At 43.6% G+C, this 285,151-nt stretch overlaps 5 protein-coding genes across 11 annotated transcripts; 1 reads left to right on the top strand and 4 right to left on the bottom strand.

Annotated features, from left to right (window-relative positions):
• The first annotated feature begins 3,801 nt into the window (after positions 1 to 3,801).
• GPN2 (GPN-loop GTPase 2) lies at positions 3,802 to 32,188 on the top strand. Of its 4 annotated transcripts, XR_004540342.1 has the most exons (8): positions 3,802 to 4,203; positions 10,033 to 10,477; positions 11,238 to 11,394; positions 16,210 to 16,370; positions 20,871 to 21,001; positions 21,771 to 21,892; positions 22,284 to 22,479; positions 30,217 to 32,188. XR_004540342.1 is itself a non-coding variant. In XM_033954866.1 (7 exons), the coding sequence occupies exons 2-6, from the start codon at positions 10,067 to 10,069 to the stop codon at positions 21,841 to 21,843; spliced, it is 933 nt and encodes a 310-aa protein (XP_033810757.1). In that variant the 5' UTR covers positions 3,802 to 4,203; positions 10,033 to 10,066; the 3' UTR covers positions 21,844 to 21,892; positions 22,284 to 26,678. The 4 variants fall into 4 exon arrangements, 3 of the variants coding, with proteins under 3 accessions (XP_033810757.1, XP_033810759.1, XP_033810756.1); XM_033954866.1 differs by lacking the exon at positions 30,217 to 32,188 and having other exon boundaries at positions 22,284 to 26,678; XM_033954868.1 differs by lacking the exons at positions 22,284 to 22,479; positions 30,217 to 32,188 and having other exon boundaries at positions 3,802 to 3,978; positions 21,771 to 22,256.
• On the bottom strand, positions 28,086 to 53,150 carry LOC117365025 (T-box transcription factor T-A-like). Of its 2 annotated transcripts, XM_033954863.1 has the most exons (8): positions 52,904 to 53,150; positions 39,336 to 39,600; positions 37,202 to 37,336; positions 36,748 to 36,809; positions 35,946 to 36,007; positions 35,176 to 35,361; positions 32,979 to 33,102; positions 28,086 to 29,439 (listed from the first exon to the last, which is right to left on the bottom strand). In XM_033954863.1, the coding sequence occupies exons 1-8, from the start codon at positions 53,089 to 53,091 to the stop codon at positions 29,190 to 29,192; spliced, it is 1,272 nt and encodes a 423-aa protein (XP_033810754.1). In that variant the 5' UTR covers positions 53,092 to 53,150; the 3' UTR covers positions 28,086 to 29,189. The 2 variants fall into 2 exon arrangements, with proteins under 2 accessions (XP_033810754.1, XP_033810755.1); XM_033954864.1 differs by lacking the exon at positions 35,176 to 35,361.
• A 35,879-nt stretch (positions 53,151 to 89,029) lies between these two features.
• Positions 89,030 to 126,013, bottom strand: ZDHHC18 (zinc finger DHHC-type palmitoyltransferase 18). Of its 3 annotated transcripts, XM_033954906.1 has the most exons (10): positions 125,677 to 126,013; positions 115,571 to 115,731; positions 115,284 to 115,433; positions 108,873 to 109,010; positions 107,619 to 107,667; positions 102,757 to 102,859; positions 102,069 to 102,181; positions 101,130 to 101,229; positions 96,157 to 96,252; positions 89,030 to 94,229 (listed from the first exon to the last, which is right to left on the bottom strand). In XM_033954906.1, exons 1-9 carry the CDS (start codon positions 125,880 to 125,882, stop codon positions 96,211 to 96,213), a joined length of 1,062 nt encoding a protein of 353 aa, XP_033810797.1. In that variant the 5' UTR covers positions 125,883 to 126,013; the 3' UTR covers positions 89,030 to 94,229; positions 96,157 to 96,210. The 3 variants fall into 3 exon arrangements, with proteins under 3 accessions (XP_033810797.1, XP_033810799.1, XP_033810798.1); XM_033954908.1 differs by lacking the exon at positions 96,157 to 96,252 and having other exon boundaries at positions 125,677 to 126,012; XM_033954907.1 differs by lacking the exons at positions 89,030 to 94,229; positions 96,157 to 96,252 and having other exon boundaries at positions 97,939 to 101,229; positions 125,677 to 126,011.
• A 16,037-nt stretch (positions 126,014 to 142,050) lies between these two features.
• PIGV (phosphatidylinositol glycan anchor biosynthesis class V) lies at positions 142,051 to 152,744 on the bottom strand. Its single transcript, XM_033957424.1, has 4 exons — positions 152,394 to 152,744; positions 148,316 to 148,475; positions 144,078 to 145,235; positions 142,051 to 143,119 (listed from the first exon to the last, which is right to left on the bottom strand). The coding sequence occupies exons 2-4, from the start codon at positions 148,400 to 148,402 to the stop codon at positions 142,838 to 142,840; spliced, it is 1,527 nt and encodes a 508-aa protein (XP_033813315.1). The 5' UTR covers positions 148,403 to 148,475; positions 152,394 to 152,744; the 3' UTR covers positions 142,051 to 142,837.
• A 4,223-nt stretch (positions 152,745 to 156,967) lies between these two features.
• Positions 156,968 to 282,976, bottom strand: ARID1A (AT-rich interaction domain 1A). Its single transcript, XM_033954811.1, has 20 exons — positions 282,055 to 282,976; positions 233,455 to 233,667; positions 230,507 to 230,986; positions 226,839 to 226,952; positions 210,604 to 210,841; positions 209,006 to 209,095; positions 208,250 to 208,417; positions 207,204 to 207,516; positions 206,765 to 206,910; positions 206,559 to 206,665; positions 205,457 to 205,666; positions 203,905 to 204,112; positions 185,205 to 185,337; positions 184,810 to 184,982; positions 184,394 to 184,538; positions 184,126 to 184,251; positions 183,701 to 183,797; positions 181,473 to 182,367; positions 167,450 to 167,580; positions 156,968 to 160,015 (listed from the first exon to the last, which is right to left on the bottom strand). Exons 1-20 carry the CDS (start codon positions 282,889 to 282,891, stop codon positions 158,267 to 158,269), a joined length of 6,573 nt encoding a protein of 2,190 aa, XP_033810702.1. The 5' UTR covers positions 282,892 to 282,976; the 3' UTR covers positions 156,968 to 158,266.
• Positions 282,977 to 285,151: the final 2,175 nt, after the last annotated feature.

The following is a 285,151-nucleotide window of genomic DNA, read 5'->3' as shown; positions in this document are numbered from 1 at the left end:
TGTCAAATTTTTTATTATTATTATGTTTGCTGTAAGTTAATGAACTTACTAACTAGGATTCCCCTCTGCTGATATTGATGTGATGTGGTGGGGGCTTGGCCTGACTGTCCTGTGTGGGGTTATGATGTTGCAAACTTTGAAGTGGTTGAGCGATATGACACGAATGCTGGGGCTAATAAGGGCTTTTTAGTAAGTATAATGAGCTCTTGTTATACCACCAATCAAAATACCTTCTTGGCACTTTACAATGTAAAATAAAAAAGGGAAAAAGGAAAAATTTAATATCGTTAATATAATATTGCAGAAGAGATACCATAAAATTAGAAAAATATTAACTATATAGGGGCAGTTGTATAATTTGGTGCCATAATGGAGCGTGCTTAGCGCCAGTAGTACAATGGTACAGGCACAGTTAAGTCATCATTAGAATACTGCATTGACATGCCAGACGTTAAGCACTATCACTTGCCAGGTCAATGCTCTGATAAATCTGCACGTGCAAGATGGCAGTTCACATAAATAGTTGGGTCTATACTGGCACAGGAAGAGGAAGTGACCTGCTGTGCAGTAGTTCACTGGTCCTTCCTCTACTACCTGTGTCTGCACTGAATTCTATACAGCATGTGAGGAATTCTGCACTTGCAGAATTCAGCCAGGAGTAACAACTAATACTCATAGTATTCTATAAATTATGCATGTTGACACCTGGCCAGCTCATGTACACTCCCTGCAGCTAACACATTATAGCCCTTAAAGATTAGTACCTAGTGCATATACACATGTCCCTGACGATGATTGGTGCCAATAATGTGTGCATGGGGCATATACGTCTAGGCATCTATTCATAGAATAACCTTAGTGAAAGAAGAAATCAAAAACTTGCTACATCTTTGCTCCTGGGCTCCTCATAGCTCTACTGTCTGCTTCCTCTGAGTACAGTGCCAAAACAGGTTCGGATTAATGTAAAAGTAGGTAATATGGCCCACACTGTCTAAATCTGCATTGTAAAAGCATAAATACAGCTGCTGCTATATGGCTAGTAACTTTTCTACTCACTGAGAGATCCAGAGGGGAAAAGGACAAAGTGTTTTTTCATCACTGTTTTCTATTAAGTAAACCAGGGGTAAGGAGCTCCGGTCCCTGAGAGCCATATTCCAGTCGGGTTTTCAGGATTTCCCCAATGAATATGCATGAGATCTATTTGCATGCACTGCTTTCAATGCATATTCATTGGGGAAATCCTGAAACCCCAACTGGAATACGGCTCTCAAGGACCAGAGTTCCCTACCCCTGAAGTAAACTGAGGCACAGGACATAGCGACTCACTCCAAATGGCTGAGATGTAAATCCTCTTTCCATCTCCCCACCCTAGATGTCCAGCATCTCATCTCTTCTTTCTGGGCCTACACACTTTCTCCAGCTGGGCCAGAAAATGCAAAAATAAATTAGCAGTGCAAAGAGCCTTTCATCAAGCTTCCTGTTGAAGAGAACATGCACCTTTTAAATTCTGCAGCCTTAGATAGATGCCTGATCCACTTAAGTCCCAAGACTGGTCCCTAAAGTGAGGGTAAAGACAAAAATCAAGTAATACCTGTGGTGGAATGTAGAATTACAAGAGGGCTCTAGATCAGTGGTTCCCAATCATGTCCTGGAGACCAGGCCAGTCAGGTTTTCAGGATAGCCCTAATGAATATGCATGGAGTAGATTTGCATGCCTGGCACTTCCATTATATGTAGATCTCTCTCATGATATTCATTAGGGCTATCCTGTAAACCCGACTGGCCTGGTGGTCCGCCAGGACAGGGTTGGAAACCATGGTACGTGGGTTTGTCGAGCCACTCGGGCTTACACACATCTGTGAAGCTGAAAGCTATGCCATCAGTAGTTTCACTACCAGTAGGGCCTCCCAAGGCAGACATGTTTCAGTACTTAACGAACCACCCATCTGGGCATTGAAGTAAAAGGCTGCTTACTTTTCCTCACTGGAGGTCCGATGTGATAAAAAGAAACAACCCAAAAATAAAACTCCACAAGATTACATTATATATTCCAAAGCAAATAACTTTTTATTCTAGTAATGAGTATTATAGCAGCATTTGTCAAATCAGAAATAAATCAGTTTGGACATATACAATGGAGAGAAAAAAAAACTTCATACGAGTAGTGCCAACATTTTTCTGTAAGTATGGCGCAGTCTCTCTAAAGAATCTCTGCCAGAGCATAGGGGTTTTATACAGAAAGTATCTGTCTCAGACCCCCTGGCTGGGAATATGTATCACCCTACTGGATAAACCAAATGCCTATCTAACCCTCTCCTAGTCCACGCCTCCATTCTTCCCAGGGGGGCCCTGGACAGGCATAGCTTCTAGAACTTTCTTCTTCTTGAAGTTTCCATTCTTCACACGGGTACAGCATCACTTTATCAGTTCTTAGGTTCCTGGATGATGGAGTATCTTGCTGACTTGCATTTTTCTTTCAGGACTGTTCATTGTCTTTCCAGCACTGGTGTCCTTGAGAAACTTCACAACAAGAAATACACACACTCGCATGCAACACCTTAGCATCTCAGCATCTTAAATGAAACCAGTTTGCACAAGCCCGTGACTTCAGCAAAATGTAGGAATAGGTCTCATAACCTGTAAAAGTCTCCCATAGGCTCCTGTCATCTATCTCAGCATCAACAGATAGGCAATGTTGGAGGTGGAGGTTTGCATTTGATGTGACAACAGCGACATCAAATTTAAACTGCACAGAAGGCCAAGCACTCTACTGTATTCTGCCACAAAAAACTTGATGATGTTCATCAAGTCGCTAGGACTTGAACATGGAATCGATAGCACCTAACAAAGCATAACTCCAGTATTTAGAAAGCAGCTCCACGTACTATCTCACAAGAATAGTGAGACACAGCTGCCAAGTTACCCATTCCAGGAGCGTAACCTTTGTATCCCAAAGCGGTGTAGTATTTGTAGTCCATGGTTCTATCGAAGAAAATCAGTTCTAAAGTTTCCATAATGCATCAAGACACAGGACTGACCCAAAAAAGTTTCACTCCTAGAACGTGTAATGTGGCAGCTCTGCAATGGAGGGTTAAGTAACTTGTTCAAGGCCACAAATGAATCTGAATCGGTTTCCCTTAGTTTTGAAGCTGCTGCTGTAATCCTTAGGCTACTTCTCCATTCAACTGATGATCTTCAAAATATTTCTTCCAAATAAAACATTCTGTACCAAGGGCTGAAAAACTAGGATAGTCTCAGTTATTTTATTACCCACCAAACGGCTTGGAGCACTTTGGGGAAGACGACACTTTATTATGTAGGCTCCAAACGTCTAGCTCAAAAGTGGCTAGCAGTGATCACATTAAAGATCAGATTATTAGAAAGTTTTCAGAACATAGAACTATGCAAGGATATTCTTGATTTCATCATTGCAGGTGGCGATGCCAGAGCGAGGCTTGGAACGCATTGAGGGGGGAAAGGTATTGGATTACCCGAATGAGGCTTAGAATCCACGCAGAGTTAGAACACCCGAATGAAACTCGGAATCTACTGCGAAAGGCTATTGGAGCACCCAAATGAGGCTTGGCATACACGGCACGAGGCCCGGAATGCCAGACCGAGACTTGGAAATATAGTGAATACCCGCTCAAAAATTAAAATAAATAAATCGTTCACACAACGCAGCGTTTGTTTGGGTTTTAATTTATTTTATGGGAACTTGGAACAAACCAACAAAAAAAGCCCCAAACGCTCACACAGCGCAAGCGCAGCCGGTCTTCAAAAAACGTAGCCAATCAACTCGGCGCCCCGCGAGATACCGCGCATGCGCAGATGATTTCCGAGTGGCGCGGCAACACGACTCTGGCCCTGGACAGTACAGTATTTGCAAAGCGGAGGCAGAACCGTCCGCCGTGTTGCCTCTTGGGGAGGAGTTGCGCGCGTTCCGGGGGTCCCTCAGCGGAGCTCCCTTTGGTTCTTGTAAGTGGCCTCTGCGAGCAGATGTAAAGGGCGGAATTCTCTAGGGGGGGGGGGTTCAGCCTCAAGCCCCGCCCTCCCAAACCTTCCCCATAGTCCAGGCCACATCTGGAGAGCCTCCGGGCATGCGCAGATGCGATGACGTCACAGGCCTACGTGTGACGTCATTGTGGCACACCTGTTCGTTGTGGCCCCCAAGCTCTGGGACTTGGGAAACACTGGCTTAAGGTATGTGTTACACGCTGAATGGAAGTTGTTGCCAATTCAAATAAAGCAGGGTGCCCTCTAGTCTATTCAAAGGTCATGGAAGGTTTAGGATGAAACAGACCTGTTAGCAGTATTTTTTATCACTATGCTTGAATAATATCATTTGCATTCCTCATCTTACTTTAGTTTTAGAAAATTAGTAAAAACAAAATTATTTAATCGATTTGTAAGTTAAGGATTTACTGTTTTACTTTTACACTGTATGTACTGATGATTTTACATTGTGTTTTATTCCCTGATTGTCCAGCACTTCTTGTTATAAACCGCCTCGAACTATTATGGCTTTGGCGGTATATAAAAATAAATTATTATTATTATCTTCCAGGATTTTTCTTCTGGGATGATAGATATGGAATTTTTAGGAGTGGTGTTACGGTTAAATCATTTATATTCCGTTATTGCTAAGTAGATGTTATTTTGTTTGATGTCATTATATCATGCATGTTACTTTGTACATCGCTTCGATTGTAAGCGGTTTATAAATCTTTTAAATAAATAAAACTCAACAGACGATCCAATCTGAGAAAAATTAACTGTGAAGACCGACTAAGGATGGCCAGGGAAAAGAGGAAGATTTTATGAAGTCTTTATCTATAATAATAAAACCCTAGAGCGCGCATGCGCTCTTAAAAATTTGTAATTCCTGGCGCCGTGAGGTGTGCTTCTGTGGCAGTATTCTATTTGACACCTCACGGCGCTTGCAGGGGCTGGAGGCGCGCGACTGTGCTCTCTACCTGCCCGTGTCTACGGCAGGGAACACACCTCCCACCCTCATTCGCCGCTGCCGCCACCACTGATCCTCCTCTTCAGAGCAGCCTGTGATCGTGGCCGGCTTTAAAGAACCTTGCAGGCCGCTCTCCAACCTCAGTATCACCTTCCCTCTGATGCACGGGATTGCGTCAGAGGGAACGTGCTACCGAGTTGGAGAGCGGCCTGCTAGGTTCGCTAAAGCCGGTCACCATGATCGCAGGCTGCTTTGAAGAGGAGCAGGCCAGAAGACGCCGGGATGGAGGGAGGGTAAGAAGGGGATCAATACCGGGAGCCAGGGGGAAAGGGAAAGGGGGCTGCTTTGGGGGGAGGGGTGTGCTGGGGGGAGACAGAAGGGGCCATGGATAGGGAGAGGGAAAGAGGGCTGCTTTGGGGGGGAGGTGTGCTGGGGACAGACAGCTTTGCTCTGGGGAGAAGACAGAAGGGGCCATGGAGAGACAGGGAGAGGGAAAGGGGGCTGCTTTGGGGGGGAGGTGTGCTGGGGACAGACAGCTTTGCTCTGGGGGGAGGAAGACAGAAGGGGCCATGGAGAGACAGGGAGAGGGAAAGGGGGCTACTTTGGGGGAGGTGTGTGCTTGGGGCAAACAGCTTTGCTCTTGGAGGAAGACAGAAGGGGCCATGGAGAGACAGGGAGAGGGAAAGGGGGCTGCTTTGGGAAGAGGGGTGTGCTGGGGGGAGACAGAAGGGGCCATGGAGAGATAGGGAGAGGGAAAGGGGGCTGCTTTGGGGGGGAGGTGTGCTGGGGACAGACAGCTTTGCTCTGGGGGGGGAAGACAGAAGGGGCCATGGAGAGACAGGGAGAGGGAAAGGGGGCTGCTTTGGGGGGAGGTGTGTGCTTGGGGCAAACAGCTTTGCTCTTGGAGGAAGACAGAAGGGGCCATGGAGAGACAGGGAGAGGGAAAGGGGGCTGCTTTGGGAAGAGGGGTGTGCTGGGGGGAGACAGAAGGGGCCATGGAGAGATAGGGAGAGGGAAAGGGGGCTGCTTTGGGGGGAGGTGTGCTGGAGACAGACAGCTTTGCTCTTGGGGGGGGGGGGGACAGAAGGATACAGACAGCGGCCAAGGAGAGAGAGATAAAGAAACACAGACAGACAGACAGACATATCTATTCTAGCACCCGTTAATGTAACAGGCTTAAAGACCAGTGAATAAATATTTGACTTCCCCCTTTCAAGTTATGGTGGACAAGTGGGCTCGTGACTTCGGGAAGGAGTATTCTTTGGAGGAGTTTTAGACAGATTATATTGGGAGGACGTATACCACCAGAATGTGTACAACAGCAGAGAACACAACTTTCAGGTACTCCCAAAATTATATGGCAGGGAGTGTTGCGTGTCTAGTAAATCTGATAGTATAGATCAGTGTCTCTCAAACTTATTTTTAGCTCTGACACACTAAACAGAACAAATGTTTTTTGTGGCACATTAAAATTGATATTATAAAATTGCAAAACCAACAAAAAATTAAATTTGAGAGTTATTTATTTAAATTTATTTAGGTAATTTAACAATGGTGAAATTAAAGTACATAGAATAGAATTGTTAATCAACTCAAAATGCAGCTCGATAATCGACAAGCGAACACGCATTTCATCATCCATCTGCAGTTCTCTTTTTTAAAATTTAATTTCTGTCAGAGCTGAAAATCGAAGTTCACAGAGATAAGAAGATCCAAACGGTAACAAAGCCTTGATTGCTTCCTTGCTCAAGTTAGGATAACGACTGCATAAAAAAATAAAACTAAAATAACTTGCAGTTAGTTTTCACGTCAAAGAATGATGCTGGTCTGGGTGGTTGCATCCTTACGCACACAGACGCTCATCAAATTGACAGACTCTTTTATAGGCGACATACAAGTCATCTATTCTAGTGTACACTTTTGAAGGGAATTTTTAAAAATAAAGTAAAATTCTGGAATCTCGTGGCACACAGTTTGATCTCACTGGTGGAGATGGTATTCTATGCATCGAATGTGTAAGGCTACGGGAGTTTTGGCTAAGTTTTGGCACATTGGGAGTGATTGTTGAGTACATCTGTAGTTATGACACCAGAGATATGTCTCTTGCACCCTGATCTCCCATCTGCTGAGCAAGAGTTATTTCTCTGGAAGGTATGGAGAACTTGGAATATGAGGAACGACTCAAGAAACTGGGACTGTTTTCCCTCGAGAAGAGGAGGCTGCGAGGGGACATGATCGAGACGTTCAAAATACTGAAAGAGCAGGAAAATAAATTATTTACATTGTCCAACGTGACACGGACAAGAGGACATGGTTTGAAGCTAAGGGGGGGACAAGTCCAGGACAAATGTCAGGAAGTTCTGCTTCACGCAGCGAGTGGTAGACGCCTGGAATGCTCTCCCAAAGGAGGTTATTAAGGAATCCACTGTGCTAGGATTCAAAGGCAAATTAGATGCACATCTCCTTACGAGAGGCATAGAGGGATATGGGTGACTAAAACTACATCAGGTGTATACCTGACTGGGCCTCCGCGTGTGCGGATCGCCGGAATAGATGGACCATGGGTCTGATCCGGAGATGGCAGGTCTTATGTTCTTATGTTAGGCCTGTCTTATTGCTAAAAAAAAAAAAAAAAAAGCCTTCTAATTCAATGGATATGTTTAGAATCACCAGGGCTTGTAATATGGAGAAATCAGATATGAAGCTATTTCAGATGGAGCATCTGTCTTTATTTCAGTCTTAAAAGATTTGAGGTCCTTTTCTGGACTCCCTGACTTTTTTTAATTCCTTAAAACAGGTAATTTCTTTTTTGAGAGGGGGGCTACTTTGCATCAGAGATAGGCAAGTGGGTGAGGAACTGTTGAGCTGATGGATTATGTTGACTCAGTTATAGTGGTTGAAATGTGAACCAGAGGGGGATGGGGAGCTTAATATGGAAAACTTGATTTATTCGGTTTTGTAGCCTCATTGTGAATTATCACAACAAATAACGTTCACATGTCGTTTATATATCTCTTTAGTAAAGACGAGCGCTGCTACAGTCATAGTAACATAGTAACATAGTAGATGACGGCAGATAAAGACCCGAATGGTCCATCCAGTCTGCCCAACCTGATTCAATTTAAATTTTTTTTTTTTTCTTCTTAGCTATTTCTGGGCGAGAATCCAAAGCTTTTCCCGGTACTGTACTTGGGTTCCAACTGCCGAAATCTCTGTTAAGACTTACTCCAGCCCATCTACACCCTCCCAGCCATTGAAGCCCTCCCCTGCCCATCCTCCTCCAAACGGCCATGCACAGACACAGACCGTACAAGTCTGCCCAGTAACTGGCCTAGTTCAATCTTTAATATTATTTTCTGATTCTAAATCTTCTGTGTTCATCCCACGCTTCTTTGAACTCGGTCACAGTTTTACTCTCCACCACCTCTCTCGGGAGCGCATTCCAGGCATCCACCACCCTCTCCGTAAAGTAGAATTTCTTAACATTGCCCCTGAATCTACCACCCCTCAACCTCAAATTATGTCCTCTGGTTTTACCTTTTTCCTTTCTCTGGAAAAGATTTTGTTCTACGTTAATACCCTTTAAGTATTGTTCGACCCTTTGATGTTCGACCCTTTGATGATACTCAGTAGGCCAGTTCCTTGCCATGCTTCCCTGTTTTCCATTGCTTCTTTCAATTGCTTAATATCTGTTCCCGCGTCATTCTTGATGGTATCCAGCCAACAGGCCTTTGGTCTCCCCTCCTTCCGTAAAGACAGTTAACTATAAATTGTGTGTCACTGGCTATATCTTTTGAATTCAGCAAAAGAATTTTGAGATATGGAACAGAAATCCAGGCATTATTGAATGTTGCACGGCATTTGATTACCCAGAACTGATGGTCATGCCCATTTGATACCAAGACATCTTTGATCATAAATAAATTTGGCTATCCTATCCAATCTGCCATTAAGGTTTTGGGAATAATATTGGATCAGGGCTTGACTATAAAGAATCAGGTGGATTCTTTGGTTAGAAAAGATTTCTTTACTCTCCGGAAGCTTCGGTCCATTAGGGCATATTTTGATGTTTCATCATTTAGAATTCTGGCGCAGTCCCTTATACGTAGTCAGCTTGATTACTGTAATATTGCCTATTTGGCAATATCCCAGAGGAATATGCAGCGATTGCGCATGGTACAAAATGCGGCGGTCAGGTTGATTTTTAACACCCTCCTATCGAGTACTGCATTGGCTGCCAATGGAGGTACTGGTGAAGTTTAAGTTTGGTTGCTTCTGCTTCAAGGCTTCGTTTGGTTTAGCTCCCAAATTATATAATTGAGCTTTTTTTCTTTTGCAACCAACAGACACAAGAGAAATTCGCGTTTGAATTCTGTTTTTCCACCTGTTAGAGCAAGGATCTCAAAGTCCCTCCTCGAGGGCCGCAATCCAGTCGGGTTTTCAGGATTTCCCCAATGAATATGCATTGAAAGCAGTGCATGCACATAGATCTCATGCATATTCATTGGGGAAATCCTGAAAACCCGGGGACTTTGAGACCCCTGTGTTAGAGGATGTAAATTTAAAAAACATCATCAAAATCTTTTTTCATATCAAACAGCATTATGGGTTAAGGATTTGGAACATCTGCTTATGCTTTCTGACTCCTATGTGAAATTTAGGAGACATTTAAAGACATATTTGTTTACGAAATACTTAGGCAGTTAACTGGCAAAGATTTTATAATGAACCATTTAGATCATTATAGTATTCTTTTAATTATTGGCTTATTTAATTTTTCTAATTCTATCTAGCTTCTCTTTTAATTGTAATTTTTTAATTTTTGTAAACCACATAGAACTTCACGGCTCTGTGGTATATAAACTAATTATTATTAGTACTGTTCATAATGTCCGAATGACCTTTCTCTGTGTTTGGGGCTTTAGAATGGCTGTTCGGTGCTGTTATGAACATGGGCCTGTTGTGTCTGTGTTTGTTTAGTGATTAAGAATAGTACAGGTCTCAGGTGGACAGAAAACATCTGTACTGGATCTAGAACTTTTGATTTTTCTTTTCTTTTTCTGCAGAATTCACAGGGAGAGATGAGGAAAGCGTTCCACGATGTCTGAAAACCACAAATCTGTAGCTTTTGGGCAAGTGGTGATCGGACCGCCTGGCTCAGGGAAGACCACCTACTGTCTGGGCATGCAGGAATTCTTGTCTAAACTGGGACGCAAGGTGGCAGTTGTGAATCTTGACCCGGCCAATGAGGGAACGCCTTACAGCTCTGCCATCGATATCTCGGAGCTGGTCACTTTGGCAGATGTGATGGATGCTCTGAAGCTGGGTCCAAACGGCGGCCTTATCTATTGCATGGAGTATTTGGAGGCGAACATAGACTGGCTGCAGGAAAAACTGAGCAAGTTCAAAGATCATTACTTCCTCTTTGACTGCCCAGGGCAAGTGGAGCTCTACACTCACCAGGCTTCTCTGAAAAACATCTTTGCACAGTTGAGCAGATGGAACTTTCGGGTGGGTCATCTTTGCTGTTAAGAGGATTCGGGGAGGGTCATGAACTGTATTGAAGAGTAAGGAAGCATTACAGTCTGGTAAAATACATATATAGGAGAAAATATCAGAGGCAGAATCTGTTACCAGTGTTTAATATTAACACAATTGTGTAACTTTGGTGAGAATTTGATATGGACACGAAGATTAATAAAAAAAAAATCAAGTGGAATATGATAGTACATCACAAAAACGTATTCCACAATATCCCACTGCCTTAGAGGATTAAAAAGAGATAAGTTCTAAAGAGAAATGGAGAAAAGACCTCTGTTTCTTCCAGGGAAAATTTCAGCCGTACACAACTTTATAGCTGCATAGGAAAAAACATCCTAGGTCGGTAAAAACTCCATATTTTCAAAATCCTTTAAATTTCTTATAATATATACTGTCCAAAAACCAAAACCACACTTATCTCGATTATCTAGTGTCCTCCAGGCATGGTCCGAATCCAAACAGTCCAATCTTCTCCTGCACTAGATAATCACAGTAGGCTCCATTTATCCACTACCCATTGTCACCTCTCACTCAACCAGTTCCTTAGTCACTTTAGGGACCACACCGGTTTATTTATAAGTTGCCTGTGTGGAACTGTGTCAGAGGCTTTGCTGAAATCCAAGTCCACCGCATCTTGTGGTCTCCTTCTGCTTTTTGTTTTCCCCCTGCTTGCGTAGATTGTCACATGTGAGCCTGACTAATGTCTTCTTTTCTTGTTTCTGCATCACAGCTGGCAGCTGTGCATTTGGTGGATTCTCACTATTGCACAGACCCTGCCAAATTCATCTCTGTCCTCTGCACCTCTCTGTCCACCATGCTGCACGTGGAACTGCCTCACGTCAATGTACTCTCCAAAATGGATCTGATTGAACAGTTTGGAAGACTGGGTAATAATAATAATAACTTTCTTTTTCTATACCGCCATAGTCAGACGACTTCCAGGCGGTTCACATCGAAAGAAGGCTGGACATTCAGCGAATTACAAATGAGGGGAATGTTACAGAAGAAAAGGGTTGTAGGGGAGGGAATGTAAGAGGGGTTGAAAGGGGGAGGGAAAGTGAGAGGGGTAGGAATTGCCTGAAGATTGCTTTGGGTTTGTAGGGGGACAAAGCGTAGTGAGCGCAGATTGGTCTGTTTAGGTGATGAATTTGTCAAACAGAGTGGTTTTGATTGATTTTTAGAATGCGTTGTAGGTCTGTCTGGTTTTATTTATGTAGTTTCCCAGCCAGGATTGTTGTCTGTTAGCTTGGAACATGAAGGTTCTGTCAAGGAAGGATTTATATTTGCAGCCAGTGATTTTAGGATAGGCGAAGATGTTTTTGTTTCTGGTTGTTCGTGTGGGGTTGTGGAGAGTGAAGTGTGTTTGAAGGTAGGAAGGTGCTAGGCCCCAGATTTGTTTGAAGCAGATGCATGCAAATTTGAACTGTATTCACGTTTCCATTGGTAGCCAGTGCAGTTCTTTGTAATATGGGCTAATGTGGTCTTTTTTTCTCAGTCCGAAGATTAAACGAGCTGCAGTGTTTTGTACTAATCTCAGCTTCTTTATTGTTTTTTGTGGGATACCCAGGTAGACAATGTTGCAGTAGTCCAGGGTGGATAGGATCAGCGATTGCACCAGTAACCTGAAGGATGTTGTGTCAAAGTATTTTTTAATAGTCCTTAGCTTCCATAGTGTATAAAAGCATTTCTTCACTGTTAAGTTTGTGTGGTCAGCCATGGTCCAAGTGCGTGTCGAGTGTGACACCCAGAATTTTTATGATTTTGGAAATCGGATATTCATGGCTGTTTATTTTTAATGATGTTCTCGTATTTTGTCATTGGGGCTTGTCAAGAAGACTTGTTTTCTCTGTATTTAGTTTCAGTTTGAAATTGGTGGTCCATTTTTCGATTTCTCTCATTGTGTGTGAAAGGATGGCTATAATTTCAGTTGAGATGTCATTTAAGGGGATTAGGATGGATATATCGTCTGCGTATATGTAGTGTTTTAAGTTTAATTTTTGTAGTCAGTGACCTAAGGATGCTATGTAAATGTTGAATAATGTAGGCGATAGAGGGGAGCCTTGGGGTACCCCTGACGGGTTATTCCATGGGTTGGAGTGATTTCCATTGCTGGCTACTCGGTAGGATCTGTTTGTTAGGAATTCTTGGAACCATTTCTTTACCTTTCCCGAGATTCCCATTGCATCAAGGCACAGTAGCATGATTTTGTGGTCTACTAGGTCAAACGCACTGCTGAGGTCTAATTGCAGGATTAGTGCGCTTTTGCCTTTGCTGAAGAGATCATAGAGGTGGTTTAGTATGGAGGCTATGACCGTTTCTGTGCTATATCCTTTCCTGAAACCTGATTGATGTTCGCTGAGAGTGTTGAATTTGTCTAGGTAGTTTACCAGTTGGAGGTTGACCAATCCTTCCTGTAGTTTTGTGAAAAGGGGAATGCTTGCTATGGGTCTGTAGTTGGACGTGAGTGCTGTAGAGATTTTCTGATCTTTGGGGATTGGTGTAATCAGTATGTGACCCATGTCTTTGTTTAGTGTTCCGTTTGTAAGGGCCGTTGTTAGCCAAGTGAATAGTTCCATTTTGAATTCAGGTGGGGGGCATAATTTGGGGGGGACATTCGTCAAGTGGGCAGTTTGATTTGCTGTATTTGTTGAATAAATTTAGGAATTGATGCCAATTTGGGAATTCGAAGTGGTCCCAGCTCATGTCTACTCTGGTATTCTGGTTGTGGGGTTCGAGATAGTGGAGGATATCGTTTGTGGGTGGGGGTAGAGTTGCTCTTGGGTCCGTGATATTGTTTTTAAAAAAAGTTGGCTAGGGCTTGGGCAGATGGGGTGCTCTCATTGTCATTTTTCAGGATTCTTGTGTCTCTTAGTGTTTGTGTGTTTTTCTGTGATCATATTTTTGTATGTTTTCATTTTTTGTTTCCAGATTGTCTTATCTGTTTCTTTGTTTGTTTTTTTCCAGCTTTCTTAGTTCCTGTTTATTGGTTAGTCATTCTGAGTCAAACCATTCATTTTGTGCTCTATCTTTCTTTTTGTATGTTTGGTAAGGAGCCATTTGGTCTAAGAGTTCTTTACTGAACTTTTTCCATCTTGTGGAGAATTCCTGTATTTCATTGGTTGAAGGGCGAAGCTCATAGTGGGCCCAGAATTCATTTGGGTTTATGGTACTTCGGCTGGTTTTTGTTTTCATGTTTTTGCTTTTGTGTTTCGGCTGGGAATTCTGTTTTTGCCAGTGTAAGTGGAAATTGCCAATATGGTGGTCCGACCAGATGCATTTTTCCCAGGACCCTGTATGATATTGTATTTTGGGATCAGGGATTTCTTTTTGAGAGAAAGTAACTGTGTCAAGTTTGCGGCCTTTTTCATGGGTTATCTCTGTGTCTGGAATAGGGAAGTCGAGTGACATTAGGAAGTTGGTAATTTCGGTTACTTCTGGCTTTCCCTTTTGTTCTAAGTGAATGTTTATGTCCCCTAGTAGTAGATTGTACGGGCCTTTTAGGGTGTTAACGGTTAGGAATTCAAAGAATTCTTCTCTGGCGCTTGACCACTTTTTGGGCGGGATATAGAATAGAGTTGTTGTCAGTGGATCTTCTAATTGAGCATTAGTGATTTTACAAATTAGTATTTCTAGGTTTTCTGAAGTTTTGGAATCTGTCTTGGTGTAGTTAAAGGGTTCTTTTAGTATAATCGCTAGGCCACCTCCTTTTTTCCAGCTTCTTGATAGTGGGAGTATTTTGTATCCCTGTGGTAGGATTTTTTTCATGATAGCATCTGCGTCAGAGACCAGCCATGTTTCTGTCAGGAACAGAAAATCCGGTTGTGTTTGTAGTATCCAGTCGTATATTACGTGTGCTTTGTTTCTCACGGAGTGGGTATTCAGATAGTATCCTTTGATGTTATCGTAGTTGGTTGGGGTTGAAGTTTCAGAATAAGTTTCAGAGTATGTTAGTTTTTTTAGGTTTCTGTTATTGGTCTTGTTTCTGTATGGTTTGCGGGGTTTGCGTGTGGTTGTTTATCACTGGGATTAGAAGTGGGCCTTGTTCTGGAAGGTTTTTTTTGGAGTTGGGGGGGAGTTTGTTGATTTGGTTAGTTTGGCTGGTCTGTGCCAGGAGGGATAAGTGTGAATGGGTTAAGGGGATTTGTCTTCGTTTCCCCAGCATCTAGAGCAGATTAGGTACAATATTCCTAGGAGTAGTTGGTGTTTGTTAAAAATTGCCATGTTGTGTGAGGTGTTGAGGGAAGTAAGTCGTATCGGGTAGAGGAGGGTAGTGTCGGTAATTGTGTGAGTGGTGGGTGTTGGTAGTTGGTGACGGGTTATACGTGCGGAGATGGGCTATGGGCTATAAGTGTGTCTACACATGCAGATTTCACATGCTAAACAGGCTGTATATGCGGACTAAAGTTATGGCCACACAAGCAGATTTCACAGGCTATACGTGCAGACTATAGATATAAGTTATATAGACTACATATGCAGATTTCGCAAGGCTGTGCATGCAGACTAATTATGGCTGTACAGGGTGTGCTGGTTATACATACAGGCAGGCTGCACAGGCTGAACATGCGGGAAGTACATATAGGTTATGCATGTTATACTTGCAGGCTGTAAATTCTGGGTTCTGAAGGCAGCTGCAGGTTGTCCTTTTTGTAGTAGTAAGGAAGGAACTTCTTCATGTGGACAGGGCTTTGGACAATTCGTGCAGGCGCTTGCTAAGGCGCACGCGCCTTTGTCGGCACGCCATTGGCGCTGCAGTTCTTTTAAAGTACCCCCCTGCTGGATCAGGGGAGGGACAGAGCTGTGCTCTCACGCTCCGCTAGAGAGGGCTCCCGATACCTCCAACCGCCCGCTGGTATCAGTGCGGGGAAGTTGGGGGCTGGTGAGCTGGAACCAAATTGCAGCAGTGTGTCCATGGCTATGAGCATCTTTATTTTTTTTGGGAGCCAGATTTTCAGGATGTTCACAATGAACATACACAGTTGCGTGGTAAGGGTAGGAGGCAACCCCACCCCACTCCTTCCCACTTCCCATTCCACACTCCCTCCTGCTACTTCCCACTCTCCCTCTCCCCCCCCCCCCCCCATGTACCTCTAATTCTTCACCAGCGCGATTGGCTTTGGCAGCATGCTCCTCAGGCCATTGTTGGATTTCCCTCTGACGTCACTTCCTGGCCCCTTGACCCGGAAGTGATTCAGAGGGGAACCAGACTGGTGCGAGCAACAGGCAGACGTTGCTCACTCTAGCAAAGATAATACAGAGGTACGGGGTGGGGGAGGAGGGATGGCGCGAGCATGGTGGGGTGCGGCAGAGAGGAGCCAGCGCCCCCAACTCGGCGCCCGAGGCAGTCCGCACCCCACTTACTACGCTACTGAACATACATGAGCGAGATTTGCATGCACAGCTCTTTGGTATGCAAATCTATCTCATGCATATTGTTTATTGATATCCTGAAACCCCAACAGTCTGGGTGGGCCCCAAGGGCTGCATTGAGAACCATTGCTCTAGAAGAGACATGCCACTTGCACACACTTGGGCCTTTGTGGCTTTCTTGTTCCCCCCCCCCCCCCAATACGTTGCAGTCATTATGATGTGTCATTTCCTGGTGCTTAGTAAACTCCTTCCACTCAAAGAACTGTGGGAAAAAAGTTGCCTGCTCGCCATCATTCTCATCCCATGCTAATCGGCTCCTCTTCTCTCTGCAGCATTTAATCTGGACTTTTATACGGAGGTAATGGATCTCTCTTATCTGTTGGATCATTTGGCCGCAGACCCCTTCTTCCAGCATTATCGTCGTCTCAATGAAAAGTTGGTGGAAGTGATTGAGGATTACAGCCTGGTCTCCTTTGTGCCCCTCAATGTGCAGGTAACGAAACAGTTTTCTAGAAGGAAGAGAAGCTTTGTTCTAACCTTTTAAAGAAACCTATTTTAGGTGAATGTGGTGCACGTGATCTGTGGACCCTCACTCTGAATATTAAATTTAGGGCCTTCTGAGCCTAGATGGGGGGGGTTCTCAGCTAATTTGGGGGTCCTCTCAGGGTACAGCAAAGTTGGTGTGTGCTGTGCTTTTGGGCCACAAGTATTATTGCTCTTCTAATGGAATCAGATATGTACGTTTGCATCATTTAGGTATTGTTAGCTCAGAAAAGGCACAAGACAGATTGGGGAGAGGTGACAGAATGGCAGGTGTTTGTCTGATATATTAAATTTTATGTGTTTTACACTGGGATAGGGGTGTTTTATTGGAAGTGGACTGTGTGGCTCCCTGGTAGAGCTGCTGTTTCTGCACCCAGAGGTTATAAGATCAAATCCCTGGGCAAGTCACTTCATCCTCCAGTGCCCACCGCTTTGAATGTCAGCTTTGAAATGCCAAAGCAAGAAAAAGGCAGTATACAAGTCCCCATTCCCTTTCATCAAGCCCAGTATCCTGTCTCCATGAGTACCCAAAGAGTAGCAACATCCTGAGCTGAGACTGTGATGTCATAATGCCTCATTCCACCAATGCCTAAGAGCCAACCTTAGCAGTGATGTCACAATGCCTCGATTGTCCTATACTCAGCTCACATAAGATCATAAGAATTGCCATACTGGGACAGAATGAAGGTGTGGCTCACTGGTAGAGCTGCTGCCTCTGCACCCCGAGGTTATAAGATCAAATCCCTGGGCAAGTCACTTAATCCTCCAGTGCCCACCGCTTTGAATGTCAGCTTTGAAATGCCAAAGCAAGAAAAAGGCAGTATACAAGTCCCCATTCCCTTTCATCAAGCCCAGTATCCTGTCTCCATGAGTACCCAAAGAGTAGCAACATCCTGAGCTGAGACTGTGATGTCATAATGCCTCATTCCACCAACGCCTAAGAGCCAACCTTAGCAGTGATGTCACAATGCCTCGATTGTCCTATACTCAGCTCACATAAGATCATAAGAATTGCCATACTGGGACAGAATGAAGGTGTGGCTCACTGGTAGAGCTGCTGCCTCTGCACCCCGAGGTTATAAGATCAAATCCCTGGGCAAGTCACTTAATCCTCCAGTGCCCACCGCTTTGAATGTCAGCTTTGAAATGCCAAAGCAAGAAAAAGGCGGTATACAAGTCCCCATTCACTTTCCCTTTTATTGCTGTTTGTTAGATTCTGAAATCAGAAAATTTTAGTCATATTCCTAAATGTTTATCAGAGGCTGAGCATCTGGAGAGCAATCTCCCTTCTCACACTGTGTATATTGATTGTGGCTTACTTGCAATCCAGCTTTCAATAGATCTAAGTGGTTAACAAAATTATAAGCAATTAAAACAAGAAAAGAATGCCGTAAAATTAAAGGAAAGACCTAATCCACTCATACAGAGTATCTAGTTTAAAAAAAAACACCCAGTGATTGCCAGTTTTTGGTGAAACTCACTGTCAAAATACCACAAATTAATAAATATGATCATCTCTTTGCCAAATACTTGTGAAAAAAAGTAACCTTTAAGTAATCTTTTGAACGTCATGAAATTTAGATTCCAATCGCAAATCATTTGGTAATTGATTCCATAAACTAGGACCTAAACAAAAAAAATGCCATTTTACCTTTTTTTTTGCCGCTGGTATCATTAACTTGTTATCTTGTAGCGATCTAAACGTTCCAGAAGGAATATACAGTATAATCAACGAATACAAGTAGGTCGGTTCTTGATGATGTAATATTTTGTGCTCAAGCGTAAGCAAATTATATTTTATCCTATATGCAATAGGAAGCCGATGACATTGTAAAAACAATGGTGTCATGTGGTCAGATTTTTGTTTGCGACCTAACACTTTAAAAGCTGTGTTTTGCAAAGTTTGAAGACGTCTTAAATTAAAACTTGACATTCCTGCATAAACTACATTACAGTATTCAAGTTTTGATACAAAGAAAGCATGAATGAAAGTATGTAAATTGGCATTTGTAAAATAATGTCGCATTGATCTTAGGGATCTAATCTAATCTTCAATTTATATACCGGGTCATCTCCCAACAGAGCTTGACTCAGTTCACATGTAATTAAGACTAGAGCACATAAGAAAGAGAGCATAAAAGAAAGAAAAAGCTGGATTATCATCAGTTCTTTGATACTATAGTTAAGCCATTTAAATTTTGTGTAATCAGCAGAGTTTTCAGGGCTTTACGACATTGTTGTAGCTGGCCTATCAATCTAATGGTGTCAGGAAGTCCATTCCTTTCATACGCTGAGAGATTGGAGAAACTGGGTCTCTTTTCCCTGGAGAAGAGGAGACTTAGAAGGGGATATGATAGAGACTTATAAGATCATGAAGGGCATAGAAAGAGTAGAGAGGGACAGATTCTTCAAACTTTCGAATAATAAAAGAACAAGAGGGCATTCGGAAAAGTTGAAAGGGGACAGATTCAAAACGAATGCTAGGAATTTCTTCTTTACCCAACGTGTGGTGGACACCTGAAATGCGCTTCCAGAGAGCGTAATAGGGCAGAGTATGGTACTGGGGTTCAAGAAAAGATTGGACAATTTCCTGCTGGAAAAGGGGATAGAGGGGTTTAGATAGAGGATTACTGCAGAGGTCTTGGACCTGTTGGGCCGCCGCGTGAGCGGACTGCTGGGCACGATAGACCTCAGGTCTGACCCAGCAGAGGCATTGCTTATGTTCTTATTCCACATCTCTACCAGCTTGAAGGCAAAAGATTGACTAAGCTTTCCTACAGATTTAATACCCTTAACAGAAGGGAAATATAGTTTATATCTCTGTGTATTCCTCAAATGACAAGATCTGAAGGGGTTAAGAACATAAGAACATAAGACTTGCCTCTGTCGGGTCAGACCGGAGGTCCATCGTGCCCGGCAGTCCGCTCACGCGGCGGCCCCTCAGGTCCAGGACCTGATAGTGCTCCTACCCTAAAACTCACTTATGCTTTTCGCTTTTGTTCTGTAGTGTAACCTTCTATCTATACCCTGTAATCCCCTTCTCTTTCAGGAAGTCATCCAGTCCCTTTTTGAAACCCAGTATTGTACTCTGTCCTATTACCTCCTTTGGAAGCGTGTTCCAGGTGTCCACCACCCTCTGAGTGAAGAAAAACTTCCTTGCATTCGTTTTGAATCTGTCCCCTCTCAGTTTTTCTGAGTGACCTCTTGTTTTTGTTGTCCCCGCTAGTCTGAAGAATCTGTCCCTATCCACCCTCTCTATGCCTTTCATGATTTTATATGTCTGTATCATGTCTCCTCTCAGTCTCCGCTTTTCCAGGGTAAAGAGCCCCAGTTTGTCCAACCTTTCGGCATATGAAAGGTTCTCCATTCCCTTTATCATCCTAGTTGCTCTCCTCTGGACCCTCTCAAGTATCGCCATGTCTTTCCTAAGGTACGGCGACCAGTATTGGACACAGTATTCCAGATGTGGTCGCACCATTGCTCGATACAATGGCAGGATGACCTCCTTCGTTCTGGTAGTGATACCTTTTTTGATAATGCCCAGCATTCTGTTCGCTTTCTTTGAGGCCGCTGCACATTGCGCCGCTGGCTTCATTGTTGTATCCACCAATACCCCCAGGTCTTTTTCTAGGGTGCCTTTCCCCATCTCCCTTCCTCCCATCGTATAGCTGTACATGGGGTTCCCTTTCCCGATATAAGGGACTAAAGGATCAAATATTCCGTAGAGAAGCTTAAAGATAATTGAATCCTGAAGCGGACTGGAAGCCAGTGAAGCTTTCTCAACAAAGGAGAAACATGATCGTACTTTCGCTTCCCGAATATAAGCTTAGCTGCCGTATTTTGTATCAGCTGAAGTCGTTATAGACTGCCTTGCTTAATGCCTAAATAGACTGAATTACAATAGCCTAGTGTAGATTGTACCAATACTGAACAATGTTCTTGATTTAGTATTCCTTATTGATTCTCAAGTTGTAAAATGCTTGTATGTAATCATTTAAAATTCAATAGATAAATAAAAAAAGAAAGAAAGAAAAATGTTCTTGATGGAAAAATGATCTAACTTTCCTCAACAGACAGACTAAAAACAAAACTTTTTTGTCAAAGAATTTATCTGTTCGTGAAATGAAAGTGATGAATCAAGGATAGTACCCAAAACTCTAGAAGTTTCATAAATTTCTTAAATTTGATCATTAAACGCGAGTCCTGAATTTATAATGACCCCCAAATATTTTAAATTTCTGTACCAGTGGTATTTGCTGCAATTTAGGTGCTGTTGGGAGAAACATTTCTCAACACTTAGAATTAATTTATCGTTATCTAACTAAGTGGTCCTTTTATTAAGGCACATTAACTGCATTCACTTAATTCTAAGGCATCCATTATATTCTGTGGGTGCCTTAATAGAAGGACCCCCAAGTCTAAGACAGTTTTTTTTTTTTTTCCTTTTCAGGATAAAGAGAGTATGCGCCGGGTAATGAAAGCAGTTGATAAAGCCAATGGCTACTGCTTTGGCGACCTAGAGCAGAGGAGTCTGGAGGCCATGATGTCGGCAGCAGTGGGGGCAGACTTCCAGTTCACTTCGTATCCTTTGCTGTGTCCACCTAACTCGCATAGGGACCTGTCGCACAAGCACTAACGTGCTCCCCGGAGGAGCGAGGTTGCCAGTGCCAAATAAAAGGCTTCTGTCTCCTAATCCATTTCTCTTACATCGGGGAAGGGGGAATTCTCCGTGGTTTCTTTTGTGTAAATCTTAGATGCCAGCTCTGGATGCATGAAACTCCCTTTCTTCCCCCCAAACCTAGTATCGAGAAAACTACCTCACTATGTCCACAAATAAGGGTCATTCAAGGGTTTTATTTTTGCATAGCTTATTCCTGTGGTTTAAATCACTTCTGGAACCTGCAACTTCTGTTGCAGGAGTGCATTGACGGTGTTGAGCTCTAAGCAAGGTGTTAAGATACTTTAGTGTAGGGTTACCATATGGCTCCAGATAAAGGAGGATGGAATGAGACATCTGGATTTTTCTTTCATTGAAAGCAATGGAAGAAAGGAGGACAGATTGAGACATCTGGGTTTTACTGCCATTGAAAGCCATCCTTTTTCTGGAGCCATATTGTAACCCTGCTTTAGTGTAAAGTTTAATTTGGCTGTCCTTCTGGTTCTTTCTGTAAAGAGAAGGGCTGCAAGTCCCAGTGCCTTAGGCCTTGCAGCCATTCATAAGGATACTTCCTCATCCTCCACCTCCTTGCTTGTACTGGGGAACGTGGCATTCTGATTGTGTGAGAGCGTCTTGTTTCTGGGATTTTGGTCACTGCTGCAATTGAGCTTTCCTTAACTCCAGCCTCTGCAGCACCCTGGCGGTTCAAGAGAAGTATGTGCACACTGAAGATCAAACTGTGGAGCAGGAAGCAATGCAGCTGTAATCAGTAGCTAGCCTGGCTCTCATCTGTGCTGTGTGCTCACCAGAAGCAGGTAATCCTCTGGATCAGAATCAGAGCGAAGGAGCTAGACTTGCCGCCATCTTCCTGCGACCACTGGAGCCAGGTGGCATGAGAGCTTGGTTGATGACACAGGAGCCTGAGTGGACCACCTACACCAGGGGCAGTAAATAGATGTCCCTTAAAGTTTTTAAGTTAAGGGACACTCCCTACGCCTTTGATTGCTTAAATTATTTTTGATGCCTGTAATATATAATGTCACAAAACAAGAAATTCCATAATTCTGGTCCTCTGTGTATATGACTGTTCCCGTGGAGGGTGGAGAAAATTGTTTTATATTTACAAGCTGTTTACATGAAAAATAATTATTTTAAAGTGTATTTTTATTTCTCTCCTCTTTTTTTTTTTTTTTTTGCTATTACAAGTTGCTTATTCTGTGTGGGGTCCGTTTAAGGTGAGCTTCAAGAGATGAGGGGTGAGTGCCGTGGTCTCTGTCCGGTCAAACAACAGAACTATGGGAGAAGGGTAAGCGCCGTTGCTTTGGCCGGGTGGCAGCCAGGGATTCCAAGCTCGAATGGACCAAAGGGACACACTGCAGCCAGCAGGACAGAGTGTACTCAGGTGAAAACAATGTCTCACTTGGGTATCAGAATTTCTTCATTAGCATGAGCACACAGGAGATCAGAGAGCAAGGAGCCTGGCAAGTGTGTGATCATTCAATAGCAGAAGGCTGCAGCCAGCATGTGCTCTGCCCGCTGCCTCTGAATGCAATAACCACGCTGGCACTCTTAGTCAACAGGCTTTGGGCCAGACTGGTAATTACACCCCGACTGTGAATTCTTTCTTTCATACGCTGTTTGGGCATTAGTTAACTTTCTGTGGGCAGTGACCGATTCTGAAATCATTTTACCCTTTGCTGCGCTGTAGAGATTTACAAAATTATAACATAAAAATTTATTTCTATACTTCAATACAAAATAGAATTAAAAAACTGCACATGTATCGTTGAATGTAATACAATCATGTCCTAAAAATCTTCTAAACACGTTTTCAATTGTCTCCTAAAATGCCGATATGAGCATGAGGTCGCTATTAGCGAATTCAAATCTTTATCCCATGTTTCAGCTCGACACGACTGAAGACGCTGATGCTGTTTTTCATACTGGGGAGTGCTTTGAATTTACAAATGTGAATGAATCCACAAGATAATTGGGTTCAAGGCTGAACAAATACCTTCCTTTTTTTAGTCTCCGTTCAGTGTAACAGTGGGGCTTGGGTTTTTGTGTCTTTTGAACGGTTAGACCTAGTTTCACATAAACTCGAGCTCCTTATTAGATTTCAGTGGGGTGTGGTTACAAAGTGCAGAACGCGTGTTCCGTAACTTTAATATATGTAAATAAAGGAGGCCTTTAAGTGACAGTAGGTCCTGGAAAGGACATTGGATTTTCTGCTTTCCAGAGTTGGTGAGGGTGTGGGATGAGGGCAGGTTTGATTTTTGCTTGAACCAAAGCTTTCTGAATTGTCATATTTTCCTGTTGGTTTTGTTCAAGTTTGTATTTGATATGGCGCTGAAAGGCGTAGGTAGCGCTGTACATTTTGACATTTATGGAAGGTCCCTGCTCCGAAGAGCGTACAAGTTTCAAGTTTATTCATATTATTTGATTGAACGCTTTTCCAAATTATAAAGCGTTGTACAAAAGATAAAAATATGATTTTAGAGAAATCACTTATACATAATACATTAATCAGACCTACATGGGTAATTGCTTTTAAAACCACGGGAAACAATAGGAAAGAGGGGAGGAAATATAATTTTTTTGATGAAAAAGTACATAAAAGGGAAGTACATTAGGAGGGTAGGAAGAAGAGGATTACTGGCAGAAGTGGGGTCGAATAAGAGAGCTATTAGAAATCTTGTTTTGGAGATGGTAGAAATCGTCAAGTATTACCTCTTGAATGAACTTTATATTTTCAGTTAATCTAACTTGGACAGACAGATATAACATACAGGGTTGGGGATGCAGAACCCAAGGTGAGAGGAGTTAGGAGTCAAAAGCACTCTCGAAGAGGTGAGCTTTTAACTGGGCCTTGAACAGTGCCACAGACGGAGCCCTCCGTAGGGGGTTCGGGCAGCTTGTTCCAAGCATACGGCGCAGCAAGGCAGGAGGGGACGGAGTCTGGAGTTTTATTTTAGAGGAGGCTTTTAATATTCAAAGTGTTTGAAAGCTTTCTGTTCTTAAGTCACTCTCACTTTTATGAATTTAAGTAAGTAGGGGGCGCTGCTGTCCCGAAGATTAGCAAAATCCTAATCCGCACAAAATAACATGCTACAACTACCTGAAGAAAGACTGAATTGAGTAAGCAGTATTTTTAGAATAGGGCAGGGCCGTAATCGAGGCTAAAAAAAAAGTCTGAAGTCTTGGAGTGGGACTAAGTTCTTAGGAATCAGGCACTGGAATGCACTTTGGTGCTGTGTATAAAATGTACACTGTTAATAGAAAACATCAAGTACTATAAAACCAAAGGAAATTAAAAGGGGGGGGGAAGGTATGCCCCCTCTGACTACAAGCACCAACTGTTAAGAAACCCATGTGTACAGAGCAGTGTATCGCAGCGAGATGCTGGGAGGAGGAGAGGCACTGGCACCAGTTGCCTCTTGTGGTGAGAGGCACGTCCTGTAGCCAGTTAGTCAGCACTGGCACCTCTGCTGTTCCAGCACCCCCCCCCCTCCCCGGCGGTTCAGGGCCCTGTCTGCAGGGCCTTTGGCGTATGCACGGGAGATCATCCCGTTGACATCTGCGCACTTCCGGGTGCCCTCCAGCCGCGGCCGAGAGTTTACTGTGCCACCGCGTAAAAAGGTTTACGGGACACCGGTCTAGAGCAAGACCTGCAAATATTTACTTGACAGTCTGGAAAGGTTAGGATTCACAGCTGATCTGATAAATATATTTTTCAGTAATAAGAGATGTCAAAAGTGTACTAGAACAAAGAAGACGCAAGAGCTAAGCATTAGACCAGAGATAGGAAACAAGTATGTCAGTAAAGTAGTTAAGTAGATAGTAGAACAAGCCTCCAGTGTGTGCTGAGATTCATAACTTGATGAGCTGTAGTGTAGTTTTGACATCCATCTCTCTTTTATGGAGGAAGACCCCTGTAGGCTGCATTTCTTTTATTGGGGAAATGTAAGAATTAGCCAATGTGTCGTGAAAGGTCCGACTCTGCGTGGTTTTCTTTTTATCAGATTCATATGTTAAGAGCAAAATACTGAGCAGGTGCTTTCATCTTCTATTGGTCCTGAATCCTAGCCAGAGTAAAACAGTGGGGTGTAGTTTCGGGTAAACAAACTGTCAGGGTTTTAGGTAACTTTTCAGATCAATCACTTCTAAGTTGAGCTAGAGCAGTGGCATGGGAAAGGGCGAGTGAAAGAAGTCATTATCCGTGCATCGACAATACTTCGTAGATTCAACAAGAAATAACACTTCCTTGCTTCCAAGTGTTAGGGCCCTACAGCGACCTTGAGTTGGCATTGCATTGCTCATCAGCTGAAAATCATTTAGAGCGTTAACGTTGCTTTCAGTAGTGATCCCTCCTTATTTCAGCCTCTTCTGTGCATTTAACGGACATAAAAATGAAATAGTTAAATGTTTGTTTTCCCCACTAGCCTAAAAGTTTAGATATTTGTCGAAAGATGAGTCAAGGGAGACTCATCTTAACGCCTCACTGTGAAATATGTGCCCTGCAAGGTCTGAAAGCCACTGGAACATTCCTGCTAAAAAGGCTCCCATGGAGGGGGGGAGGGGGTCTCCTTGTAGAAGCAGAAACGCTACAGAGCTGAACGCTTTCTTGTTGCACTCTGCTGGGAAAGACCATGTATAGTACTGGGCCTGATAATTTTTCTTAATAGCTCAGGAGGCAAAAAGATTTGCCTCTGCCATTGCTAGTATTTTGGGAGTAAGAAAATCCTTTCCCTCATTTCAGTAGAAGGACAGAAGCCTATTTAAGTTGGTGTTTTTTAAGTTAAGTGGTTTACATTCAGGTACTCTAGCATTTTTCCCTTTCTGTCCTAGTGGGCTCACACTCTATCTACTGTATCTGGGGGAATGGGGGATTACAAGGAGCAGCACAGGATTTGAACCCACAACCTCAGGGCTAACCACTGGACCACATAGGGCATAGCATTGTAGATGAAGCTGTTTTGAAAGAGATGTCGGTTTTGCCTGTGGTATTGGCATTAGCAATTATTCTGCATGGCATCTCTAGAAACTTATCTGAAAGTTGTTTCTTGCCATAGTACTCAAAGAATAGGATGGGTGGGTGGGGAGGGCTGTGAGAGTGGCAGCTAGTGTCTATTTCATAGTTAGGAATGACTTTTTTTACATTAGAATGCGGTCTCCAGTTTTGCAGGTTTTTCGGCTTGGGCTCTGCCCTTGCTTACTTCATAGTCTAATGAAATAGCTGATCTATTGCATTTAACTCACTTTAAGCAACCACTGAAAGTAGAGCTAAATTGGCACTTAGGCATTTGTGAAATATGGCATTATTGACATCACACTCGCAGCTCTGGAATGTTGCTACTCTTTGGGTTTCTCAAAAACAAAGACCACGGATCTCTTTTTCAAAAAATCCTACCCAAGCAGAATGATCTTAGTGTATATAGAGCTAGAGGATATTATTTAATTTATGTATCATTATTTAAAATTACACTTCCCCCTCTGTATTCACGGTGGTTAGGGGCACAGCCGGCCCACGAATATTAAAAAAACACAAATAATATTGGGGCCGGTTCTGCCCCTAACCCCCGCTTCCCCCTGGCTATTTTAAGCCCTGTAAGCCTTACCTGGTGGTCTAGCAGGTTTTCGTGCAGATCGCTCACAGGAGATGGCTCGAGAGACTACGGGAGCTCAAGGCAGCCATTTCCTGTGGGCAGATCACTCCTGCCCAAAAACCTGCTAGACCACCAGGTAAGGCTTAAGAGGGGGCTCATAGGGCTTAAAATAGCCCAAAAAATGAAAATGATTTTTTTGGGCAGAAAATCACAACTAATCAAAACCGAAGATACAGAAACCGCGAATACGGAGGGGGCAATGTAGTCACAAATGTGCTTTAAAATTTATTTTATCTTTTATAATCAAATTCAACTACCCTATATCATTTTTGCAATAACTTTCAATTAATCACAAAACCCTCAAACAATAACCTAGGATATAAACAACAACATACGATATAAACAGATTTCAGTGCATAGGACCTCCCATAACTATGTTATCCCTGGTCCGTATTCTGTTTGGTTTTAGATAATCATTTATACCAAAGCCTCCTTCCCTGATTTACTGTCTTTATTTTTGTTTATTTTATTGAAAAAGTAATAAATTAATAAGACCCCCTTCTCAATTAATATAGTCCAATATCATGATTCATTAATTCATTACTTTAGTTCTTATCAATTAATTGTATAACGTAAGAATCTTTAAGATATATATCAGCAACACTTATCTTTAACCACAAACGGCTTATCCAATGTTGGTTTGTTAGAATACAACTGCAAAAATGATATACATAAGAGGAGTTGAATTTGATTATAAAAGATAAAATACATTTTAAATCACATTTGTGACTAATTTTAAATAATGATAAAAAAAATTAAATAATATCCTCTAGCCCTATATACACCAAGATCACTCTTTGGGTTTCTGCCAGGTACCTTTTTGTGACTTTGGCATTTCAAAGTGGTGGGGGTAGTGGAGGATGGAGTGACTTACCCAGGGTCACAAGGAGAAGCACCGGGATTTGATCTCTACCAGTGAGCCACAGCCCGTTTCTGGTCAGTTTGATTAGTCGTAGCCATGGCATCAAGCGGCCTTGCTTTTGTTCTTCTAGCACCAGCTAGGAGAAAACACATTCTGGAGAACCTTCCTTACTCAGTACTGTTACTCCAGGTCAAACAAGAAAGCTTGGGGTTTAAACTGCTCCAGGGGAGAATTTGAAAACAGATCCTGCAATAATTTGGCACTAGAGCTGGTGAGCTGTTTTGAAAACAAAACAGTGCTGGTCTTTTTGTCCTTCCCCACCCCCAGAAGTTGTAGTTCAGCTTCTGGACCAAACACAAGAATTAGCACAGATACTATAGTTCTGACAGGAGCAGGGAACACGGCTGTTAGTTACTCCTAGGAGGAACTGGCCAAAGAAACCAGGTTAAGCTTCACGAAGCATAGAAATGGGGCTTTGCCTCCGCTAAAATATTTTGTTCTTAAAGTTATTTATTACAGGTAAAGTGATATAAATAAAAGACACACAGACAGATTTATGACTGAATGTACAACAGTTACATTATTTACATAAATAGTATGGCAGGAAGGTGCTGGCAAAAAGGATGAGGCTGCAGCAGGGGGAACTGACTGGTTCGATATGCAGCAGGATCCCAGCAATCCAATCCCTCTTCCAGAGAAACCTGGTCAGGGTTTACATCAGGGGTGTCAAAGTCCCTCCTGGAGGGCTGCAATCCAGTCGGGTTTTCAGGATTTCCCCAATGAATATGCATGAGATCTATTTGCATGCTAATAGAACTCATGCATATTCATTGGGGAAATCCTGAAAACCCGACTAGATTGCGGCCCTCCAGGAGGGACTTTGAAACCCCTGGTTTACATATAGAGTAGGCCAGTCCCAGGGCAATTGTCCTGGGACTCAGCGGTTGACAGTTCATGAAAGTAGGGGCTTTGATTCTAAAGTCATTTTAGACTCAGATTTTCTATCTTACCATTTTAACATCATACTTAAAAAGATGCTTAAAGGAAGTAACCTGGCAAAAAGAGATCAGATAAGGGTCTGAAGTACTACTGTATAGAAAAACTATAAAAGGAACGCTCAGCAGACTTTCAGTGTCCCACAAGATTGTTCTTCATCATGGGTGCAGTCCCAGGGAGCAGATATCACACAATTGGGGTAACGGAGGGTTCTCAGCCCTGACAGTGTCTTCCTTCCGCTGCTATCAGGGTAGTGATGAGCACAAACAAGTTTTCAGCCCCACTTTATGGCTCCTTCTCAATCCTTAGGCAGTTGTAAATAAAGGAAAGAGGGAAGGTCTTGAACTGTATGTGTCTGGGCCTCAGAATAACCCCCCCCCTCCTCCAGTTGTCCTTTGGGAGTGGAGTCTTGCTGGAATACTGTCTTAACTGCAGCCTTTTGAAGCTTTGGCGAGCTGTAGAGAAGGATGGGGCCCAGAGAACACAGCACTTGCCGATTCTTCACTTGGCTAGCTGAACTGGCTAGGTCTCGTCTGTTCTTTCGCTACGGGGACAGTGCAGGCATCTCTGCAGTAGCATACGGCTGCGTCAGTACGTCTGTGCGACAGTTGCCCACGTCGATGCCAGCCGAGCAATAGCAGAGTCATACTGGCTCTCACTAGTAGCCGCCTCCGTCAGGGTGCCGTCGTAGATCGGCGACGCCGAGGCTGCTGGGAGAGTAGATGTCAGGCTGGTGTAAGAAACCGAAGATCCTCGCAGAAACTGGGAGGTGGAGCCCGGCTGAGAGGCAGCAGGAGCAAGGGAACTGCTACTAAGTGACCACAGACTGGGATATTGACTGGGAAAAAAGAAAACCAGAAATGAACAGTGAAGGATAGTTATCTAAACAGCATGTAATTTCTCGCTCATGTCGCCCCATGTTATTCTCAAACGAACACAAACATGTTACCACCACCACCCTGTCCCCAAATGTGTGTGGCAAACGTGCCATCAGCATGAATACCTGCTTAAAGATACAGAGTAATGTTTTTGGTAGAGTCATATTAGACTGGCAAAAGAAAAATAAACTAAATGCTAGCAATACATAGATGCCCAGTACTAAGAACTGTTACAGCACAGGGGGGGGGGGGGGGGGGGTATTGCAAACCTCACAAAAATAGAAGAAAAACCCCCCCCCCCAAATATTCAGAATGGTTTAACTATCAGTGCAGCATAAAACAGTGGTGCAGTGGTTAAAGCTACAGCCTCAGCACCCTGAGGTTGTGGGTTCAAATCCCTCACTGCTCGTTGTGACCCTGGTCAAGTCACTTAATCCCCCCCCCCCCATTGCCCCAGGTACACTAGATAGAGTTGGAGCCCGCCGGGACAGATGGGGGAAATGTGTTACCTGAATGTAAACCACTTAGGATATAAGTGATATATAAATAAATAAGTGTTAATATAATCACAATATTATGAAGTCCTTACTATGTAATTAAGTTTAAAGCTAATGGATCACTTTTTTTTTTTTTTTTTACTGGAGGGTGAAAGCTTTGAATTACTGCAGGGTCCTACATGCTTCCTTTCTGAATATTTCCCTTCCATCTCCCCGTGTCTTCTATCCCCACTTTTACAGGACACAATTTTTAGAGGCAAACTTGAGGATTGGGGAAGGTAATGGCAAATCACCCTACTAAGAGTCTGCCAAGAAACCCTTATGATGACATGAAAATTCCTCTCTCCATGTTTTTACCTGTCATTTTTCTTTCCTTGTTGATATTGTAGTTTTTGCCCTTTTGCCTCTTGATATCTGTGAGTTTGTCTGACTAAACTGTGGTCAAGAGTGTATTGTTTTGTAAATATCTATTATTTTTTTAATTGTACACCGCCTGTATAGGCGATTTAATAAATTTTAAATAAAAACTTGATGAAAGTGGCAGACCTCATAAGTTGTTTATGACTTGGGTCTGTGAGTTTCGGGAGACTCTCTTTACCTTTTATCATAGCAGCTCCTGAAATTTCAGCCCGTCTGAGGCCTCGCTGCTCAAAAGCTTGCCGTGCAAGTAAGACTGATCGTAGCCAGTCTATTTGCAAGGATGCACAAAAGGGCTCGCAGGGGGGGTGGGGTTTCCTACCCATCATCGTCGCGGCCACCAAGAATCCTATGCAAAACGCATTACAAGGAGCAGATCATTAATATTAAAATGATCACTCTTGTGTAATGCACAGCAGGGACCTTCTGCCTTTCAGTAGTCAAAATTTTCCAGCTGCCAGTCGCTTGACTAGGAGGTGTCTGTCTGTCTCTGTCTGTCTGTCTCTGTCTGTCTCTATCTGTCTGTCTGTCTCTAGCTGTCTGTCTGTCTCTATCTGTCTGTCTCTCTCTGTGTCTGTCTCTCTCTGTGTCTGTCTCTCTCTGTGTCTGTCTCTCTCTGTGTCTGTCTGTCTCGTGCCTAACAGCTGCAGCACGACCATAGATACAGGACACACTTGTACAAAACACACACAATGGCTGCATCCAAAACAAACTCCGGCAATCAGCCCTGCATTGTACTGGGTTTGTGGACGCTATTTGTTCTGAGCATTGCTGGGAAAATGTGTAACTCGCTCTCAACCTGCTATTTTCCACCATGTTGCCAGAGCTTTGTGGATCTGGCCCCGAGAGATTTTTCCTTTGCAGAAAAGTAGTGTAGCACTACCACAGTGGAATTCCCTCCCTATCAAGTTAAGACAAGAACGCTGTAGCCCCATTAAAAATCAGGCCTAAAAACCTTTTTATTCCAAGGTGCTTTCAACAGCTAAAGCAACAGCAAAATTCCTCCATCTGATTGCGGCCTTGCCCTGATCAGAGATGGAGATGATGGAAAAATCAAACAAAGGCTAGGAATTTACGATTTGTTAATTTTCCTTCAACACATCTTTTATCTCCTGAGACACTTCTTAGGAAATATCTCAAGGAGATATTAGGGATGACAAATGTGGAAACAATGATGTTATCAAATCACTATTATAGCCCTCCAAAGGAAAAATTACCTATAGAATAGGGAATGGATCAACTATTATCGATTTGGACTTAGCACGTGCTACTCATTTAGAGACTTGTTTGAATGAATCAGATAAGGTCCTAATTACGAAATTCTGGGCTCCTTTTACTAAGGTGTGCTAACGTTTTTAGTGCACGCAGGATATTACCGCGCGCTACGCGGCTAGAACCAACGTCAGCTCAGTGCTGGCGTTAGCGTCTAGCGCAGGGGGCAGTGTAGCGCACACTATTCTGCGCATTAATGCCCTAACGCAGCTTCGTAAAAGGAGGCCTCTATTTTAGGAGCAGAGAGAGGAAATTCCGTGGCGATAAAGTTTTGATCTTTCCCGACGTTGCTAAATCTACGCAACTTAGGAGGAAAGCCTTTTTGGGGTGGGAGCAACTTTTTCCCTGAAGTTCCCCTGCAAGTAGATTACGTTTTCAGTTAATGGGGTAATTAAAAATAGCGCATAATTGAATTATTGGGGGGAGGGGTTTTCCATTCGCCCCCAATTTTGATTGCTTTCATATGGTTAGCCTAAAATGAATGTATGCTTTCTTCCACTCTTGTGGGCTAGATGAATTTCCTTGGTTTGTTTAGAAAATATGTTTACTTTGTGATGTAACAATGTAAAAATTCTCTCAATTAAATTAAAAAAAAAAAAAGTGTACATCCCCCCCCGGTTCTGTTTCGGGTTTTTATTTTTTAAACTTTTGTACAAAAGGTTTTTTTAAAATATAAACTGCTTAGGATTTTTTAGGCGGTATCCAAGTTTATTTTGTGTTTGATATACCGACCATCATCAAATATTTGGTTGGTTTTACCATACTAAAACAGTAAAGTATTAAAATAAAAATATATGTTTAAAAGAAAAAGGGGTCATTTGCTAAAAAAATAACATAAACGACTGACGAGACGTAGCGAGACGGTATGAAAGGTACTGGAGTTAGGGCTTTCTAAAATACTTTTGAAGTTAAAAAAAATGTTAAAAGGAAGGTAAGAAGGGGAGGGTGAGTCGCTTCTTAAAAGCAGTAAACTTGAAATGTGCCTTAGAATGGTTGAGTTACATGAAGAAATCTCTGACGACAGGAGTCGGAACCTGCACCCTTATCACTTCTCTGAAGTAGCAGCTTCATGGAAGCTTATTTCTCTCTACTGTTACTACCAGCGGTATTATCAGATGTAATAAATCCAATGTCAGCCTGAGTATCATTCTTTTGCTGAAATGCTACTGTCTTTGCTCTTCCCCCTTGTGGTTTTCCAACACATTACATTACATTAGTGATTTCTATTCCGCCATTACCTTGCGGTTCAAGGCGGATAACTATAATTTCTTAAACAACTGGAGGGGAAAAAAAAAAAAAGTAGATTTGCAAACCTTGTGGAAGATACGGAGTTAGGAGAAATGGGTAATACCCCAGTGGAACTGGTAAGACTTAGACTGGACCAGCTGTCGTGAGCGGGAAGCATGGAGAGGCCATTGGAGTTATCCATATAATTATCTGAACAAAAGAAGAAGATAACAAAAAATCAGCTCAACACAAAATTCAAACAGATACAACAACAACAACAAACAAGCTAATGTATAGCAACAGGTGGGCAGCGTGGCTTTGGTCATTTATCATTTGGAGAGAGTTCTCTGAGGTGGCTTCAGCATTTGCCCGCAGATTTTTTCCAGGTAAGCACATACTGTAACCATAGCAGCTGGAGGGAGACGGTGACGGGTCAAAAGCCGACAATGCCGCCCGATCGCACACAGGACGTCTGCGCGCGGGATTTAAACACTATTTTAAAGCGCTCCGAGGGTGTGTGTAACTGTTGGTGCTCCCATTTGGGGGGGGGGGGGGTCGGGCTTGAACCCCCCCTTTACAGAGAAAACTAATTTTTCCCTAAAAAGAAAGGGAAAAAGGCTGTTTCCTCTATAATGGGGTGCTCCCCCCCCCAATGGGAGCGCCAACAGTTCTAACTAAAGTGGGGTTTCCCCCCTTACACCCCCCTCGGAGCACTTTAAAATACCGTTTAAATCCAGCACGCAGACGTCCTGCGCGCAATTGGGTGGCATTGTCGGCACGTCTGTCTCGCGCGCTTTCTAAAAAAAAAAAGATGCGCACAGTATAAGGCAGTTTCTCAAACTTGGCAAAGCCACGGCACACCAAACTGGTGTGCGGACGTTGAAAAAATGATGTCACGCGTGCGTGATGTCATCACATCAGCGTCAGTGCCTTGTGTGAAGTCCCTCCAGCCAGGGCATGTCCAGTAGAAGGCCGGTGCTTGCACTTCTCAGCACACAGTTTGCAATACACTAGTATAAGGAGTGGGGCACTTGTAGCTTTTAAATAAGCCTAAGTCACCATAACCTATCTTTGGTTCATACCCCTTTCTTGCAGTGGCATAGTAGCTGGACTCCCTCCCAGATGTTGAGTTCCCTTTTAATGGTTAGAACAGCTGGACCCCTGTTGCTCTTTGTGATCTTAGGCAAGTCAGATAACCCTTATCAACCTCAGGTACAAACTTATATTGTGAAAGCAAAATGCTTTCTGTACCTGAATGAAACATGCAGTGAGCTACTGAGGAAAAAAAAAAAAAAGTACAGCTTACCTCCAAATCTGTTTAGCCTAGCTGTAGAGCAGTGTCTCAAACTGTGTGCCCCAAAGAGATTCCAGAATGTTACTTTAGTATATACTTATGAAGGGAATAAAAATAAGACTAGATGACGTGTACGTCGCGTATGTAAGAGTCTGTCAATGTTATGAGCATCTTTGCGCTTAAGGGTACAACTGCCCAGACAAGTGTCATTCTTTGACAAGACTGGTCCTTGAAAACTATCGGGCAAGCAATTTTATTTTTTTATGCATTCGTTATCCTAACTTGAACAACAAAGCAATCAAGGCTTTGTTACCGTTTGGATCTTCTTATCTTTGCAAACTTGGATTTTCAGCTCGGACAGAAATTAGATTTTTTTTAAAAAGAGAACTGCAGATCGTGGATGATGAAATGTGTATCGTTTGTCGAATCATGGCACGTTTTGAGATCATTTGCACTCAAAAACAAGCACATCCATCGCATTGATTAGCAATTCTATTCCATCTATTTTAGTTTCACCGTTGTTACAATTACCCATACATAACTCAAAGAACTTTAAACAAATAACTCTCCAATTTAGTTTTGTTGGGTTTGCAATTATATAATTTCAATTATAATGTGCCGTGAAAAACATTTGCTCCGTTTAGTGTGCTGGAGCTAAAAAAAAAAAAAGTTTGAGACACTGCTGTAGAGGTTTTTGGAAGCATAGTAAGGCTACAAGAGGTTGCCTCTTGGATCTAAATACCCCATCTAAGAAAAAGGGCTCCATGCCATTTCTATTAGATGCACGATGTAGGCTTTGTGGCGTGTCCAGTTCAGCTCCGACAGCTCAAGACTCAAGATATGCCAAGTGCCATCTATTAACTCTTCCCTGAGAAATTAGTTCCACCTCTCGGCCTTAAAAATAGTGAAGAGAACATTCCTCTCCCCCACCCCACTGTTCAAAGTTTCTGCACACAAAAGTACCGAAACCAAATGTGGTGGGTCCTTACTTGGCGAGGCAGTTCTCTGGCTGTAAGTACTTGGATAAGGTGTTGTTCGGTGATTCCGCAAGCCGGAGTAACGCTCACAGTACGAGGTGTGCCCCATGGGAAGTGGGGATGGATTTCCTGAAAACGAGGGTGGACTGGCAGAGGAGCAGAAGGAGCTGTTGCCTGCTGGTAGGAACCAACCTCCAACTACAAATGAGAAGAGAAAGAATTCACAGCTTCCCTGAGGGGCAGGAAACGCTAAGATCTCGGTCCAGTTCACAGATTTAGTCGCCCTATTAGCCTTGGAGACAGTGGAAGTCTTTTTTAGGATACAATACCTTGTATTAGAGCCATGTAAGAAAAGCGGACGTGCAGGAACTTGAGACCACATCTCCAAAAAGGGGGTCTATGTGCTTGCTAACCCTAAGGTGAACGGGTCAACTGTGATTTCTCTAGAGCACAAGGCAGACAGAAGACTGTCATTTAGGGAGAGGATTTTAAAATTCCCCCATCGATCTCACAGAGGAAACCTAGGAACTGCGTAATGTTGACCTGACTGGGAAATTTCTTCTACTAAGATGTACGATTGCCCATTTGTGCATTTAGTTACTGGTTTTGTAATTGTTATAATTTATTTTTAAAGATTTGACTTTTCTATGTTTAATTTTTTGTTAATTTGAGATATTTATATTCTGCTTAAAATTTCTTGTGGTTGTGCCTTTTTTTTTTTTTTTTTTTTAAATGGGAGACACGTAACAAGTCTATTTGGGTCAGGTCAACGTCCAACTCACTCTGTGAATATCCAGACTGATGGTTGTCACCGCTGTTGTCCAGGATCTCTCTCGTGTCGCTTCTGATGGAAAAGAAAAGAAGATAAAAACCAAATTGAAAAAGTGTGCAGGTGGAGGGCAACATTAAGGTGCGTTTCTGCTCCTGTACATTCAGTCAAGGCTCCCTTCTCCTATCAGTGTACGATAGGAGTTCGAATGAAATTTGGTAGAACTAGAACCTCAGTAATGCTCTGCTTCAAGGATTCCGATTCATCTGTACCAACAGGAGTGATTTACCAATAGGGAAGGGTAGGCAAGTGTCTGTATGCAGCCACCCTGTCTAAACAATTCACCTGTTTTATAATCAGCCGCTGCACCACTCTTACGTTTTCTAAAGCAGTGGTTCCCAATCCTGTCCTGAAGGGCACACACCCCCACCCCCCACCCCACCCCCTCCGGCCAGTCAGGTTTTCAGGATAGCCCTAATGGAGCAGATTTGCATGCCTGACACCTCCATTATATGCAGATATCTCTCATGCATATTCATTAGGGCTATACTGAAAACCCGACTGGCCTGGGGGGTCCTCCAGGACAGGGTTGGGAACCACTGTTCTAAAAGCTACATCTGAAAAGCTGGGAAAAGGCAGACACAACACCCAGCCGTCTACATAAGAGCAGCCCGGAAAATAAATCTGTCACTGCATATCGACAGACACACCAATGTAAAGCATCAAATAAAGTTGAAATCCCAACGAGACCCAGTCTATGCAGCGATGTGTTATTCCCGTTACTGTCAGTGCCTTCATGGTGATGGAATACTCACCTCTCCTTGGCATCCAGGAAGGCTTTGGCAAAGGGATTATGTTTGATTTTCAAGGCTGTGATCTAGAGAGAGCAAAATATCTGATGACGTCTCAACATTTCAAACAATCAGCCCAGCTTGTGTCCCATGAAATGGTACTCATTTTTGTAGACTGACGATTCCCAAACCTGTCCTCAGCAACTCCCATCCAGTCGGGTATTCAGGACATGTAGGAGATAATATGTACACAGGGAAACTCGCCAAAAAGCAAAAAATTATCACAAGCACATTCGTCTTGAATACCTAACTAGATGTGGGTTCTTCAGGATAGCCTCAAGTTAGGAACCCACCATTGCAAGAGATTTTGGAATCATTTATTCTGGGAGACTTCTAGCAAACCAAGAGAACAGCAAAGAGTCAAAATAGTGAGAGAGAGGTAGAGAAGTTAAGAAACCTTTGGCATGCCAAGACTCACCTCCTCATTCTGATAAGCTGTGACAGCAATGAACTGGGTCTCTGAGAAGGCAAAGCTACTTATCATTTTCTGGGGACCCCCCACCTTCACCACGTGAATCCGGGGTTCATATTTATGAAGCGAGTTCAGCATTATCTACACAGCCCGAGACAAAGGAGGCAAAAATGTTTATGGACAGACAGATATATCAAAACACTAAGCACACAAAAAAAAGAAACGCCTTGACTGCAATGATATGTCTTAGTTAATTTAAGTAATATGAAACAGGATGAAAACAGGGTAAAGCAAGAAGAAATTGTAAATTAAGTTCCCTTTACCCCAACATCAGGTAGATCTTTGCTGCAATGCTACCAAGAAGCAGTTCTCCGTCACACACTTATTTCTGCAGTAAATGCAAAATGTCTTCATTTTAAAATAATCCAAGAACATAAGGCCTTTGAAGTTAAAATAATGAAACATCGACACCCACCGAAAGATCTGCGTTTCCATAAAATGATATAGCTTCGATAACCCATCTGTCTCTCCTCTCTCACCACACCCCGACCTTTCCCTGTGAGATTGCTCTACGGCATGGCTGCACCTCAAAAGATATAGCGGAATTAGAGAAGGGCGACAAAAATGATGGGATGACTTCCCTATGAGGAAAGGCTAAAGCGGCTAGGGCTTGGAGAAGAGATGGCTCAAGGGTGGCATGATACAGGTCTATAAAATACTGAGTGGAGTGGAAATGGTAGATGTGAATTAGAGAATGACACGGGAACAGATTTTTTTCCCGTCCCCATGGGAACTCATTTTCCCATCCCGGCGAGTTCTTTTCCTGTCCCTACCCCACTCCTGCAAGCTCTGTCCTCAACTGCACAAGCCTCAAACACTTTAAAATCATTAAAGAAGAGCTTGCAGGAACAGGGACCGCAACAAAACTCACAGGGACGGGACAGGGAAATTGAGTCCCCATGTCATTCTCCAATGTGAATTGCTTGGGAGCCTGCGATGAAGCTACTAAGTAGTTGATTTAAAACAAAACAGAGAACCCCCCCAACTTTACTTCATACTGTTGGCGCTGCTGTTGGGAGGGGGGGTTGGGGAGTTGGAACCCTCAATTAGAGAAAACTGAACTTTTCCCGATTTTTTTTTTAGGGAAAAGTTCAGTTTTCTCTATAATGTGAGGGGTTGCACCCTCCCCCCAATGGCAGCGCAAACAGTATGAAGTAAAGTGGGGGGTTCCCCCCCACACACCCCCTGTAAGAGCTCTTTAAAAGTAAGTTTTCCCACAGTGCGCTGGTGTCTCGCGTGCTTTTGTCCCGTCACCCTAAAAACTACAAACAGCTGTTGGTAGATTTTAGTTGCTTGGGGAGGGCGACTTTCTTGCCTCCCAACATCTTTTCGGGCAACAGCAGCACTTACCCCATCGCTTCCCACTTCCAACCACTGCCGGAAAGTCCTCTTGCTCCCCTTCATTGGGCATGTGCACTGTGGCGTAGCGAGGGTGGGTGGCGTCTCTCTCCCGCTCTCTTCTCTGCTCCCCCGCACCTTCCCGACCCCACCCCTAGCACCTGCCGCATGCATGCCCCCCTTCCAATCCCCCATACTGCTTTAATTTTCCGGGCGCGAACAGCATCCCGAACTGGCTGCCCGCATTGCATCGGCTTTCCCTCCGACGTCATTTCCTATACCCGGGACCCGGAAATGATGTCCGAGAGAGCTGACGCAGGCAGCAAGTTCAGGATGTTGCTCGCGGCCGGAAAATTAAAGGAGGTACGGTGGGGGGGGGACGGAGAGGAAGACAGGTGTCCGCGCCCCCACCAAGACGGCACCTGGGGCGAACTGCCCCCCCCTTACTATGCACCAGGAAGTTCCGAGCCCTTTACCAACCAATTCTCAATACTAACGGCGTGCATACGATTTTCATGCTGTTAGGGTTGAGCGCTGGTAGAGAACAGCATCGGAATTCTGTTGCATCTCCTCGGTCCCTTTTTGCCTTGATCGGTCACTAACGTTCATGCACAACTTGCAGTAGGCCCCGCAGACAATTTTGGGCAAGTATCATCACTGTCAAGAGTCCCACCATCAGAAAATCTCTGCGGTTTGCCACTTTCTGCACCATTCCGGTTGGGGGGATGGGGAGCAATGTTACCTGGCCGCCTCCGTTCATCTTGTTAGAAAGCTTGACTTTACTGAAGGCGACAGGAGCCTTCATCCAGTGAGCCCCAAAGTTGGGAGAGTCGGGGTGAATATACACACAGCTGGGGCTCTGAGGTTCTGGTTTCCCCCCTGGAATCCACTCTCCATTTACATATTTCCATCTGTTACCGTCTGCAGCCACAAAGTCCAGGAGGATGGAGTACATGGAATTAGGGTCCAAACCGGACAAGCTTACTTTCAGCACTGGGAACATCCTTCTGGAGACACAAGCAAGAAAGAAGCCATGAAGACCAAGAATCTAAGAACACGTCTAAATTCTCAGGATACAAAAAAAAAAAAGAATAGGTGATGTTATAGCAAATAAAAATATGAGATATCTGGAATGCTCCTTTTGGAAGTGATCAAGCCCTTGTTAAGTCTCAAATAGTTTATTACACAGACCCCTGTTAGGTTACACAAGTTAGACAGTTCCAAATCTAATAGATGACAGTGGCAGCATCTGTAAAATATGTTGATGGAAGGATAATAAATAAATGTTTTTGAGAGGATAATATCAGTTCAATACACAAAGGAGATGGTATACTGTAAACCAACACCGGTCAATCCACTCAAATAAATTAGTCTTCAGACCCTCAGAAATGCCACCATCCACTCCATTTTAGTTTCACCGGGTCACTTATAATCTATTGTGAAGATAGAACTTTGCTCTGACTATTTTGCCAATAATCTTATTATAAAGCTAATACTTAGCTGAAGTGGTGCATTCAAAGGGATCTATCACCAACATGTTTCACCCTATACGTACTGGGTTTCATCAGGGCTCCGACCCCTCTAAGTTTGAATTGGTTACCCACAACGCGACCACAAATGTATTGCCACTGTCATCTGGACATAGGGACACTGGATCATCTGTTGTTCTATTGTCCTTTGATACTTAACTTTTGGAAGTCACTATGGGGACAGATTAATCTCATACTGGAATCAACAATCCCTTTGGACCATTGCTGCATATTAAACCCCCAGGGACCGATATAAATGCCGGCTTTTCTTAATTATGACTGGGGTAGCTATACAGATGGTAACTCCAAAATGGAAAAATCATGAGCGTCTAAATTTTCCTTTTCCGTGGACCAATCTATACTCCAGCTATAGATATGAAAAAATGAATGCTGACATATTGGGGCATAGTAGTTTGTTTAAACTTGTTTGGGGGTCCGTTGACATCTTTTGTTACTTCACTGTAGTTTCCACACACATCCAGGAGGGAGGGGGATACTTCTGTCTTAGTTGGGTCCTTTGGGAATATACATCCAGGGTGGGTGGGAGGAGGGTGGGATTAAACTATTATTACATATTTAAATCATTGAGAGGATTGGGGGGGGAATGGTTGTTTTATGTATATGTGTAAGATGAATGTGCTTTTATTGATATATTATACATTGTTATATTTGTATTTTGCACCGTTAATATGTGGAAAATCAATAAAGAATTTAAATAAACAAATAGTTTATCCTCTTAAGTAATTAAATAATTCTCCTCTGTAGACTATCACAGAAGCTGGTAGAACTTCAAACTAAAAAAAACAAAATGTATTTGTACTGATGGCTGCCACCTGGAAGAAATCAGATCTTCCACCCTTGGACGCTGTCCTACACAAAGGGGGGGGGGGGGGTCTACGCAGAAACAGGCTTTCGTACTTTCCTTAGGTATGGTCTCGTTATATTACTTGGTGCGAGTCCTTTGCTCAGCTACGGGAGGATTTTGATCTTCCTTCCACTGATGGATTTGCCTATCTGCAGATTCATCACTACCTTGCTTCCTTGCCATCCTGCCACTTAACGGCTTCTCGTCAGGAGTTGCTGTCTACGGCATTCACCATAGGCTCATAGCTCCCCATTCTGCTTAAATTCCATCACCGCCACCTGAAGGATGAGTCCCCTTTGCTTAATCACATTAGACTACGAGATGCCTAGGCTAGGGATCTCAATATGGTATTGTCTGATACTGTGATATTGCAAGCTGTTCGAAATTATATGTTTATCGTAAATATACTACCTTTTGGGAACAACATTATAAGTTAGTTCTAAGATTGTACATCTCTCCTAAGAGGGCTTATCTCGTGCGTCGGCTGCCTGTCTTAGATGTCAGGCTCCGGAGGCGGGTTTGGGATATGTGTTCTGGACCTGTCCTATTGTTAGGTCTTTTTGGGAAGATATATTTTTGTTTGTGGCGCGTCTCTGGCATGTTACTGTACAATGCTTTCCGTTGTTTTTTTTTGGTGCGTCTCTCCATTATTTTCCACGCTGAAGTGGGACTGCTGCTTTCCTCAGATGGACTATTCTTGGGGCTCCGAAATGTATTCTACAAGTGGCTGGAGGTGGAAGCGCCTGATACTCCCTTTGGCGGTGTTGTATGGTCACACTCCTGATGTGGGAACGCCGAGATATGCTGGATTTTTCTTCCCTTCGTGGATGCTCCTTTCAGTGCATATGGGAGCCCTTTTGGAACACCGTGACCCCCCTGGCTCGTAGCCGCCTGCTGAACTGTTGATATTTTGGTTTTTTATTCTCCCCCTTATTATCTATGGCTGAGCTGTTGTACCTGATTTCATTGATGGTTCCTGTTATAGTCTATTGCTGAAGGAGGACCTATGTGTGTGTGGGGGGGGGGGGGGCGGAAGGGGGTTGTAGTTTGTTCTGGTTTTTATGGAAAATTGTGAGCTTGTTCTTTGTATTTTCTCTTGTTTTTGTTTCTTGTTGAGCTCAATAAAAATATTTTGACAATATTACTTGGTGTGAAACCTCATGTTGTGGTGTTTTGTTTGTAGCCCACTCACTAGATGAGAAGTGATTCACTTTTTTGTTGGTTTTTTTTTTTGGGGGGGGGGGTGGCGGTAGAGGGAGGATTTTTTTCCTCCCCATTTTTTTATGCTTTGGGCTGTTTGAGGGGTTGGTTGTTTGGTTTGGAGTTTTTTTTTTCTTTTGCTTTGCATGTTGGGGTCTTATGGCCGAATACTGAAGTGACAAGAGAGTGACTATATTATTAGTCTTTTTATGGACGTTTGGGATCCTTATATTCAGAATCTTTCACCAAAAATACGAAGTTTGGTTATCAATGATTTATTGTGAAAATTAGGTTTAATAATTACATTCTAGTTATTTATTTTAATTCTTTATTTTTGTCAACTTTCATCCAGGGTGAGGGATTTCATTTAAGGGAACATAGTGGGTAGGGGATGGAATTAAGGGGGGTGTAGATAAGATTGAATTAATTCATATGGAAATTAAATTTGAAAGAATGATTTAAATTTGTATGAAATATTATTGTAATTCTTATTGTATTGAATGCATTTTTGTATTATCCTATTGTACTGATTATTTGATTCTTTCAATAAAAATTGTTATACATATTAGTGGAAGAGCTTTTGTGTAAATGTTCATTGCTTTGCATTGGATGTTTCTGCGGTTATTGTATGCAATATATTTTGGCTCAATAAAATTTTAAATTGAAAAAAAAAAAAAAAAAGGTCGTTATTTGTATATATGGGACCTTATTTAGGGCCCCTTTAATTGAGCTGCCTAGAGGTTTCTAGCGCAAGCCAGTGCGTTAAATATTCCGATGCTCATAGAATCCCTACGCGTGTCGGAGTGCTTAACTCACTGCCCATCCTAAAAGCCTCAAGCGCAGCTTGTAAAGGAAAGGGGGAGGGGAGTTAATGGTGTGATATATTGAGGATTTTGTTGGATATTTTAAATATGTATGCTTTATTGTAATCCACTTAGGAATAGGCAGAATAATTTTTTTTTAAATGAAATTTCTACTATAATTTATTAACAATAACAAAATCCAAACCATCCAGAAGCAGGAACTTTAGATCATTTATTGTTTCATTGCCCATTTATTATGAATTTTTGGAAATCAATTTGGGACCAAAATTAATAGTTTATTAGACAATCCAGTGGCATTCTCCTATGATACTGTTATATTTGGTATGGAAATGAGAGCAAAAAGTCAGATTTCTGCAAATAACAATAAATTATTACTTATAATGACTGGTGTTGCCATTCAGCAAATTACATATAATTGGAAGGATTGGAGGAGATTAAATTATAACTTCTGGTGGAACTCTTTATGCCATATCTATAAAATGGAAAGGTTTATTGCATTACAACGGGGATATTTTAAGAAATTTCAGGATGTGTGGAAACCATTAACAAAATATTGTAAAGATTAATTGAAATTGTTTCCCTTATATTTATCAATTTAAGGTGTAGGGAGGGGGGAATTTTATTATTACATGTTTTTTTATATGATAATGGAATATATGGGTGGGAGGGGTGGAAAGGGGGAGGGATAAGAATTTATGTAATGTGCAAATGATAGCATGTAAGTGATATTTATTGTTAATATGATTGAATATATTTAACAATACAATTTTGAAAATGAATAAAGAATTAAAAACAAAACAAAAAAAACAATAACAAAATCCTATTGAATTTGTGGGATGTTGATGGGGTGTTTTTATTTTTTTTTATTATTATTTATTTATTTTATAATTCTTTATTCATTTTCACAAATTACATTAAGTGTTAATATTTTCATTCACAGTAACAATAAATACATCACTTATAAACAATCATTGGTATATTACATATATTCTTATCTCTATCCCTCGCCCATCCCCCCCAACCATATACTCCATTATTGTATGATATATGTAATAATAAAATACCCCCCTCCCTACCTCATAAACTAATAAACATAAGGGAAATAAGGGGTGTTTTTATTTATTTTGTCGCCTATCCCGTTCTCCCCCAATGAGCCCAGAGCAGGTTACAGGTTAACATACGTCATATACAGTATAGTCACTTCATTGGCTTCCCATCCGTTTCCGAATGCAATTCAAAACTCCTCTTACTGACCTACAAATGCACTCACTATCTCTCTTTGCTCATCTCCCCCTGTGTTCCTCCCTGTGAGCTCCACTCAGCTGGTAAGTTTCTATCTGTGCCCTTCTCTTCAACTGCCAACTCCAGACTCCATCCTTCTGCCTTGCTGCGCCGTACGCTTGGAACAAGCTGCATGAATCCCTACGGCGAGCTCCGTTTCTGGCAGTGTTCAAGGCCCAGTTAAAAGCCCACCTCTTTGAGAGTGCTTTCATAAGAACATAAGAATTGCTGCTGCTGGGTCAGACCAGTGGTCCATCGTGCCCAGCACTCCGCTCCCGCAGCGGCCCTTAGGTCAAAGACCAGCGCCCTAACTGAGACTAGCCTTACCCGAGTACGTTCCGGTTCGGCAGGAACTTGTCTAACTTTGTCTTGAATCCCTGGAGGGTGTTTTCCCCTACGACAGCCTCCGTAAGAGCGTTCCAGTTTTCCACCACTCTCTGGGTGAAAAAGAACTTCCTAACGTTTGTATGGAATCTATCCCCTTTTAACTTTAGAGAGTGCCCTCTCGTTCTCCCTACCTTGTCTTTATCTACTAAGTCTATTCCCTTCAATATCTTGAATGTTTCGATCATGTCCCCTCTCAGTCTCCTCTCACCTTGGGTTCTGCATCCCCAACCCTATATGTCATGTCTGCCTGCCCCAAGTTAGGCTAAAGGCCTGTTTTACAAAGCCGCACAGCAACAGCCCCGAAGCCCTGTAAATCTCTATGGGCTTTGGGGCCGTTACCGCCCTGTAGCCGCTAGCGCGGCTTTGTAAAACAGGCCCTAAGTTCTTCTAAGCAGGGACCGTCTAAAAATCTCAAAATGCACAGCATTGCATACACCTTTTAGCGCTATGTAAGTGATAAGTAGTAGTATTTACATAATATAGTCAAACGAGTTATAAATTTGCCATATTTACAATACTAACGGCCTCTTTTACTGAGCCACGCTAGAGGCTGTGCTAACGGCCCCGAAGCCCATAAAGATTTAAAGGGCTTCGGGGTTGTTGCTACGTGGCTTTGTAAGAGAGGCTGTAAGTCTTAATCGTAACTTTACAAATACAGAGATTCTAGTTTCACTGTACAATTTGCCATCCTTACATAATATATAGTTCAAGCGGGTTACAAATTTGTCATATTTACCCCACAATTGGTTCATCCTAATTTAGCATATACAAAAGGTTCCAGTTTCGTTACACATTTCTATCCAATCGTACGGCAATCGTCGGGGAAATTAGGTGAAGAGGTGAGTTTTTTTTAAAAAAAAAATAGCTTTCCTAAAGTTCAGGAGCCCTTCAAGGGATCCGATCCGTGAGGGCAATTGGTTCCAGTAGCTTAGTAAGAAATGGGGAGTAGGATCGTCATCTTGCAGTCAAAAGGGCACAACCAGGGGGTGTGTGGAGGCCCATTTCACCCTGGTCTGTTTGGCACATATGGCGGAAGTTTGCTTGACATGTAATGTGGTGTCATGGTGTACGAGGATTTGTTCGCTAGCATCAAGCCCTTAAAGATACAGTGTTTGGCTCTGGGGAGCCAGTGGGCTACTGCTATCTTTATTGGAAACGTCTGTCCCGCTACTAATGACAAGGGAGTCGATTCAGAGCGGTTTTCCAAAGACATTTGTAATAACAAACACAACATGACAAATAATTTCTATACCGCATAACCTTGTTAAGTTCTATGCAGTTAACAAAGTTAAAAAAAAAAAAAAAACCCATATAAGAATGATCATTATTTAGGAAACAAATATGTAATGGGATTTTAAATACAGATTCAGATGGATTCCACTGCGATTGTTATCAGCCCTTACCTAGGGTACCATGTTTACATTTGCTTTATTAAACTATTATATACTAGTCTTTAAGCCCGTTACATTAATGGGTGCTAGAATAGATGTGTGTGTCTGTCTTTCTTTCTCTCTCTCTCTCTCCTTGGCCGCTTTCTGTCTGTCTTTCTTTCTTTCTGTCTCTCTCTTTCCTCGGCTGTCCACCACCACCCCTTGCCTGCTCCCCCTGTCCAGCAGTAGCCCTTTTCCCTTCCATTTCCCCCTCCCCCTTCCAGCAGCACCTCTTCCCTGCTCCCCCTGTCCTGCAGTAGCCCTTTTCCCTTCCTTGTACCGCCCCCATGTCCAGCAGCACCTCTTCCCTGCTCCCCTGTCCAGCAGTAGCCCTTCTCCCTTCCTTGTACCTCCCCCCTGTCCAGCAGCACCCCTTCCCTGCTCCCCTGTCCAGCAGTAGCCCTTCTCCCTTCCTTGTACCTCCTCCCTGTCCAGCAGCACCCCTTCCCTGCTCCCCCCGTCCAGCAATAGCCCTTCTCCCTTCCTTGTACCTCCCCCATGTCTAGCAGCACCTCTTCCCTGCTCCCCCTGTCCAGCAGTAGGCCTTCTCCTTTTGTTTGACCTCCCCCCTGTCCAGCAGCACCCCTTCCAGCAGGGAATTTTTACCAGCACGAGACACCTCACAGCACCCGCACAACACCCTCCAGCCGTTCCTCTAGGCGCCAGCTATCAGGAGTGAAACTGCCACCACCGCTCAAAATCACTGCACGCGCCGCCAGCCGGCGCAAGCCAGCGCACGTGCCGCCAGCTAACACGCGCCGCAAATAGAATACGGCCACGGAAGGACACAGCACAATGTCAGGTATCACAGTCTCCTAAGTGCGCATGCGCACTTAGGGTTTTATTATAGAGGATGTATACAAGATTACCGTTAACCATTTAAGCATTATATTTATATCCTCTTAAATAGGTTAACCTAGCTCCAGCAACCTGTACTATATTCGTCCTATTTATGCTCATCCTAATTTATTTTAGTTCTGGGTTGTGGGCCTGAAGGTTCTTTAGAAGTCCGATTCCTACATTTTGTACATGCTGGCGGCGCTATAGATTCTTTGCGACGAGAGTCCAATGAAAAGCACGTTGCCGTTTTAGCCCAGAAGATTCTGCTATGGCGACACCAGTTTGTGCGTTTACCTGAAATGGTTCAAGTTAATATCTGTGAATCACATTTCAGCCATTTGCTGCTAATTGCTTTTTATCGCCAATGAAATTTGCACCTAATAATTGTTCCCAGCTCCAGGATCGGAGCTCGGTTGTCCAGAGGACTTATACCAGGGGTAGGGAACTCCGGTCCTGGAGAGCCATATTCCAGTCGGGTTTTCAGGATTTCCCCAATGAACCTGTACTTTCAATGCATATTCATTGGGGAAATCCTGAAAACCCGGCTGGAATATGGCTCTCCAGGACTGGAGTTCCCTACCCCTGACTTATACGGTTCTGCTGACCCAGGAACCTATGCACTTCAGCACTATTCAGAGCACCTAGGCTGATCCTGTACCTACAATGTCTGGCTGCCCAATCTGTTCAGCACTTTCAATTACAGGTGAAGCAGTGCTGAATTAATACTTGTAATTTTTAAGCTGCAGCCAGCATTTGTATTGTTCCAATGTATTTGCCATTCTGCTCTAAATTGGTCTTCATTCCCACAACAGAGTTGAATTTATTGTACTCATTCCTTCTTCTCCAGGGCTAAGAACGACCAGCAGCTATGCCTCATCTGGCACTCAGTTACATTTCTTCAGTTCAAAGCAGAATTGATCGATAAACGCATATAATATTCCTATATAAATTTGTTGACAGCAAGAAACACCTTGTTTTCAGCTAGATCTAAGAGGCAGGGGAGTTAAAGGAATCTTCCCCAAAGTTATTCAGGGGGCCCAGGAGATAACTTCTCCCAAAGTCAAGAAGCCAGTGGGTCCGAAGGGGTCTGAAAAAAAACAGAGGATTAAGAGAGGGGAGAAAATACAATTTCAAATAATGGTGATAGGACAGGAGTAGGATGGGGAGGGGAGATTAATCTCTTACAAACCTGAACCCCAGGGCTCTGGCCCCAGACAATCGCTATAGCAATTACTGCATTCAGTCCCGCTTCCTGTATCATTGGCTCAGCGTCTCTTCCATCTACAGTATTAACAAATATTTATAACTATATTTATAATCATCCTCCTGGAGCCATATGGTAGCCCCTATGCCTATACCTGCAAGATCTGAAAAACGACAAACTGATTTTGGAGAACCTGGGAATGTTTTTTTGGACATCTCCTCCTTGGTTTTGTATTTTAAACCATCCGCTTCCTTCACTTCACTTCTCCCAGCAATTACAATCTCCTATTTGCTTTAAATAGGGTTTTTGTTGTTTCTTAGCTTAGCACATCGGGACTCAAAGTTTCAGGATGTAACACTATGCAATGTCATAAGGAGAACTGTCAAATGCACAATTAATTTCCATAAATACCGCTGAATCGTTTTCCTGTGACAATAACTGAGAAATCTCAAACCTATCATTCTTCATCTTGGACTATTTCTTTATCCAAATTACGTCTAAAGTTAACTCTCACCTTATATAAATCCAAAAGTGTGTTATAGTGAACTGTTACAACACAGCTAGTCTGAGGGATAAACTTTTTTCTTCTAGATCCACATCTTTTATTACATTACATTAGTGACTTCTTTTCCAGGCGGATTACAAAAGAAGCTAACTGGACATTTCCAGGAGATTTGCAATTTAGGGAGCTGTATACATGGTTGATACTTTGGAGAGAAAAAATTACAAGAGAGGGTATGACTTTGAGGGGGGATTTACAAGGGAGGGGAAAGGATAAGGGGAAGAGTTAAGATATCTGGATACATTTTTTGAATAGCGGGGTTATGATTGCTTTTCGAAATGATTTGAAGTCGCTCGTTGTGGTCAGCAAGTTGGAGATGGAGCGGTCAAGTTTCGCCGCCTGCGTCGCTAGTAGGTTGTCAAACATCTTTCTTGCGTCAAGTACATTTGAATGGGGGGTAGGTAAATGGGGTCTGAGTTCTTCTTTGTCTAGTAGTAAGGTTCTGATTTAGGCGGTTGTTTAGGTAAGTGGGGGGGGAAATGCCATTTAATGCTTTGAATAATAGACAGTATAGTTTGAATTGAATTCGTGCTTGTATTGGTAACCAGTGTGAGTCTAGGTAGGCCGTGGTGATGTGGCGATTATGAAAACACCTTTGTAATTTATGCATCCCACTTTATACCAAGCGGGTCACAACAAACATACACAATATCAAAAGAAAACAAACCACCCTGAATACATACATTACAAATTTAAGACAAAAAGACAGCGCTCAACCACACAAAAAGCTTAAACCCCATACTTCATCTTGCAAAATAAACACCTCATCAATAATCGCTTAAAATTACGCAAATTATCCTGCTGGCGTGTGTATATTGGCACAGATACAACATTCCACACAATGGAAAAAGGTACATTAAAAATATACAGAAGGCTGACAACAAACATCTAAAGACGTCCAAACCTTTTAAAATGAAATAAAATAGGCATTTTTAACAGCAGCTACCTCCTCATGTAAATCGCTTAGAAATTATATAAGCGTTTTTATCAAATTTTTAATAAAACTTGGATACTTCAGGACTATGCAGACAGCATTCCGACAAAACTAAACTGTTCTTTCAGTTCTTAAGATTTGCTGTATCGCTATATCCTTTAATATATCAAACCATTTAGATTTTCTTTTTTTGGCAAATTAGGCAAAGCTACAGACCATATAATAACATGCTTAAGTCAAAGGAAGCCAAAATTGAAAAATCCTTTCAATTCTACCCTATATATAATGCCATTTTAGAAAGTGTATACCATATGTTAGAGACCCCCCAACTCTGACAAGACCAGTATGCCAGAGACCCTCCCCTTATCTAGATACTTCATAGGGCATCCAGAGGACCAGATGAGCCAAATAAACGCAAGACCGAGTAACAAAAGCAGACAGAACAGGTCGATAGACTAGTCCAAAAAGCTGCCCAATCCTCCCCCTCTACCAGGCGCATGCAACGGGCACATTGTATATGCAAGCGATGGTCCCTGCTCAGAAGAGCTTACTATCTAATTATGACAGAGACAGAGGGCTAAAGGTGGTAGGGGGCTATTAAGAGATTGACAGACAAATATGATGGGTGGGCCCATGTTTCCTACCAACTCATATTCCCATATATGTTCCAAAGCACTACACCTACCTTTACTCTTCGGGCTCCTCTAATGAAAGTGCGCTAGCCGGAAATCTACCGCCTGCTCAAAACGAGGTGGTAGCGGCTAGTGCACGCTATTCCGCGCGTTAAGGCCCTAGCACACCTTCGTAAAAGGAGCCCTTAAAAATTTAACATTTCCTGTAAAGTGAAAAAAATTTTTTTTTGCTCTGCCCAGATAATCCCACAAAAATCAGGCAAACCAGTTTCCCCCTTCCGCACCGGCTCAAGTAATTTAGAGCCTTTTAAAGAGTACTGAAGCTGTAACCAATAACCAAACCACTGAGCTCTGGAACAAACTTACCTCCCCTCTTCGGAACCTGAGCTCTCTCCAAGTTTTCCGCAAACATCTGAAAACCTGGCTTTTCTCAAAAATGCAAGCCTCTCTCCAAGTCCTCAAAATCTCTTCATATATGGCATCCCTAGTCCTCTAAATATTCTTCATACTTCGACCTCTAACCCTTTATTGTAGTTCCTTCCTATTACATCTCCTGTAAACTGTGCCGAGCTCCACGAACGTGGAGAAGATGCGGTATACAAACCTAAGGATTAGATTAGATTTTCTATAACGAGCCATATCCAACCATCTTCCCTTCGCAGTTCCTCAGTTGCCAGCCAACAGGAAGGGGTAAAACGCGGACCTCGCGGATCTAAACCCGCACGTCCTTAAAAACCTAAGGTCCGTGCCACTTGTAGTTAGTTTTTTGGCTCTGACAGACCTCGATGACAATTTAGCTCTGACGGATCCGTCTCAGCATAGGGAGGGAGAAGTATTAGGATCCGTCAGCGCTAAAATGTCACCGAGGTCTGTCGGAGCCAGACTCTACAAGTGCCGCAGCTACTTTGCTGGCAATAATTGAATGTTTATAGAGCCCGGACGGTTGGGCCGGGTCCCCGCCACTGGTATCTTTTGCAGGAGAGATTTACTGCAAAGCTTCATTAAGGGGAATGGTTTTAGTCTCTGGCTCCGACAGACCTCGGTGACATTTTAGCACTGATGGATCCTAATACTTTTCCCTCCCTATGCTGAGATGGATCCGTCAGAGCTAAATTGTCGTCGAGATCTGTCAGAGCCAGAAACTAACTACAAGTGGCACGGACTTTAGGTTTTAAGGACGTGCGGGTTTAGATCCGCGAGGTCCGTCAGCCCTTCCCCCAGCCAATCCGATTGAGTGTAGCCCATTGAAATTTAATATCAGAATTATGCCATAAAGAAACAATAAATTTCTTTATTGTTTCAGTTAAACGTCATCTATCCAACAGAATGTCACCTAGATGAAAATGGCTAAAATTTGTATGTCACAATAACTCCCAATACTTATAGGCTGTTGCCAAATTGAAAAATACACTAAGTTAATAGACAATTCTGGACAGATGGTCAAGTTAAGTAATAGATAAGACCTGAATTAAGAATGTACAGCAATATTAGCCTTTCATGTATTTATATAGAAGAAAAATATTTATACATGAGAAGTTTATAAAATCAACAGTAAAATAAGTCTTTTTAGAAATATAATAAATAGACAATTGAACCGATGATAGTCTGCAATATGGTCAGTCACTGAGACTACTTCTAAATGTGACTCGCGTTCCAGTCTATTAACTTAGTATATTTTTTCAATTTGGCATCAGCCTATGAGTATTGGGAGTAATTGTGTGGTCACTGAATAATTGAAGGTATTTAGTTTAAAATTTAAGTATTATTCTCCATTTCTAAAAACCTCCAAACATAAGAAGTAATTTACTTGCAAAAATAATTATTTTTAATCAAGGTTTTACTTGCTAGTTAAAATACAAGTTAGTTTTAGTTTATTCAAATCCTGGGATTTTTGCAAATGTTACTTTATCAAGGGGACCTGTTCTAGTCTACTTTCTAGATTTTATTTTTGATAATTAGTCCTCGTTTCTGGAGGGACAAACGATTTTTAAGCTTTCACATAAACGTTTGTATAGGTTGGCCATGAAGGGCGGAGCAAAAGGAAACGGAGCCCAAAGCTTTACATTTTTAACAATTCCTTAATAAGCCAGAATTTTTTTTTTTTTAAACATTGTCTAATTAAAAAACCAAAAATCTTGTTTTAAATTGAAAATTATTTTGAGACGTCTTTAGATACAAGTTGTGCATTAAATATTGCACCACGAAGATGCTTTGGTTGGTTTTTGGAGATGGTCCTAGATTTACATCAACAGCTTCATCAGGGGAGTCAGAGTCTCCCTTTTCAACATCTCTGAAACACACACATGAAAAGCTCAAATCACAAAATCCAGCAGGGACACAAAATGTTGAGACCCCCCCCAGCAGACAAAACAAAACTTTCTTCTCTCGTCCCCACCATTGAGCCTAAATAAACCACATCACTACTGGACTCTGGAGAAGGTGGACATCAGAACTTTAGACGGAAGTCTCGGCTTAATGCCAAAAGCGAGACTAAACTAAGGTTTAACACCAAAAGCCTTCATTTCGGACCCAACTTTACTGGTGCAACAAACACATCAGCTCTAAAGAAACTCCACGTCGGTGACTTTCACGGGTCCCGGGCTCTCGCCCTCCTTCACCCACCTGCCGGTTTTGGTGACGATCATTTCGTTGATCAGCTCCTTAAACTTGCTCCACAGCTCCTTGTCCTCTAGGGCCACGCTGATCTCCCTCTCCAGGGGGTCCCCCTTGTCGCTGCCCGCCTGGAACTCGTGCTCCACCGCGCTGAACACATGCTCAAGCCGCTGGTCGCTGGCGGGCCCTGCGCTCATGGTGCGGCCCGACGATCGCGCACATGCCCCGGGCTACGCACTAGGCGCACTTCCAGTTCAAGGATTTAAATGCCCCGCAGCACCTGCGCCGTCCGGGCGGCAGGCTCCCGGCTCCCCATTGGCGGCGCCGCTGCCAAGCCACGCCCCCGGAAGGAGAGCGGTCCCTGTGATTTGCTGATGCGGCAGTAGGCGTGGTCCGAACGCTGAGTCCAGATGGCTGCTTGAGTTCTCTTCCTCTTAGCGGCAAATCGGCTGATGAGGAGAGACGCGCAATAAAATCACCTTTGCGCTCTTTTGCTTTACGATCCGATTAATAAAGGAAACCACAAGAGTGATGAGTTCTGGATTATGAATTTTGCAGCTGATGTTAACATTCAATTGAAAATGGATACAACAGAAGTATTATTCTCTAGTTCTACAAACCGCCAAACATAAGAAGTAATTTACTTCCAAAATTATTATTTTTAATCAAGGTTTGTTTTACTTGCTTAATTTTTTTCCATCAAGTTCCTTAGATTCAACTTGATGCATTTGATCTGTTCTATGTATTACTTCTTTCCCTAAGAATCCGAAAATATCAAGAAAAGGATGTCCAAAAAATCCAAAATTAACACAACACCCTCAAGACACAGGTCTACATATCACATTATATTGAAAAGGAGAAAAAACCTCAGTGTCCAATAGGGGCTCTGTAAGCTACCCACATAGACAAGCTGGCTTCAAACAAAGTTTGAGACCAGCAGACACATCCTTGGTCAAAAACTCCAAAAGTACAGAAGAAATGGTGTGTACATCATTTAAAAAAAAAAAACACACTCTTTAAACTTCTGTTTAATCTTTTTTTCGTTCTTTTTTCAATAAAGAGTCTCTCTCACTCAATATAATTTATAATGTTTTTCAATTCTTTTCAATAAAGGTCACTTATCTGAATAGAGCTGATCAAATGTAGTCCTGAGGTTAGAAGCAAACAAAACAAAACTGCAGATCTGTACAAGACGTAGGCAAAATTTATTAATGACAAAAAATAATAAAATTTATTAATGACAAAAAATTTTTATATGCAAACCCTTTTACCAATCAAGGGACCCGACACGGTCCGTGTTTCGGACACACCTTCGTCAGGGGTCCATGGTAAAAGTAGAGGGAGAAAACAAAAAAATAACAAAAATACTGTATAGTGGTAGCAAAACATAAGACGGCTTTTTACAGTGACGGATTGTGACGTCGCTTATGTTTTGCTACCACTATACAGTATTTTTGTTATTTTTTTGTTTTCTCCCTCTACTTTTACCATGGACCCCTGACGAAGGTGTGTCCGAAACACGGACCGTGTCGGGTCCCTTGATTGGTAAAAGGGTTTGCACATAAAAAATTTTTGTCATTAATAAATTTTATTATTTTTTGTCATTAATAAATTTTGCCTACGTCTTGTACAGATCTGCAGTTTTGTTTTGTTTGCTCTTGATTGTTTTTAACTGCAGTTTAGGTTGGACCTTCTTTTGTTCTTTTGCTTCGTGTCCTGAGGTTAGAAAGCAGGAAAAAAATGCTCCTGGAGAACAAGCTGAAAGTCAGTCAAGCTTAACCCACTTCCACATAATCCAAAAGGGCTCCCTGTTTCGCTAGTCTGCTTCTTCAGGGATTCACCCGCTTCCACTCCTGCCATGCCGGTATTTTCTGCATTCTATTGTAAATGCTTTCTGTCTTTATCTGTTTTTAAGTCCATTATTCTAATTTGTATTTTATCTGTATCCCATGGATTAGCTCACCTTGTTGTGAACCGCCTAGAACTTTTTCGGGATGGCGGTATATAAGAATAAAATTATTATTATTTATTTTTTTATTCAATTTTCTATACCGTTCTCCCAGGGGAACTCAAAACAGTTTACATGAATTTATTCAGGTACTCAATCATTTTTTCCCCTGTCTCTCCCAGTGCGCTCACAATCTATCTAATGTACCTGTGGTAATGGGGGGATTAAGTGACTTGCCCAGGGTCACAAGGAGCAGCGTGGGTTTGAACCCACAACCTCAGGGTGCTGAGGCTGTAGCTTGAACCACTGTGCCATGAATAATTAGCTTTAGTTTACTAAAATCCTAGGATTTTTGCAAATGACCTGTGGTTTCTCATATGTGTTAGTTACTTGATCAAGTGGACCTGCTCTGGTTATACTGAGAAGTAGTTTGTCCCAAATTTACTCCTTCTCCTCCGTAAATATATCTGGAGTGGCAACAATTGCAACAGATTATTGGTAGCTTTTAAAATGCAGAGGGTCTGTTTATTACTTAATATATACCGCTCATCAAATGAGCTTAAAATGGTTAAAGAGAACGCCAAAATTTAAAAGGACAGAAAAGCATTCATAACCAAAGGAAGAAATGCAAGATAAGGGTCAGAAACACAGATTCTCCCCCCCCCCCATCTCTAAATGGCCCAAGGTTATGTTTCACTTAGGCATGCAGTTATAGGGTCAGCTACCTGTGTAATTTAATTTGCTAATTAGCACAAAATTGTCACTTAATTGACAATAAGTCATTGGCCTTAACAAGCACTAATGTGTAGTTATGTATATATAACTGAGGCATGCCCCTATAGCCAGGGTTCCCAACCCTGTCCTGGAGGACCACCAGCCAGTCAGGTTTTTGGGATAACCCTAATGAATAGGCATGAGAGAGATTTGCATCAGGCATGCAATCTGCCCCATGCATATTCATTCGGGCTATCCTTGAGTACAGGGATGAGAACCACTGGCTATAGGGGCATGCCTCAGTTATGTATACACTGCCCTATACTATAAATTCAGTACCTAATTTCTATGGCACACCAGTTCAAAGGGGGTGTGGACCTGGGAGGGTCAAGCAGTTGAGCGCAATCCCCGCATTCTATATATGGGCTATACAACGGACTACTGGCCACTCAGGCAGCGAAGATAGACAACCAAGTCTCCAACCTATTGACAACAACCCCAGACTACAAGATGTTCAGAAAGGAAATAAAAATTATACTCTTCAAGAAATCCCTTAATAAAGCTTAATACCATGATAAAGCTTAACCCCCCCTCTTACAATCCCCTCCCTAACCCAGATCCTACTTTTCCCTCTCTTGGAAACCTTCTCTGATCTAACGTTATAACCCTTCTTCCATAACTCTTTTTGTAATCCGCTTTGAACCGAAAGGTAATGGCGGAATAGAAATCTGTAATGTAATATTGGTTGCACTTTTAGAAGAGAGAGCGAGGTCACTGGAGAAGGGCACCATGTTTGGGCAGATAGAAGGAACTAGGCGAAGAGGGTGTCCTGCAACAAAGTGGCAACAGCTATGGGGATGACGCTGGAGGACTTGACCGACTTCTTTTTGGAACTTTAAACTCATCGAGTCACATGCGGGTTTGGCTGTGCAGTCAAATTGCGCATGCAACTTAGGGCTAGATTCACTAAGCAAACCGATCGTGTACTGATCAGTTTTCGACCCCCGACCCGATTCACTAACCTCGAGGCCGATCCGATTCCGATCCGCGCATTCAAATGAGGGTAAGCAGCATGCAAAGAAGGAAAGACGCGAGTCACCAAACTTTTTCAGCAACACCGACTGGGCTGGCCAGTCCAAAAAGAAGTGACGGGTGGGGGACCAGTCGCTCACAACCTTTCCTGCTCTCGGCCAACTTCTCCCGCCTTTCAGCCCCTCCACCCCGACTCTCCTCTTGCCGCCCTGCTCTCAGCCCCAAATCTCCACCCTACTCTCAGCCCGCAGCCCTGAAATCCAAACTTCCCCCTGCTCTCTGCTGCCCCGACTCTGAATCTCTGCCACCTTCCCTGCAGTGCATGCCTGCAGGTTTAAAGCGGGGCTGCACTGCAGGGAAGGCGGCAGAGAACAGGAGAATCAGGGTGGCATGAACTTCTAATCTAATCTAATCTTTGGTTTATATACCGGGTCATCTCCCAGTGGAGCTCGACTCAGTTCACATATAATTAAGACTAGAGTACACAGCAGAAAACATAAGAGAAGGGAGAACTAATTAAAAACTAAAGTACTTCCATTTCAAAAATCCTCCCTGCTCTGCTCACGGCCCCTCCCCCACCCTTCCCATCGCATGCTCAGGCAGCTCTGGTAAGCATGCGCAGACCATCTACAGGCAAAGTAGAAGGTCTGCGCATGCGTGAGGATCGTTACCTAGCGATCCGTGTTGTCGGATGGGGGCGTGCCTCCGATCACCCCCATTTGCATGAAGATGGTTGGTGACCCAGTCGGCCTGCCTCCAATCGCCCACGGATCGGACACGGATCTCCAGGTTAGTGAATCTAACCCTTAGTCATTTAACAAGCTAATCAGATGAGACATTTGGCCACTAATTGCCACTAATTAGATCATGCAGACACAACTTTCTAAGCGCATTCCATAAAGTACATAAGAATAGCCTTACTGGGTCAGACCAATGGTCCTTCAAGCCCAGTAGTCCGTTCTCACGGTGGCCAATCCAGGTCATTAGTACCTGGCCAAAACCCAAGGAGTAGCAACATTCCAGAATCTCAAAGAATAGCAAGATTCCGGAACCCCAATGAGAGCCACATTCCAGAGTTAAGATTGTGATGTCATAATGCCTCATTCCACGTTGTCTCGGAGCCAGCCTCATCAGTGATACTACAATGGCTTGATTGTCCTATACTTGGCTCACGTAAGAACAAATGAATAGCCTTACCGGGTCAAACCAATGTCCATCAAGCCCAGTAGCCCATTTTCACGGTGGCCAATCCAGGTCAATAGTACCTGGCCAAAACCCAAGGAGTAGCAACATTCCATGCTACCGATCCAGACTAAATTTTAATACAGAGCTTTGAAAAGGGATTGTGGCCGGGGGGGGGGGGGGGGCGCAAGAGTAAGCCATGGACTTTCTTATAAATAATGTGAACATGGATATGGTTCAATCAATGATCTGAAACAATGTCAAAACATAGAATTTTGTTTCTGCAAATTGGCACTTTTCAGCTACAGTGGCAAAATCACACTCAGAATTCAGGAAGTTGGTTGGTTGGGCTGAGAACTTTTCATCACCCCCTCGTATGTAATTGAAGTGAGCTAAGTGTAGGGCAATCAAGCCATTGTGACATCACTGATGAGGTTGGCTCTTATTGGTGGAATGAGGCATTATGACATCACAATCTCAGCTCTGGTTACCAGAGACTGAAACTCTTTACACTACCAGGAGATGCTGAAAGGTTCTCAACCCAACCAAGAAGAGAATGAGGTGGATATGGTTCAATCAATATGAAACAATGCCAAAACATAGAATTTCATTTCTGCAAATTGGCACTTTTCAGCTACAGTGGCAAAATAACCTCAGAATTGGTTGGTTGGGTGAGAACTTTTCAGCGCCCCTTCCTACCTCACAGCTTGTTATAATTTCATGATATCTACAGCGAATATGCATGAGTCTCCAGTCCAATTTATCACTTAAATATATTCATTGTGGAGATCCTGAAAATCCAGCCAAATGTGGGGATCATTAGGACAGGTTTATAAAACCCTGTTTTAAGTATAAAAGTAGAAAGGAGGTCTCTGTCACCAAAGCACATATGATGCGAATGAGCTGGAAACGAATATGGCAGGATGCTGAAAAGTTCTCAGCCCAACCAACCAACTTCCTGAATTCTGAGTGTGATTTTGCCACTGGAGCTGAAAAGTGCCAATTTGCAGAAACAAAATTCTATGTTTTGACTTTGTTTCAGATCATTGATTGAACCATATCCACCTCATTCTCTCCTTGGTTGGCCTGAGAACCTTTCAGCATCTCCTGGTAGTGTGAAGAGTTTCAGTCTCTAGTAACCAGAGCTGAGATTGTGACATCATAATGCCTCATTCCACCAATAAGAGCCAACCTCATCAGTGATGTCACAATGGCTCACTTTTATGACATACAAGGGGGTGCTGAAAAGTTCTCGGCTCAACCAACCAACTTCTTAAATTCTGACCATTATTTTGCCACTGTAGCCGAAATGTGTCAATTTACAGAAATGAAATTCTAGGGGGAGGGGGTGTTTTATTTTGTTTTTTTTTACATTGTTTCAGATCATTGATTGAGCCTTTCCGAAGTCATTCTCTTCGTGGCTGGACTGAGAACATTTCAGCAGTACACTTTGTTCACGTAAAATACAAAAAAATAAAACAATACTGTGGTCTGATTTGTGTCCATTTGTGAGACTTGGGGCGCTAAATCTTAACGCCAGCATTGAGCTCTAGCCGCGTAGCGTGGGGTTTAGCATGCGCTAAAATCCTGCGTGTGCTAAAAACGCCATCGCACCTTAGTAAAAGGAGCCCTTGGGCATTTGCAGGATGGAGACAGAAAGAACCTGTAACAACGGGAAGCATTCTCGGTTTCAGGTTGGGTTCTAACGTTTGAATACAACACAACGAACTGACCTCGATGGGATAACCTGTCTATGGAGGGTGATCCAAAATATATGTAGAGAGCTCAGAGACATGAAACTCTGAAGGGAAGGCTAGAAAACCTCCCTGTTGTAAGCGTTCACCTTGCAACTGCATGAAACATTGATCACACTCCAAGACTTTGGTGAATAACTTGAATTCAAAACTGATGAGAGTGATATCTTCTCTTCTTATTTCAACAGGCAATCATCACTGCATAGCAGAGTAATAATACTTCAGGAGACCCGATTGTGCCTTTTCAAAAATGTTCCTAAGTGCTGTTGATGGTAATAATGTTCTAATGGATTCTAATGTTAGCACAAAGTCTTCTTTTCTCAGCTTGTTGCAGGGCTTCTATTTGGGGTGCAACGATACAATATAATTCAGTTCTTATATACCGCAAATACCAAGAAAAAAAAAAAAGAATGACTATTGGCTGCCAGGATTTACAGGAATGACTATTGGCTGCCAGGATTTACAGGAAGCAACATCTCATACATAAGATTATAAAGGAAAGAATCCTTAATTCAGCCTCTAGACATTTCTGAAACATGTTTATAGTTGTTTACAATTGCAGCCTGCTATGCAAAAGTCATCACAAACAGCTTCGGAATTGGTAACTGTAACAAATATTGCTTCTAGATTTGGCTAGATTACCCAGCAGAGAAAAATCAAATAACTGACTTTTCCTCTATTGCGGCGTGTCTCATACTTTTTTTTTTTTTTTTTTTAAGCTCTGGCTCACTAAGGGCCTGTTTTATAAAGCCACACTAGCGGCTGCTATGCAGTAACGGCCCCCGAAGCCCATAGAGATTTAAAGGGCTTCGGGGCTGTTGCCCCACGGCTTTGTAAAACAGGCCCTAAAAGGAGCAAATGTTTTCCGTGGCACATTGAAATTGAAATGATAAAATTGCAAAACCAACAAAAAATTAAATTTCTATAAAGTTCTTTAAGCTATGTATAGGTAACTGTAACAATGGTGAAACTAAAGTAGATAGAGTAGAATTGCGATGGACGTGCTTGTTTTTGAGTGCAAATTAACTCAAAATGCGGCTCAATAGTTGACATCCACCCATCTGCAGTCGTTCTCTTTTCTTCAATTCAATTTCTGTCAAAACTGAAAATCGAAGTTCGCAAGAATAAGAAGATCCAAATGGTAACAAAGCCTTCATTGCTTTGTTGCTCAAGTTAGGATAACTATGGCATAAAAATAAAATGCCGTTGGTTTTCTAGGACCAATCAAGTCAAAGAATGATGCTTGTCTGGGAGGTTGCATCCTGACGCTCATAACATTTCAGACTCTTGCATATGTGATGTACATGTCATCTATTCTAGGAAGGAAATTTTTAGAAATAAAGCTCTGGAATCTCTTCAGGGCACATCAGTTTGAGAGAGATTGCTCTTTTGCCGGCCATAAGAAGGGGTGAATAGGACCATAATGTTACGATCTAGTGTGGGCTTTCCCCGCTCAAACTGGGCTTTTGAAGCACTTTCAAAGCCCTCTTTTCTCATACTTTCCGCTATACGCCCATCTTGTGTTGAAAACTGTAACTTTTATATTATTATTAAGAACATAAGCATTGCCCCTGCCGGCTCAGACCAGGGGTCCATCGTGCCCGGCAGTCCGCTCCCGCGGTGGCCCCCCAGGTCCATGGCCTGTAAATGCTTCTAACCTAATGTTCATACCCTGTTCACCTAATGTCCTGTAAGTAACCCTCTATCTGTACCCTGCAATCCCCTTCGCCTCCAGCAAGTCATCCAGTCCCTTTTTGAACTCCAGTATTGTTCTCTGTTCTATCACCTCTCCTGGAAGTGCGTTCCAGGTGTCCACCACCCGCTGAGTGAAGAAGAACTTCCTTGCATTCGTTTTGAATCTGTCCCCTCTCAGTTTTTCTGAATGACCTCTTGTTTTTGTTGTCCCCGCTAGTCTAAAGAATCTGTCCCTCTCCACCTTCTCTATGCCTTTCATGATTTTATAAGTCTCTATCATGTCCCCTCTCAGTCTCCACTTTTCCAGGGTGAAGAGCCCCAGCTTGTCCAACCTTTCAGCATACGAAAGGTTCTCCATGCCCTTTATCATCCTCGTTGCTCTCCTCTGGAACCCTCTCAAGTATCGCCATGTCCTTCTTAAGGTACGGCGACCAGTTTTGGACACAGTACTCCAGATGTGGGCGCACCTTTGCTCGATACAGTGGCAGGATAACTTCCTTCGTTCTGGTAGTGATACCTTTTTTTGATAATGCCCAAAATTCTGTTCGCTTTCTTTGAGGCCGCTGCACATTGTGCCGCCGGCTTCATTGTTTTAACCACCAATACCCCCAGGTCTTTAAGAAAACACTTTCACAAGAAAAACTGAGCCTGAGCTGTGCTGTTTATATCCATCAGACCTTGTGCATTTTTCTTGTGAAAGTGTTTTCATAATATTATTGATTTTTTTTCACAACATCCAAGTCTTTTGGGCTATATATTGGGGAGAACTGTAACTTTAACATGTGTCTTAGATTTCAAAGAGAAACACGCAAATAATATTATTAGCTATGAAGAGAAAATCAAGAAAGTAATTTAGGAAGAGATAATGTCACGGAATACTGGTCAGTCCAGTACATAAGTTAAGTAGTGATAAGATATATTTTTTTATCTATCATTCAGTATTTCCATTTAAGAACTTTTTAATAGTGCAGAGTTCTTGTTATTTCAGGAAGTTTTTTTAGCCAATGAGGTGAACGCCTTACCACCGCTATTCCACCATTGTGGAGGTGGGAGGGCCCTTGTCTGAGGCTTTTTCCTCCGTTGATTTCTACATTGAACCTGCACTTGTCTTCATTCCATCTGTAGACAACTTACATCCGACCATCGTAGAAGTGTTTCTCCATTACAATTGTGTTTCTACTATATCTGTATTTTGTGGCAGTCCAGTACATGTGTCATCTGTTCCCACAGAGTAAATCTATTCGGAAATTTAATCAATCTTTTTCTTTTAAACTGACGGAACGGTGGAGTGGCCTGCCACTCACTTTAAAGAGTCTAGGCTCCTTTCAATCATTTAGAAAAACTTTAAAGACAGTTCTGTTTGCTAATTATTTTGGAAACCACTCAAATTAATCTTTCCCTCAACTTTTGGTCACTTCTTTCTCTTTCACTTTTATTTACACACTATACTTATTGAAAACCGAGTCAAGCTCTTAATGGTGATGACTCGGTCTACAAATCCAAGTTCAGAGTATTTATTTTCTTACTTATCCACATCAAATTTTCAGGATATGGCAAGAGGTCCGGGAGGATCCCGAACATGTATTTCCCTGTTGAAGAGATCCATATAATTGTGTGCATCTGGAAGTAGGCTTCATGAGTGTTGCATAGAGCAGGGGTCTCCAAACTTTTCGCCACGAGGACCACATGGGGTCCTTCAGCACTTTTCAGTGGGCCATAGAAAAAGAAAAAAAAAGAAAGATAAATAACTCTAGATGAGGGGTCTCAAAGTCCCTCCTTGAGGGCCGCAATCCAGTTGGGTTTTCAGGATTTCCCCAATGAATATGCATGAGATCTATGTACATGCACTGCTTTCAATGCATATTGGGGAAATCCTGAAAACCCGACTGGATTGTGGTCCTCAAGGAGGGACTTTGAGATCCCTGCTCTAGATATATGAGTTTTAATGAAAGCAGAAAATTTTATAAACTAATTACAGAGCATGTGAGATTAAGGGCTCCTTTTGCTAAGCTGCATTAGGGCATTAACGCCCGGAATAGCTCACGCTACAATGTCGCGTGCACTAGGCGCTAATGCCAGCATTTAGCTGTCGTTAGTTCTAGCCATGTAGCGTGAGCTTAGCGTGCGCTAATCTGCTGCGTGCGCTAAAAACGCTAACGCCCCTTAGTAAAAGGAGCCTTAAGAGGGTCTGCGTGCGATAAATGCTAACATGCCCATTATATTCTATGGACGCGGTAGCATTTAGCGTGCACCTTATTAAAAGACCCCCCCCTAAATTATCGTCTATTAATGATGACAATTACTACCAGCAAATTCTCATATTTTCATCACGAATCATAGTAAAACCATTAATGTGAATGATGGAACTGTTTTTGTGTTTTCTAAAATCTTATTAAACCGAGGCTCAAATTTTGAAATGCTAATTACAAGCAGCGACTTCGAATGTTCATCAGATAAATTTGCTCTGTATTTTGAGAATAAATTTATAAATAATTATGAAATTATTAAAATCACGAGAACTCCATGCAAGCGAATATGTGAATACGCAACTTTAAATATAAATTTACGCAATTACAAATTGAGTATTCCGCTGCACCTCTGCGAGTATTCTTATGGACAATTAACCGTAGCAACCAGTAACGAACTTCCAGATTCAATTTAAAGATTAGTCACAGCGCCAGAGCAACCTACAATGCCGCAAATTGACACTTGATCGAGGCTGAACAAGTACGACGAAATACCACAAAGTATACAATTACGATGCAGTATTAAATAAAGTTGTGAATAATATTAACTTTAACATTAACATAATATGGAATATCAATATATTTTGAACACAATTTTAAATAATGCACTTGAAATCTATCAACACCCCATGTGGGGTTGTTTTTTTTGGGGTTGTTTTTGGTTTTTTTTGCGAATTCTCATTGGAAAATTAGTCCAATTGGCGTATTTCTGCACAATTCCTCTGCAGGCCGAATAAAATCATATCGCAGGCCTGATGTGGCCCGCAGGCCATACTTTGGAGACCCCTGGCATAGAGCTTCCTGATTTTTTTTCATTTGATTTTTTTGGTGTGCCATATTTATCATCTAAATGATACCATTGTTGCTGTTTGCCATATACAGGGCATTTTTTTTTTTGTCTTGGGTTAGAGAAGCAGAGGTGTTTATAAGGTCTGCTTTGCTTTCCTCACTACTGCACACTAGATACTTGAGGGGGTGATGGATTAGGTGTAGGGTAGCTTTGGATCACTTTGGTGCGAAATCTCACATTTCCCTACACTGTGGGCCTGGAGGCTGAACTTGTGACCAGTTTGGGAGTCACACAAACTGAACAGCAACTGCACAGTAAGCAGGGAATATTTCCCAAGCAGACTGGATTTTATTATTAAATGTAATTTCAGACCCTGCTCATTTTTTTATGAAACAGTTTATACTACGGGGGGGGGGGGGGGGGGCGCTGAAAAGTTCTCAGGCCAGCCAACAAAGTTGGGGCAGTCTCCATTGAGGGCTATATGCTTAGTCCAGCGATTTCCCATTTTTCCAACAGAATGTAAAAAGTGGACTAAGCGTACAGCCCGCGATGCAGACTGCCCCAAACTGGGCTGAGAACTTTTCAGCGATCCCTCGTCGTTTCTAAGTATACTGACATACTGTGTATTATACTGGTTCTAAGATCATTTCTCACACCCTTGCCTCCTCTCGGAGACCTTAACAACTCATATTTTCTCTGCTTCCTTTTATCTTTCTGTCTTTTTTCTTTCTTACCTGCAGGTGACTGGTAAAATGGTTCCGTTTCCACTGGGCTGCCTTGTGACCATGAGCAAGTCACTTAACCCGCCATTCCCCAAGTACAAAGATTGTGAGTACAAGGAACAGAGAAATGACCTATATACAGTATAATATGCAAACCTCTTGGGTTGTAGCACAGACAAATGGTATAGCAAATCCATGACCCATGACCCTATTATCAGACCACGTAAGTAACTTGTAGTCTCCATTTTACCATATTCAAACATCACATTTTGAGTCTGTTTTGAAAATTCAAAACATGGTTCTCTAAATCTTGGTCTTCTTGATTTAACCATTTCCACAGTAAGTCAAGTTATTGATCTTATCCAAGGGCTCCTTGTACAAAGCCACAGCAGAGGTTTCTACTGCAGGCTGCTGAGACCATTGCTTCGATGCTCAAAGCAATTCTATGAGCATCAGAGAATTTATTTTGCTGGCCCGCAGTAGAAACCTCCCCTGTGGCTTTGAAAAAGCCAGAGTGTGCTCAGTAGACTGTAAGCTCTACAAAGCAGGGACCACTACTACCACATAACATTTCTGTAGAACTGGAGCGTTTGTTGCCGTCTAGAGCCACATGGGAAAGATAGTCCCAGTGGCCTAGTGAGGGTGGGCAGTGCCCCTTCCCACTCCCCCTGCCGCACATGTGCCCCGTCCCTTTTTAACTTCTCTGACGTGAGCAGCAGACCCGTGTTGGTGTCCGCTAGCCCTTTGATGTCACTTCCTAGGTGCGGGTCCCGGAAGCGATGTCGGAAAGAGAGCGCCGATGCCGACATGGGCAGCCACCTCATGCCGGGGAAGTAAAAAAAAGTACGAGGGAAGAAAAGGCGTGCATGTGCCCGGCAAGGAGAAGAGTGGGGGGGGGGGGGGAGGCAGAGAGGAGGAGGGGTGCCATGCTTGGGGCGGAACGCAGAACCGGGTAGTCCCTCTTCCCTAGAATTTACAATACAGTGTTGTAACTCTCTTTTAAATGTGTCTGTACAGCACAGTTTATGTCTTGCAATGCTATCAAAATAATCAATAGTAATACTAAATCATAGCTTGTGAAAGACTCCAGGCTTGGACAGGGAGGGGAAGGTCTGAGGTAGTCCTAGTTTACCACCCATTGCATGCTGGGACTTGTAGTTCATGTCTCTTACAAAATTAGAAAAGTGCTTGCTGGGGACTGAGAATAAAACCAGGACTGGCGCAGCTTCTTGCATTGACACGAGACTGTTTTTGCTACCCCTCGTTGTGATTGTGATAGAATTTAAAAGAAGGGCGTTAAATAAAAACAAATTCCTTTAATTCCAGGTAAATATAAAAATAAAAGAAAGCACAGAAGAAATAAGGTGACACTTCTCCCTCCGTATTCGCTGTGATGGGGATTAACAGAACCGTAAATACAGAAAAAACACAAATAACTTTTTCATATGTTATTCCCTGTTTTCTTTTTTTTTTTTTCAAATCTTTATTCATTTTAACATATACATCAAGTGTACATTAAAATATGAACACAACATATTACATTATCACTTGATAATTCCATAACAATATATACCTAAAAGATTTATATTCCACCCCCATCTCATATCTATACATGAATAATATAATTCCTATGTATATTAATCAATTAAATTATGCACATATATATTAAATTATCATAACCCACCCATCCCCCCCCATTCTTTCAATTATCATATAAGGAAAAATAATAATAAATTATCATTAATCATTATGGTAATTTATTATTTGCCTCCACACATCTTTAAATCTGTTAAAATGACCATTTTGTATTCCCTGTTTTCTATTAAAAAGCATTGTGAATATAGTGAAACTGCAAATAACATGGTGGGAGACCTGGCCTATTCCTCAAGGAGAGGCAAAACATGGTGAAGAAAGTGCTGGGAATCAGCGATTTTTTCTCTGTAAACGCTTGGAATCAGCGATTTCTCTATGCAAGCTGATATAATTGAGGGGGAGGAGCCAGCAAGCTAAAAACCGTGAATAATCAAAACCACAAATGCTGAAACCGTGAATATGGAGGGAGACGTGTACCTTTTTATTGGACTAACTTCTTACATTTTTTTGATTCACTTTTGAAGATAACCTTTCTTCTTCGGATCAGAAAGGGTTACCTTTCAAAGATAATTAAAAAAAGGAATGAAGTTAGTTCAATAATAATAATAAAAAAAAGATATCACCTTTTTTCCCTTTATGTTTTATGTTTATATATTATATATAAGGCAGCTACCACTTTAATTCCAGTAAACTGGATTTGGGGGTTGAATTGCTGTTGTGAACAGTAAACCCAGACATCAAAGCTTCAGCCTAGAGAATGACACAGTGACAAAATTCATCACCGTTCCTGTCCCCACGGATAACTGCGGGAAACCATCTTCATGTCATTCTTTAAGGAGAGAGGGAAGAATCAGAGTATGAATGGCCACAACCACTGACCTGCAAGCTTTGCTTTGAAGAATGCTGGTGTTGAAGGACTGAGGTTGAAACAGACACTACAGAATGACAGTCTCTGGTATCCAGAGCAGATATTGTGATGTCATAATGCCTCATTCCACCAGTGCCTAAGAGCCAATCACATCAGTGATGTCACAATGGCTTCATTATCCTTGGCTCCCATAAGAATCAGAGTATGAATGGCCACAACCACTGACCCGCAAGCTTTGCTTTGAAGAATGCTGGTGTAGAAGGACTGAGGCTGAAATAAACACTAAAAAATGACATGGGATTATTTCCCGCGGGGACGGGAACGGTGATGAATTTTGTCACTTCAGCCCTCCCAGCCGATTTGAGTAAAACGCTTGGAGGGTGGTGGAGGAGGTGGTCCCTTCCCAACCCCTAACATCAACTAATCTTATTGGCTGCTGGTCCCTAGAATGTGTCCACACTGATATACAAAGGATTAACAGCATAATCTAGGAATTACAAAATATAAATAAAACTGGAAACAAAGAAACCAACACATCAAACTTTTTTATTTTGGGCCTAATGCATTTAAACAACTCACACGCATTTGTATCTACAGTACAAAATTGAGATACAGTAGTTGCAGCTGGTAATATCTATCTGGGATATAAGTTATTGCAAGTTATAGGTGCAATTTTGTTACATTTCATTAGTGACTTTTATGCCGCCATTACCTTGCGTTTCAAGGCGGATTACATAAGAGGTTATCTGGATATTTCCAGAAGAGTTACAGAGTTGAACGGGTTACTTCAGGGGAAGAGTTTGTTTTGATGGATTTCTTGAATAGCAGGGTTTTTATTTCTTTTCTGAAAGTTTTGTAGTCTGGAGTCGTGGTCAGCAGATTGGACAGTTGGTGGTCTAGTTTCGTTGCCTGCATGGCCAGTAGGCCATCATACGTTTTTTTGCGTTTGAATGAATGATTCTTCCTTGCATATAAATAAAACCCCTTTGGAGGGCAAAAAAGAGGCAGAAGACCTGGAATAAGAGCTACAGAAAAGAAGAAGAAGAAAATAAGATCACAACCAGGAAAAGGGCAAATTGCTAGATTGGCGAAAGAGGAGCTTCTCCTGTGTTAAAATCCTGCAATTTCCTCATTTCTCAGGACTGGACATTATTATTATTATTCTGTCCTCTCGCCCAGCTCCTTCCTTCCTCTTCTCCCAGGCATGGCATCACTCTCCTCCCCCACTGTCCCCAGATGTGAATTAGCTGCAGACAGGTCTGTCACTTTCTAGGCATTTCCCCCCACCCCCCACAGGAAACCCAGACTTCCCTGCCTAATCATCCTACACCTTCTGGGGCATGACAAAACCTGCCTGCAGATGAAAGAGCCCCCAGGACAAACAGCCTTTGGTTTGGTGCCCTGCAAGACAATGGCCAGGCTCATTCACATGCTGACAAGAGACTGGGAGAAACTTTTCCCTCCGCAGGAGAGACTGCTGGGGACCTCGGGGCTGAACAGGAGAGGTGGAGTTCTATCCAACAGGCTGGAGACTGCCAGGAGCACAGGGAACTGATGAATCTCACACACCCTTCACACTCTGGCCTAATGTGCTGACAGGGAATTCCTGGAGCACCACATTTGCTGAAAAGCAACTCCCAACTGCATATCCCGGGAGGGCCCAATCTTATTTCCTCATTTTTGGGCATCAAAGCCAAGATCCCTTGCAAAGACTTCTCCTCCCCATGTTTTCTCGCCGACCTCCGCAGCCCATAACGGTTACAGTTTATTACCAACTTGATATGGCCCTGTTAGGAGCTGATGCTCAGAACTCCCACGCTATAGGGAACAGCGCCAAAACACAGCTCCCCGATGCTCGACGCTAACGGCATGCAGATGCGTGCTGCGAGATCAAAAATAAGAGGAGGGAACGCGCCTGGCATGTGCGCAAATGAGTTTCACAGTAGAGAATGACACAGTGACAAAATTCATCACCGTTCCCGTCCCCGCGGATAACCACGGGAAACCATCTTCATGTCATTCTTTAAAGAGAGAGGGAAGAATCAGAGTATAATTGGGCACAACCGCTGACCCACAAGCTTTGCTTTGAATAATGCTGGTGTAGAAGGACTGAGGTTGAAACAGACACTACAGAATGACAGTCTCTGGTATCCAGAGCAGATATTGTGATGTCATAATGCCTCATTCCACCAGTGCCTAAGAGCCAATCACATCAGTGATGTCACAATGGCTTCATTATCCTTGGCTCCCATAAGAATCAGAGTATGAATGGCCACAACCACTGACCCTCAAGCTTTGCTTTGAAGAATGCTGGTGTAGAAGGACCGAGGTTGAAATAGACACTAGAAAATGACATGGGATTATTTCCCGTGGTTATCCGCGGGGACGGGAACGGTGATGAATTTTGTCACCGTGTCATTCTCTATTTCACAGCGAGTGCTGCTCTAGTGCGCACGTCCAGGTTACATTACATTAGTGATTTCTATTCCGCCATTACCTTGCAGTTCAAGGCGGATTACACAAGAGTTGTCAGGAGGTTACAAGAGTTGTAACATTACATAAGAATTGTCGTAAGCATTACATAAGAATTACATAAGAATTGTCGAGAACTTAAGGAGCAACATGTTGGGTAATTAGAAATATTTTAGATTAGATATGGGTGGAGTGTGTGGTAGGTGGAGTTAGGGAAGGAACTGGTCGTGTTAGACAGGTTTTATGTGTTTTTTGAAGAGTAGGGTTTTAGTTTCTTTTTTGAAGGTTTTGTAGTCTGTGGTCATAGATAGCAGATTGGTGATTTGTCTGTCTAGTTTAGCTGCTTTGGTGGCCATTAGGTTGTCATAAAGTTTTCCTCTTTTGACATTTTTAGTTGGTGTGTGTCTGTGACTGTGAATAGTGAGAGGGTTCTCCTGTGCCTGGTTGAGGTGGATTGGGTTAGTCGGATGTTCCAGTAGGTTGGGCTTTCTCCATTAATAGCTTTGTATAGTAGGCAGTTGAATTTGAAGTGTATTCTTGCTTGTATTGGGAGCCAGTGTGAGTCGTGGTATGCTTCTGTGATGTGATCATATTTTTTCAATCAGTAGATGAGTCTTAGGGCTGTATTTTGTATTGTTTGTAATTGCTTTATCATGGTCGCTGGGCAGGGGAGGTATAGTATGTTGCAGTAGTTTATTAGTCCAAGGATAAGAGATTGTACCAAAAGTTGGAATTGTTTCCTGTCGAAGAATTTTTGGATTTGTCTTAGGTTTCTCATAGTCACGAATGATGTTTTTATTACTTTGTTGATTTGTGGTTGCATGGTACAGCCTCTGTCAATCAGTACTCCAAGAAGTTTTAGTGTGGGTTGAATGGGGTATGAGATCGAGTTTATTACTAGGTTTGTTAAGGTTGGAGTTTTGCTGTTTTCTAGGAGGATGAATTTTGTTTTGTCAGAGTTAAATTTTAGTTTGCGATTTATCATCCATGTTGCTACTGTTTCGAGAGTTCTGTGTATTGGGCCTGTCATGGTGGATTCTGGGTGGTCGAAGGGGAGGAGAATGGTGATGTCATCTGCATTGCTGTATGAGGTTGCCATGTTTGTCTAGGTAGGAGCTGAGGGAGGCTATGTATATATTGAATAGTGTGGGAGAAAGAGGTGATCCCTGAGGAACTCCGCAGGGGTTGGACCATGGTTCTGATTTTTCTTTATTTGTTTTAACCCTGTAGGTTCTGGATTGTAGGAAGCCTTTAAACCATTGCCTGAGATTCCTATTGAGTCTAGTGTTTGTAGGAGGATGTCATGGTCTACCAGGTTGATGGCTGCAGAGAGGTCTAGTTATATGAGCAGGATTTTCTTGCCTCTACAGAGATGCTGTCTAGCTGTGTCCATTAATGTTCCTAGTAGGGTCTCAGTGCTGTAGTTGGTTCTGAAGCCTGACTTTGTGGGGTGGAGTAAGTTGTGGTTTTCCAGGTATGAGGTTAAGGTTTTGGCTATGAGGCCTTCCATCAGTTTGACGTACAGTGAGATTGAGGCTATGGGTCTGTAGTTGGATGGTTGGTCTGTTGTTCCTTTGGGGTCTTTTAGTATCGGAGTTAAGATGATTTCGCTGACGTCTTGTGGGAAATGTCCATCTAAGAGTAGAGATTGTATGCATTGTAGGAGCAGGGAGCGAAATAGTGTACTTGAGGCTTTCAATAGGTATGGGGGGCAGTGGTTAAGGTCACAGGCTGCGTGGATGTATTTATTATATAGTTTGTTGAAGTCTGACCATTGTATGGGTGCGAAGTGAGACCAGGTTCTGTCTGCTGCAACTGATTCTTTTTCTGTGGGGGGAAATTCCATTGAACGTGGCTCTGATGTTTGCGATCTTGCTTTTGAAGTATGTGGCTAAGGGAGGGGGGGAATTGCTGTTGGCTAGGTAAGGTGTGGTATCTGTGAGATTTTTTTAGTAGCTGTAATAGCTTTGTTGTGTCTTGGGGTCCTTCTCCTATTTGCTTTGAGTAGTATGTTTTTCTTTTTTCTTTTCAGTTTTTGCTTGTGTTTTTGGTTCATGCTATTTTTGTGGCTTCTTGGCTGCTTTTTCTCCATTTTCTTTCTAGTTGTCTGCATTGCCTTTTGAGTTGGAGTAGTTCGTTGTCAAACCACTTGTCTGATTTTCTGTGGATTTTGGTTTGGTAATTTCCTAGTTTTAACCGTTTCGGTTAAAACTAGGAAATTAAGCACACATCGGCGCTCATTCTTCTGCGCGGTGGCATAGCGAGAGTGAGAGGCGCCCTGGGTGGCGGTGCCACTCCCCCAACCTCTTTGCCGCCCCCCCTTACCCGCTTCTTCCCCGCCCCATCCTGCTGTGCACTCATGTGCACCCTTTCCCTTCTCCCCGTACCCCTTTAACAGTCAAGGTGCGAGCTGCTCACGCCGGTGTTGGCTCTTCCTCTGATGTCAGTTCCTAGGCACGGGTCCAGGAAGTGACATCAGAGGATGAGCCGAAGTTGGAGGACGGGAAGGGGCACAGTAGTGGGGGGCAGGGAAGGAGGGGGGGTGAGAGGAGGACAGGTGCTGGCACCCATTCTAAGACCCCTCCTTCCTACGCCACTCCTTCTGCACCTTCTTTCCCATACAATTTTTTTTTTTCACATGGAAGGCTTATATTTAAGTGTAGAAAACAGGCACCGATGTATGCTTTCACTTTTGGGAGTTCTCACACCCACACCAATTTGTTTTTCACTCCAAGGCTTGCACAGGCTTTCCTTCCCCTTCTGAAATAAATGTAAAAAAACCCGGCAGATTTTAAGGTGAAAAGAATGAGAAATCCTCTTTTCCAACACTCCAGTGCCAGCTCTGAGCTGGCATTAGGTTTCCAGTGGTAGGGGCGGGATTTCTTTGTGCTCTGTTCTCTGAGCATTGGGAGGGACCTGATTTGCATCCTTTTGACTACATTTAAATACACCTTTTGGCGTGGCCATTGTTTGCTGCGCTGGAGCCCTCTCTGAACATTCGGCTCCGATAAATGCTGGTGCTGGTCCAGTGCTAGTACGTACAGCACCTGATTAGATTATGCACTGAATGCAAACTACTCCGGTGACAATGCCAATGGGCGGTATGCCAAAATAAAAGAAAGAAATAACAAACAGCTGCTCTAGCACTGCGTCAGGTTCGAAGCGTCAGCCCACTAGGTATCACCAACTGCGCAGTTTACATAAAATCAAATTGATTATACGAAAAAGAGGAAATACAAAGTCTAAGAGCTGGTCTCAATGCACGACATTAGCAACGGGCTGGATGGTCCGAGTTGGTTGCAATGGCATAGTTAAGGAGGGCGCAGACTGCCCCGGGCACCTCTCCTCCTCCTCGCCCCCCCCCCCCTGCGCACCTCTTTAAATGTTCGCCAGCATGAGCAGAATCTTCCATTTGCTGCTCATGCCGGCCTCAACTCCCTTCTGACATCATTTCCTGGTTGTGGGACACAAAGAAACAAAGCTGCAGCCAGGTTTTTCCAACAATAAAGTGTCTGCTGCCACTATTGTTAAGGTTTGTCTATGGTTTTATATTGCCAAGTGTAGAAAGAGCATCGGTAATTTAAAGGTAAGACAGAAGTGGAGGGTGGGGGCTTCTGGGTGCAATTCGGCCATTCCAGATCCACATTAGAGAATGACATGGTGACAAAATTCATCACCATTCCCGTCCCCGTGGATAACCGTGGGAAAGCATTCCGTGCCGTTCTTTAGTATCCATCTCAAACTCAGTCTTTCTACACCAGCGTTCTTCAAAGCAAAGCTTGCGGGTCAGTGGCTGTGGCCATTCATACTCTGATACTTATGGGAGCCAAGGATAATGAAGCCATTGTGACATCACTGATGTGATTGGCTCTTAGGCACTGGTGGAATGAGGCATTATGACATCACAATATCTGCTCTGGATACCAGAGACTGTCATTCTGTAGTGTCTGTTTCAACCTCAGTCCTTCTACACCAGCATTCTTCAAAGCAAAGCTTGTGGGTCAGTGGTTGTGGCCATTCATACTCTGATTCTTATGTGAGCCAAGGATAATGAAGCCATTGTGACATCACTGATGTGATTGAGTCTTAGGCACTGGTGGAAGGAGGCATTATGACATCACAATCTTTGCTCTGGAATGTTGCTGCTCAATCTCAACATTCTTCAAAGCAAAGCTTGCGGGTCAGTGGTTGTGGCCATTCATACTCTGATTCTTCCCTCTCTCCTTAAAGAATGACATGAAGATGGTTTCCAGCGGTTATCCGCAGGGACGGGAACGGTGATGAATTTTGTCGCCGTGTCATTCTCTAATCCACATGTTAATCATGGATATACAGAGAGGAGAGAGGATAATTGCAATTTATGGCAAACAATAAAAGCAGAACTGAAACGTTTAATTCCAGGCTAAAAACCAAACTGCTGGTTCATTGCTCTGTTTGCGCTTCACTATCAGAAGCTAAGTTGAAGGTCAGCTGAACTGAGTATCTTTTCAATTTGTGTTTGAATATTGGCTAGCTTCATTCTGCTTGTATGCATTGGGAGTAGATGGTTCCAGACTTTGGAGTCTATGACATTGAATTAGGGAGTCCTGAAAGGACTGTAGATGAACGTGTTGGAAGGATGGTAGAGGGACCAGGTTCTGAGCTAAGGAGCGCAAATTCTAGTGGGAGTGTACGGTATGAGATATCTGAAACGGGACTAGAATTTTATGTTTATGAATTTGATATTAAGATTAGTATTTTGAATTGGACTTTCTTGTATTTAAAAGGAAGCCAATGTTCTTCTATGGCATTTTTTACACCTTTTATGTGTTTTATTGCAGATTTTTTAATAAGTTGCAAATGCATTGAATCTCTGAGAAAACTGAGTTACAATAGTCTAAATCTGATAATAACATGAGAATCACTGAATGCAGGGCTTCAACAGAGAATAGTGACTGAACCGAGCATATCATATGTAAGTTGAAATATGGTCTTTAAAAGATCAATTATTGTTTATGATTGCTCCTAGGATTTTTAAAGATGTAGGCTCAGTGAATTGGTGCAGATACCATTTGCACCCTAGGCAGTGGGGTTGTTAATTCTTTTCTTTTTATTGAAAAAGATATATTTGGGTTTCTCTGGGTTCAGTTTCTACCAGCCAATCCGTTATCCTTTCTAATTTCCAGTTGAGGGAGTCGGTCTCTATATCAGTGCAGTTGTCAAGTGTGGTCAGCATTTGAAAAGTCATCAGCTAAGTGAAAGCTATCAAGTCAAGAGATTGAATGAAACTGGGTAAAAGTGCCACATATATATTAAACAAGAAAACCCAAATCAGCTAGTATGGATCCCTATGATCTCACCCCATACAAACAAAATTGAGCGGATTAAGACAAGAAAAGGAAAGCATCATAGGGTCTCTGTAGGACTGAGGTGATCACTACAGGATAGAGCACTGATGAAGGGAAACTCCTAAATCGCAGCTCTGCTGCCACTAGCTCTGGGCTAGTTCCTGTCAGTTTAATTAATTAGAGTACTGGCTATTGTTTCTATGTCACCAGGTGACATTTTTTTTTTAAATTGCTCCTGGAGGATCATGCATCCCCACCCCACCTGTCTAATCATGCATGTGCCCCTCACTTCCTCCCCAGGAGCTGACAGGTATTGGAGAGAAAAGGGTAGTTTAGGGACAGGCCTCTCACTCCGTGCCTTTGATGTGCCCTAGCCAAAGGTGAGAGGAATGGAAATCTAGTCGCTAAGATTAGGGGAAAGCTGAAGAAAAGATCAAAAGGTGCCTCCTTTATTGTGCTAATAAGAGGGAGCAGTGGGAGAGAGGCCAGGACAATAGGCCTCAGGCAGGTGGGCCTAGGGATGAATACCCTACTTCCTGTGAGGCGCATTCATGGCTACCAATTACTGACCCGCCAACCACCTTGACACCAACTACAAAGGCCACCTTCAAAGGCAGCCCAAGATTTCCCCCCCCCCCCAGGCCTTTCTCCTTCCCCAGGTTAAGCACAGCCCTGGAATGGGGAGACCCCTCTGCTCTTTGGACTTCTTTGCGTTGGGCTCTGCCCACCATCCTCCACGATCAGCATCAACATACTCCAGTGGCTTCTCTGGGAAATATCTCGTCAGGTAAACATTACCAAAACAACGGAGGAAAGTGGGCTTATGGGGCATGGAGTTAGAACATTTGATCGTTTCTTTATGCTCCTGTGTGGAATTTAGGAGACACTTAAAGACATATATTTTTTACTAAATATTTGGGTAATTTGAATTACACCGAAACTGCAAATTTAGTAAACCGTTCAGACCATATAGCTTTATTTCTAACTATTTGGGCATCTAACTTCTTCCTAATTGTATATTCTAACCTTTTGTAAACCGCATAGAACTTCATGGCCTTGCGGTATATAAAGCTTTATGTTATGTTATGGCTTATAACAAGAGGCTCTTTCAATGTCTCTGTTGTTTTGTTTTTTTTAATTTTCATGTTGGGACTGATCTGATTTATTTATTTAAGAAGAAATCTTTACTGTTTATTCGTAGACAATATGCCGAAACCTTCCTCTCAATGTGTGATGGCAGCCATAAAAAGTGAACAGGATGCTAGGAATGATTAGGAAAGGGATGATAAATAAAACCAAGAATATTATAATGCCTCTGAATTGCTCTATGGTGCAATCTCACCTCGAGTATTGCGTTCAATTCTGGTTGCCTTATCAAAAAAACAACAACCCAAGAATTAGAAAAGGCTCAAAGAAGAGTGACCAAGATGTTAAAAAGGATGGAACTCCTCTCATATGAGGAAAGACTACAGAGGTTAGAGCTCTTCAGCCTGGAAAAGAAACAACTGAGGGGGAAACATGATGGAAGTCTACAAAATCCTGAGTGGTGCAGAATGGGTAAAAATGAATCGATTTTGTACTCTATCAAAAATTACCAAAGACTAGGGGAACACTCAATGAAGTTACATGGAAATATTGTTAAAACCAATAATAATACATTTTTTTTTCAGTGCAATAGTTAAGCTCTTGAATTCACTGCCACAGGATGTGGTAATAGCAATTAGCAAACTGGATTTAAAAATGGTTTGAACAAGTTCCTGGAGGAGAAGTCCATAGTCTGCTATTGCGACATATGGGCATGCCACTGCTTGCCCTGGGATCAGTAGCATGGAATGTGATGTAGCTTGGCCATTGTGGAAACAGTCTAGATGGACCACTAGACTGAGCCAGTATGGCTATTCTTGTGTGAGCCAAGTATAGGCCAGTGAAGTCGTTATGACATCACTGCTGAGGTTGGCTCTTAGGCATTGGTGGAATGAGGCATTATGACATCACAATCCAGGCTCTAGAATGTTGCTACTATTTGGGTTTCTGCCAGGTACTTGTAACTTGGATTGGCCACTGTGGAAAGAGGATTCTGGGCTAGGTGGCTCATGGGTCTGACCCAGTATGGTTATTCTTATGTTTATATAACTCTGGTATATTTAAACCTGGCTGGGGTAACAAAGTAAGATTTGAAAGACATAAATTAGAAAGACATGTATAAAAAGCAATGGTGGTGATTTGAGAGGAATTACAACACAGTGGCAACATTACAGCTCTCATATGCTATCTATGACTTGCCAGTTCTGAAATGACCAAGTTTTACTTGCTAACCACTCAAATGACTGAAAACTGTAGGGCTGATACTGCAAAATCACTTAACGGGGCAGGAAAGTCTCATGCACGGACCAGAATCAGATGTTCAGTGGCACTTAAGCAGAGTGTGGCTATGTGATGATCTTAAGGTGGCCAAACAGGTTGAAAAGGTGACAGTGAAAACTAGAAGGATGCTAGGTTGCATAGGGAGAGGTATGGCCAGTAGGAAAAAGGAGGTATTGATGCCCCTGTATAAGACTCTGGTGAGACCTCATTTAGAATATTGTGTACAGTTCTGGAGGCGGCACCTTCAAAAAAATATAAAAAGGATGGAGTCGGTCCAGAGGAAGGCTACTAAAATGGTGCGTGGTCTTCGTCATAAGGCGTATGGGGACAGACTTAAAGATCTCAATCTGTATACTTTGGAGGAAAGGCGGGAGAGGGGATATATGATAGAGACATTTAAATACCTACACGGCGTAAATGCGCATGAGTCGAGTCTCTTTCATTTGAAAGGAAGTTCTGGAATGAGAGGGGCATAGGATGAAGTGAAGAGGCGATAGGCTCAGGAGTAATCTAAGGAAATACTTTTTTACAGAAAGGGTGGTAGATGCGTGGAACAGTCTTCCGGAAGAGGTGGTGGAGACAGAGGCTGTGTCTGATTTCAGGAGGGCCTGGGATAGGTACGTGGGATCTCTCGGAGAGAGAAAGAGATAATGGTTACTGCGGATGGGCAGACTAGATGGGCCTTTTGGCCTTTATCTGCCATCATGTTTCTATGTTCTCTGACCACTGCGGCACTTTGTGGTTTGGGATAGGCAGAGTAGAGGCAGACATGGAAGTTATCTGGACTATTCAATGAATAACACCAGCACCCGGATAACTTCTGGCAGCCAGGCAAAATCAGGATATTCTATGAAAGTGCCCAGCTGATGCTCAGCATTGAATATCTGCTCAGAATCTGCTCAGATTCACCCCACCATGGTCAATGCCTTAAAAATCACTGACCACCGCCAGCTGAGTACCAGGCTCTGTGGTCTGGATTTAAAAAAGACACTTACAGTTAGGCACCTATGTAATTAGCTTATCTATTTATTTATATACTACATATAGCCTAAGTGGTTTACATTCAGGTACTCAAGAATTTTCCCTCTCTCTCCTGGTGGGCTCACAATCTATCTAATGTACTTGGGGCAATGGGGGAGGGAGGGTAAGTGACTTGCCCAGGGTCACAAGGAGCAGCGTGGGATTTGAACCCACAACCTCAGGGTGCTGAGGCTGTAGCTCTAACCGCTGTGCAACACACTCCTTCATAAATTAGTGTAATCTGTGCTAAAAAGCTGAATTGGCTCAATAATTGGCTTAAATTAAAATTAATTGCTAGTTAGGCACCTACATCAGAAGGCGCCTACCAGAAAGTGGGCATGATAAAGGGCGAATCATGGGCAGATCGTGGGCGTGTTTTCCATGTAGGGGCCTAAATTGGACTAAGGCAGGGGTAGGCAATTCCGGTCCTCGAGAGCCGGAGCCAGGTCAGGTTTTCAGGATATCCACAATAAAGATACATGAGATAGATTTGCATCTCAAGGAGGCAGTGCATGCAAATCCATCTCATACATATTCATGGTGGAGATCTTGAAAACCTGACCTGGCTCTGGCTCTCGAGGACCGGAGGTTTTCAGGATTTTCCCAATGAATATGCATGAGATCTATTAGCATACAATGAAAGCACTGTATGCAAATAGAACTCATGCATATTCATTGGGGAAATCCTGAAAACCCGACCTGGCTCCAGCTCTCGAGGACTGGAATCGCCTACCCCTGGACTAAGGCATCAGTATTTTAGCCAAGAAAACACTGGCATAAAGAGAGGTGCCTATATCCTACAAATGGCGCTTAACTGTGTCACGTTCCTCGGTGCCTATTTTTTAAGCCCCGTTTATAGAATCGGGGTCCGTCTGACCAGCCTGCATTTCCCCATCTCCTCTATAGGAATTTGTAAGCAAAGGGAAATGTCACCATTGGGTCACCACAGCTGCTTCCAATTACAGGGCTCCAATGATGAAGACCAGTGGCGCAGTGAGGGTGAGAGGCGCACTCCCCCTTCCCTTCCCCCATCCCTATAGTTGTTCACCGCTGCAAGCGACAAGAACTTCAACATGCTCCTCGCGACCCCCGTTGATGTCACTTCCTATGTGTGGCACCCGGAAGTGGTGTCAGCGGGAGAGACAATGTGGTCACGAGGATCTCGTTGAAGTTGTTGCTCGTGGCGGTGAACTAGAGGGGCGGGGAAGGGAAGGGGGGAATGTGTGTGAAGAGGGGAGGGGCTGGAAGAGGCGAGGCAGAGAGGAGGAGGGGTGCAGGTACTTCAACATGGCTCTCAGGGCTCTACGACACTGCTCAAGACTCCACTAGAGGCAGGCGCACACATCCCATTGGGCAAGAACAGCGCTGAAAACTAACCCTCTCAATGCCCAGAGCAAATGGGGCGCAACTTTTATGTGCACTTATAAAGCAAAAGCAAAGGGGAGGAGCATGACTGATGCATGCCCACAAGAGCAGCGCGTACCGTGAAACTCCTGCGCGCATGCGCCAGGCAAAACAGGAAGTACATTGACATATAAGCCCTCCACCACCAAATTTTTGCACTTTAAATTCCCTAACTAGTTCACACCATAGCTCGGGAAAACGGGTGTCAATGCTTGCCCTAATCCTTGGCTTGGCTCGGACTCACAGGCATGTTGGGGGGTTTTCTCTGGAGACGAACAAATCCAAACAAACAAGACTGTGGAAATGTGGAGATAATTTTATTCGAAATTTTCTGGATAAAAGTAATCACAGCAATAAAAACTCAATCCACATGTATCTTTTAGAAGGACGCAACACGGACCATGTTTCAGCTAAACACGCCTTCCTCAGGGATCCAAGATCTAAATCTAATCTAAATCTTGGGTTTATATACCGCATCATCTCCGCAGATGGAGCTCGACACGGTTTACATGGTTAGGGAAGGAACGGAACTCCAGTGGAATTATATAAGTATGAGAGAAGAGAGGTTGGTGTGAGAGTGCCAGGAGCGGGACGGGGTTACGTTCTGGAGAAGAGCCAGGTCTTCAGATGCTTACGGAATGGTAAAAGACTGTTTGCAAAATCCTAAAACAAAATCTAAACTCAGAAGTCAAATTGCTGGCGTGAAGCACAGTACTGAGAACACATCTGCTCCACATCTGTAAAAGACAGTCTTTTACATCTTGGATCTCTGCGCTGTTTTCTGAGCATTGAAGGGAATACATAATCTTCCTGATTTGAATAGTGTCAATGTATTTAAATATAATTTGCATTAATCACCAGTGCACAGAGTAGCACGCACACAGTTCTGGCGCTGATTGCTCCCATCCTGGACCTTAGGCTTTGAGCATCTGGGCCTGGCTCACAGCTGAGAAAACAGAGGGGGTGGGAAAGACCAAGATCTAATGTGCTGTTCAATTATCAGGCACAGTCTGGCCACAAACTGACACCCTTGTGAGATCCCCACCCCATCCCCTCAGGCTGTGGTGCAGCCATACAGATGCAGCAGGGAACCTGCAGACAATGTTGCTGGATAGGCTCTTTCCTTTCCTCTGTTATGCAGGAAAACTATCCCTGTGCACACGGGATTAATTTTGTGCTGTCACAGCCAAGGTATCTGCATCATCTCACCTGCTATCACAGGGGTGGAAGACCTGCAGCCCACAGAAAGCATTAACCAGAGTTTTGATGATTTTGCAAATATTTTCCGATCAGCCATAATTTTTAGGTAATTTATTTCTTTTTTATCCATCTATCACCAGTGGTCTATTGGAGCTCTGCATTGACATAGAAACATGACAGCAGATAAAGGCCAAATGGCCTATCTGCAGCATCAGTTCTCTCCTCCTCTTCCTATTGGCTAAGGCTCTTAACATTTGCATCTCCTCTCCCTATAGGCTAAGGCTCTTTACACTTGCATTGTGATGTCATACAACTTTATGGTTATAGAAACGTGACGGCAGATAAAAGCCAAATGGCCCATCTAGTCTGCCCATCCGCAGTAACCATGATCTCTTCCTCTTTCTAAGAGATCCCACGTGCCTATCCCAGACCCTTTTGAATTTAGACACAGTCTCTGTCTTCACTACCTCTTCCAGGAGACTGTTCCATGCATCTACCACCCTTTCCATAAAAAAGTATTTCCTCAGATTACTCCGGAGCCTTCATCCTATGTCCTCTCATTGCAGTTTCCTTTCAAATGAAAGACTCGACTCATGCGCATTTACATTATGTAGGTATTTAAACATCTCTATCATATCTCCCCTCTCCCGCCTTTTCTCCAAAGTAGACAGATTGAGATCTTTAAGTCTGTCCCCATACGCCTTATGATGAAGACCACACACCATTTTAGTATGCAGTCCACTAGGGATAGAGCTGACATTCATGCGTCCCTCTGTTTTTAAAAGTTGCCCACCCCTGTGCTATCACAACCATGCTGCTGATTTTTGGAGGTGACTCTCCTTCCCTCCCTTTAAGCTAATCTTGGACTGAAATTTGATTTACTTTGGGCTAAAATCTTTGATTTCAAACTCCCTGAGAGGAGACACCCAGAGTCTGCTTCTGGGAAATGTTGCTGTGATTTCTCTTCAGGGAAAGTGTGAGGGGAGGGGGGGGGGGTCACATCACAAGCTCCAAGGCTTTGACAGGAGAATGCACTTGTTCATTCCAACTTTGTATAATAAAACCATCATCTTTTTTAAGGGTTGGGCTCTTGGTCCTGGTATTAGGTCTGTGACTTTTAAATGCAATAGATTAAGGTCCTTCATTATAATTTTGCATGCTGAAGTTACAACCAATGTGAATTCACTGGTGGTGCTATAGGGGGTGGAGCCTCAGGTGGAGTGGGTGGGGCTAGATGGAGCTGAGGACATATCCTAAAATCCCACTTTCACAAATCTCAAACCTGTGATCGGGAAATAAATTTGTTCATTTTTCTTTTCTTTATTTCTTCTATTCCTCATCCACTCTTCTATTACCATATATACTCAAATATAAGTCAATCTGAATATAAGTCGATCCCCCTTCCCCCCCCAAATAAAGAAGGAAAAATGGTTGACTTGGCTTAATATTCAAGTGCCCTGCCCTCTTAGATTCTGCACCCAGCCCCCTTCCTGCCAAGTCCAAGTCCAAGCTCAACAACTCTGTCCAGAGCTTCCCATTCCCATCACCATTTTTATCCTTCTGCTCCCGGGCAAGGCATCTAGACCAGCTTCCTCTCTCTCCCTTCCTCCCATCTTCCATGGCTTTCACTTTCCCCAAATCTGTATTTTAGAGGTCTAACACTTTCCAAGGGAAAAGGGGAAATAGTCAAACAGAATGAGATGACAATACTTGAAACTCCCACTCCTTAAGCTTTCTTCACTACTCTGTGGGATTCTAGTGGGTGCTGAGCACCCCCCAATATTGAGAAAACCGACTCCTTCATTGAGACCAAGGAGGGGTCATTTCTTGTATTCTATTTGGCACCCCCCAATCATTTTGAAATGTTTCTCCTATGGTCCTGTGGTCAAGAAATCAGCAAAGGAGCCGAGGCATTAAGTAAGACGTAGAGTGGCATAGCGAGGGTGTGTGACACCAGGGCCAGTTGCGCCCCTCCCTGTACCTTTTTAACTCCGGCACCAGCAGCCACCAACTTACTGCCCGCGTCAGCTTTGGCACTCTCTCTGATGTCACTTCCTAGGTGCGTCCTGGAAGTGACATCAGAGAGAGCGCCGAAGTTAAAAATGTACGATGGAAAGGAAGGGGTGTGCACGCGGCACGGGAAAGAGTGGGAAGAGGGGGGCGCAGAGAGTAAGAGGGTTGCCGGCGCCCAGAGGAAGATGGCACCCGGGACGGACTGCCTCCCCCCTTACGACGCCACTGATTACATAGTAACATAGTACATAAGCAGATAAAGACTACTACTAGTAGTCATTTCTATAGTACTATCAGAGGTACGCAGCACTGTACAGAGTCACAAAAAGCAAGAAAACAGAGTCCCTGCTCCAAAGAGCTTACAATCTAAACAGACAAACAGGATGTCATGGATACAGTTAAGGGGAAGGGTTCATCTGCTGGCTGGGTTGGAGGGCAGAGGGGAGTACAGGACAATCAAGCCATTGTGACATCACTGATGAGGTTGGCTCTTATTGGTGGAATGAGCCATTATGACATCACAATCTCCGCTCTGCTTCCCAAAGACTGAAACTCTTCACACTACTACTACTATGAATTATTTCTAAAGCGCTACCAGACGTGCACAGCGCTGTATAGAGTCACAAAGAAGAAGATAGTCCCTGCTCGAAAGAGCTTACAATCTAAACAGAGAAGACAGAGAGACAGGATGTCCTGGGGAACGGTTACTCTTGCTGGCTAGGTTGGTGGGCAGTGGGGAGCAGGGTAATGGATTGAAGGCTATATCAAAAAGATGGGTTTTCAAACCCGTGTCAGCGTTGGAAATTAAATGAAAGTTCTTTGAAGACGTACCCTCTGGCCAAGAGTCGTCTCATTTACCTTACTTTGTCTTTGAACTGTTTTGTGGGGGATCTGCTTTCTCTCTCTCTCTCTTTTTGGTGCACTAGTTCTCCAAGAATGACATACAGATTAAGCATTTAACTCCTCTTTGTGTAAGATTAGCAGACATTCATGATTATCAGGGATTGTCCCTGACCTGAGACTGGTATTCCCAGCCACATTCTCATCTATGCCAAATTTGTCTGCTTCTCCCTGTTCCCTACTGCCATCGTGTGGCTCTTTGCAGAGAAGCAGCAGCAGTAGTGTTCAACAGTGCCTCGGCTCCCTGTAGCCTTAGTCTTAGCAGCCAAATCATTAGACCATACTGACCTCATGTGGCACAGGAAGAATATGGTATGGGTCAGGCACAGGAGTTATCGTGCGGAGAGGACTGGAAGTCAAGACCTGTGGTAAACCAGATCGAGGCAGATCATATTCAGGCATCAGAACCACTAGGAATCATGAGGGGAGAGATCCTTTGAGGACCTGGGAGATTCAAGCTGCCATCCAAGCTGAGTTTTACTTCATTGCTTTCAGTATATATGAGGTCTGACAATTAAGTTCATGAAATCCTAGAAGTCCAAAACAAATGACTTTGGCTTGGCCCAAAATTAGATCATTTCATTACCTTCTGGTCCCACACTGCAGATTGAATTCTCAAGCAAAGTTTTGGGCCTTATTATTAACTCTACATTTTCATTAAATGACCATCTTAACACTCTGGTAAAAAAAAAAAATGTTTTTTTTTTAGTCTTCACATGTTGAGAAAAGTGAGATTCTGCTTCTACCAACAACATTTTGCTTTCCTTGTACAATCAATCATTCTTTCCAGGCTGGACTACTGCAACTCCATCTAACTCTAACCAAGAAAAGTCTCCAAAGTCTTCAGCAGATCCAGAATACTGCGGCTAGTTTGATCTTCGCAAAAAGTAAATTTGATCCTGTTCCCCCGCTTTTGTCAAAACTTCACTGGCTTCCAGTAATTTCTAGGGTTCACTTTAAATGTGCCTGCCTAACATTCAAGATCCTGCATGGCATTCCCCCCCCCCTCGAATTCTATGAGACCTGACACTACCAGATCCACCCATAAATTTAAACTATCTTTCCCCTCTTTAAAATGCATTATCTATGCGGGAAAATTAGGGAAATCTCTTTTCCTCAAAATCACTGAGCTTTGGAATAACCTTCCTGCCCTGCTGCAGAATCTGGGCTCCTTCCAATTATTCCGAAAGCATCTGAAAACTGGGCTATTCTCAAAAATGTAAATCTCGCTACCCTCTTTATAATCACTAATTCTTTATTATGGTTTTCCTTCCTTGATTTATGGAGAGGATGTGATATATAAACTTAAAAGTTTAGTTCTGATCACCAAAGTACTCCCCTTGGGAAGCTGTGCACCAATTCCAAAGCAATTTTGGAACTCTTTTTCTGGAATGGTCATCAGAGCTGTCGTCGTATTACCCTTGATGTCTTGAATGTCATCAAGATGTCTCCCTTTCAACATTTCCTTTATCTTTACTGACTTACAATAAAAACGAAAGGTAGGTAGGGAGAAGTATAATATTGAAAAAAGCAAACATATATATTTGTTTTTCTTGATTATTGGGTGGGAGGGAGGGTTAAAATAGTTGCTTATTTATGTTTGTAGGATCAATGTGCTTTTCTTGTACTATTATATGTATATATATATATTTGTTTTGCACAGTTGTAGTTTGGAAAATCAATAAAGATTTAAAAAAATGATAACCCGCAATTGGAAAAACTGCGACCGCCTCAACTTTCCATTTTGGTGGGCAAGTTTATGAGTAGGTTACAAATACGAAAAGATGAATGCAGATATATTAGGGAATAGCAAATTATTTAAATTGGTTTGGTTGACATCCTTTGTTAATTCAATATAGTTGTCTTTGTTTAAAGTTTAGTTTATTTTTATACGTATCCAGGACAGGGGTGGGTAGGGGGGGAGGGATATTTTTCTGGTTCATTTCTTGATTAAATTGGCGGAGTGAAGGGATATTTATTTTCTGCATTTTTATTAATGGAATTTAAGTGCTTATTTTGTTATTAATGTATATATAATTCATGGCACTTTGTATTAGCTTTGAAAATTAATAAAGATTAAAAATAAATAAATAAATAAAAAAGCAAACAGAGAAGAAAAATATAGGGGGTGGGAGGGGAGAGACCTGATAGGTGATGGAACCAAAATTACTGAGAAAAGGGAACATTATTCAAAGGCACCTTGGAAGAGGAAGCATTTTAATCCTCTTTTGAATTTGTCCAAGGGAATGGGACCTGTATACTGCTTTTTTTTTGTGGTTACACATTCAAATTGGATTTATATACAGATGCTTATTTTTTTGTACCTGGGGCAATAGAGCATCAGGTGACTTGCCCAGGGTCACAGGGAGCAGTGCTGAGATTTGATCCCATAACCTCAGCTCTACCACGTCACTCACTCATCACCTCCGATGTGGCCGAGACCCTCTGTGAAAACATGAACACTGAGAAATATCTGGCAGTGAAGGTACTGATTCAGAAGGCAGTAAATGGTGGATTTCAGAAAGCTTAATGTAGACTCCTAGGGGAAAAAAACACCACAGCAGTGAATATCAGCAAATATAATTGTCTTTTAGAATAGGTTTTGGCCTGTAGTATTAGATAGCATTAAATGGTGACTAAGAAACAGAGTCCCTGGATATAATATTTACTCTGTTCAGGAATATGAGCCTCTAGTGGGAGAGAAGTTATTGCTTTTGTTCTGGCTTAACAGTTTATTTGTAAAGTTGGTGTATGAGATTAAGTAGTGAGAATAAATTGTGTATTTACTGATATTTTCCAAAAACCTAAAGTAGTCTGTCCAACTATTTAGCCTGTGGGATAAACAGAAACTTGTAATTCTATTATCTGCTTTTGTTCTCCATTGTTGACATAAATCATGACTTTTGCCTGTATTTTTATGTGTTAGGCCGATTCTGTGGTACGGTTTGAGTCCAAGAAATTGCTCAAGATGGGATATCCGTTTTAAACCAACATATTTTCTTCAACATAGGTGGTAGATGCTAATACAGAATTAAAAGTTTCAAAGAAGGAATCCTGCAACGAGGGATCTCCCTAGACAGGGGGATGAAAAATACAGATAGAGGTTGATACCTTCCAACACTGCCGATATGGATTTTCTGAGCATACAGGGGTTTCAACCTTTAAGATGAGTTTACTAGTGCTGAGAAATATCAGAGAAAACAACAGATTAATTTAAGTATGATTGTGGCAAGGCTACTAGAATATACAGGCAGTCCCCAAGTTACAGACACCCAACTTAAGTACAACTCATACTTAAGAACGTGATTAAGGTTTCATTTCATTTCACTGAGCAGTATTTCCAGTGGCATAGACTCCTATACTTCTCCTGTAGCAGATTCAGGACTGATTAATGGCCACATTAAGAACAGTGTGTGGTTGTGAATACTGTGCCTTAGAGGGACAGTTGGCCCTTTTGTCAGCTGGGAGCAGAGGGAAGCAGCAAGAATCTTAAAATCTACAAGCTCAGAGTTACATACAAATCCGACTTAAGAACAGCTTTAAAACATAACTCGTTCTGAACCCGGGGACTGCCTATGATTGAACCTAATAAGAAACTCTCTCCCCTACCTACCTCTAATTGTGTTGGAAGGAGCCAAGGTAGTGATCTCAAGAAACCGACTAAACCGTCAATGCTCTCTTGCTGCAAATCCAGACACATCTTTGCAAGTTGTTTTATAAACACTTTATTATATCATCATCAAGAACAAGGAACTGAAGAAGTACAGAAATATTGTAAACAAGGTACAGGTGGGTTATGGCTGACGCACTCAATTCTTCTGCCCCCACCTTACCAGTTCTTTGTGCTTCAAGTTTTTGCTATGCGACACACAAGGTTGCCCACTTTATCGATCTGGTTTTGTCTCTCTCACTTTGCTATCAACACTGCACGACTGCGTTTACCGTGCAAAGATCGAGACGTTTATGCACCGAGAGCATCACTCCTGTCATTCTGCATATTCAATTTCACTGAACTCTGACTTGGCTTCATACACACAGGTAAAATGTTTTGAAATCAAGAAGTGTACTGAAAATCAGCAATTCAAACACTAAACAGCTGCTAACAAAAGAATGTAGTACAGTTTTCTGTCTAATTGCTGATTTTCAATAACTGTTTTGGAAATGAGCAACTCGACATGTCTAAAAGTGAATACACTTCTCCCTCCATATTCGCTGTGAAAGGGGATTAACAGAACCACAAATACATATGTTATTCGCTGCTTTCTATTCAAAACCATTGTGAATATAGTGAAACTGCGAATAACATGGTGGGAGACCTGGTCTGTTTCTGAAGGAGAGGCAAAACATGGTGAAGAAAGTGCTGGGAATTGGCGATTTTCTCTGTAAACGCTTGGACTCAGCAATTTCTCTATGCAAGCTGATGTAATTTGGAGGGAGGAGCCAGCAAGCTAAAAACTGCGAATAATCGAAACCGCGAATGCTGAAACCACGAATATGGAGGGAGAAGTAGAAGTTTGGCTAATTTGTGTAACTGTTTGGCGAGAACGCAAAACTTAGACGCAAAAGAGAAGAGTTTAGTAAAAACTAACTACAGTGTTCCCCCGTCATTCGTGGTCCCAGTCATTCGCGGCCTTTTCCGACCACGACCAGGAGAGGACAGCTGGAAAGGCAGGAGAGAACAGCCAGAGTGCCGGCGTGTGAAGGAAATCACTCGCTGTATGCTCCGACCGCCTCTTCCTGCACTAAAGTCGGGTCTTACTAATCAGGAGCTGTGTGTCATAGCAGCTCCTGATTGGTAAGGCCCGACTTTAGTGCAGGAAGAGGCGATCAGAGCATACAGCCAGTGATTTCCTTCACTCGCCGGCGCTCTGGCTGCTCTCTCCTGCCTCTCCCACTGCTTTCTCAAGTCTCCCCCACGAAAAACCATATTTGCATTTTTTTCAAGATTCACGGGGATTCCTGGAACGGAACCTCCACGAATTTCGGGGGAGTACTGTATATGGCAAAGTAACTACAGAGGGGCCAACATTTAAAGGGAGATAACTGGGTAGGAGAGGCATTTTCCACAGCACAGATCCAGGCAGATCGCTGTACACTATATATTTAATGTACAGCACTGCATGTGTCTGGTAGCAGTACAGAAATATGGACTTATCAGGGTTAGTAGTGAATTTCAGCCTGCTAACTGGATAAGTCCCTGGGACTGCAAAAAAACTTCTAATTTTAGCCAGGTGATACTTTAATCTGAAGCTTTTTTGGGTGCATGCTGGGTTTGAAGTGGGGTGCTCCTCAGTGGCCACGATTAAACAACTTTTTTTTTTTTTGTGAGAAAATTGGATCTCAAATTGAATCCCAGCTTAAACTGAATCGTGATAAGACCAAGTTCTTATGGAAAGGTTCCACCGAGCCCAACTCGTCTCTACAAAGTTTAACCATCAGATCGGATAAATTTACCTTTGACTTTTCATCAAGGATTCTGGGAGCGGAGGTGGATAGTTTTCCATTCCAGATGTTAGATAGTAGTGTACTGTCCCCTGAAACGTTTAGAAGAAAAAGAAGAGAGGCTGGCAACACCACCGTGTCCCCTGAGGAAGGTGTTTAGACATGCCGAAACTTGGATCCTTGTTGGGACTGTTTTTAAGAATAAAGTCTTTGCTTGGTTGGAAAGACATCTCCTTTGCCTTTTTCCTGTACTGTTGCTATTACAAAGCAAGGATTTCTCTGTTCATTCGGTAAATCTAGGCAAGCCATACCTGAACAGTACGGCAGAGAAACCTAAGTCAGTTGACAGAGACTGTCCTACAACAGAAACTTCCGGTTCTCCCTCACAACCTGAAGTGGAAAGAACAACAGATGCCAAAATGATGCAGTCTCTTCGTGAAGAAGGTACCGCCCCTATCAGAAATTATTAACATACAAACACACACACAGTGTTACGGATGACAATAGCCACACCACAGTGGTCCAGAACATTTATTCATGATCCAGGTACCTCTCACAAAGAGACACTTGGTTCAATTCATGGCTACAAGACTATCGAGCCTTCAGAATAAATGCATCTAATCAGCCTCACCAGATCATCTTCTCAAGGCTAGAAACGCAAACCAATTTAGCTTACAAAAGTACTTCACAAACGCACACAAATCAGGTAAACACATCAGACTGTGCTAAATTCATGGTGAGTTTGTCAATGCAAGGCTTACAATTCATTCATTCAGTATTTGATACATTGCTATTCCCATTTGAAATTTAGTAACAGCATGGAGGTTTTAATGCCTGTAAAATAGTGAACACACAGCATAAAATTCACAACTATCAAGCCAAACTGAAAGTGGGGAGATGCGGTAGCACGATAACGAAACCAGGAAATGAGAGTCAAGGGAGAATAAAACAGGACATGCCTTTAGCGCCAATAACTGGCAGCATCAATGATCCAAAAATACACAGAAAAACCTTTTAGGCGTAGAACAGTGGGCGTGGGTTCAGAGACTAGAGAAACATTTCTTGAAAAAAACCACGTTTCTAGTCCTGCCTTAAAATTAGGATTGAGTTTTCTCAACTGTAATGTTATGGGCAAAGAATTCCAGAGAGTGGAAGCTGGTAGAGAAAAATAGGCAAGACTAGTAAAATTTAAACGTAGCTTGGTATGAGAGCCACAAATCGGGGGTACAAGGTAAGGCCTACTATAATTGATATGGGATGGTAATCTTCCTGTACATCAAATCTGCTCAAAAACATGTGAAGGGGTAGTAGAGTCAACAGAAGGGATAGTGAGAGTATGACAGAGCAGGGGTGGGCAAATGTGGCACAAGACCAGAGGCGGAGGCCATCACCTTGATTATACTGTCCAAGCCAGGAGCAGGATGGTTCCCCTTGGACCACCATATCGCAAAATATACTAGAAGCAGAAAGGAAGCTGTTTAGGGCCTTGATGTTTTTGCTTTAGCAAGACACTGCATACTACTTAATAAAAACCGGGCTTTCCAATGGTTATACTAAAGCCCCATCGATCTCCAGCTGGAAGATGGTGATGTTCCAAATTATGGGGGGGGGGGGGGGGGACACTCTTCCAGATAGCATTCATGCGAAATATGAATTCATATCAGGCTCCCCGAGACTATTAACTGAGATGAGTAATAAATAAGCTCGTTGGAGATTACCTACTGATCAAATTGGAGAACTGAAGATATTTAAGTAGATTTATAGAGAGTTTAAAAGTCTTTTTGTATGACTGATGAAGAGGCTGGCTATAATATCTTAGTAACCAAAAAATAGGGTTCTAAGTATAGCTGCTGAGGTCAACTAATATGAACGAAGTCTGTTATGGGCAGAGGTTTTTTGAAGACTGATGTGGATTACCTTGCTTCGTCTCAATATTAATAGCAAATCATTGTAAAGTAAAGGGTCTGAAACAAGGTGATCTTAAATTTACATGAATGCATGATCTCCTGTATTGTGTCTTGAAAAGCTCATGTTGCTTCAAACCTCTTGCCTTTCTTATGGAATGCAAAAAGAAAGAACTACAAGTCCCAGCATGCAGTGAGAAAAAGCCAGGCTTATATCAACTTATTCTGAATATCTGGAGTCAAATGGCAATCCTAGCTGCATCAGCATGGAAGGAAATTATTCTAGTGGGAAAAGGAATAATCCATTTCATTGGACAGGATGGGCAGATCAGAGTTTGAAGCTGGATTGGCCATGTCAAAATGGACAAGGATGAACAAACACCATAGTTGACTGACTGGCATCATATTGCTACTCTGTTCACACAAAAGTCTCATGAACAGATCAAATACAGAGACTGTTCATAAAAGGAGCAATCACAGCTGCAGGCTGGTAGATTGGCGCAGTAAACCACCGTAGTAATCTGTGCAGGTGTCAAATAATGCAGATTATGAGGTAGACGACAAAGCCAAAAAGTGGCAGACTTGCTTACCCCCTTCCAGCAAAGTAGCCCCTAGACAGCAGTTGGACGTTGTGTGAAGAAAAAGGGGACAACAAACAGCCCAGGATGGGTTTGATGTTCATATGTATAAACCTTGGTGCCATTAACACTCAAGTTATGAAGCCCAAGAATACTTCAAGTTGCATACATTTAAACTTAATCATCTCCAAAGATTCTTTTCTGATGTCAAGACAATCAGCTCTATTTTGACTTTGGAACCAACTTTGTTAGAGTCTGAAGAGAGCTGTCAATATCTGAGTTGACTGTCAGCTCCACCATCAAAAAGGTACCAGAAAGATCAAAGGTGCATATAGGTAGTCAATATTCCATCCATGGAGAAGGCAAGTTTGGGAATGCATCACTGGGACCATTTATAACATTCTAGGGCCCATGCCTACAGAAACTGGGTCCACTCAACTCATGAGATTCTAATTCAGTGGGTCCCACACTTGTCCTGGGGGAACTCCCAGCCAGTCAGGTTTTTAGGATATCTACAATGAATATTCATGACGGAAATCAGCTTTTACCTCCCCTGTCTGGTTGAGGGTTTTCCCAGGACAGATTTGGAAACCACTGTCCTATTACTCTCCCAACATGTTTACTGTCATGTAAGAGACCCTTAGTTCCTGCCTCTACTAATCTTGGGTTCCACTGCATGTCATTGAGAAGACAGGTATGAATAACTTCAACATTAAAGATCGCTCCCAAGCAGCATTGGAGACTGGGTCAAAGCTTAAATGACTAATGTTGGAACCACTGGAGATCTATCCTGTAGAGCAGGGCTTCTCAACCCAATCCTTGAGGAGCACCTAGCCAGACAGATTTTCAGGATATCCACAATGAAAATGCAAAAGATAGATTTGCATATCAAGAAGATAGCATATGCAAATCTATATCATGCATATTTGTTGTGGATATCCTGAAAACTTGACTAGGTTGAAAACCATTGCTCTAGAATCACTATAGAAATTTGATCTTGTCCTAAGGATGCGCAAGACCAGAAGAAAGAACAGTCCATGGGGCTTATCATGGAAACCTTTCCCAACAGATGCAGAAAAGTCTGCAAAATCAGTTAAAACAGTGAGATGAAGACAGCAAAAATGTTTATGAGATCTATCACCGAAATCATTTCCTCATTTCTGACAAAAATGGTACTGGCATATATTTTGGAATTCACATAAAGTTAAATAGTAGTGGTATGTACTGATACCAGCTGGGGAGTGTTGTTATTTATAACTTATATTTTATAATGCCACTGTGTGGTGGTTTACATTAAATCAAGTAACTTTAAGGGCATTGATAAACTTTGATCTAGTAGGTCAGAGCCAGATTACGGGTAATTGGCCTCACTGTTTAACATCCCTCCCTTCCACTATTTGATGCAGGATGTAACTTCTGCTGTGGATGGACACTTCTAGAAGCAGGGCATATGGATGCATCTCCTCTATTTTAGGCAAAATCTCAGCTGAAACTTGCAACTATCCTTTTTTGAGCAACCAACCCACCTATACAAAGGGAGCATCGTGCTTTTAACACTAAAATAGATTACTCATAACAGCTGTAATTATTCAGACTCTGTACAGACTTATTTCCATTTTGTCTTAGTCAGTTTTCTGTTTATCCAATTGCTATTTTTTAGTAAATATTTTAGAAGATGAAGCCAGTCTGTTGAAACTGATTTAAGACTATGCAAGAATAAAATCAGCAAACACTGAAGACAGAAAATAGTTCCTAATTTCCAAATGAGGCTTAAGCCCACAGGACTAGACAGAAGCTAGTTTAAAAAAAGAGCCATTAGAAGTAAGTTTACTGAGAGTTGGCAACCCTGGTGCCACAGTTCATTAGCAGCAATGGGAGTGAGGAGACCGGATCAGAGCGACAGCAGGGGCCTTTGCTTTGGGAGAGAACAGAGGCTGCCGTGACTGCATGCAGCAAAGATGGCTTTCTGGCAGCAGCTAAGAGCTCAGTTCTGGGAGGGAGTCTGAAAAGGCTTCCTTTGTGCAAGGATTAAATGTTCAGAGGCACGGGTGGTAGCGATGGCTGCAGCTCCGGGTTCTGTTCTTCTACTCTATGAGTTCTGCTCGGACTGGACCAAGAAACACAGCAGGCAGTGGTCTGTATTGGTGCTTTAGTACCCCAGACTGAACTGGATTCCAACGCATGCAGCAAGTAAGGAAAAAGAAGAGAAAGCATTAGTAGAACACAGGCGTTCCAGCAGGGTCGAGAGTGCCAAACCCAGGACTGGCCAAAGACAGTCAGGCAAACTAGTTCCTTGTTCCTCAATTAATTGCCAGAGACATAAGAGAATTATTGTAGGTAGTCTTCACATTCTCTAAGCCAGTGGTTCCCAACCCTGTCCTGGAGGAACACCAGGCCAATTGGGTTTTCAGGCTAGCCCTAATGAATATGCATGAAGCAAATTTGCATGTCTATCACTTCCATCATATGCAAATCTCTCTCATGCATATTCATTAGGGCTAGCCTGAAAACCCGATTGGCCTGGTGTTCCTCCAGGACAGGGTTGGGAATCACTGCTCTAAGCTGTTCCTCCTTTTATTATCAAACACACCCTCTTCCCTTAATAATAGGCCAGAGTTTCACTGGAAAACCAGCCACAGTTGGCCAGTGAGCTGTCTGGCATGAGATGCACCATCAGCGACTACCATGACAGTAGCAGTTGCTTCTTCCCCTTACCACCCCCCTCAGGCTCAAGCACTCAACCTCCATGGAACATAAAGGCCTGGTCACATCAGGGATCCAAACTGAAATTCTTTGCACCACAGCTTGATCTCCTGAGCTGGCCTATAACCCACTCCCTTATTAAAGTAATTTGTCTTTTTTTTTCACATTTCTAGCACACTAAAGTTCTCATCAACATACTTGTACTCTACAACCCCCTAACCGCATGGCTTTACTTGAAGATGAAGCTGATCTAAAATGTTATAAATAGGATTACAAACTTTCTAGTAAAGGCTGGGAGATAATTCACTTCCCATAAACCTCTTCTCTAGCAATTCACTGTTCACTGTCCATACTAGAAGTCCAGACTGCTCTGCTCTGGGTAGAATGGCAAGTGAAAGGGTCAGTCGTCCAATGAATGTTATCCTTAAAGAGCCACACCCTTGTGCTAATCTTACAAGAGGCTTAAGGCAGCATGCAGGTCTAGCATCATGATGGAGGGCATTGGTTATTGCAATAAAGTCATTTATACGTGAAATTTGCCATCCCTTTTGTCTCCACCGCTGTTGTCTGGTGTTGGATTTGGCTTGCGGAGGATTTTGTTCTTCTGTTTTGGCATCATGAATCAACCAACCACCAGTCTCTGACTTCTCATAATCACAGTGGACAGCGAGATAGAAAAAGTGCATTCGTAAATGTTCAGACTGAACTACTTTTCAGAATTACACATTCAAATGAGTTTTGCTCATTTACTATATAAAACTCTACCGTTCAGCTGAGACCTGTATCTGGGAAAATGCATCTAGGCATGCAGAAATGTGTTAATGGAGGTTGGAGGGAGGGGGGAATGGGTGTTGTCACAGCTGGAAAGCCCGTCTTTTCTACATCCCTCCTCATATCACAGCACTTTTTAACAGGGAGAAAGCTGAAAGTAATATTTTGATCAAAAAATTACAGGGAATAATTAATAGGGTTACTATAGAAAGATTAATAAGCAGCTGGCTAAGAGACCTACTGCTAACTCAGTGCTCCTTTATGAGAAGACGCCCAGTTGGGAATACCAGCGAGAGACTACAGAAGCGTTCTCTTCTTTGTCCCTTTGGGAGGGAGAGCAGTGAGGGGCTTAGATATGTTCCACAATCAGTCCCTTCCAGTTCTGAAAGTTACTGAAACCTCTGAGTATGAACATGCATGACACCGATTTGCAAGCCAGAAAGGAAAATGACAGTGAGACATGCATGTACGATGCAGCACAACACAAGACTGACGAATGGGAAGAATACGGTGTTTGTAACTGGAGCTGAACGGGGACACAGTCCACTGGAAGGAAGATCATTTAGAAACACACAGGGAAGGCAGACTGATCATGCAATGGAGAAGGACAAAACGCTTACCACTTAAACCTCAGGAAAAAGGGAACTGAATCCACAGGGATGAGTTATATTACATCAGGCTGTGCACGAAACAGCGAAATCCTGACAGGCAGCATCCTACGGAACATACCACAGTCCAGACATTACATACCACAAGCAAGCTACCACTTCCATCCCATGCATCCCCCACAGTACTGCACAGGGAAAATCCTCCAGTCTTGAAAGTACATGACAGGCAAAGGACACAACCTCTCTATTGTACCCAAACACTGTGAAAGTGCACTCCGCTGGGCAGGAGTCTTCCAACTGCATTGCTGCCAGTAGGGGGCGGTACTTTAATATTGTGTTTTCAGTTGCTGGGGACAGGCAAATTCCCGCAAAGCTCTCCTCTCCTTCACTACTGAAACTGTGATAATGAAACAGCATCTCCCACTGGCAGGACTGTAGATGGAGGACTCCCGCTCAGCTTAGAGAGAACAAGGTACGCCACACCCACTGCACACGCCCTCTGTCCGCCCAAATGTCACTGCAGCGACAACTCCATGCGCTGCATATTGGGATCACATTACAAGAATTCCTGTCTTCCATGTGTTTTACTAAAAACGTACTCTACAAGACAGCCATATGGACTGAGGATTATGGCTTCAATTTGAGGGAAATATCATAGCATTCCAGATAAGAGGAATTTCCAACAACGAAACAGACAGCCAGTAAAGTTGGGAGCATCCTCGCTTCCCCCAGTCATTCACATCATTGCAAAATCTCAGCTCTTTCCCTACCACCTAATCTGCACCCTCAAGAGCTCCAGTGGGTTCAGGAGTCATCCTTTGTACAGTTCAGTTCAAACAGAGGACTTAAATAGATTTCTTTCTGCCCCCATAGGCCTGAGGTTTCTAGAACACTTTCCTCTTGGTTACAGCTACAACTGAGCCTTTGGCCATATACTGCAAAAGGCTGCCTTTTTGTGGCTTTGACATTTCAGAGTTGACATTCAAAGCGGTGGGCACTGGAGAATTAAGTGACTTGCCCAGGGTCCCAAGGAGCAGCACTGGGATCTGATCTCACAACCTCTGGGTGCAGAGACAGCGGCTCTACCAGTGAGCCACACCTTTCCTTGTAAATAGGTTGTTTTCCTTGCTTACTTTGTGACTCCTAATATCACCATATTGCTCCCTTATCTTTATTATATCTCAGGTGGCTGCTCGATACAGAGAATCTGAAACTGACTTAAACATAGAAATAGACGGCAGATAAGGGCCACGGCCCATCTAGTCTGCCCACCCCAATGACCCTCCCCTACCTTTCAAAATATTTCTTCCACTGTCAAAACAAAACAAAGTATTTGACAGAGCAAACTTCTGGCATTTCAAGCTGCACTCAGAACTACTCGGACAATGCAATCTCAGACAGTAGTGGGAAGGTTAGATGAATGGCCAAAGAGGGGACGTTTGATCTCTGTGTCACTTGAGAAGTGCTGTGAATACTACAGAAAAATGTTCTTTCCCCTCTGTGATTACCATATGCAAGAAAGACATCAGCTTTATACCTTCAAGAAGAGAAAACGTTACTTTAACGTTGGTCCTCGAGGGCCACAATCCAGTCGGGTTTTCAGGACTTCCCCCAATGAATTTTACATGAGATCTATTTGCATGCACTGCTTCCATTGTATGCAAATAGATCTCATGCATATTCATTTTGGATAATCCTGAAAACTCGACCTGACGAGGGCCAAAGTTGGATGCCTCTTGCTTTAAGAGAGCCTGCACCTCACACTAGAAAACCCAAAACAAAACGAAAGCCATGAAATGTTGAAAAATGTGCTTTATTACAGCAATTAAGTCACAAAATCTATCTTAACAAGGTGAAATAAAAGTCAAAGGCAGCACTGCCTCCTCCTAAACTTAACTTTCTAGACCTCAGGAGCTTTCCCCCTGCTGTATTCTTTCACTAGTTAAACGCAGGTTCAGGAATGAATTCAAAGTGCTACATTTCATTCTGCAAAACTCAAGAATCCTAGAACTTCCCTCAAAGCCCTCCAATATCTATGGTCCGCTTCACCTCTTTCCTGGACTGCTCTAGCTCCACTGCTCCACTCTTCTAACCGTCATGTGGATAACTAAAGCTGTCTACTCGCCATGCAAGGATTTCTCAATCCAATCCGCTTTTCTGGATAACCCCGGTGAATATGCATGAGAGAGATTTGCATATAAATCAAGAAAGTGCATGAAAATCTCTCTCATGCATATTCACCGGGGTTATCCAGAAAACCAGACTGGCCAGATGTGACCCGAGCACTGGGTTGAGACCTCCTACCCTAGACACAAATGAAAACCTGCACCTTCACGCTGGCGCTTCCCCCTGTTTATACTGCATGAATGTGCTCGTCTTGCTGGTTTAAAGAGATCCAGGGCTTCTGGAGTGGTTTCAGCTCCTGATGGAAGCTTTAAAGTGTCAGATTCTCATGCGACAGCCAATCCATGTTGAAGCAAATAAATACTGAATCTTCACACTGCTCTTCCATTTTATCAGGACGCTCGCTATCTGTTACCAAGTCACCTAAAGGCATCCAACAACTTTCCTGACCTAACTCAGGATGCGGATGCAGGATTGCATGAAGTTAATAAAAGGGTTGGCCATGGGCCACATTTAGGCAAACCCAGAATGATTCAAGTGTGATCCATGCAGCTTCTCATTTTGATGAGAAAAAAAAAAAAAAAGAACTGCTTTTTTAACCTTAAGCACACATACAGAGATCCTTGCTGTTTTCTTAGGCATTGGCAGTCTCTCTCTCAAGGAAAAGGCAAAGAGAAAACTTTTGAAAAGAAACTGCCTAGAAGCCAAGGGGTTCCCCATCACTAATCATCCCCATATTTTTATGGCAAAGCTTACATAAACCAGCTACTGCAGAGGTACGCAAGGCTTTCTTCAACAGACCTTCTGCAGGGTCCTAACAAGGAAAGATTTATCCTTCCCTCAAGTCTCATCATAATATGGTCCATTCTGATTTTTCATTCAATGCTTGCTCAGGTCTGAGGCAAAAGCAACGTTACTTGGAAAGACTCATAGGCATAAGAGACACAAGTTCCCTCCACCCACTACAGTATTTACATAGGTCCCAAAATCCCACCCTCCTTCCCAAGGAACACAGGAAGGTAAGGATGCAGCACTCCTTTGTGCGATAAACTATGACCCAACTATGTGGGGGGGGGTAGAAGAGAGCGAAATGTTGTGTTTAAACATGAGATCAAGTAAAGAAAGTTGTGAATCTATATCACAAAAAAGGTGTCAATACACAACATTACAAAAGAAAACCATAAAATTTAAATATGAACCTTACTTTAAATATTTTCTAAACATGATGCATCAAAACTGTACAGTGAGATACTCGAATGTAGAAATGCTACTGGGGGAAAGGAAAAAAAACCCTTATAAAAACTTGTGCAAATTAACCAGTAGTTTTAATAAACTCTTTTTTCAAGTAATATTGACATGTGTAATGCGGCCCAGAAACTGTCTCCCAACATTAACAGGCATCTCCAAAGTCACGTGGACACGGGGCGAGAGCCCAGGTAAAATCCAGAGACGCCACTGAATATCCTGCGAGTTGTGCTAGGGTCTTGCATCACAGGAAATCGAGGCGCTGCAGATGCTACTGAGAGCAACATCTGCACCCCCTGGTATTATTTCCCAATCTAAAATGCTTTCAACTTCTCCTCTGTCCCCACAGAGTCTCTCTCTCCCTTTGCCGTGACTCCTGTCTACTCTGAGATAGTGGCATAGCAATGGTGAGGTGTCTGGGGCGGTCCCCCCCCCCCCAATTCCATCTGCTGTGTGCGTTCCCCCCCCCCCATACCTCTAATTGAAATTGTTGCTCACGATAGTCAACAACGGGCTCCTCGTGATCCCATCGGCTCTCTCCCCTGGTGTCACTTCTTATGTGCGGCACCTGGAAGTTACGTCAGCAGGAGCCGACGGGGTCACGAAAAGCACGTTGCTGACCGCCAGGAACAACTTCAACTAGAAGAGTGGGGGGAAGGGAAGGGGGCGTGTGCGTGAGGAGAGGTATGGGAAGGAGGAGGGCCGCCCGTGTCCTCATCAACATGGTGCCTGGGGCGGACCACCCCCCTCGCACACACACCCTTACTACGCCACTGCTCCGAGATCTTTCTCAAGTGACTCTCTCTCTCTCTCTCTCATATATACATACAAACAGCACATACCCTGCTCCATGGAAAATAACTGACCATAAATTCCTTGTTCTCGTCACTTGCTACACTGTATGAACTCGGAGAAGCCTCATTATGGCCCACTTTCTTCCAAAACGTTTCTGCTTCTATTACCAAGGCCGGACCCCTTCCAAAGCATCACTCCCTCTGGGTTACCAAACAGTGGCCAGCCTAAAAACAAATCATGTTGTCTTTCCCACCCTGTCAAAAACCACAATTTGCATTTGCATCAACCCAAGGAAAGATGCTCCAGGACACAGCAGACGGGCCCCAAATCGAAAGACCCAAAATCCATCAAAGTCAAGGGACCTTTGACCTGCAACATCTCATGAGCTAGCTGCTCCAGTGCTCAGGCCTCCTCACAGCATGGGCTACCAGCTCTGGGGAGACTACTGAGCTCAGTACACAAATGGCTAGAAAAAAGTTTGGTTAATATGGACCATTACGCCATAAGTAAACATCAGCTTCCACTGTCAGACTGAGGAAAGCACTTCCCAGGCCTCAGATACATCTGCTCCAAGGACACAGGAAAATCCCAGTGTTTTAAGAACAGCAACTGGAAAGCTCAGGAAAAGGAAGGGCACTGTCTAAATAACCCATAAAAAAAGAAAGAAAGAGGGGAAGCTATGGCTGAAGTTCATCTTTGGCAGCTGGTATCCCAGATCCATTTCTCTCTAGGCTGGAACACTAGGAGAGGCTGGGAAGGGCAGGGCCGGCTGGAGTCCCATGTATGCAGGTCAGGCATCACCGTTAGAGATCATCGCCTACCAGGCTGGTGTCACTCTTTGCTCCAAAAGAGGAAGATTCACTCTTTGCAGCTAAAGGAATCGTAGGTTCCAGCTCCACAATGCCTCGTCTGTCTATCAAGCTGGAAGAAACGGAAAACACAGACCATATGAATACTACATCTGTGGCTCTAGCATGGAAACAAACATCTCCTCTCAAGACTCATAATCCAGGGAAGAGTGCTCTCTTATAAAGTGGGCTCATTACATATGTTTGGCTGCTCTCGCATCGAGCCCCTGTACCTTCAAGCTTTTGTTATATGGATTGAAAAAGCGCTTGTTGGTTTGTCAGGACCCCAGAACATGATAAGCCTGTTGATTCAACATAGTATGAAAATTCAAATCCAACTTTTTATCTTCTGTAGCTGAGTTTTACAAGATCAGTTCTGGACAGTTTAATGAGATCAGGTGGGTGTCTCACACCAGTAAATAAGGAATGAAACCCTTTGCTACAGAAGTGGCTGTACGGGGTCACACAGTGAGGACTGCTCTGTACATCTCTGTAATATACAGATCATCCAAGGCCCAACAACTTAAACTACAAGTGAAAAGTTTCATTCTGTGCACTGCTATATCAAGTATAAACAAGACCAGGAAAATGCACTTTATGGAGCACAATATTTTCTCAACAATAGTCTCTATATACTCAGCAACCAGGGAGAAAATGCTGTTAACCAGGTACTTCCACGGTCCCTTCCCCCTCATCAATTGGTGGCTGAAGCACATGGAGAATATGGCTCTGCCCTAGAAAGTGCACACTGCCCTAACACCCCCCCCACCTCCAGGCTCCTTCTCGATCTCCTCCCTGATCTTGTGCCTCCTCGTTTAATGAGACCATACGCCATGCTTTGAGGACCCGCCCATTCCCCTGCTTCACCCTATTTGCTCCTTGCTCTCCTCACCTCGGACTTGCTTCCCTTACCTGGGAGGAAAAGGGCCACAGAGTACTGCACAGCAGTTTGTAATAATACTTTTATGGCTATAAGGATTGCCTGGGCTCTCCGAGTTTCTCTTAACAGACCAGGAACCTTTAATCTGCAATGAAAGGGACATAGGGAGAAAGGACATAGAAACCCAAATGGAAAATGGACAAGGAGGGTGAATGCAAAACAGTTAGGTGTGAGCAGTCCAATGGTTAAATAAGACTGTATTCAGTCTCTAAAGTAGGGTTACCAGACATCCGGATTTCCCCGGACCTGTTCTCTTTTTGAGGACATGTCTGTGGATCCGGAAAACCCGGCACTTTGTCCAGGTTTTGAAAAGCTTCTGACGTCAGGACGGTGGATGCTGTCCTGACACATGAACGGGTTATGGTGGGGTTGAGGGCGGGGCATGACACAGGTAGAACTGGGCTGCCTGGGGGGCGTGGCCATGGGTCCGGATTTTCCAGAAGGAAAATCTGCTAACCCTACTCTAAAGAGATCGTTCTAATACGTGTTGCGAGTTCCCTTTCTAGGAAAAAGCATCACTGGGCAGTACTCTCTAGCAGGAAAGACTGGGAAATACAGAGAACTGGCTAAACCAACTGGGGGAAGGGGAGGGCAAGTGAGGGGGCTCCCACAGAAGGGGATGCTGTCCCGAGCACACAGTGAATCGAGGTCAATACTCACATCTTCATTAGTCGTCAGATTTGAGGCAACGAGGTATGTGTGAAACCCTGAGAGACCCAATATCGACCAAACTGAGAAAAAGCAGACAACCAGTTCCAGCACAGTGACAAGAGTCAAGGAAGCAGAATTAATGAATTAACCAAGAAAAAGCAACTAAGATAGAACATAACTGGGTTGGGCCAGTGCTTCAGTGTCATGCACAAGGTCCCTAGTCCCATTCCCAAAGGTGACAAATGAGAGGAAGTGGTAAATACATGAAAAGAAGAAACCAACACAACACCGGACAAAATAAAATAATAATAATTTTATTCTTATATACCACCATACCGAAAAAGTTCTAGGCTCGTGGGCACGTGCGAGCATTTAAATATTCAATGTACATGCCATGTTTCCCCGAAAATAAGACCTAGCATGATTTTCGGGGTAGGACCTAATATAAGCCCTACCCCAAAAATAAACCCTAGTTGGATCGACCCCTGAAGCCCCCCCCCCCAACATCCCAGACACTCCCCGATTCGCAGCGCTTTCTCCCCCCCCAAGTTCATCTTTCCATCCCTCCTCCCCATCCCACACAGCAGAACCCCACCGACCCTCCCACCGCGAGGCCAACACACCTCCACTCCAAACAGCAATGGCGGCAGCACTGAACAGTGACGCGGCACAGGGAAGGCCCCAAAGCAGCCTGTTCAGTGCTGCCACCGCCGCTGTTTGGAATGGAGGTATGTCGGCTTCGCAGTGGAAGGATTGTCGGGGTACTGATGCACGGGGGGATGGGAGAGAAAGAGAGATGGAAAGATGCTTCACAGGGGGGGGGGGGTTGGTGGGGTCGTCGGGGTTCTGCTGCACAGGGGGAATGGCTTCGTATTATTTGTTCCACAAAGATCTCAAGACTTTTTTTTATTTCATAAATGTTATGACATCTGAAATTCAGTTTGTTTAAGGATGATCAGTAATTTGTTTATTTGTTAACCATTTAAAGTTCTATTTTATATGGAAGATGTGGCATACAAGAACAATGCGTAGATTAGATTAGATCTAGCGCAACATAATGAAATTGCTTTCAGGGTTCTGCTGCGTGGATGGGAGGGAGGGATAGAAAGATGCGGTTCATAGACAAAATCGCGCGAGACAACGGCGCACCGACAACTGAGCGCAAGGTTGACGGCGCGCTGAAGAAAAGCACTATTTTAAAGGGTTCCGACGGGGGGTGTTGGTGGGGAACCCCCCTATTTTACTTAACAGACATCGCGCTGGCGTTGTGGGGGGCTGTAACCCCCCTCATTATACTTGAAACTGAACTTTTTGCCTGTTTTTTAGGGAAAAAGTTCAGTTTTAAGTATAATGTGGGGGGTTACAACCCCCCAAACCCCCCACAATGCCAGCGCAATGTCTGTTAAGTAAAGTGGGGGAGTTCCTCCACACCCCCGTCGGAGCCCTTTAAAATAGTGCTTTTCTTCAGCGCGCCGTCAACCTTGCGCTCAGTTGTCACGCGCCATTGTCGCGCGCGATTTAGTCCCGTCACCGAAAGATGCTGCACAAAGGGATGGGTGAGAGATGATCATTGTACACACACACACACAAAAAAAAAACCATCCCCTGAAAATAAGCCCTAGTGCGATTTTTGGACCCAAAATTAATATAAGACAGTGTCTTATTTTCAGGGAAACGCGGTAATAGGTAGCATCCTGAGCCATCACTTGAAAGAGCCTTGTAGTGGTGAGGAGACACCAACATAACATTGCATCAATATTCTGCCTACACCAATAATGGTTCAAGACAGATTACAAAATTAAGAGCCAGCAAATGCCTGGGAATTACAATTGAGTTCATAATTACAAAACAATAAGCTGAGTAACCAATAAAAGAATTCAACTATCAAAAACAATTTTATATTTAGCTAGAGGTTTTAATACTTTTATGAAAAGTGACATAATTTACCAAAGAAGTTACCAGACTGGGTAAAATCTTCCACAATTTGGATACCTGATACAAAAATGATGAAAAAGACTTTTTTGGGGGGCCTTAAGGCGCTTACAAGAGACAAAACTGGAGTCGATGATTTATTAATAAGAGTCTTCACAAGTAAAAGTGATGCAGATCAATTGGTAAAATCTATGTAATTCACAGCGAGTTTTGTGGTGTGGACTCTTTCACTGTGTATTACATGGATTAATAAGACTCTTATTAATAAACTTTCAGATCAAGATCATCGACCCCACAGTTTTGTCTTTTCTTTGGTTTTCCCCGTTTTCTGTGGAACAATTTGGTGATTTTCTTTGGTTTGCTTAAGGCTCTTACAACATGGAAAAGCCAATTTTAAGACATTATGGGTCTTGTAGTTAGAATAAAAATGTATAATGAATTAATGAAAGCATATAACAGCCAAGAGGAGAGTCTGCTGGCTCATTGTTAAGCCTGATGGATATTGGGGTTTTGTTTGTTTAGAAACTGTAAAAGTGGATAGCGTAGCTGGTTTTAAGAAAGGTTTGGACAAATTCCTGGAGGAAAAGTCCATAGTCTGTTGTTGAGAAAGACATGGGGGGAAGCCACTGCTTGTCCTGGATCGGTTGCATGGAATGTTGCTACTCTTTGGGACTCTTAGAATCTTGTTATTCTCTGGAATTCCAGAATCTTACTATTCTTTGAGATTCTGTAGGGAATGTTGCTACTCCTTGGGTTTTGGCCAGGTATTGGTGACCTGGATTGGCCACTGTCAGAACAGGCTACTAGGCTGATGGACCATTGGTCTGACCCAGTAAGACTATTCTTATGTTCTTTAAAAATGGAAAAGCACCAGAATCATAAGAACAGTAACAAGGAAGCAGGTCTTCTATCTCCCAATAATCATAACTTCTTAGCATGATCCTGGCCATTATGTCATATGGAGGATCTCCAATTGTCTAATACCCCAGCACAATATTGCCTTCTTTTTTTAATTTGAGGATCTGCAGTAGTTATGATTAATTTTGTAATTATAAGAGAGGTTTACAATATATTTACAGTGACCTTTGGTCTGCATTGTATATCTGTTGACTGATTATTCATATGTATGACTACAGTTTTAAGAATTAATTCTTCTATCGCAGGCTTATTGTCAAAACATGGCCAAGCACGCCTATGTTAAATATTTACATTGTTATGGTGAATTTGCTCTTTATTTTGGCCTGTGCAAGGTTGTTTTATGTTTCAATCATGTTTATTGGAAATAAGAGGACCGAGCACAGCTTCCAATAACAAAGCAAAAGAGAATTAGTGCGGTACGGTTCCTACAAACGAGACCCACATTTCCACAATTTTAAGGCCCTGCCCAACCCAATCTCAACCTCCCAAACCCGCTCTGCGCATCCCAGGAAATACAAAACAAGGACCACAGACCAGGGTTAAAGAAAGTTCAGAACTCTGTTTCGTGCAACATGTGGCTTAGAATCCCAAAAAAGGTTCCCAAATCTGTTGGAACAATTGATCTTTAGAGGAGGAGAGGGAGTGAATACCTTGCCGCTCCAGTGTCAAGCGCAAGGTTGTTTTATCTGCTCACCTATGGATCGAGACAGCATTCACAGCTCCTGGGAGGGAGGGGGGGGGGGAGACACACAATTAATTATTGCTTAATTGCAACACCTAGTGGCCAGATGCAGGAACTATCAACTAAGCAGGTATGGGGGGGGGGGAGGGAAAAAATTCAATTTGTGGAAAAATCCCCAAGTACTTGCAAATGAACGATGTGAATTAATTGAAAGCATGAAGGAAGAAGAATTGTAGCCAATAATGGGGCTTCAATTAAAGCATGTTAAATCATCCATTAATATGCAAAAAAAAAAAATACACATTACTAAGTCTTACCCACAATTTGTATAACAAAAAACCAACAATGGAGGTCCTGGAGTAAATAATATCACAAAATAAACCTACTATTGTCGCTCCAGTAAACTTTGCTGGGGATATCTGCCTCTGTGATTCAATCCACTTGCCAAGATGCTTTAGAGAACAGGATGAACAGGCCTCAGGGCAAGACGTTGCACTGGAGCTATGGAAGGGAGCTTAAAAACAGCTGTAGCTCCCTCCCAAACTTCTATCATTGACCTCGGTGCGCCTTACTTCTCTTGAGCACCGGCTGTTCCTAAATAAATTTAAGAAACCGAGAGAGCAGCAGCGTCCAACACTTCAGTGCCCTGAAGAAATGAGTTTCCTCATGAAACGCTGGCCAACGTCGGCAGAATAGAGTCGGGAGGACATCCCGTGATTGATTCAATCTGCCCAAAGACAGAAAAAAGTGGAGAGATTTGGTACTCGCGGCATATGATTTTTGCTATATTTGGTGATATTTAGTCAGTTCTGCAATTGCCAGTGCTTTAAAGTAAAAGAAATAGAACACAAAAGAAAACTTTATTTAGCAACAGCCAGTGCTCAAGAGAAGTAAGGAGCACTGAGGCCAATGACAGAGCTACAGCTGTTTTTAAGCTCCCTTCCATTGCCCTGTGGCTTCTGAGGCCTATTCATCCTGTTCTCTAAAGCATCTTGGCAAGTGGGTTGAATTGCAGAGGCAGATATCCCCAGCGAAGTTTACTGGAGCGACAATAGTAGGTTTACCCACAATTTGAACATACTTAATCGCAGCTGGATCACTAGGGACAAGAATACCCCTGAAAATAGATCAATTTAATTGACAGGTCATATGTCAACAGATACTTTCCAGTCCCCAGAAAGCTTACAGTTAAGGTTTGCATCTGAGGCAACAGAGGTGAAGTGACTTGGCCAAAGTCCTAAGAGACATCAGTGGGATCTGACAACAGGCTTCCCAGGTCCTCAGCCCAGACCTTTGCTAAAAAGAATGGATTAAGAAGAAATGAATCAGCAAAGGATATCTAGCCGGCGTCTCCTTTAATGTGTTGAGAAATCCACTCTTCTCAGACCCTGGCAAGAGAAGATAGAAGAGCAGAGACATCAGCAGGTCACTTACTGTAGGAAAACAATCAAGGTCTTTAGCTGCCGGGGTCCTATAAACAGAGGATCTGTATTTCACTTTGCATCCTCTCTCAACTCCAATGACATTTCTTGGTTGAGTTTGGCAGATGTAAAAAAAAAAAAAAAAAAGTTCAGTCAGATTCTATAAAAGACGCCTAACTTGGTATTTGAAAGTTAGGTGCCGGTAGGTTTGAATAAGTTAGACACCAATATATCAAGCCAGGGTTTTCTTGGCCTAGCTGAATCCATGCCTAAACGCCACTGCAAATCTGCCCTTGATCATGTCTACTTGCCGATAGACACCTCGGCATAGAAGCCTTCATTGAAGTGGTAGGCGCCTACTAGGTGCCTACTGGCTAATTCATGTTTTAGTTAGCACTTTCAATTAACAGCACCAATTAAAATTAACCCTTCCCCCCTTTTACAAAGCCACGGTAGGCTTTTATATCGCTGACCACGGCAGTATTAGCTCCGACGCTAATACCACTGCGGCCGGCAATAAAAGAGCCCAACGCGGCTTCGTAAACCAGGGGGGCAAGTTAGGTGACTAGATCGGTAGGTGCCCTGATCTAGGTACGTAACTGTAGGTGCCTTTTATAGAATCAGAGCCTAAATCTATAATGATAAATGAAGCAGAAAATGACCCCCCCCCCCAAAAAAAAAAAAAAAAACACAAAACCCTACAAAGCTAAATGAAAATTTCTCCATGCTTGCCCCTAATAAAATTGCTCTCTGCAGCCTTTGTGAAAGTGACTGCCCGGTAATTCTCCCCCCCCCCCTCAATATGCCTGATCCTGCTTCATTTCAGTCAAGCCCCATGGCCTTCCCCTCCCTGCAATAGAAATGGCTAGATATCAATGCAAGCAAACACCAGGAGAGATGTAGGTAAACCTTATCACCAACCTCAGTCTAAGGGCTGCAACCCAGACGGGCTTTCACAATTTCATCAATGAATGTGCATGAAATCTACTGGCAAATTAGCTGGGGAAATCCTGAAAACCCGACAGGGATTTTGGCACTTCAGGACTGAGGTTGCCCACTTCTATATTGTCTTAAATAAAGACTTGGAGATTTGGACCTATGGAAGAGATTGTACCAAATGCAGACTGTGTTGTCGCTGTTCCCAGATGCTGCGACAGGTGTAAAGTACTTACGCAGAACAAGGTGGGTGATGACGCAGGCGAACACGAAGGCTGTGAGGAAGGACAGTGAAAGAAGGAAGGTGTAGAAGAAGCGATAGTTCCGTTTCCCCACACAGTTTCCCACCCAGGGGCAGTGATGATCAAACCGCTCTGCAAACGGAACAAGAGAACAGCATTGAGGCTTTCCTTGCACGCCCATCCCTGACTGGAGCAGCTGAATGTGTCAAGGTACCAGGTGATGACAGGCAAGGTCTGCTACAGTGAGAAATTTGGAAAACCGGGTTCCTGTTTCTTCAGTCTCCAGCATTCACATGCTCTACACCAGAGATGGCCAACTATTTTTTTAATTGGGGGAGGAGGGCATTTTCTATTTTGTAACATTTGGAGGATCAAAACACAAGCTGTCATATTTTGTTGCAAAATACAACAGCGCATTGTCCCCTCCCCAGCCCGCCAAGAGCTTTTTCCTGGTCCTCAGAACCTTGACAAGCCTTATGGAACTTACAGCGAGATTACCACATCCCCACCACGACGCAGCTCTTTGCAATCTTGTGCCATGTAGTGCTGGAAATTTGGGTTGGTCAAGAGACGTGAAACTGCAATATCAAGACGACCTTGTAGTTCAAGCTTACAAAGCTGAGTTGTGGTGGGGAAGAAGGAATCCTACTGTAAGCACCACAAGAAGTGCCAAGTTTCCGAGTGCCAGAAAAAAGCTCTTGGCGAGCCAGCTCTTTACCATACAACTGAATCATTGACATTTGCTGCACTAGGCGTCTAAAACTGTTTAACACACATGCACGGTTGATATGCGGACTCCTTATTGTATACATCAGGGAGCTGATATTCAGATGTATGGCCAACACATAAAAGTAAGCAGATAAATCTCATCCCATATTCAGTGGGATGGAACAGTGAAAACGTAATTCTGAACTTAGCAATCCTAGCATACGGCTAAAGTTATTTGTGTAGTCTAGAGCTCAACTAAAACTGAATCTGCCCCCAACAATCCCAACTTCTTTCCCTACACCTGACCAGAAAAGACCCACCCCAGCAGCCTCTCCCCTGGCCAGTGGTGGCCCCCTCCTGGGCCTACTCCATCATTGAAGGGTAATGGGCACAAGAGCCTCCCATTTGTTCCTGCATACAGCCAGTTCCAGTAGAAATAATAATATAACAGTTTATATACCGCAGGACCGTGAAGTTCTATGCGGTTCACAATTATTAAAAATGCTACAAATTGAGTAGAACTAACAAAGTTAAAAGCTAGTGACTAACAGCTCTATAGAACAGTTATTGTGGAATAAGATTGTACAAATCAGCTACCTAAATACTTCAGGAACAGATATGTTTTTAGGTGTTTCCTAAATTCCACATAAGTAGTAGGCCTGTGGGAGGTCTCAGCAGTCATTTTGAGAACGGAACCAGCACGGACAGGACATTTGCTCCTGCCCGTGCTAATTACAATCTCAAAATGGCTGCTATTTCTAGAGAAGTGGCAACAGCTATGAGTTGGGTTTGTTCCTGTCTCCTGAAGAGGCCACTAAACCACCAGGGCTTCTTCAGGTGGGCTCAAGGAAGGCCTAGAGCAGACATGGACAAATTATGGATCCCCGTCAACATGGATTTACTAAGGGGAGATCCTGCCAATCCAACCTGATCAGCTTCTTTGACTGGGTGACGAGGAAGCTGGATGTTGGGGAGTCCCTGGACATCGTATACCTGGACTTCAGTAAAGCATTCGATAGCGTACCACACCGCAGGTTGCTGAGCAAGATGAGTTCTATAGGATTGGGCGACACATTGACGAAATGGGTTGGGAAACTGGCTTGGAGGTAAGCTTCAGAGGGTAGTGGTGAACGGCACCCCCTCCGAAATGATGGAGGTAATCAGTGGAGTGCCGCAGGACTCGGTCCTGGGCCCGATCCTATTCAACATCTTTATAAGAGACTTGGCAGAAGGGCTGCGAGGTAAAATAACATTATTCGCCGATGACGCCAAACTAAGCAATGTAGTGGGCAAAAGCACAACAGACATAAATTCAATGTCCGACTACATGATGCATGACCTATTCCAACTGGAGCGCTGGTCTAGGTCCTGGCAACTCAGCTTCAATGCCAAAAAATGCAAAGTCATGCACCTGGGCAGCCAAAATCCATGCAAGACTTACACCCTTAATGGCGAGATCCTAACAAGAACTGAAGCAGAACGAGACTTAGGGGTGATCGTCAGTGAGAACATGAAGACTGCCAATCAAGTGGAGCAAGCTTCATCCAAGGCAAGGCAAATCATAGGTTGCATACGCAGGAGTTTCATCAGCCATAAGCCTGAAGTCATTATGCCATTGTATAGATCCATGGTGAGGCCCCACCTGGAATACTGTGTGCAATTCTGGAGGCCGCATTACCGTAAGGATGTGCTGAGACTGGAGTCGGTCCAGAGAATGGCCACCCGGATGGTCTCGGGACTCAAGTATCTCCCGTACGAGGAACGGCTGGATAAGTTGCAGCTGTACTCACTCGAGGAACGCAGAGAGAGGGGTGACATGATCGAGACATTCAAGTATCTCACGGGCCACATCGAGGTGGAAGAAGATATCTTCTTTTTCAAGGGTCCTGCAGCAACAAGGGGGCATCCGTGGAAAATCAGGGGTGGGAAACTGCACGGGGACACCAGGAAATTCTTTTTCACTGAAAGGGTGGTTGATCGCTGGAATAGTCTTCCACTTCAGGTTATTGAGGCCAGCAGCGTGCCTGATTTTAAGGCCAAATGGGATAGACACGTGGGAACTATTCACAGAGAAAGGTAGGGGAGGGTCATTGGGGTGGGCAGACTAGATGGGCCATGGCCCTTATCTGCCGTCTATTTCTATGTTTCTATGACAGACAAACAGAATGTCATGGATACAGTTAAGGGGAAGGGTTAATCTGCTGGCTGGGTTGGAGGGCAGAGGAGAAGGGTTAAGGATTGAAGGCTATATCAAAAAAGGTGGGTTTCAGTCTGCTTTTAAACAAGGGAATGGGCTTGGTGGACAAACTCGGGTAATTTATTCCAGGCATAGGGGGCAGCTAGATGAAAGGAACAAAGTCTGGAACTGGCAGTGGAGGAGAAGGGTACAGCTAGGAGCGGCTTATCTGAGGAACGGAGTTCACTGGGAGGTGTGTAAGGAGATAGAAGTCAGGAGAGATATTGAGGGGCAGCAGAATGAACATAAGAATTGCCGCTGCTGGGTCAGACCAGTGGTCCATCATGCCCAGCAGTCTGCTCACACGGTGGCCCTCTGGTCAAAGACCAGCACCCTAACCGAGACTAGCCCTAACAGCGCATGTTCTTGTTCAGCAGGAACTTGTCTAACTTTGTCTTGAATCCCTGGAGGGTGTTTTCCCCTATGACAGACTCTGGAAGAGCGTTCCAGTTTTCTATCACTCTCTGGGTGAAGAAGAACTTCCTTACGTTTGTGCGGAATCTATCCCCTTTCAATTTTAGAGAGTGCCCTCTCGTTCTTCCTACCTTGGAGAGGGTGAACAACCTGTCCTTATCTACTAAGTCTATCCCCTTCAGTACCTTGAATGCTTCGATCATGTCCCCTCTCAATCTCCTCTGTTCGAGGGAGAAGAGGCCCAGTTTGTCTAATCTTTCTCTGTACGGCAGTTCCTCCAGCCCCTTAACCATCTTAGTCGCTCTTCTCTGGATCCTTTCAAGTAGTACCGTGTCCTTTTTCATGTACGGCGACTAGTGCTGGACGCAGTACTCCAGGTGAGGGCGCACCATGGCCCGGTACAGCAGCATGATAACCTTCTCCGATCTGTTTGTGATCCCCTCCTTTATCATTCCTAGCATTCTGTTTGCCCTTTTTGCTGCCCCTGCACATTGCGCGGACAGCTTCATCAACTTGTCGATCAGAACTCCCAAGTCCCTTTCCTGGGAGGTCTCTCCAAGTACCGCCCCAGACATCCTGTATTCGTGCATGAGATTTTTGTTACCGACATGCATCACTTTACACTTATCCACGTTGAACCTCATCTGCCATGTCGATGTCCATTCCTCGAGCCTGATTATGTCATGTTGCAGATCTTCGCAATCCCCCTGCGTCTTCACTACTCTGAATAACTTCGTATCGGCCGCAAATTTAATCACCTCGCTCATCGTACCTATGTCCAGATCGTTTATAAAGATGTTAAAGGACACAGGTCCAAGCACCAAGCCCTTCGGCACCCCACTGGTGACGCTCTTCCAGTCCAAGTATTGTCCATTTACCCTCACTCTCTATTTCCTATGCTCCAGCCAGTTTTTAATCCACGTGAGTATTTCACCCTCGATTCTATGGCTCGCAATTTTCCGAAGTAAGTCAGCAATAGGAGCTTGAACAGTATGTGAAGGCAGATAGGGAGCCAGTGAAGTGATTTAAGGAGAGGGGTGACATGAGTGTAGCGAGGTTGGTAGAAGACGAGTGGTGCAGCAGAGTTGTAAGCTTCCTTCCATCGCTAACCTATCTTCCATAGGTCAGCGATGGAGGGAAGCTTACAACTCGCTGCTCTTGCTTGCTTCAGGCCTTCCTCATTGCCAGATCCTGCCTTCAAGGAAACAGAAAGTAGGCAGGACCCGGCAGCGAGGAAGGCCCGAAGCAAACAAGAGCAAGTTGTAAGCTGACCTGTCTCCTGTAGCGAACCCATGCTCCAGGGCTCTAAAGTATGAGTGCCGACTTCCCTTCTCTTCACCCCCCCCTCCCGGGACGTGACTTCCTGTTTCGGAGGGAAGAGAAGAGAAGCCGGCACGCACATGTTAGAGCCCCGGAGTATGGGTTCAAGTCGCTTGCTGGCGTTAAAAACTTTAAAAAAAAGTCAGGCTCCTGCGATTCAGGCTGTGCCGAGTCAATCCTGTAAATCTCCAAGCCGGTGAGAAGGTTTTTTTTAAATGTTGAGCAGTGGCGGCAGAAGCAGCAGGATTGCGATCGAGATTACAGCTGGGCGGTCATCTAAATTAGCTGGGTGGAGTGCCAGGCTAAAAGGCCCTAGGGAGAAAACTGTAAATGATTATTTTGGATGCAACATAAAGTTGTTTCTGTGGTCCACCAGACCATTTACCATGAAACACCGTGGTACTTTCAACAAGTTGTGGCACTATAAGCCTAATAGATCTTTACGATCTGAAAATCAAAATCTACTAATTCCAACAGCACCGGAAAATTATGTAGACATTCTGTATTTCTGGTGTTAAAATGCGGAATGCTCTGGTGGGCCAATTGCGACTGTGTGTAAACCGGTTTCAGTTTAAGAAACAGTTAAAAACTCAGCTGTTGGTTACGGCATTTTTGAGATTTATTAGTTGGCTTTTGAAGAAAAGAAATTGTTTAATTATGCAGATTTTACGACATGGTTTGTTTTATCTTATGTATGTGTTAATTGATGTAAATCGTTTAGTTTTTTTCGTAAAACGGTATAAAAAAAGTTTTAAATAAATTTTTTTAAAAACTGCTAGCAAAGAATATTTAGGTCCATGTAGTGTGGGATTTTCAAAGTAATTCATTATAAGATCCCTTGGAATTTGACACAGGGGTGTTGAAAGTGTATCAGCCGCTTAGATCTTTAAGGTCAGAGGGGAGAGCTGCTAAGGTTACATTATGCAAAAATGAGGGCCTTGATAATTTTGGTGGCGGGGTATTGCTGTGGATCAATCTGACAGGACCACTCAGGTTACTTTCAGACGTCCAGAAATGTAAGAAGGTATTGAAAACAACTTTAATTGTAGGGCCGTTTTCTGGAAAGATTTACCATATGTACTAGAATATAAGTCGATCCGAATATAAGTCGAGACCCCCTTTTCTCCTCCAAAAAAGGAGGAAAAATGGTTGACTCAAATATAAGTCGGGCAGCTTAATATTCAAGTGCCCTGTCAGGCTCTGCACCCAGCCCCCTCCCTGCTAGGCAATGCACATAACCCCCTTCCCTCCCTCCCAGGCTCTCCACCCTGTCCCCTCTCCCTGCCCTGTCCATCGTTCCTTCTCTGCTGCTGGAATCCCTGGTGGTCCAGAGGTGTAGCGGGCCCTGCTAAGCCTGTCAGTCGCTGCGGCGAGTTCTGGCTTCAGCCGCTAAGTGATACCGAACAGGAGCACGCTTTGGCGCTAAGCGGCTTCCTGAATGGCTCCCTGTTTATATTCGAGTATATTACAGTATTTATTATTTGAAAGTTTTCAGATGAACATATGTTGTATTGTTATTTTGATGATTATGTATACTGCGAACCACTTAGGCTTAAGTGGGCTAGACATTTTTAAAAATAAAGGTAGGAGAAGTTCCTATACAGTTCTCGCTCAGAGAGTCTTTTCCAGAAACAGGGATCAGATTCTTACCAGCATCTTTACCCTTCCTCTACAGAACATTGTAAAAAGGGCCTATTTGAGGTTTACAGTAGAACTTCACCACTTACCTACACAGTTGTCACAGACACTGCAGTGCAAGGCGCGGGGCGGGCGGAACATTTTGCACGTAAAGCAGTATTTCAGCTTCACCATCTGCCCGTTTATCAGAACTTCCTTAGTGCGTGGAGGTGGTCGGTACATGGAGGAGCCAGTGTCATCTGCAAATGGCAAAACAAAAGTGGTCACCAAAGCTTTCCTGGGTGACTCCTGGTGAAGTTTCTGTCGCTTGATGGATTACGCTCCCCAATCCCACAAGACACAAACATGACAGAAGTGAAGGGAGACCACGACTCACTGATCTGCTTCTCCAAGTCTGCAGCCTCACAGGGCGTGGCGCGGGGAAGGATTCCAGGATCACTGAAACTGGTTCGTAGCAGCGAGCATATAACAAAGAAGAAAAGGATTCCTCCAATGATGGGGATGGCAAAGGTCAGATGCTGTGTCAGAAAGGGACAACTGGGAACATAAAGACAGAATTAAGTCGCCAGTTTCAACAGGCACACAAGCTTCAAGAATCTGCAGAAAGTCCTTCCTCCCAATCCCACATTATCAGAAATAATTCCTAATAATCTTTATTCCAAAATCTATTTCGAGGCTCTTTTACTGAAAACCATCACAGCCTTAATGCATACTGCAGAAACATGTTGAAATGCTTTGCGGTATTTTGTCGTGGGTGGAGAGCGAGTGTTCCTGCGTTATCCCGCTAGTACAAATTTGAAGACCACAAACAGTTCAAAATACAGCTATTCGTCTTTTAACTAATGTATCACATTATGATCATCTTACTGCCTTATATCTTCAGTATCACTGGCTTCTGATTCAGTTTCATAGTAAATTAAAAATTCTTATCCTGATTTTTAAATCAATACATTGCAATGGTCGTTCATAACTTTTATTATTTATTCGTCTTTATTGTCCAACAAGGGCATTACGCTCTGTGAATGACCATCGTCTTTATATTCCTTCTCCATGTTCAATGCATTATGAACGTACCAAGCAGAGAGTGGGGTTTTCGTCTCTCACCGTCTCTTTGGAATTCTCTTCCATCCTCAGTGTATCTTGAACTGACATATTTAAGATTTTAGAACTTATTAAAAACACATCTTTTCAAATAGGCTTTTTCTATTCAGTTGGACGGTTCCGATATGGTTAGGATTTAGTAACACTGTAGCCTGCAATTCTCTTTTTAATAGTTTTTAATTTTATTTCCCCCAAAAATGTATTTTCCTTTCTGGAACATAAATTATTTTTACTGTATGTTTTATAAATTTTGTGAACTGCTTTGTTATTGCATAAGGAAGGACGATATATTAAACCATAAACCGTACATGCTACTGAAAAACGGAGGAGCACAGCACCTGCTAAACAGGAAGCGATAAGTGGTCCTACGTTAATTTTTTACAGGTACCGTGCGCTAATGGAAACATTAGTGCAGGACTTGCATTAGGATATTTTTACAAAAACCCCAAGTGCTGAATTAAATCTGGGCTCGGCATGTGTTAAAAAATATATATATTAAAGCCCAGATGTACTGCACTTCCGTAAAAGAGCCCCTTCATTTCTTAGATACCACCTGCAAACCTAAAAGCTATCAAAGCAGTGCACATCAACAGAACACAAGAGTATAGGAAACCCGATCTACATTGCCTCTTCTCAGTATAAGCGAGGATCACCGCTGCTCTCCCTTCCTGTTTCCGAGAAAGGACAGACCAGAAAATCAAACCAGCATCAGATTAACTACCATAACATTACAAGAAAAACACGCCAAGTTAAATCCCCTGGTACAGCAAAGACAGAAAACATATGATAAATTAGCCTGATTGAACAGAAAATCTGAAAATGGTCTTGTTTGTTATTAGAACAGATTAGACAAAGAACTGCCTTAGGTACAGCAGATCCTACCTGGAGTCCAAGGATAGACCAGGTGACATTCTCAAGTATCTTTCAGCCCTATCATACTCTGATTCTAGGATTATACTGGATAGCTGATCACAGGGCACTCCCGACACCAAATTATATTTTTTTTATGTTTAAATCTTTTTCATTAAACAGATACAACCATAATAAAGACAAAAATGCAATAAAGATTTTACAATAGAAACTATGTACCCTGGAGGACTGAACTCTTTATATCCTCCACAGCAACTGCCAGACACCATAATCCCCCCTTCCCTGGTTCCCCAAGTCAGAATCCCCGAACCTCCCCCCCCCCCTTCAAACAGAAACAATGCACAGACTGAGGGTCAGAAATCAGACAGGTAAGGCAGAATGCAAATGAAGTCGATTCAATATAGGGCTACGACTCTCAAGAGATAAAATGTTCAAATAAGGAGTCCAAGTGTTAACAAAGTCGAGAAATTATATTATTTAATTCTGCAATCAAATCTTCTTGGATAAATACCAACATTCATAATGAATTCTTCATCTTACCAAACTCCCAGCATTTGAGATGAAACATTCCAACACACCAAAGGATTTTTAAGGAAATCTCTAGGAAAAGGAGTTTAAGCACCAGAGAAACCCAAGGCGAGGACTAAGGCCCCGATGCTTGAAAATCGCCATTAAAATTCTGGTGCTGGTCAATTATTCCATTTGAAAATAGCAATCAATGTTCAAGCAAGGTCTGCCGTAATCCCATCTGATCAATCGTAGGAGAAAGCGACGTAACACATGTGTAGACTAGCTACATCGCAGGGACGCAGAAGTGTCAATCATAGGCGTGCCATTTTGATGCCCGTCATAAGAGGGGAGGAGCAGAGAACTATCAACAAACCCTGCAAATGTGAAAATGCTAAATATATATGCTTTTTTCTATACTGCTTCAGCAGGACATATGCAATCGGCAGCCCCAGACCAGCTGGTATACGCTTTTAATGGCCATCCATGAGATGCGCCTTTTATTTATTCAATTTTTCATACCGTTCTTCCAGGAGAGCTTAGAAGGGTTTACACAAATTTGTTCTGGTACTGAAGCATTTTTCCCTGTCTGTCCCGGTGGGCTCAATCTATCTACTGGGGCAATGTGTGGGATTAAGTTATTTGCCCAGGGTCACACCTAGAGAATGACACGGTGACAGAATTCATCATGAGAGACCACCCTGTGTCATTCTTTAGTGTCTATCTCAACCTCAGTCCTTCTACACCAGCATTCTTCAATGGAAGGTTTGAGGGTCAGTGGCTGGGCCCATTCGTACTCTGATTCTTATGTAAGCCAAGTATAGGATAATGAACCCATTGTGACATCACTGATGGCTCTTATTGGTCGAATGAATCATTATGACATCTCAGTATCGGCTCTGGATACCAGAGACTGTCATTCTTTAGTGTCTATCGCAACCTCAGTCCTTCTACACCAGCATTCTTCAATGGAAGGCTTGAGGGTCAGTGGCTGGGCCCATTCAGACTCTGATTCTTATGTAAGCCAAGTATAGGATAATGAACCCATTGTGACATCACTGATGGCTCTTATTGGTCGAATGAATCATTATGACATCTCAGTATCGGCTCTGGATACCAGAGACTGTCATTCTTTAGTGTCTATCGCAACCTCAGTCCTTCTACACCAGTATTCTTTAATGCAAGGCTTGAGGGTCAGTGGCTGGGCCCATTCGTACTCTGATTCTTATGTAAGCCAAGTATAGGATAATGAACCCATTGTGACATCACTGATGGCTCTTATTGGTCGAATGAATCATTATGACATCTCAGTATCGGCTCTGGATACCAGAGACTGTCATTCTTTAGTGTCTATCGCGACCTGAGTCCTTCTACACCAGCATTCTTCAATACAAGGCTTGAGGGTCAGTGGCTGGGCCCATTCACAATCTGATTCTTCCCTCTCCCCTTAAAGAATGACATGGGGATGGTTTCCCAAGGGGATGGGACGGTGATTAATTCTGTTACAGGGTGCTGAGGCTGTAGCTTGAAACACTGCGCCACATTCTCTCCCTTAAGACACGCGCTTGAGATGTGCCTATTATGGCCCCAAATCGCACAAAAATTATTTTTATATACTTCCACATGCAATGAGTGGGCCCAGATCTGCCGGTATACGCTTCTAACACTGGTGTTTCAATGCTACCGGCACCTCCTGACCTGTTGCTAAATTTGGATCGTTAAAGGCCGGCACTTCATTCTGTGCATTGGTTGGAGTGCTTATTTTAATACTGATGAGCTCGTTGCAATCCATTTACATTACGATTATCAGAAAAGACTGGGATTAGCCATTTTGGGCATGTAGCTAAACCAGCTAGATCTCGTTTAGCATTGATTGCTAAAGGCACTGTAGGCTCAGCGCACTGGGGCCTAAATCAGAGAGAATTGGGGCAAAGAATGGGTGTTGCCCAAACCAACAGATCATCACAACCACATTTACACAGAACGGGCATATCACAACCATATCACAACAAACATGGAACGCTGAAATTTCATCCAGGTTCAACAATAGCATGATTTGGTGGTTAAACCATCAAGAGAGTTGAGCCTACAAACTGTGAGAGAGAGAGAGGGCTTTTTCATGTTGTGGATCGGAAGAGTAGAATAAGCTCCCATCCTATATCAAACAACAAAAAACTGCTCAAACTCCATCTGTTTTGTTGTATGAAATACACAGTATGAGTTGGTGGGTGCTGAAGAGCTGATTTGCCTTAGGATCATTGGGAAAAGAATAGTGTTTTCATGTCTGTATTTTATGCTAAATGGTTATATAGAATTTTAATGTTTGTATAATGACTGATTTGTTGTTTGTGAAGATTTATGGTGTGTGTTGATGTGCTCTGCTTAGTAAAAACCATAAACTCAATGTAAGAGGTAAAGACAAAGCAGTAATTCCCCAAACTGTCCTGGGGACACTCCATGCACTGCCTCCACTGAACGCAATCTCTCGTGAATATTCGCTGTAGATACCTGAAACCCCAGGACAGGGTTGGGAATCTCTGCTGTACACTTTCTTTCTTTATCTTTGACAGTGATGTATAGGAAAGCAAGAATTGGTCTTAAATGTTCTTTCTCCTATACGAGATGAAATATGTTGAAAAACACGGAAGAGTTTTTCCTGGTTAAGCAATGAAAATCTGGGGATCACCTAAGGCCTTAAGTCACGTGTGACTATTTCAACTTAGGAAAGATTTTACATATTTCCTAAGTTGAAATAGTCACAAGTGACTTAAGGCCTTAGCTGATCCCCAGATTTTCATTGCTTAACCAGGAAAAACTCTTCCGTGTTTTTCAACATATTTCAATCAGATGTATGGGACCTCTTCAGGTGTTCTTCTGACCTGAATTTTCAGAATTAGTTTTGTTAATTTTGTTTAAACGTTTATGTACTAACAATTTAATCAATGGTTTACCAAACACACACGGAGAGTGATCATGTATGCTGCCTGGAACGGTTGTGAATAAGCCAAATGATAAATATACATACTAATACTTGCCCCGTAAAAAAAAACACTCAAACTCTACAATAAAACATTTGACAAAACACACAAATTTATTGTCCATAACAAACAAAAGTAGAAGGTTTCAGCATAGCTGGACTTCTTTATTTTGATCAGCATCACAATACATAAGAAATCTCTTAGCTTTGCTATTCGTTTCAAGATGCCCTTTCTTAGATACATTAGACTTGTATTCAGTAAGGGGGGTGGGAGTGTAGATCAGGACACCACCACCATTACACAACCTCTCCTCTCAATGCCTTACAGTTCGGATGAAAAGATTTCAACCTTAGATTTAAATTACTCACCTTTTTCAAATACTGGGTGCGCTCAAGGTGAGTTACAGTTTAGGAAAGGGGAATCGGAACAACACAATTCATTCACCTCGCCGCTCCCATAATAGCTTTCATCAGTAAAACCCCAAGACCCTCAGTTATTCATCAGTACACGCCCCATAAATTCAGCCAAAACCCTCCACCGATTCTTTCTTCTCTTCCATAATCACCCCAGGACTCTAAACTCCATCTTTCCTCCTTTCTTTATAAATTTCTTTATTCTCAGAACATCAGCTCTCATGCCACCTTCTCCTATGAACCCTGCCAGGAGACCTCCCTATCGTCCCCAGCTGTATCTGTGATCTCTACAGGATCTCCAGTACAACCCTTACCCCCCAGATGTGTCTGTGACCTCCCTAGAGCTCTAGCCACCCCCCCAGCTCCTAGTTATGTCTGTGACCAGTTGTACCTGCAATCTCCAGTCCATATCCTCCATCCCTAGCTGTCTGTGACCTCCTCAAGATCTCCAACCCACCCCCCTAGTCCCCAGCTGTGTCTTTTGACCTCCCCACAATCTGCAATCCATATCCCCCATTCCCCAGCTGTGTCCATGACCCCCACAATCTCCAGCCCATATCCCCCTCAACTGTGTCTGTGGCCTCCCCACGATCTCCACCCCATGTAACCCACGTGTATATACCTATTTGTTCTCCTGACTATCAAGTTTTGTCATTACAAGAGATTCTTCAATAAATTGCTTGGTTTTCAGGCAGGTAAAATTAATTTATGGTTAAGTACCATTATCTCTCAGGCTCACTCATACATGTCTTTTAGGAAATTACTAAAATATGATTTATTTGATAAATTTGTAAACTGATGTTTTAGTATTCTGATTGATATTTGTATATTGCTTTTATAGTTGTATATTTTAGTGGATCTCAATGTACTTTTAGTAAATTGTATTTTATTCATTGATTGTATAATTTTTAATGTACGTAAACTGCCTAGAACTATATGGTAGGGCAGTATATAAAAATAAAATAATTATTATATTAATATTATTAGTCTTTAAGCCCGTTACATTAACGGGCGCTAGAGCAGATGTCTTTCTGGATTTTTTTTCTTTGTCTCTCTCTCCTTGGACACTGTCTGTCTGTCATTCATTCTGTCTGTCTCTCTCCCTGGTCCCCCTGCCTACCTGTATTTCTCTGTTGCACCATGCCTGCCTGTCTCTCCGTGGCCCCCTTCTGTCTCCCCCCCCCCCTCCCAGAGCAAAGCATGATTGTTTTCTGCCCCCCAGCTCACCCCTATCCCTCTCCCCCTGTTGTGTCATGCCTGCGTGCTCTGTGGCCCCCTTCTGTTCCCCCTGATGATTGCTGTCTGCCCCTACCCCCCAAAACAGCCCCATTTCCCTCTCCCCCTGGTCCCCTGTTGTGCAATGCCTGCCTGCCCCGTGCCTGTTGTGTCATGCCTGCGTGCTCCGTGGCCCCCTTCTGTTCCTCCCTGATGATTGCTGTCTCCCCCCTCCCCTCCAAGCAGCCCCCTTTCCCTCTCCCCCTGGTCCCCTGTTGTGCAATGCCTGCCTGCCCCATTGCCCCCTTCCGTTTCCACCCCTTCTCCCATTCTTACCCTCCCTCCATTCCTTGAACTGGAGCTGGGGCTGCATCGTTCACCTCTCAGCCCAGATCTCCTCCTTCATGGCGGTGGGTGGGGCTGCAGGAAGACCGAGTGTGGCGGCAGCGGCAACCCCGACTCCTTCAGCACCATGTCGGGAAGGTGGAGAGCGGCCTGCGAAGTTTGCTACAGCGGCTGGCGAACCTCAGCAGACCGCTTTGAAGAGCAGTGGCAGCGGGAGGGAGGAGTCCCTGGAACACACGCCTCCAGCTAGCACAGGCGCCGTGAGGAGCGACACAGAAGCACACCTCACGCTACCAGGACTCACGATCATTCAACAGCGCATGCGCGCGCTAGGGTTTTATTATTATAGATAACTTCCCACATTTTCCAGCCCACATCCTCCAACCGTGCCTGTGACCATCTACAATCTCTAACCCATTTACCCCTCCCCCCATCTGTGTCTGTGACCTCCCCAAGATCTCCACCCCATATACCCCACCTGTGTCTGTGACCCCCCACAATCTCCAGCCCGTGTCCCCCATGTGTCTGTGACCCCCATCTGTGTCTGTGACCCCCACAATCTCCCGCCCGTGTCCGTGACCCCCCCAATCTCCCACCCGTGTCCCCATCTGTGTCTGTGACCCCCCAATCTCCCGCCCGTGCCCCCATCTGTGTCTGTGACCCCCACAATCTCCAGCCCGTGTCCCCCATCTGTGTCTGTGACCCCCACAATCTCCCGCCCGTGTCCCCCATCTGTGTCTGTGACCCCCACAATCTCCCGCCTGTGTCCCCATCTGTGTCTGTGACCCCCCTAATCTCCCGCCCGTGCCCCCATCTGTGTCTGTGACCCCCCCAATCTCCCGCCCGTGCCCCCATCTGTGTCTGTGACCCCCACAATCTCCAGCCCGTGTCCCCCATCTGTGTCTGTGACCCCCCACAATCTCCCGCCCGTGTCCCCCATCTGTGTCTGTGACCCCCACATTCTTCCGCCCGTGTCCCCCATTTGTGTCTGTGACCACCACAATCTCCAGCCTATATCCGCCATCTATGTCTATGACCCCCACATTCTCCCGCCCGTGTCCCCCATCTGTGTCTGTGACCCCTATTCTCCCGCCTGTGTCCCCCATCTGTGTCTGTGACCCCCACATTCTTCCGCCCGTGTCCCCCATTTGTGTCTGTGACCACCACAATCTCCAGCCTATATCCGCCATCTATGTCTATGACCCCCACATTCTCCCGCCCGTGTCCCCCATCTGTGTCTGTGACCCCTATTCTCCCGCCTGTGTCCCCCATCTATGTCTGTAACCCCCACAATCTCCCGCCCGTGTCCCCCATCTGTGTCTGTGACCCCCACATTCTCCCGCCCGTGTCCCCCATCTGTGTCTGTGACCACCACAATCTCCAGCCTATATCCGCCATCTGTGTCTGTGACCACCACAATCTCCAGCCTATATCCGCCATCTATGTCTGTGACCCCCATTCTCCCGCCCGTGTCCCCCATCTATGTCTGTGACCCCCATAATCTCCCGCTCGTGTCCCCCATCTGTGTCTGTGACCCCCACAATCTCCCGCCTGTGTCCCCCATCTGTGTCTGTGACCCCCACATTCTCCCGCCCGTGTCCCCCATCTGTGTCTGTGACCCCCACATTCTCCCGCCCGTGTCCCCCATCTATGTCTGTGACCCCCCATAATCTCCCGCTCGTGTCCCCCATCTGTGTCTGTGATCCCCCCAATCTCCCGCCCGTGTCCCCCACCTGTGTCTGTGACCCCCCCAATCTCCCACCCGTGTCCCCCACCTGTGTCTGTGACCCCCCCAATCTCCCGCCCGTGTCCCCCACCTGTGTCTGTGACCACCACAATCTCCAGCCTATATCCGCCATCTATGTCTGTGACCCCCACATTCTCCCACCCGTGTCCCCCATCTATGTGTGTGACCCCCACAATCTCCCGCCCATGTCCCCCATCTGTGTCTGTGACCCCCACAATCTCCCGCCCGTGTCCCCCATCTGTGTCTGTGACCCCCACAATCTCCCGCCCGTGTCCCCCATCTGTGTCTGTGACCCCCACAATCTCCCGCCCGTGTCCCCCATCTGTGTCTGTGACCCCCACATTCTCCCGCCCGTGTCCCCATCTGTGTCTGTGACCCCCCCAATCTCCCGCCCGTGTCCCTCACCTGTGTCTGTGACCCCCCCCAATCTCCCGCCCGTGTCCCCCACCTGTCTGTGACCCCCCCAATCTCCCGCCCGTGTCCCCATCTGTGTCTGTGACCCCCCCAATCTCTCACCCGTGTCCCCCATCTGTGTCTGTGACCCCCACATTCTCCAGCCCGTGTCCCCCATCTGTGTCTGTGACCCCCCCAATCTCCCGCCCGTGTCCCTCACCTGTGTCTGTGACCCCCCCCAATCTCCCGCCCGTGTCCCTCACCTGTGTCTGTGACCCCCCCAATCTCTCACCCGTGTCCCCCATCTGTGTCTGTGACCCCCACATTCTCCAGCCCGTGTCCCCCATCTGTGTCTGTGACCCCCACAATCTCCCGCCCGTGTCCCCCATCTGTGTCTGTGACCCCCACATTCTCCCGCCCGTGTCCCCATCTGTGTCTGTGACCCCCCCAATCTCCCGCCCGTGTCCCTCACCTGTGTCTGTGACCCCCCCCAATCTCCCGCCCGTGTCCCCCACCTGTCTGTGACCCCCCCAATCTCCCGCCCGTGTCCCCATCTGTGTCTGTGACCCCCCCAATCTCTCACCCGTGTCCCCCATCTGTGTCTGTGACCCCCACATTCTCCAGCCCGTGTCCCCCATCTGTGTCTGTGACCCCCCCAATCTCCCGCCCGTGTCCCTCACCTGTGTCTGTGACCCCCCCCAATCTCCCGCCCGTGTCCCTCACCTGTGTCTGTGACCCCCCCAATCTCTCACCCGTGTCCCCCATCTGTGTCTGTGACCCCCACATTCTCCAGCCCGTGTCCCCCATCTGTGTCTGTGACCCCCACATTCTCCCGCCCGTGTCCCCCATCTGTGTCTGTGACCCCCACAATCTCCCGCCCGTGTCCCCCCTCCCCTCCCCTGCCGGGACTCACTCGAAGACGAAGAAGAGGCAGGTGGTGCAGAGGATGAGGCCGATCGTGAGCAGGAAGACGCCGCTCTGTCTCGCCAGCATCAGCCGCCCGTCGCAGAGGAAGCGGTTCCGGCCTGGGAAAACCTCCCACTTCCTGCGGGAGCGGAGCCGGGCGGGCGCCTGGGCCGGGGCTCCGGGGGTGATCTGCTGGTACTCGCAGGCCTTCATGGCTGGCCGCCGCGGCCCGGGGCTCTCGGCGCCGCCCTGTGCTCGCGCCCCCCTCCGCCTCCGCGGCGGCGGCAAGTTTCATCGCCTCCGACTCGGGCCGAGAGCGGCGCCCGCCCGGCCAAAGGGCTGCCGCCCTCCCGCTGCAGCGCCGCGGCAGGACGCCGGCGGAACTGCAGCGACGCAACCGTTCGCTTCGCAACTGCTCCGGGTCCGGAGAAAGAGACGGTTTTCCCCGTCCCCGCGGGAACTCGTTTTCCCGTCCCGTCCCCATCTGCACAAGCCTCAAACACTTGAAAATCCTAAGTCTTCGAGGCTTGTGCGGTTAAGACAGAGCTTACAGGAACGGGGCAGGGACAGCGACAAAACCCACCCGGACGGGGAAATTGAGTCCCTGCGGGGACGGGGAAAAATGTGTCCCCCCTGTCATTCTCTGATCCGAACCCGTTTGTTCACAGGGAAAGGACGGGGAAATTTAGTTCCTGCGGGAACGGGAAATAATTTGTCCCCCTGTCACTCTGATCCAAACCCGTTTGTTCACAGGGATGGACAGAGGAAAATTTGTCCCCTGTGTCATTCTCTAATCCGGATCTGTTTGTTCTCAGGGATGGGAGTTCCTGCAGGGACGGGAAAAAATTTGTCCCCCTGTCACTCTGATCCGAACCCGTTTGTTCACAGGGAAAGGACGGGGAAATTTAGTTCCTGCGGGAACGGGAAATAATTTGTCCCCCTGTCACTCTGATCCAAACCCGTTTGTTCACAGGGATGGACAGGGGAAAATTTGTCCCCCGTGTCATTCTCTAATCCAGACCTGTTTGTTCACAGGAATGGGACGGGGAAATTGAGTTTGTGCAAGGAAGGGAAAAATTTGTTCCCATGTCATTCTCTAATCCGACAGTTATTGCTTTGGGCTTATTTGGACCTTTTGGGGAGGAAGCTGCAGGGATTGCACACGGGGCAGCTGTCCTATCTAAAGCTGCTTAAAAGAAAGGAGGCATAGCATGTGGGGAGGCTTTTGGATCTACTAGTACTTATCATTAACATCGTGTTGTATATTAAATACTCAAGCGATAGTCCCTGCTCACTAGAGCTTACAGTCTAATCAAATAGAACAAGTAGGGGGCCAGAGACAGTGGCATAGTGAGAGATGTTGGTGCCTGGCATCGCTTCACCATGCTCCCCCTGTACCTCTTTAAATGTTTGCTGGCAAAAGCAGCATCTTCCACCCACTGCTCGTGCCAGCCTCGGCTCCCGACCTCCCATCCACGTCCCACGACCAGAAAATGACATCAGAAGGGAGCTGAGGCTGGCACGAGCAGAAGGTGGAACATGCTGCTTGCATCAGCAAACATTTTGTGAGATATGTAGGAGGGGGAGGGGTGAAGCGAGGCACCAGCGCTGGCGTCCTCTCCTATTGTCATTCCCACTATCTGCCACATCCTCTCTAGTGCGACTGAACCCGACGCCTTCAAACATGGCGTAGTTACAGCACTCCTCAAAAAATCATCCCTGGACCCTACCTGCCCCTCCAATTATCACCCCATCTCCTTCCTCCCCTTCTTATCCAAGTTATTTGAACGTGCTGTTCACCGCCATTGTCTTGACTTTAGTCTAGAGCAGGGGTGTCAAAGTCCCTCCTCAAGGGCCGCAATCCAGTCAGCTTTTCAGGATTTCCCCAATGAATATGCATGAGATCTATTAGCATACAATGAAAGCAGTGCACGCAAATAGATCTCATGCATATTTATTTAGGGAAATCCTGAAAACCCAACTGGATTGCGGCCCTCGAGGAGGGACTTTGACACGCCTGGTCTAGAGATATTCTCGACCACGCCAATCGGGCTTTCACACTCTCCATTCTAAGGAAGGTGTCCTTGCTATAGTCTCAAATGACCTGCTCCTGGCCAAATCCAAAGGCTTCTACTTTGCCCTCATCCTCCTCGATCTATTGACAGCATTTGACACTGTAGATCGCCTACTCATCGATACACTGCCCTCACTTGGATTCCAGGCAGTGGCGTAGCGAGGGTGAGAGGTGCCTAGGGTGGTGGCACCTTCCCTGCTCCTTCCCTGTCCCCGTACCTCTTTAACGTTCCCGGTGCGAGGAGCATCCACAAACTGCTGTTCACGCCAGCGTTGGCTCTTTTCCTGTCATCACTTTCTAGGCGTGGGCCCAGGAAGTGATGTAGGAGGAAGAGCCGACGCTGTGCGAGCAGCAGGTTGGAAGTGTTGCTCACGCTGCAAGCATTATAGAGGGAAGGGGCAAGTGCCGTGCGGTAGTAGGAGAAGGAGCGGGGGGAGGGGGGTGTCAGAGAGAAGGATGGGTCCTGGCACCCCCATAAAGACGGCAGCTGGGGTGGACCTCCCCTTACTATACCACTGATTCCAGGGCTCTGTTATCTCATGGTTTTCGTTCTCTCTTTCAGCATATGCTCTGGAAGATCCTCCTCCACTGCCATTCCGCTATTGGTTGGCTTACCTCAGGGCTCTGTCCTGGGACCGCTTCTTCTTCCCATCTAGGCTTCATCCCTTGGTGCTCTAATCTCCTCCCACGGGCTTCCAGTGCCATCTCTATGCCGATAACCCGTAAATGTACCTCTCGACGCCTACAATTTCTAAAGGAATCCAGGCCTAAGTTTCAGCCTGCCTCTCTGACATTGCTACCTGGATGTCTCGCTGCCTTCTCAAATGAAACCTGGCCAAAACTGAACTCCTTATCTTTCCTCCGAAACCTGCCTCTCCCCTTCCACCCTTCTCTATTTCGGTGGAAAGCGATCTTATCTTCTCTGTCTTGTTGGTTCATCTTTGACTCGTCTCTTTCCTTCTCTTCGTATATCCAACAGCGTGCCAAAACTTGTCGCTTCTTTGGACACATCACTACAATCCGGACTTTCCTTCTGAGCACGCTGCAACTTGCTTCTCACGGGTCTTCCGCTGAGCCATCGGTCTCCCCTTCAGTCTGTTCAGAATTCTGCTGCGTGCCTCGTTTTCCGCCAGTGTTGTTATGCTCATGTTACCCCTCTCCTCAAGTCACTTCATTTGCCCTCTGTCACATGCAGTGCAAACTCTTCTTACTAACCTACTTTGCAGCTCTTTATGACTATGCATGAGATCTATTTGTATGCACTGCTTTCAATGCATAGTCATTGGGGAAATCCTGAAAACCCAATTGGATTCCGGCCCTCGAGGACCGGAGTTGCCCACCCCTGGACTATATGCACTTTGCAGCTCTTTAATCCAGGGTTGTCCAATATCGGTCCTTGAGGGCCGCAATCCAGTCGGGTTTTTAGGATTTCCCCAATGAATATGCATGAGATCTATTAGCATATATAGAGATCTCATGCATATTTATTGGGGAAATCTTGAAAACCCGACTGGATTGCGGCCCTCGAGGACCGACATTGGACACCCCTGCTTTAATCTCTCTCTTCTCTTAACTCCATTCATTAGTCTCTCTTGCCTTTACCCTTCTCCTCTACTGCCAACTCTCGGCTTTGTCCCTTCTGTCTTGCTGCACTGAATGCCCGAAACAACTTGCCCGACATGGTACATCGGGCTCAGTCTCTGGCGGGATTCAAATCCAGGCTGAAAGCCCACTTTTTCGAAGCTGCGTTTTAAGTCCTAACCCTACCAACTGGTAATGCACCATATTCATAAGAACATAAGAATTGCCATCTCCGGATCAGACCCTGGGTCCATCAAGTCCGGTGATCCGCACACGTGGAGGCCCCGCCAGGTGTACCCTGGCATAGTTTTAGTCCCCATATCACTGTATGCTTTTCAAGGGAGATGTGCATCTAATTTACCCTTAAATCCTAGAACGGTGGATTCTGCAATTACTTCCTCTGGGAGAGCATTCCAGGTGTCCACCACTCATTGCGTGAAACAGAACTTCCTGATATTCGTCCTGGACCTGTCCCCCCCTCCCCCCCTCAGCTTCAGTCTATGTCCTCTTGTCTGTGTCATTATCATTCAAGTTTCAAGTTTATTAGTGTTTTTGATTAATCGCTTAATCGATGAACATACATTAAAAAAACATTAAAAATTACAATATTAAAAAGTAATACAATATTTAACATAAACATAAAAATAAACTAGACTATACAAACTTAACAAACAAGAAAAAAGGGCGAAGGGGATTTGAACTACAAATTATTATAGAAAGAATAGTCAGGGAAAAACACAAGGTCGGGGATAAAAGATGCATGGTCAAATTCAACATAATTAATAAATCCAAGGTTGAGAATTATTGCTCAAAAGCATCTTTGAAAAGGAATGTTTTTAAATTAGTCTTAAATTTGTCAATATTGTGTTCTTCTCTTAAATAAATTGGGAGAGAGTTCCAGACATGAGGGGCCGTAACGGAAAAAATAAATTGTCGTCTAGTGTGGGAGGGAATTGTCAATAAATGTTGTTCGTTTGACCGTAATGTTCTATTTGAGGAGTAAGGAATTAGTGATTTAAAAATAAATGCAGGTGTTTTAAAGAGCATTGATTTAAAAGTGAGTAGGCATAATTTATAAGTTATTCTATGAGATACCGGAAGCCAATGAGCGTTCTTAAGAAGTGGTGTTACGTGATCAAATTTTTTTGTTTTTGTTATAAGCTTTGTATTTCCCTACATGAGCAGCCTATATTGATTCGCTGTTTTTGTCCAGTGTGTCTTGTCATAATTGCTGTGTAGGTTATAAGCTCCTTTGAGCAGGGATCGTCTCTTGCATCTGCTAGCACCGTGGAAATAAGTAGCAGCACCAATGGAGCAGCTTTGTACTTCTTCAGACGCAGGGGCAGAGATCTCCACCACCGCGGTGCCTCTCTTTTGGATTTTCATTTCTTCATCAAGCAGAAGGCAGCCTCTGCACCTGCTGTAGCACACACCTGTCACAGTGCACAAAGACTTAAATTGAATATTCAGCCGACAGGGGTTCTTTCTCTTCAGTGCCTCAGTGATCCCCTCTGGTGTTCTATTTCCATACGCAAAGCTTTGTGTACAAAAACTATGCAAACGCCTGGATGAACGCACCGAGCCTTGGCAGTAGGTCAGGGGTGTCAAAGTTCCTCCTCGAGGGCCGCAATCCAGTCAGGGTTTTCAGGATTTCCCCAATGAATATGCATGAGATCTATTTGCATGCACTGCTTTCATTGTAGGCTAATAGATCTCATGCATAGTCATTGGAGAAATCCTGAAAACCCCGACTGGATTGTGGCCCTCGAGGAGGGACTTTGACATAGGTGGAGATGAAACACGCCTAAACCCCCAAATAAGCCTCTTTACTGACGACCAGCACATTTCTTACAAGCATTCAGAAGTTCACAGCCCTTCAGGGCAGAAGAGACTGAATCAATCCTAGACCCTCCTTGATAAGTGAATCACGAAACCCTAACCTGTTGCTCGTACCAGCGTCGGCTCTTCCTCTGTCACTTCCTAGACGCAGGTCCAGGCAGTGACATCAGAGAGAGAGAGGACGCTGGAACAAGCAGCAGGTTGGGGTTGCTGCTCACGCCGGGAACATTAAACAGATACGGGGGAAGGGAAGGGGTGTGCCCGCACGGTAGAGGAGGATGGATACCAGCACCCGGGGTGGACTGCCTGCCCCTTACTATGCAACCGCATGGTGAAATATGCATCCTTGACTCCTTACCTACTGCATAATATTCACCAATGGCTACACTACATCTCTGCTTCTATCAAGTGAAATCAATGTTGCAGGCTCCATAATACACTGTAATTGGGTTGCCAGAGGATGTGGTGAGAGCGGATAGCGGTAGCTGGTTTTAAGAAAGGTTTGGACAAGTTCCTGGAGGAAAAGTCCATAATCTGTTATTGAGAAAGACACGGGGGAAGCCACTGCTTGCCCTGGATCGGTAGCATGGAATGTTGCTACTTTTTGAGGTTCCGGAATCTTTTGTTACTCTTTGAGATTCCAGAATCTTGCTATTCTTTAGGATCCTGAATGGAATGTTGCTATTCTTTGGGATTCTAGAATCTTGTTACTCTCTGGGATTCCGGAAGCTTGCTTTTCTTTGGGATTCTGTATGGAATGTTGCCCCTCAAGTCTGGAACTCTCTCCCAATTTATTTAAGAGAAGAACACAATATTGACAAATTTAAGACTAATTTAAAAACATTCCATACAGGGCTGTACCAAATATTCGCATTCAATTTGATTCGGCCTCAAATAGTACTCCAAATTCAGTACTCGTATTCAACCAAATAGTGATTTAAATATGAATAATCCAGGGCTCTGCTATGCTATATCCTACTGAAATAAGCTCATCTCTGATTTCATGTTGCTTCTTTAAATATTTATGTTAAAGCTCAATGCCCATTATTCGTATGCAGAATTGGTATTCGGACAAATAAGTTTTCAACACTATTATTCAGCCAAATATTAAAATATGCTATTTGGTACAGCTATAATTATTATTTTTTAATTTGTGAAACTGTGATATAGAGGTGTATTTTCAAAGCATAGGTTGCTATGAAATAGAGAATGACATGGTGAGAAAATTCATCACCATTCCAGTCCCCGCGGATAACCATCTCCATGTCATTCTTTAAGGAGAGAGGGAAGAATCAGAATATGAATGGCCACAACCACTGACCCGCAAGCTTTGCTTTGAAGAATGCTGGTGTAGAAGGACAGACACTACAGAATGACAGTCTCTGGTATCCAGAGCAGATATTGTGATGTCATAATGCCTCATTCCACCAATGCCTAAGAGCCAATCACATCAGTGATGTCACAATGGCTTCATTATCCTTGGCTCACATAAGAATCAGAGTATGAATGGCCACAACCACTGACCCGCAAGCTTTGCTTTGAAGAACGCTGGTGTAGAAGGACTGAGTTTGAGATGGATACTAAAGAACGGCACGGAATGCTTTCCCACGGTTATCCACGGGGACGGGGACGGTGATGAATTTTCTCACCGTGTCATTCTCTACTATGAAACTTTGTAAGTCTAAGGGCTCCTTTTACTAAGGTTCACTAGCTTTTTTGGCGTGCGCTAAAGATTAGCGCGCACAAACCACAAGCTAAACAAAAAATACTAATGCAAGCTCTATGGAGGCATTAGAATTTAGTGTGCGGGGCACTGGAGCGCGTGCTAAAACCACTAGCACACCTTAGTAAAAGGAGCCCAAAGTGCTTTGAAAATGAGCCCTGTAGTGTGGCTGGAATGCAGGTACAGCTTGCTGATCTTGGATACAAACAAGGAAGGGTGAAGGTAGGTCCACAATCGCTTTATTTTTGTGCATAAGGAAGAAACAAATGCAGCATCAAGTATACAGAGTTAGAAAAAAAACCCTAATGCCGCCAGGAAACAATATTTAACATTAATGTACAAGCCTCTGTATTACAACAAAACTTTAAAAAAACCAACAACAACCCAACAGTTTTGAAATAAAAGCAATTAAGGGTAATATACTAGACAGGAAACCATCCTCTGCCTTTAGAAATCAATTCTGTCGACGTTTGCCATCTCCCACCCACCAACCTACTTTTCAAGCCTTTAGGTTCATGTATTAATAAAGCAGCCACAACAATGAGCTGCATCTGCCTTGGAGATAGGACCTTAATTTGCATTAACATCTTAGCCGGGAGGACCCATGTAACACGGTAAGAGAACAGACAAAGGCTGAATGGCTTGGCTTGTCTGTCCAGGGTTCAACTGTTACACCCTTGCTAAGCAGCACCAAAAAAAGAGTCACTTCTTTCTTTTAACCTGCTGGATCTAATGCTTAGTTTCAATCCTTTTGCCATGAAATACTGCTCTGTATTTATTTATTCATAATTGAAAGCTTCTATACCGCTACTAATGACTGGAGAGTCAGTTCTGAGAGGTTTACAAGAGCTTCTGTAAGTATGTTACTCGCTGAGGGTTTAAAATACGGTTTATAACACACTATCTTTCCCTTTATATACACTAAGGCAGTGGTTCCCAACCCTGTCCTGGAGGAACACCAGGCCAATTGGGTTTTCAGGCTAGCCCTAATGAATATGCATGAAGCAAATTTGCATGCCTATCACTTCCATCATATGCAAATCTCTCTCATGCATATTCATTAGGGCTAGCCTGAAAACCCGATTGGCCTGGTGTTCCTCCAGGACAGGGTTGGGAACCACTGCACTAAGGGAGGCCTGCACAACTTTGGCCCTCGCCAGGCCAGATGTTCAGGATTTCCCTAATGAATATGCATGAGATCAATACGCATACAATGGAAGCAGTGCAGGCAAATAGATCTCATGCAAATTCATAGGGGAAATCCCCAAAACCCCACTGGATTCGACCCTTGAGGACCAGAGTTGTGCAGGCTTGCACTAGAGCAGGGGTAGGGAACTCCGGTCCTCAAGAGCCATATTCCAGTCTGGTTTTCAGGATTTCCCCAATGAATATACATTGAAAGCAGTGCATGCAAATAGATCTCATGCATATTCATTGGGGAAATCCTGAAAACCCGACTGGAATACGGCTCTCGAGGACCGGAGTTCCCTACCCCTGCACTAGAAAATACTATATGCAGTAGCGTAGCGAGGCTGAGAGATACCCCTCCCCCGCTCTTTTCTCCACCCTCCCTACCCCCTCCTGTTGCTCACGCCCCTTCCCTGTACCTCTTTAACATTCCTGGCGTAAGCAGCAACCCCCAACCTAGGTGCAGGTCCAGGAAGTGACATAAGAGTTGGGTTTGCTGCTCACGCTGTGAACGTTGAAGAGATACAAGGGACGGGGTGGGCAGAGTAGACCCCCTCCCCCTTACTATGCCACTGACTCTATCTGACGTGGGCAATTCCGGTCCTCGAGGGCCTGAATCCAGTCGGGTTTTCAGGATTTCCCCAATGACTATGCATGAGATCTATTTGCATGCACTGCTTTCAATGCATAGTCATTGGGGAAATCCTGAAAACCCGATTGGATTCTGGCCCTCGAGGACCGGAGTTGCCCACCCCTGGACTATATGCAGATTTTCTTTCCCTTTTATGCACTGTGGAATACTATATATGTATATTCCCTACATACATTCATCTTACATAGGGTTGCTAGATTTTACAATAATACATTACATTACATTTGTGATTTCTATTCCGCCTGTGCCTTGCGGTTCTAAGCGGATTACAGTTAAAAGAGATCAGGACATTACCGAGAGAATTACATTACAACGATTTAAGTAAATTACATGTTGTGGTATAGAAATACAAGTATAAGATATCTGGATTTATCGATAGAATAACTTGACGGGATTCAAGTAGTTACAAGGTTCAGTGGGGAAAACAATATAGGCAACTGAAGAAAGATACCTAACTTTGAAGGAATCAGTTAAGTGGATACCTAAGGGAGATGCTTATTTAGGAGTTTGGATATTTTTGGTAAATGAGGTTCAAGGGGATGACTAGTGTGTTATTTGCTGGGGAGAGTGCATGTGCGATTGGGGAAGGGAATATTAAGTAAGGACGTGTTTTTTGAAAAGAAATGTTTTGATTTCTTTCCGAAACACTTTGATGTCTGTTGTTTTGATCATCAGTTTGGTGATGGTGGGGTCAATTTTCGCTGCCTGAGTTGCCAGAAGGCTGTCGTAAAGTTTCTTACGTCGGGTACCATTATGAGGGGGGAAGGTGAAAAGATTCTGAGTTCTTCTTGATCTGGGTAGTCGGTAGCGGCAAAGACGGTTGTTCAGGTAATTGGGGGCCATACCATGGGTTACTTTGAAAAGTAAGCAGTAGAGTTTGAATTGAGTTCTTGCTTTTATCGGAAGCCAGTGAGAGTCTACATAGGCGGGTGTGACGTGGTCGAATTTGCTGAGCGAGTAGATGAGTCTGATAGCTGTGTTCTGAACGGTCTGTAGTTGTTTTATCATAGTGTTTGGGCAAGGTAGGTAGAGGCTGTTGCAGTAATCTAAGGAGCTGAGTATGAGGGATTGTACAATGATCTTGAAGTGTTCTTTGGAAAAGAATTTTCTTATTTTTCTTAGGTTTCGCATAGTGAAGAATGCTTTTTTTATGGTTTTGTGTATTTGTGTTTGCATTGTGCAGCCTCTGTCTAGGTGTGTTCCCAGAATTTTGAGAGTATTCTGTATTGGATATTTGATTGTGTTTACATCTAGTTCTGTTAGGGATGGTTTTTGTTCCTTCTCTAGTAGTAGGAATTTGGTTTTCTCCGCATTCAGTTTTAACTTGTGGTTCGTCATCCATTTTTCTACAGTTTCTAATGTTGTTTTCAGGCGTCCGTTGGAGGTGGGGTCTTGGATGTCGAAGGGGAGGAGGATGGTTATATCATCCGCGTAGCTGAAGGATGTAATGTTTAGGGCGTCTAGGGCCGTGCCTAGGGATGCTATGAAGAGGTTGAAAAGTATGGGCGATAGAGGGGATCCTTGTGGAACTCCGCAGGGGTTTGACCATGAGTACAGTCCGGAACCCTAGACTCGCCCCCCCCCCCCAGGCCTGTCCAGTTCCACCTACCCCCGCCCTACCCCCTGCTGCTGCCCAACATGATGTGGAGCAAGGATCTCAAAGTCCCTCCTCGAGGGCCGCAATCCAGTCGGGTTTTCAGGATTTCCCCAATGACTATGCATTGAAAGCAGTGCATGCAAATAGATCTCATGCATAGTCATTGGGGAAATCCTGAAAACCCGACTGGATTCAGTCCTCGAGGGACTATGAGACCCCCTGGTCTAGATCAGGGGTGGGCAACTCCGGTCCTCGAGGGCCAGAATCCAGTCGGGTTTTCAGGATTTCCCCAATGACTATGCATTGAAAGCAGTGCATGCAAATAGATCTCATGCATAGTCATTGGGGAAATCCTGAAAACCCGACTGGATTGCGGCCCTCGAGGAGGGACTTTGAGACCCCTGATGTGGAGGAAAGATTTTCAAAACCCGGACAAAGTGCCAGCTTTTGAAAAGCCGGGGAGATCCGGACGTCTGGTAAACCTAATATTACATATTTATGCCATAGTACATTCAACCTACGTAATACACTCATAATACTAGTATCATGTTCCTCTTGGATTCACACATCTCCTGGTTATTCTCCATCTACATTTTCTCCATCATATCCTCAGTGCCCCGAGCTTAACTACTGCGCATCACCCTATCGTGTTTCTAGCTGTTTCCTCGATGTTGCGATGCCCCATTTTTGGTTGTAGCTCAAAATGAGTTATATTTCGGTACAGTAGGGTATGCTCCCTGTCTCTGGAGGGGGCTCTTTTATGAAAGATTAGCATTTCCAGTGCAAAGGGTACAGTAGGCTTGACAAATGGGTTCTTCCCCCAAACCCACAAGTATTACAGAAGGCATCTTCTCCATTTTTCAACTCCTCCTCCTTATGGCACTGGGCGGTGCTCAATCCTTCAGTTTTTCCTTCTGCGAGCAAGGTGTGCAGCTGTAAGTCCTGTCGTTTCTTCACGACCGCCTTGAGAAAGGCCTGGTGGTTAGTGTTCTCAAAGTCCAAGTCGCCAGCCTCTCATGCTTAGAGCTCAAATAGAGAAGTGATGCCATGACTTCCCTTCTTGTTAGAACCAGATATCTTAAGAGAGAGTTGCGACTGCCATCTTCCGTGTGACAGCCATTTCCTACATGAAATCTTATTATGGTAAACCCTGTCCTACATTTCCGGTGCCTGTCTTTCCCGTCGATGCAATTCTGAAACCGGTGGTGAGACGTGATTGACACACAATCATCGATATTGGTGTCAGTTACAGAATCCAGCCCTAAGTGACCTACACAGGGTCACAAGGAACTGTGGTGGGAACTGAATTCTGTTCCCTACGTTCTCAGCCACCACTGGAACCATTAGGCCACTAGGTGGTACCTGGGGGTAAAGTTAATGTATTGGTAATGCCTGTTCAATCATCTCGTGATACAATTGTGGTTGTAGAGGGTTAGAAATAGGGTTACTATATTTACATGACCCCACACCATTCCACCTCCAGCCCTGCCCAGTTCTGCCTCCAGCCTCACCCCCATAAAGCCCCCTCCCTTTTTCCAGACAAGCTCCAGCCGTGCCCGATATCATCCGTGCATGCTCAGAGGCCCTCCAGATGCAGCCGGAGCTTGTCCGGGTTTTGGAAAGTCTGTCTGGGAGAAAAAGAAGACAAGTCTTGGTTTTCCCGGACTTCTGATAACCCTAGTTATAGAAGGAGGGAAATTAGAAATATTAAGGGTTTCAGATGTTTGGGTAATCTGTTGGAGGTAGAGGTTGGTGGGGGAGGGAGTGCGGAAATGTGGAACAAGGTGTCCCAAGCTGGCCCTAGAGTACACGAGTGAGATTTGCAGGAAAGGGGTAGCACGTGCAAGTTTAGATCACAGATATTCATTGTGGATATCCTGAAATCCAACCTGACTAGGGAGCACTTCAGGCCCAGCTTGAGAAACAGCGAGTTAATGGAGTCAGTGGAGAATTAAAGTTCATATTTTATGTAAGAGGATATTGAGGAGGATCAATTGAATTACTTGGGGGATCACAGAATCTTAGTTACATGCAGCTGATGTGGTTTTGTTAAAGCATGTGTGGCTAGCAGGATTTTCTTAGCTAAATGGGCTTGGGGGGGGGGGGAGAAGGCTTGGGGGTGGCTGTATGAAATTTAAGCAGCAGTTATTGCAATAAATACCAGACTGGGAATATGGAAAATAAAAATAAGAGATGTTTTTAAAGAGAGCATTGCTTCTTCAATTTGATAGTCAAGGCAGCCTTGATTTCACCTGCAGTGCAGTTTTGGGGTATATTAATTTAGATCTGGGGCACACAGTACATTGTCTGAATTTACGGGACAGGAAAGAGAGCTCTCTTTCAGTTCATAGAGTTCTAATCCTATAGCAGGGACTACTTTAAATTATATAGTATTGTTTTTAGGCCCTCTTTGTAAATATTATTTTTAATGTATATCGCTTAAAAATTTTATAAGCATTTAATCAAATTTTTTATAAAACTTGGATATATACAGTATAGATTTTTTAATTTAAAGGACAGTAACACAAGTACATTTCTAAGTCAAAAAGTTGCCCTGTTACCTGCTTAGACAATGCTACCCTTGTTTTCGTGGTGAGGAGAAATTGTCAGTGGAGGGAGAGTATACATACTGTTAGTTAGATCCAGCATAGGTTTAATCTAGTACAGATATGGGCAACTCCGGTCCTCGAGGGCCGGAATCCAATCGGATTTTCAGGATTTCCCCAATGGCTATGCATTGAAAGCAGTGCATGCAAATCGATCTCATGCATAGTCATTGGGGAAATCCTGAAAACCCGATTGGATTGCGGCCCTCGAGGACCGGCATTGTCCATGTCTGATAGTAGATTGTTAGACGTTTTAGGGCAGTGTATTGCAAACTGTGTGCCACACAAGATTCCAGGTGTGCCGCCAGACACGAGGGAGGAAGAGAGGCACCAGCGCTGGCTGACTGCCTACAGGACATGCGACTCGCGGCACATCCTGTAGGCCAGTGGTTCCCAAACCTGTCCTGGGGGACCCCCAGCCAGTCAGGTTTTCAAGATATCCCTAATGAATATGCATGAGAGAGATTTGCATACCTGTCACTTCCATTATATGCAAATCTCTCTCATGCATATTCATTAGGGATATCTTGAAAACCTGACTGGCTGGGGGTCCCCCCGGACAGGTTTGGGAACCACTGCTGTAGGCAGTCAACTGGCACCTCTCTATCCTATTTATATCTTTTTGAAGGTGGGGGGGGGGGTCTCCAAAACTTCACACAATATTCCAAATGGGGCCTCACCAGAGATGTATACAACAGCATTATCACCTTCCTTTTCCTACTGGCCATCCCTCTCCTTATGTACCCAAGCATCTTCCTGGCTTTGACAGTCATATTTTCTACCGGTTTTGCCACCCTGAGATCATCAGACACAATCCCCCACCCCTCCATAAGTCCCACTCTTCTTCCGTGCCCATAGTCCACTATTGAGACAGGCATGGGAAAAACCACTGCTTGCCCTGGGATCGGTAGCATGATTTCTGCTAGGTGCTTGTTGGAAACAAGAAACCGGGCTAGATGGACCCCCCTGGTCTGACCCACTATGGCTGTTCTTAGAATTGCTCTCCTTTGTGATCAATTCTCTGAGGAATAGGAAATGTAGCATGGGAATCACACAATGATTTGTTCTCTTCCTGCCCTTTTTATGATTTTTAGGCCTTCTTTTGTACGGAGAGCTGGAATTGTTGGGTTGAGATATCACTTATATGCTGATAATATACATATTTGTGTGTAAGCAATAGAGGAAGGTTCGCTTTTTCCCCTGTCAACATTCAGGCTACACTAGAAATATTCCTTACTTCCACTAATAAGTAAACATTGTGAGAAACACCACCGTCCTTGAGATCTGTTGTAATTCGCCTCTGTGACCCTCAGTTTCCACACATCAGACACTCCTCCTCCTCCTATTATTTCTAGAGTGCTACCAGACACACGCAGCCCTGCACAGACACACAAAGAGTATGAAAACAGTCCCTGCTCGAAAGAGCTTACACTCTAAACAGGCAAGACAGACAAACAAGATGGATACAGTTACGGGAAAGGGTTAATCAGCAGGCTGGGTTGGCGGGCAGAGAGGAGTACAGGACAATCAAGCCACTGTGACATCACTGATGAGGTTGGCTCTTATTGGTGGAATGAGGCATTATGATGTCACAATCTCAGCTCTGCTTCCCAAAGACTGAAACTCTTCACACTACTACTACTATGAATTATTTCTATAGCGCTACCAGACACATGCAACGCTGTACAGTCACAAAGAAGACAGTCCCTGCTTGAAAGAGCTTACAATCTAAACAGACAAACAGGATGTCATAGATACAGTTAAGAGGAATGATTAATCAGCGGGCTGGGTTGGAGAGAAGAGGAGTAAGGTACAAGGGGAGTAGACACAAGGGGAAGCCACCAGCAACATAAAAACTTGCAGAAGCAGAGACAAGATTTTAAGTTAATGTGTTTTCTTTTCTTTTTATTTATACACTTTTTCTTTCATTGCATATCTATAAAACATATAGGATATGGAAAATAAGGAAAAACATACATTCCAATAACAATACAGAAAATGTAGTGTGTCCATCGAGCCCACATTATGACTAGGAAGGTGCTCAAAATTTAAGAAAATATCAATAAGAAATCCGACAATTGAGGCTCATAAGTTGTGTTGATTTGGCCACATCCAGGACCATCAACACTACTTCCACAAAATACTGCCTATTTGTTGTTAAAAGTACATTTTCATAATTAATATCTTATCACGGTCATTCAGGCAGACCACTAAGAGGGTGGATCTAGTCTGTATCAATTCCTGAGAATCTTCAAGAAATTCAGGAAGATTAAATTCAGTAGATACCAGCTGATCCACCCCCTGCTCAGCGAGACGCTTCTTTTTTTTTTATAGGAATACATAACTTCTACAATATTTGCGGGGGTTAGGGTCAAAGATGACCCATAAATACAAAAAAAAAATACGAACAACTTTTCGCTTTCATATTCGTGGCATCTGTGGTATAGCCCTTGCGAATACCGTGGAACTGCCAATAAAACGTTATCGTTAGTATTTGCGATTATTTTTAAAAAACAGGTTACTGTATTGCATGTGCTGAACTTTTCTTTCTGCACCCTTTTCTCTGACATTTGCCCGACCACGCTGACGAAAAGCGCTGAATTTTTTCTCGGCACACCAGGATGATGTCATTTTGGGGGGGGGGGCAGAGTCAGCAAGATGAAAATTGTGAATAATCGAAGTTGCGAGTGCGAATATGGAGGGAGAAGTGTAATAATTTGATACCGTCATTGTGTCAGCGTTTTGTATCCCTAAGATCTCCTTTAGGTACTTCTTAAGAAGAATCACAGAGGACAATAAATGAGAACACTTTTTCCTCCCGATTCACAGGTTTAGGACTAACGGCTTTGGTTATTCGTGATCTTCTAAACCCGGAAACACTCCTGCCTCCCCAGAACTCTTCACACCTTACCTGGTGGTCTAGCGGTGAAGCGGGGCAGAAGCGATTGGCCCCCGTTCCCGCTCCGTGCAGAGCTGTCCACAAAAATGGCTGCTGTGAGTTCCTGTGGTGTCATGAGACTCCAGCGGGAAGTCACGGCAGCCATTTTTGCGGGACAGAAACACAGGCCAATCGCTCCTGCCCCGCTTCACCGCTAGACCACCAGGTAAGGTGTGGAAAGGTCCGGGAGGCGGGGATGGGTCAGATTCGGTCCTAAAAGTTATTTGCATTTTTTTCAATATTCGTGGGCCGGTTCTGCCCCCAACCCCCGCGAATATTGAGGGGGAAGTGTAATAGGAAAACTAACCAAACGAAAATTTCTAGATCTTGTTGTATTCTCCATCATTTCAACCTTTAAATGCAAATTATGAGAATCTTTAAATAGCAGAAGTAGACAGCGCTCGTTTCAACTCCTAACAAATGTTTTATCAAGTATCTGTAAATCTGAGTCCACATTTTCCAAACATTTGATTTTGATTAATTACCCATTTTAACAAAACCTCCGTTCTGTAATTAATCTGCCAAACATCTTTTAAGGAAATTTGTAAAGTGTGGAGAGGTCCAGAAGGGAGGTAGAGGTGGGTCAGAATCTGCTCTAAAGTTAATGGCAAATTTTCGTATTCATGGGCCGGCTTTGCACCTAACCGCCATGAATATGGAGGGAGGCGAGTACTTTCTAACACGCCATAGGCTCCCTCTGAAACCTGTGTATGCTGCTGGCCCAGTCTAGGACACCTCCTTCATGGGGGGAGCTGGAGATGGGATTTAGCTTCAGTAAGCTTCAAATGTTCAGCTGGGGGTGAAACAAGCATCCAATTGGTCTCCCTTTCTTTGGTTCCTACTTGCATCCTCTATCCTTTCCTTCACGTTGCTGTTCAAGGAACATGTCATCTCCATCCCATCCCTGATCACCTTCAAATTTTTATTTTGTTAAGAAGTCAATAAACAGAGCAGTTCCGAAACCTCTTGGTCAAGTCCAAGGCAGGAAATTGCAGTGGAGGATAAGTCCCAGCAGCCAGTAAGACAGGAAGTATCCCAGAATGCATTTGGTGACAGGTGTGCACGTTCTCCAGCGCAGCAGCAAGTTTGGCAGTGGGTTTACAGAATTCCTTTTCCCAAATTGTGCAGGCTGACATGTGCCAAAGGATGCAACGGCTTTCCTGCTCCACAAGGCTGGCTCACTGTCCTGAAGCAGGTGGGCAGAGAACCAGTAGAGAACAGGAGAGGACGAACCCAGGAACCTCGTGAGAACCTAAAGATTTCAGAATAGGTCAAAGTAATAATAATAATAATTTATAAAATGTCAGTTTCAGGGCAAATAAGCTTTATGGATGCATGCTTTGGCTTTGGCGGTTTGCTCCTGAACTAAAAAAATAGTCCCGATGTGTCAGTTGTTTATATCTGGACTCACATACAGAAAAAGAGTGGGATTGTCCCAGTCAGAATGATGGGCACAAATAAAGTGTCCTTCAACTCGTCTGATGGTTCAAATGGCTTTATTCATCCAAAAGCTCATTAATTCATCCAATGACTCGACATGTACATGTTTCGGCCAAACTGGCCTGCCTCAGGAGTCTTCAGAGTATTCAGCGGCTGTGTCCAATAACGTGATACGCAAGCATGCAGACACCCTAATGGCGGCTACTAAATCGGAACTTGTAGAATAGAGTTTGAAACTGGAAACCATACCAAACGTTCATTTGAACCATCAGATGAGTTGAAGAATACTTTGTGTGCATCATTCTGATTGGGACAATCCCACTCTTTTTCTGTGTAGTCAAAATTGTAGTTTTGTTTCCCCTGTTCTATTCTGTACATCTGGACTCGTACATATAAAAACATAGGATACAAGACCTCACATGTCTGTGAGACAAAGCTTCTAGGCCGCTCAGCCTATTGCAGGCAGCAATTTTAACAAAATAATGAAACGTGAGAAAATCTAGAACAGGAAAAGTCATTCTACTTCAATTCAATTAAAAAAAAATAAATAAATAAAATTTTTCCAATGTTCCCACATACAGACATCCCCCTCTTCCTTTCCAACCTCAAACCCAGAACATCTATAGTGACCTTAAAATTCCTATCCTAGAACACAGCTTATGAACCCCTAAAAACCAAAACTGCCTGCTGGTGTTCAGGGAGCCTCTCAGCACAGGGGGGGCTGGTTTAATGCACCCTGAAGATCATTTTACTTTGAAATAACCCCTTACCTGCACATGCATGCAGAGGAGGCCAAACGCCAGGAGCGCTGAAGCATGGATCACGTACACAAATACTCTGGCGTTGTGGAATCCCGTCACGGTCTTGACCGACGTCTTGTCGAATAGTTTCTGCCTCTGTAGCCCAAGCTTCAGACAGAACCAGGGGTCTGCGGCCACGTACGTCCAGGTAGCCCAAGAGATCAGCGTGACAACCGGCAATGCCAGCAGGAAGTTGGGGATTTGCAGGAGACTAAAGTACCTCAGGAACCCCACGTTCCAGTAAACATCCTGGACATAAGTATAAGCTATGGGATACTTTTGGGAACACCAGCTGGGCAGCTCTCCCCCTGCTACTCGATACCCTTTATCTAGGGCCAGATCCAGGAAGGGCGCTGGAATGTCTCGTTTCAAGCTAGTATCAGCTCCGCAGAAAGTCAGATATGCATAGTACTGGAAAAGAGCAAAAGGCAGACTAAGTGCAAGTGTCCCTAAGATCACTGAGGCTGTGGAGCTGATGAAGAGTCCTACTAGTTGAGGCAGCCTGGCTGAAGAGGTCAGGTAGGACTGGAGGCCACAGAGGAGGCGTCTACATTGGGAGTGAAGGAGAAACCCAATATTGATAAGTCCATTGGCGCGCACTCCTGTGGCCAGCGACAACAAGCAGTAACTAGTCACATGCCACCTTTTCTCTAGCTGCCACAGTCCACTAAAGGCGAAGAAGGCAAATAAACTCTCAGAGTAGCCGGCGGCCATGAAGACGTTGGCCGGAGTAAGGCAATAGAGCAGCGAAGCAATGAACGCTGTCCTGCGGCACTGCAGCACCACGCAGCCTAGGTGATAGAGGGCTGCGGCCGCCAGAGTAGAGAAGGCGGCATTAAGCAGCACTGCCGAAAACATCAGGCAGCTGCGGAGGCACAAGAGCCCTTGCAGGGGCCAAAGTACAAGGTCAGCAGCCACCCGCACACACAGTGGGTATACAGGGAAAAAGGCCAAATTGTGCTCGTACAAGTAACCGTGTTCGGCAATGAACAGGAAGTGTTCCGCGTCCCAGCGAGCCAGGCCCCCCAGCAGCAGCTCCAGCAACTGATCGCCGGGCTTGGACGCGGACAAGCGGGGAGGGCGGAAGGCATCTGCAGCGTGATCCGGAACCAGCAGATTAAACAGCGCCTGCAAGAAATCCACTCGCCGTTAAAAAAGGGAGTCCAAACAAGTTCATTAAAGCATGGAACAGTGGCTAGCTGTAGACCAGAAAAAAGCAGAGACACACCTCTACGAAATATCATATTCAATCAACAAAAGTAGATGAGAGAGATGCTTCAACTGGGACTTGATTGCACAAAAAAAAAAAAAACCCATCAGATTTAACACGGCCTGTGTTTCGGCACCTTAGTGCCTTCCTCAGGAGTCATAGAAATGGCACACAAAAAAAGCCCAGACACCGCAATATCAATCTACAGTCGCTTAAATACTGAAATGAATCTTATGTCCAAATTGTTTACCCTCCAGAAGAGAAGGCTGCGAGGGGATATGAGAGAGACTTTTAAAATACTAAAAGGTTTCGACAAAATGGAGCAAGAATCTTCGTTATTCACATTGTCAACAGTGACTCGAACAAGAGGTCATGGACTGAAACTTAGGGGAGGCAGACTTGGGACTAATATCCGGAAGTTCTGCTTCACACAGCGAGTGGTAGACGCCTGGAATGCTCTCCCGGAGGAGGTTGTGACAGAGACCACCATTCTGGGATTCAAGGGCAAGTTGGATGCACATCTTCATGCAAATCACATTGAGGGATACGGGTGAACAAGGTGTCCATTAGAGAACACCTAGCTTGGCCTCCGCGTGTGCGGGTCGCTGGACTAGATGGACCTAGGGTCTGATCCGGTGAAGGCATTTCTTATGTTCTTATGTTATGAATCAAGCTGCCAGGAAGCACATTACCTCATGAGCAAAGGAGATTCATTCCACAGTTTCACAGACATCCACAGGTTAATGTGATTAGGCGCACTTTAATGATGTCACAACGAGTGGTATGCTTCCTGATAGCTTGATTCATTTGGACATAAGACTCTCTTACTTTATTTCAGTATTTAAGCGAATGTGGATTGATATTGCAATGTTTGGGCTATTTCTGTGTACCATTATATGACGTTGTCATTCTCCAAACAACAGAATATAGCAACAGTTTGACTCCTGAGGAAGGCACTAAGGTGCCAATACACAGGCCGTGTTGAATCTGATGTTTTTGGTTTTTTTATGCAATAAAGTCCCAGTTAAAGCATCTCTTTCATCATCCTTAGGAGGTGTGTAAATTTTGTGTACTTAGCTACAATAGTAAACCTAATACAGTATTAGATGTGAAGATTTGGTATGAGCATATAAGTAGGACGATCAACGTGCCAGTAACATAAGTAGGATGATTGATTATTCTATAATTATGCTGGTATTAATAACTCTGTATTGTAACACCGCTACGGAAGCCCCTGTAACTCTGTATAGCAGGGGTCCCCAAAAGGTCGATTGCGATCGACCAGTAGATCACAAAGGCAATATGAGTCGATCGCAGAGCCCCTTTGCATTCTCCTTTTCCCCGATGCCACAACATGCCAGCAGAGACTACAGAAGCGCAGGGCACGCCAGCCTTCCCCCCACCTCTCCCCGACGTCAATACTGACATTGGAGAGGAAGTTCCGGGCCAGCCAATTGCTGTCTGGCTGGCCCGGAACTTCTTCTCCAACGTCAGAATTGATGTCAGGGAGTAAGGCTGCTGGCCTGTTGCAGCGTCGGGAAACAGGAAGAACTCAGCGGCAACAGTGGCGTCGGCTTGGGGGCCTGTTCCGAGATGTTGGTGGTGGCTTGGGGGCCTGTTTCCAGAGACAGCCCCAGTGGTGGCTTGGGGAGACAGGGAAGCAGAAAGACAGGGAGGCAGAACAGGGAGAGAGAAAGAGAGAAAGAAAGAAAGTAAGAAAAGGGGCAGGGAGACAGAAAGGGGAGAGAAAAAGAAAGAAAGGGGAGGGGCAGGGAGAGAGGAAGAAAAAGTTGGGGGAGGGAATGGAGTGTGTCGGGTGGCAGGGAAGAAGAAAAAGTTGGACTCATGGCAGGACAGAGATGTTGGTTGGGGAATGAAATGAGGTCTGGAGGAGATGAAGCATGCAGGAGGCAGAAAGAAGGGAAGAAATATTGGATGCACAGTCAGAAGAAAGTGCAACCAGAGACTCATGAAATCACCAGACAACAAAGGTAGGAAAAATGATTTTATTATCAATTTAGTGATCAAAATGTGTCCGTTCTGAGACTTTATATCTGCTGTCTATATTTTGCACTATGGCCCCCTTTTACTAAATCACAGTAGCGGATTTTAGCGCAGGGAGCCTACGAACTTTTGAGAGCAGCGTGGGGCATTCAGCGCAGTTCCCTGTGCTAAAAACCGCTATCGCTGTTTAGTAAAAAGGGAGGGAGGTATATTCGTCTATTTTTGTATATTTGTTACTGAGGTGACATTGCATATTTTAAAGTCATCTGTGCAACTCTCTAATGCAAACTGCTCCAAATTGACATCCCAGCCATTAGTAGAGGTATAGAAGCTGTCAATAAACCATTTCTACTTTTGTTGATTGACAGTGGCTATCTATCTGCCTGGCTCTCACATCCCTCAGCTCCTCTGTAAGACCACACGGTCTTGAGCTACTTGGGATATGTAATTGCTTGATGATAGAGCTTGGGCAGTTAAGAGTGTGAAAACAGAATACGATTCCATTAGCATGAAGCAGAAAGACAGCTAAGACCCAGCTAATATGTTAAAGGACAAGGATGGAAATATAATGTAGAAAATTTAGGTATCAGGGCAAATCTGTCCTGAACTTTTTCTTGCTTTATTCACTGTTTCTATTTTGATTTTTTTTTTTTTTAAATTCTGAAACCATAAAAAAAATAAGCATAGGTCAAATGAACGGGTCTCAAGTGGTTTTAAATGCCAAGAAAAAAAAATCTGAGCTGAAGATTAATTTTATTTACTCATTTAGCTAGTACCTAAGTGATTTACTGAATCATTCATTTTCATAGTGTTTTAAGAGCCAATAAAAAGGAATCGCTATTGCTCTTTTCTGGTGTGAAAAGTACAGCAGAAACATGCCTCATTGCCCTCAGACAAGTTTTTTTCTGGAAAATGCACATGGCATGGCACAGTGGTGGTACGGAGAGCTGGTTATTCAGGCGGGCTTCACCATGTGCATAGGGTACTGTCTCACCTGAAGTAGCAGAGTCAGGCACCGAGTGCGCAGTGCAAACCTGAACACCTCCAGCAAGAATGGATCCTGCATCTCCAGCAACTTCATCCTGCTCTGGGAGAAGAGGCCCGAGGGCAAGATCCCCCAACATCTACAAGGAAGCTTCGCCAGTCTTGCACTCCTAAGAGAAACAAAACAGAAAGGGGGGGCAGTGGCTGCGACATCTTAAGGTGGGGCTTTATATGAGGGTCATTTCATAAATAATGCACACTATTTTTCTTAATTTACATGTTTTATTTTTTTTCCCAAGTATTTCTTTACAATCCTTCAATACAGACTTCCTGCTTTGCAATGACCGAGTCCCAACGTCCGTGAAGTTCAGTTGCCGAATGGCTCGGGTAACGGCGGAAGAAAGCTCTTCCAGAGATGCAAAACGATGTCCATGCATAGGTTGTTTCAACTTTGGAAAAAGGTCAAAGTCTGGTGGACTCATGTCTGGACTGTAGGGAGCAGGAGGTAACACCTCCCAGCCGTATTTGTGTAGTTTTTCAATGATGAGTGGAAAGTGCCATCTTCCCCACGACCAAAAAATTTTTCACAAGCTCAATCAAAAGAGAAACAAATGATGATTTTTGCTTATGATCATGATGAAGGCATCACCATCACAGACAAAGTTCCATGTGGAATAAGTGTCACAGCAGTGTATTATCATGATTTTGTTTTGCAAAAAATGCACAAAAACCCAACCTCAATTGCTCTTGGCTGGGCCACTCATTCTTCACAACCTACGCTCGCCTGCACATAGGGAATGTCGTCATTGAAAAACTACGCCAATACGGCTGGGAGTTGTTACCTCATGCTCCCTACAGTCCTGCATATGATATCTTTTCCATTGAAAATCCAACTAGTATTACACCAATCACCAGTCTAGAAAATTTTTTTGCCTGTGATACAGAATAAGAACGGCTAAAAAACTCATTGGGTTGTCGTCTGCATATCACTATTAGTTGAGGCTTTTTCTCCACTTTATTAAATGATTTTTCAGAGGGTACCCCCACCACTTGGTTAATAACATTTGTTTTTGAGTTTTGAATTTAAATGTCTCTATCATATCTCCCCTCTCCTGCTTTTCCTCCAAAATATACATATTGAGATCTTTACTCTGACTCTATACACCTTATGACGAAGACCATGCACCATTTTAGTAGCCTTCCTCTGGACCGACTCCATCCTTTTTATATCTTTTTGAAGGTGTGGTCTTCAGAATTATACACAATATTCTAAATGAGGTTTCACCAGTCTTATACAGGGGCATCAATATCTCCTTTTTCCTACTGGCCATACCTCTCCCTATGCACCCTAGCATCCTTCTAGCTTTCGACGTCACTTTTTCAATCTGTTGGCCACCTTAAGATCATCACATACCATCACACCCAAGTCCCGCTCTTCTGTGCATTATGCCTTTCGGCAAGTAGAGTCATGCAGTACCATACCGAGTTGGAACTGCAATCTGTGCAACATGCCACCTGGTGTCCCTACCTTGCCTACTATGTTAAGAGGAGGTGAAGATGGACAGAAAATTTTGGCACCCATGCCTTCTTTGCGCCACTCACAGAGCCCTTGCTACTAGTACTGCCCGATTTTCAATTCAAATCAATTCACCGATTCACTTCGGGTGAATTGATTTGAATTGATTCGTTTTAAAAAAAAAAAAATAAATCGGTATTGCCGATTCATTGACCTACTCTCCTCCCTTCCTTCAGGTCTCCTAAAGCAGGAGTAGCAGCGCTGCCTCTTACTGGCCGTCCGCTACCACTGCTTCTTTAGGGGGCAAGGGGGTAGGGTCAGTCAGGAAGTGCTGCATAGGCCTTTGTAGCGTCCTCCGGCTTCCCCCCTGGCCTCCCGGTCTTACCTTCAGCTAATTAGGGCAGTCTGAAGAGGATCGCCGATGCTGCAGCAATCCTAACAGGCTGCCATCATCCTCCGTAGCACGTTTCCTCTGCTCCAAACACGCCCCTGACGTCAGAAGGGCAGGACCGCAACAGAGGGAATGTTCTGCGGCGGACGGACGATGGCAACCTGTTAGGATCGCTACAGCACCGGCAATCCTTTTCAGGCTGCTCTAATTAGCTGAAGGTAAGATCGGGAGGCCAGGGGGGAAGCCGGAGGATGCTACAAAGAAAGGGTGGAACATGCAGGCCTTCTGGGGGGAGTCCAAAGAGATGTACTTATGCTGGACTGAGGGTGGGGGAAGAAAGAATGGATCTAAAAACAGAGGAGAGGGCGAGAGATGGTGGACAATGGGATTTAGGGAGGGAAGGAACAGAAAGGAAGAGAAGTTGGACTCAAGGGATGGTGTAGAGGGGGGAGGGTTGAGATTAGAGGTCTGCACAGGAATGGGGATCGCGGGAATCCCCTCTGGCCCACGGGATCCCATGGGAACCCCCCTCTGGCCCATGGGATCCCATGGGGACCCCCTCTAGCCAACAGGACTCCCACAGGGATGGAAGGCTTTGGAAGCAAGGTTCATCCATGTAATATAATGGACACGCCAGCCTTAGTAAAAGAGGGGGTTTATAAGTTAATTACCTGAACAGAAAACAAAATAAGGGTTCCACCAAAGAGATTCCACAAGGAATACAGCAGTGCAAACACAAAAGAAACTGTGGAATTAATGATCCTGTCAGAAGTAATTGCTGCTTTTTATGGGAACAGGCGGGGATGGAGGTAATTCCTTGCGGGGATGGGTGGGGACGGAGAGGATCCTGGTGGGGACGGGTGGGATTTCTGTCCCCACATAACTCTCTAGTAGAGATACTGGATAGGAGGGTAGTTGGGAAGAGAAAGGGAGAGATGGTGAACCCTGGGGTGGTGGGAAAGGAGGGAGAGATGCTGGATGAAAGGGTAGTTGAGAAAAGGAGAGATGGTGAACCCTGGGGTGGTGGGAAAGGAGGGAGAGATGCTGGATGAAAGGGTAGTTGAGAAAAGGAGAGATGGTGGATCTGGGGATGGTGGGGTTCATCGCTGCAGCGGCGGGATGGAGACTAAAAAAGGAATGATGTCAGACCTCCAGGGGAGGGAAGGGAAACGGAAGGAGAGGACAGAGATGGAAGATGGATGGTTAGCACAGAGAAAGAAGAAAACGGCAAATGGGCAGGGGACCCTGCCAAGCGAGTTAGCAGAAGACATTTCAACATGATTTGAATAATGATCAAACAACAAAAGGTAGAAAAAATAATTTTATTTTCTGTTTTGTGATTACAATATGTCAGATTTGAAATGTGTATCCTGCCAGAGCCAGCGTTAAACCGCAAACGTGAGCTAGGATTTAACAGAGAGAGGAAAAGTCTGTTTGTTTTGTTTACACCACAGCGCCAGTGTGGGTAGGAGAGGGCAAAGGGGGTGGGGTGGGTGAAGAGGCTATAAAATAAACCCACCACCATGATTGGAAAAAAAACCAAAAAAAAAAACCACACCCAGTTGGGCAGGAAAATCGATTCAATAGGCTGAATGAAATCAAAATTTTAAGTGTCCTGAATTTACTGTTTTCACATTCACAGAAAATGAATCTCGAGGACCAGCAGTGCAGAATGATATATCTCTGAGCGTGCTCATCATTACTTATTAGCAAATATTTTATTTTGTATATCTACACTGACTCCCCTTTGTAAAAATAAATGATTAATACCACGGAAATAAAACAAAATAGTTGCCATCATGCATTCTGTCTTTGACTTTGGGCAAAGGACGACTCTGCATGCAGTGCTCTTGTGACTTGCAAAACTGAAGCGCAGTACTCACGATTCGACCCCAGGGGGCGCTCCCTGCTCACACTCAAAAGAAGGCACGTGAGAGAGGGGCCAAGAGCTGCCCTTAGGCAGCCAGACAAGGACGACTAAACTTGGTTCAAGCCAATGTGCTGAAGCCCGAACTTTCTTCCTCGCTCCCCGTCCCCAATTCAGCTACAAATCCATCCCAGGCTTCATTTCTCTCTCCCTCTCCCTGCCTGGGAGTGATTGCACAATAGCTTTCTCAGAACCTCCCCCCCACCATGGCTTTGCTCCCCCTCGAACTTTTTTTTGCAAATATCTTTCCTTACCCCGGAGCCCGACCTGTTCACAGCAGAGAAGCGGGTGGCTCGCGCGTCAGGCTCCATCTTCCCGCGTCAGCACGCGGAAGCGGTTTTCACCCGGGGCTGGACGGTGTCCCGCACGGTTCAAAATGCTTCAGCTTGCCGGAGCCCGTCGTGCAGGCGCTTCCCTCCTCTGCGGTTAAGAGATGTGTCTCGATTGTACACAATAGCAAACATAACATCTTTCACTGTATTAAATATTATGATATAAGTGATCAAACATAAGAACTACCATCTCCATATCAGACCTTCAGTCCATCAAGTCCAGCGATCCGCACACGCGGAGGCCCAGCCAGGTGTGCGCCTGGCGTAATTTTAGTCACCCATATCCCTCTATGCCTCTCGTAAGGAGATGTGCGTCTAGTTTGCTTTTGAATCCTAGGACGGTAGATTCCGCAATAACCTCCTCTGGGAGAGCATTCCAGGTGTCTACCACTCGCTACATAAGAAGTTGCCTCCACTGAGGCAGACCAGAGGTCCATCCTGCCCAGCGGTCTGCTCCCGCGGCGGCCCATCAGGCCTAATTGCCTGAACAGTGTCCCTGACTAATTTTGTAACTGCCTCTAATCCTCTACTCCTATCTGTCCCCCTCAATCCCTTTGTCCTCCAGGTACCTGTCCAGACCCTCTTTGAAGCCCTGTAGCGTGCTCCTGCTTATCACATCCTCCGGTAGCGCGTTCCATGTGTCCACCACCCTCTGAGTGAAAAAGAACTTCCTGGCGTTTGTTCTAAACCTTTCCCCTTTCCTGAAGCAGAACTTCCTGGTATTTGTCCTGAACTTGTCCCTCCATGTCCTCTGTCCGTGTCACATTGGACATTGTAAATAACTTATTTTCCTGCTCTATTTTGTCGATTCCTTTCAGTATTTTGAAAGTCCCGATCATATCCCCTCGTAGTCTCCCCTTAGTACGGAATTTGCTATACTGCCTTTCTGTGGCTCCAATCAAAGCGGTTTACATATTATATACACATACTTTTGCACCTGGAGCACTAGTGTCTTGCCCAGACTATCCCAACCCCATAAAGCCAGCCTCAGCTCCAACAGTCCTGCCCTCCAGACAAACCGAGCTGGGGCATCGACTAGTCCAGGTTGACTTGCTGCCTTGGTCCTTGCTGGCATGTTTACCGAGGACAGAGACCTGGGGTTAGACCAGCCCTTCACACTATGGTTCAGCTTAAATACACAATAAGAACATAAGAATTGCCATGTCTATCAAGCCTAGTATCCTGTTTCCAACAGTGGCCAATCCAGGTCCCTGAAATTGCTATTAATCACCCTTCTGTGCAAGTTATGTCTACACTAAGGTGTTTTTTAAAGGGAAAACACACCAGTAAGCTTTTGGTTGAAAGGGGTAGACAGGTTAAAATTAATTCCTTTCTCAGTCTTTAACTTAAAGGCAGCAAGAGCGCTGTTACACATGGAAAAAGTTAAGAGACTAAAACAAGTTGATTTGTGCTGTAGCTTTGATAAGCTAATACCACGGGGGGAGAGTGTGGCACAGTGGTTAAAGCTACAGTCTCAGCACCGCTGTTCCTTGTGTCCCTGTGCAAGTCACTTAATCTCCCCACTGCCCCAGGTACATTAGATAAATTGTGAGCCCACCAGGACAGACAGAAAAAAATTGAGTACTGCTCTGAGCTCCCTTGGTAGAATGGTATAGAAAATTGAACGAATAAAAAAAACATATTGATCCCACCTTTTCTATGACCTATTCTTTGAATGATTGTCTTACAGAAGCCATTCAACAGAGAAGCAGCAAATTTTGCAGGCATAGGTTTAGCCACTGAGAAAATAATAGCTAAAGACAGACAAGAATATTTTAATAAAGGCCACACGCTAACCCGATTATTGTTAGGAGTAAGGTATTAGCAGTTTAAGCTACTTAAAAGCACTGAAATAAAAAAGTTAACATAAAATTAGATATTGCTACACCAATTAAAAAAAATAATTACATTTTTACACAAATAGAATTAATGGCATTCAGATTTAGGTAAAAACAAAAGACAAAGAACAAACCATATGAAAGCAATCAAAGGAGTATACAAAAATAATAGGGTTGGTGAAGTAACTACCAAGAGATCCATAAAATGGGTTAGAAGCAGTGGTGTAGCCAGCCAACCAGTTTTGGGCAGGCCTAAGCCCAAGTGGACATCTTTCTCTCTTGCCCTCCCTCCCCCAAACAAGAATGCCATCAAGCCCTGTCTGCATTGCACCTCTGAAGCTGGGACTGCAGTGGGCAGGAGTCACCCTTCCCTGGAGGCAGAGCACTGGCCTGGAGGTGCGTTACTGCCACTAAAGCCTGGCCCCCACAGAGTGCCTGAGCTATTGTGGCAAGCTTTCCCACAGCCTATACTGCACAGGTGAGGGCCATGCCACCATGGGAGACACTGAGTAGCTGAGATTGGGTGGGCTTGGCCTGCCTGTAGCTACACCCCGCATTAGAAGTCCAGATGTCATCTTAAAAAAAAAAAATAAAGTCTTTCAATAAGACTTTTGTGTGGATCCCTTGGCAGAGTCCACTCGACAACCCTATTTTTTTAATATCCAAATTTGGGCGCAAAAAAGCACTATGCACTATTCTCTAAACAGTGATCCAATTTGGGTGCCATTTACAGAATATTGGGCATGAGGATTTAAACACTGAAACCTGGTGTAAATCCTCATACCTAAATTAGGTATATCTCTACAGTATTCTGTTAACACTACATGTCAATTCTAGGAATGTCCATGGCCTCTTCAGATCCTCGTGGAAAGATTTACAAGCACATCTTTACAAAATCCTGACTAGGAAGATACACTCTTAAACTTATAACAGTTAGTGCCTGGATACAAACCCAAAATTGCACACTATATATAGAATTTGGGGTATGTGAACACACAAAACCAGTTTAGTCTTCTAAAGCATGGTAATTACAAAACATTAACATATTTATTTATAAAGGGTTTTCGTTTTAGGTTGTTGTAGGCATCATTAGTATACAAAACCTGAAAAAGAAAAAAGGCCTAAACAGCAAACATAGTAAGTTTACAATTAGCTTCTCTTAGTAAAAATACACTGATATTGAGTGCTTATGCATATAACATGTACAGTATTAATGCCCATGTTATGTGGGTAAAACTAAGGTCCTAGCTTTTAGGAGCTTTGCTGGCATATACCCTCTTTTACTTGTTCTGTAAGATCCAAGGAAGGCATTAGCTGCCAAGTTAATGAAATATGGGTTAGAGTACTGGGATAACCACCAGCAAAAGCCTAGTTCAAAATTCCACTGCTACTTCACTTAGCCTCCAGTGCCTCAGGTACAAACTATGTAACTCAAGCTTGAGCTATTGCAGGAAAAATGGTTGATAAATCCTACGTAATGTAAATGCGCACGAGTCGAGTCTCTTGCATTTGAAAGGAAACTCTGCAATGAGTAGACATAGGATGAAGTTAAGAGGTGATAGGCTAAGGAAATACTTTTTTACAGAAAGGGTGGGAGATGCACGGAACAGTCTCCCAGTAGAGGTAGTGGAGACAGAGGCTGTGTCTGAATTGAAGAGGGCCTGGGATAGGCACGTTGGATCTTTTAGAGAGAGGAAGAGATAATGGGCCATTTGGCCTTTATCTGCCATTATATTTCTAGGCCAATGTAGACCTTGATGCAGGAATCCTGGAAGGTTAAGCTAGCCCTGTTTTCTCTATTGCTCTTAGTTACTTCTAGACGGTTCATTTGTTTTTTCCTTCACTCCAAAAACATCCGAGGCTTTCTAAAATTTTCCCCATCCACGTTGCATAATGCCCCTGAATCTTAACTGTTATTTCTTTTAACCATGCATTCTACAGTATAAGTAGGATAACAGCACTAAAGTTTTCTGCTCCCTTCCAACAATCCAGCTGAGAACAGGATTGATAGACTGATATGTAACAGGATTAGTAATGATGAACTTAGTGGCATTGGGATTCTAGAAAATAGCCCTTTAATCTATCCATTTATACACTTGGAAGTAGTAAGTGAGCCATTTCTCACAATTAATATTTATCAATTTTGATCTTGAGGTGTAAAGTTCTCTTGTTCCTCATGAATTCTACGTATGGTTGGGGGTCAATCTCACTGTAACTATAAAAAAAAACAACTCTCTCATCGTCTCCTACTCTAATAAAAGATTTTAAAGACTCGGTAATGGAATCAAGAATGAAATGTTTGCATACACAGATTCTGGTCAAATAGTTATCTCCTTTCATAGCCATGCAACAATTTAATATCAATGGTACTACAGTATCTGAAGGTGAGGAATAGGAGCTGCTCCGGAGATGGATTTATTTTATTAAGTTAAATAATCTTAGACATAAGTAGAGGCTGCTAGTAAACAGAGCAATATAATACCAATTAGGATTCATCAGTACACCAGCCTGTACCCACTGCTTTAGATCAATTTCAGTCTTCAGCCTCAATAATATGAATTTGTCCTGAATCAAGGTGATAGAGATAATCTGCACAGTTCTTGGCACCGTCATGTTGAAGACATGGATGACAATAAAAAAACCCTACAAACATCTTACCAAGATTTAATGTACATTTATTCTTAACACGTGGAACATATAGTATAAAGATTTCATACTGAATAAATGATATTCATTAAGCCAAAAAAGGAAAAGGGAGGAATTTACATCAAGTTTTTAGCTACATCTTCTGAAATACAAATATGCAGAATTCATCACTGAAAAATCTCCAATGTGTTTCTTCATCAGGAACTTCAACTGAACCTAGAACTTTTTCACACCTTGATTAGAAAGAAAAAACAGGAAAATAAAAACAAACTAGAAGTTGATTGGCTGCTCAGACAGCAATGACTTTATACACAGAGAGACCTGTACAGCATCCTCTGGGTTGGGGAAGGGGGAATGGCTGGCAAGAGATTAAATAATCCTGTCTCGCTTGTGCAGGTCATCAACTTGTTAACTCGTCATACTATAAGGGGTAAGGGAAGGAGTAAAGAAGGGGGGAGGGACAAACTTCAAGAGGAATCTGAGGGGGTATGTGCAATGTACAACGTCATATATACACACGTGGCAGCTCCGAGGCCGCAGCTAAAGGTTAAAACCAGTTATAAGAGGTGATCATATCTTGGGACTATTCATACAATCAAGGAGGAAAAGAGAGGTCAGGGTGTTGTAGGTTCACATGATACTTTGGGGGAAAAGCCTTTTTTTTTTTTTTTTTCTTTCTCCTTGACATTAACTAAAAACATTTTTAAAAACTACAGCTTGCTGCTGATCCAGCGCTTTATCAAGGTGAAACGTTACAGTATGTTTACAGTTTAAGGTGTACAGCACAAGGTTCTACACTACTTGTATAGGCCTCCATCTGGACAAGGCCTGTTCACAACTGCTAACTTCTTGGTTCCTGCATGATTGTGAATGTACAATAAAACCACACAGTTCAGAAGTCACTTTTTTTTTTGCCTTCAAAAGTTTACCATTAAAAAGTTATGAAAGCGACGCCCCTTCTCTACAGTTAACAGGGCAAGGTTGTGTGTGTGATTTTCCCCAAATTCACTGTAAACGACACAGTAACTTTGGTTAAAATAAAAAAAAGTCTTCTATGTAGTCACAACTTTTCTCTCCTTGGACAAGGGTTCAGGACTGATTTATTTTGGGGAATGGGAAAGGAGGGGATTGGCAGGAGTCTTTCCAAAGGGAGAAATGGGACAGCGCAGGGCAGACAGTGGATTCTGAGGTGGTTTTGCATAAATAAAGGGCAACAGTCAAGTTTTCTAAAGTTCTCCACTCACGCGCACGCACGCACACAGGGGGTTTTTTGTTTGATTTTTTTTTTTTTTTTTAGGCATCCCACGGCCGTCATGATTGGCCAATTAAAAACAGTACATCACAAATCACTTGTGAAACCAGCGAGTTCATCAAAGGCGAGACAGAGATGTCCAACAGGCGTGACTCATATAATGTGAACTCAGAGTGGTTCTCTTCCACCTTGGCTAAGGCAAGCAGGGCACGAGCTGCCCGCCGCATCATGTCCGTACTTGTTGGCTCAAAGGGAGCATTCTGCATGTGAAGCATACTAGCCTGGCTCTGCTGAAACTGAGTCGCTGCCAGACTATCCTCCAAAAAACCCAACAAATTGCCAATGCTGCCCTTCTGCACGGCAATTGCCCTAGCTGCCAAGTTATCTCCCTGTGCCAAGTTGGCTAGTAATACCACAGCCATCTCTCGACACACGTGGTTCTTTCGGTCGTTCAGAAAACGCACCAGCGTGCTGTACAGCTTCTCCAAACGACTGAAGGGAGGCGTGGCAAGAATCAAATCCACATTGCTGTCCTGGATGCTGAGTTTGCTGAGTGTTTCTAAGACCAGTCTCTGGGGAGAAAGGACAGCATTTGGGCCCAGGGTGAGGAAAGGGTCCTGGGCTTCAGCTGACGGACAAACTGCCCAGTGGAGGAGTCCATCCAAGATGGGCAGACAAATGCTTTCTGGGTATGGGGAGAGGTCCAGCTGGCCAGAAATGTTGGCCAGAGTAACTAGGGTATTTTCACGTAGCATCTCCAAGCAGTCCCACCACCATTCAACTTTGTTGCAGCTCACCCCTTGGTCCTGCTCCTCCTCCTTTTCATAGGTCAGTGGTGCCTGTTTGCGCTCGGGATGCTTGTGATGCAGCAAAATCAGTTTCCCAAGAATCAGCAGCAGACCTGGATGTTTTGACATCTCAAAGTCATTTCCAGGCACAAAAGATAAACTCCTCATGATGTTGGAGACGCAAACACAGCGTTTGGATAGAGAGTCCTGCCAGTCCAGTACGGTACACAATGGGGTCTCATCCTTGCTGTGGGGCTCATCCTCCAGGATTTTAATGTTTCGATGCGTTTGCACTGGACTAATACCAAATGGAAACTTGCCACTTGCTTTGTTGGCTTCAGAATTTTTGACCCCCTCCTCAGTCAGTGAACCTGGCCGTGCTAAAAGCACATCATCAATAGTAGCAGTTATACTTTTCTCTACCGGGCCATCCGGTATAAAGTTTTCCTCCACTTTAACTGCTAGATTGGTTTTAGTTGAACACTTTTTCAAGGTGGCACTGGGGGAAGCACGTTTACGGACTGCCATCAGCTCCAGTTTGCTCTCGAAATGAGTTTGAATGTGTTCTGTGGTGTCTCCACCACCTATCTGCCAGTGTAGCAAGCCGCTGTCAAACTCCTGCACACGTCCTAGCTTATCAGAGTAATCTACGACAAATGGGTCATTTTTCTGTACTATCTTCACGGGGAGTTTATCAAATTTACTAGCTTGTTTTAGATTTTCTTCACTATCCTCTAGAGGTGCTTTTTCCTTAATTGCAAATGCAACTTCCTCCTCCTCAATCTCTTCTTCCTCACAGTCAGGACTCAGCTCCCCCATTTCCTCATTTGTATCCTGCAGCTCTTCCTCCTCCATCTCCTCCTCTTCTGACAAAGTGGGGCTTGGAACTGTGCTGAATCGGTCAGGATCCAGAAGGGTCTTTTGTCCTGGATCTCCCACTTCATACTCCTTCAGAATGCCAAAGATCTCGATCAGGCAACGGCGAAAATACTCCACTAGAAGTTCAAGCAATCCTGGCAGCTACAAGAGAAGAAAAACATAAAGACATTAAATATACAGATGACAAGAAGAAAAGCAAACTGGATGCTAATCAAGGGTGTCAGAAAAGAAAGAAATGGCCGAAGACAACAAACCAACCTGGGCATTAAAGGCAACAGAAGGGTAATTGGAAACCAAAGGATCAAGGCATGAAGAGCACAGATGTGCAGAATAGGAAATTTAGACAGGTGAAAATGGACACACATCTGACAACCCAATAGAACTAAGGAATGTTCCAACTATCAACATTGTGCTCAAAGTGATTTGTAGTGAAGCCAAATACTTGCATTAGCTGTGGGGAAAAAGTATCATCCCCATCATGCTAAAACTACTTCAGAAAGCAGAAGGGGAGTATGGTATTTTCTTGCTAAGAAAAAAAGTGACAGAAATAAAGATCAACGCACAAGTTGTTACCATATATACTTGAATATAAGCCAAGATTTTTGGGCCAAAAAAAGGCTCCAAAATGAGGGTCTAGGCTTATATTCAGGCCATCACCTACCCGCCCCCCCCCCTCCTGGACCTATTGCAGGCCTCCACAGGGCCTGCCGTAAGACCCAGTGGTCCAGCGGTGGGCTGGGACATGAGGGATCCCTCCATCTCCTGTCCCGGCCAAATCCAAATCCCCCACCACCCCCAAATCCCTCTGACTCCTAGGCGGCCTCTCTTCTGCCTCCTGTGAGTCGTGAACTTACAGCAGCCAATCAGCCAGTGGCCTCGAATGGAGCAAGAGGGCAGAAGATCGCTACTGCTCCGTGCACTGGCTGGCTACCAGGGACTCAAAAGGTACGTCGGGGAAGTGTGGTTGTCAATTTTGGCAGGCACAGGAAGCAGAAGGGACTCCGCCTGTCCTGCCCACCGCGAGGCTGCCGAGGAGTCAGGGGCTACATGGGGGGATCTCTTATCACCCAGCCCACTACTGGACTACCGGGTCCCAAGGAGGCCTGTAAGGCATCGCAAGGGAGGGAGGGGGGACAGAGTGCAGATCCTAGCAGGAAATGAGTGGAGCTGGGTGCAGGAAATGAGTGGAGCTGGGTGCAGATCCTGGCAGGGGGTGGCACTTTAATATTAAGCCCCTGACTTATATTCGAGTCAACCATTTATCCTCCTTTTTGGGGGGGGGGGGAAATGGAGGACTCAACATTCGGATCGACTTATATTCAAGTATATACAGTAATTTTTTTTTTTTTTTTAACTGGACTAATCATTTCTATTAGCTTTTGAGAGTTTACTCACTTCAACTCAAACTCATTTCTGTGTATCCAAGTGGACTAAAACAGTACCAGCATAATGTAATTCAAGATGGAATTAAGTGAGAAAGCACAGTTACTTACCGTAACAGGTGTTATCCAGGGACAGCAGGCAGATATTCTTAACGCATGGGTGACGTCACCGACGGAGCCCCGGTACAGACCTTTTTAACTAGAAAGTTCTAGTTGGCCGCACCGCGCATGCGCGAGTGCCTTCCCGCCCGACAGAGGAGAGCGTGGTCCCCAGTTAAGATAAGCCAGCTAAGAAGCCAACCTGGGGAGGAGGGTGGGACGTAAGAATATCTGCCTGCTGTCCCTGGATAACACCTGTTACGGTAAGTAACTGTGCTTTATCCCAGGACAAGCAGGCAGCATATTCTTAACGCATGGGTGACCTCCAAGCTAACAGAGAGGGAGGAGGGATGGTTGGCCATTAGGAAAATAAATTTTGTAACACAGATTGGCCGAAGTGTCCATCCCGTCTGGAGAAGGCATCCAGACAATAGTGAGTAGTGAACGTGTGAACTGAGGACCAAGTGGCAGCCTTGCAGATTTCCTCGATGGGCGTGGAACGGAGGAAAGCCACAGAAGCAGCCATAGCTCTGACCCTGTGGGCCGTGACAGCACCTTCCAGTGAGAGACCGGCCCGAGCATAACAGAACGCAATACAGGCAGCAAGCCAGTTGGAAAGCGTCCGTTTAGAGACAGGGCGACCTAGACGGTTAGGATCGAAGGTCAGAAAGAGCTGAGGGGACGAGCGGTGAACCCTGGTACGGTCAAGATAGTATGCAAGGGCACGCTTACAATCCAGCGTGTGCAACGCCTGTTCCCCAGGATGAGAATGGGGTTTAGGGAAAAAGACAGGCAACACAATGGACTGGTTGAGGTGAAAAGCCGAGACCACCTTGGGAAGGAATTTAGGATGGGTACGCAGAACCACCTTGTCATGATGAAAAACAGTGAACGGTGGATCAGCGACCAGTGCATGCATCTCACTAACCCTCCTGGCAGAGGTGACGGCAATGAGGAAAAGCACCTTCCATGTTAGAAGTTTGAGCGAAGTTGTGGCAAGAGGCTCAAAAGGGGGTTTCATGAGGGCTGATAAAACCACATTCAGGTCCCAGACGACAGGAGGAGGCTTCAGAGGTGGTTTGACATTGAAGAGGCCTCTCATGAACCGGGAAACCAGTGGATGAGCCGTGAGAGGTTTTCCGAGGATAGGCTCATGAAACGCAGTGATGGCACTGAGGTGGACTCTGATTGAGGTAGACTTGAGGCCAGCGTCGGGCAGAGAGAGCAAATAGTCCAGTACAGTTTCCACCGCTAATGAGGTGGGATCGTGATGATGCAGTAGACACCAAGAGGAGAACCTGGTCCACTTCTGATGGTAACATTGGAGGGTGGCCGGTTTCCTGGAGGCATCCAAAATGCGACGGACAGGCTGAGACAGATTCTCTGGAGAGGTCAGCCCGAGAGAAACCAAGCAGTCAGGTGGAGCGAAGACAGATTGGGATGCAGTAGAGACTGATGTTGCTGCGTAAGTAGAGTAGGAAACACAGGAAGAGGAATGGGCTCCCTGGAGCTGAGCTGAAGCAGGAAGGAGAACCAGTGTTGGCGAGGCCACCGAGGAGCGATGAGAATCATGGTGACCCTGTCCCTGCGGAGTTTGGATAACGTCCGTAACATCAGAGGTAGTGGAGGAAAGGCATAGAGAAACCGATCCGTCCAGTCGAGCAGGAATGCATCTGGGGTCAGATGATGAGGAGAGAAGAGTCTGGAACAGAACTGGGGCAGCTGATGGTTGTGAGGCGCTGCAAAGAGGTCCACCTGCGGAGTGCCCCAGCGAGCAAAGATGGAGTGGAGTGTTGAAGGGTCCAGAGTCCACTCGTGAGGTTGAAGGATGCGGCTGAGATTGTCGGCCAGGGAGTTCTGTTCGCCCTGGATATAGACAGCCTTGAGGAAGAGATTGCGGGCCGTGGCCCAGGTCCAGATGCTGAGAGCCTCCTGACAAAGGAGGCGAGATCCGGTGCCGCCTTGCTTGTTTATGTAGTACATGGCGACTTGATTGTCTGTGCACAGGAGAAGAACCTGAGGGCAGAGAAGGTGCTGGAAGGCCTTGAGAGCATAGAACATGGCTCCGAGTTCCAGGAAATTGATGTGATGTTGACGCTCCTGAGGGGTCCAGAGTCCCTGGGTGCGTAGATCTCCCAGGTGAGCTCCCCACGCATAGGAGGAGGCATCCGTGGTTATGATCATGGAGTGAGGGGGTAGATGAAAGAGTAGACCCCTGGAAAGATTTGAGGAGTTCAACCACCATTGAAGAGATTGCTGAAGAGATGATGTCACAGAGATGGGATGAGAAAGAAGATCAATGGTCTGTGACCATTGGTTGGCAAGAGTCCATTGAGGTGTCCTGAGGTGGAGTCGCGCCAGAGGAAGCACATGGACCGTCGAGGTCATGTGGCCCAGGAGGACCATCTTCTGTCGGGCAGGAATGGAGTGATGAAGGAGCACCTGACGACAGAGGTGGAGCAGGGTCCGTTGACGGTCGGAGGGGAGAAACACCCTCATTAGTGTGGTGTCGAGAACTGCTCCAATGAACTGAAGTCGCTGTGTGGGAAGCAGATGCGACTTGGGGTAGTTGATCTCGAACCCCAGGAGATGGAGGAAAGAGATGGTGTGATGAGTGGCTTGTAGCACAAGTGGAGACGTAGGTGCTTTCACCAACCAATCGTCCAAGTAGGGGAACACCTGGAGGTTGTGAGACCTGAGGAAGGCCGCCACCACAATAAGGCACTTGGTGAACACCCTGGGCGATGAAGCGAGGCCAAAAGGTAGCACTTTGTACTGATAGTGACGGTGCTGTATCTGAAACCGTAGGTGGCGACGTGAAGTTGGATTGATTGGGATGTGAGTGTAGGCCTCTTTGAGGTCCAGGGAACATAGCCAGTCGTGTTGAGAGAGAAGAGGGTAAAGCGTGGCAAGGGAGAGCATTCTGAACTTCTCCTTGACCAGACACTTGTTGAGGTCCCAGAGATCGAGGATGGGACGAAGGTCTCCTGTCTTCTTGGGAACCAGGAAGTAGCAGGAGTAGAATCCCTGACCCCTTTGGTCCGGAGGCACCTCTTCGATGGCATTGAGAAGAAGGAGGGATTGGACCTCCCTCAGGAGGAGGGGAGTTTGGGAGGAGTGAGAAGCAGACTCTACGGGAGGATTGTCTGGTGGAAGAGTCTGGAAGTTGAGAGAGTAGCCGTGGCGAATGATGTTGAGGACCCATTGGTCTGATGTGATGACCTCCCAACGGCTGAGGAAGATTTGGAAGCGACCTCCGATAGGCTGAGGAAGAGGCAATGATGATGGGAGACTGGCTATGCCCTGGAGGAAAAAGTCAAAAGGGCTGAGATGGTTTTGACGGAGGGAGAGGCTTGGCAGGTTGGTGGGACTTTGAGCGAGCCTGAGATTGATGCTGTTGACGAGGTCGGCGAGGCTGCTGTTGAGGCGGGTTGAGAGGTCTGGCCGAGAACCTGCGCTGGTAGGAAGACTGCTGTCTGTAGGTGCGAGCAGGTGGAGTCTTCTTTTTAGGTTTAATCAGAGTGTCCCACCTGGTCTCATGTGCTGAGAGTTTCTGGGTTGTAGAGTCCAGGGACTCTCTGAAGAGTTCATCACCCAGACAAGGTGCGTTAGCCAGGCGGTCCTGGTGGTTAATGTCCAGGTCAGAGACTCTCAGCCATGCCAAACGTCGCATGGCCACCGCCATGGCAGATGCGCGAGAGGTCAGCTCAAATGAGTCGTAGATGGAGCGAACCATGAATTTCCTGAGTTGGAGGAGGCTGGAAATATGTTGCTGGAAAAGAGGGACCTTACGTTCAGGGAGGTATTTCTGTAAGGAGGAGAGCTGTTGCACCAGATGCTTCATGTAGAAGGAGAAGTGGAAGGTGTAGTTGTTGGCTCTATTGGCTAACATGGCATTTTGGAAAAGGCGCTTACCAAATTTATCCATGGTTTTTCCCTCTCTGCCAGGAGGGGTGGAGGCATATACACTGGAACCCTGAGATTTTTTCAAAGTAGATTCCACCAGGAGGGACTCTTGGGTCAATTGAGGTTTATCAAACCCTGGGATTGGAATAACCCAGTACAAGCTATCCAATTTACGAGGGGCTCCAGGAACCGTGAAGGGAGCTTCCCAGTTTTTATAGAAAGTTTCCCGTAAGATGTCGTGGAGGGGCAACTTCAGAAATTCTTTGGGAGGTTGCTCAAAGTCTAGGGCATCGAGGAAAGCCTGAGACTTTTTAGAGTCGGACTCTAAGGGAATGGAAAGAGCTGCTGACATCTCCCTAAGGAATTTGGAGAAAGAGGATTGCTCTGGTTTGGAGACGGTATCGGTCATGGAGGGTTCTTCGTCGGTTGACAAAGCGTCCTCCTCGGTACCGTGAGGGGAGTCTTCCCACAAATCTGGGTCCCTAACGTCGGGGTGCGTACGTTTGGGCATCGGTGTGGAGGGCTCGGCATGGCGGGTCTTTGAAAGAGATTTGCCTGAGCGCACCGAGGCGGTACCGGGTGAGGAAGACTGATGTCGTTCCTGGGACCGGACAGGGTCGGCAGCATCACGGGTATGTACTGTAGGTGTTTCTGCCAAGAGCACCGGCATGGAAGTATTAATCGGTACCGAGGGGGTCGACACCGATGGGACAGTGTGAGGCTCAGATCGGTCCCGTACCGGAAGGTGCGGTGCCAGCAACGCCGGCAACAGTTGTTGGAGCTGTTGCTACAGCTGCTCCTGTAACTGTGTTTGGAGTATGGCCGCGATGCGGTCATCCAGGGGAGGCACCGGTACCGCTTTTTTCTTCTTCGGTACCATAGGTGCCGCTCTACGCTCCGGCGATGAGGAGGCCGATGATGAGGCACTCACCGAGATCGGAGCGTTTGCGGGGCCGGTGCGGTGCCGGGAGGGCCGGTGTCGCAACCGTGGCAGGAGGGCGCTCAAGGGAAGTGGGAGGCTTCTTAGCCGGCTTACCTGGGCCCAACGACCCCGAGGAAGGGTCCGGTGGTGTTGATGTCGTCGGTGCCGACTTTTGTGGTGCCGTCGACGTCGCAGCCGGTTCCATGGCAGATCCGGTACCAAACAAAATATTTTGCTGGATCTGCCGATTTTTCAAAGTACGCTTTTTAAGCGTAGCACAGCAGGTGCAGGTGTCAGCCCGATGCTCTGGACCCAAGCACTGGAGGCACCAATTGTGTGGGTCGGTGAGGGAGATCGGGCATGCACACCGCTGGCACTTCTTAAAACCCGGTTGAGGGGGCATGAATGGAAACACGGCCTCCGCAAAATCGAACCTGGAGGCCTGTATGGTGGCAACAGGCCCCGCCGGGGCCGGCCTGAAAAAATAAGGAAAACTCGACGAGTTATTTTTTTTTTTTAACAAAAATAAAGGGAATCCGATAAGAAAAAAGGAAAAAAAGTGAAAAAATACGCGAGCGAGAAGGCAAAAATTAGTTTTTCAACGGCCGTTGAAAACACATGCGTCTTCTTCGCTCCGCGGAAACGAAGAAACTGGGGACCACGCTCTCCTCCGTCGGGCAGGAAGGCACTCGCGCATGCGCGGTGCGGCCATCTAAAACTTTCTAGTTAAAAAGGTCCGTACCGGGGCTCCGTCGGTGACGTCACCCATGCGTTAAGAATATGCTGCCTGCTTGTCCTGGGATAATGTAAGCAGAATCAATGGAGACCAGGAAGCTGCTTGAAGCAGAAGAGAAGCTATAAGAAAAGCAAGGCTTAGAGAGGGATTGAAACAGACAATAAACATGCTTTCTAATTGGTTATATGTCCTCAGTTACCTTGTCACTACTACAAAATCAAGGACTAAAAAGCGCCCATTCCCTGAGAGGATAAAGGCAAGAAATCCTGTTGCTCCCCATTAACAGTGACGCACAATGCACACTTCTAATCTCCCCACTGTGCTGAAGGCATATGGAACAGTTTCACTATCAGATATAAATCCAGTTTCTACTTTCCTTTAGAGCTACAGTTACAAACTGTCCTATCATAGAAGGGAGACATACGTATTAGCCAGTACTGTGACTGTATTCTACAGTGAGACCGTCTTAAGACACCAGCAAAACACTTCTAGTAATAACGTCCAGAGGTTGCAGGTGGGTATCTACTCACCTGGCTGAGGTTAAATGTCATGATACTGTTGTCATCATACAGTAAGATGTTAATGGTATCCAGGGCCCATGTGCTCTCAGCCAACAGCCCCGACTTGAGTGACATCATCACTCTCCATGCCTCAGGGGTTCCTGAAACAAAGAGGATACTATGAGTTTCCAAATCCTGCTAGGAGAAATTTCCACTTTTTATTCTCTAAAATTCAGATAAGTTGAGATTTCAAAACAGGACACAACTACTGGGTCAGTGTTAAACAAAACAAAAACACACAACGTTCCTGGCTTCTCTACTTATTCAATAGTGGCAAAAAAAAATAAAAATAAAGATCTATTCTCTGCAACATCTTATATCTAAGTTAACCATTTTGGGAATCAAATATTATGATCTGTACATGTTCCAAAACACCTATATGTAGCTTTCAAAAGACAGGATTAGTTCTACTGTCCTAAAGTAGCTCTCAGAATCCAAACTATTGATTCCCATGTGGAAAAATGCCTTCTTAGGGAGATATGACGGAGACTATGAAACAGAATAGGGTAGAGTGTGTAGATAGACATCAATTGCTTGTTTATTCTTTCCAAAAAGTACAAGGACTAAAGAGTGTGCGGTAAAGTTACGAAGAAAGCAAAGTTGCTTACCTGTAATGGGGTCTCCGTATACAGCAGGGGAATGTAGGTGTCAGATTGAACCTGGAGGGGAGGGAAACTGCACAGTGACACCAGGAAATTCTTTTTCACTGAGAGAGTGGTTGACCGCTGGAATAATCTTCCATTTCAGGTCACTGAGGCCAGCAGCGTGCCTGATTTTAAGGCCAAATGGGATATATACGTGGGATCTATTCACTGAGTTAGGTGGGGAAGGGTCATTGCGGTGGGCAGACTGGATGGGCCGTGGCCCTTATCTGCCGTCTATTTCTATGATGTCGGTGCCCCTCCCCTCGCTCTGTCCATTTTGTCTCCATAAATTTAGAGGAGATGGAGGGAGGGTTAAGTGTGTCTGCATTCCCCTGCTATCTACAGAGAACCCCTGTTAGAGGTAAACTTCGCTTTCTCACACTTGATGGTGAGTCCCTAGCTGTAATCTGGATAAGGGAGCTGGTAGAAATCAGAGAGCAAACAGGTTCTCCTAGGACAAGCAGGATGAGTCAGCCACATATGGGTGTTGTCCCAACACCTCCCAATTTGCGGATAAGCTCTCCAATAGCTCAGAGATTTATTTATTTATTTTTTTTCTCTGAGCATGTGAGTGCCCGGGCCCCACTGGGCATGCCCGAGCCCTACCCATTTCCCCCTGCTTCCCCCTAATCCCCAGTCTTTAGTTTCCGCCCGTTCCCATCGGTCGGATTTTTCTACAGCTCTCCATTACAACTTTTCTACTCATCAACTTGAAGATGCCTGAATCATCTAAAGAAACAACTGGGATGCAGGAGGAGGATGAACACACTGGATCCTCATGAATTGTGCGCCCACTGATTGGATCCGGCGCTTGAGGTTTCCGTGTGGCTTGCATTGTGCGCACATGTCACCACGTGCACGCAAGCTAAGGAAGAGGGCACTGAGAGACTTCATGAAGAGAAGTGAGGCCCGAGAATCTTCCTCCAGCAGCCATCCTCATCAGAGAGTAGCAGCGGGGGATGTAGGACTGAATGTGCTGAACCCTGGTCCAAACAGCAATTTCTCCTAAATGTGTGTATGGAGGACCAAGTCGCTGCTTTGCAAATATCCTGAATGGAAATTTACTGCTGTAGATGCTGTTGCACATAATCTGAATGTTCCTATACTGCTAGGCTATGGGCTGATCTGCCTTAGTGTAGCACAACTCAAATCAACATAGAAGCCAGCTGACCTGGATTGGCTGGGTTGTAGGTGATGAACAGCCGATTGGTATGACGGAGGCTTGCAGTTGCTTTTAGGTTAAAAAAAAAGGTGTTCTTCTGCAGTCCAAGGAATGAAAATATTACTCCACTGGCAAGTCACGCAAGGAGGAAAAATAGTATAGAAGAACTCTGCTTTTATTAAGATGGAATTCTGTGACCACTTTAGGAAGCACTTTGGATACACACGCAGCTGGACCTTTCAATTTCTATGTATATCCAAACAAACTGCTAAGACCTGTCCATTCTCTCTTCAATATCACCAAAATTCACCCCTTCCTCTCTGAGCACACTACCCAGACCCTTGTCCAAGCTCTCATAACCTCATGCTTAGATTACTGAAATCTACTCCTAACTGGTATCCCTGGTATCACCTCTTCCCCTTGCAATCTGTACAAAACTCTGCTGCGCGACTCCATGTCACTTCACTGGCTCCCTATCTGCCATCGCATACAGTTCAAGATCTTATTGCTGACCTACAAGTGTGTTCATTTTGCTGCCCCTCAATATCTCTCCTTATACACCTCCCAGAGAACTCCGTTCTTCGGTTAAGTCACTCTTAGCGCTACCCTTTTCCTCCACTGCCAATTCCAGACTCCGTTCCTTTCATCTAGCTGCCCCCTATGCCCGGAATAAATTACCCGAGTTTGTCTGTCAAGCCCCTTCCCTTGTTTAAAAGCAGACTGAAAACCCACTTTTTTTATATAGCTTTCAATCCTCAACCTTACTCCTCTGCCCTCCAACCCAACCAACTGATTAACCGTTCCCCTTAACTGTATCCATGTCATCCTGTTTGTCTGTCTTGCCTGTTTGGATTGTAAGCTCTTTCAAGCAGGGACTGTTTTCTTACTCTTTATGACTCTGTACAGCGCTGCGTGTGTCTGGTAGCGCTATACAAATAATTCATAGTAGTAGTACAATGAAGATGAGGATGTGGAACAAGGTAATCATGCATTCAATGTTTTTTAATCTTGTTCACTGTTTCTTCTATGTGATCCCCAAATAGGTTGTCCCCTGTACATGGGATATTTGAAAAGCAGTCAAATATTGGGGTCTAGGCCTGACGCATGTAACCAAGCCTGCCTGCGCATAGCAATGGAAACTGCACAGATGTTCTAGATGAAAATTTCCACTGCATCAAATGCAGACCTGATCAGGAATCTTCTTGTTTCCAAGAGGTCTGTACACAGTTGTTGGAAAGATTCCTGTTTATCAGAAAGTAGACATTGAAACTGTGGAAGTTGTTGAATTGATGACTTGAGACAAAGTCATAAAAATTACAATTTAGTTGTCAGCATAGAAGATTTGGAAAATATGTATTCCAAATCTGCCCAATGTTCTACTTTCTCTGCCAGAAGTGCTGATGTATGAACGTGAGCTACCAGCAGGTTTTAGAGCTGTTTCCACAACTAAGTTGTGGTTTAAGGCAACAACAAACAAAAAAATCCAACGGAACTGCAATAAAGCAATGTTACTTACCGTAACAGTGTTATCCAGGGACAGCAGGCAGCTATTCTCACTAGTGGGTGACATCATCCGACGGAGCCCCGATGCGGACATCTCACAAGCATACTTGTTTGTAGAAACCTTAGAAGTTTCGAGTCGCCCACACTGCGCATGCGTGAGTGCCTTCCCGCCCAAACCAGGGCGCGTCTCCTCAGTTCAGATAGCTAGCAGAGAAGCCAACCCAGGGGAGGTGGGCGGGACGTGAGAATAGCTGTCTGCTGTCCCTGGATAACAACTGTTACGGTAAGTAACATTGCTTTATCCCAGGACAAGCAGGCAGGTATTCTCACTAATGGGTGACCTCCAAGCTAACCACAATGGGATGGTGGGAAAGTTGGCAACTTAGGAGAATAAATTTTGTAATACTGTTTGGCCAAACTGTCCATCCCGTCTGGAGAAAGTATCCAGACAATAATGAGAAGTGAAGGTGTGAACCGAGAACCAAGTGGCAGCCTTACAAATTTCCTCAATTGGTGTCGACACACCCTCTGAAATGACGGAGGTGATCAGTGGAGTGCCACAGGGCTCGGTCTTGGGCCCAATCCTATTCAACATCTTTATAAGGGACTTGGCAGAAGGGCTTAGGGGTAAAATAACATTATTCGCCGATGACGCCAAACTAAGTAATGTAGTGGGCAAATGCACAATAGATGATGTTTCAATGCCCGACAACATGATGCACGACCTACTCCTACTAGAGCGCTGGTCTAGGTCCTGGCAACTCAGCTTCAATGCCAAAAAATGCAAAGTTATGCACCTGGGCAGCCAAAATCCATGCAAGACTTACACCCTAAATGGCGAGATCCTTACAAGAACTGAAGCAGAACGTGACCTAGGGGTGATCGTCAGTGAGGACATGAAGGCTGCCAATCAAGTGGAGCAAGCTTCATCCAAAGCAAGACAAGTCATGGGTTGCATACGCAGAGGCTTCGTCAGCCGAAAGCTGGAAGTCATTATGCCATTGTATAGATCCATGGTGAGGCCCCACCTGGAATACTGTGTGCAATTCTGGAGACCGCATTATCGCAAGGATGTGCTGAGACTGGAGTCAGTTCAGAGAATGGCCACTCGGATGGTCTCAGGACTCAAGGATCTCCCATACGAGGAACGGTTAAACAAATTGCAGCTATACTCACTCGAGGAGCGCAGAGAGAGGGGGGACATGATCGAGACGTTCAAGTATCTCTCGGGCCGCATAGAGACGGAGGAAGATATCTTCCTCTTCAAGGGTCCCACGACAACAAGAGGGCATCCGTGGAAAATTAGGGGAGGGAAACTACGAGCTGACACCAGGAAATTCTTTTTCACAGAAAGGGTGGTTGATCGCTGGAATAGTCTTCCACTACATGTGATCGAGGCCAGCAGCGTGCCTGATTTTAAGGCCAGATGGGATCGTCACGTGGGATCTATTCACAGGGCAAAGGAAGAGGAGGGATCTATTCACAGGGCAATGGTAGGGGAGGGACATTAGGGTGGGCAGACTGGATGGGCCTTGGCCCTTATCTGCCGTCTATTTCTATGTTTCTATGTTTCTATGATCTGAGGAAGGCTACAGAAGCTGTCATTGCTCTGACTTAACTGTGAAGGGGTAATCCAGCCTGGGCATAGCAGAAAGAGATACAAGCCGCCATCCAGTTGGAGATGGTATGCTTAGAGATGGGGCGTCCCAACTTGTTCGGATCACAGGAGATGAAAAGTTGAGGAGCAGTTCTGTGTGGCTTGGTGCGTTCCAGGTAGAAAGCCAAAGCACGTTTACAGTCCAAAGTATGAAGAGCTGATTCTCCCGAGAGAGAGTGAGGCTTTGGGAAGAACACAGGAAAAACAATGGATTGATTCAGATGAAATTCCGAGACCACTTTGGGGAGGAATTTTGGATGAGTGCGAAGGACCACCTTGTCATGGTGGAACACTGTGAAAGGTGGATCCGCAACCAATGCTTGAAGCTCACTAATTCGACGAGCAGAAGTAAGGCCAATAAGAAACACCGCTTTCCAAGTAAGGTATTTCAGATGAGCCTTGGTTCAAATGGAGGTTTCATAAGCTGAGAAAGAACAACATTGAGGTCCCAAACCACTGGGGGTGGTTTGAGGGGAGGATTGACGTGTAAAAGTCCTTTCATGAATCTGGAAACCACCGGATGAGCAGAGAGGGGTTTCCCTTGAAGAGGCTGATGAAAAGCAGCAAGTGCACTAAGATGGACTCGTATCGATGTAGACTTGAGGCCAGAATGAGAAAGGAGCAAAAGATAATCCAAAACTGAAGACAAGAAGGAGTGTTGTGGCTCATGATGATGAGAAGAACACCAAGCAGAAAATCTAGTCCACTTTTGGTGGTAACATTGTCTAGTAGCAGGCTTCCTTGAAGCTTCTAGGACATCCCTCACAGGTTGAGAAAACTGGAGAGGGGTTACGTTGAGAGGAACCAAGCTGTCAGGTGTAGAGGCTGCAGGTTGGGGTGAAGTAGTACCGCCATGTCCTTCTTGAGGTATGGCGACCAGTACTGGACACAGTACTCCAGATGCGGCTGTACCATTGCACGATACAGCGGCATGATAACTTCCTTCGTCCTGGTCGTAATACCCCTCTTAATGATACCCAGCATTCTGTTTGCTTTCCTAGAGGCTGTGGCGCATTGCGCCGATGCCTTCAGTGTTGCGTCTACCATCACTCCCAGGTCTCTCTCCAGGTTACTAACCCCTAGTGGTGTTCCCCCCATTTTGTATGTGAACATCTGGTTCTTTTTCCCCACGTGCATGACCTTGCATTTTCCCACGTTGAAGCTCATCTGCCATTTTTCGGCCCACTTTTCCAGCTGTGTTAGATCTTTTTGGAGCTCCTCGCAGTCTTCCTGGGTTTGAGCCCTGCTGTATAGTTTGGTGTCATCTGCAAATTTAATGACTTCACACTTTGTTCCCGCCTCTAGGTCATATCATTCCACTCCGTCCTAATTCTAGTATTTTTGGAAAGAGTAAACAAGCGATTCACATCTACCCTTTCCACTCCACTCAGTATTTTATAGACCTCTATCATACCACCCTTAAGCCCCAAGCTGAAGAGCCCTAGCTGCATTAGTCTTTCCTCATAAGGAAGCTGTCCCATCCCTTTTATCATTTTCATTGCCCTTCTCAGTACTTTTTCTAATTCCACTATACAGTACTCCCCCGAAATTCACAGACATTCCGTTCCAGGAACCCCCGTGAATCTTGAAAAACTGTGAATACGGTTTTTCGTGAGGGAGACTGGAGAGGGCAGCGGGAGAGGCAGGAGAGAGCAACCGGAGTGCTGGCAAGTGAAGGAAATCACTCTCTGTATGCTCCGACCGCCTCTTCCTGCACTAAAGTCGGGCCTTACCAGGAGCTGCGTGTCAAAGCAGCTCCTGATTGGTATGGCCCAACTTAGTGCAGGAAGAGGCGGTCAGAGCATACAGTGATTTCCTTCACTCGCCGGCGCTCCGGCTGCTCTCTCCTGCCTCTCCAGCTGTCCTCTTCTAGTCGGTGGTTTTGGTCAGAAAATACCACAAATGACTGGGACCGCGAACCACCGACCGCGAATGACCTGGGGAACACTATATATATATTTTTTTCCACATACAACCAGAATTGCACACAGTATTTGAGATGTGGCCATACCATAAAGTGATAAATGGGCATTATAACATTTTCAGCGTTTGTTTTCCATTCCTTTCTTGATAATTCCTAACATTCTATTTGCTTTCTTAGCTGCCGCCGCCGCACACTGAACTGAGGGTTTCAATGTATTCTGAACGATGACACCTAGTTCTTTTTCCTGAGCAGTGACTCCAAAAATGAAACCTTGCATCACATAGATAGTTTGGGTTCCTCTTTCCCACATGCATCACTTTGCACTTGCTCACATTAATCATCTGCCATTTTGATGCTCAGTCTGTCTCACACGGTCCTCTTGCACAACTTTGTGTCATCAACCCATGTAATAATTATCTCACTAATTATTCCCATCTCTAGATATCAATAAATATGTTAAAAAGCAGCGATCCCAGAAAAGACCCCTTGGGAACCCCACTATTTACCCTTCTCCATTGAGAATATTGACCATTTAAACCTGTTTTCTGCCTTTCAACCAGTTCTTAATCCATAATAGAACATTACCTCCTATCCCATGACTTTCTAATTTCCTCAAAAGTTTTTCATGAGATACTTTGTCAAATGCCTTTTGAAAATCCAAATACACAATATCGACCTGGTAACCTTTATCCACATGTTCATTCACCCCTTCAAAGAAATGCAGTAGATTAGTAAGCCAAGGCTAAATCCATGTTGGCTTTCTCTCATTAATCCATGCTTATGTATATATTCTGAACTGAAGGAAAATCACTCCGTGGACCTGTTCAAAGTATTATATGGATGATATAACAGAGTTCACAGGCTTGCTCAGAATCATGGAGGGGAAAACTGGGGCGAACCCCAGAGGAAAAACCACCTCACAGTCCAATCATCGCATGGACAAGTGAACCAGAGGTTATATCAATTCATATATGTTTTTACGTTGTGAAAAAACTACGGTTTACTATAGCTTATAGTCAAAGAACTTAGGCAAACTTAGCTTGCGAGTTCCATGCGATGATTGGGCTGTGAGGTGGTTTTTCCTCTGGGGTTCGCCCCAGTTTTCCCCTCCATGATTCTGAGCAAGCCTGTGAACTCTGTTATATCATCCATATAATACTTTGAACAGGTCCACGGAGTGATTTTCCTTCAGTTCAACACTTGCATTTTATCACTCCTGTTACATTGTTTGTAACTGGTCCCCTTTCCCATATGTATATATTCTGGCATTTTGTTCTTTATAATAGTCTCTACCATTCTACCTGGCACAGATGTCGGACTCGCCGATTTAAAATTAACCGATCACCTCTGGAACCCTTTTAAAAAATTGGCGTCACCTTGGCACCCCTCCAGTATCCAGTACTATGCTGGATTTTAAAGATAAATTACTAACAATAGCTCTATATGTTCATTTTTCAATTGTATCAGCACTCTGGGATGTATGCTATCCAGTACAGGCAATTTGCTATTGTTCAATTGATCCATTACACCATTTCTGGCACTGGTAACTCCCCCACATCTTCTTCTGTGAGGATCGAAGCAAAGAATTTGTTTAATTGTTCCACTATGGCCTTGTCTTAGGAGACCTTCCTAACCCCCTGAAGCAGGGATCTATGATCCGTGGTGCTTCCTTGGGTTCCCATTCAAAATGCAAGACCATTGCCACATGGTCAATGAGTTCTTGGAGCTCCTCACGATAAAAAAATAGACCAGAGGAGTCCACCCCAGGAGGTAATTCCAAAGGCCAAACCTCTCATATAGAAACATGATGGCAGATAAAGGCCAAATAGCCCATCTAGTCTGCCCATCCACAGTAACCGTTATCTCTTCCTCTCTAAGAGATCCCACGTGCCTATTCCACACCTTCTTGAATTCAGTGTCTCCACCACTTCTTCTGGGAGACTGTTTCACACATCTACCACCTTTTCTGTAAAAAAGTATTTCCTTAGATTAATCCTGAGCCTATCACCTCTTAACTCATTCCAGAGCTTTCTTTCAAAATGAAAGACTTGACTCATGCACATTTATGCATCTCCCCTCTCCCGTCTTTCCTCTAAAGTATACATATTGAGACATTTAAGTCTGTCCCCATACACCTTATGATGAAGACCATGCATCATTTTAGTAGCCTTCTTCTGGACCAACTCCATCCTTTTTATATCTTTTTGAAAGTATGGTCTCCAGAATTGTACACAATATTCTAAATGAGGTCTTACTAGAGTCTTATACAGGGGCATCAATATCTCCTTTTTCCTACTGACCATAACTCTATCTATGCACCCTAGCATCCTTTTGGCTTTCAACATCACTGTTTCAACCTGTTTGGCCACCTTAAGATCACCACATACCATCACACCCAAGTCCCACTCTTCTGTCGTGTACATATGTTCTTTGCATTTCTTAGCATTAAATTTTAGCTGCCAAATTGCAGACAATTCTTCAAGCTTCGCTAGGTCTTTCTTCATGTCATTCACATCATCCAGTGTGTCTATTGCAGATTTTGGTATTATCCGCAAAGAGGCAAATCTTACCTGACAGCCCTTCAGCAATATCACTTATAAAAATGTTACAAAGAATAGGCCCAAGGACAGAACCTTAAGGCACACCACTGGCAACATCCCTTTCCTTAGAGTGATCTCCATTGACCACTACCCTCTGTCATCTTCCTCTTAACCTGTTCTTGACCCAGCCCATCACTTTAGGGCCCATCCTGAGGCCACTCAGTTTATTTATTAGATGTCTGTGTTGAACATTGACAAAGGCTTTGCTAAAATCTAAATACACAAATATGTAGTGCTCTCCCTCTAAAACAATTCTCTGGTCACCCAGTCAAAGAAATTGATCAGATTTATCTAATAAGACCTACCTCCAATGAATCCATGTTGACTCTGGTCCTGTAATCCACCAAATTCCAGAAACTTCACCAGCCCAATCCCTTTTGTCATCTGACAACAGATCACTATCCACTAAACCCTTCTCCTCCTAGGAGAAACTCTGCTGCTTCGGAGGAGGAGGAAGAGTGGAAAGGGAAGGCTGGGGCCCCAAGGGAACAAGTGCAGCCCCCAAACAACCACTAGTCCTGATTGAATCCAACCCCAGAGAACCACCAGCCTATTGCATGCAGAAAGCTTTATACATGGTAAAAAGAAGAAAAAACTTATAGAAGAAAAAACTGCCCTTATAGAAGAAAAAACTGCCCAACTGAAGTACTCATGGCAGGACTGGAAGCCTGGTCTGGTCTCGTGGCTGCAGAGAAGTCCAATTGGAGGGGCTGAGTTGAGGCCACAGCATCCGCAGGCACCAACAAAATGGTGGCAGAGCCCACCAAAAGTGGAACCATTGCTATCACAGCAGAAGCTGCAACAAGAAGAGGATCCCCATAGCTAGCAGAATCTCTGGATGCCTCCTGCCTCGTCCAGGTCTTGCGTACAAAATTTGCAGGCTCCAGATGTGTCTACACCTCGGTAGGTGCACGACAGACATTTCTTTAGCTGGTCACTGTGGGAAAATGCCAGGAGTGAAACTATAGGGAGCTGGCCTGACTCAAAGGACCACCGCAAACTCCAGAAGGGCCAGAAAGCACAGAATAGCCAAAAGAGAGACAGCTAATAGCAGGTAAAATTACAAAGGTGTCCTTTAGTCTTTTAAATTCCAAAACAGAAGGGACAAACCTCACTGGCAGTCGTCAGGGAATAAACCATTAGCTAAGCAGCTGAGGCACCCCCTAAAAGATGGGGAAGTGAAGGGAGGGGCTCAGCCACCCAAGTGTAGCACCCCCAAGGCCAAGCAAACCCCTGCAGGCTTTTAACCAATTCTGACTTGTATATAAACAGTCTGTACCACATAGCCTAACTAGATTGTAACGACCCTTGATTTGCACTTCCTGCATTTGATGACTATTCACTGTAAGCTCCCCATGTATTGAATGGGTCTTTAATTTTGTAAGTTGCCTTGAACCTATATAGGCACAGTGTGATTCATAAATCATAGATTAGATTAAGAAAACTGACCAAGCACCGAGAGGGAAATATACTTTTTTTTTTTTTTTTCAAATGACCGAGCACAGGCCTACCACCTCTACCTGCTGGAGACTGAGTAGAGACCGATTCCAGAGGGACTGCTCAGCCCAGTTAGAATTATCTTGGAAATCATCAATTCTCAATCTCCACCTACCGGTAGAGGTGCATAAACCCATTTGTCTGTGTTGGTTTGGAGGGACGCCATAAATGCCTGATTTAAGTCCTAACCTTTGCCACTGATCCTTTTAGCTTCTTTTTAACCATTTTCCTCATTTTATCAGCCACCCTTTCAAAAATTAAATGCTACTACAGTAGATTTCTTTAGCGCCATCACTCCAGATATGAGCTCAAATTTGATCAGTTTCCCAGTGAACCTAACACGGATACCTCTCGTATTGCATTCCACCAAGCTCCCTCCTCTTGTTGGTTCCTGGAACAGTTGCTCCAAGCAGTAGTCATTTATTACATCTAGGAATTTTACCTCCCTTGCGCTCCTTGATGTAACATTTATCCAGTCAATATTGAGGAATTTGAAATCACCTGTTACTGCCCAGTTTTCAAATCTCTAAACATTTCTTCATCTGGCTGCTCATTATCCTGGGGGAAGGTAGTAAAGCCCTATGTGTATATACCTTCCCTTTGTACGTGGAATTCCATTCATATGGATTTCATGTTACTATCATGCCATTCAGAATGCTTATTTTGTTCAATTCCATTCCCTCCAACATATAGTGCAACCCCCCCCCCTCCAATTTGATCTACTCTTATCATTGCAATATAATTTGCACTCTGGTAACAGTGTCTCATTGATTCTCCTCCTTTCACCAGGTCTCTGAGATGCCTATATCATCAACCTTTTTATTTAGTGCTAGGTACTCCAACTCTCCCGTCTTATTCTTTAGGCTTCCAGCATTTGTATACATACTTACTGAATTATTCCACAATACAAAAACAATTTTCCTGCTTGTCTAAGGAGGGAAGCCACAGAGAAGACATTTGAGGTGGGGGGGAAAGGAAGGCCACAGCACCTAACTAAAAGAAATGCAAATTAACCCTTTATTTGGCATTGTTGCTCAGAAGCAACATGTGTTTTCTATGGCTCTTATGGGAGAACTGCATCTCCAAACGCGTGTGTACTTGGCACTGTTGCTCTCGTTCAACACCAAGTTACGTAAAGCAGCCATTTCACTATCTGCCGATCAAAGGGTTAAAAGCACTGTTAAGGGCTACATTTAGCCTGAAAAAAAGAGAGAGAGAAATCTACTGCTTTTAGCTATATAACAAGCATGCCCCTACTAAAGCACATTGCATTTTCTGTGGGGCTGATATTTTTCCTAGAATGCTCTGGAAACGTATTCCATGTTAGTGTAGTTGGATCTCACCCTATCGTGCGACTGATTCACCTGTCTTTAAACACAAAATTAAAAATAAAAGAAAGGCTTATGATAGCTTAGGTAAGTCAGGGCTTCCCAGATTTGTCCTGATGACTGAGCTAGATGCACTAAACGCTCCAATCGGGGACCAATGGTCGCTAAGCCAGATTGACTGATTTAGCAACTGTCAGAATTTGCCAACCTGATGTTGAAAACCGCTCACCACGTGGTTTTCTGTGCAGTCGTACAAAAGTCCGACTCTGGCATGCAAATGACCTCATTAGAATTAAAATGAGGTCATTAATATTAAAATGAGCCATCCGATTGATGGCTTAATATTTGCAGTGCCATAAGCGGACTGCAAATACTGACCTAAAAAACCCAGGTCTGCCTGTTTCTTCATTTTTTTTCCTTTGGGCACAAATGTGTGTGTGTGCGCAAGTCATACCCCCCCAAACAAAAATAGAGGCAGGTGGGATGCCCACTCCTTCCTGCCACCATGAATCTCCCACTTAAAAAAACAAAAATAAAATAAAAATCAGCAGGAAGGATGCCGAATTCCTCCTGCTCACAGGCCCGCCACTCCAAAATGGCAGGCCTTCCACTTCCCAGTGCATCTTGGGATGCATAGGGGGGACCTAAGGCCCCGATTGGCTCAGATGCCCAAGGACCCTCCCAGGGAATGTCTAAGCCAATCTGGGCCTTAGGCCCTCTGCATCCTGGGATAAAGGGAGAAGCTTAAGACCCTGATTGGCTCAGATGCCTAAGGTGTCCCTGGGAGAGGCCTTAAGCGTCTAAGCCAATCAGGGCCTTAGGCCCCTTCCTGAGCATCCCAGGATGCACTGGGATGGGGAGGCCCACCATTTTAGAATGGCGGGCCTGTGAGCAGGAGGGATTGGCTATCCCTCCTGATGGTTATCCGGTGGCAAGAGAGAATGGGCATCCTTCCTGTCAATTTTTGGTAAAGTGGGGGAGGGTGGCAGTTACGGTGGCAGGAGGGGATGGGTATCCCTCTCGTTGATTTTTATTGAAGTACAGAGAGGAAGTGCAGGGGGAAGTGGTTCAGCTTAAAAGGGAGGGGGGGGTTCACAGTGGCAGGAGGGAGTGGGCATCCCTCCTGCCTCTATGTGTAACACACGCACACATCTGTGCCATAAAAAAAAAGCCCCAACCGCTGAGTGGTAGGAGGCTGCTTTGGGCTTCTCCTACTGCTTAGCTGTTTGGGTTTCCCCAAACCAGCTCTGCGCATATGAGAGAGCCGGTTTCTAAGCGAGTGATCAGATGGGATTACGACTGCCCTTCACAAAACTCATTTGCATGGCAGCCATTTTGAACATCGATCGCCGTTTAGAATTCGGGGGGGGGAGGGGGAATCAGCCCATAGCGACATGCATAGGCTTAGCAACTGTGTTTTGTGCATCTAGCCCTCTAACCAGTCTTCTTCTCAGGTTATTCACAAAGAATATGTATGACAGAAATTTATGTAAGTTTCTAATGTATGCAAATATTTTTCTTGTGTATTCATTGTAGAATACACTGAAAACCAGACTGGCTGCAAGGTCCCCATGACAGGTTTGGAAGGCCTCAACTTACGGCATTTATATTCCTATCAGGATACTTGAATCCTGGGGAAAAAGGAATAACGCTAACAGATGGATGCAGGATTCCTTACCAATATCCTTCATTGTCAACCGTCGCCTCTGTTTCAACACAGGTTGTGAGACTTCTACAGATCCAGGAGGGAAGGTGATGTCTCGTCGTATCAGAGGGGGTTGCACAGAAGTGGGCGTTATATGGGAGGCAGGGACAGGGGGACCAGCCTTCTGCATTTTCATGCTCGAGTGCAGGAAGGGAGACTTGCTGGGTGAGGTACGATTTTCTAAAGGTCGGGGAATAGGTGCTGGGCTGGATACCTGAGGAATGTGATTTTGCATGCTAGAAGAGGTCTGATAGGTGGATTGAGGTGGCCGTGTTATTGGAGGTACAGGAGCAGAGGAGTTATAGGGAGGTTGACGATTCACATGAGAGGGCCACTGTCCTTCATGATTCAGCCTCTGATCTGTATGCAACATGTCATCTGTTCGATTCACTCCATGATACCCAGGCCCTTGGGGGGCAGTACTAGGACCCTGCCTGTTGGCATAGTTGTACCCCATTTCATTACGTCCCTGCCATATGCTCCCTCCTTGTTGTGGTCCCTCTGGCGTTGACTGCATTGGGCTGGCCATCATTTGAGGCGGCATGGCTTGCTGGGTATTTGAGCCTGGGGGAGCAGAGACCCTGTCTCTGCCAAACTGGAATGGGAACTGGTTCTGGGGTCCAGTGACAGGTCGTCGATCAGTGGCGGCAGGGTAGGTGTTGCTGTACTGGTTGTATATATCCTGCTGGGGTGATGGCTGTGGCGTCTGGGGTTGGCTGGGCTGCTGGCTCTGAGCCACAGGCTGTGCTTGTGGAGGCTGCTGCTGCTGCTGTTGCCCCTGCCCACTGCTAAATGGCACATTATACATATCCCCTTCATGTCGCTTGGTAGGGGGGCCATAAGTGCCATCTATTGGCCTTTTGTAGTTCTGAAAACAAACAAACCCCACATAGACTAGATTAGTATTACAGCATTGTAGAAACATTCATATCCCATTCAGGTCAATGATGAGCTTTTCAACAAACCTTTTTCCATTCTTTCAAACAGAAAGTGGAAGCAACAGGCAAATATTCAAATTGACTAGGAGAAAAGTCCCAGAAATCAAAATCAGCAATTCCCTCAGACTCTGGCAGTCCTCAGTGGAAGACAAACCAAAGACTTTAAAAAAAAAAAACCACTTCTAACTAAATTCTACTCAACTGTGAACAGAGGCAGTAAAGTCAAACTATATTAAACAATGCTTTCCATGAAAACAACCAATTATAGACTGAGCAGCTTATTCATATCCTCTCTCTCAGTGGGCTGGTAGGCATCCCAGGGGTACTGAAACAAATCAGATAGACCCATAGCAAGGAGCACCAGGGAATTTCTCTCAAAATTACAAATCAGTTAAATTTGGATACTAAAGCATTCTCCCATCACCTTAATTCCCCCCACCCAAAAATAAAATCATCCTATACTAGCATGCAACAAACATTCCCCCCCCTTTTTATTTGCAAAGCTGTGTTAGGTTTTTTTTCTTCTTTATCATCAGCTACGGTGGTATTGGCTCCAGCACTCATAGGAATTCTAAGAGCATTGGAGCTAATACAGCCATGGCCGGTGATTAAAAAGCCCAACGCGGCTTTGTAAAAGTTGGGGGTAAAATTTACAATAAAAAAGAATTAAGGAGCCGATTTACTCCATTCACTAATGAAGCACAGGTACAAGATCCTTTTTCTGAAATTCTAAAAATTGGAAAGCTCCAAAAAGCTAAAGTTTTTTGTAACATTGTTGCATTGCTAATTTGGAAAAAAAAAACCCAAATGCAACAACTTACTTTTAGCATCAAAAAGTGAAACCTGGCCTTAAAGACTTCACTCCACACTGATAGTAGTAAAGATTTTTCATCTTACCTCACACTGGTATACCTCCGAGGTGTTGCCAGTGGCCACAGTGATTCTTATTTGTTGCCTGCTGCAGCCCCGCATGCTTCTCTCTGTTCTGTCCAGCCAGGAAGGAACGAGGAAGTGATGTCAGCAAGCAGGAGGTGGCAGAGAGAAGCCCGCAGAGCTGCAGGAGGCAACAAACATAAAACGCTACGGCCACTGGTGACAGATCGTTCCAAAAACCGAAAAATTCTAAAGTCCACAATGTCTTGTCCCGAGCATTTCAGATAAGGGAGCTTGTACCTGTAAAAAATTCTATGTGCCATCATAAAATCTAAATGAACAAAATGACCTGTGACTAGGGAGGCGTTTTGCGAGATCTAGGATGCTCACCTGCTGTGGCTGTTGGTACATTGCTGTCTGCTGACTGGGGAATGGGCTCGCAGAGGGTGTGCCCTGCGTGGGGAACTGACTGCCATAAGACTCGTGTCTGTGAAGGAAAAGAAACATGAATACAGACTGCAATATTCAGGAACTCTGTGCACTCATTGCAAATCTTCTCCTGATAATTGACTGTTAGGAGGATGACACAGGGACAAATTTGTCCCCTTTTGTCACTGTCCCTGTCCTATTTCTGTAAGCTCTGCCTTAACTGCACAAGCTTAGAACATGTATGTTTTTAAAGTGTTTGAGGCTTGTGCAGACGAGGACAGAGCTTGCAGGAATGGGGCAGGGACAGGAAAAGAACTCGCCAGGACGGGACAAGTTCCCGTAGGAACGGGAAAAAATTTGTCCCCGTGTCATTCTCTCATCCTTACCGTTGCTGTTGCTGTTGGGGATAGCGGTTGGGAGAGTACATCCCCGAGTCCGGGTTTGAAGACATCATACTGCCCTGTGCTGTTCCCGTTCCCATATTAGTCTCCGTTCCCATTCCAGGTTCCGTCCTAAAATAAACAAAATGAGAATTAACTGATGTGCAGAAAAGTGTGTAGTTCATGGTGGGATTTAGAAAGTGTGATAGACAACATTCAAATCATTCAAAATACTTTATTAATTATCGACTGATTGAACAGGAAGCCGACTCACCTCACTCGATCATAAGGGCCTCCGTACGGATAGTGCTGTCGCTGTCCCATCACCATGTTCCCCATCCCTGGTCCTGCAGTGCGGTTGTAAGGGTCTCCTATGCCACTATTTGGGCCTTGCCCAGAGGACAAGAATGGATCACCTCCTGGAGATGATAGAAGGCAAAAGGGGGAGAAGGCATATTAGCATCAAGTCTGCTCCTTGGAAACAAAAGTTTAGAAAGGGCAGAACTTAGGTTTTCAAAAATAGGAGACTTAGCAGCAAATTGTAGTCTGATAACTGGTGAAATCAAAAATAGTACTAAAGGTTTAAAAAAAAAAAAAAAGAAGAGATCCAGATGACCATCCAGCCTGGCCCTGAAGAAAGCATCGCCCTAACAGATTCCCCTCTCCCCAACCCCTTTCTGCTCAGTATACCTTTCCTCATGCTGCCATAAGGATCCTTATTCGGCTCATAGGGCATACGTCCCATCATATCCGAGGTATTCATGCCAGGCTGATATCCAGGGTTCGGCGTCATAGAATTGCGCTTTGGAAACGTGGGATCACTGCCATCAGGAAACACATCCTGGAGTCCTACAGAGTTATTCCTGTTACAGAATTCAATAAAAATGTTGACAAGAGATCCACAACAAAAATTATGTTTATTATATGAGCAAAGGGCCACACCCAATATCCCATTCCCTTATTCTACACTGAAAGGGAGGATAGCAACCTGGCTTTAAGAAATGCAGTTTCCAACTCCCTTCCACTACCTATGTGCATCTTTACATCCAATAACTCAAGTCACAGAAAAGAAAATCCTCATTTACCTAATGCCTGGCATGGGGGCCATTTGACTGTGTGGTGTAGATGCAGGAGTTGGTGGCTTCAAGTCTCCTCCTTCTGCCATAGAGCTGCTAGTAGACTGAGGGGTCTGAGGACCTTGCATGGAACCTGATCCCGCTGCAAATGACAGAAAAGATTTGAGTAGCCAAAAGCCAAGGAACACATCATAATAAAGATTCAGGCAATCTGGGTGCCCCTCTATTCTTAGTTAAGTCCTTCAACTCCCATGTGAAGCCATGAAGTAAAAAATGATAATAAGGTTACCTACATAGACTTCAGCTAATCCAGAACGCCGCGGCCAAGCTTATTTTCGCAAAAGGCAAGTTCGACCACGTCTCCCCACTCCTGTCCAAACTTCACTGGCTCCCAGTTCACTCCAGAGTCCTCTTTAAATGTGCCTGTTTAGCCTTCAAGATCCTACATGGCATCCTCCCTCCAGTTATCCTACTCTTCTGGAATTCCTCTAACCCTAATTCCACTAGATCCTCCCAAAAACTGAAACTATCATTCCCCTCTGCAAAAAGTATATCCCGCGTAGAAAAACTAGGAACATCCCTCCCCTTTAGAACCACAGAACTCTGGAACAACCTCACATCCCCGCTCAGAATTTCAAGCTCCCTCCAATCCTTCCACAAACACCTGAAAACTTGGCTCTTTTCAAAAATCTAACACTTCCCACTTTTTGGTTCCCTGTCCCTCTCTATCTTCCTAGCTCCTTTCCTATAACCCTTCATTGTAGCTCCTTTTCAACCTAACCCTGTAAACCGTGCCGAGCTCTACGCTTGTGGAGATGGTGCGGTATACAAACCTAAGTTTAGTTTACATCAAAAGTTTCACAATCCTTCTACTCTGCTGTCCAAAGAGAACCCCCAGTGCTGGACAAGTGAAGAAGGTAGGCAAGGACATCCTGTACTGAACAGGAGACGCAAACTATATTTTGCAGTCCAATGAAAATACAAACCCATTTGGACTTACAAATTTCTTATTTTGAACTATTTTTGGAGGCTGAATGACCCCCTTTACCCATTTCTGATGCAGGAATATGGGAACCACCTAGTTCTCAACATCACAGCTGCCAGATGAAAACCTTGCAAGCAGTGGGGCGGTAATACAATGTCCTGCTGCACTAACAGGGCTGATGAAGTTTTCAAGTGCACTCCTAGAGAAAAATGTAGGGCGAATCAAGAGTTGACCAGGCCAGAAAGTAGCAACTAGAATAAGGCCCGTCTCGAACAGTCTTCTGGAGGATCCAAGACATGAATAGAACTGAGTATAGAAGGCCTTAACTATGAGAACCTAAAAGTTATACTGGGTCAGACCAATGGTCCATCTAGCCCAATATCCAATTTCCAACAGTGGCCAATCCAGGTCACAAGTACCTGTCAGAAATCCAAAGAGTAGAAATATTCCATGCTACCAATCCCAGGGCAAGCAGTGGCTTCGCCCAAGTCTGTCACATCCTCTGGCAACAAGTTCCCGAGCTTAACTATTCATTGAATGAATAGAACTTCACGAGTGTCCCCTAGTCTTTGATAGTTTTGAAAATCTATTCACTTTTACCAGTTTTACACTACTCATATCTCCCCTTGGATGCCTCTTTTCCAGACTGAAAAGCCCTAATCTCTTTAGTCGTTCCTTATACGAAAGGAGTGCAATCTTCCTCATAATTTTAGTTGCTCTTCTTTGAGCCTTTTTAAGTCCGCTATATACTTTTTTGAGATATGGCAACCAGAATTGAACACAACCCTCAAAGTGAGGCATTATAATATTCTTGCTCTTATTTATCATTCATTTCCTTATAATCCTAGCATCATGTTTGCTTTTTCTGGCTGTCGCACACTAAGATTTCAGCATATTGTCTACAATGACATCTAGTTTAAGGTTTTGTGTGTGTGTGTGTGTGTGGGGGGGGTCTTCTGACTCCTAAGGTGGATTTTAGCATCTGGTAGCTATATTCTTCCCAATGTGTATCACTTTACATTTTTCCACATTAAACTTTGAACAGTTGTGTTATCTGTAAATTTAAATCAGCTCACTTGTTCTAATTTCAAGATAATTTATAAATGTTAAATAGCACCAGACCCAATACAGATCCTTGCAGAAAATCTCCATGAGGCAAAAGCATTGTGTTTGACATAATCAAGCTGATCTCATGAAGCTGAAAAGGGAACATTTAGCATTTTGTTGTGAAGCAAACAGATCAACATCTAGGGATCCCCCTTCTGTCTTCTATAATCTACAAGTCCAGGGGGTCCAATTTACTAAGGCGTGCTAGTGCGTCTTAGCGCGCGCTAAATGCTAACGCGTGGCAACGCGTCCATAGGATATAATGGACGTGTTAGCACACTTCAGCATTTAGAGTGTACTAAGACGCACTAGCACGCCTTAGTAAAAGGACCCCCCAAGTTGTGATTTAAGGAGTCTGCAATATGATTGTTGTTTCCTGGAAACTAAGATGCTTGGAGAATGTAAGATTCCAAATCCTTGGTGCTACTTGATTGTCGCAAATGAGAACTATTTGCGCTCGAGTCAAAGGTCAGACGTCGTGAATGCACTACAGTTTAAGTTGGTTTATGTGGAGTTCTCTCTCCTGCATAGACCGTAAGTTCCAAGTATGCAGATTGGACAAAACGGGCGCCCCATGCCGAAGGGGATAGAAACATAGAAATATGAAGGCTGATAAAGTTTCCAAGTTTTATTTAAAAAAATTTGTTTATCCACTTATTGAATTTCTAAGCCAAATGGCCCATCCAGTCTACCCATCCACAGTATCCATTATTTCTTCCTTTCCCACATTATTTCCTCCTTTCCCATGCTTTCTTGAATTCAGACACAGTGTCTCCATTACCTCTACCAGGAGACTATTCTACATATCTACCTTTGTTTCTGTAAATAAAAAACCAAAACAAAAAGAAAACGCATTTCCTTAGATTACTCCTGAGCCTTTTAACTTCATCCTATGCTCTCTCATTCCGGAGTTTCCTTTCAAATGAGAGATTTGCCTCATGCACATTTATGCCATGCAGGTTCTTAAAAACATCTATCATATCTCGCCTCTCCTGCCTTTCCTCCAAAGTATACATATTGAGATCTTTAAGCCTGTCCCCATAAGTCTTGTGATTAAGCCACCAACCATTTTAGTTGCCTTCTTCTGGACTGACTTCATCCTGTTTATGTCTTTCTGAAGGTGCAGTCTCCAGAAATATATGCAATATTCTTAATGAGGTCTCACCAGAGTCTTTACAGAGGCATCGATACAGTAGAAATCTCAGTTATCCAGCACCAATGGGGATAGGTGGATGCCAGATAACTGTTTTCCCGGTTGATTGAATGTGCTGTGTTAGAATACAGATCTTTAACCCCCCCCCCAAAAAAAAAAAAACCTCCCTCCTGAGCAGCCTGTTTTGAGGATGCCTCCTTCTGACTAGGAGGGAGGGAGCAAGCAAGCTAGAGGGTTTGTGGATCAGGACCACTGCCTGCTTTTGCTACTTCGGGGATTGAGGAAGGGAGGAGGTCTATGCGGCTCAGGATCACTGCCACATGGGTGCTTCGGGGCACAAGGGAGGGGGGTTTGTCTTAGCTTTCTTAGGGCTTGAGGGAAGGGGGGAGGGGAATTTGCAGCTCAGGACCGCTGCCACTTCAGGGAACTTCCCCCTCACCGGCAATTTTTTTGCTAGTTGGATGAGAAGGCCGGCTAACCGAGAGCCAGTTAACTGAGATTCTACTGTACCTCCTTTATCCTACTGGCCATACCTCTTTCTTATGCACCCTAGTATCCTTCTTGCTTTTGCAATTGCCTTTTCAACCTGTTTGGCCACCTTAAGATCATCCCATACTATCATACCCAAGTCCTGCTCCTCTTTCGTGCACAAAAGTTCTTCACTCCCTAAACTGTACCGTTCTCTCTCTCTTCAGGGCCCCCATTTTGCAGCCCAAATGCATGACCTTGCATTTCTTAACATTAAATCTTAGCCACCAAATTTCAGACCATTCCTCAAACTTCACTAGGTCCTTCCTGTTATCCATACCATCAGGGGTGTCTACTCTATTGTAGATTTTGGTATCATCTGCAAAGAGGACAGTCCTTTAGTAATATCGCTTATAAAAATGTTAAAAAAAACAAAACAAAAATGGCCCAATAACCTTAAGCCACACCACTGGTAACATCTTTCTTCAGAGAGATCTCCATGGACCACTACCCTCTGTCGCCTTCCACTCAACCAGTTCCCGACCCAGTCTGTCACTTTGGAGCTCAACCTGAGGGCACTCAGTTTGACACCTGTGTGGAATACTGCCAAAGGCTTTTGTAAAATCTAAACACACCACATCTAGCACACTCCCTCTCTCCAATTCTCTGGGTCATCCAGTCAAATAAAGTGATGTCTGACAAGACCTGCCTCTAGTGGATACATGTTGCTTCGGGTCATGTAATCCAAGGATTCCAGAAATGTCACCATTAATTTACTTACCACAGAAATCAGACTTACCAGCCTATAGTTCCCTACTTCTTTCTTTCTTCCACTTTTGGGGAGACCACATCCACCCTCTGGTGCCACTCCCAATTCTAGAGAAGCATTGAAAAGGTCAGCCAGTTCCTTCAGTACCCTTAGATGTACAGCATCTAGCCCCAGTACTTTGTCCACCTTTAGTTTAGCTAACTCTTCACAAACACAATCCTCTGAAAATTGATCAGGGTCTACCTCACCTCCATCCCTACTTGCGTTTGTCTTCTGCAGTCCCACCCCCGGCACTTCAGCTGTGAACATAGAGCAGAAATATTTGCAATTCAGCCTTATCTTTATCAGCTTCTACTTATTTCTCTCCTTCACCTTCGAGTCTCAATGCCACTTTTGCACTTCTCCCTATCACTAATATACCTAAAAACAATGTCTCCCCCTCTCCCCTATTTTACTTTATTGGGTATTTTTTCTTCTGTTTGCATCTTTGCTTTCCCAACCTGCCTCTCTCAACTTTTCCAGATATTTCAGCCCATCTTCCTCTTTCTGCAATCTTTTGTAGTTTATGAAAGCTAACTTTTTCCTTATCATTTAGTTCATAACCAAAAGCAGCCTTCTTTTCCTCTTACTTTTACTTACTTTCCTTACAAAATGGTTTGTTGCCCTTACAATAGCTCTTTTCAGTTTTGCCCACTGTTTTCCTACGTTTTCCAGATGTTCCCATCCAGACAATTCCTTGATGTAATCCCCCCATCCAGACAATTCCTTGATGTAATCCCCTCATCTGAACAAAGTTAATTGGGGTTGTTTTTTTTAAAGTGTAGAACCTTTACTTTTGAATAAGCCCTCTTCTACACCTGTGGCTTCTGTAGCTGGAAAACGACATTCCAATTGAAGGTATTGCGGGATTTGCTACCAAAGAGTACATTTTGTGCCCAAGTGAAGTAATAGATGTTCTTTTGACACACCACTTAAAGAGATCTCGTATGTCACCTTGCAAAAAGTGCAACAGGGTCAGCTGCTAACATGTGACCCAATACTTTGAAAATGTTGCAAGCTATGGTCCATCTTAGTTTGGATATCTTGCTGCAAAAGGAGGAAAAGTGCCCAATGGTGATCTCTGGAAAGAAAACCTTTGGGACAGCTCTCATGTCTAAAATCTCCTCCTATGAAACTGTATGAATTTATCTGTATTGGTGAGAAATCCCAATCTATGTAGAGTAGGGATTCTCTCAGTGTTCAAAGACTGACCTGCGAGCAGCACTCTGCCCACGCGGGACTGTCCTTTCCCTGGAGGAATAAACCCAAGAAAGGGACCTCAGAGCACCAAAGTAATGTAGAAAAATAGAATACAGATGGCAAAAGTACCCCAAAATAAGAAATAAGAAAAAAAAAAAAAGCAGAGGAACGTAACATAATAGCCTTACAGGGTCTGACCAATATAGTCTATCAAGCCCAGTAACCCGTTCTCACGGTTGCCAATCCAGGTCACTAGTACCCTGGCCAAAACCCCAAAAGTAGCAACATTCTATGCTACCGATCCAGGGCAAGCAGTGGCTTCCCCCATTATCTGTCTCAATAACAAACTATGGACTTCTCCTCCAGGAAATTGTCCAAACCTTTCTTAAAGCCAGCTATGTTAACCGCTATTACCACATCCTCTGGCAACGCGTTTCAGAGTTTAACTATTCTCCGAGTGAAAAAAATATTTCCTCCTATTGGTTTTAAAAGTATTTCCCTGTAACTCTGAGTGTCCCCTAGCCTTTGTAATTTTTGACAGAGTGGGGGGGAATCTGCTTGTAGCCGTTCTATTCCACTCAGGATTTTGTAGACTTCAATCCTATCTCCCCTCAGCCGTCTCTTTCCCAAGTTGAAGAGCTCTAACCGTTTTAGTCTTTCCTCATATGAGAGGAGTTCCATCCCCTTTATCATCTTGATCGCTCTTCTCTGAACCTTTTCCAGTGCCGCTATATCTTTCTTGAGATAAGGAAACAATTGAATGCAATACTCCAGGTGAGGTCACACCATGGAGCGATACAGAGGCATTATAACATTCTTAGTCTTGTTAACCATTCTTTTTTTAAATAATTCCCAGCATCCTGCTTGCTTTCCTGGCTGCTGTCGCACATGGGGCAGACGGTTTTCATCATATTGTCTACAATGACACCCAGATCCTTTTATTGGGTGCTAACCCCAAGGTTGAGCCTAGCATCCGGTAACTGTGATTTGGGTTATTCTTCCCAATGTGCATTACTTTGCATTTGTTCACATTAAATTTCATCTGCCACTTGGATGCCCAGGCTTCCAATTTCCTAAGATCTGCCTGAAATTTTTCACAATCTGCATGAGTTTTAAAAACTTTGAATAGTTTAGTGTCATCTGCAAATTTAATCACCTCACTCATCATTCCAATTTCTAGATCATTTATAAAGTTAAATAGCACCGGTCCCAGTACAGATCCCTGTGGCATCCCATGGTTTACTCTCTTCCATTGAGAAAAATTACCATTTAACCCTACCCTCTGTTTTCTAACCAATAACCAATTCCTAATCCACACCTGATCTTTGCCACCTATCCCATGACTCTACTTTTCTCGGAGCCTCTCATGAGGAACTTTGTCAAAAAGCTTTCTGAAAACCTACATCAACTGGCTCACCTTTATTTACATGTTTATTCACATCTTCAAAGAAGAAGTCAGTCAAATTGGTGAGGCAAGATCTCTCTCGGCTGAATCCATGCTGACTCTGTCCCATTAAATCATGTTTGTCTACGTGTTCCACAATTTTATTTTTTAATAATTGTTTCCACCCTTTTGCCTGGCACTGAAGTCAGGCTTACTGGTCTGAAATTTCCAGGATCTCCCCTGGAACCAATGGGGGTGGGGGTGGAGGAGAGATGGAAGGGAGAGGCACAGTAAGAGCAGATATCATATAGAGAATGACACGGGGACAAATTTTTCCCCTTCACAGCAGGAACTTAATTTCCCTGTCCCGTCATCATGAGTTTTGTCACTGTTATTGTCCCTGCCCCATTCCTGGAAACTCCGTCCTCATCTGCACAAGCCTCAAACACTTTAAAATCATAAGTGTTCGAGGCTTGTGCAGTTAAGGCAGAGCTTACAGGAATGGGACAGGGATAAGAACAGTGATAAAAATCATGGGGACGGGACAGGGAAATTATGTTCCTGCTGGGAAGGGGAAAAAATCTGTCCCCGTGTCATTCTCTAATGCCATATGGAAGATGCAGAGAGAAGGCAGACAGTGGATGGAAGGAATAGAATGATGAGAAGATGAGGAAGCAGAAATCAGACAACAAAGGTAGAAAAAAATTTTCTATTTATTTTCTTTTTTTGATTTAGGATAAAGTAGTATATTAGTTGTGTTGATAAACGTTTATAAACAAAGCCCTACCAGCTGAAGATCTCTTTCTCTAGTTTGGCAGCCAGAAATTTGATTTATAAAATGACAATTGTACAGAATATTGTTTCTTTTTATACTTTAATAAAATAAGTTCAGTATAAAACTATTCGAGGCTTGTGCAGATGGGATCAGATGGTTTGTGGGGACAGGACAGCGATCAAGCTTGTGGGGATGGGACAGGGACAAATTTCCCCCCCCCCCCCCATGTCATTTTCTAGTGCCAAACGAATGGCTCTCAATTCTAGTTTACTGACCACTTGCTCTCCAACTGGGTCATTTGCTCTGAAGGAGGCAACTACAGTAGTGGGCTCCGCAACCGATCAGACTGGGGTCAGTCCTGAGGGTCACCCATGAGGTGATTCTGAGTGGCATGCCCTTCAATAAGGCATCTCCCTGCAGCCACCCTAAGCTGTGTTTCACCGCTAAAGACCAGGGGAGCTGCGTCTGTAGGGAATGCCACTGCAGAGATCACCTGTAGAGGAGAGAGTCCTGGAGAGGCTGCATATATGCTCTTGCCCAGGGAACAACTTTCCGGTTCGCCATCAAGCCCAGCACCTGCAGGTAATGCCAGGTCACAGGGCTCTGTAGGGCCAGGATCTCCAAGATCTGTTTCCTGAGCTTCTGTTTGCATGGCTTGGGAAGAAAAACATGGCCCTGAGCTGTGTTAAAGCAGACTACCAGATATTCCAAACACCAAGTCAGCTGGAGCTGACTTTTCTGGAGAAGACCCATCACCTGATATACCACGTGCTCACCTTCCTGACAAGAGGAGGCCCTGATAAGCCAATCGTCCAGGTAAGGATGCACCTGTTATGCCCATCTTGCAGAGGTGAGCTGGTAAGGGACTTTCAGTCATCCCAATTCTGCTCCAAATGGTCACCGACACTAGGAGCCGATATATTATGAAGCAAAGATTCCTACTTGGGACATAAATGCACATGAGGCAGAGCTGGCACACTCACAGGAAGTGCAGCATTCCCAGGCCTGTTAAGTAAGCTTTCCACAGGATATTGACAAAATCAGAAAATCCTTGACCCAGATGCCCCAAAGGGCCCTGTAAAATCTCTGACTGGGGAGGTCAGGCTTCCTCCGCCCCCTCGCTATGTGCCATCTCTGGATGGGATCTCTTCCCCCAAAACCAGGCTTTTTGGGGCTCTAGAACCCTTAACTCCACACAAAAATGAATGAATTAGGGTTAGATTGACCTGGGGAATCCATTGCAGAAGATCCCTAGACAAAATAAGGGGTTCTGAGGCATAAAAAAAAGAGGACTGGGGGGGGGGGGGGGAAATCCAAGATGACACCATCAGAAAATTCAGACCAACTGAAAAACAAAATAATGAAAAAGGGGTTTTGGAGGTGGGGGAACCTAATCATAACCCCAGAAACCCTCATTTTTCAGAATCCCCCCCCCCCCCAACAGTAGCATAACAAGGGAGGGTGCGCTCCACACTCTTTCCTGCTGCTTGATTGCCTCCCCATGTCACTCTTGAAATGTTCGCTGGTGTGAGCAGCATCTTCCACTTGCTGCTCGTGCTGGCCTCGTCTCTCATCTGAGATCATGTCCTGGTCCCGTGACCAGGATGTGTTGTCAGAAGGGAGCTAAGGCCACTGCAAGTAGCAAGTGGAAGATGTTGCTCGCATTTAGTGAACATTTAATGAGGTACGAGGGGGGCAGACAGGAAGAGAGGCACCAGCACCCCCCTCCCGTGAACATGGTCCGCTCTGCCCCCCCCCCCCACACACACATTTTCCCCCATAGGGAATAATAGGAGTACTCTCTGTGACTTCTGATGCATGTCAGCTTGCATCAGCCTGCCTTCAGGGAAAGGATTTCTGCCTCAGAGAGAACCAGGAATAAGTCCACTGCTGGAAATCTTCTGGCTGCTGGTCAGGAAGACCCTTACCATGGACTCCAACTCCTGAAAATCCAAGTGATGCATCAGGAGGATAAACTTCGCAGTCGGCTCCCTGATACCAAAAGTGTTGTTACACAGAGGCCACTCATCCTGTACTCCAGCCGCTGATAAAATCAGCAAACAAGCAAGCTCCAAGGGGAATGGACTTCAAGCTCCTGAAGGGACACAAAAGAGGCTGGTTCCATAGGTACTCAATATGAGATGGGCAGCCTGCTGCTCGCAGACTAAAGTGGGACTGCATCCTTTCCCCGAAGTAAGCCCAAGAAGGGGACATCCAAGCACCGGTCACACAGAAAAACCAAAAAAAGATAGCAAAAATACCCGAAAATAAGAAAAGAAAGCAGAGCAACCAGGACACACCTTCTGAGTTCGCTTGCAGAAGGAAACACTGAAGAGGGCGCTGTTCTCCAGTGCAGAAGGGGAGGAGTTGCAAGATTTGAGTGACACTTTTCTACAAAGTTATCAACTAGGAGGAAGGAACAGCTATAGTGCAGAATCCTATGTCTTCACAACATAATAGTGTCTTGTAGTATTCTTACTTGTGCTACAGAAGGAGCAGAAATAGTCAGACAGTCATCAAGGTACGGATAACTACTACTACTAAAATCATTTCTACAGTGCTACTAGGCATACACAATGAAGTGCCTCAATTTGTATAACTAGGAAGTCACTTCTTCCAGACATTTTGTGAAGACTCTGGGTGCAGATAAAAGGCTGAATGGGAACATCCAATATTGGTAATGGCAGCTGAGAAAAAGTGAATTGGAGTAAATGTCAGCGACTTGGATGTATGGGGATATGGGTGTAGGCATCCTTGAGATCTAGTGAAGCTAATTAATTGTTACACAATGGTTCATCTAGCCCAGGAGCCCAAATCCAGGTTACTAACACCAAGCAAAAACTCAAATATTAGTCACATTCCATGCTACTAATCCAGGGCAAGCAGTGGCTTCTCCCATGTCTGTCTCAATAACAGACTATGGACTTCTCCAGGAAATTGTCCAAACCTCTCTTAAAGGATAATAGCACACTGAGACAAGTCAAAGGAGACCCGGTTAGCCAATATCTCAAAGGGATCTGACAGCTAGTTTCAAACACCCTCCACCTTCCGGCTGGGCCCTTGTCCATCGGGTGAAAGCTAAGTACAGTCTTTTTTTTATAGCAGTCTTGATATAGTTTAAACCAGCACATACCTTTAAATGTAATGCAGGATGGACAGCAAGTTGGTGATGATATTCATACCCCAGTAAACACTAGAAGGTGAAGGGTGTTTGAAATTAGCTGTCAGATCCCTTTGAGATTTTGGGTAACCGGGTCTCCTTTGACTTGTCTTAGGGTGCTATTATCCTTGAATTTGTATTTGAGCAAGTAGTGTTCCGACAGGTCTACACTCAAACCTCTTTTAAAACAAGCTAAGTTAACCGTTCTTTCCATAACCTTTGGCAACATGTTCCAAAGCTTAACTATTCTCTAAGTGAAAAAATATTTCCTCTTATTGGTTTTAAAAGTATTTCCCTGTAACTTCAAGTGTCCCCTAGTCTTTGTTATTTGACAGGAGGGGGGGGGGAATAAATAAATTGATCCACTTGTACCCATTCTACACCATTCAGGATTTTGTAGGATTTAGTTTATGAGCATAACAATAATATTCCATGTATTCAGTTTGGAAATTTTCTCTTGATAAACCTTAGGTCAAGATTGGGCCCGAGATACCAACTTCTCTGCCCCCGGCCCAACTTTACAGAGATAATAAATTGAAATAGAACCTCTTCCCTCTCTAGGCAGATGGAATTTCATCTACAGCATTGTTTTGCAAAATAACTTGTAACCACTGCACCAGAACATGAACAAAATGGTGTGGAATTTTGGACACTCTTATTGGTCCTTTTGCCCACTGTGGTATAACCAATCCGTTTGTTGGGCTGGCATGCCATGCCTTCCACACAAAAAACTTTCCTCCCTCTGAAGGTGGTCATAAGGAAGGATTTGGCTTTAAGGCAGTTGCTGCTTCTATACCATACCATACAATTTCTTATACCCTGCAAAATTTCAACAAGGATTCAATGTGATTTACAATAAGATTACTGAACAATAAATATGAATTTACAGGCTTAACGAGAGAAGAGATGAGTCTTCAGCATTTTCCTGAAATGGTAACGTGAGTTCGATTGATGTTGGTGCCTTGGTAGACTATTCTAATGGTCTTTGCCCCCGAGACTATTTCAAGGGTGGTTGGCGTGGAGGAAGAGGCTTAGCATATGACCATTAGCTGTGTTGTTCAATGTACTCAAGTGCTAAACAACATCAAATAATTTTACTTAAGTATAGTGAAGAACACATTAAAAAAGAAAAAAGTAAAAAATAAAATGTTATTGCCTGACCTGAGAAAGGAGGTTTTGGTCTCAGACAGTTGGTCAAAAATGTATTCAAATTAGTCCAATGGAAAGATGATATCTTAATTCTTTTTTCTATTTATATTTAGTAGCCTTTACAAACCTTTATAAACATTATTCTGAATTAAAAATAAAATTATTTTTTCTAACTTTGTTTTCTGGCCATTTACTTCTCTGGTTTCTACTTTCTTCTGTCTCTTGCTGGGATTTTTTACTCCTCCTTTTGGCTTTCTTCAGTTTATTTTTCTACCTCTATGTCCAGATTTAACTTATTCTTACTATCTAGTCTTCAAGTTCCCTCTTTTTTATGGCCTACCGGCAGCTTTCCATCTCTTTCCCTGACCCTCTTTTTTACTTCCCCTTATTCCCAATCTTTCACTAACTCTGCCCTCTCTCCCCCCCTTCTATAGTGTTTGCCCCTTATATCTGCCCGTTCTTTCCTCTTCCATCATTTATCTCCCTCCTTTGTTTCCCACCCTCCAAATATCTGCTCATTTCTCTTTCCCCTCTTCCATCCAGCATCTGCCCCTTCTCTACAGCGTCTGCCTCCTCTCTCTCCCTTTCCATACAGCGTTTCCACATACTCTTTCCCTCCTCCGTCTCTTCCCCCTGCCATAGTGTGCTTCCTCATCTCCTTCCTGTCTCTCCCCTCTTCCATCCAGGCTTCTGTCTTCCTCCTTCTATACAGCTTATTCACCCCTCTCCATCAAATGTTTCCCTCCTCTCCACATCCATACAACTTCTGTCCCCTTTCTCCCCCTCTCCATCCATTTGACCCAGAACAAACAGTGACGTCGGAGAAGGCGGGCCAGCAGAAGTGGAGACAGGTGGTGTTGGTCCTGACCCCACCAGGTGTGCGGTTGGGCTGAATGGCAGTGTGGCCTCCTGCTAAATGGTGGGTGGCTTAGAGGGAACATTGGCTGTGAGCCTTTTTGATATGAGGCTGTGTGTTCCAGAGGTGGGGGACGAGTTCCACACTGAAAAAGAATTCTTTAATTTGGGAGACAGTATCCTTAACTTTTATCACCAAATGTTCTCTCTCATACATGGTGCCTCAGCTAAATAAACATGCAAGTCTTCCCAGAGACATGATGCTGGTAGCCATGCTGTTCTATAGGTGTTTATGTAGCTTTAATAAGGTAAAAAGCATATTCCTGTACAGGAAATAGCAGCTGGAAACACTGATCTCAACCAGTGATCTAGATCAGTGGTATTCAACCCAGTCCTCGGGGACCACCTGGCCAGTCGGGTTTTCAAAGTCTCTTGTCATCCATATTTATTGTGGATATCCTGAAAACCCAACTGGCCAGGTGGTCCCTGAGAACTGGGTTGAATACCAATGATCTAGATGACTCAGTAATGAAGCATTTGTAATTAGTAAGCCAGAATCCTTAAGGATATTATATCAGTGAATTTGCAGAACACATTGTAGCCAGTAACATTTAAGATCTTTTGACCTTATTTTTTTATTTTGTTGTCTTAGATTTATTTATTTTTTTAATAGCAGCTTCAGAAATTATTGACTTGTGAGAAAAGTTGCATGAGCTCATACTGAGCATATTTTAAAAGTTCAGACATTTGGCATATAGCCTGAATGGAAGCTGGAGTCTCTCGTAAGCTAAGATACAACTTTTGGAGTATTTAGTGATCGACAGTGCAAGGGATTCTCTATGCATTTCCATGGCCATCAAAAGAAATTGTAATTGTAAGATTTCTTTGGGCAGTATCGTCTCAGGAACTCAGAGACAAAGTCCTAATTATTTTGAATAAAACTTTTGATTCAAGTTCAAGTTCAAGTTTATTAGGATTTTATATACCGCCTATCAAGGTTATCTAAGCGGTTTTTACAATCAGGTACTCAAGCATTTTCCCTCTCTGTCCCGGTGGGCTCACAATCTATGTAATGTACCTGGGGCTATGGAGGATTAAGTGACTTGCCCAGGGTCACAAGGAGCAGCGCGGGGTTTGAACCCACAACCCCAGGGTGCTGAGGCTGTAGATCCAACCACTGCACCACACACTCCTTTTGGATAGAAGCGTCCCTCCTTTGGTTTTTCCTGCTTACATTTCCTCAAATGGTGGTAGCCAAAAAGCAGCTTGTAGCTCTTCATTACAATCTGTAATTGGGCAGACATCTGAAAGGCTACAGAACCAGTCTTCAGGATCCCTCAAACTAGTGACTAGGGGCTAGATTCACAAAGCAGGCGTGTTCGGGGCAGCAGGAGATCGGGCTGACAGAGCAGAGAGCAGGGCGGCAGAAAGCAGGACAGCCGGAAAGGGCTTGAGCGACTAGTCCTCAGCAGTCGCTTGGGAGTGATTGGCCAGCCCAGTCGGTGTTGCAGGGTTTTGGTTTGTGAATCGGGTCCCTCCCTACTTTGCATGCCGTTGCCCTCATTTGCATGTGCGGATCGGAGGATGGTCGGCAGAGAGGTAAGTGAATCAAGCCGGGGTTGCTAAGGGTTCGCCCCGATCTCCTGCTGCCCCGAACACCCTTTCCCGCGGGTTAAAACCACTGGCTCCAAAAGTAAAAAAGGGAAAAAACAAAACAAACCCTGCCGGGCCCACAGGTCCCACCTGTGCGCATGCACAGACCACCTACAGAAGGTCTGCGAATACACTGGGATCGCTATGCGATCCAGGGAGGCAGATGGGGGCGTTCTTCCTGAATTCATCGGATCTGCCCAGATCAGGCAGGTTTGTGAATCTAGCCCTGGGTCTGGTGATCTCCAATTCTCCTCCTCAGTGAGATGAACAATGGCTAAGGAAGAGATTATTTCGTTTTTCAGGACTGTCTAGAAAAATCATTTGGGTAAGTTACTCAGGATAGGGCTGTCCATTTGGCTCCTGTGGCTAACAGCAAAGCTAAGATCTCAATTTCTGAAAAGGTGAAAAATCACAACACTTTTAGTTCCTCATATCTTGTGGTTTAGATGCAAGTTTGCGATACTGCATAGCAATGCAGATTTCCCCAAATATGCCCAACAGCCCATTTAGAGTGAGGGAAGTCCTCCAAAGAGAAAGAATGCTGCTTACCTGAACACAGGGACTGAGTGAGAAGTCATGCTGTTTGTCTCATCAATGGTTTTCTGAGGGGGCTCTATACAGTTGTACTTGATACTTCATGCAGTTTCACTCTTCTAAAAGCCCATATTTCTGATCACCTGCTTCTGTACGAGATACTTATGGTACTTTTTTTCTATAACCATCTCAGAGGGAAATGCTGAATACCGAAGGGAATTCAGTGTGGAATGATCCCTAATATTTGGGCCACAAGCTCCATTTGTCTATAGTGCCACTGTAATAAACCAGTTGGCAGATCGAATTCTCTTCCAAGGTATTGGGAGTTCTCATAGACTCTTCTCTCATTTTTAAGGATCAAATAAACTCTCTTGTCAAGAAGTGCTTTTTAGCCTTCGAATGCTGAGGAAGGTTAGAGCTCTTTTTCATCAACAACACTTTTCTGTCCTGGTCCAATCTATCATATTATACCGATTAGATTACTGTAATGCTATTTATCTTGGCATAACAGAGACCTGCCTTCAAAGACTCCAACTGATACAAAATACTGCTGCAAAATAAATCTTTGGAAAAAGTAAATTTGACCATTTCTAAAGCTTCATTGGCTTCCCGCTCCATCTCAGGATTCATTTCAAATGTGCATGTATTACTTTTAAAATTCTATATGGTATCTTCATCCCTCTTGTCCCTCTATTATGGAATGCTTATAGATTCTCCGATGCAAGAGGCTCCCAACAATTCAAACTCTCCCTTCCTTCAATGAAAGGAATCAAGAATTTCAGTCAATCCTTGGTCTTCAAATTATCTCAACTATGGAATGAACTTCCCCTTATATTAAGGGGTCCTGGTCCTTTACAACTTTTTCACAAATCCTTAAAAAAATTTTTAGTTGCTAAACATTTTGGAAATCAGTCACATTCATATTTTCTATTATTTTTCTTTTTAAAGTTTCTGTTAACCAAGTCAAGCTCCATATTGGTTGAAGACCCGGTATACAAAGCTAAGTTTTACTTTTTTTTTAAACTAAATCTCCCCAAAGGGATTTTATTAGCAAAAGCAAGGGAGTCACTTGGATAAAAAAAGCTCTGTTCTCATGGGTATCAGTTGGGCTTGAAGGAACATTGGAATTGAGTTGTCACATGTTTGAACAGTGTTCCCTCTCTCCCACCCCCACATGAAATGGAGAGCTGGAACATCTGTATAGACCAGCGTAGAAACCAGAAAGAGCACTGAACACCTACTCATGCTCAGGGCCTTAAGAGGTAAAGCATCACATTCGGTATCCATATGGAGCCATCACTAACAAGTGTGCCTACATATCCCCTATAACCATGAGATTTTTACAATTTAATAAAAGCTAAGATACAAGTCCTAACTTCTGAACATTGTAGTGAACATTAGTGGCTTAGAAGATGCTAATGATGGAAGTTCTCGCTCCTTTTTTTGTAACAATTACAAAGCAATGAACTTTGTATTAAGTTCCAGAGTGGCCATCTCCCTCCTCAACTCCAGCCCACCTTTGGGCGATATTGCATAATCATTCATATCCTGCCTCACAGATGTACGAAAGACTTAGAAACTAAACTCAAACTCCTGGGAGAACGGTATAGAAAATTGAATAAATAAACTATAGAATAGTTTATACAATACAAGTGCCGTTTGGTCAGATACACTGCTACATAATTTCTAATCTTGGGATCAAGCTTGGTACGAGCTTTCTAGTAATCTTGCGATTCCCACTAGTATAGGGCTGGTTATACCCCACTCCTCAGAAGATTTAAGTGTCTCTGATCTGCATCATACCCTAGGAGATTGTTTCCACAAAAACATATGGATGCAGAACATTCAAGAGTTGCATAATACAGCTTTGGAATACATTTTTTTTAACCCAGTCTGTGACAGTCCAAAAGAATGAAGTGGTAAATTGTGCCATCCCAAGTCCCTGCTAATAAAAATATCCCTAGAAAATGCAACAAAAGTTGTTGAACTGACAGTACCGTCTCAAAGGCTTTTCACAGCTGGTGGTGGCTGAACTCTTACCAAATGCTTTCAATGGTTAAAATTCTAGGCATCAGGTCCCTTACATTCCCTGCTCATCAAGTTCCAATGGCTGCTGACTCATTTCTGCTATTCATTAGAATTCAAAATGTCAAAAACAGGTCACATTTGTTTACAGCCTACCTTCCAGGCCCTTGGATGTTTCCAAGAGCAGAGGAGTAAATCCCAGTCCTGGCCTTTCATTCATAACTCCTCCCCCACCCCCCCATTCATCATCATCACGGCTTAGCTTTCTCAGGAACGGAGAGTTCCCCCATCTCTGCTGCCTCTGAAGCCAGAAGATGCTGGCTGAGACATTCCCGGAGTAGCTGCCGCTGGAGTTTGTCCCCACCCCGCCAACATTATTCACACTCAGATTTACAAATCTTGGAATGCTGCCAGACACACACACTGGTGAATTAAAGGCAGTGCAAACTGTTGCTCCTGCAGAATGCTATTCCAATATCACAGCTTGTCTCTGGGCCACATTACCTTCCAACTGCTATTCCCAGTCCTAGAAATCCTCTTGGCAGCAAAAAAACAAAACAAGGGAGGGTCAATTCCTGGCTATACTGGGTTGGATGGTATTTAAAGGTTTAGTAGGCCCTACCCATTTCATGAAAGCATAACAACAAAAATCACGACCAGAACAACACAATACCGATACACGTCAAGAAAATGCTCAATGGTGACCTCAGGGAAGGTCAGCAACAAAACCAAAGCCATAACTACGATTTGAGCAGTATACTCAAGGACAAGCCATCACCACCACTTAACTCTTGTCCCATGGGAGTTCATTTTCTGTTTTTACAGGGGGTTACTTAATACAAGGCAAGGGCTCCTAACCTTGTCCTCAGATCACATGAAGCCAGACTTATTTCTGGGATATCCACAAGGAATATAAATAAGACAGGATTTGCATACAATGGAAGCGGTTCCTTGGGCTTGTAGATATTTTGAAAAGCTGACTAGCTGGGAGTGTCCCGAGGACTGGTTAAGGACCACCGATATGAAGTAATGAATTACCCCTATAATCACTAAGGGAGAAATTCTATAATTAGTAAATTGGCTCCAGTTATGAGCTTTAACAATTAATTGAGAAATAGGCGCCAGTCTACAAAGATAGGCGCTATCGCATGGTGCCTAGTGTCACCTAACACCAAAGTAGGCTTGTTTAGGGGTGGAGGACTTAGACCCTTTAAAACCATGGCCTATATTACAGGCGCCGCTAAACATGAATCCGTAATGGGTGCCTCAGTGCGATCGACATGTAACAGGCGCCTAATTTTAGGTACCTATCAGAGAATCCGGCCTTAAGTTGTTTTAGTACAACCCCCATCTCACATCCAATATTAAATAATGTTTATATAGTTCATATACGACATATTCAGAGACATGTTGTGCTGCCCTGAAGAGCTTACAAGTTAAGTACTTTACGCACCAGGAGAAGGTGGCTGGATTTTCGGTTGGGACTTCTTGGAGTCAGCAGCGGCAAAGATGTCTGGTGGAGGATCTTCACCCCTTTCGATTTTGCATTCAAAGGCATAAAGACACTGGATATACTGCTTCTTTAGGGAACTGGCAGCACTGCTGGATGTGCCAACATTCAAATTAGTAGCCAACTCTCTCCATTTTTTGTTCTTGTTGACCTGTCCAAATGCCCAAAACAAATGAGGGTGAGAGGGGCAGAACTGCTCATTTTTCAATTAGGCAAAGATATGTTGGATGTGGGAAAAAATTAATAGGAGGTCTGATCAACAACTCTTAAATGTGCAGGATACAAAGTAGCGATATGCTGGCGATGGCTTTACTGGAAAGAAAAAGAGACGGGACCCATAATTTTACAGAAAAACTGCACTTGTGCACGTTAGGAGGGTGGTTAGTTAAATCTGGAGACCTTACTTTGCACACACAGCTTAGTGAAACATGGTAGAAAGCAACTACCCCAATAACTCCTTCGATGCAATAAATGTATACAACACATGTAAGAGACAGCATCATTTAAAGCAGGGGTGTCCAACCTGCGACCCCAGGGCCACATGCGGCCCCATGAAGTATTTTGTGTGGCCCCGGGCGATGCGGTGTTTTCCTCTGCTGCCCCCAAGCATTTACTGTCTTGCTGGCTCCCTCCTCTGTTTTGCTGCAGCATTTGTGCGGCCCCAGAAACATTTTTTCCAGCCAATGCGGCCCAGGGAAGCCAAAAGGTTGGACACCCCTGATTTAAAGCAAGCACTAGAAGAGCTTACAATTTTAAAGAAAATGTACTACAGTGTGTCAAAAATTCAACTAGCGGTGGCCCAGCTTAAGTCATATAGGTGAAGCTGGAAGTCTTAAATAATGCAGGCATGACATTCTCACAGGGAATGGGTTTGTTCTGTGTAAACCATGACAGGAATACACCTTACTAAGACTCTCAAATCTGATGCTATTTGCATTGTACAAGAAAATTTATTTCTAAAGATCACAAGATGTAAATATGCAGAGGCAACATAAGGTGTTCTTGAAATTACATTTTAACCAGGCCAGTGGCACCCAATATGATTGGGATATGTGGGACGCGCTCCCGAGGGAGGTGGTGGTGAAGAAAACGGTGACAGAGTTCAAAAACAAGCGCGAGATGAACACAGAGGATCTCTAATCAGAAAATAATGGGTATACATTGAAGGCACTAAGGCCACTACTGGGCAGGCTTGCACGGCCTGTGTCCTGTATATGGACATTCAGTTGAGGACAGGCTAGGGAGGGCTTCGATGGAGACTCCAGTAGATGGAACCTAAGCACACTACCGGGCAGGGCTCTGGGTTTCTGGCCCAGAAATATCTAAGAAAAAGGACCATTTAAACTAAATAATCAATTAATGGAACATGTATGGTTGGGCAGACTGGATGGACCATTCAGGTATTTTATCTGCAGTCATTTACTATGTTACTATGGGATGATTTCTAGTTTCCTTGGTCTCAGAGTGCACTTATGCACTTGACCTTCTCCCTCACCTGTGTCAATCCTCCAATTTCCTTCACAGAGACATAGAGCCTGTACAGATCTAGAGGCTTTCTCCCCACAGCTGGGAGATTGGTCATGCCCATGGCTTTCTCTTCAGTGAAGGACAGATAACGGTCCACCCACATCTTCCTCTCAGGCTCCACCCCTAGTTCATACAGCTTGGTAATTTTCTCATTGGTGGTGGTAGAAGAACTAGCTTTCTGCAAAAAAGAGAGAGGTACATTATGGCTTGGCCCAGTCAGATACTGTAGTAATAATAATAACTTTATTCTTCTATACCACCAACATCTGACGACTTCTTGGCGGTTTACATCGAAGAGAGCTGGACAATCAGCAAAGTACAAAATACAAATAGCAAAAGTACAATATATTTCTTAAGGATAATCAGAGTAGAATTATTGCAATTAAAAAATTATTACATTTTGTAATTTCTATTTAGGAAATAAACCTATCAAATAGTACAGTTAATTTCTTTCCGAAAAGCGCCATAGGCCAACCTGGCTCCACTAATGTAATTACCAAACCAGGACTGCTGTTTACTTGCTTGAAACATATAAGTCCTATCCAAAAATGACCGATATCTACAACCACTAATTTTTGGATAGGCAAATAAATTACAATTTATAGTTCTCCTCATGGGGTTTAAATTCAACTATGAATTGTTGTAATATTAATATTAAAGGTAGCTAAAAACCCACAGAATCTTGAAAAACACAAAAGAAAGATGGATGAGACAGGTTCCTATTGGGTCATGGACTGGAATTTTACGGAAAATAGAAGGGTCGACATGCACACATACATAAAACAAAGGAGAAAAGGCCCTGGGCTTCAAAAGAAGAAACTTTTTCTGTCAAGGTTTCTTAGCCAACTAAGTAACTTTCCACACTGTTTGTATAGTATGTAGAAATGGTTCCTTTCTCCACCCCCTCATGAGCTACATATGAGCCTTAATTTCAGAAGAACCAAAATATGAAGTTATACTCTTAGACTCAATGCATCATGAATATTCTTTGCAGACAGCCAATGCCTTATATGGTACATATCATTGCAGTGAGCACCTTCGTAATGAGTAATCTGGATGCAGCTTGTTACCTTAGATTTGGATTCCGATTTTGGTGTGCCATCAGCCTTATTGTTCATTTTTGGTGCCTGTGTAAGCTTGACATCAAGGCCCATCAGTTCAGGACTGGCTGTCATTCCTACAGAATGGAAGAGAATCCAGAAACCTTTAGATATGGTCCCAGGATGAGAAAGCTGGTCCATTTTGTAGTTCTGAGTAAGTTAGAACAGCAGCTTACCTGCTGTATTGTTGGCCATGTTACCCGCCATGGAATATGGGCCACCCTGTGGATTCATCATCCCTGCCATAGTGTTAATTCCTTGTCCATAAGGTGGTCCAGTCCCCATCATTCCCCCTTGGTTTATGTTCGGGTAGCCAGGCGATCTATATAGGAACACACATGAAAATTACAAAAAAGTCTACAGTCGATATTGCGAGACAACAAATATAAACTGGACAGATTAGAGCTTAAATGACCTACTTCAGTTTCTGCAAGAAACTCGCTCATCAGCTATATTAGTTGAAATTTTCTTCCCAATGCCTGTATACATTTTAGTTACAAAAAACAAAAAAGCAGCCTCACTTGCAGGTCTTCTGCCTCTTCTGCCCATATTCTCCTGTAATGGAAATTCCAAACACATGCAACCATAATCGTGTCACAGAAGACTCGTTTTTACCTGTTTTGGATAGAGTTGGCTGCAGCGTGCATTGCAGCAGCCGCTTCTTGTGCTTTCCGGTTCATCCCCCCAGGAGGGGGACACATTCCAGAGCCCACTTGTGGAGGCATATTTCCCAGATTGGGTCCATATGGTCTATTCCCCATCGCTGCATGGCTCATCCTCCCAGGTGGTAAACCACTGTACTGGGGCACACCAGTCTGTCCGTGCATCTGGCTACTAGCTCCCATGGGGTTCATGCCACCCCCCATTCCTGGACTTGAGTAGTTGGCATTGGGCATGGCATTGTAGTTTGGCTGCCTGGAATAACCTCCTAGCAGAAAAATTCAGATACATAGTTTTAAACAATTTCAAATCAAGATGTAAATAAAACCAGCCCCCAGGAATCAGATCAATAATAAAAAAAAAAGTGCTAACCGCCACTGGACACCCATTTTTACCACAAAGAAGAGCACCCACATTACAACCTGATGGTATTCAATGCCCCTTGTCCACAATTCTACCAGATCACATTATTGTTTGAGAGGGGTGGTTTGTAAGTTTGACAAACAAGGCTCACGGTGGTGCAAAAAGCAAAACAGAACATATACAAATTGGCAAAACAAAAATCAGTATTACGATGAAACATAATAGCAATAAAAAGAAAACCCCTAGTTCTTTGCTTAGTGTTATATTACTTAGATTTGTGCCATTTCCATTTTTAACATTGCTGTATGACTTTTAATTTATTATTGTGAACTGCCTTGAACTGATGGTTTGGCGGTATATAAAAATAAATTATTATTATTAATTTAGAATAAACTTTACAATGGTTTTCAGGTGACCAAAGGGCAATCTTTGCCGACGCTTCCTACCATACATAAGCTTCGCATATTTAACCCACCACCTCCACCCATTAAATTCCCTTTTCCTTGACAAAAATCTACTCTACAAATATCTGATACCCATGCAAACATTTCCAATTCTACAAAAAAAAGCAGATATTTTCCTGTACCACTAAATTGTCTTTAAAACCTGTTCTCACCTAAGATCCAAATAAATCTCACCTTGTGGTCCATATTGACCACTCTGGGGTCCATAGCTTCCCATGGAGTTCTGCTGATATGGACTCATCCCAGCATGCATCTGACCTCCAGAGGACTGCCTTGGCGATAAGGCAGAGCTTGGCTGAGGAGATCCATACTGGGGCATCTGAGGATTCCTCTGTATGTATCCTAAGGGAAAAATCAAAACCATGCTAAAACAAAATCCAAGGAAAGGCATATAGTAGAGGATGGAGGCAGAAAGATTTTAACATTTTTTGAAGCTAGGCTACCTAAAAATCAACAGGTAGCTTAGAAAATTAAGGACCGAGATCATGTGATGCTGTGAGCTGGGAAGCAGCACCTCGCGCCAGCTCCAGAGCCCTGTTCCTCATTTAGCCATAAAAAGAGAATCGTTGTGTGTACTTTGCCTGCCTTTTTCAGCACACTTATTTGCTGTTACATGGACAAATATTTGGCGAAATCACAACCAGCTATGACCAAAAAAACTACTAAAAAAGAGTGAGAGAAGAGTAAGCCTGGAGAGGACAAAATGGCGGATGCGCCACATGCAGCTAGCCCGGTGTTTACTCCCGAGACGCGAGTAGAACTTCAACATGCAACATTGCAAGCTCTGGGTCCTCATATGGAGCAAATCTCCTCACAACTTACCAAATTGGAATCGCTCCTGGAGGACAACTCTACTCGAGTAACTGAATTAGGGAAAATTAAGGTCCAAATGGCAAATAAGTAGTACAATAAGCTGCGTTATGGACTCACCTCGGTCTTGACTCAGACTAGATGGATTCAAGGAAGGGTGAACGATGGTGTCCGATTGACCGCTCGGTGGTCGAGGTGGCATCTGGCTGACTGTACCATGGAAAAACAAAAACAAAACTATTTACCACTCCACCCTATCGCATTGAACATCTGTGCTGCTAGCCTCTGGATAAAATTTCAAATATAAAAGGGGCTAAAATGTTATATTACAGTGTTACACAAGCAGTGGGGTCCTGTTAGAACAGTGGTTCTCAAACCTGTGCTTCTGGCCATCTTCCTGTCAGGTTTTCAAGATATCCCTAATGAAAATGCATACTAACACTACAAAGCAGGGTACAATTAACCAAACTACCTATCTCAAAAAGTATTTAATACATATAATACAACTAGAAAGGTTTTTATTTAAATATACTATATTTTTATTAAATAACACAAATCTTAACACTATATTATACATTAAACATAAATGAATCCATATTGCACTTCCAGTTACTAAAGAAAACCTGGAGCTTGTACTCAGTCCATTCGCAAGGCTTTTCTGATGAAAATAAAGCTGGTCCACATCGTAGTCTGCGTGTATTATTTCTTTCTCCAGTATTCTCCAATGTTACAACAAGCATAGATTGATTCTTAGACAAAACTGTTATGCCTTCTCACTGAATATGCATGAGATTCTTCCATGCCTGTTACCTCCATTGTATGCAAATCTCTCCCATGCATATTCATTAGGGGTATCCTGAAAACCTGACTGACTGTCTGGTAGCATTCCCACGACAGATTTGAGAATTGCTGCGATTAGAAAATGTATATATTGTGTATGAGAAATAAAAGCCAAATATCTGCAGTAAATAATAAGCTTACAGGAGTAGGGATACAACAAATAACATTGAATTGGAAAAATTGTTCTAGACTAAATTACAGCTTCTGGTGGAACTCAGTGTGTCATCTGTACAAAACGTTTACTTGCAATACAAAATGGTCATTTTAACAGATTTAAAGATGTGTGGAGGCCAATAATAAATTATCATAATGATTAATGTTAATTTATTATTCTTTTTCCTTATATGATAATTGACAGAATGGGGGGGATGGGGGAGTTATGATAATTTAATATATATGTGCATAATTTAATTGATTAATATACACAGGAATTATATTATTCATGTATAGATATGAGATGGGGGTGGAATATAAATCTTTTAGGTATATATTGTTATGGAATTATCAAGTGATAATGTAATATGTTGTGTTCATATTTTAATGTACACTTGATGTATATGTTAAAATGAATAAAGATTTTGAAAAAAAAAAAAAAGAAAATGTATACATCCTATACCATATCAGTGCTTCTCAACTCAGTCCAAAGGGCACTACCAGCTAGTCAGTATTTCAGGATATCCCTAATGGATATGCATGACAGATTTGTATATTGAAAAAAGGTGCTGCTTGCAAATCTCATTCATAGTCATTGCAAACATCCGGAAAACCTGACTGGATGAACGGGCCCCATCATATTTAGACATTCTGAAATAACACACGGATATTCTTGATGCTTAAACAGCAACGTCAAAGGTTGCAGTGCAGCGTTTTCTACTTACCTGGCACTGTGGCCGGTGAAAGGGGTCCAGAACGAGATGGGGCAACACTGGCGGGAGAGCCCACAGGAGATGGCGAGGGCCCACGGATTCCTGGCAAGTGGGGAGAGGTGTGAGGAGAGAACGGAGACTGGGCTGGATTACTTTCTCCTTGGCTGCTGGAAATTCCCGAAGTGCTCACTCCAGGACTTAGCGCTCCTTCCGTACCCATGGGCAAATCGTCAATTGAACCCGACAGGTCCTGCAAAAGACGGTGAAAGATGACAATGCAAATTAAACTTTCTAAGCTGCAACTAACAAAAATTGTGGAACTGTCCCCTAAAATAAGCAGAAACACAGCTTATCCTAAACTGAGTGGCGTGTCCGTCTATCCCTAATGCAGCAGACTTCTAAAATAACCAGCTTGCCTGTTTCTTTCTTCAGTTTGGACTTAGGGTCCCGCGTTTTATACTTAAAAAAAAAACACCCCCAGATAAAAGTATGTACCTTTTATGGTTTTTAGAACTACCATCCTGTTATCTACTTTGATCCTTATTTCACATTCCTACTGAAATTTTCCATGATAAGTTTATATCAGAAGCTTGTGTAGTTAAGTAAAACTGGAATGGTGTTGAGCAAATGGCAGCAGCTGTTTGGAAGTAGGGGGGGGTGGATATGAACTGGAACAATTAGTTCAAGTACCTCAAAAATGTATATGATGTAAGTGATGGTTTAAAATCAAGCTAATGTGGCATGACATCAAATTTGACATTACCTTATTTATTTTTTAAGCATTTTTATACCACTTATAGTCTAAGTGGTTTACATTCAAGTACTCAAGCATTTTTCACTCTTTCTTGGCAGGCTCACACTCTATCTGGGGCAATAGGGCATTAAGTGACTTGCCCAGGGTCACAAAGAGCAGTGTGGGATTCTGTGGCTCTAACCACTGCACCACACACTCCGACATGTCTTGTTCACCTTCTAGGAAATACTGTAGTCCTCCTGCTTTGAAGGCCCTGTGCTTTGTTGATAAAGCTTCTTTGGGGGCTCTCTACATGGATATTAACAAGTAAACGTTTGGATTTTTATTGCAGTGGGTTTTCCAGACTTTCTAATTATCTTGACACCAAAAGAAAAATGGACCAACCAAATGGAACATGTAAAGCCTAATCCAGCCAATTCATGCAACTTCTGTGGAACAGCCCATCTTCCAATGCCAGAGACAGACAGACATATCAAACATTTAGAAGATCTTTGAAAACTTATTTATATGATAAATTTCTTTAAACTATTTCAGGCATGTGTTCATTTATGTATCTTCGCTGCGTTTGCCAGTTCTTCTTGATGTAAACTACTCTGAACTGTAAGGTATTGCGGGATATAAATAAAATTTTATTATTAAGACGCACAGACTATTCTTTTATAGTCATCAGATGCTTTACCCCACAACTTCCCAAACATGTCCTGGGGATCCCAAAGCCAGCTGTATGTCTAAGATATTCATAAGACTCTGAAGACTTGATACATGCAAATTTATTCCACACATATTGATGGAGGACATCCTGAAACCCCACCTGCCCATGGCGCCCCTAGGACAGATCTGGAAAGCCCCTCTTAAGCTAGATCTTCTTGACCTTGACCTCTCTTGCCCACTGGAGGTTAAAAACCCTAAGATCCAGCACAACATGCAGACAAATCTAGTTTTTATAAAGCAGTCTCTTCCTCCCTCCTCTGTTTCTGCTTGTAGCATCTCAGTCTAAGCCTGATGAAAACTGGGCAATTTAACCACAGCAGCCTTGTTTGCCAGCTACAGTCTGAGTAAGCAGTGCCAGATTAGGAGAAATTCCCCACGTGTTCTCAATGTGCTTTGATGTATTTTATTGCTTATCTGTCATGCAGATCAGAAAAACTGGAAGGCTTCCAAGTCTTTTCCACAGGAGTTCACACACCAGGCTAGCTTCATCTTTATAGCCTCCATTTCTTGAATTGAAATGCTGCCTGGCAGTATTCTGGGATGTGACCTGATAGTAGAATCCCACAGGGGCTTAAAAGACAGTGACGGGGACTGACTGCCCCATGTGAACTAATGCCAAGTTGGATCTGCCAGGATTGCAGACAAACTGCAAGTCAACAGTTAACACCTTCAATTCACACCACAACAAAACCCATGACTGAAAAATCACACATTCTACTATGAAAGGGAAAGGGGGGGGGGGAGGAGAGAGAGACTGGGGGAAGGAGGATGAAGGCAAGGCAGAAGCACCATTCTAAAATCAGAGGCCTAGAAAGTTAATGCAACAGTAAAAGACATCTGGAAAGGCTACATCAGAAAGAACATCCATTTTGAGTATTCTAGATTATTGTAATATTATATATTTAGGGGTTTTACAAAAAAAATACTCAAAAAACAGACCGATTCAGAACACTGCGGTTCGGCTCATTTTTGGACTAAAAAAATGGGAGCACATCACCCCTTTTTATCAAAAACTTCATTGGTTGCCAGTAGAGTCCAGAGTCTTGTTCAAGTTTTCCTGCATCTGTTACAAAGCAGTTTTGGGGATGTTACCAGATTATCTTGCTTCTCAGTATTACCCTTCTCTAAAATCATGTCACTATAAGAAGTTTTTTTGATAGAATGTTACCATTTCAGGCTGCTAAATTTAACACATGGCTGGGAAAACCTATACTAGAGGCTACTTCTTATTCTGACTTTAGAAAATCGCTAAGGTTGGGCAGACTGGATGGACCATTTGGGTCTTTATCTGCCGTCATCTACTATGTTAAAGACACGCCTGTTTGACATGTTTACATCTTAGTTGTGGCACTGTTTTTCTCTTGCTTTTCAACTTTTAATTGATGCTTTTTCTGACTGTTTTAATGTACTTAATATATATTTATTGTATGTATTTTTTACTCTGTTGTGAACCGCTTTGAACTTTTGGTATAGTAAATTATTATTATTCTTCTGGACATTCTCCAGCAAAAATGTATTTGATGCAAGTCCTCCTTTTCTGAAGTCTATTAAACAGTTCACAATTCCATGCACCAACTGGTCCTAGCCCCACCCAGGCAACATAGGAGATCATCCAACTATTCCTCTAACTCCCAATGAGTGAGCAGAAGGCTTGTGCACCACCACTTCAAAACCAGTGTTACTTTACCTACTCTTAAACTGATGCTGCCAAATCCTTAGCTATAATGGATTCTGCTTCCTAGTGGAACTAAAGACCTGCCTGCAATTAGAGCACATCAGTAAAGACAACTAGAAATCTCAATCTGTTAGTTTGAAGTACTGTGTTAGAGCAATGAAAATAAGCAGGAATTTAAGCCCTGGATTTAAAATTAAAAAAAAATTATTTCCCCGTACATACATTTTATACAGTTAAAAACCTACTCCATATCTCTTCACTTATGATCAAATGTGGTCACCTCTTCACTGCAGGAATAGAGAATATCCTGTTGACATCAAGTTTTAACATATTAAAGATCCAGACTCCTTGCAGTTGATCAAACAATCTGGACACTTAACCCGCTACTTTCAAGACAAACAGGGCATTCCAAAAAAATGGCAGAACTTCACGGTATTGCGGTATATAAGCTGTTATTATTATTATTATCTCAGTCTCCATTTGCAGACTATGAGCAGTGGCCATTTTTGCATAAAGTCTGTAGGTAGGAGAGTGAATACTCACACTTTAAAGACAACTCCACCAACCATATTCTCAGTGGCTTACACAGAAAGGCCGTCAAAATGCAAGCTACCTACCTCTGAGCAATACATTCAAAAACACTTATGCCAACAAGTTTTATAACAGAATGCAATAAAGTGGTTTGGCTTAAAACTCGAGTTTTCTGTCATTCCTCTGTCTACCTGTCCATACCTCCAATCTCCCTCCACATCAAAGCTCCATTCTTCTTTTACTTTGCCTCCTGTAGTTCTTGCCTTTTACCCTTGTTCTTGTTTGTCTGTGTTTTTAATAGTTTCTATAGTTAGAGTTTGGTGACATAGTGTCACTTCAAACTTTTATTTTATTTAAAGTTTGTCCTTTGTTTTTACAAATTTGTACACCGCCTAGAAGACTGATCGGGTAGTATAAGAAATTTTAAATAAACTTGAAACTTGAACCACTAAGAAGGACTAAATCAGTTTTCCAGAACACTGAACAAACCATCTCATCACTTGGTCCATCAAAATGGACACCCTCCGCAAGGATGGGAACAGAGTCACCCAAATAGGAAAAAGCTTCGCTATGAAGAGCGGGAAAAGTTGGGGATTCCTCTCGGCAACTTGTTTCTCTGTTTTAGCATCTGCAGAAGATGGACTAGTATAAGCCCAGAAAAAGCCCTAAAGAGCATTTGAGATTTTGTATGCAAGTATGTAACTTGCTTTATGGTTATAGTCACGTTTGTTGTTGATGCAACATGTATGCTATAGGTTACTTTATATTTTGTATGCAAGTGTGTAACTTGCCCTGGATAAGGGCGGGGGATAAACAAACAAACAATTTAACCAAATCAGCCTTGCTGGGTCCCTTTAGAAGTTGGCTGGCTCCAGCTGCAACGCCAGCACTGAGGGACTCTTTAGCAACAGAAGACAGATTTGCACTTTCATTGCCAAAATGTAAACCTTTTATTCAAATTAATTACAGCTCTATTTCTAGGGGTCTGTAGAAGATTGGTACATTCCGGCTGAGTGTGGAGGCTATGTTTATGGTCTTGGTACCGGAAAACCTGCAGAAAGGTTTGTGCTGCTAGAGCAGCTGCCGCCATTGATTTTTCACAGGGTCAATATTCTGCTCCTACAGAGCTGCTCGTCAAGAGCTTTAATCACATCTGCTGCTAGGAGGGGGCTCTCCAAAGGCAATGCCATCTTTTTACAAGAGACACTCCCACTAACTTCCCACCTACCTTAAGATCAGGCAAAGCCTACACTGCTTTGGGAGGCATTTGCCTGTCCAGCTCTGCACAGAGATGCCTTGGAAACCAATTTTCCATACATGCAAACACCCCAAAGGAGAGTTAGCAGTCAATTTGAGAGAAACAAGCCCCAAACCCTATTTGGAGACATTGCCCCATGAGAGAACCATCTTACTACCACTCTCTTATTATTCATTCATTCAGTTTGCTCAGAACCGTTTACATTAATTTATTCAGGTCCTCAAGCATTTTTCCCCCTGTCTCACAATCTATCTAATGTGCCTGGGGCAATGGGGGGGATTAAGTGGCTTGCCCAGGGTCACAAGGAGCAGCGTAGGTTTGAACCCACAACCTCAGGGTGCTGAGGCTGTAGCTTTAACCACTGTGCCACTCTCCCCTAAGCATGACAGCCCACCACATCATAATCACAAATCTCATAATTTTCTGTAACCCTTCATACATCAGTGTAATAATTAAAAAAAAAAAAAATAATAATCAGCTGATGATGCTGACACAATGAAATCACAGAAATACCCTTTTTCCTGGTTGGGGGGGGAATAAGTGTTTAAGGTCTTACACGGTAATTCCTACTTGGCCATTTCTGCCTCTACGATTGGTACTGTGATTTAGTATTTAAATCCGTGCTTGCACCAATGTGACATACTTAAAATAAAACATAGCATATACTGTTAAAAAAATAAACCTCAAGAGATGTTTTAAAAAAAAACAAAACACAAAACCCAGGAGTTTTTGTTATTAACACCAAGATTACAAGAAATAAAAAACCTCTTTGGGACAGAAAATAGACCAATTGAGATCAGTTAAAAGCTGGCAAAAGTTCAAAACAAGTTAGTAGTTTGTATTTGGGTTATCACAGGTCCTGTTTGCAAAACATTTATGTTTGCATTAAAGCTTGTTATGTTGTTAAAAACAAAAAAAAAATCCACACACCGTGCTGTGGCAGCAGCTATATGACAGTGAGGGTTAGACTAGGGTGGTTCAATTGTATCCATTTTACAGCAACCCCCCCACCCCCCCCCCAATTATACCAGGTACTACAAGTATGATACGACTCTCTCATGCATCCCTAGTTCATCATTCAACTGAAGGTGGGGTTATCCCTCACCTCTCAAATCTGAACAGATTCCCCCTCCCCGAGGAACCCCCCCCCACCAAATATAAAAGGACCAGGAAAATCATTGCTACAGCAACATACTCCACATGTCAACACTTGTAGATTACTAGCCCCAGAGGTCAGAGGTCACCAGAACAGTCAGTCAATTACTACCAAATTCATTCTAGTACAACTCTCAAAAGCCAGTTACAAAATATAAAAGTTAAAAAAAACCCCACCTACAGCTTGTTTCTACAAATCCAACTGACCAACAGCAATCAATATCTATGCCAAATTGCAGGAAATTTGGCTGCTTCCTAAACTCATTTCTTTATAGCACGTGATCCAGATTTCCAAAATCTGAAGTGTATTTTTTTAACCTGCTTTAGGCATGGTAAAAAAAAAAAAAATAACCATCATCACGAGCAGATAAACACATTCACGTCACATCCACGAGAAGAGGAACACAGAGGAAAAAAGAAAGTGTCATCAGGATATCAGAGCAGTCCCACATACACAAAGCATTACAAATGGGCTCCACTTCCCACAGCAGCTGATTAATCTGAAGTAGGTTTGAAGGGAAAGGATGCTGCAGAGTTAGAAAGAATCCCTGTAGAGACCCATAGCTGCTATAAATCAAGCTGGATCTGGAAAGGGCACTGAGGCAAGAACAGGTAAACTACAGACCGATAGGGAACTTTTCAAATGGAAAAAAAAAAAAAAAAAAAAGGCCAAGCCTACTATAACCAGCTCCACAAGATCTACAGCACACACTGAGGCAGTCATTTTCAGATTACAAAAAGTCTCCTCCCTCCTAGCTGAAAGCAACCCGTGACAGATCTGTCTGGGATCAGAGAAATGTTCCAGGACACCAATGACTAGGTACTCGGAGAGGGTGACATTAGGAGCTGACCAGCTGAACATTTGACCGGTTTTGCAGGGAAATTACACTGCAAGAGAACAGAATTCATCTGGTGAAAAGCAGCCAGGCCCCTGAAGCTGCTTTATACATACAGGCAGGAAGCAGACCTGAGCCACCAGCGACTAGAATAGAAACAGGAAACGGGCCCGGGAACCAGCATAACAACAATCTGCTGCAAACAGGCTCCAGCACGAAGTGCAGGCAAAGCAAACTGCCTGCACAGCTCCCAGCAGCCTGATTTATACGGCGCAAGCTGATTGGCTGTCCTTGGCAGAAAGCTACACTGAGTGCACAAGGTTCAATGCAGCTCAGAGCTGCCATAGCTGATATGGGGGCGGGGAATTTCCTTCTAAATACCAGGTTAGACTTTCAGCTCTGAACGAAGAGGAAGGGGAGGGGGGGGGGGGAGAATATATGTACTGGTAACAATGTAGAAATGCTGCAGGAGCTCGGAGAAGCCACTAGAAACGGGCATATTTGTAAGGAGGTTACACAACTATGTCTCGGTACAAGCAGAAAGGTTATGGAAGAGAAGCCTAACACAACCTAGAAGAATTTGCTGCTCTAGAGCGAAGCATGTGACCTGCCACGTGACCGAGCAGAAAAATTCTAACAGCAAGCGAGCGATCAGCGAACATGTGGGGGAGGGGGAGCTGGTCAAACAGGCATCTCGCAACTGCTTTGAACCTGGATTCCTGTTCCCTCTTTCTAAAAGCACTAAACTTGAGGAAGGTACACATTGAAAATTCAGTTCCCCATGAAACTTAAATAGGTTTTCCTATAATAGATCCAGGCATGTAGATATATTATTTAATTTCTCTCACTTTCAGGCCGATATCACCAGTTTCAAATGCCCCCCCCCCCCCAACATTCAACCAGCAGGATCAACAACAAAGGCACTGCTAAATACTTCAACTATTTGGGGGTTGGTCTAGATCTCATTCCCTCAGGAGATTTTAATAGTTTTAGCTCAAATCACATCACCACTTCCACCTTTCCTCTGGCTACCAGGTGATTTCAAGATGCAGACGGGAAAGTTGTGCCGTCTTTATCCCAAGGGATTTCAAGGTGGAGAAAGAGAGCCCCACACGACAGCCTTATCAGGCTAGTTCAGTAGCAGAGGTGCAGTCGAGGCAGCCCAGGGAGAACCCCTGCCCACAAAGACGATGGCTTTCTTGGTTGAGGGAAAAGGTCCTATAGCACCAGTAAGTGAATGAATGACAATTTCAGTGCATTGCCCCGATAGAAAAAAATCTTATCTACCCTCACAATATATCTAAAGGCAAACGTTGTTAGAAAAAATATTTAGGAACCAATTAAAAGTCAAAGGCTGGTGTCCTGTTTAAAAGAGATTGTGTGCTGGAAATAAGACAAAAAACAGATTAAAAAAAACACAAAACCTCCAGTGCTCCACATAAACAGAGAGAGAGAGATCCATGTCAGAGACTGAACTGAGCCCCAGAATATTTTGCAATGATGAGTTAATATGTTTCCAATCTTTGGTATCTTTTTTTTCTTATCTTCTCTCATTTCTGATCAGGTGGGGGGGGGGGGGGTTGTTTGTTTTTTACATTCTGATGTCCTTTTCCATTTTGGTTCTCTTTTCCCTCAGCAGTCATTTTAAGTACTTCATCTTCTGATTTTCTCCCTTTCCTTTATCTACTGCCTATATTCTCTGTATCTTCTCTTTTCCTCCCAATTTCATCTCCTCTCTCCTTCTCCCCTCTCCATTCCCCCCCCTCATACTCTGTTCCATCTTGCTCTTGAGTCTCCACCCAGCTTAATAAGAGCAACTGCATTTAAATCCCAGTTGTGTGAGGACAATCTTACTGCTTAAGGCTAGAGGGCCTATAGTGGTCTGTAAAACTCATAGGAGTCCCTCCATGCACAGCAGAGCAAGCCAACATGAGATTATGTACAGCTTCTGCCAAACAGTTTATGGGGGAGGCAACATAAACTGGGGATCAAGAAACTAAGCTGAGACATATCAAAACCCATCGACAGGATGAGGACACAGAGAGAGGGAAGTTCTGTGTTGTGCATCTTGCTGGCATGGTATTAGGCAGTTGTCACGACTCGATTTCCGTGAGAGACGCTATTCTCACATTACCCCTCTCCTCAAGTTACTTCATTGGCTCCCCATCCATTTCCAAATACAGTTTAAACTCCTCTTGCTAACTTATAAGTGCATTCACTCTGAAGCCCCCTGATATCTCTTCTCACATATCTCCCCCTATGCCTCCCGCCCCATGGTCTCCGCTCATCGGGCAGGCCCCTCTTATCTGTACCCTTCTTTTCCACTGCCAACTCCAGTTCTTGCGGCACCGTATGCCTGGAACAGGCTACCTGAATCAATACGTCATGCGCCATCTCTGGCAGTGTTCAAATCCAAGCTAAATGCCCACTTTTTTGAAACTGTTTTCAACTCTTGGATATGGGCCCATGTGTTCATGGATGCTGCGAGGCAAAGCAATAAGGAAAATCCTGTGCCCTTCCTCATTTGACATCTGGCAAATGAGGGGGGAAAGATGCTCCTTAGCATGGCCTCCTCTTATAAAAATTAAAAAAGTAAAAAGGCTATCGAGGGTAATCCTTGGCACATTGAAGGGAGGTTTGTTCAATACCTACTTTGGAGTAAGTCAATGCCTTAATTACCACAACCAAAACAGCAAAGCAACTCCACACACCTACTAATTGACATACCTTCCCCCCCCTTTATGCATTCTTTTGTACACTCTCATACAATTGCCCACCCAATGATGCTCTCTGCAACCACCTCATTTCACCTTACGATGAAACACATTAGTAGAGGACACTTACACTGTGTGTTTGTAGCATCAATAGGCAGGTGGAAGAATGGCCTAGTGGTTAAAGCAGCTGCCTTAGCACCCTTCAGTTGCGAGTTAAATTCTCAGTGCAGCTCTGCAACTCTGGGCAAGTCGCAATACTTCATTGGCCCAAGTACATGTCATATGTAAACCGCTTCGATTGTAACCATACAGAAAAAGCAGGATATCCCAAGTCCTATCCCCTTTACCCTTAAATCAAGATTCTGAACTGCAAATACAGATACTTTTAACCAAACTTTTAACTTAGATTGTGAGCCAACTACAGATAGAGAAAGTACAAACCGCTGACCAGGAGAGTATAGCTGGAGAGGCAGGAGAGGGCAGCCGGAGTGCCGGCGAGTGAAGGAAATCACTCGCTGAATGCTCCGACCGCCTCTTCCTGTACTAAAGTCGGGCCTCACCAATCGGGAGCTACTTTGACACGCAGCTCCTGATTGGTAAGGCCTGACTTTAGTACAGGCAGTCGGAGCATACAGCTGCTCTCTCCTGCTGCCCTCTCTAGTCTCCCCCACGAAAAACCATATTTGCAGTTTTTCAAAATTTGCGGGGGTTCCTGGAATGGAAAACCTGTGAATATCGGGGGAGTACTGTACTATAGAAAGACAGTATATCAAGAATCTAACAAACAAAATAACTGGACATACGGGTGGTCTCTTCCCCTTCCTCATCACTACTTCTAATACATACCAAAAAATATTTAAGGATTTCAGACACAGTACATTTTCACCAACACCCAATACCTATGGATGGATGACCTCCCGCTCTACTAACTTTTGCCTTCTACACCAATTATTCTGCAAGATGCTAGATGAATTAAATCATTCCGCTGATACCAAACTAAAGCCCATAGCTCAGGGTATACAGGGTGAGTTTTGCTTTTGCCCACAGTACATTTAAAATACTCCTTGACATCATTAACCTTGATGGCGGATTGAGAAAGGAGCTCTGACCTCCGGTAGCTCTATACCCCCTTCTATGTGAAGTTCTGAGTGAAAAAAAGAGGAGAAATACACCCAGAAAGTGGGAGAATCTAGATGCCGGTGAAAAAAGACCCAAGGAAAGCCGCTCCCAAAATAGAGGGCAAGAGAAAAGCAGCCTTTGGTGTGGACCTGGAACCGCCCATGAGATGCCCTGCGAGTTGGGAGAGAGTGCGTCAGAGGAGGATTTAGAACGAGCGGTTCCATCTCAGATGAGGCATAAAGATCCAGTTATATCGGCCATAAAGGAAGAACTTCAACAGTGGGCCCTGGAAATAAAGAGTGAAGTGGCTGGGGTAAAGGGGAAGATTAAAGACGCTGTAAAAGAAATAAGGCAAGATCTGGCAGATTTGTTGGGACAAGTAGAAGAAACGGAGCGGAGAGATGGCGAACAAGAAGTGATGATGAAAACAGTTAAGTGGTCAGGTGGAGGGGATACCCAAAAGGAATTGAAGACTGCATGACTCGTATAGACGATCTAGAGAATAGATCTCGGCAGCAAAATGTATGGATATGAGGGGTCCCCGATACTGATGACTTTAAGGACGCTGTAAAAATGGTGCAAGAAATCTTTGCCTTTATGTTAACATCTGGGAATGCAGAAACAACTTCCTCAGCCACAGTGAAAACAGATGGGGCACACAGGATGGTGGGACCTCGACTGTCTGAAAAGCCCCAGAACATATTTGCATGTTTGCACAATTTTACTGATAAAGAACGACTGATTCGAAAGGCCAGAGAATTGGGTATAGTAACCTGTCAGACTCATAATATTGAGATATTTCAGGATTCATCAGCTATCACACTAGAGAAAAGGAGGGAATTTCATCCAATTCTCACAGTACTGAAGCAAAAGAACTTGCATTATAGATGGTTGTTTCCATTTGGCCTTTTGATAACAATTAATGGCACTAACAAGAGAGTTACAACTGTGATAGAGGCTGAGGACTATTTGTGTAAGGAGGGCTTGATGGAATTTGACTGGAGTGGCCTTGGAAAAAACAGTGGTACAAAAGTTGGAGAAGCATCGTTGGCAGGAGACTACTTCGAGACCTAGGAGAAAACAACAAGAAGAAGAGCAAGAAATGGAGATGGGGAAAGGATCCATGGATGTTTTGGCCCCTACTTGAAGGGCAGACTGCAGAACAGTGACTATGTTATAAATAAGTGAATTGAAGTTGAATACTGTAGTGGGTTTTTGAACTACTGAGTTTAAAAAAATGCATGTATGGTTGTTTGTGGAACAGAGTGATTGGGATGTACGAAAGGTATGAGGAAAGGGGGGAGAAGTTTGATGTTGCACTTTGAGGTTGGTATGAGAATCACACGAAGTTTTGGAGAAGGGGAAGAAGAAAGGGGGAGAGGACCCAAGGAGGACCTGGAAGGGAAAACTAAGATCTTTATGGATAGGAAGGATGAGGAGAATAAAGTGAAAGGGAAATTGAAAGAATGGGAGGAAGTAAATTAAGATTAGAAAGTCTGAATGGGGGCTTAATATACCACGAAAATGCCAATTATTATTGACAGAGATGAAAAGGTTGAATTTTGATATATGTTATGTCCAAGAAACACATTTACAAAAAAAATGGGAGAAAAGATATTTCAATATAGAGATTACCCGGTGCGAATTTGGGCTTCTAATAAAAAGGAGAAAAAGAAAGCGGGGATGGGGATACTATTAACAATTGAAAGTCATTACAAAAACTGAATGGAAAGATGAGGGAGGGAGATGGATTATCTGGGTGGAGGATTTGAATGGAGAGGTGGTGACTTTGGTGAATTTGTATGCACCAAATGTTAATGAAAGGAAATTCTTTGAAGAACTCATGGGTATTATCTTGAAAAATCAAGAAGAATCATTGTTTGTTGGGGGGATTTTAATTTAGTTGGGATTCTATGAGTAGCAAGGGCGATAGATCTTTAAAAAAAAATTTTCTAGAAGCATTAAATCTAATAGATGGGTGGCGGACTACCATCTGCTAGGAAGGGATTATACTTACCATTCCCCACCTCGTGAGGTCTATACACGTATCGATAAAGGGTTGGGGGGGTAAACTTATTGATGCCAAGATAGAGGAAATTAGTTGGTCGGACCACGCCCCAATATGGTTAGACTTAACATGGGGATACCCAAGGATAAGGATAGGGATGTGGTATTGGAAATTAAATTACAATCTTTTAAAAAGACCCTAAAATAATCCAGAGGATAGAGCAGACTATTAAAGATTTTCTGGCAAAGAATAATATTGATCAATATTCACATATTTCGATTTGGGATTTATTAAAAACTGTCTTAAGGGGGGAATTTATTTCTATAAGAAAAAGACCCGGGAATTGGAGGAAAAAAAATTGAGAAAATCCGATGAGATTAGTAGCACATCATAAAAAGGGGTTGGGGGTGAGCAGATTATGGCCCAAATAAAAGATATGTATGGTTTGGGGGAAAATGGAAAATGAAACTATTCAATTTAATTTAGACCACCTTAGAGACTTACCGGGCACAGATGTTAGCACATTGTATTAAAATCCAACATTCCCATGGTAATATTATGGCTAGGGGATATGCTAACAAAAGAGGAAGATATTTATGAAAGGTTTTTGGAATTTTACCGGTCTACCGGTAGAATGTAGCGTGAACAAGCGAATGATTGAAATGTAGTTGTTAAGGCACTTCCCCTGTCTTGAGGAAGATATGAAACGCGTTGGTGGGGCATAGTGTAACAGCGACATTGGACTAATAAGCTATGTTATTTAAGGGAAATCAAAAATCAGAAAACTTATTGAAAACTCAATGAAATGAATGAAAGTCCATTGAAATGAAATGATACAGATATAATATGGAATTTATGATGAACTTTTGATAATATATACGATTTGAGCATTTATTTATTTATTAAGCACTATAGGAAACAGTATGGAGAATAAATAATTTTTTGAAACATACAAATAAGAAGTAAAAGAAGAAAAATAGATTAAGAAACACATTTGGGTGAGCCAGTGACTAGTGCTGCCACACTATACTGCATGATATAGCAGCGGACAAGTGGCATTCTGAGACTCCCCATGTGTGGTTCAAGAATTATTTGAGAGGCATGATATAATTTTAGTATTTAAATTAAAATTTAGATATGTTTAAGTCTAAGGCAGAAGGGGGTTTAGGTTTATCTCATTTGGAAGATTATTTTAGAGCTGTCCAGTTGAGAGGCATTCACATCCACTTAAACTATGTTGGAGGGATATGAGATATTAGGGATTTGAAACACTTACCTTGGGTAGGCCTTGGGGGAAAAAGATGGCAAATATAAGTAATCCTTTTATTAGTTGCTCAATGAGGATATGGAAGGGTATAGCAAAAAAAAAATTGCTGGGTAAAGAGCAGTCCTATATTATTTGCACATGATTTTATACCAGGGTGGGAAGAGCGAAAAGGTTTGAGGTATTTTGGACAATTTACAGAGGAGGAGGAAATTAAAGTTTTTGGAGATCTCCAAAACCCAAAACATCTTATGAGAGAGTGGGAACAGGATGGACCATTGATGAATGGGGGGCAATTGCGTTTCATCTCGTTCATACAGCTAAAGCAGAGTTGCCCAAGTCCAGTCCTCGAGATCTACTGGCAGGCCAGGTTTTCAGGATATCCACAATGTATATGCATGAGAGAGATTTGCCTGCAGTGCCTTCTTGGTATGCAAATCTTTCTCATGAATGTTCATTGTGGATATCCTGAAAACCTGGCCTGAAAACGAGGACTGGACATGGGCAGCCCTGAGCTAGAGCTTTTATTTTGGTGGAAAATGCTCTTAAACTTTTAGTGTGCCAGTTAGTAAATTTGTAAAAAGGAAAAGTGATGGTTGTTGGAGGGGGTGCACTGAAAGAGGCAAGTTTTATCATATGCGGTGGGAATGTCAAGTTCTTCAGAGGTATTGGAAACAGGTGTTTCAGTATGTGAGCAGATTAATTCAGATCCCTGTGGATATGAAAGCTGAAAGGGCACTATTGGGAGTGGGGGTTGAGGGATTGTCACCCCCTCAATCTAAAAACTTATGAATCTGGCATTTATAGCTGCCCGATTAACTGTGGCCCTGCAGTGGCGTAATCCCATTGCTCCTAAATTAAGAGATATCAGGGATCGTCTAGGAGCAGTCTGTGAAAAATAGAGATTATCAGCCCTCTTAAACCGGTGGTTACAATTTAAAGATTTGTAGGGGAAACATATTGACATGGAGGAGGATCTGGGGTAGGGTTAGAGGGGGGAAATAAGGATGCTTTGCATATTATCCTGTCCTTATGGGGGAAAAATCCTTTAGATCAATTCCAGGTTCCTTGGGAGGGGGGGAGGAATGGAGTGGAAATGTTATATCTAATTATATGTTTAAAGATGTGTTACTTCCACATTTTAATACATTGTATTTGGGTCTTTTGGATATTATTGGCTTTTCCATGGAAAGCATTATGCTATTTTGTTCAAAATAAACAATTTGAAAAAAAAGATAAATACTCCTTGGACACATCCATTATACACCTACCATCCCATTATCTCTATGCTAAAAGAAATATCATCCGCAGTACCTGCTGGGGTCTTGGAAATGAGCGTCTTCACACTGCTGACCTCTTTGTAGTTCATCGTCTTATCTGCCTTCCTTAATTTTTATTAAACTGTCCACTTTACTTCCTTAGCAAATGAGCTACAAACGCATAGCCAACCACTCATATCCGTATTAGTGTGGCATCAAAATAGCAAGCACTGAGCTAATATTCTAGAGGAGTATCCGTTATAGAATACAGTGTTCCTCTGCGAATTCGTTGTTTTCACTCATTTGCGGTATTCTCCGATCGCCTCTTCCTGTACTAAAGTCAGGCTACACCAATCAGGAGCTGTGTGTCAAAGCAGCTCCTGATTGGTGTAGCCCAACCTTAGTACAGGAATAGGCTGTCGTAGCATACCGCGAGTGATTTCTTTCACTTGCCGGCGCTCCAGTTGCCCTCTACTGCCTCTCCAGGTGAAAAACCATATTCGCGGGTTTTTCAATATTTGCGGGGGTTCCTGGAACGGAACCCCCGCAAATATCGGGGGAGTACTGTACTAGCAGAAGTCAGTAGCAATGTGCCTACCACTTATCCCATCACTATAGCTGGGGTAAATGCACAGGCTTAAAAGGCTGGCACTTGCATGTGCGACTAACAGTATTTTATTCTTTGTGTGTTAAGTGTGCGACTTGCCCTTTCCATGTTGGCACCCCTTTTACGGCTGCAAACTACAAATAAGCTAGGCGCTAATTTATATAAAATAGGGTCAAAAGTCAGTTAAAGCCGATTAGTGCTATTTATCAACAACTTAGCATCTGACTAACTTGTGTAACCCGTGTTATTCTATAACTGTTATGTCCTGTGTAGAATGAGGTGGTCAGGCACTGAATCTCTCCCAGGAAGAAAGTTAGACCTGAATGGTGACCTGGTTTAGGGCAGTAAATACGCACTGGCAAACTAGATGGACGTGTCTGAAGACTCAGGTTCAAGTCGTCTTGTCCTCCTTTACTGGATGCCATCGAGGGAGTAGATGCCTGGGAACCAAAGGAATCTTGTGATAACTCCTGAAATATAAAAAAAGTGAATAGTAAAGACAGGCACAGCTCTAGGAGAACAGTTGGAAAATACAGGCCCATTAAAAACATATGCCCTATGGCTGGCTTTTTATATTACCCACAAACACTACTTAGAAAAAAACACCTCATCAATACACAGATATATTGAATCGTACTTACACTGTTCTGGCATGAATGACTACCACCAGCTGGTTAACATAAGTCCATTTACCTCAAAATTCAATAGCGTAACCAGTGCAATTATTTGAATCCTTTAGGATCTCACAAGGAAAGTCTCAAAAGCATGAATACACGAGTGAATTTATCCAGACCCCTAAGAATCAGTGCCATTGTTTCAAAGGAATACCGGTATATGTTTTAGCTTTCAGGGGTCGGCAAAAAGCCATGTTTGTGGAGAAGTTTTCAAGTTAAGAATATTAGAAGAAAAAAAATAAATAAAGTTTACCCCCCCCAAAATGTGGTTAGATGATTATATTAACTAACTAGTAGTTCAGTCATTCATGCCAGAATGATGTACATATGATACCTCATTATTATGCATGGACAGTGTCATCAAGAGATCAAAAAGTTGGAGAAACATGACTTCCAAAGCAATTACAATTTTTGAGTCTCTTCATTTGTCTACATTTGATATTATCCAATATTTTCCTTCATATTTTGTTTCCTGGTACCTCTCTAAGGGCCCCTTTTACTAAGCTGCGGTAGTGTTTTTAGCGCGCGCTGAAGATTACTGCACGCTAACCCTCACGCAATGCGGAAAAACTAACGCCAGCTCTATGGCGGTGTTAGCGTCTAGCGCAGCTTAGTAAAAGGATCCCTAAGTTTTATAAAGCCTCCTCAGCTGTTACTTATGTGATGTTATTTTAATTAAATTGCAGTTTCAGTCCTTTAAGAGAAGATCCAGTCTTCAAAGTTGAATAGGTTAAGTCACATTTTTAAGAAAGAAATCCACAACAGATTCTTCCGATAACTTGTTTATAGGCAAGTTAAGTTGGAAGACAGAAAGTATAAGGAAGACGAGTTTAATGAGTTTACTGATCCAAGTTAAGAGAGGATCCAGCTCAGTAAAAAAAATAAAAAAAAAAGCACGAATGACATTCAAAGCTTACAAGACTGAGATGTGAATGGAGAGTAACAAGGACTGAAATCTTGATGCTATTGCTGCTCCTAAGATTCAGACTAGAGAGATGCACGGGGACAGAAATCCCACACGTCCCCACCAGGATCCTCTCCGTCCCCACCCATCCCCGCAAGGAATTACCTCCATCCCCGCAAGGAATTACCTCCATCCCCGCCCGTCCCCATAAAAAGCAGCAATTACTTCTGACAGGATCATCAATTCCACAGTTTCTTTTGCTGTTTTCCTTGTGGAATCTCTTTGGTGGAACCCTTTTTTGTTTTCTGTTCAGGTAATTAACTTATAAACCCCCTCTTTTACTAAGGCTGACGTGTCCATTATATTATATGGACGAACCCTGCTTCCAAAGCCTTCCATCCCCGTGGGAGTCCCGTTGGCTAGAGGGGGGTCCCCGTGGGAGTCCCGTGGGTTAGGGGGGGATTGAAAGTGTAAAAACTACCCTGTATAACATTAAGATTTTATAAATTGCTTCTCTTTCACAGAAGTTATACTACACTGAGGATACCCATTTCAGCTGTCTCTAAACAGTATGACCCACAAATCAGCAGAATGCATGTTGCAACATACATTACTTGATAACATGTCAAAAGGAGCTTTAAAAAATAAAAAAGGTCTCAATTCATACAGAAAGCCATTTATAAGTTTCAGGGAAATTAATTACAAGACATAAAATATGGAAAGCCTTATACTCAGCCTCTCCTTTTTTGTTAGCCGGGATTTTGAGGCCATATACTCATTGATGGAGTCTCATATAAGCACAGACTAATATTTCTACATTTTAATAGAAGTTTTGAATTTACCTCACCCCAAACAAAAAAAACCCTAAAACACCAAACTAAACACACTCACATGCCTCATTTCATAACTTTTCTACATAACCATTAATAGAAGCTGGAAACCAGATGGCAAGTTGTGGAAGATAGAGACTAGAGAATGACACGGGGACAAATTTGTCCCCGCAGGAACTCAATTTCCCTGTCTGTCCCCACCAGTTTTGTTGCCGTCTCTGCCCCATTTCTGTAAGCTCTGCCTTAACCTTACAACCCTCAAATACTTATGATTTTAAAGTGTTTGAGGCTTGTGCAGATGAAGACGGAGTTTGCAGGAACGGGGTAGGGACAGGAAAAGAACTCGCGGGGATGGGGAAAAATTTGTCCCCATTTCATTCTCTAATATAGACCTAAAAGCAGTGATGACAAATGGTGGCCTGCATACTGGCTTTGCATGGTGTACCATTGGGAGGGAGGAGGAAGGCTCTAGTAGCACAAGAGATTTGGAGTACTACAGGACTGGGATCCCTTCACAGTGCTGCAGTGGGATACCAGCAGCATAAGGACCGACTATGCATAAAACATTAAAAACGGAAGAGAGAAAAAAAAAATGCTGCTGCAGTACAGTGGAAATAAGAGCCGCCTTACACTGTAAGTCTGAAAAACTGACTTTAATAGCAATAACCAATTTCATGGACATCACATGTACTGTGGCTTTAACTAAAGAAACAGATTACCGTATATACTCAAATATAAACCTATCCAAATATAAACTGAGGTAACCTTTCTCTCTCCCCTCCCCCTCAAAAAAAAAAAAAAGGGTGAATAAAGGTTGACTTGAATATTAGCCAAACTTGCTGCAGTCTCGCGAAGTTATGGTGGGAACTCGTGTCAGCCATTTTGAGTAGTGAGACTGCACGGGGCAGGAACATAGGAGGAAGGCTCTTACCCTGGCTCACACTGGACCAGCAGGGCTTAAAAGGTAGTTCCAGGGAGAGGACTGCAATGGGTCCACATTCCCTCTGAGAAACTCCCTAACCCTCATTTGTCCTGTTTTAATTAGATTGTAAGCTCTATTGAGCATGGATTAGCTCTTACATGTTTAATGTACAGTGCTATAGAAATCATAAGAAGTAGTAGAGGTAAGACTCGAATATAAGCCATTTTTTGATCCAAAAATCTAGGTTTATATTCAAGTATATACTTTAGGTACAGTTGGTGGCAACACCATCTGACTTGGTTATGGGCCATTAAAAACAAAAAGAAAGAAATGGTAGTTCAGCCTGTGTCATGTAAAAATTGAGGCAAACAACAAGGAAATCCAACGGTGTCTGCAATTCAAGAACAGCAAGCAAAAAACAAGAGAAAACTGCAGACAGTATGTACAAGATGCAGGCTGTGTTAATTAAACGAAATATAAAATGCAGTAACTAGTGTCACCCTTTGTTTTACAAATCCTGGGACCCAGGGTTTGTAAAATAAAGGGTGACAATAGTTACCGCATTTTATATTCATGTAAAAATTGACCATACTTGCCTGATAATGAGATATACATTAGAGTTCACCTGCATTGCTTTCCCCCACTACCCAATGAGTTGGGTCACAAAGCAGTTTAGCCCGGGGTTAGGTCATACCTGTGCAGGTGGGAAGCGTTGTTGGGAATATGCAGATTGTGGCTGCTGCTGAGGTGATGGTTGAGGGTACGAAGATTGCTGAGAATGAGCTGAAGGAACTGCTGGCTGCTGCTGCTGTGGATAGGGCGTCTGCGACTGCTGTTGGACGTAGGGAGGCTGGCTCTGTGTATGTTGCTGTGGCTGAGTCTGTGCTGTGGGCTGCTGCTGCTGCTGCTGCTGCTGGGTATATGGAGACTGAGACTGTTGAAGAGGGGGCTGAGACTGCTGCTGCGAATATGCAGACTGTGAGGACTGCAGCTGTTGAGGTTGAGACTGAGGCTGTTGTGGCTGAGGATAAGGAGACTGGGACAGAGGGGTCTGGGATGGCACCTGCTGAGCATACGAAGGCTGCTGCTGCGGATGAGGACTTTGCTGGTTGTAATAGGGAGACTGGCCCTGCTGCCCATACCCACCAGGGCCCTGCTGTCCATATGGAGGAATCTAAAGAGGACACAAAACACAAATTAAACTAAGACTACTCGCCCAAGGAAAGCTCCAACCCAGGCATATTCAAGTACCAAGAATCTTAACAGTTCACTTTTGGCGATAAAACAAAATGATCACAAATGGGAAAGACATTCCTAACAACAGAAGAATTGCCATCGCCGGGTCAGACCAGTGATCCATCGTGCCCAGTAGTCCACTCTAGAGAGTTATGCGGGGACAGAAATCCCACCCATCCCCGCCCGGATCCTCTCCGTCCCATCCATCCCCGCAAGGAATTACCTCCATCCCCGCCCGTCCCCATAAAAAGCAGCAAATACTTCCAACAGGATCATCAATTCCAGTTTCTTTTGTGTTTGCGCTGCTGTTTTCCTTGTGGAATCTCTTTGGTGGAACCCTTTTTTTGTTTTCTGTTCAGATAATTAACTTATAAACCCCCTCTTTTACTAAGGCTGACGTGTCCATTATATTATATGGACGAACCCTGCTTCCAAAGCCTTCCATCCCTGTGGGAGTCCCGTTGGCCAGAGGGGGGTCCCCGTGGGAGTCCCGTGGGTTAGGGGGGATCCCGCGGGACCCCCGCAATCCCCGTTCCTGTGCAGACCTCTAGGTCCACTCACGCGGCAACCCTTAGAGGTCAAAGACAGCACCCTAACTGAGACTAGCCCTACCTGCGTATGTTCTGTTTCAGCAGGGACTTGTCTAACTTTGTCTTGAATCCCTGGAGGATGATTTCCCCTACAACAGCCTCCGGAAGAGCGTTCCAGCTTTCTACCACTCTCTGGGTGACTAAAAACTTCCTTATGTTCATACGGAATCTATCCCCTTTCAATTTTAGAGAGTGCATTCTCGTTCTCCCTACCTTGGAGAGGGTGAACAACCTGTCCTTATCTACTAAGTCTATTCCCTTCAGTACCTTGAATGTTTCGATCATGTCCCATCTCAATCTCCTCTGGGAGAAGAGGCCCAGTTTCTCTAATCTTTCACTGTACGGCAACTCCTCCAGCCCCTTAACCATCTTAGTCGCCCTTCTCTGGACTCTTTGGCAGTTATTTCTCTGGCCAGAGACAAGTTTAAATGTACTCTTTCTTGATCATAAGGCAAGTCTGAGTTTATACTGGTGTCCCCATCAAGCAGCAATTAACCCCCCCCCCCCAAACTTTAAAACCTTTGTTTTAGACAATGCGGGAAATAAGGTCTTGCCACATGTTCAATAGGCATAGTAATAAGATGCTTTACTGGACAGGTGCATAGGAACACACACAAGACATCCATTAAGACTATTGGTGGTCTCTTATGAATGTCAATATGCCACAATGAATCGAAGTCAAATATGAGCAAAGCAGTCATTTCAGTACTAATTTTTATAAAAAAGTGGGAAAGTGTTTCTGCCATGCCCCTAAAAACATGGATCCTGTATTAGAATTAGGAGATGCACACTAGCTTTTCAAGTACTCTGAAAGTCTGAATGAATTCCTGCAATGCTGTCAAATGGTAGCAACTTGACCACTGCCCTCAATATATTCATATTGGGGAATGTCTCAAAGGCCACACTTCGGAATGTTGTGCCTGGCCACCCTTTTCATCCTGTCTTTAATGTATTCCCTACCCTTTATCCTATACCCCCGAAGCCATTGTTATGTCTCTTATTCGATTGTGTATGTAATTCTGTAATCCATCTAGAAACAATGATGGGATGGAATATAAATCATTCACACAAACACAGAATCAGATATGAGCTAAAAAAAACACTTTAAAAACTCAGTAGACACTTGAAATAGACATTTCAAAAGTGGTTTTCAAAGGTTCTTTAAAATTACAGAAGCAATTCTTATTGGTGTTTTTCTAAATTAAGTGATAAAGAACCATCTGAAGACTAAGAGGTCCCCCTTCCATTTTAAGTCTTCCCATGAAAGCATTCAGGTGGCTTGCTATAGTAATTGTCTTAAGCTGGGGCTATACAACCTGGCTCCCTTTGAAAGCTTATATAATCCAAGTCAGGATGTATGGTTATATCTCAGCATTTCCGGCCCCAGCCAACAAGGGTAATAAGGCCCTGAATCCAGGAATCAAGTTGGGGGGACCTTCAGCACGGCAGTGTACAGCATTTACCATCTCATCCACTGGGCCAGCCCAATCATGAAAGTCTTGGAAACATAGGTTTACTTAGTTTAAGGGTTTTGCTGTCTAAGCAACCTGGCAATTCAGAGTACCTTAAGCTACATGACCAATCAGTTCAGTATTAGCTGCCATGTAAGCCTCAGTACTAAGAGAATTAAATTGACAGAGCTACCTTCTAGGTCAGTAGGGCATGATCCCAAAAGCAGGTTTTATGCCTCAATGTGGGGTATTGATCTATAATTTGGGAAGTTCTGTTCTAGATAGATGAGATGCAAAGGATATCCAACCAGTGAAGATATCTGCCCGATTAGGCTTTAACACTGTCAAAATGTATCTATACTCACCTGCTGTGCATAGGAGATGCTACCCATGCTACCCTGTGTCCTTCCCTGCATGCCCATTGGGTATCGTTGTGGAGTCTGTGGTCCATAGGGTTGACCTGGGTAGCCGTGTCCCTGCTGTGGCCCTGATGGAGGTCCCTGCTGTTGTGTATATGGATTACTTGCACCATATGGTTGAGGTCTCATCTTGCCCATCTGATCCATTGGGCTGGAAGGCTGGAAGAAAAAAAAAAAAATTAATCATTGCATGCATATAATACAATACATCACCTTTAAATAAAATGTCACCTGCAGATACCAAAATGATACCAAGTCATCTGTACCCCTTAGTGCAATGCTAGATTTCAGAGCTTAAATTCTAAATAATTCAAAGCCAAAATAGATTTTTATATCTTGGAATGGACGGGTAGCCTTAGTGGTTAGAGCAATGAGCTGAAACCCAGAGAAACCAGGCTTCAAATCCTGATTTTCCAAATGATGCCCCTTTGATCCTGGGCAAGTCAGATCACCCTATCCCCACAGTGGCTCAGGTACAGACTTGACAGCTCACTTCCCAAGCGGCTTTATGCTCAACTCTACCTGAAGAAAGAAAAAAGAAAAAAAAGTACCCCGAGCTTGAATTTGGAAAAAGACAATTAAGGAAATCCAATCACACTGGCTATCTGCATGTTTGCAAAACTAGCACCGAAGAACATCAAAGTTAGTGAATACACAGAAAATTAAAGTGCTATAAAAAGCCAAGGTTAATTACTGAAAACGAAGTTCTCACATCACAGGGATACTGAAACAAGCTGCCAACTGAGTCCAACAGACCAACTTCTGGGGCTTTATCACAAACTGAGAACCGCAGTTTGTTATCAGTAGAACTTGAATGGATTCACAACCATTCTGCAGACGGGTGAACTTTCACATCGATTCAGAGAAGATTTTGCTTTCTCTATATTATACTCCCCAAACTGTTTGTCATCTTTTCAGGGGATTTAATTATACATTTTGTCTCCCCTGATGGTCAACTCAATATCCCACCAAAAAGTTATCCATTCCATAAAAACATCCTTAAATTGAACAAACTGCACACGCACAGATTCTCTCAAGGTACGCAAACGGATCAAATCTGCATTGAAAGAACTATAACGGACTGCTGAATCCTGCTCAGCCTCGGCCATCTGACGATGCAATTGTATAGAAACTTTCAGCTGCATTTGGGGGAATAGAGACAGGAGAGCAGCTGTGTGTACATAAATACAGCCACAATCATTTTGGGCAGGTGTTATCATACTTTTACTAGCATGAAAGTGGTTATATTTTTAACTGGGTTTGGCCTGCAACTTTGTATATTGGCCATGGATGGAGCACAAAGCTCTTTCTAGATGGCATGACACACAATGATGGCTCTACTCCACACACCCAGACCACACGTCTGAGCCACGAACTGTGCAGCAGGACACAGCAGTATAAAGTGACATTTACAATTTTATTTTCTTGTTATATACTCAAAAGGATCACAAACATCCCACAAGATTCATGTACCTGACCCACTGAACAATCACACCTTTAGATTATAGATACACATTTCTGTCTTCTTTGGGGAATACACAGATTGCACATGCTTATGTTAGAAAAGCCTATTTTGATATACAGATTTTCTGGAAACATCCACAAGAACATTGAAATCCTTCCAATCAAAAATATTTTTTAAAAAAAGTTTCCCTCTAAGCTTAATTGTAAATGCTAGCCTTGGGTATACCATCCCCAGTGAGAGAGAGGGTCAGGGCTACCACACCACAAAGCTGAAAAAAAAACCAACCCCCCCCCCCCAACAATAATCCAGACACTACAATCCCCAGATATTAGTAGGAAGAAGAGAAAACCGTACATCACCAGCAAGTGGAGAAAGACTGGCAAAAACAGAGTTACGCCCATCTCCCTTGTACAAAGAAAATCACAATGTTCCGAGTACCTCGGAAAAATATTTAAAAGTCCATCTCTCGGCTACAAAGGAAGATACCGCACAACAGCAGCACACGAAGCAAGTAGAGACTCTCCCAGAAAACTGAGACAAAGGCGCTAACCCAAGCCCTCATCTCGTACTATAGGCTACAACTACCGTACACCATTAACAAACTCTACAAACCTAAGCCAGAATTCTGTTGACCCTAGGAGTAACAAATTCCAGCCATTTCATGCTATAGATGGCAAAGCCTAAGTCGGACAGGTAGAAGAATGCTGACTATATTCAACAGTGTTCTCTGACCCGCAAGGGAAGCAGAGCTCAATTTTCAGGATTCAGAACAGCTACAAGTTCTTTCTAACACACATCAGGTAATTACTGTCCAAGCCCTGTTCCTAGCATATCACATCTGATCAAAATTACCGTAAGCCCATTAAGTAGGCTCCAACTTTACCCTTTATCCGTTGATTTAGAGAGCAGCAAAACCAATGTATTCTACACAGCTATCTAAGTGGGGAGGGGAGAATAAGAATTCTAGCTAAAAACACCAAATTTCAAACAAAAAGATCCAAAATATATTTACATTTATTGAAAATATACAACTAACTTCTCTACATAGAATAAGGACTTATTTTAAAAAAACATTAAGAGATATACCTTCCCACTCCATGGTGCTAAAAACCACTTTTAACAGGATAACAAACTTCCTAGTTCTCATATTAAGATGTAGAAAATTCCGAGTCCTTAAGCGTAGAACAAGGATCTATTTTCAGTCCCTGAGGAAAGCCTTATATTAGAACTGAAACACTGCTTTATGATTTTTTTGGGGAAAACCTGGCCTGTTCTTGGATTATTCTTGATTCCCAAAGCATTTTATGTCAGTTCCACCCTCTCGGAATCTTTTTCTATTTTGGCCTACTACCGTATTTTCACGTATATAACGCACACACGGGTATAGCGCGCCCACGCATATACCGCGCATGCTCCTCATTGAACTTTCATAATCCATGCCAGCATTTAAGTCCTATTTATCTAAATGTTGCTTCGTATGCAAAATGACTTCACAAGAAATATTAGCTGAGCTATTTTAACTATCAGCAAATGCCGCCAGCAGGGAAATTACCAATGAAGTAATTTTGTTTCCCAGGTTTTCTATTGTTTTCTGTCTTGCTGGCGCCCTCCTCCATCTTCCTGCATCGTTCGCTGAAAGCTGCGGGCAGCAGATCCTGTGTGCCTCTTGCGGCTGACCCAGAAGTGTTCCTCTGATGTCACGACGTCAGAGGGAGCGCTTCCCAGCCGCAGGAGGCGCATGGAAGCCGCTCCTGCGGCTTTCAGCGAACGCTGCAGGAAGATGGAGGGCGCCAGCAAGACAGAAAACAATTGTATAACGCGCTCACGCATATAACGCGCATGGTTATGCGTGGTTTGTAAAATCTTGTATAACGCACTCGTTATATGCGTGAAAATATGGTACTTCTAATCACTTATATAGCACTGAAAGGCATATGCAGCGCTGTACATTTTTACATTTATAGATGGTCTCTGCTCAAAGAGCTTACAATCTAACTTAGACAGACAGACATGACATACAATCATGTGAAAAAATTAGGCTCCCCCATGAAATATTCAGTTCTTCCTTAAGAAATGTTCACATATCGATGTCAAATCTTTCTTTTCCAAAGATAAAATTTTTTAAAAAGTGATGTAATTGCAGGTAAACAACAAAACTTTGTTTTGATTTACTCATGAAACAAGATAGCCACAAAAATGTGTATTCTAACTGAGGAATAAATTAGGACACCCCACACATATCCTCCCACTTAAAGTGGCTCAAATCACACCCAGATGTATCACATCAGGTGCTCATTATTAGAGCGAGGTTTGCCCTACTTTAACCTCAGATAATTAGTTTGGTGTGCTCATGATTTCTGCAGTAAGAGTGAACACCATGGTGAGATCCAAAGAGCTGTCTCAGGCCTTCAGAAAGAAGATTCTAGCAGCTTATAAATCTGGTAAGGGATTTAAAAAGAATTTGACATTAACCACAGTCCAGAAAATATTGGACAAGTGGAAGATTTTCCAAACAACTGTCAACATGCTCAGGTCTGGCCGTCCAAGCAAGATAACCACCAGAACAGACCGCAAGATGCTAAAGAAGACTCTAAAAACCCTAAAATGTCAAGGGACCTACAGCAGGCTCTTGCTACTGTTACAATCAGAAAGAGAATGCACAAATTTAACTTACATGGGAGGTGTGCAAGGAGGAAACCTTGACTCTTTAAGAGAAACATCAAGACAAGACTGAAGTTTGCCAGAGAGAACTTAGTCGAACACCATAACTTCTGGAATAGTGTTCTATGGACAGATGAGTCTAAAATTGAATTATTTGGACACCAGAAAAGAGAACATGTTTGGCATACACCAAATACAGCATTCCAGGAAAAGAACCTCATACCAACTGTGAAGCATGGAGAAGGAAGTGTCATGGTTTGGGGATGCTTTGCTGCATCAGGGTCTGGCCAGCTCACCATCACAGAATCCGCTATGAATTCTACTGTATATCAGAGGGCGCTTGAGGAATATGCAAAAGCATCTGTAAGAAAATTAAAGCTGAAGCAGAATTGGACCCTGAAACACGACAATGACCCAAAACATACCAGTAAATCCACCAAGGACTGGCTGAAAAGAAATGGAGAGTCCTGGAGGCCAAGTCAAAACCCTGATCTTAATCCCATTGAGATGCTGTAGGTGATTTGAAACGGGCTGTACGTGAAAGAAACCCCTCAAATATCTCACAGCTGAGAGTGGGCCAAACTTTCCTCAAACCGATGTTAGAGACTGGTAGATGGCTACAAGAAATGTCAAAGGGGGTAACACTAGCTATTAGGGCAGTGTATCGCAAACTGTGTGCTGTGACACATTGGCGAGAAGGAACATAGGTGGAGATAAGTGACGAGAGATAGTGAGGGGCAGCTGAGTGAGTGCATTTATAGGTCAGCCTAGGAATGCCTTTTCCTTCCTGTACTTTACATTAGCCAAGAGCCTATAAATCCATCATTCTGATACTTAATCCAGTTATGCAAGAATAGGAAAGCTAAAAGAAAAACCAAAACAGTATTTGGTTACATTTCCATTGTCCCTTCAAAAAACACCATTAATATAAACCCATTTGGAGACATTACTTGAGTAAAAATCACTAGGATTTAGTCTCACAAAAATGAGAGCACTTTCCTTACACCGCCATCTAAAATTGATCTGTACGAACATCCATTTGCACATCAGAAATGTTTCCATTTGTGTTTAGGAAACTTTTTGGAATGCTACAGGCTGCTTGGAAGTAATGTCTGCTAACGGTGCTGGACTCAAATGACACTTCAGCAAAACAGTTTTTATTCAGTGTCATTTTCACAGGTGATAAAGTTAGAAAAGCACAGAAACCAGACTTGTTTGTGCTGTTCCATGTGAGCCCAAGGAAAGGAATGCAAAATCAGGAAAAACACAGCAAAAAGGGGCTTGCAGGTTCAAATGCACCTCTACTGAAATGTAAGGCCCAGCTCAAATACAGTACTGGACCAGAGAGGCACCGCCACTTCCAGAAATGATCCCTTTGACAATGTAAAATACCCCTAAGAAAAGTTAATCTAGGTATATTACCTACAAAAAATTATACAGAACATGCAAATAAGTGTTCTAGAAACCCTGAACAGTTTTTTTTTTCCAACTTGGCATAATGTCTAGAGGTGGGTCCCAGAGCTTATACTGCATTTGGATAAGAAAAATGGATAAGATTTAAGTGAACCTGTGTGATTTCTTCAACAGATTTACCTGCATATCCTTTAAGGGTTTTGTGGGTCAGTTTGGTAAACTGAATGAATTTTTGGGTGTTTTTTTTTGCCTATGATAAGAATTTATAGGAACATAGAAACATGACGACAGATAAAGGCCAAATGGCCCATCCAGTCTGCCTATCCGCAGCATTCACTACGAGATCCCACGTGCCTGTCCCACACAATCTTTATCTCCACCACCTCTACCAGGAGACTATTCCACATATCTACCACCCTTTCTATAAAAAAGTATTTCCTTAGATAACGCCTGAGCCTATCATCTCTTAATTTTATCATATGCCTTCTCGTTCCGGAGCCTCCTTTCAAATGAAAGAAACACCTCATGCACATTTATACAACTTAGGTATTTAAAGGTCTATCATATCTCCCCTCTCCCACCTTTACACATTGAGATTTTAAGTCTGACCCCCTACGTCTTATGACAAAGACCGCAGACCATTTTAGTAGCCTTCCTATGAACAGATTCCATCCTGTTTATATATTTTGGAAAGTGTGGTCTCCAAAATTGTACACAATATTCTAAATGAGGTCTCACCAGGCATCAATTCCTTCTTTTTCCTACTGGCCATTCTTATCTCTACGCACCCAAGAATCCTTCCAGCTTTCGCAGCTTGACATCAAAAGTTTAGTGGCTATTACTTAGGCACGAGGCATTTTCTCCCCCCGTGTTTGTTTCAGCAGTTCCCGTTTCCCCACATACCACTATGGATTCAAGATGATCGCATTTCATCATATTTGAGTTGACAAACCAACAGGAATGCACCTCACTTCTAAGGCTGAGTATGTTGGCCAATCTCAAAATTTACTGAGAATATTCGCTGAAGTATTTGCATTTGCCAAAAAGTGCTGCTTTCTGGAGCTCATAAGATGTTAAAATGTACACACAAAATATCGATATGTACTTGGAAATTCTTGGTTCTCTGACGATACTACAATAGACAAGAGGCAGCTTTCAAATATGTTTATTGGAACTTTCTATACCAGCTTATCTGGGCAGAGGTCAAAGCAGTTTCTATCAAAGTAAAAATTAAAAAAAAAAAATCAAACAAACCAGGAAAAGAATTCCAGTTTTGTAACAGGAAGGATAACAGCAGCCACATATAACTAAAGACAAGAAACTGTAAAACATTAGATACATACAGGAAAAGCTCATTCAGTTCTTGGGTCCCAGAACTTAGTTCCCAAAAGCTACTTGAAAAGTTGTTTTAGGAGCAGTTTTTCAAATATCTAATAATTCAGCTCACAATGGTGGAAGAAAGCCATTCCAAAGATCCTGTGCTAAAGGAAAAGTGTTTTTGTCTTGTGGATTTGAGATTAGCATAGAATGGAGCAGGTAGGACCAGGCAAAGTTCGTTAAATGAGCAGAGAGAACAGAGTGGGATACAAGGGAGGCTTACTGCTGCCAAAGTCCCTCCTCGAGGGCCGTAATCCAGTCGGGTTTTCAGGATTTCCCCAATGAATATGCATGAGATCTATTAGCATACAATGAAAGCAGTGCATGCAAATAGATCTCATGCACCCCTGGTGTAAAGCCTTATATTGAAAGTCTGAATTTTAAATTTCTATAATACATGATGTCAAGTCAAAGTCAATTTTTGGTGACTGGCAACCGTATAAACTGACTGTCCAGAACGTCCATCTTCTATTTGTGTGTGGAGGCTTTTTAATGGCGATTCATTGTTGCGATTGTGTCAATCCATTTAATTGCTTGCTTGTCTTGTCTTCTACATCCTCAAATACCTTCATCCTTTCCTAACATAGTTGCTTCTTCCGAGGACCAAAATATGATAGTCATGTGAGTTTCTAACGAGCATTCAGGTTCTGTTTGGCCATGGACTCATCTGTTCGATTTACTGATGTCCATGATATTCATAATCATCTCTAGCACCACAACTCAAGTGCCTCAATGCTCTTTCATACACCAACCCAGTAATTCAGTGCGATTCCCAACTTAGGTCTTCTGCTCTTTGGCTGAACAAGTCAAAGTCATTCTGCAAAGGCTGACGAGGACCCAGACTCTGTATTGACTGGGATTCACGTGTTGTGAGGGGAAACAAAACACAGGAGAAACAGAATCATTTTAATTATTGTTAATCTCTTGGCGATGTCCAGCTTCTCTTTCTGGAACAAACCAAGAACGGGCCCAAGTATTCCACAGTCAGGGAACAGAAGTCCAGACACAAAAGAAGAAAGGACTGTGGAATGCAATGATCTTGATAAGGCGTTTATTAAGATAAGTCAAATAAAAGTCACTAAAAGTCAAAAATAAAAATGACCCCACTTCATGAATGACTGACGTGTGATGTAATACGGACCCTACACGGTCCGTGTTTCAGCAAAAAGCCTTCTTCAGGGGTCCAGGTCAGTATTCACTCAATGGTATAAAAGATAAATAATGACCGTGGATAAACCCTTGTCCGTGAGTCGCAAAGAAGCACTTCTGCGAGGCAGCTTCTCTTTCTGTAATCCGCCTAGAACTGCAAGGTTAAGGCGGAATAAGTCACTACTGTAATGCACTTGGTGCCAGATCCTAGTCCCGATTCTGGAAAGCCCAAAGGAGCAGGAAGAAACGATTTATCCCCTTCCCTCAAAATGTAATAAGTGTTACATCAGATGATGCAAATCCCAAAATATTTTCAATCCTACATTCCACCAGCAAAAAACCCCCACAACTATCAAAGCGTTGTGACCTGTTTAAAAACACTTCCACAGTATTATAAAGTCAGAAAATAAAAAAAACACACAGTAGTCCTGGTCCCATGGCCAGTTGTACATTATTAAAGGACATTAAGGGTGAAAAACTAGTTACTTTAAATTACATTGGTTTGATTTGCTGTACCAGCTCACTTATCAGTTTGACTACAAAAAAAATATAAAGAGGAAGATCAGAACATTTAAAAAACCACCACATGCCAGATAAAGCCGATGCAAAAATGCAATCTATTCTCTCAATATTAAAATGAACATCAAATTCTTACCTGAAGGCTAACCTGATCTCTCCCTGTCCCATTCATAAGTCCTTGAGTCTTTGGAGGGAGGGAGGAGGGAATGTGTGAGGAATCCCCCTAATCGATTCCCACAGTAATTAACCTGCATTTTACCTCCAAGAGCTCTAGTTAAGGAAGTCGGCATGGCTATTTATATCTCATCTCAAATTGAGGGCAGACTGCCTAAAAACTAACACATCCCAGCTGTACTCCTGTTTGAACTGGGGCCAAAGGAATTTTTTAAAGCAGTCTTGGCACTGAATGAATGACACTAACAGCATGAGAGAGGCTGGTTGTGTTATGGTGACGTTGCAGTAGTGGAGGTGGAATGGGGAAGGGAGGGGGCGTGCATGCCGTAATCCTCCTGACACACTTGCTCTTTCCCTGGCCCAGAGATGCAGTCCCTAGGCTCAGCCGGACACCGCCCATTGAGAAGGAATGCAGGAAAAGTCTTTTCCTGTGTCTTAAGTGAGAAACACATGGCTAATCTGCATAAGAGAAAAGCCACACCAGCCCTGGCAGAAAAGGTTAGTGCTTGTAATCTCTGGCCAGGAGGCAGTCTGGGAGGACTTGGATCTCCGCCTGATAACCCAGAAAGAGCTGATCTAACAGATGGGCAAGGACCCCAGCAGGAACAGCATCAGGTCATGTGACTCACCACATGGCCTCGGCAAGTAGCGGCTATTGTTTGGCTGCTGAGCAGCTCACAAAGACACTGAGCCCATTCTTCAATGTGAATTCAGGGAGAAGCAGCAGCTGTTACCGCTGTATCTCACTTGACAGTACAATGATGAGAACTGCCACCAACCTAAACGCAGCTCCGCACTTTATCCTCAATTGAAATCCAACGGCATCCTTTCCCGACAGAGCCACACCTCTCCTTTTTCCCTCCATTCTTAGCCCATCGACCCCCACCCCGAAATTCAAGCCTTCATCCCGATTCCTACTAACATCTGAGAAGTGAAAGTATTTTCTCAGTACTGTACTATCAGAGCTCCAAGTATAATGAACAGGCAAAACAAAACTGAGCATCTTTTCATAGGAAAGCCCCAGACCCATTATAAAGCTGACCAGAACAAAAAGATGAATATTTTGCTTTTCAGATTAAAAAGTGACCCTCATAACTGTCTGGCTCCTTCACCAACTGCATAATTACATGACTTGCCTTACTTGGCTTGATGGACCTTTGGTCTGTCTCAGTATCTTATTTCCAACAGTGGCCAAGCCAGGTCACAAGCACCTAGGAAGATTCCAAAGTAATACACGTTAAAGCAGATTTTATGCTGCTTATCCTAGGAATAAGCAGTGGATTTCCCCAAGCCATCTCAATGTCCTTTAGAATTCTCTTTTAGGAAATTATCCAAACCTTTTTTAAACCCCGCTAAGCTAACTTGATTTCTCCTGCAATGAATTCCAGTTACACATTGAGAAATATTTTCTCTGGTTTGTTTTAAATCTACTACTTAGTAGCTTTATCACATCCCCCCTATTTCTAGTATTTCTGGAAAGAGTAAACAAGTGATTCACATCTACTCTTTCTACTCTACTCAGTATTTTATAGACCTGGCCAGAACAAAAAAACAAAACAACCCACTGAGAGAACTCCAGAACTGCTCAAATACGAAGGCACCAATCACTATGAAAAACCCAGCTTTAGCCACCCCACTGCAGATAAAAGTTGTCCCTCATAGGAATTGACATACTGGGACAGACTGAAGGTCCATCAAGCCCAGTATCCAACGGTGGCCAACCCAGGTTCCAAGTAAATAACAAGATCTCAAAGTAGTACAAGTTAAGCAGCATAAAGTCTGCTTTATCCTTGGAATAAGCAGTGGATTTTCCCAAGTCATCTCAATGGCCGATGGACCTCTCTTAGTGAATTATCCAAACCTTTCTTAAACCCTGCTAATCTGATTTCACCACATTCTCAAGCAACAAATTCCAGAAATTACACATTGTGTGAAGAAATAATTTTCTCCAGTTTGTTTTAAATTTACTACTTAGTAGCTTCATTGCATACCCCCCTAGTCCTAGTATTTTTTGAAGCGAAAACAAATGATTCACATCTACCCTTTCCATTCCTTTCAGTTACAGTTTAATATACCGCATTCCTTAACAATTGTAGTCAAATCAATATTCAGTATTTTATAGACCTCTCTCATCACCGCTGAGCCTGTTCTCAGAGCTGAAGCCCTTGCCACTTTAGCCTTCCCTCAAAGGGATCCCATCCCTTTTATCATTTTTGGTTGCCCTTCTCTGCATCTTTTCTAATTCTGCTATATCATTTTAAAGATATGAGCATAACTGCAGACAATATTTGAGGTGCAGCCATACCATAGAGCGATGCAAGGGCATAACATTTTCAACTTTGTTTTCCATTCCTTTCCTGATAAATTCCTAACATTCTATTTGCTTTCTTAGCCTCCACACACTGAGCTGAGAGTTTTAACGTATCCTCAACGATGACACCTAGATCCCTTTCCTGGGCAGTGACTTCTAATGTGGAATCCTGCATCATGAGCTATGATTTGGGTTCCTCTTTCCCACAAGCATCACTTTGCACTTGTTCACATTAAATATAATCTGCCATTTTGATGCCCAGTCTCCCATTCACAATTCTCTTGCAACTCAATCTTGTGAGCACATTGAATGCCAAACACAAGCTCATTCCTCCCTTTTCCCTGAAGCTGCCACGAGGCTTGGCCATCATCAGTAGGGTTGGGAGCCAGAGCCGGATTGTACACTGAATTTAAGTTCTATTATTTTCCTTAAATATTTGCTTCTACATGACCTCATTGGGTGCACAACTGTCCCAGCTGGGGATAAAACTATTTAGCTACGCTGACTTCACGATAATTATCCCATTCACCAACTCTGTCTCAGAAGTCACCCCCAAAGCAACAGAAGTACTAAATCGGATGGAGCAATGGATGACTGAATTCAGACAAACTAAACTCAGAGAAAACAAAATTTTTCATAGCATCGCCACACCCACGTGACACTAAAACACCATTGTGCATCAATAACCTTAGTTATTCCATTCAACCCACTATGAAGATATTGGGAGTAACACTGGACCAGAGCCTGACCATGAAAGACCAGGTAGACTCCTTGATTAGAAAAATCTCTCACCCTCTGGAAGCTTCGGTCCATCAGAGCTTACTTCAATGTCTCATCATTTCAAATTCTAGTACAATCCCTTATACTGAGTCAACTCGATTATTGTAACTTTGCCTACTTGGCACTCCCCCAGAAGTATATGCAGCTATTGCAACTAGTTCAAAATGCAGCGGTTAGACTACTTTGTGGACTGAAGAAGTTTGATCACGTGACACCTTCCTATTGACTTTTACACTGGCTGCAGATGGAGACACGTGTGAAATTCAAGTTTGGTTGTTTTTGCTTCAAGGTACTTTATGGCTTAGCCCCTAAATATATAACAGACCTTTTCTCTTTCACAACCAACAGACACAAGCGAAACTCATACCCGAACTTTGTTTCTCCACCGGTTAAAGGTTGTAAATTTAAAAGTCATCACCAACATCTTTTCGCACATCAAGCAGTGCCTACTACCTATGGGGAATTCAGGAAACGCCTAAAAACACATCTGTTCCTGAAATATTTAGGAAACCAACCTATACAATCTTAGTCCTCAACAAACGATCTCTAGAACTATCAATCACTAAATCTGTACTTTTGTTTATTCCATTCAATCTGTAACATTTCTAATCATTGTAAACCGCATAGAACTTCACGGTCCTGCGGTATATAAACTTATTATTATTATTTATTATTAAACAGCTTTTTGAGTGCTGCCTTTATTTGAGCAATATTTTTGCTATATGAAACGTTGTGTTGTTCAGGAGGTTCCAAGGCTTTTCTTCCTGTAACACACTGTAGTTCAAATTGCTTATTTCTACCTATGTTCACAGCTTTTGCATTAGATTGTTTATAATTCTAGCTGTGCAAGTGGTTTTGGTTTGTGATTTTGCGAATCACACTAATTTACCCTTCTCCATTGAGAATATTGGCATTTAAACCTACTCTCAGGTTTTCTGTCTTTCAATCAGTTCTTACCTCATAATTGGACATTACCTCATGAAAGACTTCCGAGTTAAATTAGAAAGTCATGGGATAAGGAGGTACTTTGTCAAATGCCTTTTGAAAATCCAAAATACACAATATCAGACGGCTCACCTTTATCCACATGTTCATTCACTCCTTCAATGCAATGCAGTAGATTGGCGAGGCAAGATTTCCCTTAACTAAAAATCCATGTTAGATTTCTCTCATCAATCCATGCTCACGTATATGTTCAGGCCATTTTGTTCTTTATAATAGTCTCTACCATTTTGCCTGGCACAGACATTAGGCTGACTGGTCTATAAATTTCCAGGTTCACCTCTGGAACCTTTTTAAAAATAGGCGTTATGTTGGCCACCTTCCACTCTTCCGGGACTATGTTGGATTTTAAGGAAAAATTACAAATTACTAACAATAGCTCTACAAGTTCATTTTTCAATTTTATCAGAACTCTGGGATGTATACTATCCAGTCCAAATGATTTGCTACTGTTCAATTTGTCAAAATTGACACATTATATCTTCCAGTGTTAAAGATTTGTTTGAGTTTCTCTGGTTCATCAGAATCGAATACCATTTCTACACCGTTAACTCCCCCACATCTTCCTCAGAAAAAAACTAAGAAAATTACCTCTCCTCTATGACCTTGTCCTCCCCGATAGCCCCCTCTTACCACTCAGTGTTCTAGTGGTCCAACCGATTCTCTTCCCAGCTTCTTATATACCTAAAATAGTTTTTACTATGTGTTTTTGCTTCCAGCGCAATCTTCTTTTCAAGGTCTCTTTGCCTTTCTTATTGGCGCCTTGCATTTGACTTTCCATTTCTTGTGCTGTTTACGATAATTTTCAGTCGGATCCTTCTCCCACTTTCTGAAGGATTCTCTTTTAGCTCTAATAGCTTCCTTCGCTCATTAGCCATGCTGGCTGCCATTTGGTCTTCCTTCCTCCTTTTTTAATACATGGACTATATCTAGTCTGGGCTTCCATGATGGTATTTTTAAATAACATCCACGCCCGATGTAAATTTTTGACCTTTGCAGCAAGCCTCATGCAAAATTACCTTGCTCTGTACAGTCCCTACTTAACCTTTGCAGAGGTAAATAGCGCCCACCTATAGTAACTGTAAGAGCACAAGATAATTTGCATCATTTTATAATGAATAAAAGCACAAATTCATAGGTGCTGGTACCCGTCCATAGTATGGGAAATACTTGGAGGATAAGCGTGTTACTAGTGGTGTGTCTCGGGGACTGATTCTTTGTCTCATTCCCTAGCAGTTCTGTAAATATTGCATACTGTTAACATTTGCCTCTTTGCAGATGATACCAAAATCTACAACAGGGCAGAGATACAACAGGAGAGACCTATTGAAATTTAAAAGCATGGTCTAGAATTTGGCAAATAAGATGCAATGTCAACATAAATAAAAATATGCAGGGTCTTGCATTCAGGATATAAGGGGGTGAAGTACTTCTGTGCATGAATGAAGAGCGGGTCCTGGGGATGATCAAATCCAATGTTCTTATTGTGGCCAAACAGGTAGAAGAATTGACAGCAAATGCCAGAAAGTCTTTCGCCATCACCTCTTCTACGCGTTTGGCCAGCAAGAAGAGGACATGGCCAAGGGGGAGAGGGTGACAAGGGGGAGGAAGATAATATCTCAAGAGACTTGTATGGAGGTACTATTTGGAGTACTGTGCACAATTTGCAAGCTTGCACCTTCAAAACAATATAAAACAGGATGAGGTTGAGCCACTGGGTGGCTACTGAAAAGATCAGAGAGGATTGTCAAAGCATGAAGGGACACAAAGATCTCAATATGCACATACTTTAGAAGGTCCCAAGCCTTCTTCAAAAATCTGAAGCTGAACTACATTGTATGTCATACTTGCTGATTTGGTACTATATAAAAACAACTTAAAAAGCAGATCTCCTGTGATCTAGGTTAAGAACTTACCTGGAAAGTCTATACAAGCAGGAGGACAAAAAAATCCTCTGGTAGCAAATGCAACCAGAGACCAAGAAAACAATCAGAGATATATAAAATAAACATAGAAACATAGAAATAGACGGCAGATAAGGGCCACGGCCCATCAAGTCTGCCCACTCCAATGACCCTCCCTATCTATCTTTGCGGATAGATCCCACATGTTTGTCCCATTAGGCCTTAAAATCTGGCACGCTTCTGGCCTCAATAACCTGAAGTGGAAGACTATTCCAGCGATCAACCACCCTTTCGGTGAAGAAGAACTTCCTAGTGTCACCGTGCAGTTTCCCGCCCCTGATTTTCCACTGATGCCCCCTTGTTGCCGCGGGACCCTTGAAAAAGAAGATATCCTCTTCCACCTCGATGCGACCTGTGAGGTACTTGAATGTCTCGATCATATCTCCCCTCTCTCTACGTTCCTCTAGTGAGTAGAGCTGCAACTTCCCTAACCGCTCCTCGTATGGGAGCTCCTTGAGTCCCGAGACCATCCTGGTGGCCATTCTCTGGACCGATTCCAGTCTCAGCACATCCTTGCGGTAATGTGGCTTCAACTGTATTGGTTGCCATTAGCCTAATTAAAGGTTTGAAGCACACCTTGATGTTATTCATACACACCGCTCCTTATGAAAGCCAAAGAAGGTGGCTTTAAGGAAATTCAAGTGTTGAGATGATTACTACTAGCTGAAAGCCCGAGACACTGAACCCTCCAACATACCCTGGCTTTACTCCTGTCATGCTGTGCATAAAAATTAACCCATTTGGGAGACATTGCCATGTGTGAAGCCAGAAGGCCCTTCTCCACAAATATGAATCTGGATACATACTTCCAAATCTGGTCTTTCACAAAAATAAGGGTATTCCAATCTAAACTTCAACTAAGACGACTCATTTACATTCCAAAAATGTCAAATAAAGGCCACTCCTGGCAAAAGTATGTTTATATCAAATCAGTATAAAATTACTCCAAAGGATAGAGATATCAATAACCAAAAGCTAAGTTCCTAGGTTTCCTCCACTGGTAGATAACGTTAGAGAATTTTGTTGCAAGGTTCACAACATAGCAGGAAACTGGGACCTTGCCACCAGGTCAGTCCAAACCATCGCAGCTAGAGGACCAGCTTTCTCAAGCATCTAAACATGGTGAAAATAATATTGCATCCACAAAAAGGATCACACCTGAATAGGTTGCCTATGCATCAGCTTCATGGTCTGCCCCGGCACTACATAAATGTCTGACAAGCCTCAGCAGGGGTTAGTGGATCACTGTGGCTGCAATCATGGGGTCACAGCCCAAAAGATTGGAAAGTGCCAATATATAAAAATGTTTCATCTTACAAACTCTAGAGACATCTCTATGGAGTACAACCTATATGGTGAGCTTTAGTAGTAAATTTGACACCAAGATCATATTCCACATGTCCTGCCATTCTGGTTATGGTATTCACATAATATGATAGAGAAAAAGAAGTGTTTCATGAGTGGCCAGTCACTGGACAAAATTGAACTACCATTAAAGTGAAAAAGAAGCCTCACAAAACATCTAAATCAAGCTGCCTATTCTTTATCATAGGCAAAAAAAACACCTCCACAGTGAATGTCACTAATAATGTCCACGTGAAAATGGCAGCTGCCAATGTGCACAAGCAGTTAACTTATCTGATGTCGCCAGAACTGTAGATGGTTTCAAATATCTTCAGTTTCCATCTTCCAGCTCTTCAAATCTCCCAACGATAAGGAACCTTGTTTCGCCGTATTAACTGCTGCTTCAGGGAAAAATGACTAGTTGTTACACATGGCAGCACAGAATAGCAGGAAGAAGTTGGAACTTAACTGTTTCTCTGATCCGACATCACTTCCAGACCTGCGGGATTTTTAAACGTCTTCTAAAAGAATGCATTCCATTCAATTCTTTATTTTAAATCTATGGGCCAGACTGTGTCCAGTGTGAAAGTATGCTGTTCTCTAATGCAATCTAAGTTTCACATTACCCTGGTGCTGAGTAGTAGTGATTGAATCAAGAACAACTAAAATAGGTCTATATTGTTAACAGTAAAAACTTAAGAAAAGGGACACATCGATAATTCCGTGTGTATTGAAATGTTCCCCTTTATCATCGGCGATTGGCAAAAGTGTCAAAAATTATTTGCAGATGCTTCAGATTCACGACTGCTTCAAAAACACAGACTGTGTTCTGGTTTACATTAGGAATCAATCTAAAAGAACATCTCTGTAGATTGGATGTGTAGACAACAAGAGACCACAGAAGTTGGGCATTGTAAGAACATAAGAATTGCCATTGTTGGGTCAGACCAGTGGTCCATCGTGCCCTGATTGAGTCTAGCCTTACCTGCATACGTTCCAGTTCAGCAGGAACTTGTCTAACCTTGTCTTGAATTCCTGGAGGATTCTTTCCCCTATAATAGCCTCCAGAAGAGCATTCCAGATTTCTACAACTTTCTGGGGGAAGAACTTTGTTATGTTTGTACGGAATCTATCCCCTTTTAACTTTAGAGAGAGTGCTCTTTCGTTCTTTCTACCTTGGAAAGGGTGAACAACCTGTCTTTATCTACTAAGTCTATTCCCTTCATTATCTTGAATGTTTCAATCATGTCCCCTCATCTCCTCTTTTCAAGGGAGAAGAGGCCCAGTTTCTCTAATCTCTCACTGTACGGCAACTCCTCCAGCCCCTTAACCATTTTAGTCGCTCTTCTCTGGATCCTTTCGAGTAGTACAATGTCCTTCTTCATGTACGGCAAGTGCTGGACAAAGTATTCCAGGTGGGGGCGTACCATGGCCCGGGACAGCTGCATGATAACCTTCTCCGATCTATTTGTGATCCCTTTCTTAAATCATTCCTAGAATTCTGCTCACCCTTTTCGCCACCGCCGCACATTGCACGGATGGCTTCATTGACTTGTCTACAAGTACTCCAAGTCTCTTTCCTGGGGGGTCTCTCCAAGTACTGCACCGGACATCCTGTACTCATGTATAAGATTTTTGTTACTGACATGCATCACCTTGCACTGATCCACATTAAACCTCTTTTGCCATATCGCAGCCCATTCCTCAAGCATGTTTATGTCACATTGCAGGTCTTCGCAATCCTTCTGTGTCCTCACTACTCTGAATAACTTTGTATTGTCCACAAATTTAATCACCTCTTTCGTCATACCAATTTCCAGGTCATTCAAAAATATGTTGAAGAGCACAGGCCCAAGCACCGACTCCTGCGGCATTCCACTTGTGACGCTTTTCCAGTCCGAGTATTGTCCATTTACCCTCAAACTCTCTGTTCCTATCCGCTAACCAGTTTTTAATCCACGTGAGTATTTCACCCTCGATTCTATGGCTTGCAATTTTTCGAAGCAGTCGTTCATGCGGGACCTTGTCAAACGCCTTTTGAAAATCCAGATATGCAATGTCGACCGGGTCATCCTTGTCTATTTGCCTGTTTACTCCCTCAAAGAAGTGCAGTAAGTTCGTCAAGCAAGATCTTCCTTTGCTAAAGCCGTGCTGGCTGATCCTCATCAGATTGTGTCCGTCAAGGTGATCAATGATGCGGTCCTTTATCAGTGCCTCTACCATCTTTTCCGGTACCAAGGTCAGACTCACTGGTCTGTAGTTTCCCGGATCTCCTTTCTTGAAGATCAGCGTAACATTCGCCACTTTCCAGTCTTTCTGAATCCTTCCTGATTTGATCGACAGATTGGCTATTAGTTGAAGCAGTTCAGCTATAACCCCTTTCAGTTTCTTGATTACCCTCGGATGGATGCCGTCCAGTTCCGGGGATTTATCGTTTTTAAGCCTATCAATCTGCCTGCGAGCATTGAATCTTTTGTTCTATAATGATCGAAGGTCGGACAATACAGGTTCCTAACAAAAGAGCAATTGTTTTGCATGCCCGCACCACCTGTACATCCATTCAGCGCCAGGGTAATATGAAGCGTAGATTGCATCAGAGGGAACTTACTTTCACACTCAACACTGTCTAGCCCGCGGTTTTAAACCAAATAATTGAATGGAATGCATTCTTTTAGAAGGAGTTTGAAAATTCCACTGGTCCGGAAGTGATGTCATATCAGAAAAATAGTTTAAGTTCTGCTTCTTTCTGCTGTTCCGTGCTGCCATGCTTAACAGCTAGTCAATTTTCCCCTGAAGCAGCCGTTAACACAGCAAAACGAGGTTCTTTATTGTCGGGAGATTTGAGAGAGCTGGAGGATGGAAACTGAAGATATTTGAAACGTTCTGGTGACATCAGATAAACGCTTGTGCACAATGACTGTTACTATTTTCACTTGGACATTATTAGTGGCATTCACAGTGGAGTTTTTTTTGCCCATGATAAAGAATAGGCAGCCTGATTTACTATTAAAGTGCTGCCGATAAGATTTCTTGAGGCTTTTTCTCCACTTTAATGATAGTCCAATTTTGTACAGATGACGGGCCTCATGAGACTTTTTTTCTTTATCATTTTGTTATTGGAATTACAGCATTGTTTGATTTATTGAGTATTTACATGCTCAAAACTAACCCATCTGGAGCAACCTACTCAAGAGACATTACCCCATTAAAAGGAACCTGGTGAGCTTTCAGCTCAGTCTTCCACTATTATCCCCTCATCAAAATACTGATCTCCAGTTTCCTAGAGTCTCTATTTCCACGCCACTTACTTTCACAACTTTAAATTGGTTGACAAAGTCAAGACACTTTCATATTTCTCAGCAACACCATTTTCAATTTAATGTCATTTGCTGTATCTCTTTCATAAAACTATCCAACCAAAAAACCACCCTATTTAAAGATGCCTACTTCTACTAGGAAAGCAGTTGTATGCCCAACTCATTCATGGCCAGATTTAGAGCAGGGCAAGCAATACAGATACCAGGTACACGAACAAGGAGTGCAGAGCAAACTCCCATTAACCAAGCCTACCCCAACAACTCCCCAATGACAACATGCTCCTCTCTAGATGAGGTTTCACAACACTTTTATCCAGGGCATCAAAATGATAGAGGGCAGATCATGTCCCTTTTAAATAAAGAACAGCCAGTTAAGGACCTTCAGCTTGGATAAAAAAATGATTGCAATGTGATATGCTAAAAAAATTTATAAAACCATAAGTGAGATGGATGGTTTTAGACACAAAAACAAGATGGCATGCCATGAAACTGATGATCAGCAGAGTGAAAATCATAGAACTAGTTTTCCCCACACAGACTTGGAGAAATTTCTGAACAGGAGACATTCATAAGACAATCAGCCAGTAGACTTAGGAAAGCTATTGCTCATGCCTGGAAATGAGCTTTCAGAAATGGACCTACTTTTTAGAATCTGCCAGGTACTTGTGACCAAAACTGGTCATTGCTAGAAACAGATATTAGGCTTGATGGACCTTGATCTGACTCAAGGAGCAGGCAATGGATTCCTTCTGATCTGCTCAGTATGGAAACAGCCACCTTAATCAATATACACCTAATGGTCTCTTTCTAAACTTTCCAAGTAGATAACTTACCAGTTCTTCTCTCAGTACAGAAACTGAAATTTTTGGGGGCAAGATCAAACACTTTCTATAAGATTGAAAAATCTTAATTGTTTTTTCGGTTAAAAGAGTATTCGCCAAATAGTTACAGGTCTTATATTCTGCTACTACCCATAACGAACTCTGAGCAGATTACAAAAGAATGACTAGAACAGTGGATTTAGGAAGTTCCATAAAAAGATCAAATTATACAAAATCTAACATAAGACATAATTCAGCAACATGATTCCTAAATAAATAGGTTCTCACAGCCTTCTTGTAACTACTGAAATTTAATAGGGATTTTACCTCCGTTGGAAGCGCCATCCAAAAAGTAGGCACTATAAGAGAAAAACCCTCTAATAGTGAACATCCTTATGGCATGGAAAAGATAAAAGATGGCGGTATTTTGCATAGTCTATAGCCTTTTTAGTAAATTCTTGGACAAACCCAGATAAGCTATACATAATCCAGTTTGCTATAAAGAGCAATTAAACCATAAGCCTGAATTGATCCCGATGTAGTATTTTCAAATTCTTCTTCATTTATGCTCATCCATATCAGTGTGATCTCAGTATCAAAAGCAGATTTCCAGGTCCAAGGGAGGACCAGCAGAACAAGACTAATGCTTTGGAGACACTGGCAGCTCTCTCCCTCCCACCAACTATTTCAAAAGCCCTTTTATCACTTCAACATTAGAAAATAAGGATAGCCTTACTGGGTCAGACCAATGGTCCATCTAGCCCAGTATCCTTTATCCAAACCAGGTCACAAGTACCTAGCAGAAAACAAAATAGTAGCAACGTTCCTTTCTACCGATCCCAGAGTCACAATGGCAGACTATGGACTTGTACAAACTTTTAATTTCATCAAGTGTCCCCTAGTCTTTGTAATTTAACATTCCACTCAGGATTTTGTAGACTTCAATCATATCTCCCCTCAGCCGTCTCTTTTCCAAGTTGAAAAGCCCTAACCTCGTTAGCCTTTCCTTATACGAGTGGAGTTCCATCTTCTTGGTCGCTCTTTGAACCTTTTCTAATTCCGCTATATCTTTTGAGATACGGTGACCAGAACTGAATGCAATACTCAAGGTGAGGTAGTATCAGTGATACAGAGGCATAAACGTTCTTAGTCTTATTTACCATCCCTTTTTTAATAATTCCTAGCATCTTGTTTGCTTTTTTTTGGCTGCCGCCACACATTGGGTGGAAGGTTTCAGCGTATGATCTACAATGACACCTAGATCTTGGGCACTGACCCCTAAGATGGACCCTATCATCTGGTAACTATAATTTGGGTTATTATTTCCAATGTGCACCACTTTGCATTTGTCCACATTTCATCTGCCATCTTTACATCCGGTCTTCCAATTTCTTAAGGAACTCAAATTTGTGCGTGTAGGTGGACACAACTCACTCATCTGGATTCATCTGCTGATGAGGAATTTGCAGATGACACTAAATGTTCAGAGCTGTTAAAATGTATGTGGACTGCAAAAAATTGCAGGCAACCCTTAGGAAATTGGAAGACTGGATGTCAAGATGGCAGATGAAATGTGGACAAATGTAAAGTGATGCACATTGGAAATAACAACCCAAATTAGTTACCAGATGCTAGGGTTCATCTTAGGGGGGTCAGTGCCCAAGATCTAGGTGTTATTGTAGATAATACGCTGAAACCTTCCACCCAATATATATGATGGTCTGTCTGCTCACTGGTACTTCAGTATTCTCTATCTCTACAGACGGATGGATCGTCTCTATCCTGCTCCTAGTCTCCTCTGCTGCAGCATGGCCTGCAAGTGTGGCTCAGTCCACCTTCCAGCACAGTTACGCTCCTGTTTTGGCTGTGCAAACTCAGTAAAGCGAGTTGATTGGGCTTTCTGGTGCCTATTGCAGGGTATAGCTGGTGGTGGCAGTTCCCTACCTGTCCCCTGTAACCCCATCAGAAGAGATTGTCCTACACTCCTTACTCAAAAAATAAATAAATAAATAAAAAGGGGGAAGGGGAATCTTAACTATTGTTAAACCCAGAGGGAGTGCAGTGATTAAATTAAAATAACTCACTATGGGACTTGGTTTGCTTGCTGTCTGGAGAGGTGAGTATTGCAGGGGATTGTCTTTGATCCTTCCCCTGGTATGATTCCCCTACATTGGAGCAGCCCAAAGGTGACAACGGTGCTCTTAGATCTAGGGATACTAGGGTCAGTTTGCTCTACAGCTTCTCTGGCCGTCTCTGGGCAGGATTGGGCTGCTTTCTACCTTAAACTCCTTTCTGGCTAGTCCTCTGTCAGTGTGGATGAATTGAGCTTGTCACTCCTCTTTCCGTTTCTAATTGCGGCTCCTTCTTTGGCGGGGACCATTGTGTGGCAGGCTCTGGGCCTTGGTGCGCTCTCTCAGTAGTGGTCATTGTACTTCTGCACATGGCTTTTCAGGTTCCGCTGGATCTGCTCCCTTTTTTATTCAGGATGTTTCTGCTGAATTCATGTAGCAATCCCTAAAAAAAATGTCAGGTCTCGCTCCTAGATCGCTGCAGGGGCGGGCTTTGCCATACAGCTCCAGTGCGCTGCAGGTTCAGGACAGGGTTTTGGAGTTTGGCGATGTGATGCTGCCTTGGTTGTTTCCAGTGGCCGCTTCCCTCCCAGTCCGGGAGGAGTGGGACCTTTTGAGCTGTCAGCGGTTCCTCCTTTGTCGCTCGGGGCTGGCAGTCATAAAAAAAAAAATAAAAACCACCACATAAATAAAGAAGGTCCAGTGCCTTCACTATATCTGAGGAGCTTGGGCTTACCAGGCCACCCTTGGCATCCAGTGGTCAGAGTCCGCCAGACTTATATGGTTTGTACTTTTGGCTGCTTTTTCCATCTTCCCCAGGTGGTGGGCTCGGTTCAACAGGGACCAGAGATATAGTCAGGTAGTCCAGGTCCTTGCCTTCTATCTGCGGGCTCCTTCTGACCCAGTTTTAAGGGCAGAATACTGGTTCCGAGAGTTTGCCTCTCCGCAGGGTCCATTGTTTGGCAAACAACTTTGACTCCACACACACAGAAAAGGTCATCAAGCTACTTCCTTTTCTTCTATGCAGTCTCTCCTGGTTTCAGCGTATTATCTATGAGGGTGGTGGACACATGGAACGCACTGCCGGAGGTTGTGATAGGACAGAGTACACTACAGGGTTTTAAAGAAGGATTAGATAAATTCCTGAAAGATAGGGGGATTGAGGGATACAGATAGAGGTAGAGATGGTATATAGAGAGAGTATAGATAGAGACCAAGGGGATTTAAGGGTTCAGACAATGATCACCGTACAGGTCATGGGCCTGATGGGCCACCGCGGGTGCGGACTGCTGGGCGCGATGGACCTCTGGTCTGACTCAGCAGAGGCAACTTCTTATGTTCTTGTGTTCTTATGTTCTTAACCCTTGATCTTTTTCTTGGGCGCTGAACCCTAAGGTGGACACTAGCATCTGGTAACTATAATTTGGGTTATTTCCAATGTGTATCGCTTTGCATTTTTCCCACATTAAATGTCATCTGCCATTTGGACGCCCAGTCTTCCAATTTCCTAAAGTTTGCCTGCAATTTTTCACATTCCTCATGCGTTTTAACAACTTTGAAAAGTTTATAGTGTTATCTGCAAATTTAATCATTTCTCATCGTTCCAGTTTCCAGATCATTTATAAACAAGTTAAATAGCACCAGTCCAAGTACAGATCCCTGTGGCACTCCACTATTTACCCTCCTCCATTGAGGAAAAATAGCCATTTAACCCTATCCTCGTCTGTCCATTAACCAGTTCCTAATCTACAACAAAACATTGCCTCCTAGCCCACAACTCTAATTTTCCCAGAAGCCTCTCATGAGGAACTTTGTTGAAAGCTTTCTGAAAATCTAGATACATAAATGTCAAAATATTCTGCTACCACAAGAGTCTACTCTTTCCTTCACAACCCTAAAGTACACAAAGGATCAAGATCCACACCAATAATACAAGCACACAAGAACATTTGACAGTACTGTCCTTCAGAAACAGCTTTGCTATTTTTGACTTACTTGAAAGTGAAGGTTCTAGACTTAAAACCTTAACTTTATTCAGATGGGGGATTATGTCAAGGAACACAGTTGTCTTGATGGGAACATCTGGAAGAAGGAAAGCAGTAGGCAACACTGAAAGGAGCTATTGTAAGGGCAACAACCCATTTTATAAGAAATGTAAGTAAAAGAAAGAGGAAAATAAGGCCATTTTGGTTCTCAAAAGTAGTAGATGAGAAGGTAAAAGCAAGAGATTAGCTTTCGTAAACTACAAAAGATCGCAGAAAGACAACAGGCAAAAATATCTGGAAAAGTTCAGAGGTTGGTCAAGGCAAAGCAAAGATGCAAATGGAAGAATAGCTGACATAATAAAAACAGGGGGGACAAGACTTTTTTAGATCTATTAGTGATAGAAGTATAAAAGTGACACTGTGAAACTTAAAAAGGTGAAGGGGAAGAATATATAGACGCTGATGAGGCTGAATTGCTTAATATTTCTGTTCCATGTTCGCAACTGAAGTGCCAGGAGCATGACCACAGAAAACCAAAAACACTGGGGTGTGGTAGACCCTGATCAATTTTCAGAGGACTGTGTTCGTAAGGAGCTTGCTAAACTAGAGGTTGATAAAGCGATGGGGTCAGATGGTGTAAACTGAGGGTAATGAGAGAACTTAGGGAAGTTCTGGCAGCTCCACTGGCTGACCTTTTCAATGCTTCTCTAGAGTCAGGAGTGATACCGGAGGATGTGGTTCCTCTTCACAAAAGTGGAAGTAAGGAAGAAGTAGGAAACTACAGGCCAATAAATACAACTTGGGTGGTAAGCAAATTAATGGAAACACTTTTAAAAAACAGAGAATGGTGAAGTTTCTAGAATCCTATTCCTACTACTATTAGACGTGCGCTGCACATTAAACATTCAAGAGACAGTCTCTTCTCAGTAAAGCTTACAATCTGATTAAAACAAGAGAGAACAAGTAGGGGGGAATGATAAAAAAAGGCATGACAGGACCCAAGGTAACATGAACTCACTAGAGACTGGTCTCGGCAGACAAAGGCGATCAATTTCTTTAAATGGGTGACCAGAGAACTGGAAAGAGGGAGTACACTCGATGTGGTATATTTAGATTTTAGCAAAGCTTCAGACACTGTTCCACACAGGCATCTAATAAACAGAGTGAGTGCCCTTGGTATGAGCCCCAAAGTGAAGGACTAGGTCAGGAACTGGTTGAATGGAAGGCAATGGAGGGTAGTGGTAAATGGAGATTGCTCTGAGGAAAGGGATGTTACCAGTGGTGTGTCTCAAGTTTGGGTTCTTGGGCCGTTCTTTTTAACATTTTTTAAGCAATAATGCTGAAGACTGGTAAGATTTGACTCTTTGCAGATGATACCAAAATCTACAACAGAGCGGACACCCCTGATGGTGGGTATAACATGAGGAAGGACCTAGTGAAGCTTGAGGAATGGTCTGAAATTTGTCAGCCAAGATTTAAATGCTAAAAAATGCAAGGTCATGCAAAGGCTGCAAAACCCTGAGGGAAAAGTACAGTTTAGGGGTGAAGAACTTTTGTATGCAAGAGGAGCGGAACTTGGGTGTGATGATCTTAAGAAGGCCAAACAGGTTGAAAATGTGACAGTGAAAGCTAGAAGGATACTTGGATGAATAGGGCAAGTAATGGCCAATAGGAAAATGAAGTATTGATGCCCAAGTATAAGACTCTGGTGAGACCTCATTTAGAATACTGTGTACAAGTCTGGAGACTGTACCTTCAAAAAGATATGAACAGGATGAAGTGGTCAGAGGTCTATGTAATAAGGATTCAATATGTATGCTTTGGGGAAAAGATGGGAGGGGGAGATATGATAAAGATGTTTAAATATCTATATTGCAAAAATACACATGATGCAAGTTTCTTTCAATTGAAAGGAAACTCTAGAGCAGTGGTCTCAAACTCAAACCCTTGCAGGGCCACATTTGGGATTTGTAGGTACTTGGAGGGCCTCAGAAAAAAAGAGTTAATGTCTTATTAAAGAAATGACAATTTTGCATGAGGTAAAACTCTTTATAGTTTATAAATCTTTGCTTTTGGCTAAGTCTTAATAATAATATTGTCATTTATAGCTGAAGAGACATATGATCGAGAAACTGTTCCATTTTACTTTTGTGATTATTATAAACATACCGAGGGCCTCAAAATAGGACCTGGCAGGCTGCGAGTTTGAGACGACTGCTCTAGAGTGAGAAGGCATAGGATGAAGTTAGAGGTGATAAGAGTAATCTAAGGAAATACTTTACAGAAATGGTGGCAGATGCATGGAAGTCTCCCAATAGAGGTAGTGGACACAAAGACTTGCCTGAATTCAAGAAAGAGTGGTCAGGCACATGGGATCTCTTAGGGAGAGGAGGAGATAGTAGATGGACAGACTGAATAGGCCATTTGGCTTTTAACTGCCATCACAGTGATACTGTCTCCTCCAAACATCCCCTATTTTTCTATGTACGGTAACCCCATGGGCTGATTTTATGACATCACAGTCACACCCAAGGTAATACACTGATGCCAGTACAGGTCTATGAATAATGTGGGGTCAACAGACCAGAAAAGGTGTGATGCTCTGGAAATAGACTTAAATACTAGAAAATGACACGGGGACAAATTTTTCCCTATCCCCGCAGGAACTCATTTTCCTGTTCCATCCCAGAGAGTTCTTTTCCTGCGCCATTCCTACAAGCTCTGTCCTCATCCGCACAAGCCTCAAAACACTTTAAAATCATAAGTGTTCAAGGCTTGTGCGGTTAAGGCAGAGCTTACAGGAATGGGGCAGGGAACGGACAGCAACAAAACTTGCAGGGACAGGACAGGGAAATTGAGTTAATACAGGGACAGGAAAAAAATTTGGCCCCGTGTCATTCTCTACTCAATACCTTTAGCAGCTGCAAGGTGAATTAAGCGTTTCTATTAAACTAGTCAGGGGTGTCCAACCTTTTGGCTTCCCTGGGCCGCACTGACCGAAAAAAAATGTTTCTGGAGCCACACAAATGCGCAAACGCTGCAGCAAGACAGAGGAGGGAGCCAGCAAGACGGTAAACACACAAGGCAGCAGAGGAAAACACAGCATCGCCCTCGACCGGGGCCGCACAAAATACTTCACAGGGCCGCAGGTTGGACACCCCTGAACTAGATCTTAATTCAATCTTCTGATAGAATCCCTACTAACATTTAAATGTAATGTCTGCAAGTATCCATTGAATTTTCGTGTAGCTTGTCCCAAGTTCTAGTCTAGTGCCAAGTAGAAAGAGACCACTACCACTGAAAAAGTTCTGCCGACCATGTTTGCTTTACAGAAAAGCTTATTCAGCAGACAGCTCATCTCTCATATGAGATCATTTGGAAAAATGAAAGCAGAGGAACAAATCCCAGCACGCACGAAGTAAGATGCCTACGATGGCTCTGCATCTTATCTCCCTGCATGAAGTCAACATCCCAACAGCTACTAGCCAATATAAAAGGTCTTAAATTATCACCTGTACTATGTACGTTGAATAATTCAAATACTAAGTCCAACCTTATTTGCAAATTAGAAAATACTTGTGCATCTACAGAGAGGCCAAAAAAACACCAAAAAACCAACCACACCCCCCCAGAGGTTTTTTTCTTAGCAACAATTTGGAATTTCATTCTGAAATTTTACAGTTTTGTTCGTTACTATCTATGTTTATGTGCCAAGTGGAATGAGATTATCTGTAAACAAAGCAAAGTTACAGTGTATTTTTCTTGCTAAAAAGTCTCTAAAACTACTATTACTTGAAGTAAAAAAAAAAAAAGGGGGGTACCAGCTTACTGTTGATGTCACAGTAACAGAGGGCCCCTTTTACAAAGCCATGGCAGAGAAGGACCGACATGGCAAATGCATTGCAGCCCATAGGAATTGAATGGGCTGTGTCACATTTGAAACTTGGGACTTCCTACCACATCTCTTTTGTAAATCATTTTGAATAATCTGTATTTAATATGACAATTTCTTACATGCCCAATCTTCTGCAAGGAATCTAGGCAGTTTATAAAAAGATTTAGATCAAGTTTTGGAAGTTACATTCTTAGAATGAGAGGTAGAAGATATAAAGAGAAGAGATATCAATCCAATACAGTATCTTGCATACCACAATTTTTAAAGAAATTTTCACACCAGAAGGGCAGTCATGGGCAAGGAGTCAGTAGCACAAAAATGAGAATCCAGAGAGCGTGAAAAAGGTTTCAGATCAAGCGACTGAAGGTTTATGTTAAAGCTAGGAGTGGACATGGAGCATTCACAGCACAAAATTTTGATATACTGTTATTTGTATTATTTGAATGATGTGATTTTATTGTGTTTTAGAGCAAACATTAAATGTTCAAAAATCACTAGGTAGTAACACTAGAGTGTCAGTAATATCAACGTAGCTTAAGCTAACTGGATTTAATTGATATTAATTTTGAAATTAACCGCCCCCCCCCCTTTACAAAATTGTAGTGTGGTTTTTAGCACCAATTCTATGAGTGGCAGAGCTGTTACCGCCACGGTCAGCGCTAAAAAACGCTAGTTTTGTAAATGGGGGGGGAGGGGTAATGTTTAATAGCAGTACATAAGTATGATGACTAAATTAAGTATGGAAAATTTAACTGAAATTTAAAGCAGTTGCTAAGGAAATAGCTAAAAAAACTCCAGAGGGTTGTTTGGTTGGTCTTTTTTGGCCTTACTCTATAAAGCCAACTCTGCTACCCATTAAAAAAACCAAACAGTTTTCTAGCATCAATTTTGGATGTTCTCTGCGGTCTGGGATGAGGGCAGAAAGAGTTTCTCCAGTGGCTATGTATAATTACACAAATCTCGGATCCTACTTATGGTTCTACTGTGAGTTTTCACCTTCGAGGGGCAGAATGGCAGATCTCCACATGAATACACGTATTATCATAACAAAGGTACTAAGGGCCCAATTCTATAAATGGTGCCCTAGTTAGGCACCACAATTGAGGCTGTTTAGCAACCCCTAACTTAAATCAAATCAATTAACTTACATGGCATGGTAATTGACCACTACTTCTTAAGTGGTTTCGCCCATCTGCACAAGAGTAAGCAGGAAAGTTCTGTTTTTTCCTTTTTGCTCAGGATGTGCAAAAGGTTGTCACAGCTAAGAGGGCAAAAAACCTGAGCCAGTGGGGCAAGGAGGAGATACGAGTTAACATCAGCATGTAGGGCCTATAAGTGCTGCAGCACCAGGAGACCACCATGAGGAGGGGGAAAACTTTTACCTTTGGGATGGTAGAGGAAAGTGGTTGGGCAGGAATATATTGATAGTAATCTACTGGTGGAAATATGACAAACACAGGGAGGAAAGCGGAGGCAGAAAGGCAATAGTGGAGAAATCGGTGACCTGGTCGATATGGACTTGGGGTGTATTGATGTCCTCCTAGTTGACGAAAGATGTTGCTAAGTTCTAGCCCAACAGTTCAGACTCTAGTATATTCATTTATGCGCCGAGATTAGTAGGGGATAAATTATTCGGGTAGACAGGACCAAGTGTTTCTGCACACATCTGTTGAAAAAATCCCAACCATATTACTGCAACTACCTTTATGGCTGCTAGATATAGAATATCCCCTTCTTTATTATGGATCAAGAAACAAAGTTTTAATGTCCTCATTTTTATTTGTCTGCATAAAATTCTCTTATCAAGGAGATATTTAGTTATTCAATGTAGGTTTATTTATTAAATCAAAAGCGATTATACTATTGATGTTTTGATTGTTATAGAATTTTATGAATGAAAAAAATAAATAAAAATTCTTGCTTTTCATTCTTTCCTTTTCTATTTTTGAATGGAGTTCTTTTCTTAATGGATATGAAATATAGATTGGATCCTTTTTGGCTGTTATGCAGTATATAAAGTTTTTCATAAACAAACACCTGTTATGTGCTGATGTGGCTAGAAAGATTCTAGTAACCCTTGCCTAGCTTTTAAGTATATGTCACAAAGGAAATGACCCTTGCAATGCTATTTATTGTCAGGTTAGCAAAGACAAGTAACAATGGAACTGGAGGTTAAAGGGAGTAGACTTAGAATTAACATCTGGAAGTACTTTTTCACAGAGAGGATGGTCGATGTCTGGAATACCCTCCTGCAAGAGGTAGCGTGGACAAAAACTGACAGAAATCAAACACATGGCATAAACAGAGGAGTGCTATCTAGAAAGGGGACAGACTCGAAGCAAAATGTCAGCCGTCACAAAGAAGGTAGGCTGCTGCGTCCATGCCGGAAGCCAGAAATTAACAAGGCTCAGTGCTCTACCCTTCGTATGGAAGGCAGTGAGGGGGGAGGGGAGCGTGACAATATTTGGGGGCTGAGACAGGGGCTATGTTTAGAAGTGTAGTCTACACTCGAGAATGACATGGGGGACAAAGTTTGTCCCCATAGGCTCTGTCTCCATCCCCTCATTTGTACAAGCCTCATGATTTTATATTTATATTTATTAAAAGTATAAAAAGGGACAATATTCTGTACAACCATTTATAAAATCACAAAATGGAGCTTTCCATTTCTATTTGATTTTGGTACAACCTTCCCAAAGATTCAGTTGCCTGTGTTTTTACATCTGGAAAGACTTGTCTTTCAGAGATGGGTGTAAAAGAGAACCTAAACTGTGTAGAACAAGGGTGCCCAAAAGGTCGATCACGATCGACCAGTAGATCAAAGGCAACACGAGTCGATCGCTGACTTGTGTTGCCTTTGCTTTCTGTTCTCCCTGCTTCCCCGATGCCAGGCCAGGTGCGTACAAGCCCCAGGAGCACAGCCCCCCCCCCCCCCACCCAAGACGTCGATTTTGACATCGGAGAGGAAGTTCTGGGCCAGCCAATCACTTCCTGCAGAACTGACGTCGAGGGGTGGGGGGGGGGGGGGAAGGCCAGGCTTGTGGGCTCAGCGCTTGTACGTGCCTGGCCTTGCATCTAGGAAGCAAGGAGAAATCTGCGGTGGTGGCTTGGGGAGGGCAAGGATAGAGAAAGAAAATGGACTCATGGAGGGACAGAGAGAATGTTGGTTGGGGAATGGAATGAGGTCTGGAGGAGAGGAAGCATGCAGGAGGCAGAAAGAAAGAAATACTGGATTTACAGCCAGAAGGAGTGCAACCAGAGACTCAATAAAATCACCAGACAGCAAAAGGTAGGAAAAATGATTTTATTTTAAAATTTAGCGATCAAAAATGTGTCCGAATTTATATCTGCTGTCTATATTTTGCACTATGGCTCCCTTTTAGTAAACCGCCAGAGCGGTTTTTAGCACAGGGACCTTGGTCCTAAATGGCATTATGGGTCCGGCAAAGGAAGTAGAAGTCACGGTCCCGCTGGGGATGAGCGATCACAACATGATCAACTTCAAACGATATCGGGAAAGGGAAAGTTACCAAAACCTCAACCACGACTTTAAACTTTAAAAAGGGAAGATACGATAGCATGAGAGCCATGGTGAAAAAACGGATCAAGAAAAAGATGGGCAAAGTCATGTGGAACAGGCATGGTCCCTACTGAAAAATACCATCAAGGAAGCACAAAGCCTCTACATTCCGCGGATGTCCAAAGTAAATAAAACCAAAGGCAAAAGAGAGCCAGCGTGGCTTACCAAAGAGGTGAAGGAAGCCATAAATGAAAAGAAGGACTCCTTTAAGACGTGGAAACAACCAGAGATGATCAGAAAAAAATGTCACAAGGCAGTGAGGGTTGCCAAAAAGGTCTACGAGGAGAAAATAGCGCAAGAGGCTAAAAATTTCAAGCCCTTTTTTAGATATGTAAAAGGGAAAAAGCCCGCACGGGAGGCGGTGGGACCGCTGGACGACCTGGGAGGAAAAGAGTGCGTCAAGGATGACAAACAAATTGCAGACAGACTGAATTCCTTCTTTGCGTCTGTCTTTACAAAGGAAGACACCGCAGCAATACCTGACACAGTGAAAGTGTTCAAGGGAGACGTACAGGAAAGCCTCACCACAGTAGAAGTGGACTTGGACCAGATTTACCACCAGATTGACAAACTTAAAAGTGATAATCTCCTGGACCGGACGGAATTCATCCGAGAGTCCTAAAAAGAACTGAAATTTGAAATTGGAGAACTATTGCAAAAACTTGCCAACCTGTCAATCAAAATAGGACAGATACCGGACGACTGGAAGATAGCGAACGTCACGCCGATATTTAAAAAAGGATCGAGAGGAGTGCCAGGCAACTATAGACCTGCGAGTCTCATGTCTGTCCCTGGAAAGATGGTTGAGGCGCTGATCAAAGATAGCATAGTCCAGCAGCTAGACACACACAACCTGATGAGAGACAGTCAACATGGGCTCAGGAAAGGGAAATCATGTTTGACAAACCTACTTCAATTTTTTGAGACAGTGAACAGACAAATTGATAGTGGAGAACCAGTGGATATTGTATACTTGGACTTTCAGAAAGCGTTCGACAAGGTTCCACATGTAAGACTTCTCAGGAAATTACAAGGCCATGGAATAGAGGGAGATATACTAAGATGGATAGGCAAATGGCTATAGAACAGAGAGTGGGCATAAATGGGAAGTTCTCAGAATGGGAAAAAGTGACTAGCTCGGTACTTGGACCCATCTTATTTAATATTTTCATAAATGACATGGAAGAAGGAACATCCAGTGAAATCATCAAATTTGCAGATGACACAAAGCTATGCCGGGCAATCAGATCGCAGAAGGACAGCGAGGAACTCCAGAGCAACTTGAATCAATTGGAGAAGTGGGCAGATAAATGGCAGATGAATTTTAATGTGGAAAAATGCAAAGTGATGCATTTAGACAGAGAAAATAAAGATCACAAGTATAGTATGTCAGGTGTAACTCTGGGAAAGACCTAACAGGAAAAGGACCTGGGTGTACTGATAGATAGGACCCTGAAACCGTCGGCGCAATGTGTGGCGGCGGCGGCAGCAAAGAAAGCAAATAGAATGCTAGGCATGATAAAGAAGGGAATTATGAGTAGATCAGAGGAAGAAATAATACCACTCTAAAGAGCCATTGTCAGACCGCACCTGGAATACTGCATCCAGCATTGGTCTTCATACCTAAAGAAGGATATAAAACTGCTAGAGAGGGTGCAGAGACGAGCAACGAAGCTGGTGAAAGGTATGGAGAACCTGGACTACGAGGAATGACTTGGGAGACTGGGGTTGTTCTCCGTTGAGAAGAAGAGACTACGAGGGGATCCGATTGAGACTTTCAAAATACTGAAAGGATTCCACAAAATGGAGCAGGGAAAGCAGTTATTTACAATGTCCAATGTGACACGGACAAGAGGACATAAACTGAAGCTGAAGGGGGACAGGTCCAGGTCCAGGTCCAGGACGAATATCAGGAAGTTCTGTTTCACGCAGCGAATGAGGAACACCTGGAATGCTCTCCCAGAGCAAGTAATTGAGAATCTACCGTTCTAGGATTTAAGGGTAAATTAGATGCACATCTCCCTTGAGAAGCATACAGTGATATGGGGACTAAAACTATGCCAGGGTACAGCTGGCGGGGCCTCCGCATGTGCGGATCACCGGACTTGATGGACCCAGGGTCTGATCCGGAGATGGCAATTCTTATGTTCTTATGACCCTATGAGCGTCGGGAGAAGCACGGAACATTCAGCACAGCTCCCTGTGCTAAAAATCGCTATTGCGGTTTAGTAAATGGGAAGGGGATATATTTGTCTATTTTTGTATAGTTGTTACTGAGGTGACATTGCATATTTTAAAGTCATCTGCCTTGACCTCTTTGAAAATAAACCCCAAATGTAAATGATAATTATCATTTACTCTGAATACAGTGTACTTTGTGAGGTGGTGTTGTTTTTTTTATTTTATTGTTGGTAGACCATTTTGACTTGGTCATTTAAAAGTAGCTCACAAGCCAAAAAAGTGTGAGCACCCCTGGTGTAGTTGATGAACAGGAAAATGTGTCTATTAAATGTTAGAAACATTCCTTGATCCAACAACGATGGATGAATCTGTTGCAGTAAGATGCTCGAGCAGCTGGACACATGATGGAAAGATGCTACAGATAGCAGACAAGACACAAATAATGTCATTTAACAATAGTTCATTGAAACCCAAAAAGCAGCTTCTGCACTTTTTTTAAGCAATGAATTCAGTTGCCACTTGTCTCAAGATGGGTTAAGTTTTTATATATTGATACTAGTCCGACGTTTTTAAGAGAATGATACAGGGACAATGCTTGTCCCTGTCCCCATGTCATTCCCTAGTCTACACAGAAAGGTAAGAGTTGGGCAGAATGGATGACATTCATTTTTACTATTTTTCCAGCAAGGGTCATGTTGGCAAAATACCACCAGACCAAACAAAAAGCAGACTTAAGCGAGAAGAGGTCACGGAAGGACATCCTCTTCTAGTGACACAACTGTCCTGTAGGATTCTCTTTCCAATAGGACTGGCCTGCTGCTCAGGTGCATTCAGAGTAATCTGTGAAACTAAAACATTGTCTCAATACACATTTCTTTAAGGCCAGCTCTCCCCACACGTTCTCTATCCATGTTCCTCAGACTTGATGACAAATGCCACCTCTGAACAGGTGGTCTGGCACCATATGATGATCAGCTGCTCAGTTCCCAATTTCCTGCATTCTTAAGATCGAGCAGGGAAGGAGTATGGACAACATACAGCTCAGTCTTACAGATATGACTAATTACGGCAGAATACAGAACTGATATGAGTGTAGTGTCACAGCAAGCCGCAGGAGGCAAGAAGAATCATCATGGGAAAGGGACCATACTTGGAATTGAAGGGGGCTACCATTGGTCCATGGACCGACTTGCAGCTTAGAAGTAACAACTGTGAGCCACAATGCCGGATCAGTACACTATGATCCAGCCAGACATGTAGGTTTTTGAGATTTCATCTTCTAAGCCTTTTAATCATTTAGGCTACAGTGTAAGCTTTGGGCTATGAACAGCTAACAGGAGCTGTTAACTACATTAGCATGATTTCCTCTAAACTTCAGGCAACACAAAATTCAATCACTGTTTAATAATTACTCAGACACTGGCAAGACCAAGATAAGATAAAACTCTCCCATAACTTAGGACAGCAAAAAGGATACCCTAAGTACCACCACTAAATATTACAGAGCTCAAGTAACTCCCAGCAGTTATGTCAAAGTCCCTCCTCGAGGGCCGGAATCCAGTCGGGTTTTCTGGATTTCCCCAATGAATTTGCATTGAAAGCAGTGCATGCAAATAGATCTCATGCAGATTCATTGGGGAAATCCTGAAAACCCAACTGGATTCTGGCCCTCGATGACCGACTTTGACACCTGTGCTCCAAACCTTGATACCTAGATAGTATTGCCAATACTCAGCTGATAGGGGCTAGTGATGAAGATTCAGGGCTAATTTAGCTGGCAGCAGCTAGTGTTTAAAGAAATGCTAACTATTCCCCCCCCCCAAAAAAGTGTACAGCATAGGGATAAGGCAATGGTCCTCAAACCTAGTCCTAGAGCAGTGGTTCTCAACCCTGTCCTGGGGACCCCCCAGCCAGTCGGGTTTTCAAGATATCCCTAATGAATATACATGAGAGAGATTTACATACCTGTCACTTCCATTATATGCAAATCTTTCTCATGCATATTCGTTAGGGATATCTTGAAAACCTGACTGGCTGGGGGGGGTCCCCAGGACAGGGTTGAGAACCACTGTTCTAGAGGCATCCCATCCAGTCAGGTTTTCAGGGTATCTACAATAAATATTCATGGAAGGCAGCACATGCAAACCCCATAAGAATATTCATTAAAGATATCCTGAAAACCTGACTGGATGGGATGCCTCAGGACAAGGTTTGGGGACCACCGGGTTAAGGAGTAGAGTATTTTTACTTGTGATATTATTGTTGCATAGGACAGGGTAACCAGCCTACAAATTATATTATACACCGTAACTGTCCACCCCTCCTTTTACTAAGGAATGGTAGTGGTTCCTACCATGGCCCAGAATTTAGTGCTCCAGGTCACAGTAGAAACCTCTACCGTGGCTTAGTAAAAGAGGGACTATGATTGCTATTTACAGTACCTATTAATTGTACTTCACCTTGCATATTTCAGGGTTAAAAAGTGCAGATTTCTTAAATGGAGGCCATGAGCAGTTGCCTCCAGTTTATTAATCTTACACAAGTCTATCTGCATTCTGACTTTATACTACAGAGATTTGGGGGGGGGGAGATATGCTTGGCCCATGCCAATGAAAGAAGCCAGTTGAAACATTAATTAAAATTGTTATAGTTGAATAGGAATTTTTAAGTGTCCGTAAGGAAGTTGGAAAATACAAGGCAAAATCCACCCCCACTACCAAGAGCTTCCATTTACATTTGTCAAACCTAAAATAATTTTAACCAGTTCTAATCAATTCCAGATGCTGCAGCGCAGTCATACATCCTCCTTCCTGCAACAACTGCACTGGCTACCGTTAACTTACAGGACCAAATTAAACTGATTTTCAAAGTTCTCAGACAAAAAAATAAGTTACCCTCTACACCCCTTTATGCATCACACTCTGTATCTTCATCAAAGTAAACACATGATGGAAAAGCCACCTATGGGTCTCACTCAAGACTTCCTCTATAAGCCTGGCTCGTCTCCTAAGCCATTAAATACATGTGGCACTATAGTATCTACTCACTAGCTTACTGTAGACCCTGTAACTTAGGCCAATCTCTCAGTTTAGCCTAGCCATATGGTCTTGTCTACATCTCAAATACACCTGCCCCTCAGCTGCCTAACAAGTGTCAAAGAGGCAAGCATCATAGCCATGCCGTATGAAGGTTCTAATATGTTGGCTATTAAGGTTTGCAAGAGAGAATTGTCTTGACTGGGTTAGATGAATACATTAGTATGGTGTCATTTATCATATCTATCATATGCTCTACAGCAGTGGTCTCAAACTCAAACCCTTTGCAGGGCCACATTTTGGATTTGTAGGTACTTGAAGGGCCTCGGAAAAAATAGTTAATGTCTTATTAAAGAAATGACAATTTTGCATGTGGTAAAACTCTTTATAGTTTCTAAATCTTTCCTTTTGGCTAAGTCTTAATAATAATATTGTCATTTATAGCTAAAGAGACAGATGATCAAGAAACTTTCATTTTACTTTTGTGATTAAGATAAACATACCAAGGGTCTCAAAATAGTGCCTGGTGGGCCGCATGTGGCCCCCGGGCCGCAAGTTTGAGACCACTGCTCTACAGTGTGATCAAATCTGTATATTTCAGTACTGTATCAGGTTAATCCTTTATTTGTAAACCACTTTGATATTTTATTTCAAAACTTACCTAGCCACTGACCACCTTTAAGTTGCTCCTCTGCCATGCCCATGTAGACCCAGTTAGGGGCACATGACAGCATATAACAGATTAAACAGACTAGAACCAACCAGGACTATCCTCAGTGATGGTCTTAAATAAAAATCACTGGTTTTCCCAAGCGATGACTGACTTAGGGCTGTTGGAGGCAGAGTCAGAAACAAAAAATCCTTCAGCCATTTCCTACCTCAGCTATGGAACCGACTACCCACACAGATCAGGTCACTAGACTCACTAATGACCTTCCGCAGAGCAGTAAAGACCTTCGTCCTCCACCAATCGGGCCATTAAAAACTGTCTCCTCAATATACTTCACCTAGTACTCTTCGCTATGACCAGTCTGGTCTCTAGAATAAGCTCCGTTATTGTCAACTGTAACCTATTTGTTGTCATGACTAGTCTGTTTTCAAACGATTGTTGAATGTCTACCTGTAACCCGTTCTGAGCTTCTGGGAGAACGGGATAGAAATCGAAATAAATAAAATAAATGTTGGGTAGAAGCAGCAGGAAATAAAAAAAGGAGTACCGACTTCAGCTTCAAAATAAAATGCTTACAACATTAATATTCAGGCTCCGAGGACTCGGGTTATGGAAGGAAGGTCAATTTCTGTGGCCCTAGGAGTAACCCACATGATATTCTGGCTCTGAGGACTCAGTACTTGTGAGAGATCAGGAAAAGAAACTTGAATTTCCGGTTGCATCACTGTTACTCACTCTTTCCTACTAATGCATGCGGCAAATCGTTTGTGTTCTCACACACACAAGGATATAGATTCCAGCATGATACGGAGCCAAAAACTGAAATAAGCGCAGCCATGGAATTGATACACAAACTTCAATTCCAACTCTAGCTCTGATGCCCACTGATAGTAGGCTTTAAGGGTTTGGGGTTATTTTTTAATTATTATTTTGTACCTAAAGAACTGCTAAATATAAACTTATATTTATCAGTATAAAAAGATGTACTTTTTTTGGGGTTTTTTTTTTTTTTTTACTTGAAGCTGGAGTTGCTACTCAAGACCACCTAAAATTGCTCGACCGACTACACAGCCCTGGAAATAAAGTATGCTAGATATACAAAGATTTGGTAAATATTAACTGAAACCACAACACATTTTAATTAAACAATGTAGAATATTAGGTTTGGGGTTGTTTTTTGTTAAATCAATGACTCTCTAAGCAATTATTTTACACAGTGCTCTCCCCTCCCCCTAGGCATTTACAAGAAGTTTCTAACACAAATTTCCAGTTAAATACCTAAGTTCGGTATAGGCACAAGGTTTTCCTTTATTCGTTAACATCCTCTTAAGATACGAGAGAGGTCCGAGGACATCATGCTAACAGGACTTGTTCATTGAAACATCCAGCCATTGCATGGATGATTTTAGTATTTGGCATCAGCTAAAATCCTCCTGGTCTCTTCTAAGGCTCTTGGTGGTGGTTTAAACCCTAGGGAGAGTGCTCATGTGTCCAGGACTTCAATTCCCAAAACTCATAACTCTGGGTTTTCTGCTCCTTAGATCCAACAAGAAAGTTCTGTTAAATCAATACCGACCCACCTCTTACACCAGTGTCTAAAGCACATGCGTTTAAGTCTCATTAAGAACTGCTGGTCGCATCTTGCCCAACAAAGTATCCACTCTGCCTTACCACCCTATTACTTTACGCACCTTCTTAAAAGTAGAATACACATCAGCAACAAAATGTTATTCCCAGCTTTCCCCTAAAGCCCAGTTCAGCCAGTGAAATCACCATTGCATCATTACAGATGAGTCACAGACTCATCACAGCATGAATCAGCTAGTTTAAGTCCACACAAAACATTAGGCTGAGCTTTTCTCTAGGATATTGTCAGGTAAGAGGTCTAGGGTTCATTGGAGGCCAGACAAAAGTGGAGAACAGCCTTGGAAGGCATGAAGTCCTGCACATACCGGTAATTAAATCCAGCTTCAATTATTTCTTTGAAGCTTCTATGAAAAGGAATTCGTTAAAGACAAAAATCTGAACAGTTGACCATGAATTCTAAACTCCTTAGAACAGCGTTAAGTCAGAAATTCAACCTTATTGGCCATGCTCCCTCTGCAGATACGCAGTGCTCAAAATACTCCATGAAGACTATAAAAGTATCACATACCATTTTGGGATGAAACTCTCCTCAATACGATTGGTTCTTACCCCAACAGCCTTCTCTGAGCTGTTATTGCGTAGGCGGTCAGGGTTAAAATTGGAGCAATATGGACTTGTTTTTACAATCGCATTCAAAGCAGTTTACATACAGGTACTTCAAGCATTTTCCCTAGCTGAAGTCTTTTTCTTAAGGGTTGGTTTTGGGGTTACTGGACAAGCACTTTAAGGGATTAAAAGATGAGGGAAACCCCCTCCCCAAAAACAAACACAATGTGATGTTTGATAGCCAACTGCAAAATAGCACAAGTGTCCTCAATTCACATGTTCCTCTTTTGGTAACTGCAAAATATCAACTTCTGATCTTGCAAAGTTTATTGACAGGAAAAAAGGGATACGACCACTTGTAGAGTCCATCTCAAATCACTGTCTCACCAAGGCACCTTCTTAATCCTATCAGCATATGCACTGCCACTATTACTACAACTACTTGCTTGGTCTTGAAGTTGTACTTACAATATAACGTTCTGAAGTAGCCCAGACTAGAAAGGTGGGTGTAGGATGGGTACAACATGACAACAGTCAACATTAGTCTCACTGCAGTACTTTACTGTTCACATTTCCTCCTCCCAAAGGATACAAATTCAAAAGATTCCTCAACAAGGACACTCCTTTCAAGCAGGGACTCGGAGCAACACCTTGAGCAACCTACTCCTGAATGCACCCACATACCATTCATTTAGAAAATCACTAAAAACCCATTTATTTGGCAAATTTATCTGATCCTTCAGTCCCGCTCTTCACCCCAGTCACTCAACTGTCTCCCACTCCTGCCCAATTCTTTCTGATCTGATGTAACCTCACTGTCCTTACAGCATCTCTTGTTGTATACCGTCTTAAACTGAAAAGGTATGACGGGATATAAATAAAGCTAAATAAATACTGGACAAGAAAGTGGGCCAACATCCAAATCAGGGGTACAATAGGGGAAAAAGTTACAATGCTAACCGATGAAAGCTGGTACCAAAATTAATGTTGGGTTTAGGGAAGTGGTGAGACATTTGGCCCCTAAAGTACCATCTGCTTTTTCTTAAGGCTTCCAAATCATCCAGAATACAGCACCATGAGTCTTCTTAGAGGGGAAAAAAAATCACTAATGTACCTATTTTCAGACTACCTCTCAAAAAAGGTCCTTGGCCAGGGGCCACAAGCTGCAGCTTTCTCCATGGGTCTCAAATTTAGCCTTTAGGCACCGACACCATGCAACTGCGATGAATCCTTCCTCTGCAATATCTCCCACCTCCCATCTGCCCTGGAAAGCAAACCCAGGTCTCCTACACAGCAATGTACAGCACTGCCTCAGCCAGCTTTGCTCTGAAGCAATCTGACCAACCAAATCTGTGCCAACTAAGTACAATTCTTTATCCAGAACCTTGAATCTGGAGGGAGGTGGTGTAGGGATTACAGTAGGTCAATTTACTATCTTTGCTTGCTAGGTTTAAACACCTTTTTTGTTCAATTAAGATTTACATTTTTCCACTTTTTAGTTTCAAAACAAGTTAAACAAATTTCTTCTATAAGCAAAGCTAATGTTTGTATACTTCTTTCCTCTAAGAATAAAATTATTTGCATAAATTAGGCCCTTAATCCAAGATCCTAAATGAGTAACATTCTAGAAACTCAAGAGAAATTGACATAAGGTGGTACCTTGACCTATGTCCAAGCCACTGCCCCTTGCAGTATTATGTGAAGGAAGGGGGGGGGGGAGTTGTCACCAAGTTGGGAGAGAGCCCATCCTGCCTTTAAGTGTATACACGACACCTCCATTTGGCCTCCTTCTGCTCCAATTCAATCATAAGCTATCACTACTATGGCCTCATCCTAACCCCAACATGCTGGCAAAATTCTAACCTTCAGGCCATAAAGAAGTAGCTGTAAACCACATACACACAAATCAGAGCACAAGTATGAATATAGATTCAGTTTTCAAGAACAAGTGGAGGGAATCCAACTCATTTCCCTGCTAGGTTTCCTAATCCCTACTGGGGAAAGGAAGGGAGAGAGACATGTGACCATACATTAAGGAACACAGACCAATTCAGCTGTCAAAGCTGCTAAACTATCCAACAGATTTTTAAAAAGTTGTTCTTGAGTGGACCAGAACACAAGGGGGGTGGGGGGGGGAAGGATTGAACGTTTCCAATGAGATCATATGAAGTCTACCCCTGGTTGTTAGCAAAACCACAGTGAAAAGGTGGCAGCAGTAAGCTATGAACCAATGAAGCCATTGGTCAAATTCTACTTCTCACACTGGTTTTGCTTGTGACCTTGAATAATTTACTTAACCCTCCACTATCAGACAAAATTACATTATAACTTATAACCTCTCACGTGCAAGAGGCATTTATTTGTAGTACCAGATATTACCTTGGCTTGAGTTTGAAATTTAGAAGAGGCAAGCAATTTAATCTAAAATCCAAACTCAAGCAAGTCAGCCCAAGAAACCTCAATTTTCTTAAAATTAAAATAGAAAAGAAAACCTACCAAGCAAAACAAAAACAAAAAACCAACAACCCACCCTCAAAAGATCAGTGGAATTCTCTGATCTATTTTGATCTCTCCTGAAAATCCCCACATTTAACACAAGTCCGGCTCTCATAATTGAATTATTCCTTATCTACAGAAAGATGCTTCATATCTAAATGGCAATAGACAAACTCATTGCTTGCTTAGCTCTACTGGTAAGAAGAGCTGAGTAGACACACTTTGGTACTTATACTTGGCCAGAACGCTGAGTGGATGGGCCCAGAGGCATCAAAGGTCTTTCCCAGTGAACTGTATGAAGGCTAGACAGTATGTTCTTGTAAAAATCAAGTGCCAAAAGTGAGCTTCAATGCTGGAAAATCCCTTCAGATAAATGCCAACAGCAGCCAGGGCACAGTTTCAGATTCTAGGATGATGCAGCAGCACATTGGCGCCAGACAAGGTTACACAGTGCCAACAGATTTGACAGCATTTCATGCCCCATTCATTTCAGAACTTATATTTTAGCCAACACATTGAATAATTAGCCACTTTCACAGCAAAAAGGCTAGCTAATTGTTTCCAAGTGTACTGCCCCTTCTCTGCATTCAGTTCAACACTAAAAAGAATACAGCACCTATAACAGAAATAGCTCTAGTTAGTCCAATTAAAAAAAAAAAAAAAAAAGTATCACTGATTCTTTTTATTTCTACATATTATCCAGGATGTTTTTAAACTATAGGTCAAGATAGCTGTCCAACCTAGGGTGTTTGCAGGTTAATACTTTTTATATTTCCATGAAAAGTAGCCAGAGTGGGGAGTGGTGGCCTCTAGTCTCTAGTGGTTCAGTGGGCAAATGTCTCTACACCTCCTTCCCCAGCTGCAATGTTAGGCTATAAAGTAGAAGGGGAGGCTAAAACAAAGCCTGCCCCCGAGATCCATTCCCACAAACCTCAGGTCATGCCAAGAAGTCCAGGGTGGGGAATAATAATTGAGGCAGAATTCTCACTTACTCTTAGCCTGCATATAAAAGAACTACAGAGTCCTGCTTGCATTGCCCCCCAGGCTTCTTGGGGTGAGTCAGGGGACCTCGGGCCTTAAATATGAGAAGGGAGGCGTTAAAAAAAAAAGAAAGAGACACACAAAATCCCCCTCCCGCGCCTTATGTTGGGCCCAGTGCTTCCATGCCTGCCAGCCCATTGAGCTTCCAGGGAGTAGAGGCCTCCCAGGGTGAGAAGGCCAGAGTCCCTTTAAATTTAGGTCACTATCACTAAGCAAAGAAGGGACACGTTTTTTGGGGGCAACTTGGGAAAACTTAACCACAGCTCTTGAACTGCAATTTTTCTTTAACTAAAAACAGGCTTAGAAATTATGGTTTTGCGCTCCCATTTGGGCTTTTGCATCAATGAGTTGTATCACAGCAGCTCATTAATGCAGCTTCACATGAATAAAAAAGTTTTACCACCTCAAAGTGACTTCACTAAAGTGCCCTTTTCGCATAGCATCTGCATTTTTGATGTTTTTGTACATTTCTAGGTATTTCACACTATCTTTTGTGCAAACTGCAAGTCAATTACATGCCTCTCCAACATTTATATTAAAAAAGAAAGAAAAATAATTTTGACAAGAAAGATTATTTAAGGAGTCTGCTCTTTGCAGAGAACTTACCTAAGTTTTTCACATACAACCTGCACAGAATCAAAGTATGCAGTTCTAAGATATTACATTTTTTGTAAATTTACATCCATGAGACATTTTGATCTCTCCATTAAGTTTTATAATGTCTATTAGCAGAAACATACTGCCCAGTAAGAGCAAGCTACACCAGGTCATGCAAAGGCAGAATCTATTCTTACCAACAGATAAAAAATGGCAGAAATCTAGTGAACAAGGAGACAATGAAGAGTCACAAAACTGTCTTGATAACCTATAGCAATTATATAGAAGATTTAACGACCATGGTTGAACAGTAACTAGCCAAATGACCATTTCAAGTAAAGAAAGGATTTCTAGCCTTCCAAACCAAAAGGATACTAAAAGGGACCACTTTGTGAGCATATGACCAAGTATCCCAGAAAAATGAGGATGCTCATTTCCAAAACCTGGTAGTCTTCAGCTTCTTAGGAAGCTCTATGGTTGCTAAATACTCTGCTATACGGACTATATTCAACAAACCTGGCAAAGTTATATAAAAACAATGTTCCCAGACTGCTTCTCCAAAAAAGTTTTTTTTCTAATGCAATTTAGTCACTGCTGTTGCACTTGTAACTAACAGTCTCCTTAATGAAGCCAGACCAGCTGGTTTTCACTTGGCTGAATCCCACTGGCTTTGACTACCTTCAATTTCATGCATAGAGGAACACCCAGGACATCCCCAGGCTGCCAGCCAACAGGGTTTCCCAGAACAGAGAGTTAGACTACCCATTTGATGCTTCCAAAATAATCCTTATAGCCAGAGCTTCCCCAAGTCTGTCCCAATGACTCTACAGGCAGTTAACTTTTCAGGACCTCATAAAGACATACAGGAGAATTTGCATACATTGGCGATCTAGCATATGCAAAGCCCTCATTGCAAATATTCTGTAAATCTGACTGGCTGTGGGTCATTGAAGCAGATTTAGGAAACCTTGCTTTGAACAGTTTAGTACAGAATTATAGACATGCCAAAATTCCAACATCACCTATCCTCTCCAATGGGATTAGCAGTGTAGCTCAGAGCTGCAAACCTGATAATATGAAATGTCCTTTGTCCACCAAGTATGGCAATATCTCTGTGCTGCTCAAAATCTGATTAATCATTTTGTGTGTGCAGAACATAAGCTCTCTTGAAAAGAGCAACATGTTATCTTGTACGAAGAGGCCGCTGAAAAGTTCTCAGCCCAACCAACAAAGTTGGGGAAGTCTCCATCGAGGGCTATATACTTAGTCCAGTGATTTTCCACTTTTTTGTTTTATTGGAAATATTCGGAATGAAAAAAGTGGAAAAATCGCTGAACTAAGTGGACAACCCTTGATGGAGTCTGCCCCAACTTTGTTGATCGGAATGAGGACTTTTCAGCGGCCCCTTGTATAGCAGAACACAAGGGAAGGGGGGGGGGGGGGGAAGTGGCCCTACATTTACTTGGAATATCCTGGAGAAAAAAAAAAAACACAAGCAATGCACCATTTCTTTAGGCAAGATAAAAAGATAGTATTCACCCTATCAATGTTGAATTATCATATTAGCTGGTTTTGAAATCTGGAATACCAGTTCAACTCTAGTATGCTGACAAATAGTGGCTAGAAAGGGCCTGCTAACTTCTACTAGTGAACAAATTCAGTGAACCAAAGAAAATGTCATATTTCATGAATATGTCTTTACCATGTTTACTATTTTTTGTTCTTAAACTCTGGATAGTAAATGGTTACAATAATTAAAAAGCCATGTTTCTCTTTTCCCAGGGAATTCAAGGGTACAATGTTCCACACAAGCGTCCATATAGATCTACTTTTGAGAATCACTTCAAATTTGCTCCCAGTAATTTCAAAATCTCAGGTCAACAGCAATGTCTCATTTTAATGATGTAGAACACCAGAGCAATCAAAGGGAATCAGCCTCTCCTTTCAAAATACTGGGGGGAAAAACCCACAAAACTGTGGCTCCCAGGAGAATACAAAAAGCTGCAAAAAAAGGGTTTGATTACCTTGTGGAAACTGAACTTAAAACAAGACCCAACTTCCTACTTAACACAGAGCACTGCTGCAATACCCACAGTAATAGTTCACAAATGAACACTTCTTAATAGGAAGCTCCTCCCTTCCTAAAAGTGAATTTCAGGACATTCCTTAAGAGAATGGCACGGTGACTGAATTCATCAATGTTCCTGTCCCCGGGGATAACTGCTGGAAACCATCCCATGTCATTCTTTAATGTCTATCTCTAGCCTTCTACACCAGCACTCTTCAATGCAAAGCTTGAGGGTCAGTGGTTGTGCCCATTCATACTCAGATTCTTCTCTCTCCTTAAAGAATGACATGGGGATGGTTTCCTATGGGGACAGAAATGGTGATGAATTCCGTCACCGTGTCACTTACCAGTAGTATTTATTTCAACAGAGTTGAGCAGAACCAATAATGGTCACTAGCACTGGAATAGGACAATGCTTTCCAAACCTGTGGGAGAAGGGGGGGGGCATCCCAGCCAGTCCTATTTTCAGAATATCCACAATGAATATGCCCAAGACGTTATAGGGGAAAACACCCTCCAGGGATTCAAGACAAAGTTAGACAAGTTCCTGTTGAACCAGAACGTACACAGGTGGGGCTAATCTCAGTTAGGGCGCCAGTCTTTGACCAGAGGGCCGCCGCGTGAGTGGACTGCTGGGCATGATGGACCACCGGTCTGACCCAGCAGCGGAAATTCTTACGTTCTTATTTGCATGCAGTGGAGTGAAAGCAGTGTCCCCAGGACCAAGTTTGGGAAGCACTGGAATAGGACAAGCCTTGTAAAAGGGAAATGCAACTCTGTAGTATAAAACTCTAGCTCAGGATTTGACAACAAATTCTGACCCCACTAACCTGAAGGGGAAAAAAAACAAAACAAAACAGTTACGTTAACACCTGAGTATGGATTCAAGTGTTTCACTTCAGACCTTTGGCTAGGTGAGCTTGTTACAGCAGTCAAGTTTATTAGTTAAATTCAAGCTACCACTGCTTAGTGTAAATGATTTATGGAACAGACATTTATTTCTAAAACATCATCAAGTAGCCAACATATCTTGGAGCAATTACAATAGCCTGGTGCTCAGAAGCTACTTCTGCCAAACAAGAACATGTAGAATAGTGATATTTTATATACCATGAATTTATTGTAGAGCATGTTGTAAATACGACCCTACCCTGCTCCAGGCAGCTTACAAGCTAAGAGCTCCTTTCACAAAGATGCGTTAGGGCCTTAACGTACGGAATAGCGCGCGCTAGACCTTAACGCCAGTGTAGCGTGGGTTTAGCGCATGCTAAAATGCTGCATGCGCTAAAAACTCTAGCGCATCTTAGTAAAAGGAGCCCTAAGTCTGAACATAAAGTTAAGTACTTTCAAGGTCAAAGAGTAAGATAGCACCCGACTGGAGTTTCCAGGGTTGTAGCTCTCAGCTCTAACCACTAATTTCCTATCCCCCAAATTCTGAATGGAAGTCATAGAACCACTATTTAGAACCAAAAAGCAAAACAAAAAATATGTTGTAAAGACACCAAGGTATTTGAATCAGGGCCTCAAAATATGAAGAGGTAAAAGAGCATCTGTTTCCATGCCAAAACCTTCAAAAATCAAAGAAAAAGGAAAAAGTTTGATTCATCTGGTGTTTAAAGTGCTCACAATTACAACTACCTGTCCACCCCAAGATATCCATTAAAAAACCAATAGAAAAATAAAATGAGAATCTTTCTAAAAGAAGAAGGGCAAGCTAGGCTAGCTACTTAAAAAGCACTTTTAATAAAGCATTGTCAGCACAGGCTTTCTAGAAGCTGATCAAAATGGCATATTTTAAATGCAGCAAAAAGCCTCTAGTCAAAGTGGAAGGGTTTAATACTATCCAAAATATAAAAAGGCAAAATAAAACCAAACCCCACTACACAGAGAAAGCCGGGGCACATAATCCCACCGCCATGGCCTGGTCTTTTGTTTCAGGCACAATGCAACAAGGGCAGCCCGTCTGTGGCTCTGCTCCTCCATACAGGAGTGCTGAACCCCCCACCCCTGAAGGTCACAGCCGGTCCCATATGGACCATATGCAGAAACCCCCAGTGCCAAAAGTTTATGAGCTCATCAGGACTGTGGTACCATTACATCAGAGGCAATTATAAATGGCCAAGAGCAGGAGGTGGGGAGCCAATCAGATCACAGATAGGATGTCAACCTAAGACCAACTGTCTCCTGGCTTTGACAGAAGGATTTTACCTCCATAATTCAAATCCCAAACCCAAGCGATCACTGAGCTGTTTAGCAGCACATCCGAGGGGCCGCCAGGAAAATGGCCCCGGCCCCAGCCTCCCCCCCCAAAGTGACCCACTTGTAGAGTTGCCCCGAAGGGGACCCCGAACCCCCACCCCAGAGCCAAAGCAAGAGAGGCAGCCATTTTAGAGAAAGAGGGAGAGACACAATGGCAGAGGCGGCCCCGAGTGCTTTTACCTGCGGCGTCCTGGGCAGGGGCTGCCCGCTGCTGCCGGGGCTCATGGGCGCGTGGTGGCTCCTTTGTTGGGCGCCTCCTGCGGCCGCCGTGGCGGGGCCCCAGCACTGGGCGGCCAGCTCGGCCCCCGCCCCGCTCTTGGGGGGCCCCGGCTCCGGGGCCCCGCCGCCTCCTCCTCCTCCTCCTCCTCCGTAGTCGGGCGCGCTGTACGCCGGGTAGCCCCGGGCCGAGGTGGGGGTGGTGAGCAGCTGGTTGAGGGTGGGGGTGGCGGTGGGCGCCGGGGTGCCCGGGCCCCCCATGCCGGCGAAGCGCTGCGGCGGGTACTTGGCGGGCCGGGGGTAGCCCTGCGGCGGGTAGGCGCTGCGGTTGGGGTACGGGGGGTACGAGTTGTAGGCGTGGTTGGCGAAGCCGTGCTCGGCCGGGTAGGGCGCCGGCTCCAGGCCGCTCGGCAGCGCTGCCATGCCAGGGCTTTGTTGTCCGCCATGTTGGTGGAAAGCAGGGCCCCGGCCGTAGTGCTGGGGCTGGGCCGGGCCGAAGCCGTAGGCGGGAGGCGCCAGGGCGGCGGCGGGGGGCGCCCCCGGCCCGTCGGCCGCCTCAGGGTTGGCGGGCGGCCGCGGGCTCTTCAGCTCCGGCTCGGCCCCGTTGCTCTCGGCGCCGTCGTGCAGCAGCTCCTTGGCCTCCTCCGGCCCGGCCTTGGCGTCCCCGCGCTGCTCGGCGGCCTCCACCGCCGCCGCCGCCACCGCCTCCTCCGGGCCCTCCCGCTCCGCTTTCTTCAGCTCCGACGGCGGGTTGCCCAGGCTGCTGGCGGCGACGGCGGAGGCGACCTGCGCCGCCATCATGCCCCGCTCCGTCTCCGCCGGCCGGGCCCGCGCGCTGCCCCCCCCCGCCGGCCCTGCCGCCGCCGCCTCCCCCCACCCCCCCGGGGCTCCGCGACCGCCTGGCGCCCTCCCCTCCCCCGACGGCCGGGCCTGGCTCGCTCCCCCCACCGCTCGCGCTCCGGCTCAGGCGGCGGCTGCCTCCCGGCGGCGGCGGCGGCGCTGCTCCTGCTTCCTCCGCCTCCTCCTTCGCTCCTGCTTCTTCTCGGGACTCCGCGTCCGCCTCCCCGGGCTCATTCCCCACCGGCCCCGCCGAGCCGGGGCTACCGCGCGCGCGCTGCCGAGGAGGGGGGGGGAAGGGCTCGCTCTCCCGCACCGGCAATCGGCGGGGCGAGGGATTCAAACCGAAAACAGTCTCTGAAGAAACCAGCCGGTGCGCCCCTCCCGCTTCGGCGAGGGGGGGGAGAGAGAGAGTTGGAAAGAAACAAACAAACAAAAAAAATCCCCCCAAACGTTGCGGGACGGGGGCGATTCGCAGAGCCCCAGCTGGTCCTCGCCCAAGGGGGGGGAGCTCGGATCGGGCGCCCCCTCCCCTCCCCCTCGATGGCCTCCCGAGCGCCGAGACTGGAGCGGCTCGCGCGACCGACTCTGCTCACTCCGACACGAGGCTCAGCACTGCCATTTTACCGAGCGCCGCGGCGGCCTGCAAATCCCGGACCGGATCCCCGACCTGGAGAACGGAACGGACTGCGCTCTCGGCTCGCGCGCACACACACACCCCCCCCCCCCTTCCCTCGCACAAAAGCGCGAGCGGCGAGCTGGAGATCCCGGCCCTGGAGCGCGCGGCAAGGAGGAGGCTCCTCGCGCAGACAGAGAGAGAGCTAAAGCCCGGTTGCGGAACAGCAAAGACGCACTTTATACCTTCAGTTTGAGGGAATTTGGATCAAACAAAATACAACTATATAAAATATAAATAAAACATAATGATATCATTGCCAGAAGGAAAGATATACTACAATCATATTCAGTTTATTAGGAACCAAAAACAATCAGAATACTCATTGATGAAAGATACGTTTTTAAGAGGCTTCCAATGTTATGGTATCTTTTGGTTTTATCTATAGCCTTTGTATTTATATTTAAGACAGAGTGTATGCCTATTTTATTGAAATTTTATAACAAAATATTATTAAGGACAGCTATTTAAAACCTAAAAAAATAAAACATACCCCCTCCTTTACAAAGCTGCGCTAGCGTTTTCAGTGCCGAACGCCACGGTAACAGCTCTTACGCTTATAGGAATTCTGTGAATGCCGGAGCTGTTACCATTCAGAATTCCTATGAGCGTACGAGCTGTTCCTGCCGCGGCCAATGCTGAAAACGCTAGCACGGCTTTGTAAAGGAGCAGGATAGTTACATTATTGTCAGAAGGGAAGAAATACGACAAACATACCCCCCTTTTATCAAGCTGCGTTAGAAGTTTTTAGCGCGGGCTGGCGAGGTAAGTGCTCTGACGCTCATAGGAATTCTATGAGCATTGAACCATTTACCGCACCGGCTCACGCTAAAAACCTAGGCCCTCTTTTACCAAAGTGCACGCTAAACGCTAACACATGCATGTTAGTCTATGGACGCATTAGCATTTAGCGTGCGCTATTTCGATTAGCGTGCACCAATCAGTGCACCTTGGTAAAAGAGGGGGCTGGTCTAGCATAGCTTGATAAAAGGAGCCCATAATCAGTTTATAATGAACAGAAACACAATCATAATATCCTGAAAGATAAGTTTCAAGAGGTTTCCACATCTTATACATTTTATGGTATGTATTGGCTTGGTTTGTTTGTTTTTCTGCAGCCTAAAGTTTATTTATAGATGAAACAAATTGTGTGCCACCTAAAGATATCATTTGGAGTTGTGGCCATCTTCCAACAACCAAGAATCGTTTGGATTGTAACTTAAGCACAATTAATAAATACGATCTCTATTTGTTTAATTCTACCGATTCCATACCTTCCCTTAGACCACTACAACTTATCACTTATATAGCACTGAAAGGCGAACACAGTGGACATTTATAGACAGTCCCTGCTTGGAAGAGCTTACAATCTAACTTGGACAGACAGACATCCTGACAGCCACCCCAACTCGAGAACTATGGGGGCAGTCTTTTACCCAGATAAATGGCTTTTGGACATTGCCCTCATACATAAATGAAACCATGTTTAATATTTTAATATGGTCCAAGAAAACAGGCAGGCGGTTAACAAGAGCCAGTCTGAATAGA

The sequence above is a fragment of the Geotrypetes seraphini genome, chromosome 8 (genome assembly GCF_902459505.1).
Source record: "Geotrypetes seraphini chromosome 8, aGeoSer1.1, whole genome shotgun sequence".
NCBI lineage: Eukaryota > Metazoa > Chordata > Amphibia > Gymnophiona > Dermophiidae > Geotrypetes > Geotrypetes seraphini.
This window is presented reverse-complemented; position numbering and strand designations above follow the sequence as displayed.

What these genes read in the sequence shown, in the direction of transcription:
- GPN2 (XM_033954866.1), top strand. Translation starts at nt 10,067, where the DNA reads ATGTCTGAAAACCACAAATCTGTAGCTTTTGGGCAAGTGGTGATCGGA. An exon ending in TGAGCAGATGGAACTTTCGG is followed by an intron (nt 10,478 to 11,237) that starts GTGGGTCATCTT and finishes TCTGCATCACAG; the next exon opens with CTGGCAGCTGTGCATTTGGT. An exon ending in TGAACAGTTTGGAAGACTGG is followed by an intron (nt 11,395 to 16,209) that starts GTAATAATAATA and finishes TTCTCTCTGCAG; the next exon opens with CATTTAATCTGGACTTTTAT.
- LOC117365025 (XM_033954863.1), bottom strand. Translation starts at nt 53,091, where the DNA reads ATGAGCGCAGGGCCCGCCAGCGACCAGCGGCTTGAGCATGTGTTCAGC. An exon ending in ATCGTCACCAAAACCGGCAG is followed by an intron (nt 39,601 to 52,903) that starts GTGGGTGAAGGA and finishes TTGTGTCTCCAG; the next exon opens with AAGGATGTTCCCAGTGCTGA. An exon ending in TTCCTGGATGCCAAGGAGAG is followed by an intron (nt 36,008 to 36,747) that starts GTGAGTATTCCA and finishes CTTTTCCATCAG; the next exon opens with AAGCGACACGAGAGAGATCC.
- ZDHHC18 (XM_033954906.1), bottom strand. Translation starts at nt 125,882, where the DNA reads ATGAAGGCCTGCGAGTACCAGCAGATCACCCCCGGAGCCCCGGCCCAG. An exon ending in CATCACCCACCTTGTTCTGC is followed by an intron (nt 107,668 to 108,872) that starts GTAAGTACTTTA and finishes TTCTCTTGCCAG; the next exon opens with GGTCTGAGAAGAGTGGATTT. An exon ending in ATCTGACGACTAATGAAGAT is followed by an intron (nt 102,182 to 102,756) that starts GTGAGTATTGAC and finishes CTTTCATTGCAG; the next exon opens with ATTAAAGGTTCCTGGTCTGT.
- PIGV (XM_033957424.1), bottom strand. Translation starts at nt 148,402, where the DNA reads ATGAAGTTGCTGGAGATGCAGGATCCATTCTTGCTGGAGGTGTTCAGG. An exon ending in GCCTGACTCTGCTACTTCAG is followed by an intron (nt 145,236 to 148,315) that starts GTGAGACAGTAC and finishes GATTTCTTGCAG; the next exon opens with GCGCTGTTTAATCTGCTGGT. An exon ending in TCCTCTGCATGCATGTGCAG is followed by an intron (nt 143,120 to 144,077) that starts GTAAGGGGTTAT and finishes TGAAATCTTTAG; the next exon opens with GTTCTCACGAGGTTCCTGGG.
- ARID1A (XM_033954811.1), bottom strand. Translation starts at nt 282,891, where the DNA reads ATGATGGCGGCGCAGGTCGCCTCCGCCGTCGCCGCCAGCAGCCTGGGC. An exon ending in TTCACCGGCCACAGTGCCAG is followed by an intron (nt 209,096 to 210,603) that starts GTAAGTAGAAAA and finishes TCCATGGTACAG; the next exon opens with TCAGCCAGATGCCACCTCGA. An exon ending in AAATTGGAGGATTGACACAG is followed by an intron (nt 204,113 to 205,456) that starts GTGAGGGAGAAG and finishes GCATTTGGACAG; the next exon opens with GTCAACAAGAACAAAAAATG.